This window comes from Corvus hawaiiensis, chromosome 26 (assembly GCF_020740725.1).
Source record: "Corvus hawaiiensis isolate bCorHaw1 chromosome 26, bCorHaw1.pri.cur, whole genome shotgun sequence".
NCBI classification, from domain to species: Eukaryota; Metazoa; Chordata; class Aves; order Passeriformes; family Corvidae; genus Corvus; species Corvus hawaiiensis.
Genome location: NC_063238.1, coordinates 36,909,944 through 37,192,465, shown reverse-complemented (window position 1 = coordinate 37,192,465; position 282,522 = coordinate 36,909,944). Strand labels below are relative to the sequence as shown.

Here is a 282,522-nt window from a genome sequence, read left to right as displayed (position 1 = left end):
TTCAATAACTAGACAAGAACCTACCACTGTGTACTGACAGATCAAGCTGTAGAGTTATTTTCCCCTTTGTATTTAGAGATATTGAGTTATTGTTTCCTTCAGTCACTCAACTCCTTGGGATTTTCAGACATTTTTGTGCTCTTCTCAGGCAGCTTGCGATATGATTCCTGCAAGCCATTTTATCACCTCAACATTTATTTTAGCAAATACTATCATCTCATTGTTAATCTCTTTTTCTAGACCATTTGAGAAGGTGTTGAGCAGCTCAACTTTGAGCCCAAGTCTCTCTAGGGATCCACAGATAATCCTCCATTGTGAAAACTCTTTATTTTTACTCTCTTTCCTGTCTTTAAGAAATTCTTTATCCTTGGGCTGACCTTCCTTTTTATGCCAAGACAGCTTAGTTCCTTTTCCTAATCTTTCAACCTTGTCAAAAGCTTTCTGAAAAAATGAATGCCTTATATCAACTAGAACATCCTTTTCCATACACTCAGTAAAAGTATTTCTATTTGAGTTGAAATATTGACAGTAAAACTTTCAAATGACTGGCCATTTCAATTTCTTCCATATTTAGTATCTAATCTGAGATGCCTTTGGAGGGCAGTGATTTTTCAGTGTTTCAGTAAGTGATCAGACCCTACCTTTAGTCATTTCCTGGGAGAAGTTTAAACCTGAACTCACCGGTTACTGCTTAAAAACTTGGTTTGGCTCTGTGGAAATATATAAACAGAAAGTAGAATACAGTAGCATTTCTGATTTATACCGGACAGAGATTGGTCACAAAGCAAAAGAGCAAGAATTTCAAACATACATCTTCAAAAAACACAAAATACTTTCTTACTTCCCATCCAGCATTTATCAAGTCAGATGACCTAAATGCACAAGATTTTTTTTCCCATGAAGGCAGCAGATGGGATGAAAAAAGACACCCCCACTTGCAGATAAAGCAGAGGAGAGAGTGTCTTCCCTTCTTCTGGACTGGAGTTGAGGAGAAAGCAGAATATGCTGAGATGCCAAAGGCAATAAGTGCAAAAAACCCTTCAAGCATTTTTGTCCCTGTCACTTCCTGAGAGTAAATTGTTGGGACTTCCTCACTTCCACAGCAATCTGGCTGTACAATGCTTTTCAAAAATGTCATTTTCAATTGAAAGGTCACTCCAGCAGAAAAATCCTCCAACAGTTACAGGTACACATTTTTACTTTTGCCTTTAAGAGCCCATATTCAAATTATTGTAAACATTTTTTAAATGTAATGAACTTCTACTACTCTAGAGCTGGAAAGAGCTGAATGTTCTTGTTCCCTTTAGACTTAAAAGAACTTACAATTTGCATGTCAATAGTCTTTAGTAGATCCACTTTGTACATCATTTGCATGCCTTTGACTGCATGACAATTAACAAATTAGTATCTGCATATAATGTATCTTTTTGGGAAATGATAAGAGGTCAGTGAGAAGCTTTACCATATTCAACATATTCACTGGCATTTCTGGGTGAAGCAATTACCGTGTCTCCACTAAATTTATTACTGCACACTATCAGGGGATTCAGACCTTGGCAGTTTAACCTTGATTATTCTGATAGTGTGATATAGAAATATGGCAGACAATAAAAAAGGCAAGAGCTGTTTAGACCTTAGTCAAAAAACTTATTGTGAATTCCATTGTAAAGAATTTTGGAGTGAAGCATGACTTGGGAGTCCAAAAATAGCATTTTAAATGGCAAATACATCAGTGAACCTGAGAACATCAGTTAGGCGAAAGAGTTGTGGTCTGAATACAGGAGATGAAAACAGCTGCTCATTCTTACATTAAATCCTTATGAACTTGAGTAGTTTTTATTGGTCTCATCCTTCGTTCTGGCATTTCAATACCAGACAGGCTGTGCAGTGAAGAATTCAACTGCGCTCCATGCATAGATGTTGAATCCTTGGAAACAAGGTCTCATATTAATTTTTGCAGAACCTATGCATATAAATCCACTGATGCACCCCTAAGGTTGGATGTGTCAAACCCTGCACAGGTGGGACAAGAAGAATAGAAGAGGACAGGAGAGAGTAGAACAGAAATGAATAGAACAGAACAGAACAGAATAGACTGTTTCAGTTGGGAGGGGCCTACAACAACCATCTAATCCAACTGCCTGATGAATTCAGGGCTCACCAAAATTTAAGGCCTATTGTTAAGGACATTGTCCAAATGCCTCTTAAACAGTGTCAGGCTTGAGGCACTGATCACCTCTCCAGGAAGCCTGTTCAACTCTTTGACCATCCTCTCAGTAAAGAAATGCATCTTCCCAACGTCCTTTCTGAACTTCTTGACACAACTTTGAACCCTTCCTATGCATCCTGTCACTGGATACCAGGGAGAAGAGTTTATCACTCCCCCTCCTTCCCCTCCCCAGGGAGCTGTAAGAGAGCAATGATGTTACCCCTCAGCCTCCTCTTCTCCAAACCAGACAAGCCCAGGGCCCTCAGTTGCTCCTCACAGGATGTTCCTTGCAGCCCTTTCACCAGTTTTCTTGATGTCCTCTGGGCACAAAAGAAGATAATCTTCATTCTCTTTCAGAAATTTTCTTAAATTGAGGACAAAAGCTCTAATCTGTGACTGTTCAGATAAACAAAGTCCATCCTGAGGAAGAGTATTCAACCGTTCTAGGAGCCTGATGGGGCCCTGCATCTTGGCCCATGTTTGCCGTCACATCTCAAGAGTTGCAGAATCCAACAGAGGCAGTGCCAGCTGGTGCTCCTCCTCCAGTTCCCATGTCCATGCCACCCATGGTGACAAATGCATTCTTCTCCACCACGCTTTGAACAAGCAACACCCCAATGACTGGTGTTGCTCTGGGTCTCTGCTGTGTCAGCTCTGTCCCCTTCACCCGCACATTGCCCACTAAGTGAATAATTTAATCCTTAATGTGGCCTAGGAAGGAGAGGACTGTTGACCTTCCTTTCTCCTACTTTCTCCTTCACTGTCTCCTTCTCCTGCCATGTCTACCCAGTCAGTAATGCTTCTGGAGGCTCTGGTTCTTTCATCACCCCCCTGTAGGCATCCTTCAGGCCTGTGCAGACCTACACATATTGCACAGAAAGGCACCCATGCAGAGCTGACAGCAGTATGGAGGCTCAACCTTCATCCTTACTGCTGCTCTAGCCTGGTTCCTGTTGTTGTATTCAGATTAAAACAATGGCCTTCCTAAAAGTTTAGTCCTTATTGCCCATATTTATGTTATTTTATTTTTTATTTTAACTTGACATATACCCTGCAAGTTCCCGAGGTCACTTATGCCTGCTTCTTTCTTATTAAGGGATTCTATAATCCTCACAGGGTTGGTGGAGTTACCTGGTCATGGTCCTCACTCCCTCTGCTTCCTGTTTTGGAGTGGGAACATTTGAGTTGTAAGGCAACAAAATTTCTCCTGCAGTGGTGATAATAGAGAGATCTGTAGTGCCCATAGTATGGCAGTCTGAAAAATTCACATTTTCCACACTCTTCAGACATGCACAGGATGAGGATGCACAGAAAGGGTGTGGGTAAGTAGGAGGGGACCTGTGGAGAGCTGGGTGTGCAGGCAGCCTTCAGCTGGCTTATGCTGGATTTCATAAGTAGGATACAGTTTAGATCAAACATCCATGGCTTTCCAGAAGCTTCCCACTGCAATATCCGTAGCCTCACACTCCAGTGACGACGGCCAGCCTTCTGGTTTGGAGTGTTCATACAGGAGAGGCGAAGAAAGTCTGCAGCATCCCAGGCACTTGTTTGAAGACTTTGGCTGGTAGCAGTGGATGGAGTCTGACGGTGGCTGCCTCATCTTGAGCTCTTCAGGCAGTGGGAGTCAGCTGGTGAGTGACACCAGAGGGCTGAAGGCAGGCAATCCATGGCATGTGGTACTCAACCATCCTTAGCATCCCTTCCCATTTATAAGACAGGAGGATCTGCATGAATTTTTGGTGAAATTAGCTCACAGAAAACAAACCTTTGCTTGTTAAAGGCATGACACATCAATTGTTTGCGCATGCATCTAATTAGCATGGGATTTAAAAAAGTCTTTGGAGAGAGCCAGAGGGCAGGGGAGACATCACATTCTGTTTGTCACTTTTCCTTTGTCAAAACGATGTCATTTATGTTAAATGCCTTATTAATCAGAGCCTGACTTTCTGACATGCAAAAATACATCCCTTTGAAACTAGGCTGTCCCGTTTATGTAAGACTCAAGACACATTTCTTCCAGCCTTGCAATGGATTAGTCTCTGTTACCAGCTCAGTGAACACTGACATCTTTTTTGTTTGATAGCTCTACATATTAAATTGCTGAGCAAAGTGAGATCCCTTTTTTTTTCCCCTCTGGGTGCATTGCCGAAGTGCAGTCAAGCAGCAAAATATTTCAGTTAGGTATTTTTTGAAAGAATTTGAATTTTTTATGTCTTCCATGTAGTCAGGCTCAGTCACCCTTTTTTTAGTTTAAAATTCTAAGAAGTCTTTAAGTTGGACAAGTGCAAACACTCCGTTTTAATTGAGGACATATTTAATTGGGCAGTAGAATAGGTTGCCCAGAGAAGTTGTGAATGCCCTGTCCCTGGAAGTGTTCAAAGACAGACTGGATGGGGACCTAAGCAACTTGATCTAGTGGATGGCATCTCTGCCACGGCAGAGGACGTGGAACTGGATGATCCTTAAGGTCCCTTCCAACCCAAGCAATTTTGTGAGTCTGTGATTTTTTCCTACCTCTTTTCCTACCTCAGTCAAATTTTACTTACATGAAACTTAATCAGCTCTTTGCATAGACTGCAGTACATCCTAAGACCTCTCCTGCAGAACTGCCATGCACAGAGCAGTCTCATGCCTGTGCATGACCTACACAAGGTCACTTCACCAGTTTGTCCCTCCTATGTCCCCATGCCACAGTATCTTCTAACAATGTACTGTCTGGTATGTGCATTGCCACAACTGGCAGTCATCACAGAATCATAGAATATCCTCAGCTGGAAGGGACCCGCAAGGATCACCATGTCCAACTCCTGGCAGTCTTACAAAAGTAGAATAACTTTCAATCTTTTATTTTTTTCTGCTGGGAAACTGTAAGGGGAGTTCACTGCCACTGAGAGCAGCTCTTGCAAGTGCCACTGGCAGTTGCTTTTGCACAAGATCCAGGAGACGAAGGAGTGAAAGAGCTAGACAAAAGGTGTGGAAAAAAGCCCTTCAAAATGCCAGTCACCTTTGAGAACGCATGCCCACAGAGCCAAAGGTGGTCCAGGAAACAGAGGTGAAGATGTGCTGTGGAAAATTCATCAAAAACACCCAGAAATCCTTGCAGAAGCTATTCACAGAGCTGTTGCAGTCAGGGGGGCCCTTTGTAAATAGGACATACTAAGAGGTCCCCAGTCAATATATCACTGGTAATGTAGCTTCCAGCAGCTTCCATCTGTGGTTCAGACATCCATTTATCCTCAGTCTGGCTAGGAGTGAGGCTGATTTACCTCACTCCTGTCTGCGTGCTTGTTCTAGTGCAATGTGGGGAATATTAACATGACTGTGAGGTTTTGTATCCTTTGTATCTGGCTCAGAAGACAGTGGGCAGTAAACAGCAAGAATCAACCAGCCTGAAGGAGCTGTGTAGTTATGGCTGGTACCATGGAGATCAGGCACAGTTTTTGAGTGAAGTGAAAAGCAGTGATATCAGTAAAAATTGTCAATGCCTCCAATGATCATCCAGCTCATTGAAAATATTGTGCTAGCTCCAGATGTCTGGTTAACACCAAATTGCTGAGCAAATAAAAAGTGACAAAATATAAAGAGAAATGAATGGGATATTAAGCACTCCAGAGACAAGGAATACCAGAAGACATGGTCGCCCTCAGAAAATCAGCTCTTCTCTAGTGCACACACCTGGCAGTCTTTATTCAGTCTTTCTCATCTTTATATAGAAAGAGAGAGAATGAATATATGTATAATTAAAAGATAGGGCTGAATTAGCACTGAAATGAACCACATAATTGTAGGAATTCCTGATTTTGTGTGTGCCTAAAATATCTTCTTTGAATAATATTTGTGTTAACCTTATTTTTTAAAAAAATTTATTTAATTCTGAAAAATGATTTAAACTCCAGAGATGCATTGAAAGAAGTCACAAGCAATTATATGCTCCTGCTTAATATTCAGAAGAAACAGAAAAGAAGCTGTTAAACTATCCATGGTCTGTGCCAGATCTGCAAATGTCTTCTCTGAAAGCTAATTACATCTTGGCATATGGAGGCTTGGCAAAAGTGTTGCAATAAAAATAGAGAACAAGAAAAGAACTAATTCTCTGCATTTAAAACAAAATAATTCATAGAGCAAAACTCTCTGGTCTCCTGCTGCTTGCAAGCTGTTAATATAGAGCAGAAAGGAATGTTTCTTAATTTAGTATGGACTTTCTTCTAAGAACTGCCAATTCTTCAGATGCTGGGGGAGAGCTGGAGTAGCAGAGCTGTCCAGAATATCAGAGTTATAATTGTTTTTCTCAGTCTCTGCTGCCTATCAGCAGAGACACTGGTGAGTAATCCAATTAAAACAAGCATCTCTCATTTGGAGACTTGAACTCTAACAAGGAAATCCAGACTCCAGTGAAGAAATAGGAGTTTGCCCTTAGCTTCTGTGAAACCAAGATTGAAAGAACTGGCCTTGATTTTAGAAATCATTGATGGGCAGGAAGGACATTTGAAGTGCATGTGTAAAACTAAACTATTAATTAAGTTCCACTGACTTTAATATGGGACATTATGTTGCCAAGTGTAGCTGTGAGTTCTCAGAAAGATTAATCCGATCTACCTTTAGATTTCTACCATGTAGATGTCTGTCTCTCTCCTAGTCACTCCTCATACTTTTAAAGTCATGGAGAGAAATAAGCAGCTAAAAACATGAGTTATCTACTTTTAGTGTTTATGACAAAGCACATATTTCTCCTGTTTAACTGGAAGAGGAACCTCAGGCTACATCTATGCCATTAAATTAACAGCGTTGATTCTCCACAGTTTCTGGAAATTGTTCCTGGTGCATTTTCTGCCTGGGACCAGCTAACATGCTCCCACACAGTCCCCAGACCCAGCAGAGGAGCTAACAGGAGCTGGGGTCATTCCCCATGGAACTAAGGATGCAGCTGTTCTGTTTCTCAGGGAAAAGGATTTGTTCATACAGGAGCAGCCAGCTGCCCTTGGTGTCAGATAATGGGGATGTAGACATAACCTAAGGGACTTGGTCCAGTGTACAGGTTAGCTCTGGAGCTGTCTGCAGTCATGACTTTTTGTGCATCTGAGTAGATGAAATAGATTTTTTTCTTCCTCATATAGAAATTATTCCATGGCACAAAATTTCTGTGAAGGCAAGGGCAAACATGGCAATCAAGCAAATAGCATCATGTATTGTAAAGCAAGATTAACAAGAAAGTACTGTCAGCAGCAGCAGCAGAACTGAATTCCTTCACAAGTTTGATGCAGCCTGGGCTGGCAGGAAGAAATCTAGGAAGCCTAGAAAACAAGTTCAAAAGGTTGAAGGTACTGCATTACTTGGTCTGCATTACTTAGAGCAAATGGAAACCCAATCATGTGCTCAGTTAATGCCTGTATTAGAAATTGCAGTATTTATCTTTCTACACCTGGCTTCTATATATATACATAGCAATATAATAAGTATTTTGACATTCACAGAGAAGGAAAATTAAAGCTAAACAAATACTGACCTGTCACATGGTGATAGCATATTGCTGGACATTTCTCAGATTTCATACACTTTGTGCCTTTTAGTGCTCAAATACTTTTCTTCCAAGGTTTATTAAATGAAAGCTAATCTTGAAACACTTGTGACTTTAGGCATGTGTTTTTGAAATTCAATTTGACATAGAACAGAGATAATATTAGTTTACCCAGGGCCATGGAGAAACTCAGCTTCAGTAAGGCCAATCCCAGTTCAGTTTAGAACTGTGTGGTTTTTCTAGAGTCTGAGTTGATATGCTATAGAATTATAAGGAGAACATTTTAACCACTCAAACAAAGCTTTTATGGGAGATTAGAATCAGTCAAGAGATTGTAACCCAAGTGCCACTGAAATAAAAAATAACAGGGCTTCAAATAACCAGGACTATTTAAGAATTTTAATTAGATTGCGGATAATATTTAACAACCACATCATTTTCACCAGGAGTTAGTTGGAAAAGATACTCCTTCATCTTTAAACTATTTTCATGAAATATAATGAAATTATATAAGGCAAATATGTTACTGTTCATTTTAAAGCAAAACAAAACAGGCATTTCAGTATTATTGAGTGTGCTCTTGGTGGTTAGAATCAGAAGCAAAGAACCAGAACCATGGAACCATAGAAAGTCCTGAGCAGGAAACGATCCACAAAGATCAAGTCCAACTCCTGGCCCTGCACAAGACACCTCAAGAAACCCACCATGTGCCTGAGAGTGTTGTCCAAACATTTCTTGAGCTCTGTCAGGATTGGGGCTTTCACCACTTCCCTGGGGAGCCTGTTCCTGTGCCCAGCCACCCTCTGGGTGAAGAACCTTTTCCTCATATTCAACCTAAACCTCCTCTGACACAGCTTCTGGCCATTCCCTTGGGTCCTGTCACTGGCTGAGAGATCAGAGGTTACACAAATCTCCATTGATAGTTGCTACCTTTGCTAGTTTAGGTCTCAATCTGTAACACAGAATTATTGCATGAAGTTCTGGATTCAGCTAGCCTGAAATGAAGACGTAGAGTCATACTTGTTATGCTTAAAATTAAGAAGGTCTGTACTTTATTTAGCTTAACATCTTCTGCATTAATAAGGATGTCATGATAGGTAGGAACACACCAAGAGGCCACTCCCTCATATGGAATATCCCCTCCCCACCCACAGATTATTCAAATATATAAATTTTTTCAAGTTCATATTATTTCTGCAGCTTCACCTTGTATTTCATTACCAAGGACAACTATAGTAAACAATCTAAACATTCTCATTTATGCTAATGTTTTCTTTTTATTGTGCTTTTCATTCAGCAAACAGAGTTGTGCTAATCTTCCTCAGCAACAGGAACACTTCAGTCTATTAATAGAGCTACTTGTTCAATGTTCAGCTATCAAATGATGTTAAGCATGTTTCTTACTCTAAAAATAAACAGTAATAAAAAGGAACAGAGGGCAAAACTTAATTTAAAAAGCCCCTAGATCTGCACTAACACAGTGATGGAAAATGAGGAGATTTATGAAGATTTCGTAAGTAACTAGTGATTTTAGATAATTTTAATTATCTAATTAATTTTAGATAATAGGGCACCAATCAAAGTCAGAGGAAGAAGTGCCTGCATTAGACTCACAAATCTAATATTGGGCTTTAGTGAGAGCTGGCTTGGGCTCTGGAAACCACATTCCAGAGAGAGCCCCAGACCCAGCCTCCATGTGGGAGCCCACAGGCATTGCTGGAACACTCCTGGCAATCCTTAAGCAGCTCCTCAAAGCGCTGACAGGCAACCACAGGCCCTCTTATCCAGGGGATAAAGGTACACCGAGACCCAGGCTGTAACTATAAAACCATAAAACCAGGAAGCCCCATTGCCGGGAATGGAAAAATGAAGCTAACGTTTAACTAAGAGGGCAATTAACCAGCTTCATGATAAATCAAGTAAAGTCTTCATTATTACAGGCCTTTAAAACATGGCTGAATGCCCCCCACTATAATAATTTTAGGTCAGCTCTAAGTTATGGCCCCTGCTGTGCCTTGTGATATGATATTATCAACAGCATGATTGACCCCTTCCCTCTCTACACATTGAGTTACTTGCTTCATTTTTGAGGGAGGTGATTTAAGGTTCTGAATCTCATCCTTTGCTCTGCTTTCCTACTTCCTACTAACAATTCTTCTTGAAGACCACCATGAACTTCCCCAACTGGCAGTGCAGACAAGCCCAACTCCAAGCAGAGCTGGAGAGGAAATCACTTCCATTTAAATAGAGAGAACTTGGTCTCTGGATGGAGGTCAGGTCAGTCATGTTAAAATTCTCTGAGAGCCATCAAGCCCTCCTACTGGAACCATCTTGGATTATTTAATCTAAAGAACAAGAGAGAGATCTTGTGTGAAAAGGAAATGGAATCAGTACTGAGGGTCATGATCACAGGCCAGGACTATGTGTCACTTGTGAGTTAAATCTTAGGTTTTCAGCCAACTTAGACTGTCAGTGAAGTCAGAGATGCCACATCTTGTTGAAAGAGAAATTAGGGTTGTTGCGCAGAGTGTTCGGAAATAGCACAGTATGTAAATGCAATTAAACCAGTATCACTGATGACTCTGAGAGACTATGCCAGCAGAATAAGCCTTGGCAAAGCTGTGACTGGCTCTGACAACCCTCTTCCACTCCCCTTGTGGAACAGCTACTCCCTTGGAAGGAGATGTGAACAGCCATAAAGACAGCCCATGGCCTTTCATCTCTGGTGTGGCTTTTAAGCTGCATCCCAGTGGGGTTCTGCTGTCAAGACTTTCCTGTGCCCACCCACACACCACTGGATGAGCCTGGCACCAGTTTCCCAGCACTGCTGCAGGATATCCCAGAGACAGAGGAATTAGAACACTGAGGACACACACGGACTGTTTCAGTTCCTCAGGGCCAAAACAGCTATCCCCGCACTTTTCTCAGGTGTTTGCCTGATGTGCCTGTAAAAGCAGCATCTATTGCTATGTTGTTTTCATGCTGTAGACTAAAGAAGCACCATTTGTTCTGCCCTCACTGAGCAGAAAATATTGCTTATCTCTTCCACAGCCACCTTGCCTATATACCAGGACTCCTAAAAGGCTTACTCGCACTTTCCCACTACTTCTCAGTTGATTCTTTCTAGAAAGCACTGTTCTTCTTTGGACAACTTGATCTAGCTAATATCTTTCTAAGAACTTCTTTTAGAACTAAACCTGTGTTAAATTTGATTTAAGATATTATTTTTCCTTAGGGCTGTGCAAATGTTTGTGGAAGGTAATACCACTTTGGCAGCTAAATTCAGCTATGTGCAGCCACCTGCAATATTCTTCTGCCTACCACTAAGCCTTTTTCTGAAAGGGTAGCAGGAGGATGAGTAAAAGGTTTGTTCTGTTAAAGAAGATGAAGCCAAGGAGTGGAGTGGTTTAGTTTCATTGCTAATATTCAGTCACTATGTGGGAAACAGATCTCCAAAACTACAGGATTAAGGAAGATTCTGTAGAGGTCCCAACTACTTGACAGCCAGTACAGAGAGAAGGGCAGCATGTGAAGGCAGTTATATTTTAGTAGCCAACCTTGCCAAAGATAAAGATCCAGACTGAAGAGAACTGTCCTACTTTGGAAGTGTCTTTTTAGGATACAGAAAGAATGTAGCACAAAGTGTTTAAGTTTGGATACTCTACTTTTGTTGCACTCAGTTTGGGAAATGCAGTGCCAGCAATTGCAAGTGCTGATGAGATACAGAGAAATCTGGAGAACACTGAGGCATTCAGGGCTTTGTGAATCCCAGTAATGACAGCTGATGGGCTACAAGAGGCAGAAAGTACAGATGCTTTGCTGGGTAAAGCATTCTTAGAAGTTTACAATAAGAGCAGGAAATAAAATGGGACTTGGTGATTGTGCAAGAACATGTAGGTGGGGAGAAAGAAATCAGGTGAAACACTGAATAGGAGGAAGACACTGGGAAAGGAAAAGTGATGAGGAAAGCATAAGGAAACCATAAACAGTGAATTAGATATGAGCCTGAAAAGCAGTAGGGAAAGTACAGTTTTTAAAGAAGTCAGTCTAATTCAGGACTGGAGACCGAAGTTTCTCCTACTCCAGATTTCATGGGAAGTAGTTGTGAAGCAGCAGCTCCTGACTTTACTGCTTGCAAACTTTACTCTCTGTAATTTTTTCCTCCTTCCATTTTCCCATTTCTGGGCTTGTGAGCCTATTTGCACTATCAAATGTAAGTTTGTGTCCCTCCCTCTGAAGCTAATGACATATTGATTTTACTTTTGTTTTAGGATTCTTTAGGTATTTTTATTCTAGTCAGTTCAAGCATAAGGACAAAGAGCCTTTTTGAATGTTCTGGTAGCATGTGAGCCAAACTCTTATGAAGCCTACATAAGCCATGTTCACAAATTTTAGATGTCTAAAGTCTGAAGGACTTTTATGTTCACAAACCATGTTCAAAAGACTCTCAGATAGTTTCTGGTCTTTGGTGCCAGCCCTAATGGAGTTCTTATGGGTGTACTGAAAGGAATATGTGTAATTGTGGACTGAGATTGGTCTAGTTTGACTTTTGCAGCATGCAACACACTGAGAAAGGATAATGTTGCTTTTTCTTGTTCATTGATTATGCTCTTGTATTGCTTTAATTCTCAAACTGAACTGCATCCAGTTAAACTTAAGAAATTTTAGGCAAGTTGGAGACAAGTAATAACATAATGCTGGAAAGATTTTGGCAGGGAGAAGTGACTTTTAAGGACAAAGCAATCACAGTGGGACTAGTTTGAAATTGCTGACTTAAAGGTAAACAATAGGAAATAACTAGGCAAATCCTAAATTAGCCTGTTTGGTCCTTACCCCTGCAGAAAAACCCCCAGTTATGTCACAGGCATCTGTTTGAACAATGGATACTTTAAAACATTTTGAAGATTAGTTTGTTTTGATTTCAGTGGTGTCAGACACCTGAACTGTTTTAGGAAGTTTAACAAAAATATGATTTAAGAAAATGTGTCAGTATTTAGTTCCATATTGATTTACCTGGGAGATGATTATTTGCACAAAGCCTTTAGTTTGAGGAACTGTCCCAGATGGATGTAAAGGGATACAGTCCAGAAGCATCACCTTACTTCAGTCTGCTTTGAAGGGATGAGAAAAATGTGTCAGATCTATTTTGATCCAGTGTTGAACAGCAAAAACAATAAGCCCCAGTGATATGACAAATCAAAACCTAAGCCTGGCAATCGGATTTGTCCAGATCGAGGTGTTCACTGTACCTGTGTGCTTGACAGTTATTCTGCATAGTTTGGAAGATCAAGTATATATAAGCTTATATACATATACAAGCATAAAATATATAAATCTCTCTGTATTTTAAGTCACCAATATGTCTGCTGACAAAATTTCCCAAATACATTGTTGCAGCATTAGCTATTTCTTCTGCAGGCAGCCCAAAACACCTCCTCTGAATAATGTCTGTACCTGCCCCTCACTATGACCCTTGTTAGCAGCAGTTGCACTATTTTTTCCATCATGGTAGTTCCAATATGACTCATTATCACTTACTGTGCCTTGCAGATACAGGGTGAAAACATGGTCCCTGTGCTAAAGAGCATCCAAGGAGTATAAATGTAATCAGACCTGTTTCCTTTTAAAGGCCTGGAGCTGACTAATAATTGTCAAACCTAGAAGATGCTACTAATAAAAGCTCTGCTACTGACTGTGTTGCCGGGTGGGGCATCTGGGGAGACTGCGAGAGAAGCAAAAAAAGAAAGAGGCAAGAGAATCCAAGTCAGATGCCAAAGGAGGATAAAGCAGGATGATGTGCTGCAAAGCACATTGTCAATTATAGCCAGTGCAGTATGTTAGAAGTAATGGACATTTTTTCAGAGTTTACTCACTACAGGAATGTTTTATTCTGCCTTTGATCTCTGTGCAAATTTCTGCTTGATATCAGTGGGAAATCCCCTTGCAGTCTTTATCAGCCTGAGGATGTCAAAAAAGACTTTGACAATCACTTCCTAGTGTCAGTCACTATCCAAATGAGAACTACTTTAGTTAGAAATTGCAATCTTTCTGTCCACCCACCGTTCCCCCTTTATTTATACATCAGCTTAATTACAGCAAATGTTACCAGACCAACCTTGAAGGTACAGAAAACCATAGGCAGCAGTGGTATAGTTTGCCTCTGCTCTTCTGCTAATATTCTTTATTCCCCAATGCCAGGAACCTGTAGAGAGCAGAAGAAATTGAGTTCCTGACTTCCTTGTATTTATGTTGATAATGAAAGAAGCTCATGGATACATTAATTCTGGAACATATACACTACCTATTTTTTAAGAAATGGGCACTGCTCATTTTGTCTGGGTAACTCAGTAGTGAATACAACCACAGCTGTGGTCAAACCTCCAGGCTGTTTGCAGCCTTTCTCTGGGAGTTACAGGGAGGAATGCTGTGTGACAACATTCACTAATGCAAGAACCTGTGCTTTACTCCCTGTCTGGGAAGAGGACCCTGTGGAAAGAAGCTGCTGAGGCAGATGAGCAGGCACTGCAGTGATAACAGTATATATACACTGTATGTGGTATGCACCACATGGCTGGTGGCTTTTTGTCAAGGTCTTTTGCTTGCAAAGTGGTTGTTAAATGTTTTCTACTCTCACACCAGTGTGCTCCATCAGCCATGACAGTGGGAGGGCATTGGGACACAGGCTAAACCCCTCAAAACTAAATTCTCCTCCAAATTTTTACCTGGACCCTTTCAGCCCACAAACATTACCTTTGACTTGCTGCATCTCTGTGGCCCTGATCTAAGTCTCCATCTCAGCTGGAGCTGGGTAAGTCAGTGCCTACAGAGCTCACAAAGGCCCCTGGGTTTATGCACTGGAGGCTCATCCTAACAGCACGGGGAAAGCTGAGGCTGTGAATACTAAAAGCAGGTAATCCTATTTTCTACAAAGAATACAAAGAGGAAAAATCCTGTTGAGACATTCTCAAATATTTTTCCTTCCATCTCATAGAAACCACAAGAAATTCTTCTAAGAAATGCATTTGCCAGAAATATACTTCAGAAACAGATCACTGCCTTAGTATGCCCATGACTGGAGTAGGGGAGTACTGTCCTTGTCTGGAAGTCTGGAGCTAGTGTTGTACCCAACATGGCACTGCAGGCTTCTGTGAACAACCTTTGCCAACAGCATCTAGGAGTAGTTCCTTTGGAAAAATGCTGGAACACGCACCTGTGATAACCTAACCAGCCACTGAGTGTCCTCTTTGCTCCACAAACCCGGATGGAAAAGTAATTGTATGACAGAAAGAAGAAGGGATGGTTGACCCTTAAGAAGAGCTCAGATACAGCAACTATTACGAGCTAGACACAAACCCTGTGGTAAACTGGAGAACTTTAATTATCTAACCTGCTTGAATAACACAGCGTTCAGCCTCTTCGATCTGCAGTTTCTCTCTGATGTAAGTATTTGAGCTTAAAGGTTTTTTCTAGAGAATGAAAAGAATAAATTTCTTTTTGTTTTCTCCAGCCTTTCAAAACCAGGGATGGATTTGGCACAGTGACTCATAGGTTGAGCTAGTATGCACCAAAGCAATGCTTTTATATCTTTTAAGGGATTGGATCTCACAGCACAGTAGTTTTTTCTCTTTCCTACCCCGTTAATTAATTGCAGTTTATAGTTCTTCTGAAATGGCCTCTGTCTCTCTTGCATTGCAGCAGATGGCCTGACTCTTGCATTTTCCAGTGAACATTGGCCAAGGTTTTCTACCCAGGCATCAAATGCTACATCATTTGAACCAAGACTTTCTACTCAATGACCATAACTTTCATAATGGATTCAGCCTCCTTCTCAGCTCTTGCTGCTCTGGCTTTTGGAGGGCTCCATGTCTGCTCCCTGCTGAGACCTCAGAGACCTGCAACCTCCAGCACATCTTTCCAGACCCTCCACTTATGGTTCTACATGGGCATGGGCATGCACAAAGCCATTTCCAGCTCTTCTGAGATGTCCAAAGTAATTTTCGTCTACCATTAATGCGCTGACTGCAAGCACCTTTGCCTTTGCTCAGCCACGGGACCCTCAGCATCTTGGTTCTCACTTCCTAAACCCCCTCCTTAACCATCCCAAGATGACTCCAGACAGCACCTCCTCTTTGTTGCTGTATCAAGAGGCACAGCTGAGCACCACTGCAGTAATCAAAATGTGTTTATTGGTTTCTTGCTACTATATATAAGCTGTTAGGAAGTTTAAGTCTGAATCCCTGCTGGGGCCGATCAGGAAATCATTAGGCTGAAGTAGAAGAAAATTAAATTTTAGAGAATATTGTTCTTCCTAAACTGTACCATTAGGATGCAAAAAAATATGGAGATTCTTGCAAAAGGAAGGTCCTGGATGCCAGAGGAAATTCTTCCCTGAGAATTTCTGATGGAAAGAGAAACATATCAGTGTCTGTGGGTATATTTGCCACTTTAATTTGATCTGTGTATCTTCTGTGCTGACTTCTAAAGAGTTACTCTGTTGAGACACCAAATGAACAGTATTCAGTTTCCCCCAGTAATTTATCCTTGTCTAATTAAAACTGTAAACTCAGAACGTCCTCCTGCTGCTGTTTAAGAGGGCATGTCTTGCTCAAGTCTGAACAAGAGCACCTGAAGATACTCGAAACTGTGGAGTTTTCATTTTGGACAACTGACAACAGACTAGTCACTAGAGTACATCCCAGTGTCAGATACATTGTCCCAGTCTCATAGGTGGAGCTCTGACCTTAAACTCCTGTTCCTAGGTCAGCAGTTGACCTCTCTTGTCTTGCCCACCACTCCAGTAAAACTGATGAACAATCTCATATTTAAGAATTAAGTAACACTACAGTGTGTGCTAAAGATTTGAGCATGTCAGATCTGTAGTCCAAGCCCTCAGGTCTTAGCTGGGATGGAGGCAGTAACATTGAAGTGTTACTCCAGAGAATTTGTTTCATTGAAGAACCAAGCAAAGCCCTCCCTGTCACTCCTGATTTTATACAACTTCAGAATGTAAGCTACACAGTGACTGACTTTCAAACAAAGAATATTTGTGACTTCTTTTTTTTTATTCAGGAATTGGGCAGGTTGGCTGAATGTATTTCACAAAATCACATAGCAGCTGAGGTTGGAAAGCACATCTGGTACTCATCTAGTTCAATGCCCTGCTCGAAACAGGGTCACCCTACAGCGGGTTGCCAAGGGAAATGTCCTGTTGAATTTTTAATATCTCCACGAATGGACACTACACAACCTCTCTGGGGAACACATTCCATTTTCAAACACCCTCACAATACAAAGGCATTTTCTTATTTTAAGTGGAATTTCCTGTATTTCAATTTGTGCCTATTGCCTCTTTTGCTGTCACTGAACACCAGTGAGAAGAATCTCTATCACCTTTACCCCCCCAGACGGGTACTTATACAGATAAGATAAGATAAGATAAGATAAGATAAGATAAGATAAGATAAGATAAGATAAGATAAGATCCCCTGATCCTTCTCTGCTTCTGGATTAATAGTCTGGGCTCTCTCAGCCTCTCTGTACAACAGATGCTCCAAACACCTCATCATTTTCACAGCCCTTCAGTGGACTTGCTCCAGTGAGTCCATCACTCTCGTACTGGGGAGCCCAGCACTGGACACAACCTGCAGATGTGTCTCACCAGTGATGAGCAGAGGGGAACGACCACCTCCCTCAATGTGCTGGAAATGCTCCATCTATTGCAGCCCAGAAGGCCACTGGACCTCTTTGCTGCAATGACAAATTTCTGTGTCCATGTGTCCACCATGGACCCCATGGTGCTATTGTGCAAAGCTGTTTTCCAGCTGGCTGGCACCCAGCCTGTCCTGGTGCATGGGGTTGTTCCTCGGCAGACGCAGGGCTTTCCACTTCCGTGTATTGAATTTCATGGGACTCCCAACAACCCATTTTTCCATACTGTTGAGGTCCCTCTGAATGGCAGCATGACCCTTTTGTGAATCAATCACCTCTTCCAGTTTTGTGTCACTTGTAAACCTTCTGAGGCTACACAGTCAAATCATTTCTGTCAGTTAAGCAGGTGTTAAATGTCCCAATGAGACAGTGTTTGACAAATTTTCTGCGACAAATAGGCTATTTTTTTTTCATTAAAGATAAATGGTAAGGGTTAGCAGCTTTCAAATGCATATCAAACCTTAATGAATAACCCTCACCAAAAAATCAACTTAAAAAATGAACTATATTGATGAAATAGAGCAATATGGGAAAGACGAATAGACAGCAGCTCAGAAAACTAATACTCTCCAATAAAGCATTAAAAGAGTGGGGAAGATTATGATTTAATGAAATTTAGACCTTGTGAAAGCCAGTCGGATCTCAAAATCCCCTTCAGGGAAGAGTAGTAGGAAACAAAGGCAAGGAAATATTGTTGACACATGGGGAGACAGCCCTTTTCCTAGGCTTAGGGAAACAGAAATGTGTGTCCCCTGTAGTGTTTACCTGCAGGTATAAGGGCTTGCCTTGCTAGGACAGCTGCTTTTGTGCCAGGACTGACTTGTAAAAGCTGTGCCAGATGGAGATATGTGGCTGTTACTATTTTTTCATGTTCTTGGTCAGTGCAGTCAATTGGTGAAACTTGTGCCTAGATGAGGTTGTTTCCTTGGTATGGTTCTCACCTATAGGCCTTGCCTCAATTATTTCTTTTGCAAATACAGAGATGCTAGAAATGACCTAACATGCCTTGATGCTTTGCAATTTTTTTCATGTTTTTTGTCTTTCTGCTTCATAGCCATGCATCTGTTCTTATTCAAATTATAATGCACTTCCTTTGCCTTTCTTCTTCATATTTTCACGTTTTCCCTATTCAGCTTGATGATTTTTTTTTTAACAGTGGTAATTATTGGAGGTTTGCATTAATCATATTTGTGTCAGTTTGTACCCAGGAACACAAGAAGAATGAGTCCTTTTACTATGCAAGCAAAACAGTCCCTTTGATAAAAATCATCAGCAGAAGAAATCCCCAGACAGAGTATATGATGTATTAAACAATGCACTGCCCACACTTGGTTAAGACAGCTGGTGTAGGGTCAGTAGCTCTGACCGAGGAAGCTGTGACCAGTCCGGAGAGATGGTCCCAAAAGAGATCGTCTTCCCGAGGCCCGGTGTCTTCCCTCAGCTGCTGGCTAGGAGGACCTGTGCAGAGGCTGTCAGCTCTTTAGTGATTGTCAGCTCGTGATTTCAGCTCAGCTCTGCAGGGCAGCCTCCAGGCCAGACCAGGGAGAGAGATGAGACGCCCGTGTAGCTGTTCTGCACGAGGCAGCTTTATTAGTCCAGCGAAGGGGAGCCAGGGACGAGCATCCCTCTGCCCTCGCAGGGGCAGGGGGCTGGCTTTATAGGGATACAGGGGGTGGGTGTCAGAGGGTAAAGGCCAATGGGCTACAAAGGATCTGTATAGGGTCTCCCAGAGGATTCTGGGTCTGTCTTCTCGCAGTAACTGAAGAGTAGCTCCCTTTCCAGGGGAGTTCTGCTGGGAGATTGAGCAATCTCCTTATCTCAGCAGACGTCCCTCCAGGGCAGTGGCTGGGCATGCCCTACACATGGTGTGTTAAAATTCTCTCTGCTTTTATTTCTCTACAAAAATTGTGCCCTGGGTCCAGACGTGCAGTTCAGAGATGATCAGATAGTAGGAGAAGGTGACACCTTGAAGAAAAAGAGTGAAGGATACAAAAAAAGTGCTGAAATGTGGGAACAACAAGGAAAGAGTGAAGCTGAAGTGAAAAGGAGAAGGTCGAAGTGAATCCTTGTGAGAGGAAAAGAGTATCACACCAAATGTCGAGGACTGCACAGAAGCTTTGGGCAAGGTTTATCAGGGAGACCCTCCTGTTGAGTCACAAGGAGCAGAAAGAACCCCCTTGCTTTCTAAACTCCTCTGAAAGGAGTCTGGGTCTAGCTGGATCCACTTCTAGTCCCAGACTTTGTCAATGGCTTGTGTCTAAAGGATTATATAGGTGTAATTGAACCTTCACATGACTTTGTCCCACAGGATTAAGGATATTAAGCCAAATATGTAAATAAAATAAATGCTTTGTTTAAATTGATGATGATAATGATAATGATTAGACAGAGACCTTAATCAGTATTATTTACTACACAGTATAGATAATTATAACTACTAATATAGCACATTATTTATTAAATTAACAATTTCAAAGCTATCTTAATAATTATTAAGTAGAGATTGGTGTTACTTATCCATATCAATGACTTTGGGCAAACCTCTTTTGCTCAGCCTGGAGGAGTGACCTTGAGGGGCATCCCCACTCCAGGGAGGAGTCTCCATGCACTCCTAGAAGGGGCATGTTAGAAGTCCCTGCCGTTAAAAAGTGGGACTGGGCTTTTATAGTATAAAGTGACTGACTTGTCAGTCAGATGTTTCTGGCTGAGCTGTGTGGGCTGCATCCTCACCAGTGCCAGTTTCAGCTAGAAAACATGGTCTTCACATCCCCTGAATGTTTCACTTAGGGATTGATGAGTCACGCTGGTCTCAGCACTCTCCAACATCTGAAGCATTGTGACCCCACTTCTCCACCCACCGATAACTTTTGCAAATTGGTCAAAGTTTAAGCTGATTTACCCTCACTTAGGCAGAACATCCTGCTACACCAGAGCTTTCCAAGAAAACAGACATCTCCACTTTTGACGCTCTTGGGAGTGCTCTTATGAGGGGAGCCTCCCCAGGCCTTCATGGCAAGGATTTAAGGTGTAGGTATTATCTGGAATGAGGAAACACAAAATGTTCCCCTGAACTGGGAATCCTTGGAAGAATTCATTGCCACTGACCTAACAGCTACACGACAGAACTCCATTGTGGAGTTAAACACCACTTGCCTTTGCTCCCAAACTGCTTTCCCTGGAGCAATTTTTTCATTATCTCTGTTTACTAGGAAAGACTTAAGGAATAAGTACAAGAATCCTGTCTTCTTGATAAGCCTTAAAATTGGTACAGAGCTCGCAGTGGTGATATTAATAAAGGATCGCAACAGTTCAGCTATTAATACATTTTCTCTGGCAGAGCTTAGCAGAGTATGATGAATTCTGGGTAGACTATGTTATGCTAATTAACATAAATATAGGAAAGCCCTTTTCCCTTCTGAATATCAGAATACTCCAAACTAATACTGCAGTTAACATATGCACACAGGAACACAAGATTATATGTATCACTGACAACATCATCTTATTAGCTATGAGCATATGTTTTGTACAAGGAGAGGCTCTGATTGTTAAAGGAAGGGCAGGATACTGGAGATGAGGTAAAGAAAAGAAACAAGCAGTGGAGCTCTTTGGATACAGTTCATAGAGACAACCTTGGAGACTTCTTAGAATGAAAACTGCCTGTTTCTACACAAACATACTTCTGCAGAATGGCTCTTCAGAGCCTTTTTTGGGGAAAAAAAAATGACCCAATCCCCTCCTTTACATCACATTAATACCAGTTAATTAATGTGAACTCATTTTTTCCCTTTTAGTAAGAGCTATCATGTAAAGAGAAAGGGAAAAAAAACCAAGCCCCCAAAATACATCTTTGCCCTCAACAGTTCAAGTATTCAGTTCTATGGAAATTAACTCCCTTGTCTGAAATGTTTCGTTCTATCATTCCCAAATATAATGACTCCATAAGAATAAATGGCTGGGGATGGGGAGGTGTTGTTTCCTTTTTCTCTAAATACTGTTTTGAAATAAGAAATGGAGAGACTTCCAATGCTTTTATACTCAGTTGACAGAATTGGATGCTGGTATGAAATATTGCTTTTTGAAAGATAACCAGGACTGTGTCACAGTGGGAGCTACAGTAGGATAATGAAGCACAATCCTTCTAATTACAAGACCGAAACAAAACAAAATGCTAATGCTTCCCAAATCACATGAAGTGCACAGACACAGTAAATGTTGCAAAGTGGAGGTCTTTATATCTTTTCCCTTTGTTTTTAACAACCTTTTGAGCCAACAAGAATTTCTCTACTATTGTAGTTACGTAAAGCAAACTTTGGCTCATGTCTATTGATGGCTCTGATAGAGTGATTTAAACCCCTGAACCAAAGGTAGGAATTTAATGAGCAGCAAGAGCTTTGAATTTGAAGGCATGTGGGACAGAAGGTTGGGTCAAAGGTATCTAACAAAAGACCAAGGATCTCTACCACACACTGCTGAAATGAGCTCCTTTTGACACAACACTGAGTTTGCTGTAGGTTCCTGTCAAACTTTTGTCAGGCATTTGATAGAAATGCCATTGAGAATGGTGGAATTATTAGGTGGCCTTGAGGAACCTGGTGGAGTGCAAAGTGTCCCTGTCCATTGGAGGGGGATTGGAACTGGATGACCTTTAAGGTCCCTTCCAACCTGAACCACTCTATGATACTACATTTCTACTTGAGGTTGAATTGTATTTTCTCTGTGAATGCTTATGAACAATTTTATATATGAAAGCAGCAGGAGGAAGTGGAAAGAAATGGACAGCAGAAGTTCCTTTCGTTTTTCCTTCATAAGCTGCTAAAAGAGTCTGTTTTCTTCATCTCAAGTCTAAAAAATGACATCAGATGCCATATTTGAAGGACTGAGAAAATAGGGATATGAGCAGCCTGATCTAGCACAGAAGTCAAAGAAAAGTTCCCCACTGTCTTTCTAGACTTTTACATGTTTGAGATTTTTTTTCTTATTTTTAGGAATGAAAATTTCTGTTTGACCTCTATTGTGGTGCTGCAGCATAAAAAATTAAGATGATACACAATATCTTCTATTATTCAGTATTACTCTAAAGATACATCAAATGGAGTATGTTTTTCAGACTTGGGCTGGTCTGTCTGCTGTTACTTATGCTGCAGCAAATTCTCTGAGGGATAAATTACACAACTCGGAATCAGTTTGAAATAACACAGTCCCACTTGGTTCCTGGTAATCACATTGGAGATGCACTTTGCACCATCCTATGCACAGAACGTCTTGTATTATTCAGATACATCTTTTTAGTCTCTGTTCTCTTTCAAGTGCACAAAACACAGGAGTAGGTCATGAAAAGTTCAGATTTTGGTGAGCCAGCGTTTGTAATTATGGTTCTAGCCTATGTGTTTGCTCGTAGTAAAAGGAATATATGTATATATACCTAGACCCTAGGCCTGACTGCACCAGATTTATCCTTTCTTTTCCAGGTTGGAGGAAGGAAAGGTGAAGCAGAACAGAACCCAGCCTTCAGACATAAAATCCTAGAAGGTTCTGTTTGGTCTTTTTCTTTTTCATTAAATTGTAGATACCTTTATTTACAAAATGCCTCTATCACCTATTCTCAATCCAAACAGACTTTTACATTTGATACCACATAAGTGTGATAAAGGTAAAAATATTCTCCAAAATGATGTGTGGGTCAATAAAGATGTGCTTGTTAGCAGAAGTGTAATACCAATATTGGCTATTGAGACAGATGCTTCAGAGAACAAATATGTCTCCTTCTGTTCCAGCAACAATTTAGTGCAGATCTGTATTCAGAACCATAGATAGTAAATGTCTTGGAAAGGGCTGCAGAAGTACAGCTTCTCCAATCATAATCTATATAGTTTTTATTACAAGGATCTAATAGTAAGACCTGTAGTGCATGGCTGTAGTTCTTTGAGCTTCAGAGTGGACTCCTGCAGTCCAAAAATTAAATGATCTAAGCTGCCTAACAGTTCTTTGGATTTAATTGCTTAGAAGCACACTGGGATTTTTTATATAGATGTCTTGAATGTTGTACTATTTTTTCTTTTACATGTGTTCTCTGTCAACAAGGTAAAGTTAAGATTTCCTCTATCTCACTGGTGCACTGTAAACATTAGTTAAGAGCTGGAAGTATTTAATTACTGTGATAATATAAGGCCATTATATCCCATTGATTGTAGGTAACTGGCTCTAGGGAATGCATTGTATAAACATTTGAAGTGCTTTCCAGATATTAGTTATTGCCACATCATCTCCAGTTAAAGGTAGGGAAATTAAGGCATGGAACAGTGAGCACTGTGACTTTCAAACACCACAAATCCCAGTGTAGACACTGAAATCCTCACTGAAAATTTCCAGCTGATTGCAGAGTTTTGATCTTTCCGAGCTTGCTGGAAATCTGTTGGGGAAATACAAAGGTATTTAGAAGATCTGAATGAGGCCTTTTGGTTTGGCCAAGTCATTCTTGCCTTCAGCTTTCCATCAGTTGTGTTAGTGCAGAGCTTCTGCTGGTTAATACAGCTTGTGCCTGATGATCTAAGGGCGAATTTTGGAAACTGGGGGCCAAGGCCCTGTTGTGCTGTGAGCTGCTGCAGTGAGACCTTCGAAATTCCCAATTCAGCTTCCCATATCTCCCACCCTTCCCAGTGGAACATCTTTCAGTGTCCAGTAGCTCCAAGTCACAGTTCTGGTCCAGCACAGCCCTGTCACAGACAGAAATGCTGAAAGGCAGCTGAGGGAGTGGGGAGGAACGTGGGCTTCCCTCCAACATCCACAAATTGCAACATTGCATTAATGCATTTAAATTAATGCTCTTGTAGCTTCCTGGTGAGGACAAAAATATCTTGTGGTGGAGGCACTTTCCCTTTTAGTGATGCCTCCAAAGAACAAGGTCTTGACAGTCTGAAAGAATTAATTATCTTTTTGAGCAGAAAGGTCAGCTACAGGTGAAGGAGCTGCACTGAGAATACCTTTAAACTGCTCTGTCTCTGGCCTCCATGATGAATTGCTGGGAGCTCTTTCTCCAAGCCTGGACATATTTAGACTTTCTTTGATAGATCATTCTTCTAAGAGCAGGCTGATTGGGCCAAGATAGGAGCAGATCAGTTGTCATTCAGCCTGGAAGTAGATAGTGATCTGGCAGAATGGATCCTCATCTACATCTCTTCCTCTGAGCTCTTTTTTTTATTCACTTGCTGGCTTCTGTGCTGAACTCTGTGAAATTCACAAGGGCCACCAGGACTCAAAGGAACAAGAAAGTACACAGGAAGACATTAAAATGCATTTAAATCTCTTGAATTGGTGGGATTCAAACTGCAAGTGGATGTTGAGCTGGAAGCTTCTGCTAGCAATAGCGAAGTCTTGGGATGAGCTCTGGACCTTGCACTGCCCAAAACCTCTGCCATGCAAGGGACAATAATTTCTATCACCTCACATTGTGGCATTAAGAGAAAGTGTAAACATTTTGTTTGAACCTTTTCCCCCCTATGAAATTGCAAAAGTGGGTTTGCAGTATTCTTCTGAAACTACAGAAAGGTGCCTGAACATTGCTCCAGGAAAGTGTCCCCACTAGGATCAAACATCAGGAATGGCAAGTCCCCATGGCAGAAAAGAGTGACCATCAGATCCCCCAGGGTCTTAACTTGTCTTATATGTTCTGCAAACAGAAAAATGATGTCTTTTTACCTTAATAGAGCAACATCCAGCTTAGGTAACCAAAATCTATGGCTGCAGCAGAGTTAAAAGTAATTTCTCTGCAGCCAATCTAAATATCTTGTGCACTAGGGAGGAAGGCACAGCACCCTGAACTTCCTCTGCTTGAGGAACACCCCTCAGCCACCATCAAGTCTTTGCTGGGTGGAGTTTGAGGTGTCTGAGGCTGTTACAATAGTACAACTACACAAACTACATAGACTACAAATATAGGGGGAAAGAGATGCTGCACTGGAAAGGAACAAAAACTGGGTTCTGGCTGTCAGCAACTGAATCACAGACCCAGACCATCAGGGAATCTGAATCGTTTATTCAAAGGAATGAGCTGATTTTATACACTTTTCTAAGGCACAGTATTTCCTTATGTGACATGACCTATCCCGTGTTGCCACATCAGCAACACTTTCTCAATGTCCTTCTATGGGGTGATCACTCTCTGTTCACCCGTCCCTCAGCTCCTGGCAGGCTCCTCTCTGCAGGGCTCTGCCGTGTGACACCTCCTCCCCCCAGGGCCCGGTGGAGACAAGCCTCTCTGTGCTGCCATGTGCTCCTTTGTGCCGCCATGTGCTCCTTTGTGCTGCCATGTGCTTCTGCAGGCAGGTTCTACAGCTCACAATTCTATCAATTCTACCTTATAATTCCCCATACTGGCTGCTGTCAGGTTGCTGGATGCAGAGAAATGCCATAAAACCAGTCATTGCAAATTCAATTCCATTAAAGAACCTCATGCAACTTCAACAGTACTGCAAGCAACCTCAACGCTCAGAAAGGACAGTGGGAGCAATCTGTTTCTGACTGTTCAAAATGCTGCATTTTGTCTTTGGCCACGTTTCTAATTTTATTACTACTGGTTTGCTGCTAAAAGAGATCTTTGAACTGCTAAAACACACACTTCAAACCAGTCTTCAAAAGAAAGTTTATGACTCTGTCTAAGCTTCTGCAAAATAGGTTAAAACCCTTCCCTCAATTTTTTCTTTGTTTTCCTATTAACATATTTTGAGTTTGAAAAAAAAAAAATTCCCCTCAGCTCAGCCTAAAGTCCCACCAGGAATTTAAGAGTTTGAAACCATTCATCTCACAATGCTTTTGTTCTCATAGCTTGCTAGAAACATCTACCAAAGACTTCAACATCCTAGTGTACCTGGATATCACAAATGATCTTCTGGCTAACAAAGAAGATCAAGCTAAGCTTGAGTGCTCCTCAGTTTGATTTCAGTATCCAAGAAAACAATCACAGAATCATAGAATTATAGAATGGTTTGTGCTGGAAACGACCTCAAAATCATCCAGTTCCAGCCCACTGCCATAGGCAGGGAAATTTTCCACTAGACCAGGTGGCTCAGAGCCCCATCCAACCTCCAGCCATGGTCACAGCCCAGCATTTGCTGCTGTGAGAATGGGATGGGACAGCAAGATGAACACACAGCGATTCATGGAAGAAGTATTTTGTCTTTTCATCATAAAGTGAGAGAATAGAACTGATGTTTATCTTGGGAGCCCAGGAGGTTATGACACCCCCTTTAAAAAGGTGAAACATTACAACACTGAGATGAGTCCAGGCTGCCTGAAGATTCCAACAAACGTGTGGCCTTGCTACTGAACCTCAGTTAAAAATGTACCAAGTCTTCCCAGTTTACAGGGTCACAGATCAGCAAACAGACGTTTGACTGACTGGGAACAGCCTGTTCGGTCCCAGCTGCTCCCTGCTGCTGCCCTGGCTGCCCACGCGTGTCCTCGGCATCCACCCCAAGGAGAAAGTACTGCCCTGGTTTAAATGTCCCTGAAGCTCTGAGCATGAGGAACTGCTTGGATGCTGAAACCTTGAATAATTGTTTGCTCAGCCTTTTAGCAACTTCTTGCCAAACTTTTCCATTTTGTTGTTTTTATTTTGTTAAACTGAAATAGAATCAGCTTTCAAACTATTTTTAGTGAGCAAAAAACTTGTTTCCCAAGCAAAAAACTTCTCCAAAAACTTGTTTCCAAGAAAGAATAACAATAAAAAGAAAGAGCTTAGCTTAGCACATATTAATAAAAAAATTGGTTTCTCTTTTTTTAATCAAGTCATCCATTCAAAAGAAAACTCTCAGAGTCTTTAACTTATTGCTGAAGAATTTCCATGGGTTTATGTTCCTGTCAAAGTTTTCAGTTGACAGACCACTATTCCCCTACATGGGATGTTTCCGTTCCTCAGTTAGCCCTGATCTAAATTACTGATAAAATAAATGACAGCAACTTTGGGCACCAAAAGGAACCATCTGGTGGAGATGGGACTAACAGATGTGCTTTCACTGTCAGTGCCTCAGTCCACACACTTCAGAACTGCACTGACATACACCTTGCTCACCTGCTCATTAATAATGTAGCATGCCTGCTCTTGCAGTGCTGAGGGATCCCATTCATCATGCCAGGCCCTGCACAGTACCAGACGTTGTAGTCCTAAAGCACTGAAGCCCTAATGCTTCAGTGAACTGTGCGCACCGGCCTTGGAAGAAAATGAAGCACTGTACCAAATCCTCAGGAACTGAGACAACAACTGCTCCCTGAATGGTACATGGAGTAATATTGAACACAGCCACACAGGGAATAGGTAATAGTAGGAAAAGAAAGCAAGATCTTTTAAGTGCTACACCTACATACTAATTTCCAATTCAGCTCTCCTCCTGAACAGATGAGAGCAAATCCTACTCCTTCCCACTCTGTCTTCTAGACACAGTTTCTGCTCAGTTTCTTTGGATTTTTCATTATGTAATCAAGCTAAGCAATAACATGATTTAAGAAGCACATCCATGTTGTCACTGCTCAGGTATCCTGGACTCATTCAGACCCACATTTGCAATGGTCCAGCAAGGTTGACTTGATAGGTAGGCAGAGGGTTGTTCCAAAGGAGAGCCTAGTGACTGTGTTCTCATGGCTAATTCCTAACCAGACCTTTGGAGGAACAGGAAAGATAATGGTAGTAGCAAAACGCTGCTCTGATAGTGCAGGGTCCCACATCATTCAAGGTGGGAGGTGTGGACACTTGTTCTCCAGGAAAGTGGAAAAAATACTTAATTTGGAAGACTCACAGTGCATGCCTTGCTCAATAAGCTGCAGGTTATTATGTGATATCTGGGAGCAGCAACAAGGTTTCAGCCACACTGTAGTTTCTTGCTGATTTTGGTACTGTGCATCATCAACATTCATCTTTGTGCAATAAAATGCAGTTTTCTACAATTGATTATTAACCCTTCCCCTTCTGAACCCTAGCACATAGAAGGTGCAAATTATGAAACAGCGTTTGAGAACAACAAAAGTTGTAAATTTGAGAGCATCATTCAAAGGGCACTTGTGCATTAGGGTATGCCTGTTCAATTGCAAACCAAGAGAAAATAATGTTGTGAGCTCCTGGTATTGTGCAGCACACTGTTGCTTTCAGCATGGAGAGACTGCATGGTCTGGAGAGCTGTGCCTGCCTGTGCAGGAAAATGTTCCTCTTGAGACAAGCCACCGAAAAACTGGGATTTGTGTGGTCTGGACTTAAGAGGATTTGCTGATCCTTCAGAGCTGCAGTGTTCAGAAAGCCCTGGAGGAGCAGCTTGTCAGAGACTGCTTCCGATGGGAGAGGGAAGTGTCATCTTGGAGATGAGTGGGCAAGGGAAAGGAGGCTGGAAATAGATTTTCAGTTTTATATTTGTGAAGACAGAAGTTGTCCTAAGACAGGGCAATTTCTTCCTGTGTTTGGAGAAGTGATAAGTGGCATCCTTGGAATGACTGGAGCGAAATCTTGCAGCTACCAAAGGCAGTGTAGACAAACTTTACCCTTAGGATCATTGCCAGCCCGTGGGATGTTCTCCTCCCAAGGGCTGAATTTGAAATGGGGATGGGATACCTATACAAACCTGAGCTGGGTTCCACATGTGAAGGATTGATAGCTGTAAATCATAGTGTAGTTCTGGGCTAAATTCCTTGAAATTAAAATATATGTCAGGTACTTCAATCAATCCTTTGTGTAACTGGGTGTTCAGAAGCAAGAAATGAGGTCATATTTAACTGGGAAGTTGTGGTGGCTGATTGGCCTGTGGCACAAGGGACAGAGGGAGCTCTTGGTAAAACAGTCTCTGGTGCCAGAGACTTACGGTCATGATGAGAGAAAGAGGTTTCTCCTGGGATGCATTGTTCTGTTATGTTAATCCACCCCAGTTTGAATTCCCTGGTTGGCTGTCAGCCTCTACCCCTCGTCACTCCCCCAGAGCTTCCCCATTGGTGCCTGTTCCCTACTCCCGACTTTTCCTCACCCCTAGATAAAACTGTGAGCTTTGTCATTATGCTTGTATTTAGCCCTGCACTCTTCGACAGCGTAGCAGCAATAAATGCTCCTGCTGGAGTGCACGCAAATGCCCTTCTCAACTCTTTGCTACCGACTGCAACACTGAACCCACCTGTGCGTTTGTGGGGGCATGCAGGACCCCGCAGAGCCGGACAGAGACGGTAATAAATGGTGCCCAGTGTGGTGCCTCAGACTACCCCAGACAGCGTCTCCAGTAGTTTCTGGATTTACGTCGCATTTGAGCAGTCATTATCCCAAAGAAACCTCTGAGTTCTATCAGGGGCTTGGCAGGGGAGACCAACAACCTTCTACAGAAAGAGAAGACTGGTCTTAAGTCAGTGGACCGACCTCGAGACTTTTATTTGACCCTCTAAAGTAATATGGGTCACTTTTGTATCCTTTTCTGTTAATTTATTTTTATCTCTAGGGTTGGGAAGAGAGGGAGATGGGGGCAGAGTGCTCTCGTCTCCTGCGGGAAGTTTTTCTCCTGGTTCTAAGATTTGGGAAGTTTGGGAAAATTATCGTTATACCAGGGAAGGTTTAAAACATTTTGTTCAGTGGTTATTTGAGCAGTGGTTAGTTGAGTATTTAAAGCGCTTTGTGTGATGGTTATTTATGTCGGGAAAAGGTTATTTGCTTTACAAGCTAGCAAAAGCAGTTCATAGTCTTGGGGAAGGGTGGGGAAATGTTAACCCCAGTTTAAAAAACCCTTTACCGCTTCCCTCTCCCTGCATCCCTGTTCCCTCTGCCCTGCTTCGAAGGAAACCGGGAGATGGATTCTGCCCGATGACACAGGTCTGCTACCATCTGCCTGCCTCCTCCCGATTTTTTTTGTTCCCTGCCCGGGGTAGCAATGGCCAGACTACCCCCAGTTCCTCCCCAGACCTCTTCCCTGTACCCGCTTCCCTGGTTTTCTCTACTTCAGATTTGCTCCAAGATCGTGGTGGCAGCAGAGTCAGACCTGCAATCCCCGCTGCTACGTTTATTTTTAATTCTCCCACCTCCACTCCCCTCATCCAGCATGGCGGAGGCCACGTGGCAGGAGTGGCGGGCTTTTCACCCGCGCGCGGTCCCCCTCCCCCACCTGCTCCCCCTTGTGTTGCCGTGCCTCTTCCATTGGGCCCTTCCCCTTCGGCGGGAGTTCCCGCCCCCAGCCACGGACCCTGCATCTCCCTCCTGTGTCCCTGTGCCCTCCATCGGTGGTCCTGCCCGTGAGACCCAACCCACCGCATGTTCCCACGTGGCCGAGACTGAGAGTGGGGGTGGTGGCAACCAGAAAAACTCCGGGACACTCGGACACAGCGGCACCTCCACGTGTGCTGCCCTGATCTCCTTCCCTTTGCTGCCTGGCCATAGTGAGGCTGTGACAATGTGTGCTAGAGCACAAAGCGTTGCAAGAGCTGCTGCAAAAACACAACGCCTGTACCTGCTTTGTGAGGGGAGGTTGCAGCGCATTTGCGCCCGCCTGCTCTGAGCCCTGTGCTGGACCAGCCGCTCCTGCCAGGCTGAGCCTGCCCCTAAGCATTGGCTCTGCACCCCAGCTGAGCCGGTTTCGGGCCCCAGTAGCCCCAGCAGAAGCTGCAAGCAAAGCAGCAGTGACCCCCCCACAAAGCCCGCGGGGCCGCCCCAGCGTCACAACCCCGGCGGGTTCCTACCGCAGCTTGAAAAGCCCCGACCCAAAGCCGTAGAGCGGCGCCGGCACCAAGCCCAAGAACAGCTGCTAGAGCTGCTGTCTGAGAGCACCCTACAGCTAAACTCTGGCAATGGCTACAGCCCCGGGCTGGACCTTCCCTGGCAGCCCCGCGAGAGCTTGGAAATAATCCCCAAGGAACCACAGCTGCAGAAAAAAGTGGCATTTGGGGACTCCCTAGAAGGCTTGAGACAGCCTGACGATACTAGAAACAGAGCGAATCTAGTGCCCTTCGAACACAGTCTGAAAAAGCGGCGGTAGCTGTGGCAGGTGCTAGAGAAGCCTGACCCCGCCACTCTCAAGGGCCCCAGCAAAGCTTCTTTCCTTCCCCATCGCCGCTGCTTCCAAGCCCGCCCGCGACCCGCTGCCGGCTCATGCCTGGCTGCCTCCCCCCACTGAGGCAGGGGCACACCCCGCAGCTGGCCCGGGACCGAGCCCCGCACTGCCGCTTGCCGCGGCTAGCCCAGACCACCCACATGACACAGAAATTGAAAAAGAAGTTTATTATTGTTCTCAGCCGGGTGGACTTGGCTCCCCCGATGTAGCAGCAGGCTGGAGCGAGCTCCTAGAGAGACGCTTTGCCCTGGCTCCCCCCACCCGCCCCCAACCGCTGCCTGACTATCGCAGCGCTGCTGAACCGCGCCTCTCCCCCCGCCGCCGCTGCGTGAATGCCCTGAGGCTGCCAAGTCGCCGCCACCACTGCTCTGTGCCCGCGGCTGCAGGGGCCCTGCCCGCATGGTGCCTTTCACCTTGGCACCAGCCCTGCCTGCAGCCCCCAGCCCTGTGCTGCACAAGAAGCAGAAAAAGAGGGGGGTCGCAGGAAACAAGCTGTAGGACCCCGACTGTTCCCAGAAAGCTGCGGGAGCATCATGGGGGAAGATGTGAACCTGACCAGCTTGCAGGTGCAGCTAGAGCAGGCAGAACAGCAGCCAAAGAAACAGAATAGTGACTTCTCAGATTCTGATGCTAAGTGTGAAGACCAGAGGACTAGGGTGAAGAAGCCAAAGGTCATAGATGATACCTGGAAACTGCCAGAGAAAACAAGCCCTGCGGCAGCCCAGCAAACACCATTGCTGCAGACACAATGCCAACCAAGATAAACAGGGCGCAGTCAAAAGACCAGACCACCACTGCTTGGAAACGGAGACGACGCAAAACAGCACCAATGTCCACCACAGAAACAGACACGCCCTCCCATCACCAGAACTGCAAACAAGACTTTGAATGGATAAGGCAAAACACCCTTGGTGTCTCCCCAGATCTAACCCTCTCTGTTGCTTTCCCAACAGTTAATATTCCCCACCACCACCCCTCTGCTTTGCCTTTCCCACAGCTACACTCCCCAATACTCCTATTGACATGTTTTCTGTTAACTTGCACTCCTCTCTTTATTTACTGCTTGTTATACCATTCCCCTTTCCCCAGACCTTGAAGTAAAAGAAAGGGGGAAGACAAAGGCCCCCCCACTTGAAATTGCAAAATTTTTAACTTTGTTTAAAACCCCAACAGAAGCAATTGCCAGAGCCTGTGCCCACATTCACCACCACGATGCCCAGCACCCAACACCTATCACCCTGCCGACCTCTGGATGCTCCTGGTACCGCTGGAGATGGATGCATGGACTGTGCTGCAGCCCAGAGAGAACTGCGCTGCTTCAGCCTCACCACTGCCCGTGAGAGCATCCATTCCAGCATTCAGAGAGAAAATCCTCTGAAAGATTTGAGGACTTGTTGGGACACTGGGTTGTGGGTGCTTCTGATTGTTTTTATTGTTTTGTGTGTGTTTAGTTGTTGGGGATATTTGGGTTTTGGGATCCCTGGGAGAGGCCTTTTTAATTAAGACAGAAAAGAGGAGTTGTGGTGGCCAGTTGGCCTGTGGCACAAGGGACAGAGGGAGCTCTTGGTAAAACAGTCTCTGGTGCCAGAGACTTACGGTCATGGTGAGAGAAAGAGGCTTCTCCTGGGATGCATTGTTCTGTTATGTTAATCCACCCCAGTTTGAATTCCCTGGTTGGCTGTCAGCCTCTACCCCTCGTCACTCCCCCAGAGCTTCCCCATTGGTGCCTGTTCCCTACTCCCGACTTTTCCTCACCCCCAGATAAAACTGTGAGCTTTGGGATCACGTTCATATTTGCCTCTGCACCCTTTGACAGTGTAGCAGCAATAAATGCTGCTGGTGGAGTGCACGCAAATGCCCTTCTCGACTCTTTGCTACCGACTGCAACACTGAACCCACCCGTGCGTCTGTGGGGGCACGTGGGACCCCACAGAGCTGGACTGAGACAGTAATAGGAAATGTCCAGTCTTGGAGATACTCAAAAGCCATCTGGACATGATCCTGGGCAACTGGCTGTTGGTGGCCCTGCTGGAGAAGGGGGGTTGGGTCAAGTGACCTCCAGTGTCCTTTCCAACCTCAATCTGTCCTTGATTCTGTGATTTTGTGAGTATCTGAAGGCTGCTTCCTGCCCATCACAAAGAGCTCCAGCTGAAGTTATCAGGACTCTCATGGAGTCTGTTGAGTGTTGTAAAGCAGATTGTACCATGAGGGCTTGCCAGACAACATCACTGTTTCAGCTTGTGTGATGCTTCACACAACCAGTTACAGTCCCACCCAGGGCTGGTGGTGAAATTGTACCAGTTATTCAATCATCCTCATATTTTACCATCAGTGATGGAGCCTAAGTCATGGAGAAACACAGTTCTGGCACACAAGACACTCAAAGCAAAGACCTTTTCTGTCTTGCTCCACTAAAATGGACTTGACTGAGGAATTTGCAGTGGATCTGTTTATAGCACTTTAAAACTGATATTCAGAGGTTTCTGCCATATGTAGCCACCATTCCTTCCTCTTTTCTACTTCAAATTGTGCCACATGACCATTCCTATTCTGCAGAAAATTAGAAGTATTGGATAAATATTTCTAGAAAATACCTAAAAGAGGTGCTGGTTTGCTAAGCCTGGCTGCTTCTTTGTATTAAAATAGGCAGCATAAAGGAAACCAGTGGGTAAGTACCCTGCAAGACACATGGTTGCAAGCACAACTTATGCAGGTCTGAAGGCCGAGAAGGAATTTGATGGGAGTCCCAGGCTGCACCTCTTAGTAACTCTGTAGTGACTGATGTTGAATCTATAGCACAATCAGATTTCCACTAATGGCATTCCAATTGATTATTTTGATGCTAAAGCGAAATATCCAATTGAGAGACCCACTTTGATAGGGGAGAGACAATATTATCTTAGGCACAATATGGAACCTTAAAATTTATCTGAAATGAAATTAAAAAATCATTGCAGTCAGTAATGATTTCAATACATATTCCTCAGAGTTGCCATCTGTAGTGATAAGAGTTCAAATGTCTGGATTTGGGGTTCATTGTGTGATACCCCAACACCTGGAAGGGAGACTCTCACCTTAATTTCATTCACTTATAGTCAGGAGGGGAAGTGAGAAATTCCAAGCGGCTCAGAACAAGTCATAAAAAATGAGACTGAGTGAAAGTGAAAGACCTGTGAAGACCCATCTTCATCTGCTTGCTTTCCTTCCCTGAAGAATTTTTCCAGACAGCCCTTTGACTTTTAAGGATTTAGTGCTGTCCTGCCTTGTGTGCTAAAGGGGATGCCTGGAAATGAATCATGACAAGGCAGTTTTGACCATGTGAAAGCGTTAAGCTCACTGGGTTGAGAAATAAATGTTTCAGATGAGTAGTTTTTTCAAGAAAGTTGAGGACTAGGATGGTCAGAGCTCAGCACAGATGGAGACCCAAGGTTTGAAGGTACTGATGCAATATAAGAACCTTGCTGGCTGAAATCCCTCTTCCTGTCTCAAAAACAAGGACTGTGCAAAATGATGGGACAAGATTATGGATGCACACATAGACTGTGGCTGTGACAAGGATTCAGTAAGGGGAGTATGAATGAATTATGGATGCTCTTTTGATTGGTTTTCAACGATCTTTTAATGGCATTAAGACAGTGTGAAGTTGCAATGTATTGATTTTCTTTTGCCCATGAAGTAATTTGCAGTGGTGGAGATTTATTTTTGCCTTTATGTTTTCCATGAAGCTGGCAGGCAGCAAGGCCAATGGCAGCTGGCAGTTGGTCTCCCATTCCAATGGATGCTCTTGTACTCTGAGGATGTGAATGCCAGGGAAATCGATGCTTAGGAAGAGCAAAGCTGGCATGGGGGATTTCTGTGGCCTCATTTCCACATTGGCATGTGGGGATGTTTTCTGCTCGGCCAAAGCTGCTGCAGTTGCAAACCAGGGAACACTTGCCCTACTAGCTCTTGGACCAGGGGACCTGTCCTGGCAAGTCTTTCCCTCAAGTGAGAACTGTGAAGGTATTTTACAGTTGGTGTTTTATTTTTTTGGTTGTTCCTTTTTCTTTTAATGAATTTTACCCACTTTGGGAGCAGCAGCACCAGCCCTACAGTTATTTTTACTCTGAACACACAGCTAATATAGGCTCTGGCTTCCACTGCACAGAAAACAGCTTGGGCCAGCAGCTACTTTTCATTAGGTTTACCTGCAGTCTGGGAAAGGAAGAGCTGCCTGTCATAATCATCTTTTATTTTTCTGCACAGCTTTGAGATTTCATGGACATCCCAACCAGTCTTCCACCAGCAGATTTAGGACTGGACACTGGTTTCAGTCTCCCCAACATGACTCTTGTGTGCATGACCTGGTTTCATGAAGTTCATGTAATGATCTGGATGCCAGTGTGACATTTGTATCAGTTTGACCACCTGCAGATCACAGACCATAACTTCAAGTTAAACTAAGCCATAGCTTTTAAAAATAAAGATCGAACCTGCAATTCTGACTTAAGACCAAGTCTGTTGACTAGTCTGTTCTGTCCCGTTCCAACCAGTTTTTCTGACTTTTTGGGCTACACTTCTTGTTGGTTTAAGCCGCAGCTTTGATTCGTTCAATGATAATCCCCAAGAAACAAGCCCTTAAAAAAGAGTTTGACATGTAGCTGTAAGGAAGAAGAAGGAGGACGTGGATGTACAAAGAGGAAATGTTGCTGAACACAGAAGTCACAGTACAAAATTCAGGCTGGATGTTTGAACAACGTAGCTGTGACAGCATAGTCTGTGTCTGGGTTAGCAACCCCATAAATCAGCCCCCATGGGGGCTTCAGGTCTCTTCTAAAGCCAGGCTGCTCGGGCTGCCTGAATTATCTGTGATATCAGTGCTATACTTGCAGTGTCTCATTTGGAATTCATCAATAGCGGTTTCCAGAGCATGCTCAGTTACACTGGTAGATTTTGTGGACAACTAAGTAGTAAGTTTTAAGAAAATAATTAAAAATTAGGTAGATTTGTGTGTGAACTGAGTCCTTCTTAAAGCTTTTGGAGCTTCAGAGGAAAGAGCATGAGGATGCTTGATGGAGCTTATACCAAAGGTTGAGTGGAAGTTGGTGTTAGAGACCAGCTAAAAACGGGATTAGGTCTTTTCACTCTACATGAGAAACTAGAAGCCTTGAAGTACTGCAAAAATTTTGCTTTATAAGATAGAGGAGCCAGAAGAAGGATAGAAAGAAAAGGGCAATAAAATTCAACATCAGTGCTTACGCTGAAACTGAGATCCCACTTACTTCTGTGGTTATACAGCTTCACTCTCCATGCAGTGGGTCTTGCTATCTGTACAAGACTCCTGAGTCAAGAGGTCCTCAAGCTTCAAATCTTTCACCCCAGGAAGTGATCCCCATGGTTCTGCTCTTCACCTTTCTCAAAGCATGCCCTACTAGAGCGGGACATTATTAAAAAAAAAAAAATGCCCTAAGGTTTATCACCGTGTCCCGCAGCCGTAGGGAGGAGGAGAGAAGATCCAGCAGGCAGGAATTGTGCAGCAAGATTGATTCATTTAATTATTTTACAAACTTTTATAGACTTTTTTCTTCATAGTCTAATTGGACAAAGGATCAGCCACCCCTTGGGGGTGATTGGCTAAAATCCTAAAACATCCATTGTCAAAATATTATTCTACTATACTATAAACAAGACTTTTCAAGGCTGCAGGTGGCTTGGCTGTTTATATAACTCTGCTACCTCTTCTGTGAGAGAGAAGTCTCTCATGGACTTAGAAAATAGCAAGAAAATCCTTGCTAGCAGCATTTTTGTATCCACAATTCCCCCTTTTTGTTTGATAACAACTCTACTATTAATCCTAAATAGAAATTTACATCCATTATTAATTCTAAATATGTCCTTAAGGCTTTAACTGACTCCATAACAAAAAATTTAAAGTTCAGTCTCTGCTTGTAGAAGGACCATCCCAGTCTCTGCTTGTAGAAAGACCATGTGCCTGATGGTCGATATCTTGGTCATCATCAGAAGAGTCATTAGGCTGATGATCTACATTCTGGTCGCCATTTGGATGGTTGGCATTCTGGCCATCATTTGGAGGTTGCCTGTTCTGCCTCTGGTGCCGTAGGTCAGGGCGAACACATTTTGAAGGTAGCCACTGTACCCCAGTATCTGTGGAAAAGCAAGCATACCCACGACCCCAAACGATAAGCTCATGTGGGCCTTCCCATTCGTTAGTAAGTAAATTCCGTACCCAGAATTTTGTCCGGGGCAGTTGTGTCTTGCCTGAAGACTGCAATGAGAGAAAATGATTCAGAATAACAGGATTATTTGATTTTTGTGGCATTGTAAGGTGATTAATTGTATACAAAGCTTTCTCTAGTTGGCTCTGTGAGGTTTCTCTATGCATTCCCCTTTTCTGTTTGTCCAAAACACGCTTCAGAGTACCATGAGCGCGTTCGACAATGGCTTGGCCAGTAGGAGAATGTGGGATACCAAAGGTATGGTCTACACCCCATAGGTGCAAGAACTGCCGCATCTTCTCCGAGGTGTAGGCAGGACCATTATCGGTTTTCACAGAAGCTGGCACGCCCAGGACTGAGAAAGCCAATTTCCAGTGGGCAATGACATCACGGCCCTTCTCTCCAGTGTGAGCAGTAGCACACATAGCCGAGGAGAAAGTGTCAATAGACATGTGCACATATTTCAGCCGACCAAATTCAGGGATGTGAGTTACATTCGTTTGCCAAATCTGCAAGGCTTTTAGCCCTCTGGAGTTTAACCCCGCTGGCAAAGGCACAGCGAGTCCGTGACAATCAGCACAAGCGCTGACAATGTTGCGCGCTTCGGTTGGCGTTAAATGGAACTGCTTCTGCAGGGTATGTGCACTTTGATGGAAGAAACCGTGCGATGCTTTGGCTTGTGCAATTCTGTCAGGCTGAGGCCCTACCCACGCAGGGTTGGCCAGCGTGTCAGCCCTGGCATTGCCTTCTGTTAGAAAACCTGGTAAATTGGTGTGGCTTCGAATGTGCAGAATGTAATATGGATGCACTCGAGCCTGAATTGCAGACCACAAGGTTTGCAACAGTGAAAACGGAGCTGCATTGTTCACCTCCTTCAGAAGTGAACAATCTAAGCGTTGGGTGATATCTGCTACATAAGCAGAGTCAGTAACCAAATTCAGAGGTTCCTGTGAGAATCGTTGAAAAGCCATGGTAACAGCCCTTAATTCAACTAACTGAGCAGAGCCTGACTTGGATTGGTGTGTTAGTCTACCACTGCAAAGGCAGTGTAGGATACTGTGCGCCCTTATGCACAGTGACCCCTGCTAAAACTTCGTCCCAATCCGTACCCCCCAAGCTGCCAACATGTCCCGTCCCCAAAGGTTAAGGGAAGTGGTAGTAACATAAGGCCTAATTGTAGCTGTGGGCCCCTCTGAGTCCTTCACCACCACAGGCCGTTCGCTTAAATAGCTCTGTGTGGTTCCTCCTAATCCTGCAATGGCCGATCCCACAGGGGCTAAAGGCCATGAGGGAGGCCATGCAGAGGAGATGATAGTTACATCAGCACCCGTATCAATCAAACCTCGAAGCTGAGTCTGGGGCAGACAGGCGTTCAGCAGGATCAGGGTACATGTCATCTGTGGCCTTTGGTCAGAGATGTCTGCAGTCCAGAAGGCCTGCGGAAGTCCCGTAGATCCACTGCCACTATCTTTGTGAGTTTGTTGTTCTATCCTGGGGACACAAGACTTAAAAGGCAGTAATTTAGCAAGGCAGGTTTTTTCAGGAATAGTTACAGGGGGTTTTTGCGTGGAGACCATAGCGCAAATCTGGCCTTTAAAGTCAGTGTCAATAACTCCTGAGTGCACCAAGATTCCTTGATGGGTAACGTCAGGTTTTCCCACCAGCATTGCATTGGATCCCTGGGCTAAGGGTCCATATGTGTCCAAGGGAACCTTATAAATACCGCTAGAGTCTAAGATGACTGCGGCTGCGGTGTGGACGTCAAAACCGTCTGATCCCTGGGTGCTGTCTCTAGGGTGGCTGGGTAGGCCTGTGCCTGTACCTGTGCCACTCTCTGGGGGAGGGACTGCATCGGAGAGCAATTCCCCCTCCTTGCATCCTGGCGGAAGTTTCCCGAGAAAGGCCGACCATCGTCATGAGTCAGAGATCTACAATAGTCCGAGCAATGCCCTGGCCTGCCACACCTCTTGCACTGGGGGATCGGTGTGTTCTCTTTTTGGCTCGGCTTAGGCTGCTTCCGTTTTTTCACCTGTTTCGGTTGCTTTGGTTCACTATCAGAAGATGCGTGAGCAGGCTGCAGGATCGCAGCCAAAGCAGACCTTTTCTGGTTCCCAGATCCCACCTTAGCGCAGGCTTCGACCATGTCTGTTACCTCAGCGTCCCCTGGTAAGGCATCTATGATTTTTCTGTACTCTTCATTTGCGTTGTCTCTCACTAACTGCCTTAACAACATCTGCCTTAACCCGTCATCCTCAACCTGCTTCTCGAGAGAAGCAGCGACTTTCTGTACAAAAGAGATGAACGACTGATTTCCCTTGAACTATTTCAGTATATCGCTTTCTAGGTGCAGACAACTCTATGGTTTTCAACAGGGCAGCCGTGCCGACCTGTTGAGCTTGCTGCAGGATGCTAGAGGACAAAGTACCCTGTAGGCTGGGATCAGAGAAGGGACCAGTCCCCATAAGAGCATCTGTTCCCACTGCACATCTAGGATCAGCAGCAGGGAGCTGCATATTCCCTAATGCAGCCTTGTTGGCTAGCCTTCTCCAGGTTTTCTCAAAAAGTGTAAATTGTATAGGTTGAAAGAGGATTTGACCTAAGTATCTGATATCAAATGGAGCAAGCAAATCTGTATTTATCACCCTTATTATCTGCATAACCTCAGCAGAACCTAGCCCATGTTGTGCCATCTTGGATTGCAAGTCCTGTGCAACCTTCCAAGCAGTTACCTCATGCTTGTCGTGCTTGCCTGAATTTGGGAGAGCCTTATACACTGGGAAAGCTTGGATCTCCCCTTTTGGGGAGTCACTACCATCCTGAACTTCTGGCACAGCCTGTGGATGGAGTGTAACAGCTTCCCGATTACCCCCAGAATCCTGAAATCTGTTTGGCATTCCAAGTGTTTCCAGTAACCTCCAGTCACCCTCCTCCAATGCTCGCATTTTAACTGACTCTAAGAAGCGATTGTAGTCAGTTGGATGCACTGTTACCGTGCAGTCCTGAAAGGTCCAGGGGCGAGACTGGAGCAGCCTTTTCCTTCACCGCGTGGCTACGGCAGCTTTACGCCCCGGGGCTGGAACCTCATCTGCCTCACTGCCTGACGATGAATCATCAGGCAAAGGCAACTCTGAGATGCTGGGAGCGAACAGAGGTGGGCGGGGAGGGGCACATTGGCTAGGTTGGCTAGAGGCAGAACAGACAGCACAGACTACAGCCAGCTGCACTGCAGTTTGAAGCAGCCTCTTTACGGGATGCGATCTTGGCCATTTCCGACCGAACCGGTACTGGAGCTGCTGCAGCCTTCTCTGGGGCTGCAGCCACACCCGGCGCTGCGCTCGTCCCTTCCACAGCGCCGGCGCCTGGTGATGCCGCTGGCCCTTGTTCTGCGGCCGCGTTCGGCGCTGTTGCTGGCCAGGGCGCGGCCGCTGCCGCCACCGCTTCCGGGTTTTTCCGCGGCAGCGCTACTTCCGGGTTCGCCGCTGGCCGCACCACTTCCTGGTTCGGAGCCGTGTCTCCTGCGGGCGGCACGGGCCCGAGGCATCCCGCACGGCAGGGTGCCTCTGGCATCTGCAGTAGCTGCTTTTGCAAGCTGAGCAGTTCCTCCAGCTGCCATGATATGTTTGGTAGCTCTGTCAGCAAAGGCAGATGCTGTATTAAAAGGTCAGTGGCTCAGTTCTGCAGTGGTACAGAACAGTCCAGCACCATAGAGGGCAATGGACCACACCCAGGCAGTCTCGGTGCAGTCATGCCTGGCACTACGCCGGCCAAGAAGGTAGATCCGGACGTTCCTGGTGCAGCCAATGCATGCGCAGATGGGCTAGGAGCAGCCATGGTCCAATTCGCTAAGCTGCTAATTCGTGGCCCTGGATAAGCCGTGGCTGCCGTCCAGCCGAACGGCAAGGCAGGCTGTGTGCCCTGCCTCTGCCCTGACCCCCCCGCCTCTGGCGGCGCGGGGTTCCTGGGGGCTGCGGAGTCCTGCGACTGTGCAGGGTGAGCCGGCGCAGGCTCTGCCCGTGGAGCGGGGGTTTTTTTCGGATCCAGCACCACATGCCCCTGAAGCGCGGTCAGTGGGGTCCTGTTCGGACATTCCTCCATCACTCATCATCGAAATAGGTGAGCCAGCTCTGCTGCCACAGTCAAGGTCGGTCAGCAGAATAAATAATGAACGCCAGGTTTGGTATAATTCTAACGCTGCTGGGTCCCCAGACAGGAGCTCATGCTGGACAGCACAGCCAAGTTCCTGCCATAAGGCAAAGTCCAGGGCAGTGTCTCTGTCCATAGGAATCCCTTGCAAGGCAGCCCAAGTTAATAATTCCCGAGCTGAGTTCTCAGAAATGGAGGTGTGCATTATACTAAACACACCTTTCCAGAATGTTACCACAGTGTCGGTTTGTGAGCCGCTGTTCGCCATTTTCTCTGTTCTATTCGACCTCCCGGTCCCGGGGGGGGGAAGGGGAACAGCGTACCTCTAGAGAAATTTGGCTTGGCTCGCAGTAGCAGGACACTTCGCAGCGTGCAGATCACGTCGGGTGCACCAAATATTGAAAAAAAATAATGCCCTAAGGTGTATTACCATGTCCCGTAGCTGTAGGGAGGAGGAGAGAAGATCCAGCAGGCAGGAACTGTGCAGCAAGATTGATTCATTTAATTATTTTACAAACTCTTTTATAGACTTTTTTCTTCATAGTCTAATTGGACAAAGGATCAGCCACCCCTTGGGGGTGATTGGCTAAAATCCTAAAACATCCACTGTCAAAATATTTTTCTACTGTACTATAAACAAGGCTTTTCAAGGCTGCAGGTGGCTTGGCTGTTTATATAACTCTGCTACCTCTTCTGTGAGAGAGAAAAGTCTCTCATGGACTTAGAAAATAGCAAGAAAATCCTTGCTAGCAGCATTTTTGTATCCACAGGACATGACATTTTAATGACAGTTTCACTCACACTATACACAGTGTTGCTTTCTGTTCCTGGTTCCTAGATAGCCTGACCATTTTTTCAAGTAACAAATCTCTGTTTCTCTGTCGCTGAAGCTCATGAGCAGCTGTTTGTCCATTTTGGTCCTAAAGCCTTTTTCACAGTAGCTGATTTTCTATCTGCACTTTCCTTCTAGATGTTCCAGCTGAATATTTATGTGGCTGTACCAGAACATACTCTGCATGTTTGTGTGATGTTTACCAAGTGCTCCTGTGCTTTGTCATTCACAAGAATTCAGATGACCTATGAAAAAGCCAAGATAAAGCCATATTGACCAATAGATACAGTCCTGTTTTCCTCTGGTTTTAGGCTATAACCTCTTTGACTGAACCAGTTTTCTGTTTGATGAGGGCCAGCATAACCTACTGGGAGATGCTTATCAGCAGTCCCTCTGCATGTTCCTGTCAGAACCTGTTACAGCCTCCTGGCTGCCAGCTCCAGCTCAGCAGAAGCACTTGCTTTTGATTACAGAGATCTTCAGTGTCAGCCAAGGAGGTGGATACCAAACCTGAGTACGCTGGGTGCTGCCAGCAACGCTTCATAAGTAATAGTAATGGAGCGTAATTGCTCATTAAGCCAAATCGTAGCCTGGAGCCCTCCATCTGGCCAAACTCCCTCCAACATCAGCAGGAGCTTTGCCAGGAGGTGTGCAATAGGGCTGGGGTCCCAAGCAGTGGTATCGCCTATGACGTACTGTAGCGCCACTATTGGGGGCTGATTCAGATCCCCTTGAAACAGTTGTGTGTCTTTGGATTGATTTAGAAGACTTTAGCCAACCCCCCTTGCTTTACACTGCTCAGCCAGTATGGCTACATCTGCGCAGCAGTTATCCCAGATGGAATATGGAGGAGGAGAATTCCTGACACTGAGCTGTGGGATTTTAATTTTAGAGAGGCGATGGAAACTCTTTCCTGTTGGGTCTCAAGTGGTGGTTTGTATGGGCGTGATTTGAGGCTTGAAAATGTCTCAGAAGCCTGCAACTGAAAAACCCCAACATGTAATTGATATTGAAAAGTGTTTTGTCCATGGTGTAAGTGTTATAAAAACCAAACAAGCTGGTGTGCCTGCCTATCAATCACCTATTGCTATCTGACACTGGTGCAACCCTTTGCAAGTGAAAATAATTTACTGTCTCCCCCCATGAAAATTGTTTACCGTCCCCATTTCAGTTTGAACATTTACTGTTGTGGTTCAAAGCTGTGATGAATTGGTTAGCTATAAATTGTCTTTCCTCTCCCCTTCTCCTCCCACCTCTTCTTAATGTAATACTGGGATGAAGGTTAAGGCACAGGGTGTTATCTGAAGCAACTGCTCCATTCTCAGTACCCCATACATCCTCGTTAATGCTTATAGCTCCCCTGTGGCATTGGGAAGTGTAATCGCTATTGTACTGAGGTAGAACAGGAGCTGGAGAGAGATAAATGGCCTAGTTATCAAAACTTCCTAGCCTCCCACAGCCCTCCTTGGGAATACAGCTATAAATGACATTCAAATGATGCTGATAGATGTTAGCTGAGCAGGCAGCAGAACGTGTGCGGTCCCGGTGCTGCGTCTGGGCTAGCCCCTTCTTGCTGATAATGTCAGGAGACCTCAGGATCCTGACACTGGCTGCTGACACTGGAGGCATGTACATGAGATACCACTCTGTCTGCTCTCATCTGCTTGTAGACAAATCCCTGGGGGTTGGAAAGGTTCAAAATTGGATGGTGACTGAGACACATTAATGCTGGAGCTTGCAGAGCTGAAGGAAGAAGTGTTTTTTCTCCTCTGGCACAGATTGTGCTCAGTTTAGACCCTCAGAGGGTGAAATATGGGAAGGAAAACAGCCTTTCTTCCACCCAGCTCTGCAATGACAGAAATGTCATTTTTGAGTGACCTGGGATAGTCTGGTCCAAAGTAGTATGGCCTGTGGTGGGTCCAGAAATCACCTCCAGCAGCTCCCTTTGCATCTGTTGTCCTTCCTGGTGTGCGAAACAGGGAAAGGACTGCTCAGATCATAAATCCCTCAGGAATGGAACAGGAGCAGATAGAGTAGGTGGTAAATCTGCTTCTCTTATGAGTCTGGAAGGGCTCTTGGGTGTTTTGGCGTCTCTTCAGGAGATACCAGGAAAACTCCCCCATCTGGAGGAGGAGAACCTCCCATGAAAACAACCAGCAATCTGTAAGGCTTTGTATTTTGTTTTATTTTATTTTATTTTGCATTTTATTTTGCATTTTATTTTGCATTTTATTTTATCATTTATTCAATTTTACTGCGTTTTATTTTATTTTTAGACCCTTCCATCCTCCCAAGGTGTAGCTATGCAAATGCTCAGCCCTGAAGGCAGGTTTTTACTCAAGAGCAGCGCTCAGAGGTGATGTTTCTAGTGCGTTGTGGCAGAAATCCGAGGACACCAAAAGTGTAGGGCACACAAAATCTTCTCTCTTCCCTTCTTCCTTACAGCCTAGAAACTGAAAGGAAAAGGGTCCAGGGCTGCTGACCACATCCCGTCAGGTTTTAGGTCCGAAGACTGGACCGGGGTGCGGGTTCAAATGGCAAAGCGGAGCGGGGAGTTCGTGGGTCCCACGGGTCGGGGCGGGGCTCGGGACCGGCGCCGCTCCCTGCAGGAGCCCCCCGGGAGGGGACAGAAGCCTCGTCTCCTGCGAGAGACCCGCGCAAAAAGGCGCTCCCCGGCGGGGCTGGGGCTGCCCGGCCGTGCTGCTCCCAGCCGCGGTCCGCGGGCGGAGGCTCCGGCTCGGCTCGGAGCGATCCGCAGCGGCAGCCAGCGCCTCCAGCCGCCCACCCGCCGCCTCTCCCGGCATCCTTCATCCCCATCCTCCGCTCCTTCCTGCTTCGGCGGTGGAAGCAGCCCCCCGCCGGGGGCCGGGGATGCCCTCCCCTCCTCTCCCTCCCTCCAGCCGCAACGGGGGAGGGGGGCTGTGATGCTGCAAGGGGGATCCCCGGGAGTCGAGCGGGGTCTCCCCTTCCGCCGGCTGCCGGGATCTCCCCGCTCGGCGCCGGCGGCCCCAGCGGCGGCTGCTGGGGGCTGGCAGCCGGGGGGTGGGGGGCCAAGGGGGGACAGTGCTGTGGCGGGGGGGCCGGTGCCGGTGTCCCCCACACCGTGGATGACTCGACAGCCGGGGCTGGGGGAGCGGGGGGCGGGCGCCCGGCTATTTGCTGGCTGCATACAATGGGCCACTCCCTAACGTGAGGGCTGGGGGGAGGCAGGAGCCGGGAGGAGGAGGAGGAAGAGGAGGTGGGGGGGGGGGGGGGGGGGGTGGGGGGAGGAAGGGGCTCGGGCATCGGGCTGGTAAATAAACTCCGCGATGATTCCCCTCCCTCGCGCCGGCCCAGGTGCGCGCCGCTCTCCTGCCCGCCCGCTGCCCGCCGGCGGGGGTGACCTGACGGGGATGTGACCGCCTCCCCCTGCCCACGGCTTCTTACCCCCTCCCTCCATATATATATATATATATATATACATACATGCATACACCGATGAATATATATATATAAATATATAGAGAAGTCATTTTGGGGGGAGGGGCGGGGAGCTCGGATCATGGCCCTGGGGCTCCCGGGGCTGCCGCCGCCGATCTGCAGCTCGCCTCCGGGGCCCGCCGGCGACCATGGGGCTGAAGGCGCGGCGCGGCGCGGCGGGCGGTAGCGCGGCCGGCGGGGCGGCGGCGGCAGCGGGGCGGCGAGCGGCGGCCGGCGGCGACCCCGAGCAGGGCTCGCTGGCCCTCGGCACCGGCGGCGACCGCGACGGGACGCTGCTGCTGGAGGGCGGCGGGAAGGAGGAGGGCGGCAAGCGGAGCCCGCCGGGACTGGGGCTGCTGGCGAAGACCCCCCTGAGCCGCCCGGTGAAGCGGAACCACGCCAGGTACCGCCGCATCCAAACTTTGATCTACGACGCCCTGGAACGACCCCGCGGCTGGGCGCTGCTCTATCACGCCTTCGTGTGAGTACGCGGAGCGCGGAGCGGGGCTCCCGAGGGCGCGTCCGGGGCTGCCCCGGGGGGCTGCGCCCGGGGCCACCGTTTTGCTTTATCATTCTCGGTGTAAGGCTCTCGGGGGCTCGCTCCGGCGCCGGCTGTGTGTGGAGCGAGGGTCTGATACGGGGTGTGCTGCTGAGCGGCTTTATTTCTCTTATGTCGTCGGGTTTTCCAAGAGGAGCAGCTGCTTTAAACTCTGTGTTTCTGTCTTGCCCGTACCTCCACGTTGCCTTGGAGTGGCATTCCCGAGCCTGTGTGTCTGAGGCATTGGAAAAAGGATGCCAGAAAGACCAGTCTCTGAGGGTTTTAAGGCTCGAAGTGCTTCAGGGGAACGCGGCCAGTTCAGCTCAGCCTGGAGCGTGAGGTTTAACTCGCTGTTACAGACCGCGAGTGAACCGATTCCTTCCGTAGTTGAAAGTGTCAAATGCAAACCATCGGATTTCGGTCCGATAAGCATCACCCCGCAGTGCATGAAACCCGAGCATTGCAGCGCTGTCAACCAGAAAGTTACACTGACCACAAGTGAACTGAGAGGAAATAAACTCGTTTTATGGCCCAAAGGTGACAAGTCAAGAGAATGACAACTGGTTTGCATTCCTAAAAATTCTGTTGCCTTAAGTTTACATAAGGAGTATCGAAAAGATCATTCTGCAAACAGTATAGAATGGAGCTGACAGAGTCCTATTAAAATAAATGTGTGTTTTAGTGTTGTGAATGTGTTTGAAAACCCAGGGGTTTATCAGTGATCACGGTGGTACTGTTTTTCTTTGGCACTACAAGGTGTGCAGAGCTCTATGTGACAGAGGATTTAAGCAGTGATTTCTGAAATTGGTCTATTCGCCAAAGACAAACAAAGCTCTCTAGGCTGCATGGGTTGTGAGCCTGAAGCTGGATCTCAGGAAATCCTGGTCATTGGCATAGTCCTTGCACCTGCAAATAAGTAACTTGAATGTAGGGCTGTGATTTTACATTCAGGCACATTTTTATTGATGTTTGCAGTGATTTAGCCCTGAGCAAGAATTAAAAGGCAATGTTCACTACTGGAGTGCTGCTTGTGTACCACTCATTCATTGCTGCTCCCCTCTTTTCAGTGTTTATTCATAGAATAAAGTACATCTTGGGACAAAGGTCTTGCTTTCCAGCTTAATTTCTGTGAAAATGTGGAAACTCAATGCCATGCCACTTTTTCAGTTCTTTCACCTCTTTTTGCCACAGGAAAACTCGTGCTAGCAGGCAGGGAGTGACAGCACTTGAGTGTGTTGTGCTGGGAAGGCTCTTTGGTCTGGAGCTTGCTGTTCAGTTGTGTTCAGTATTGCATAATGCTGCTTCTGGCTGGGGAGAGTCACATCTGGACAGAGGGGCACCCCTTTCATCCTGCCTTGGCCAACCCACACCCATCAGTGAGGCTTTAGCACACAGCAGAGCATCGCGAGCAGTTTGCACCCCTCTGTGGCAGCTGGGTCAAATCTGTGCTCAAGCTTGTGTCTGGATATAAGCAATAGAACAGTGGATGTGTCTGGAGAGGCTCAGGTGAGCTGATAGATTCACAATTATTTGCAGTGGTATAAGAATTTCCAAGTTAGAGCATTCATTTTAGCTCTCTAGATGTGTGGTTGACCTTAAGATACTTATGCAATATTGATCACAGAATGGAAAAAAATAATGATGTTTGTAAGGTTTGATCCTTCTTAGGAGTGGACCTGACATTGTGTGGTCAGAGTCTCTTTGATGACTACTCAGTCCCTCAAAACTGAAATGTCAGTCTGACTCACAAAAGTCAGTAGCAGTCTTGTGAAAACCATCAATGCCAAATTCAATATTAATGAAAATGAAACAAAACACTTCTAGAAGTCCTTATCCTTAAAGGAAGTAAAATGCCCAAGTCTGTCAGCCCAGCACAGGCACTCCATCCCCTCCCAGGACATCCAGGGGATCTTTCTGTCCAAGCTGGCCCCACTGTCTTTCTGTTTAGTCTCAGCTCCCTCTGAACTCAGATGAAGCTGTAGGGGTCTTACCTCACTGTAGGATCCAACCCTACAAAAGGAATTTGCTGAGTGATGGAAGAGTGTGCTGAGATCTTGCTGACAGGCTTCAGAGCTTGTTCCTGCCGCTGGAGAAGGAAGACTTGCTCAAGAGCAGAAGCTGTGGGGAAGCAGCATCTAAGTTGATACCCAAAGTCTTTATTCTTGCTTTCAAATGAATTGTCTTTTAACCTTTTTTCCTTCTTTAAAGGAGTCTCTGTCATTTAGAGGTGCTGCTGTGACATGGTGTAGTTCCATCCCAGCTTCTCCCAGTGCTTCTTTTCACACTAGAATGGGTTACACTTTTCCTTGGGAAAGTGAGAGATTTCCAGTCTTCCCATAAAATCTACAAATTTGATCCTGTTTTAATTTTCAAGGAAAGTCCCATTTATCTTATCTTAATGGCATGTTACACTTTGTCTCATCTTCTGAGTAACTTTGCTGTAAGTGCCATGTACCCAAAATTAACCAGTAAAATTTTTTCTCTCATATACAGATAACCAGAGGATAAACAGCTGAGGGTCAAAAGGGATTGCAGCATGGCTGGATGTGATGAATCCAGGCATTCAGAGTGTTTAATGAAGAGATGATGCAAAGCACTCCGATATTGTGTATATCCCAGGGTTTGGGAGGCAGGAAGCTGCTGATGGAAGAGGGTCGCAACTTTTCAAGACATGCTGAGGGTGTTGTGTGAGGGGCAGGAAGGGACTTTGACAAGGTCTTTGCAAAAGCTTTGGATGCCACAACTTTTGAAAGGGCGGTGCAGATGGGATCTTGTTAAATCCTACAGCGATGTACATATGGCTGCAAAGGGGTCGTGATCCTGTGTGTGTCTCACTGCTGTAATGTGCACATAAATACGGCTCGAGTGCTGCCTCTCGTAAACGCTCGCTTCAGTTGGCGTTGGGTGTTCTGAAATGATTCAGTCTATTGAAGTAATTCCAGGAGAACTCATAAACAGGATCAGGCCCTGCCAAGCCCTAGGGACAGAGATGCAGAGGAGAAAGGGTAGTTCCTTTAATTCTTGATGGCAATTTTAGCGTTCAGCTTTCACTGGCAGTGATTAGCAGAAAGTGGCATGAGATACATTCCTTGTGATTCTTCCTTCTTCTTTGTTCTGCACAAGTGAGTTTGTCCAAGCCTATCCTTGGGGATTTGGTCCCTAAAGAAGCTGGCTCTCTTTCCTTCACCATCTGAAAGCATTTATTCTCTGGTATCTCTACTAGACAAAAGATTTATCTATCACCCATGATATTCCCCTTTGATGGGTCACCAGGGTTTGTGGACTTCTTGGCAATATGTCAGTGTCTTTGTGACATAGTTGGTGAAAGAAATTTGTTTTTCCCATGAAAAATTTCACCTCTGTAAAGCTAAACTCTAGCTGAACACTTTCAGAATAAAATAAAATAAAATAAAATAAAATAAAATAAAATAAAATAAAATAAATATGATTTAACCTTTGAGATATTTCATTGGGAAATATCTCTTGGGGGTTGCAGGTCAGGCTACAGTCTATCCCTTTTCTTTTCTGAGCTCATGTCGCTGTAGGTACAACTGATGTTCCCATGATGTTCTATATTTCCCTTTATGTTAGCCAGTGCAATATATTGTAGGAAATCCCTGCAGCTGTGCCTCGTGGGATGTGTGTTGTGGCCAGGGAGACAGACTCGAGACCTGTCCACCTCCACAAACCATCCAAATGCTTTAGTTATGCACAGAAGCATTAATGAGGAGAATGAAAAATTGAAATAAGTAAGATCTTTATTTTTCCAGTGTATTTTTAGTTGCAAGCACAAAATATTTGGTGGATAAAGGACAGAGTCCAGAAAGGTAACATAGTACAGATCGTTTGGAATTTCAATTTGTGGAAAATTTTCAACCTGACTTAAAGAAAAGGGAGGATAAAGGAGAGGTAACTAGGAGATATTCTCATTTTCATACCATCTTCTGAGACAACTGCAGCATTTACTCTCATGGAAAAATAAGACTAGGAAAAGGTTTTGGATTAGATATCTCTTTTTGGAGAAGTGTGCAATATCACCTGCACTCTGCTGGTGTAGTCACCTCGATGTACCTGCTGGTGAGAGGGGGAAGCCATGGGGAACCCTTCTCCATTTGCCATACAATCTTTCAGTACTGCTTAATACCTGGAATAAAAAGAGGAGGCAGAGTCATGCGATCCATCAAATCAGCAGCATTTCTGGTAAGCACCGGCAAGCACCTCTTGCATGACTGATTGTAGGTGGGTTGTTTGCAGAAAAGAGTGTCATGGGATTTGGGGAACAGGTTGAAGGTTTGGAGACTTTCCATTATTTTCCTCTTTGCCCTTCAGGAGATGCTCCATAGGACGTGCTCACGCCCCAGCCTCTGTGAGCCATCTGGAGGGAGATGGGAGGTTTGGGGCAAAAAGAAGGGCTAAAATGAATCCTTTCTTGGCTTGTTTGGCATGGACTTGTATCTAAGTGAGTCCCTAGAGCAGCAGAGTGAGCCTGGTCCATTAGCAAGTGCCCTTTGCTTATGTGCGTGCCAATATGAGTTCTGCTTTAATTATTTATGCTAATTCATCATAATGCATGGATAAATATTCTGCAGTATACTTTGTAAAAAATAATGAAGTCTTAGTCATTGGAGACCTTACCACACACCTCTGCTCTTGCAGCTCCATCGAGGCTTGCGGAGCCGCCCTGGGATTGCATGTGGTTCGGGGGGGATGTGACTGTAGCTCAGCTGCTGGGATCAGCAGATGTGACAGAAGAAAGCTGGGATTTGCTGGGGGGAATGAGAAGGGGCAGCACAGCCTGGGAAAGCCACTGGCTGGGTAATGAGTGGCTTGTGATCCCCAGCTCTGTCGGTCTGGAGTCCCTTCAGCAGCTCACAGGTGCCCAGTGCTTAAGCATCCAAACAGCCTCTGAAATTATGGACCAGGTCCTTTGGTGGGAGCAGGTATTCACCTATAGCCTCAAATCTCTGTGCTTGGGCTTGGGTGCTGAGAGCAAGACCCACTCCACAGTGGGTACCCCAGGTTGGTTTGGTTTGCCCCGCATCCCACGTTGCCATGACTACGCTGCCTACTTACCAAGTTTTGGTGCTGCTCATGCCTGCTCAATGGCTCATGGGAGCTGCAGGCACACCACATGGCTGCATGGTACACAAGGTGTGCCTCAGTGTCCCCCAGCCTCCTGGGACTGCAGGTCCCTGAGCATCTTCCTGCAAGTTCAGTCCCCAGCTCAGGCCAGCCTCATCTGGATAGGCATCGGGATCCACAGTGCCCAGCGATGCCCCAGGGAGAGCACGGCATGAGGGTGGGCAGCAGCACTGCCAGTGCCAGCAAACACTCAGCAGTTGGTCTTTTAGTGCTGTCAGCCCAGCCGAGGAACAGCCCCTCAAATAGAAGTCATAGTCCCTGGTGTAAGGTCTATAAAACTGAACAGTCCCCAAATTTAATCAGTTTGACGAGCAGTGATATAGCAGAGCTACCACGGCAGCCAGAAAATCAGGTTTTTCTTCTATTTGAGAGACTTGGTGAGAGGAGCAGCAGCATCTCAGTGCCACCCCAGCAGTTCTGGAGACACTGTCAGTGGTAAAGCCCAGGACTAGACTTATCTCGGTATTCCAGCCTGGAGTCTGGGCAGAGGTGTCACTCTTCATAAAAGCATTCTCAGCCTCTTCACATGCCTCTGTTTGCTCCTCGCAGCAAACAGTGGATCATGATGGGGCACAGCAGGGTCTGGGCACTTCTGGGACAGCTGCTGGGTGAAGAGGATACCTGAGCTTTACTTCTAGTTTTAATCTGAGAGGGAGATTAGGGAAATGGTACAAAAATGAGCAGGGAGAGACTTTCTATGCCCATTTTGCTCATTTTGCTGTAAAATGTAGGAACACACAAATTTAATGGAAAAAAATAGTAACTAAAGACTGTGTCTTAAAAGCTGGATTAAAACAAAAATACATACATATAATACCAATCATAAATCACTATGTGCTTGAGTGTGTGCAGGTGAACATGAAGGTACCCCAGCTGTTCCTACTTCTCCCAAAGACCACCCCAGAATCTACTCACCCAGCATATTTCTGTATTTTTTTGGTGCTCCCTGTCTTCAAATATCACTCAATTCAATCATTTTTATTTCTAGGTTACCCAACATACAAACCTGTGCATGTATGTAGAACATAATTCCATATCCCTTGACTGTCAAAAAGTCCTTTGTGGCATTGAGATGCATGTGGAATGTCAGACAATGGCATGCATTTTCAAGGACAAGGTCTGAACTTGAGGAATTTGATTTAATAGCTGGAAGAAGCTTTCTGATCAAAATGGATCAAGTGAGAATTAAGATAATTTATATGTTATTTTCAAACATAAAAGGCTGGTGACCTTAGACATAGCCAGGTGGCTGGGTACTACCATGATCAGCCTTGCATAGTATAAATAAATGATAATGTTTATTCTTGTATTTAATAACATTATATTCCCTTTTTGTATTTAAGAATGCCATACTCTCTTGTGCATGGAACTTTGCAGAAGGAATGGAGCCCTGCATCTGCTATTGCTTTTGGCAGATACTGTATTAAATGGGATAACTTAAATATTAATAGCTTTGCAGGGAATATGGTCCACTAGAGCTGTTAAGTGTATGCTGCCTTCTGTCTTAGGATGGTGGCTGGGAAACTTAGCATTTTCTGTGGAGAGAGTGACACACCCCAGGATATTTAGGTTTTGGTAACCTACTTGGAAAAAGGCAATTTGGGAGAACTTCCAGGCTCCATAAATTGCCTTCCCCAGTCTTAAGTGAACAAATTGCATAAAAGCGTATTTCACTTGGAGCAAGTGAAAGGTCCCACTGAAGTCAGGAGGAACCTATCCAAGGTGACACTGAGGTAATCCAAAGCAGAAGAGTGACTGGGATTTGGTGGAAAGCAGCACGAGGTATCATCACCTTCCTCTGCACAACCAACTCCTTGTTCTACTCATGCCTGGTGAGATCCTTCTAAGCTCAAGTTCTCCACAGCATCTACCACACATCTTCAGGCTTTCCATAGCTTAACAACCACCTCTGGCTGTAGTCACCAGGATACTACCTTAGTGGTGCAAACCATGCTGAAATGAAGATTTAATATCTATAACTCTGTTAAATCTCAGTCTGGAGAGATGCTGAGACCCTGACATGAGAAGCATCTGGTGTCTCTTGAGATGGCATTTGCTCTCACTCCCCTCTCCCACATGATTAATCTTGCCAAAGTGTTCCCCACTTTAATTTTTCTGAGTTGCTGGTACATGGTGGTGGAACTGTACAGGTCCATTGTATGGCAGCTGCAGAGGAGGAATCCTCGTGCTCTCTCAGTTGCTGTTGTCTTTTACTTCCTTTGACTTTACATGCTTTATTTCATTTTATGGATACTTGGATCTTGCTTGTCCCCCTGTTTTCAGAGCTGTGGCTGAGAGCTGTATGAACGTGCTTTGCATTCCTTTGGCAACACATGTTAGTTTGTGATTGTCATGTTGACTCTCCAGTGATATTTTTTTTAATCTCAAGTGCTTTTTATATTTACTTTCTTCTGTCCTCACTAGTGTTCTGATGACCTTCTAGATTAGTACCTCATAATTTTGCTAATATTCAATTTAGTTCTTTTTCTAGATCATTAAGGAAACACTTAGGCCAGAACTAACAAACACCATTCAGCATTTCACTAAATAACAATTTCCCTGCTTCCTGGTTAATACAATATCATTTTTTAGGGCTTTATTTATAGCTCTGAATCCAGTTTTTAATGTCATGCCATTTCTCCCAGTCATCTGAATTAATACTAAACAAAAGATTTTATGAAATATTGCACCTCTGTCAAAACTGCAAATATTTCCTCATTTCTTTTTGTTCAAACCTGAGCTTCAGGCTGTTTATCTATTTAGTTCTGTGATGTGCATTTAATTGTTACCTTCCCATCTCAGATTTTTTCATGCTTTTACATGGTGCATATCTCATACAACAAAATAATTAATTGTTCCTGGTGCCATCCACCACTAGAGTAGAGATAAAGCAATGCTGGAAGATTAAATGTCCCAATCCATCCAGGTCCCAGTTCTTCTATGTTTTAGAGGAGCCATTAGATTTGGACTATACCTAACTTTAGGTCAAGGACAGAGACATTAATCCTAAACCAGAAGACTCTTTACAGGACATTCCCCACTGACTGTAAATTCAGAGTGTAAAATTTTCTGCTTTCAGTGGGGATGGAGGAGAAGCAAGTGCAGCTGTTGAGGGACTGATAGTGAAATCACCAAAGCACCCGGTGGGGAGCTGCCCACCAGTTCTCAGCAGTGCAGCATCAGCTTTGCTTATCTTTGCTCCCCTCACGCCTCTCCATGCAGGCTCAGAGTGTTTATGAGGAGGGATTACACCCTGAGGAGGGAATGTCAAGAGCAGCTGATTGAAATTGCAGGGGAATTAGTTTAGGAAGGTAATTACACGAACTGGAATTTGCTCTTCTACCTTGCTAACACTGCTGCTCCTGTGAGATGTGCTGGGAGAATTTCAGTGCACACAGCTGAGGCTCCCTGATCACACCTCAGACACTGTCTGTGCCCTGGCACCTGATGCACAGGGCCATGGCCCAGGACCAGCCTTGCTCTGCAGCTATGACAGCAGCTTTGCTTGTGCCCAGAGCAGTCATTAACCATGTCTTTGCTAATTGTCAAAGGTGTGCCAGGGATGTTCCCAAGCAGTGACACACGCTGCCTGACAGCACAACACTGCTGAATGGTGGTTTTGTTCTGAGGTGACAGAGTGACTGAGCACAGATCAAGTGCTGCCACAGACCTGGGATCACTCCCAGTAGGAGTCTGAGTGGGGCTCCCTGCTCAGGAGGCAAGTGAGGTCAGTGATGTGGACACTGGTCATGTCAGCTGGCCTCAGGCACAGAAAGACAGGATGAGCATCTTTGGGCTTCTAGAACAGACATAATTATTGTATGTGAGATCTTACCACTTTGAGGATATCCTCCTGGGTCTATGCAAAAAGCCACTTTTTGGGATGGAATCTTAGAATAATTTGAGTTGGAGGTGAGCTTTAAAGGTCTGGTCCAACCCTGCTGCTGTGGGCAGGTACACCGTCAGTTTCAGCAGGTTGCTCAGAGCCCCATCCAACATGACCTTGAACATTTCTGGGGATGGGACATCCACTACCTCTCTGGGCAGTCTGTGCCAGTGTTTTGTCACCCTTATTGTAAAAATATTCTTCCTTATATTTAATCTAAATTGACTCTCTTAGTTTAAAAACATTAGCCCTGGGATAAGACATTTTACTTAGACAAAAGCCCATGAAATCCTACCCCACTGAAATAATACAGGTTTCACCCTAGGTGTGTGTTCAATAACACATTTTACATTCTACCTCTTTTCTCCTTCCTGTTTATGGGACTTTGCCATGGCTTTTGCCTTTTATGTTTCAACACTGCTTGTGCTGATCAAACTCCCATGGAGGTTTCAACGCTTCACCCCCACATCTTGGCATATTAACAAAAAAATACATTTTTGTGATACTAATCCAGGAGGAAGAGCCCACTGATCATTCATTACTGAACTTCTGGTGTAAAATGTGAAGATATTCCTAGTTGTGTTGCTGCTGATATTTGGCTATTTCTTCTGATTGTGTCTCACTCATTGTTGTAGATGTTGCTCCATTACCTTGTAATGTCCTGGGTTCAGAGGTGGGATTTGGCAGAGGAAGGCTCATGACAGTTCCTGCTCTCAGAATATGGTGCTATCACATAGTACAGTGTCAAATACACTACTCTCTTCAGTCTTAAATTACTTCCACAAACTGCATTTCCTTGCTCTTCCTCAGGGCTTGAGTGTCAGTCTTTCCACAATGGGTTCCATCCATCTAGCACATTAGGTAGCTGTCTGGAATTCTTTTACAGCTGCTGAAGAAACACAGGAAATGGAACTTTCTGGAGGGCAATTAATCTCATTCTAAAGACAATTTTAAGAAAGACCTCTTGCAGCGCCTGAAACATTTCACTGACTACAAAGGAGACTTCATGGAACTAATTTAAATTTAGGTATTTGCACTGAAAACACCTGAGGAATGGGAAACTTTCTACCTGACCTGAGGGGCAAAGATCAAAGCCACATTAGGACAGCTAAATGTAAATATGTTCATGTATGGTTTGTTGTGTGCAGTAGGTATTTAGCTTTTCTTTATAGTCAGTGGAGATTTAGTCAATGCAATCAATAGACTTTAGGGTGGAATTCATCCAACCAGATGTGAGGATCTGCTTTACATGGAGATAAATCACAGCTGCAGCTCCACTGAGCAACTCTCCCTTCACGATAGCAGGAGCTGATCTCTGGTAAATGTCTGCAGTAAAAGCCACATTCAGACAGATGAGTTATACCTCTAAAGGCAACAGGAAAATTATTCTTATTATCACATAGGCTTTTATTAATATGAGGCTCAATTCTAATTCTCTTTCCTCAAGAGCTTTATATATGTGACTGCTTAGTATCCCAGGCCATGACAAGCCTACAGTCATCCCTGATACTATGCCAAAGAAAATAACATTTCACTAGCTTTAAGATCTTTCTCTAGGTGGGATTATTGAGTTTAGCTTTCCATCGTCCTTTTGTTCTCTGTTTTGCCTTGGGCTTTATCTCCCTGAGCCCTCCCATAAATTTGCTTTTGATTTGTGATTATAATTGCAATTGATTTTGAAGTCACATTCAAACCAGACATAACTACCTGTTGTACTGAGCTTCAAATCTAAGGCTGTGATTGACTCTGTTTTCCCTTTGTCTTTTGTATTTACACTGGCACAGGAGCTACTGTGCTGGGAGTTTGCCAGCATCAGTCCTGCTTCTTCCTGTTCCTGAATTTCTGTCCATTTGCATTGCTCCTCTTGACTCCATCACTCCAAATTACCTCCCAAAATCAATAAACATCAAGACTGTTTTCTAGGCGCCTTTTAAGGATCAGAAAACACTTTGAGGGTGGCTTGAACATTGTCCTTTTAAAGCCTGTAACAAGTGTAGAAGGTCAGTTTGAATGACCTGGTGTTAATGAGGGTGATCATGAGGGTCATTCATGGGCCCAGTTAGTTTTTTGAGTGTTACAGTTTTCTGTATAAAACTGGGGACTTTGCAGAGATGTAAGCACCACTCAGTATTTTCAAGGGTGTGCTCACTTTCATACACCAGCTAGAGCATGAAACCAGCATAATTGTACCTAATGCTGAAAATCATCGGAAAACTGTACGAAATCTGGATGCATGCAAATGCCCTGACATAAAGAAGTGTATTTGGGTGGTGGTGTATTCCTTTAACAGCTGCAAGTTTGTGTTCTGCTTGTTTTTGCAGAAATACTGAGCCAGAAACCTCTTTTAGTCATGTCAGTGCAAATGTAGAGTAAATCTATTACAGTCAGAAGAACAATTGGATTTGGCTGACGCACCACAAACTTGTTCTGGACCCAATACAAATTTTTTTTTTACTTTTATGGATATTCTGCTAGTACCAGAAGCCAGGATCAAGGCCCTGCACCTCTGGTGAGGTACTTGCTGTGACAACACACTTGTCCTCTCAGGAGGGTAAGACAGCTTGAGGAGTGGGGTAAATAGGAGAGATGGAGATCCCCAGGCAAAATAACAAGTGAGCACCAACTTATCCCAGAACTGCGAGTGTTCAAACCAGTGGTCATGGCCTGTTTCCTTCATGTTAGGAGCTGATTTATACAATTGTGGAGGCTTTCCTTCCCTCCCTGCTCCTCAAAGACCAGAGAGGATTTTTTTTCCTCCCTCACGAATCCAGTTAATTGGGTAACAAACCCAGTGCAGATAAGCTGGGGAAGTTATGAAAGTGAAGGGCTGTATTTCTGCACATTTCTTGGTGTAGGTCATGTCTGATATTGGGGCTGTAGAAGGGAGTTGACAACTGCAAACATAAAACCATTTAATTTGGAAGGTTTTAGAGGTCTTCAGTCCAGTTGACAGAGCAAGGTTAACTTCAAGCTCAAATCAGGTTGCTTGGGACTGTTGAGTTGAGCCAGTTGAGTTTTGTGCATCTCCAAGATTTGAACCCCATTATATTGTGGGGAGCAATACATTTGGTTGCTCTTCACAGAATATGTTATTTACTGTGTTACACATAATGTAGAGACTTCTAGGCCCAGAGTCATGGAGAGTTTTCTTCTTCTCCACTCCAATCAATCCTAAGTGTGTATGGACAGAAGTGAGGTGTAGCATCTAGAGAGGGCTGCTGGGCAGGTCAGCCCAGTGTAGAGGAAACAATGTTCATATTTAGCTACAAAGGAAGTTGTGTGTCTCTAGGCTAACTCAAACCAGTGTTGCCTGTGTTTGGAGTACTGACTCTAGGAAATGCTAGGTATAGTTTTCATTAGAGTTCACTGAAGATAGGAAACCTTTCCCAATGACTTTTTTTTTTTTAACAGGTGTTGTAATTTGCAATTTCCACCAATTCTTCATCATTCAGAAGAATCATTCAGTCTCAACTCCACAACTACTTTTAACTTTCCCATCTCTTTCTCCCTGTCCCTCACTCAATCCCATCTTCCCTCTTTCCCTTGATGGCATCCATCACCTCACTACTGAAGAAAAGTACTAATCATTGGATCGTCCAGCTCTGCTTCATGTGTGATCCCTCAGCCTTTCCTACTTGATGTGACTAGGACAGCAGAGATCAGTCTGAGTTAAAATCCCTTGACCTAAGTTCTGATAGCAGGTTGATGGAGATGGCATGACAAGTTGTCTCTTACTCATACACAGCTGTATTTACTTTTTGGTCTTTTTTTACCCTTTTTTTTAACTTACTGGATTTTGACACTGAGTTCACCTATGTCAGGATTAAAACTGTGCCTCTAATTCCCTCAGAGCAAGGACTCATCAAGAATTACTTTATCCATATTGAACAAGGTAGTTTAGGTGCAAGGATTATGTCTGAATCACCTACTGCTCCAACAACATTAGTATTTCCTTTTTGGTTGCACAGCTTCCCGGTGCCAGGCAATATGGCATCCAGGGCTAAGGTCCTCCACTGGGCCACCTGTGACTTTTGGGCAAGGCTTTTTGAGTCCCTACACAAACAAATCCTTGTAGGAGAAGCTTGTAGATCTGTTGAGATTCAGGCCCACACACTTGTGAGTCACAGTTCCTGATCACTCTTTACCCAGGGGTGGTGATGGTATTGGGAAAGAGTGATTTATTGATGACCTGGGGAGGTAGCAGCTTCCTTGTGGTGACTCAGCTGTTCTCTCAAGAAAGAGGGAATAAGAAGTGGAGGTGGACACCCATTTCTCTTTTCAGAAAGGATACAATGGAACTAATACCTGTCCCTGGTCTCAGTGGAAGGAGGAAGTGGTTTAGGAGTACAGCATAGCCCATGACCTGCATGTTACTTCATGCACAGCCTGAATCACATCTGCAGCTGTTGGTCCCAGAGTCAAGATGATAATACCGTATCCTGGTTTGCAGCTCCATTTGCTGCCAGTGTTGATAACCAAGAAATTAGAAATGGGATCTCTTGGTGTGACAGTAACTGGACAGCAGCTTTCTGTAGCAGTTGAGCACATAGCCAGGGCGGAATTCCTGAGTCGTCACATTCTCCAGCAAATGGGAAGAGAAAGAACATTGCTCCCAGAGATCAAAGAAGGACACAATCACCTCCAAAGCAACATTTTGTTGGACACTGTAGGGAAAATCTGCTGTTATAGAGTAATACCTTATAGTTTTCTGGAAACAGTAACTCTAAAGAAAACACCATTAGGATGAGTGAAGAAAAGAGATTTCAAGCAGATGGAAATCTGTCTTTGTTGGCAATGCTTGTTTTCACTTACTCTACTGCAAGTTAATTTCCCAGCAACTTAAAGTAGATAATATGTTTATTAGCATTAATCTGAGATCTCCATCACTGTTTGTTCCAGGCTATGAAGATGGAGTTTCTGTTTTACTAGAGGGCTTTTCAATTGCAAAAATGATGATATAGCACGATTGGAAGATGATGCAAGATAACTTCAGGCTATACATAAGGTCTAATAGCAGATCAGGTATCTGCTGGAAGAAGCGCAAGAAATTATCAATTTTCCACTTGTCATTTTTAAACCAAACTTGGAGAATTTTCTAGAAGACAGCTGTAGGCTGTAGCTTAGCTGCATAATATGGGCTAAATCAATAATTTTGTATATTCTTGGCTGTTGATTAAGCAGGACTTCAAGTTATAGCCAGGAATATGTTGGGTTTGGGAGTTGTGGTTTTCTTGGTTTTTTGGTTTTTGTCTTTAAATTTAGCAACAGATAAGCAAATGAGCAATGAAATAACTCAGGATAAAGAGATTTACTTGTATCTTAACTGTATTGTTAACATCATAATGTAACATAACAGAAGTAGTCGCAGTTACAGTAATTGTGCTGGGATGCTTAAAACTAAATGTAGATGTCTGCTCTATGTCTAAATGTGTAATTTCAATCTCCTCAGATGCTGGTATAAACCACTGCTACAGGACCATTGTTGATCTTGAGCTCATCCCGAAGTAAATGAGGCAGTGATTTCTCATACCTGGATTACCAGCGATTGTGCCAAATGAAGAGATATTCCTTGACTGTAACAGGAGCTAAGCAATACATGACTTAGATGTAGAAATATACATTACAAACACTGGGGGGAATTTTATCCTAATCACGTTGTTGAAGGCCTTGTGGGGATAATAACTTTGTGAAGTACTCTGGGCATGAGGATAGAGCAGAGCCATCCTTTTTGGCCTTGAGATGACTATGCCAAATGCTAAAATCTCGTACAGTCTAAAGCCTGAAATACCCTTCTCAAAGCATGTAAATGCATGAACCAAGATCACCAAATTTCTGCAGTGCTGAGTTCTGATTCAGTCTTGTACCTAAATCTTCTTGTGATGCCTTTTAGGCTCATCTTGTGGTGACCTCTGCTGATGTCCCCTGGGCTCCACATGCATTCAGAACGTTAATCTCCTTTAACAGGTTTGCAGGACTGGGCTCAGAAATTGTTGCTGGTCTTTCTGGTCAATGTAGTCCCTACACTGATGGCCGAATAATGATTGCCAGAACGTGGTGTTTTAGTTTTGTTTTTTTTCTTCTTGGAAATGCCTCCAAGTCAATGTTATCCTATTCGGAACACAAACACCTAGCTGTATCTCTTCAGTTATTTAGAAAAGCAATTGCAATATGGTCATTTCTTCAGCTGTCAGCTCCGTTGAAGAGTGGGATGTAATTTTTAGGTGTCCATGCAGTCTCTTTGCCACTGATCCTGTAAGGAGAACAGATGGACCTGTCTGATGTCTGCCTTGTCCAGAGGGAAAAAAGAATGATTTTCAGCCCACTTGGTTAAAAAAAAAAAAGAGAAGGGAGAGGAAAAATAAGCAATAAAGCCCATGTTTTTTAGAGTGAGGTAAGACAGCAATAGCTCACGGAAGAAGCCAGCAGCTTTGAAAGCAGTTCCAGTGATGGCGACAAAACAGCAGCTGAGCTGGAGAAGGAAGAAAGGGAGATGTTGGAAACAGAGTTGCAAAAAGGAGAGGAAAGAGGAATAATCTCATTGTGAGACATAGAAGAGAAGGAGGAGGGGAATTAAGATTACTCTTGTAGGTGAATGTTTTAGAAGCGCTTAGTGGCGGTGCTGCTTGTATGGAGAAAACAACTTAATTGCCCTCCTGGTGCTTTGGTGGCTGTTTCAGGCAAGTTGCCTATCTTCCTCTGATTGCAAAGTGTCTACAGTGTGAAACCTGATGTTGTTGGTGGTCTACAGGGAGACCCAGTGTGCTCTGGGTGGGCTGAGAACAGCCCAAGACCTGGTCAGTAGTGAGGAGTCTTGCCTAGGGAGTGGTGGAAAGCAGCTGTTTGTTGCTTGAACTATTCCTGCACTGCAGAGAGCCAGGGGACTGTGATTTCTGAGGTATATCCATTGTCTTTGTAGATGTCATGGTTGTCACCTCTTGGCAGCACAGAACTGTGAGTTACATCCTGACACCTAAAGAGCAGGAGATTGAAGCTTCTTTTGTTATTCCAGTACAGAGCAGAGCCCTCAGAGCTGAAATCCTAGAATAGTGTGCTTTGTGGCAATCTGGGGCTTTCCTGGCACAGTGAACCTCTTTCTCTCCCCTACATGCTCATAGATCAGCTGCAAAACCTGAAGAAAATCTAAAGAATAAAGAGAGAGACCAAAGAAGCAGCATTTTTCAGGCATGTTAAATGTAAGAGAATAGAGGAATAGCTTAGAATCAGAGCCATTAAGGTTGGAAAAGACCATCAAGATCAAGTCCAGCCTTTGACTGAATACCAGCAGGCCCAATAAACCATATCATGAAGTGCCACGTCTGTGTGTTTTTTGAACATTTTCAGGGATGGTGACTCCACTACTTCATTCTCAAACCTAAACTGTGTTCTCAAACCTCACAGTTCATAGGACTGGGAGAAGCACAAAATCAGGCGATGATTTTAGCTGGTCTCTCTGTTCTCCTGACCTGACAGCACTTCTCTTCAATAAGTTTCAGTTTCTTTACTTCTGTATCTCATAAAATGCTGTACCCTGTGACATGGTATCAAAGTGCAAGACCTTTTGTAATTCTCTGTTATTGGTTTTGTATAATTTACAGGATGTTCCCTGCAAGTTGGTGGTTTTTTGGGTTTTTTTTAAGATGAGGCAGAGGAAAGTCACTGGCCTTTCTCTGAGTCAGCAAATCTAGCATAAAATCAGGGTTTTAGTTGGAGATAAATCTTCATGTCACGGCACCCTTTTTAAGCCCCCAAATAATTTTTAGTGGCGATAATGTCATTATTACCAGTGCGCAGTCATGTGATAAAATGAATAGGAGGTGAGTATGATGGCAAAGGTTACATCTGACATACCTATGAATGTGTGCATGAAATAGTGTAGTACCACACAGTCACTGCAGCCCCTATCCCTGTTTGGATGTAGCAAATGCTTTTTTTACTAACCCAGAAATTATTTGTAGTGTATTTATATGTACTACAGAAGCACCTTCCGGGACAGGCAGAGATGAAAGCCCTTTGGGCTGTGCATCCTTGTACTCCCAGAGTATCCCAGACTTCCTCCAGTGCTTCTAGGTCCCACCACAGTGCTTCCATAAAACCTCCAGCCTTCTTTTGAGAAGCTGATGAGGCATGGACACACTCCCCTCCTCAGAGAGATGCATCCTGCCCAGCCATCCCTTGGGCTCTGCACAGCCCAGACAGAACAAAGAGGATCCTTGCCCCAAGCTGGGGCCAAATTCGTACATAACGAGACACAGAAAAATCCATGATTTCCAGCTGGGGAAAGTATAATTTAACAAGGAAGCAGTTGTGCTTACTGTAATAATCAGTAGTCTCAGTGCTCCAGTATTATTATTATTTGTGTTTTGCATGTATGGCACAGAGACAAACCTCTCGCAAGAGAAGATGGGAAGGAGCATAGTGCTGGATTTTCCAGTTCCCACAGACTGCTCCTTCCTTGCTCAAGGGGCAGAGAGTGAAAAGGAGAGTGTGAAAAAAGTGGGCCAGTAAATAGGAGAAGATGGTATCACTGGTGGAAAAGACAATAGTGCCACTCCAGAACCACCAATGGTTCAATATTGATTAATGTTCTTTGATTACTGGGGATTAAGCCCTTCATGGTTGTTTAGGGAAGATATTGGGAATTAAAGGTCAGGTTCAACTTGAGAGACCGTCCCCTCTAACCGGCCTTAATGATGTTCAAAAGCCATCTTCAAGGCTGACATCTTAACTGAAAGTGTCTTCACTTATGCCACAGATTAAATGACATCCTTCATTAAATGACAAATCCTCTGCTTTGTCACTGTTCCTGAGAGGGTGAACTCCAAGCCCAGGTAGGGCTCAGGGGGAGTGCAAGTTGTGGACACACAAACTGTTGTCAATTGTGCTATTTTCACTCCCAGGGAGAGAAGACAAACCAACTAAAGGCTGTTGTGTTTCAGGGCTAATTCAGCTTCTTTTATATCAACTCAGCTCACCAGGTATGAAGGAGTTACTGATTTTGGGGCCTGGGGACTGTTCTGCTCATAGTGCTGGAGAGTGGAGTAAAAATTTGATGGCATTAATTCAAGAACATATATTGGTCTATGGCTGGTGTGTCACACATGGTCAGTCCACCAGCTATACTTGTATACAACTGGCTGCTCGTACACAGCCTGTGATGGGGTGGGATATCTGTGTCCAGTACTCCTCTTTGCTGGGGCTGGTTTGGTTTGTGTTTCTGGAGGTCCCATCCATTTTATTCTCAAACCATGTTTTTCAGCCACATCTCACTCAGATCCTTATGCAAGCTCCTGGTAGATTAGATGGATTTGTTTGATTCACTTCAGCTGAACTCTGTGGTTCCTTCTCATCTTCCCTGGCCTGCTGACACTGGAGGACTAGAGAGCTTAAAAATGCAGCCTATGTGCATCCTCTGCCCCCACCTGTGGTCTGTCTCGTTTCTGCCTTCCTGCAGTGGCCCATCTCTGATGGAAATGCAGAGGATTTAGGGAGGCAATCAAAAATAGAGAATCATGTAACACTGAGGTTTTCTTCCTTTTCTGGGCCACCATGAGCTGTTGAGCAGTAGCATTTCATGGCAGCTGCTGCTGGATTTTGGAGATATATGGGCTAAATCTGACGCACAAACCTCGAGGTAGGTTGTGATCCTTTAGCTGGCAAGTGCTCATATATGTTGTTTTTGTTGTTGATTTATGCAGACGGGCTGAGGTTGGCTTTGTTTCTGGCAACTCTGGAAAGCAAAGCCTGTTCTCATGTCTCTGGATCCTGTATGTGGTGCTGCTGCAAGCAGGGAATGAGGGCAGAATTGGCACAGGCACTGCATGCTACTGGCCTGTCCAGCTCTCCCAGTCTGCATCGTCTCAACAAGTGGTTTTTGTTGTAAGGTGCCTGGTTTAACTGGGGAGAAAAGCAGCTGTGAGGAGAGATGGGATGGAAAGGCTGGAAAGGGAAATGAGGTTTTGTCATTCAATGTTTAAAACTTGTTACAGTGAGATGAAACTCATAACTGCAGCTGGGAGAGTCAATGGCTGAACTTTGCTAATTTTTCATTTATTAGGGAAGGAGGAGAAAGCAAGGAAAATGGAAGGCCTGTTCATGGGAAGTAGGACTTTAAATAAAATGTTTGTGTGGCAGCAGCAGCAAGAACCTAGTTAGAGTCTGTGATCTCATGAAAATGCAAATAACAAACTGGTCTTTGTTCAAAGACCTTACAATTTTAGTGTAATAGGGGCATTTACAAGTGGACCCAGAAGAAGAGAAGCGAAACAAGAAGCATTGACAATACTCACAGTTTGCCCTCAGTATTAACTCTTAATAATGTTATATATACTACAGGAACAGCTTATATGAAGAAAAGCTACTAGAAAAGTCAGTGAGGCAGCTTCATGCATCTTTGCCTCTTCCAGCTTATGCCAGAACAACCAATAGATTTGGGGTGAGTGCAATGAAGACCTGATACACAATCAATAAGGGCTGGCACAGATCTGTGAGAAACTGCTATCCCCAGCAGGAGGCAAGGGAAAGCACAGGAGGAACCATGACTCACGGCTACGTTGCTCTGTCAAGGTGGTCTTGTAGTGCTCAGGCTGTGCTCTGGCACCAGGGCCAAAGCCCAGCCCTCAGCGATAAAGCTTTCCTAAGGACAATGTGCTGTGATATGAAAAACATGGTGGGTGCTCCTAGTGGAGCTCCTCTGCTCCATGTCAGCTCTTCAGATTCTGGATGAAACTTGCAGAGTCCAAAGAGCTTCCTTCAGTAGCGAACAAATGGGCACTTTCTGCAGGAAGGTGTTTGTTGTGTCTCAGGAAAACAGCTATAAGCCCCAGTAGCTCTCTCAATTCAGCTGCTGAAGAATTTTCCAGAAGGATCCTTGTCTCATCTGAAAATACATTGGAGGTTATCCCTGACAACAGGAACGGAAAGAAAAATGGGTGAGCAGCTCTGAATAGTGTGCTGGAGGCTCTCAGAGAAACAGTGTGATCTCCATGTAGCATAAACTGAGCTGGAACTTGGCTGAATGTTCTGGTGAAGATGAAGTGAACTAAAAGATAAACTGGCTGCAGAGAGGCCTGTAGTACATAAATGCCAAAAATATGTTTCTGGCAAAGCTGTAAGACATTCTGCCTATCTTTATCATTCAGTTTTGTGTCCTTTGGCTCTGTAGCCTGAATTCTCCAGGGAAGAGCAGAGGTGGGAAATCAGAATTATAAGTGTGCAACTAATTTTAGAAATGCCTCTATGGCACACCACTGCTCACTGATTTATTTAAATCTCTGGCTAGAAAATTGCTGGTTGTGGAGGAATGAGCTTATTCTGGAGACAATTGAAAAACATTAAAAATGAGATGGATAAAATATCTTTCAGATTTCCATCATTTCTCATAGTAATCAGCAATTAAAAACCCAAACAGCTTCCTTCAAGAAACCCCAAAAGATTTCCAAGGTACAGACAGTTTTTATGCTACAATTCTGAGTTGGAGAACTGAAGAGGTACCAGAAGAAGCTGCTCACTGTGTCTACATAGGGCTTTAACTTGGAAGTGTAACCATTTTAAATGTCACCATTGATTTTACAAATGACTTTATTGATGTTGAACAATGTGGCTGGATAACACACATATTATAAACAAGAAAAGTCTGGGGTTTTTTTCTCCATTTTTGTGTTTTAAGTCAATGTCATTAAAGCAGCCATTATCTTTCACTACTCTAAATATGCTGCAGGTAGAAGTTTCTGGGATTATAGAACAATGCTGGTATCTCTCAAAGAACAGTAACTATCAAACTTACCTCCAGGTGTGTAATGCACTTGTACAGGCACTGTCACTGAAAAAGGAACACTCCTGTAAACTCACAGACCTGAAAGGCACAGACTCAGCCCTTCACAGATCAAATGGAGGGAGAAGTGTTTCCAGGTTGTAGCAGTTCATATTTCTTCATTACAGTCACCTCCCAGATGCCTCTCTGGCTGTGCAGGGGAGGGAGATGCGATGGCTGAGCCAAAGCAGGGAGCTGGTCCCCCTCAGAGGTGCCACATCCTTGGAGTCTGTCACTGTGGCTCTTGTGCCTGCAGCCCCAGGCCTCCAATGGACCCAGGGAAGAGCTTCCTTTTGAGCCTCTGCTGTGTGTCAGGACAGTGAATTTAATGGAGTTGTTGCCATGGCAGGAGGAGCTGAGTGGGTGGTTATGGGAGTGGTTAGGGCTTGTTACCTCTTTCCACCTTAGGTAATCCAAGTCTCCAGTGCAAAGAATGTTCTACCCCGAATTTTTATTTTCTGTTTTAAGTTGTCAGTGCTTTTCCAAAGAGAACATTTTCTATAAATTGATTTTTTTTTTTCTGTATACAATGTGGTTTTGGACATGAAGGTTTTGTTTGGGAGGGAGCTTTCCTTGTTGTTTTAGACAGCACTAATCCTTTGATATATGAGCACCTAAATTCATTGTAAGGTAGTATACTGTTAGTAAAAGAGATTGATATTCCAGCTTTTCTGGACTACCTGGGGAACGGTAGTGAGTAAAAATGTCCTTCCAGAGAAGGAGAGGAGAGCCTGTAATGGAGGACACATCTTTCTCTGTTGTGAGCTGAGTGATAACCAAGGCAGGTAGATGCTGGAAACAATCAAGTGTAATTGGTCTGTTGGCATTTGAATAAAACCTTTAAAGCAATAAAAATATTTTCATGAAAACAGGTTTGGGCATCTTTTCTAAGGAGGTCTAAACTCTAGCTGCTGGTTTAAATGTTAATTATGGTTTTGTGAAGCATCTCTTCACAGCAGGTGATAAGCAGCAGAGAGGAGGCCTGCTGTAGTCAGCCCTGTCCCCGTGAGATCACAGCCCTTTGGAGCACATGGTTCCACTCTGGGTTCTCCTTGTTCGTGTCCATGTCCTTCATGAAATTTGGCCAGCTCAGGGAAGATTTCTAGACCCCTCCTGCAGACTTCTTGGGGTACCTGCAATGTGTAGAGGTGCAAGGAATCTGTGGGTTTGCTGTGTCATGCGAGTGAGGGCTATTTATAGCCAGGGAAGCTGGAAAGGTAGGTATTGAAAATAAGCAGATTATGTAAAGATCAGTCAAATATTCATTTTCTGTCAGGTTATAAAACAGCCTTTGTTAAAATAGAAAAGCACAATCTTTAAGATATATCTATATTTTTTTCTGGTATTTCCTGTATCTTAGTGTTTGAAGAAAGCACAGGGATCCTTCTACAAAAATAAGTCTCATAGCTGTTGTTGCTAGCACCTGTTTAGGAGTTAAGAGTTGTAAAGCCATTTACAATTAAAGCTTTCTTTTTGTATCTGCTCCTAATTAAGAAGAAAAAACAAAAACAAAACCAACCAACAAAAACCCCTTTAGACCTATATTGTCTCTATTTTATCACCATTAAGCAAAAAACACTATAAAAGAAACTCAGACATATTTGTTTATTGAATTTTGAATTTCAGGTGACCTGGCTATCTCTTAAAAAAGGTCTCTTAGTGGTGCTGACTCCCAGTTTGAGTACAGATACCAAGATACTTGCAGAGTTTCTTGCAATCTTAACCACAAGAGGCCTTTTGTGATAATTATAGCAGCTTTTTACATATATGTTAATCTTCTTTATTTAGTCCTTTTGCCTTTGGAAGATTTATGTTACCAGGCAGTCACAGAGATGTATGTGTTTGTATAAGCTTTCAAAAAACCTGGGAAATGAATACTTCCAGCTCTCTCAAATTTGTTTTTTTAGAAGAAAACTTTGATAATATAGAAATCATAATCTTCTCATTTCTCCTGGGGGCTCAGTTCTGATTCTGCCTGTGCAGTCTGCTGCTATTGTATCTTTCCAGAAGAGCAGAAATGCAGTTTTTTGAAACATAACAGATTCGTAGCCTAAAAAAAATATAATGGTGTGGGTGAGATTAAGAGGGCAAAAGAAGAAATAGCTGATACAGTAAAGTGGAAAAAGTGACAAGTCTGTTCAGTAGGTATTGTGTGAGACAATATCCTAATTACTTGTGTGGTAATACAAGTGCACTTGGTCAATGGGGACTGCAGTGGGTTGCTCATTTCACAGCCATGAGGTAAAATAGGTCCTTCCCTCCTGTGTGCAGGGATCTCTGCCTGGACATCAGGAGACACTTTGTAGCTCTCAGACTCCCTTGGCAAGCTAATAACAGAAGTATTTGGAGGAAGGAGGTTTTAATCTGTTTCTCTGAAAAGAAGCAAGCACCTATAGAAGAATCCAGGACAGGAAGGAAATCTTTGCAGAGACTGAATTCTGTTCTCTTCTATCTGAGGCAGGATCATAATGTGGTCTTTTCCTTAAGTGAATAAAGTCTTTGTGAAGGCTAATTAGAGTCTGTCCACACTGGGCTCAGAACAGGACTGCAGTGCACTACTGGACTGGCACTAGTTTTGAATGATGAGCTCAGGTGTCAGTAGCAGCTGAGAATGGAGCTCCACAGGGGCCACCAAGGATGCTGAGAAGGAAGCAAAAAAGGCTGGAATACTCAGCAAATTAACCCAAACTGAGGCCCATGTTTCTGTAGCCAGGCAGTTCCCAAGAGTGAACAGTGCTCAGAGAGCCTGGGCACATCTGCACATCGCTGCCGGGTACACAGATCCTGCTGCTTTGCTCCCACGGCTGCTATTTGAAGACTGTTCAAGGCTTTTGCTATTTTAGTGGCTCAAAACCTTTCAAATCCATATCTATATTTATGCACAGCCTGTGTATATTCATTTCTTTTGCCAATGCTGGTTTTCAGTTCAAACAGCTCTTCTGCTTCCCCCATTCCTCACTTTCGCAGCATAATTGAAGGGCATAGTCATCTTCTATCTTAACAGCTTACTGAAAAGATAACATTTGCGGATCTAAGAGGAAAAATATCCTAAAAACAACCTTGTGATCTTTTTTGGGATTTCTTCACAAATTTTGCCACCTTGTTTTATAACATTTTGTAATATTTATAGACATGAGAGACCTTGATATTGGATGTACCTCTTTTAAAGATTTCTTAAAAATATTTAAATTTAAACTTGGGTTCTTTTTGTACCATTATTATTTATTATAGGAAAAATAATATAGAAAAGAAGAGTGCCTAAAAATATACATATTGCTTTTCTTCTTACTTTGTATTTTAGAATATTGGAAATGTCAAAGCTAATCTTTGTTATTATGGAGGAGGCTCTGGCATGTGTTGGAGCCCAGCTGCTGGAAGCTCCTGAGATCTCAGTCTAGCTCTGTTCCCTGAGTACTGGGAAGCAGAGCCAGCGGCACTCACTGACACCTCACCTGCATCTGCAGCAAAGCCCACAGGTCTTGGCTCAGCAGCTCTACAAAAGCAGGCTGCAACACTGATCCCCTGAGGTGGTGTCAGCGACTTTGCCTTTCTGATTAGCAGTTCCCTTTGAGCTCCTTATGAATTCCCATAATTTGCCTTATGAATTTCTCCAAACTGTTCAAAGATGCTCCAGGTATAATTCTGGTGATGTTTTGCTCTTTGCTTAATCAATTTCTTTTAACATCTCCTCTTAGATATGTCTATCCTTGATTTCCACTTTTCCATGTTCCTTAGAACAGATCAGTATTTCGTCTAAGTGATAACCTTAATGGGACAAATTAACTTTTTTATTTTGATTTAACTTCACATCTGAAGGATTCGATGCATGAGATTGTTCAGTGAAGCTAAGCCTCAGCATTAGGAAGGGATCAGTCAAACAGATTATCTTTGCACAGATGCCACATTTGTAGTCTTCCTTTACCATAAACTGCTAAATTAACTTCAGACACGGGCTCAGGTGTGACTGAGCTTCACTTGTGATTCATGGTCAGAGCAATCCAGGTTGTAGCTGAGCTGCTCTGTCAGGAGAGACAAAGTCACTGGATGTTTGTGACAAGGCTGGGCACTGGTTTTACAGCATTGGTTTCAGACGGTGGAAATACATTAATTGAAGCCTCCTCTGTGATTTCTGGTTCTTGTCACAAGGTAGTTGCAGAGGTGGGGAAAATGCATAAATTATTTTGCAGGGATGCTGAAGGCTTCCATCAAAGATTTAACAAGAGCAGTGCGACAGGTGATGGGAGCAGTGCACAAAGGGGAAGCATCTGACACTGTCTCGTACAGCTTTTGTTTTTAAAGCTGTGCAGATAAATGGTGACAGAGAGAGCAGATAAAAATGGTTGTGATTGACTGGCCCCTTTGTGTTAAGTTTGGGGCCAATGATTTAATGGAGAAGGAGGAGCAAAAAACCCCAAGCAACTAATAGGCATCGAGGATATTTCAATTTTTTTTTTTAATAGCTCCTAAAATTTCATTAGAATCCAATGGATGATTATCCTGTGTTATTAATGAGCTTCACTAGATGTCATGTGGAGTTTGGGAACATTAAAAAGCCACTGTAGTGACATAGGGCTGAGAGAAACATATAAAAAGTAACATTTGCTCTCCTCTGGAGTCCAGTTTTATTAAACTAGCTTGGAGGGTGATTTTTCTACTTTGTAAGGGAGGAGAGAGGACTTTGTGAGGAAGAATTTTTGAAACCTCTTAGTGTTTTACATTTTTAAAGTGCTTTCTTTAACTCCTCCCATTCCTTTCATGTTCTTCTGAATACCAGGAGTAGATATATGCATATATACTGCCAAATTCAGTATAATCTCAAAATGTAAGATGGGGTGGGACCTTAGCTGGTCATCTTGTCTATTACTAAAATAGAAACCAAAGCACATCAGCACATCTGAGTCTTTTGTGAAAGGTATTTGTCCAATCTCTTCCTAAAAGTCAGAAATCATGTTGAATGAACAATGCTTTAGACCATCTACCACCATTCCATTACCTGTTCTGCTGGACAATGTTCCTCCAAGTCTATTTGGAACCCATTTCTTCTCACATTTGTCTCTCTACTCACTTTTATTTGATATGCCTCTTGTAAATCACACATCCCCATTTTACTGCTGCAGCTAGAATTCATGTCGTGACCATAATGCATGGAAAATTTCCACCTGAATCACCTTTTTTTGGGTTCATGGTTGATTTTTTAGCTATGAGAGATGATGCATTTTGTAGTAGTGACTCATTCTCCTTACTTTCTACCTCCTGCCCTATCACTTCAGGCTTCCCTGGTAAAAGCAATCTGTCAGTGACCAAAGTGCTAAACCAAGGAGCAGTTCTTGGGAACACCTTCTAAAAGATATCTCTCATTGACATCTGTCTGTTGAGTTCTGTCAGTAAGCCCCTGGTAACCCGTCCACTGTATGTTACAGAAAGATTTTAAAGTCAAAATGCTGTGGGGTACCAATTCACATGTTTTAAAATACAAACAAAATAATTAATAGATCAATTGTTCTTTAATCCAAAAAAGGGATGGTTTTAAAAACCCACTTTTTCAAGTGAGATCATGCTGGAGGTTTTAATTACATTTTCCCTCAAATTTTTGGTAGTATAGTCTAGAATTCAGTTTTATATTATTTACCCAGGATCAGCAACAGCTTGTTTGGTTTGTAATCCTCTGGTTCATCCCTTGTATACTTTTGAGTACTCAAATGATATTGAAAATCCTGCAGTCATATGAAATTTTGTTTCCCAAGTTTTGTTGAAATTAACTTTACCAGGGTTCCTCATCCCTTAAAGGCTCTTGGTGCACGATATGTGTCTGTTGTTTTTAAAAAATGTTTAATTTTAGCAAATGCTACCTCACATCCCCTTTTCATCACAGATGGCAATCTTTCTGTTCCACCCTCGGTATAAAATTCCTGCTCAGTTTGATATACAGACAAAAATATCTATCCTCTGAAAATTTTTACTTTTTCCACTTGCCTAAGAACAGTTTTTCTGTGTGCCTGTAGCAATAGCTCATGCTGAAAAAAATTGCTGTAATTATTTCTATCTGTATTGGTCATTTATTTCTATCTGTATTGGTCATTTCATTGTTCCCTTCATTTCCTTATTGTCAGTCAAATGTTTTGTAAATTATAATTCCCATTTCCTTTCCATTTTCTTCCTGACTCTACAAATATATAAAAATTAGTGCCTTACTGTCATTTCCATATCCTTTTTCAATATTTAAGAAGATTTTTTTTTTTCCCCAACAGAGCACTGCCGTGACTGGGGATTTCTGGCTTTTGGAGCCTCCGATAGGAAATTTGAGAACAGTTCCCACTACAGTCTTCTTTTTCTGTCCCTGTCAGTGATGCTGACAATCTCACTAGTTTGGCCAAAATTAGCCCTTTCAAAAATTCTTATGCTGTTGGTCACTGATGTTTTCTGTTTGCACACAATAAATGTAAACAGATCATCACCATAATCTTCAGTACCTAAGCAACCACTCATTTTTAGGCCATAATTGATTTTTCTTTGTCCATCAAAATGAGGTCTAGTATTAAGTTACACTATGCTAGGTAGAAAATTTGCTTTTCCAAGAAATTACCTGTTATTTTTAGAATGTCTGGGGAAGTTTAATTGTTGCTTGCACTTGTTCAAAAAGGGGATCTCGAGTGAGGTCACCTATAATGAATATGAAGCCCATGGTTCAAGTTCCTAAATTCTCCAGTGAGATATAGAAACTGAAAACAGGTAAACTGAAAACAGTTCTCCTGAGTCAGTGAAATTATGATCCAAAGTGTCTTGTTTGTTGTCACTTAGAAAGCTGATAGCATATTTAGGAGAGTTTACTCCTACCCTATTACCATGCTACACCTGGGAAATATCAGAGCAGTGAAGTCAGAGGCTGAGGCTGCTTCTGGATTCAGTGGGGTAACAACCTTGGCCCATGCTACCAGGTGAGGCTCAGCAGGCTGAAAGACTTTACTCCAGGTTTCAAAAGACTTGAGGTGCCTCTTTTTCATGGCAGCACATGGCTCTTTAGCTCTTTTCAGTGCCTGGGAAATCCTGAGAAGAGGAACTCCATAAACTTCCAATCTGAAAGCCTTTTTTTCAGCTTTCTGAACATCAAACACCTCTTTCAGGCATCACAGCAGCATTGTGGTGGTGCTTGTTTTCTTTGCTGAGTGTTCCTGCAACAAATTGGAGCTACTGCAGGCACTGGAGGGCCTGCTGAGCCATTTCACTCTTGGTAGCCTGTTACTCTTCACATTTGATGTAATTTCGCACATGTTAGGTGAATATTCATTCATTTGAAGATGACTGCACTTCCTTGTGAGGCGACAGCAAACCACTAAAGGATTGAATACCATGAGCTTTTGAGACCTGAGGTCCAAAGATAAAAGCTGGCACATATCATAAGATTAAGCTTCAGACCCATTTTCTGAAACATCTTGAGACTTTGGGGAAAACAGGAGAGATGGAGCTCCAGACTTGCTTTCTAGTTGACAGCTTCAGGAGCACGTGTCAGGAGAGAGACTGACACCTCAGAGCAGCAACTCATCACATGCAGAGGATGCTGGACTGGGTGACACTGTTGAAGCATCAGCTCTCTGCTGACAGCGCAGGCACCCCAGCTGCTGTTCCCCTCTGCTTTTGAGGCTGCAACTTAAGGAGTTGTCTGATGAAACCCAGCCTGCAGGTCCTGAGACTTTTCCAGGGTCACACAGAAATTCACCCCAGGGTTTCCAGTCATCCTCGGTTCTCCTGTTCCACATTGGCACAGTTTAACCCTGGAGTCTCTGCTCTTGTGCAATGCTTGCTTTGCCCTGTCTGTGCCCTGTCAGCTCATACAACTGCATTTGAGTGTGTACCTGGACATGCCACTCTGTCTTATCCTTGGCACACCAAGGGGGTGGAAAAGCAGTTCTGCTCCTGAAACTCCAAATGAATATTTAAACACACATATTTATTTGTAAATGCTAATTAATATTATGGATAAGGGATTCTAGGGGATTTGGGGAGGAAAATAATCTCAAATAAGCAAATTATTTAATTTAGAAGTACATTTACTATACATAATAATGGACAGCTTTCTTATGGTGCTTTGCAACTTCAAAGTACTTTGCAACTATTAAGTAATTAACATGTGTACTCTTTTGGAGGTAGGAAACTAATTATTAACACCCCAGTCTTTCACACAGGGAACTAAATGATAAACATTCATGTTATTTAAACAATTTAGCCATTGTATTGCATGCTCAATTTGTCTCTGCAAGTACCACTTCTCCATACATAATGTGGATTAATGCATATGCAAATGAGTAACTTAAACAGTTGCATTCATACAACACATGATAATCATAATGAATAATGTGCCCAGTGCTTTATATCTTAGGACTCCCTTAAAATGACAATTAGTCACCCTTGTTTGTGTTCCCTGAAGGTCATTTGAGATTGATGTTTGTCCCTAAATGGGAGCTGAAAGATGACATGGGCCAAAAGTTGTCTGGGAAGATGGTCCCTGATGTAGCAGGTTCTGCAGCGAATCCTGTTACATGGTGGGAAAACAAGCTTGGAGTGAAGCTGGTGCTGCATGTAGCTACACACACTCATGTGCCAAAAACAACCCAACTCAGTCCCAGTTAAGACAAAGGGGAAAAGATCAGGAAAAAATCCAGGCTCATTTTGCTGTTGGCAGAGCAGGGACACAGTGGCTCGGTCAATGTGCTGTACCCAAGCTCTCATTGCCTGTGCCTTGTGCTGCTGTTTCTATAGGCAGCCTAAGCTAACACTCATTTTAGCCTGTGCCCAAATCCTAGCAACCCTATGGCAGAGAAATCTCTCACTAATTTAGGGAGCCTTTGTCTCTGCCAAAAATCAGTCAAGGGACGCTTCTGTAAAGATGGATGGGACAGATGCTTCTGCTGGAATAGAAGCTGAGCTCCAGGCTTGTGCCTCAGTGAGGAAACTGTGCCCCTGTGGATCATTTGAGAAGGGTTGTCTTGGTTTGAAAGACAGGTGTCTGCTAAGGAAGGCAGAAGCCTCCCTTGGAATGGCAGATGCGACCCCCTTCCCTCTGAGTTATTATAATTTTGAAATCAAGGGGCTTTTAGGCAAAGAGATCGGAAATAGGAATAACAGTTCTTTACTATTATATATCTATATGTGTATAACCAGTCAAACAAACAACAATAACTATGGCAGTAACAGCAAACAATCACAAACCCAGTCCCAGCCTTCTCGGCTGCCAGGCCCTTTCCCCTCGGGTGCAGTTCCGCTCGCAGCCGGCAGGGGCGCTGGCGGCTCCCGGTGAGCAGGGCAGGTGCGATGGTTCCCCCGCGGCTGCAGGGGGCGCTCCGGAGCGAGCTCGGGGAGCACGCGGCACTGGCGGCCTGGGATCCAGGGAAGGGATGGAACAAAGGCTTCACAAACCCCTGGGCAGCCGATCCCGGTGTCCGGCCGGACCCTCGGGAACAGCAGGCTGGAATGGCAGGCTGGAACGGTAGGGACGAGCACAAATGCCAGGTGGCAGACGAGATATATCTAAACTGCGGAGCTGCGGTGGGAACCCCCCGGAGGTCTGGGCAGGCAGGGCGAGCACGGCTACAACATAGTGAAGGCTCGAAGCAACGGCGGGGGCAGGGCAGCCACAGCCCGGCTCCCATCGGGGCAGGGAAGACGGGCTTGAGATCCTGGGGTTTCTCTGGCAGAAAGAAAAAGCAGCCAAAGAAGCAGCCTCCCTCTCTGTCCGAACACCGGGGACCAACTGTCCACACACCCAGATGAAACAAAAGAGTAGCCAGATGCACCCCATGTCAGTGGGTAGCTCTTTTGTTTTTCTTAAGCACCCAGCAATTTGTCCCCCTAGCAACACGTATGGGGAAAATTCCTTTAACAGAAAAAAAACCTAGGAAAACTCCTAAAACCCCAACAAGGGTGAACTTACATTTCATCCTCCAGGAGCACCAGGTGATCACCCAGCAGTATGTGGACAGGCAGCAAATCTAGATTGAGGTTGCTGCTGCAACCCCAGCATGTGGACAGGCAGCAAATCTAGATTGGGGTTGCCGCTGCAACCCCAACATGTGGACAGGCAGCAAATCTAGATTGGGGTTGCTGCTGCAGAGCAGCACTGGCAAAGCTGAAGAAACAAAGCGACCTCCTCAGGGTCCAGCACTTACATGCTTTATCAAATTATTTAAGGCAGGTTGATAATTTTTCTTCCCCAGTGTCCATTTGGGGTTTGAGATGATGGTGATGAGAGGCGATTTGCACCACACGCACAAGCAGACACACAGCTTATTCTTCAGTTCTGCCAGGAGCAGAAGGCAACATGTAACTTGTGATGAACTTCCCACCTCTCCGTGATGAGAAGCTGCACCAGAGAAATTTAAGACTCCCTGAAGAAAACAGAAAGGACATAAGGAAAGCTGAGGAAAGCACCCTTGGGAAGTCACAAAAGGAGTGTGACAGCTGAGGGAGGAAAAGCAACTGCTAAGTAAGCACAAGTGTTACCAGGCTCAGACACTTGGAGAGCTTAGAAAAGGCAACAGGAATGAAGCACCTGGGAGTGTGTGAGAGCCTGGGGGATCTGAGCAGAAGTGAATCTGTGCAGACCCTCCGCAGGCTCCCAGGACACCCAGTCCGTGGGCTGGTGAGAAATTGCCAACATGGTCTTCCGATCTCTGCATGGCTGTGTGTGTTCCACAAAGCTCTCAGTGCTGGATCGTGGACTGTCCTTATCGCAGCTCCTGATTCTTCCACTAACAGTTTGATTCAATTTTTCTATTTGCCAGTAATCCTATTTCCTTTCTCCTCATCTTTTCTAACTCAGAATTGCCTGTCTATGCTTTGGGCTCCCTTTTGCCTTCCCAGTAACTTCCACACCCTGTTTAATCCATCCCATAGAGAAACCCAGACACAGACAATTCATGACCCTTGGATGACGCTTGGATCTCTCCTTGCAGCTCTCCTGCTACCTGCTGTTCCTTCCTGTATTTTTATGCCTCTTCTGATATTCTCAGCTTGTGCTGTACACTGCCCTGTCCTCTTTATACAGCTCCTGCCATACTTGTTTCTGTTCCTAGCTGATGTCTCTAGGCATTTCCTTCATGCTATTAACAATAATGACTACGTGGCTTTTTAATTTCTTGATGCATTTTTAAGAAAACCAATGTAAGCTCTTAATCCTGGCATAGACAACGTGTTCTTATCAATAATTGGCCTATTAGGTTATGAGTACAGCTGAGTAAATTCCATGCTTATAAAACTGCTTGAGCAGGCAATGCATTTAGCTGACTGCAGACTGGTATTTATGTAGTTCCAGGAGAGTAAATAAAGCCTATTGGGTGGCCATCATTATAGCATTATTTTACCTCCCTCCTTCCTTTGCTCTCAATTTCATGCAAAAACCCAATCTCATGCACAGTCTTGTGCCTCCAAGAGGGTATTAAATTTCTTGAGCTGCTGCTGAAGTGAATGGCACTGGGAACGTTCCCTGCCCTCCAAGACCAGGCTCCAATTCGCAAAGTATAAACAGTTAGGAGACTGTTTCTAAAGTCCATTCCCACCACAACTGATGATGTGCAGTGCAAGGCTGGTACTACCTTTGCCTGTCAATCTCCTATTGTGGACTGTACTGATCACAGCCATTATGTGATAACTAAATTAACATATACACTAGTTGGGGAGTGTTTTTTTGAATGCTGGGCAAAGTGGAGATTCCACATTTTTTTGTTCTGATATTTATGCTTGGAATAACTTTTCTGATTCGACTTTCATTATATGGTAGGTCATTTGCAAAACAAACTTCTACAGGAAATTTGTATTTTGAATTAGTTAAAAAGACAGCTACAGCCTCGTGTATCCCCAGAAGTCTATGTGCTTGTTGCTATTAGTTGCTATTTAAATGCCAGCTCTGTGAAACACTCCACATGTGCATTGCTGTCTTTCACTTTTAACAGTTTAAGAGCATCAAATCATGAAATCACAGAATGGTTTGTGTTGGAAGGGACCTTAAAGATCCCCTGGTTCCAGGCTTCCTACTATGGGCAGGGACACCTTCCACTAGACCAGGTTTCTTCAAGCCCCATCCAACCTGGCCTTGCACACTTCCAAGGAGGGGACAGCCACAGCCTCTCTGGGAAAGCTGTGCCAGTGCCTCACCACCCTCACAGTAAAGAATTCCTTCCTGATATCGATAATCTAAACCTACTTTCTTTCAGTTTGAAGCTGTTCCCCCTTGTCCTGCCACTACCTGCCCTTTTAAACAGTTCCTCTCCAGATAATGTTCCTTTCCAGATGATCTCTCTTAAGATGCAGGAGTGGACCTCTTCAAACTTATATGTAGGTTTAGAATTAAGCAGAGCCTTGTAATCAATATGTTCTAGGTCTGGGTCTCCAAAATGTTGTCTTAGGCAAAAATTGATCAAGACATGGTTCCCAAAATAATTAAATCTTTCCATCCGTTTAATAGAAACCCATCTCTTTCATTATTTAGGACTTGTTGCAGTGGGGATTCTTGCAACACGTGTATCAGACAGCAAGGCCCGTGGAAAAGAATAGAAGGATTGATTCTTGGTAGATATTTTCAGAGATGTTTATTTTCCAGTCGCATGGCCGGAGCTCTGCCCAGGAACTGCTCAATCACGGGACCCAAGGGTCCTTCCCGGGCAGGGGAACACAAAACAACCAATGGGGAAGGAGGTTGACCAGGGAGTAGGGAAACCCCATAGGCCCTGCCTCTACCCCAGGGCCCCTCTCCCAGGACCACATGGCAGGGGGGAGGAACCCCAACAAGGACTTACCTGTCTTGATGCTCAAAGTAAGCTGATATAGGCAGAAATTAAAGCCCATATAGGTACTAAAATTCTTTAAAAGCAGGTTAGTAATGGCAGTCAATAGCTTAATTATAAGAGACTGACTTGGAGATGTGGAGTGTTTCTGAAGGTAACGAGACCCTGGCAGCTGCCAGCACTTTGGAACAAGCCTTTGCATGTTCCCAGTGGACACCAATAACTTACTAGCTGATACCGAAACAATTGCCCGGTTTAGAGCTGCCAAGTACCAAACTGCAGACATACCATTTGCTTGGACAAATAAACTGAAATTAGGTTGTGTTGTCACGTAAGACGCTTGTAAATGAATGTGTGAAGCCTGAGGAAAAATGAGAGTCAATCAGTCCCTCTGGAAAGAGAAGCACAGCTGGAAAGAGTGTGAGCCTACAGAAATAACCAAGAAACCAGATAAATACATAACAGCATGAACAGCATCTTTGCTGTAGATTACAGACACTTGATTTTATGGCCCCAGTGTTTCCCAGCCCAGCACATCCTTTTATGAGGATTTCCTCTGTCTTTTACCATGTTGCACTAAAAGTGGAGGGTTTTTGGTTTTTTGTTTGTTTTTTGTTTTGTTTGGTTTTTTGTTTTGCTTGATTTGGTTTGTCTTTGGTTTTTGGCTTGATTTTTTTGTTTGTTTGTTTGTTGGGTTGGTTTGTTTTTTTTTTTTTGATTGAAGATTTTTCTTCTGCCTTTCAACAGCAGGTGCCATCTCCCCCAGTCAGGGGAGAAGAACTGTGCTTCAGTAAAACTGGGATGGATGTGAGGAATGAGGCCTTTGAACACAGGGACAGGCAAAGTAATTTCAACAGAGTTTGGACTGAAGGAAAAGTCTGTGTATGCAAAGTGTGAGTGATTAGCTATTAGGACAGATGAACCAAGGAGGTGTGCCCAAGTGCTGCCTGCCAGCAAGTCCTTTCACTGAAAATATCTCTTTCACTTAACCAAAAATAACTGACTGGATTCCAGAAAATTTGTGTGTTAATTTCTGTATTACACCACAAAATCAGGGCAGATAATCCTAATAGTCCCCCACAGATTTTCTTGTATTCCTCCCACTGTGATCAGTCAGCCTGGCCCCTCATATCATGTGGATCGGGGATTTCACTGTGGAGATTTTCCAGCACCAACCCTGTCCCTTCTGATCTCCAAATTGATGCTTCTCACTCTCCCAGGCTGACACATGGAGGCAGTTGGTGCTTGGAACAGAGTAATCCAGATCTCCTCACTCCCACACCCCTGCTGTGGTGCCGCCTTTGCCGTCCCTCAGATAGAGCAGAGCCACAGGCAGCAGAGCAAACACACGGATCAGCTCTGCTGGCTCCAGAGAGCTGGTGGTTCCTCTTGGCTGCACAGGTTTAGAAAAGACAGGGAGAATTTTTCACAATGAATTATTTAAAATGAGCCTTTTTGACCTCATTTTCTATATGCATCTCCTAGCAGAAAGTTGAAGCTGAAGTAATTTGTCACGGCTGAGTGTAAATCCAAGGGGAGCAGATGGGGGTTTCCCTGCCACGTAGCCATGCAGACAATGTGTGCATGAAAATGGACTGCCTGGGATGAGGCAGGAAAAACCTCCACAAAGGAAAATGGAGCTGCAACTAGATGTTTCAAAATCAACCCCCTGAGTTTACTGGTGGGATTTTTGTTCTCCTGTGAAACTCGTCCAGGTTTCAGTCAGCTTGGAGGCAATGTCTTCATCAATTAATTCAACATCTTCACTTATTTTTTTAGCTTTGAAAAAAATTTCTGTCCAATAAACTATTTCTCTTTCCGTGATCTGCTGGTAATGGCTTTGTGGCATACCATGGAAAGGGCTGAGGAATTTTCTGGCGCTTATTAAGAGTGTGGAAGATTCTCTGTCATTTGAAATCTTCACACGCAGTTTAGTGCCTTCTTGTGTTTTCATGCATTTACGGACTTGGTGAAGAAATTATTATCATATAATCCGTGGGTTCCTAATGGTGATAGAATAGCTTTCCATCTTCCAGGGAAGCCCCTTTTAGTTTTCATTACTGTGCATAACTGCAGAGCCTGCCAAAGAGCAGTATTGATTCCTGCGCATTGAGCAGATCAGGGCTGGGTTTGTTGTGCAAATAACAACCCAGCAGCAGCACTGCAGGCAGCAGGAGCAAAATGAGACAATGGTCTGTGTCAGGCATTTGAATTTATTCATTCTGCCTGGTGTTTGCGGTGTAGCATGACGAGCTGCCTAAGTTTCCATGCACGTTTTCCATACGAGCTTGATGCACTGTGGGGACTTCTGGCTGTCAGCTCTCAGTGGAGCATGCCCTTGGAAAGGTTGGCATGAGCTCTTAAAGATGAATTATTTAGACAGCTTCACAAACATCTTTGAGCCAAAGCTAAAGATACATCTGCTTGTCATGGGCAGCCATGAACCTGTGACGAGAGCAGAGGGGTTTCCCCGTGACACAGCCCAGCCTGTTGCTCACTGCTGCAATGCTGCGCAGCAGAGAGGGCAGCAACAGTAGGAAAGGGAATTCTCTCCCCATAGGAGGGTTTGCTTTTACCACAGGCTGTATCACAACACGAGCTTCAGCTGAATCAAAATGTTGCACACTCACACCTGGGTTTTGCTGAGCTTCTGGCTGATCCAAGTGCAGGACTGGTCTGGTGCGGTTGGTACTGGGAGCTGTCACTTGTGCCATCCCTGAGGCAGTTTGCATATACAGATGATGTCTTTTAATCTGAAAATAGACTCTAGAGGGGTTTGCAGCAGTTTAAGCCCTGCCTCGAGCCAATGCAGATGACTGCATTATGGATTTTTCACTGATGTGGTCACATTGTAGGGAGTTTCCTCAATGCAAACATGGCCCTAATGCCTTAGGCAAATAATTTAGCATCCCATTCTCCTTTGGCTGCCAGAATGACAAGGTGCTGCCTGTCTGCCTTGGGTGATGAATGTTGCCTTATCATTCTAGTTTTAGCTTCCAAATAACATGAGGTTAGAACAAGAATTTCCTTTAGGTTGGATTCCTCTGTTCTGGGTAGCTGTGAGATTTCTGATACCTTCCTCTGAACTCTCCTGTGGGAGATGAGATGCTGTAACTGCGGAGACCTAAGGCTGAGCTGAACTGGCAGTTCCTCCCCTCCTGCTGGTGTGGGAATTAATTAATATTTTTATGCTACGTGCAATCATGCAATGGTAAAGCAAAATGTGACGGTTAAGTGATTCATCACTAAGCTTGTTTTAAAGGTATTTATTGGTGCAAAATCTCTTTTTGACTGCTCAGTGCTGTATTGTGCACTGCTATGAAGCTTGTCTGGAGGAATTGTAGTAGTACTAGTAATAATAATGATGACAATAATTTCTAGCTCTTGTGTAACCCCCCCTTTGCAAGGTTTCTGGAAGTGCTTTTCCAAGGAGAATAATGTGTTAACAGAAAGAGAAAATTATTTTACTTGGGTCCTTTGAAACTCACGTGATGTAGGTAGGAGTGGAGGTGGATTTGTTAGGCTTTGTATCCTGGCAGGCACCACCTCTGAGGACACCAGCTGTTGTAGGTTACTCCTAGAAACTGAAATGAGGAGTCTGAATTGCCGGTACAGTGGGTTTGGGCTGTTTGTGCAGGCTGCAGTTGGAAACTGAGGAAAAGGATTATAGATGCCTCACCTGAAGGTTTTGGGAAAAGAGTAACAGCCTCATTTGCACACCTCAGTCTCTCTGCCCCAGTTTTCTTCTCTTTTGCATAGGTTCTTCCATAGCTTGAGTAATTAACATCCTGGGTGGGAGGCATTAAGTAGAGCAATGATGACTCTGATGCCTGACTCAGTTTGACATTGAGTGTCAGGAAATGGTGTATTTTCATTGGGAAACAATGAAATCTAAGTCAAAATTAGTCTTAGGTAGGAAAATTAGGAGCACGTCTCCACCAGTGCAAGGACTCAGGGTTTAGCTCTGCCAGTGCTCCTGGACTGAAAAGGGCAGTAGATTTCAGGAATATTTCCAGACTAGCAAAACATCAGAGGAAGAATAAGGCCTAATCCTCATTCCAGGGATAAAAGCTTTATCCCAGAGACAAGTACCTTCAAAGCAGAAAATAGCTCGGGGCTGAAAAAGGGGCTTTCCCCAAAGCCGTTGGGAGCCTTGAAACTACAATTTTGAGTGAGGTGGAAAAATTCTCTATATCATGTCTAGAAATGCTCAACTGTGACCTTCCAAAAACCAGCCCATTTTGTTTTACTTTTAAAAGAGAAATCATCTGACTTACTTGGGGACATGATAGTTCTTCATTCATCATGGCCCAACAGAGATATATTACTGGTGTGGGTTACAGGAAAAGAGGGTTCCTTGTAGGTGGGAAGATGAGCATCAGGCAAGGGAAAAGGGGACAAGCACAAGACGAGTTGTGGACAACCACAAGACAAGTGCTTGGACCCAGACTAGTGGCCCACACCTCACTGGGACTGTTGCAACGGCTCAGTATCTGGCCCAAAGGAGGGTTGCCTGAGCTGATGGCTCCCTGAAGGAGAATCAGGACCTTCTGGACATGAATCAAAGTTAATTCAGACATTAATCTCCTGGAGAAATGTAATTATGAAAAGAAAGAAGACTGAATTCTCTGAGCTGGGACTAAGACAGAGAAATTCTTCTGGGGGATATTATTCTGGGTACAATTTGAGAAGAATGTCTGAATTCAACTTTCAGCCAGATTTTGCATTTTTCACTTTTATTCAGTGCTCACTTTGGTACTTTGAATGTTGCATATTAAGTGCTATGTACAGGCTTGGAAATGCATCATGAGTCAGCATTACCAACAGGTATGTTGCGGAATTCATGTGGAGTTCTCATGGTTTTTTTCAAGAGTTGTTGCTCCTTGCATGAGTAGCACATTCTGGCTAGATACATTTCCTGGATGTTCACAGAGGAAAAGAGGAGTAGATTTGAGGATTCTAATTTCTTGGGAAGATAAACAGTTTGTGGCTAGTATCTTAGAGCTGCTTTCCTATTCAATAGCAAAACACATAAGCCAACTCTTGCTCTTAAGAAAAAAAAGATTAAATAGTTGCTGGGAAGATTGAATATGTTATTTTCAAAACCACTTGGTTTTGATATTTTGAGGAACAAGAAGTGTACATTTGAGAACAGTTTAATTTTGTTAGAGAATATTTTTGTTTGTTTGATCTTGCTTTTTATATTAGGTTATTACCAATCTTTTGTTATGCATTATTAAAACAGATAAGGAGATAGAATTCTTGCTCTGGGGTATTTTCTGTCCTCGCGACTAAAGGCTTTACAGCCAAAGAAACTACAACTAACAACACAGACAAATGGTGGAAGGAAAACATTATTGTCTCCAGTCCTGAGGTGGGTAGAAAATTACAAGGAGATTAAAGCTTTAGGTTAGCAAAACTCTTAAATGCATAAAACATGCCTAGATCCAGCCCGTGAAGGAAATGAGGATGTCTTTAAAAGAGCCATGGAATCCAAATAACACAAACAGTCAGGCATGAATTTGTTAGATAAAGATATGCTTTTGGACATTTGAACTTCAATGTGCAGCCTGGGATTAAAAACATACTTCAGATGGGACTGGATTGGGTTGAAGACATTTGGCCAGGGATTAGATGAAAGCTGATGGAAGATTTTAAGTTCTGATGCTGTTTTAGAAAATGACAGTGTGAGTACTTCTTCTAGGACCTCCTATTTTCCTGGCTCATCTGCCAATAAAGCTGACAATTGTCCATCTCAGTAATGTTTTTATCCTGATCTAACACTTCCTGTTCTCTGTTGTAGATGGAAGGATGTAGTTTCATACTTTTGAGATTTGATTCAATGTGACTTTAAAATCACTATTGATACAGATATTTCCCTTTTTCAGAATAAAATAATCTTGTCCAAGCAGCCAAAAGTGTAGGTCAGGCTTACAGATCTTTTTAGTTTGTCAATCCTAGATATGAGTTCTATCTACTCTCCTCTTCCAAAGCCTTTAAATCTCTCTGAACATGGTTTAAAAAAGGGTGCATTGTTATTCTTTTGCATCCATCAAATGACAAAATTTCCTCTGGATGCTATCTGCTCTTGCAGTCAGAGTCTGCATTGAATTTTGCCTTTGTCATTAGGTCTGTTGACTTATTTTCTAAGCTTTTATCTTCTGTGCAAAAGATATATCAGCTGCACAGTCTCTGTTGTGGCACTGGCTGAGTCATTCCTGCATTCACGAATAGTCTCAGTCCTGCTGTGCATTGATAATATCGGTCAGTGCTCATTGATGACCGCTGCTGGGGCCCCTGGATCTATCTCCTACTGGTGTTCTCCCACTTCCCTTTCAGGCCCTGCACAATATGTTGGAATTTGCCTCTCCCTGTGCACTTTGGGGGTCTGACCTCTGATCGATTTTCTTCTTCAGGGGATGGTACTGCCGTGGTCCCTGGGTGACACCCGTGTCTAGACAGATGATGGGGGCAGGTGTCAACAGCACTCAGATGTCATGAGGTGGTGATGCTGAATGGGGGAAATGGTGCACCTAGGAGGCATCTCCTGGACATCTTGTCATGTGCCATGCTTCTTTCCTGCCTCCAGTACTGCTTCTCTTGGGGCCCTTTCCCTTGGGTACTGGGGACAGCTGGCAGATTGGCAAAGCACTTCTGCTCATTCTGTGGTACCTGGGGACACAGGAGAGGTCATACCCAGGCACTGCAAGGGTGTGAGGCGCAGGCATCCTTTGGAGAGGAGGAAGCAGTTGTGTGAGCCCTGTGCTCTGTGTTTGACCTGTAAAGGTCTAAGAGGGCTGTGCGATGGAAGTGCTTCATTTTCTGCTCGACCCCTCAGACCTGAGGCCAAATGAGACCTGTCTCAGCATGGCAATGCCCTGCTGGTGCACATACCCCTCACAGGCCCTTCTGGGCTCAGGTTGAGTGATGCAGCTCCTGCTTGAGTTCCACACTGTTGCACGCCTTGCTGTTGCTACCTCTGCTACTCTTGGTTAAGCTCCTGCTGCCAGTGACACTTCCCAAATTGTCCTGTTATCACAGAGAAATATGGTCCTGGGCATATCCCCTACAATATTGCCTCAGGAGACACAGTCCAGCAATCTTCTTAGCTTTGCCTTTTGAATATCTACCCATCATCTTGATTTTTTACCCTATCATGTGACTTGAGAGCTCCCATCATAGTATGTGGCTTGGGCTTGTGGCAACTCTTTTAAGATCATTTATAAGTTTTCACAGCTTTTATCTCCTTTCCAGAACTATAATCAATTCCTGAAGATGGAGTAAGTAAGTGAAGAGAGTTAATTTCAATGTGTCCTTCCCAATAACCTCATTTGCAAGAAAATAGCTCAAATATTGCCATTAATCATTCTTTTATGCAATCACTTAGCCAGCTGACTTTATTCTGTTTTCCCAGTCAACAATTTTATTACAGGACTGCTCAGCTGAGCAAAGGGTTGTTTTATGGCAGGCTGCAGTCTGGGGCAGGATGAGGAGGGGAAAGGTGGGGAGGGGGGTTAACTTATTGCTGAATCACCGCTAATTTGTCTTGCTGTTTGAAGGGCAGGATGGTGAAGGGGGTGGTTAAAACTTCTCCATCCTTTAGAGCTCCAGTGAATGATTTTTGCTTGATAATGAGCATTTCCTACCTGCAGATCAGACACCTGAGCAAATATTTAACAACTTTGAAGGGTTTAATAGAATCACAGAATAGTTTGGGTTGGAAGTGGCCTTAAAGATCAACTGGTTCCAACCCCTTTGCCACAGACAGGGACACCTTCCACTGTGGAAACTGTGGGTGGGAAGAGACTCAGAAAGGTCATCAAAACCAACTCCTAACTCCACACAGGTGAACATAAAAGTTAAACCAAATATCTAAGAGTGTTTTCCAAACACTTTTTGAACACTGACAGGCTTGGGGTCATGACCACCTTCAAAGGGAGCTTGTTCAGTGTTTGACTATCTTCTCAGTCTAGCTCATGCTTCAGAAGAACTGTATGAGAATCTAAGCAGATGTTGTTTTGAGTTGTAGATTGCTAACCACAGTGGTTGAAAGATTTCGTAGGTCTGGGTTGGGAGAAAACACACAGAGAAACACACAAGCAGGGCTGCTTTGTTCTTCATGTGATCTTTAAATGCCATCCAAGAACTAACTAAGATTGCTAGATGCTGTCTGCTTTTTCATAGTGAAACTTTTTGGTAGTAGGATGTTTCTTCCAGAAATAAAGACCTTTGGTTTGTTAAGGTATCCCAGTTTAGGTAAGTACAGTTGCTGATGTCATCCACAATTAATACAATTAAATTGTATTTCAACAGAGCATCTTACAGTTACTTTGCAAAGAAGGACAAGACTTTCTATCTAAATTTGTCCTATTCCTTGTCCTACATCAAGATTTCACTTCTTTGCTATTTGAGGTGCCTTTACCTGCTCGGCCACTTCCTTCCCTGGCCGTGTTTCAACAATGGCCAACCCAAATTCAGATCAGGTTGCTCAAAACCCTGTCCATCCTGGCCTTGAACACTTCCAGGGATGGGATTTGCCTCTCCAGCTGGAGGGACATCGTTGCAGTTAGGGATAAAGCTTGGGTAAACTGGGTGTAAAGTGTGAAGAGAGCTGTGCCAGCAGCAGCCCTTGCACAGAGCATCTGAGGCCAGGGGAGCTGGCTGTAAATAGGTAGCTTTTTGTTTTTTCCCTGGGTGCAAACACAGAGGTTTATTTTCTCTCATCTATTTGCATAATTCCAGCACATATTTTGACAAATGTCTTTCCCTCTTCTCATTTTAATTAGATTATTTGTGGGAAATGCACAAGATTTCCCAGGCTGTTGCCATATGACGTATGAACGGGATAACCTCCGCATCTCAGTTCTCCTGCTGGCATTTGAAGCTCCTTCCTGGTTTCCATTCAGCCACAGATGCAATTAATTTTTAGCATCTGGCTGTAAATAGCATTTTGTCTGGCTGTGACAGGGAGACAGGGAGCCCAATTAACACAGCCTTGAATATCTGTTAGTTTACTTTTTTGGACCTATATTTATTTTGTGTTAGAAGGCTTAAAGCTTTGAGCAAAAAGAGAAAAATAAATTCTAGATGCAGTATTGTCTTATTTAATATTAATGTGGAGAATACAATATGATAAATACTGTTGAATGCATTAAACAACTCTTTCCCTCCCAGTCATATGATGGTGGTAATTACATGTGCAGAACGCAGTGAAATACTTCTCCAGTGAATTGCTTTCAGAGTCATTTGGTCGGAATTCTTAGTCAATCAACAGATAACGAGGAGAATAGGATCCTGACTGTAGGAGTAGGAGAATATTCAGGAGGTAGCTTAATTTGGTAGACATTGTACTGTATCTAAATTTAAAAGAGGTTTTTGAAAAAATTAGAAAGGTTTTGGTAAAGTATTGCAAGACATATTTGAGGTTTTCAGAATGTCTTTTTGAGAAACACACCTCAGAAAATGGAAATATTTAATTTATCCAGGGAAAGATTTTTGTTAAGCTCCTAACTTTATTAAGAGTACTCTGTGGAAAGCTACATGGGAAAGACATTGCTGAGAGTTGGTTGCTGTGGCAGAAAAAGCAAAAATGAGACAGTGGTTAGAAACTGAGGGAACTGCTACAAAAAAAAAGACACAGAGAAGATATCTTGTACTGAAAAAACTTAGTGGATGTGATACTGGTGGCTTGTCCACTGGTTTTAAAGTCGGTTTGAAAGTTTGTTTCTTCCACAACAGCATGCACAATGTCAGATAGAAGTTGATGTTTTAAGCAAGCTCTGTGGGGAGGAGCCTGCACAACCTTGAGGTTCCCTCAAGGCTTAAAAACTCCATGTGTCTAAAATATTGTTTCTCCCAGAATCTGTTTTAGCAGACCAATACAAAATTTTGGTTGTGATGCTCTGAAAAGAACATCTGTGGAAAGAGAAACTTCCCTTTTCCTTCTTTGTATGTTTTCCTGAATGAATCAAATGAGTTTTGGACTATAGTGTGTCCACTTCAACACTTAAAGCTGTGGGTCATCATCAAAAAGCCTGGCGTTGGAAAAGGCGTTTCAGTACTCTGACTTTTCTTCTTCAGCCCCAAAATTTTTCAGGATCCATGGCAGGAGAACACAGGTTATCTACTTTTCAGCCTTTCTCAAATATTATGCAAAAATTCCAATAGGTTCAATTATTATAAACAAGATTGTTATTTCTATAGGCCCACTGACTCTTCTGAGGATGCTTTTCAGGATCTGAATCCAAAGAGCTCCAAGAAAATTTCTGCCACTTGAAATGGAATCCCAGTAAATTGTGTCAAGACCATCATAAGGGCTCAGAAGGAACCTCTCAGGCTTTGAGGAGTCAGGTTCCAAGTGCAAAAGCATCGCAAGATTTCCAAAAGTCAGGAGATAACAAAATGTGTGGCTGTTCCTCACCAGTGTTTGAGCCATCAGGCTGCTTGGGCTTTTCAAGAAGCTGTGACAAAAGCAGCACAGTGCAGTTTAATCTCAGAACAAGGTTCATGCCCATATGTTTGCATTGCCATCAGAAATTTTAAAGTGTAATGGAAGGTGCTGAAGTCACCTCTTTGGCATGGGTAAGAAACTGCCTGTGCTTCAGGATCTGACTCTTTAATTGCATTTTCAAGTCACAGAGACATTTTTCCATTTTGGACATATATTTGGACACTTGCAGCATGACCCTGGATACTCTTAAATTTTGTGACACTGATAGACCTAGTGCGATATTTCTGAAATGAGCAACTTTCATGCAGCAGAAGGAATGTTTTATGGAGTATTTAAAATTGAAGATCATTCTAGGAATAAAATCTTGTTTGAACCTTTCTCAGCTGTGGGTGAAAACAGCAGCTTGCTGCAAGTTGGTTGCAGAGAGGTGGTTTGTGCAGGAATGTAATAGAGTTACTGCAACATCTGCCCCACTTCCCACTCACTGCTTGAAAGCTTCTAATCAGAGACTGAAAGCTGAGTCTTTTCTAGGTGACATTTGCTGGGAGAGGAGATAGATGGATGCATTCTTAAACACAACTGAGTGTCAACAGTAGTGTTATGAGAAAAATAAAAGAATTCAAAAATAACAAATTGTATGTTCTGAGATTGTTAAATTCTCTATCACCTACTTGTCTGCCAATTGCTAATTCTTTTTCTGGGCTTGTTAACTATTCCTTGGTCAATTAATGAAGTTAATTTACCTGACACAAAAGAACCTGTATTATGCTCATTGGTTTTATACCAACCGTTATCAGTAGCTGAGCTGAGACAAAAAACAACCCAAAACTTGTTGACTATGACAAGTTTCAGTGTATTGATCTATAACTGAAACTCAGAGTTAAAATTATGTTCTCGGGGGTTTTTTGGTTGTGGTTTTGGGGTTTTTTTTTTGTTTGGTTTTTTTTGGTTTTATTTTAATTATTGAAACTGCTCAGGAATATTTTGAATGGGAATCATCAAAACAAGAATTTTCAAGTTCTTGGACCAAACAAAAAAATATTATTGATTCTTCACCGAGCATTTCAGATACTGATTTGCTAATGACTTTTAGTTGAAACTGATGTTTTTGAATTTAAATTTCTTTGGATAACTTGAGGGAAGCACATTTGAGGGAAACATAAAATGCTACCATATCACTTTTATTTTGCTTGTGTCAATGTTCCCAAAGCAAAGGGTTGTGTCTTAAATTTCCTCTTAAGACCTTAAAAGCAAATCACGCAGAATCCCACCAGTCCTGAGCTGAGGTGTCCCAAAGATAGCCAAACCACAGCTGAAGGTAAAGTTTCCAGCTGATACATCACCATTGTTATTGGGTTTCAAGCTGTGGTCAAAAACTCTAAAATCTGATCTTTGGCTGAAAAAGCAATTCACAGAAAATAACTGAAACACCTTGTCACGGGTTGGGTTTGTAAGCGGGCAGAAACACCAATTTAGTGTAGTGGTTTGGTCTAAAATACTCATTACTGTTTATCTTCTGTGAGATAAGAATTAGGAGAAATGCAAAGCAGGCACCAAACTTGAAAGAATATAAAGAAGTTTATTAACAGACCTAAAAGAAGGGAAAAAAAAATTATACCACCTTCAGAACTCTCCTCCTCCCCCCCACCTTCCTCCCTTCTCCCACTGACAATGTAAAAAGACAACCCTTAAGATGTTCAGTCTGTTTACCACTTCCATAATAACCATGTTCAGTCTGTTTAGAAAGAGAGGTCTCTTCTTGCTCATGCTGTGAAAACAGTATCACAACGAGACAGCCGCCCACTTCCAAATATTGTTCAGTCCATTTAGGAAGAGGAGTCTCTCTGCCTGCATGTGAGTCCCTTCCCCCGACTTGCAGCTTGTTCAAGGTCACACACAGATAGCAATTGGTTTTCCCGCATTCGACGGTCCACTCTTGAAGTTTTTTGGGGTACAATTTTAAGGTTGAGCTGTTCAGAAACAAAAACAGAGGCCCTTCTCCTTCCCTGGGAGCAAAGGGTCTTCATCATCTTCATCATTAGGACTATCTCTGGGAGCATCTCTAGGGACTGAGGTTTTCTCCTTTCCCGTTTGGAGCAAAAGTCCTCATCTGGTCCATCTCTCCCTGTCCAAACTTCTCATGAAATTACAGCTGCGTCAGCATCTGCCTATCTCAGTGCAGGTGCTTTTGCTTATGAGCTGAACACTCCACCCCCCAGATCTTCATGGAATTACAACGGGATACTCTGATATATCATAGCTTCACAACAGAATTTCAGCTTTAAGCATCTCCTCTCTCTCTTCCCTCAGGTTTTCAGCTCTTCATAGCAATAAAAAGGGTTAATCTCACCTCGGCCTTGCAGCTTTGCAGCTGGAATGTTGAATGTTTCTTATCGCAGTGGAGAGGGGGGAGAGCTGAGCCGCTCCAGCTGCCCACGGCAAGGCAGTGGGGGGGGTTCCACGGCTGGAACAGGTCCATGGCTCCAGGATGGCCGTGGCCTGGCCCCCACACGGGGCCCGCAGCCACCTGTCCCAGCACCGGAAACGAGAGAGAGCTTGGAGGGGGAATTTGTCTATTCTTAAGTGTGGATCACAGAGGCGGTCACAACTTTAAGTGGCTTAAAGAATTGTCCGTATTCAAACTGGCCAGCTGATAGGTTCTATCAGGTCCCAGAGGAAACTGTAAGCACCCCTCAGCAAGGACATCCCTTCCGGGACTATGCTTGCTAACCTATGACACACCTTGACTCTGTTTTTTTTTGCTGGTAGGAGGGAAACTTTCCCAGTGTGAGCCACTTCTGATGCTTTATTAAGTCCATGTGGCTTGAGAGAACCTGGCAGAGATGTGTAGGGTGGAATGATTGCTTTTATGTCTGAGTTTTTGCTCATATACACTGTCATATTGATTACCTATGTCAATCTATAAAATACAGCATCTAATATTTTATTTTGGCATCCCCAACTTACTGCAGCTGAGACAACTGTATTAAATACTGTTTTTTGCGAGAAGGAGCCCACAGACAGGATGTGGAAGATCTGCCCTGGAGAGGCAAATTCCTAACAGCTCCTCAGAAATCAAATTTGAGCCAAACTTAAGGGCTACATCTACACTGGTGTTCCAGGTAGTGGTCACCAGGTCACAAAGTGTGATACTAAGCTGTCTGGCAATATAAATGTACTGAAAGTGGTCAGCTGAACAAGAACATTGAATTTTTTGGCAGTATAAGCTTTTTGTATGTCAGTTGGGTGAAAGTAATACCCACCCTCCCCCTCCAGTGCCTACCTTCCTGCTCCATTCAGTCACAAATAAAGCATTGAGCAGATGCAAACAACTGCCTACATACACATCCTGTTCAAGATTTACACTGTAAAGCATTAACATATTTTAATAAATCAGCAGATTAGATTTTCTTCCCTCCTCTTCCCAATAACTGACTCTGAGATCTAACTATTAGCTCTGAGATGGTGGAGATAAAAACCTCACTTTAAAAAATGCAGGACTAAGTCTGGGATGTGTTTCTGTTTGGGTACCCTACCCTCTTTACTGCCTGTGAAATTGTCCAAATCTAAATACAAATAGGGATGATAAGAGTAAACAGAAGGTTCTTGCTGATATCAACTAGAATACAGTGGAGGCACATTGATATCAAATAAACCTCAACACACTATTTTAAAGGAGTCTCTTTCCACTGTATTATTTCTCCCTTAATATCTAGGGAATGTTGTTTCCCTGAATATTCTCCCATCCTTTGCTAGAGCATGCCATCTGCCTCCCCATGTGAAAAATGGATGCACAAGTGGAGAAGCATTGAAACAGTAACATTCAGAAAGTTATAGTGCAAAGGAATGCACATGAGAATGACTTTTAATTCATGAAAGGTGAGAAGGATGTTCTTTGAAGAGTGGGCACTGCGCAAATTTGACACAGGTTCATTCTTACTGAGATAATCTGTGCAATTGAATGTTGATGTTTAAGCACTCATATAGAGTAGCCCTTAATGCAAACCCAGAGGTCCTCAGGCTCATTAATGAAAAAAACATAGTAAAAAATATTGCCAGCCAAGCGCTGCAGCTTTACATCACAGTGCTCTTGACTGCAGCCTGGAAGAGCAGCCTCCAGTGTTCAGCTCTGCCAGTTCCCTGCCAGCTTGCCCAGAGTGTGTCTTGGTTCCCCCAGTGTTGGTGGGAGACTGAGCTTTTGTTTCATGAATGCTTCAGATGTGCTGATGGAAAGAGCTCTGTGAGAGCCCACAGAGGAAGCCTTGGCCTGCTGCAGGAAGGTGGAAGTTGTTTGCTCAGCCTTAGTTGGCTGTGCAGCAGCCCTTGCTCATGCTCCTATCTCAGCAGCTGCTCAGCTCACGTTTGGTGCAGTGCTGCTGTTACTCAGCTCCTGTTTGGCTCAGGATGGGCAGAACAATGTCATACTTAGCTGGGAAAGTACTGACAAACCCACACTGCTTTGGGCCATAGTCCTCTGCATGTTGGCTTTGCTTAGTGTGTTATGAATGTACAGCAACCTGCAAACAACCACACACGTTTATCTAAAGTTTTCACTGAAAAGGTGGTCAAGCATGGGAAGAGGATGCCCAGGAAAAGAGTGGAATCACCATGCCTGGAAGGGTTCCAAAGACATGTAGAGGTGGCACTCTAGGAACTTGGTTTGATTGTGGATTTGGCAGTGCTGGGTTAATGGTTGGACTTGATCTTACATGTCTTTTTCAATGCTAATGATTCTATGATTCTCAGAACAGGTAACTTCCCTGGGTTACCCGACACTTCGAAACCCACAAACAGATAACATTTTTCTCATGTATGTTACTGCTAAGTCTTTTTCAGTTCCCTTTTCTGGTGGTTTTAAGGTGGTTGAGAATTTGTCCTTCCTCATCCCTCTTCCCTTTCCCTACTAGACTTAGGAGAGACTCGCCTTTGACTGAAGTGGCAGCTGGAAGGGATGCTACTGCTGTTAATTACTGAGTCCTGACTGCCTGAAGAGGAAGTCACAAGCTGTGTTTTGGGGTGATTGCATCATCAGGAGCAGCATCAGCCAGCAGTGTCTGTGCACAGGACCCAGGATGCTGTGAGGCAGGAGCCGGCAGTGGGAACACAGAGCTCACACAGCCCTCTCAGTCCTGGCGCAAAATCCTCCTTAGATTTTCTATTCATTGAGTCTCTTGTTTCTCCTACTATCTGCCAAGATGCAGGAAAACAGCTGAGATCTGAAGTTTCAAGGCACCAGAAACTTCTTTTTTTGAAAAGAAAAGAAGAAATTGCTGCACTCCTGTATTCCATAATGACAGTAAGTAGGCAGATCCTGCTGCATCAGATATAGGCAGCGCTGGTACTGATGTCTGTCATTAACAAGAATTAGGCAGTACTGGCAAAATTTTGACCATTGTCCCCATCTGAAAATCTGATACTAGAACTTTTAAATTTTCAAAAAAAAAACCAAGCTGTTTCAGAAAATGAAATCAGGAAATATTTTTTGTGTGTGCTAAAAAGGGATGCTACAGTGAAACTTATCACATCTTTATGACTGTGGGTTTAGCACTGGTAAGAAGTATTGCCTTTATGTTTGGGATATTTTATTTGATGTTCCTCTAGAAGTTTCCATATGTGAAGAAACTGTGAACTTTGGTAAATTCTGGTCTCTTACAAGAAACTCATTGAAATTTGGCAGCTGACTTCTTCCCAGATTCTCCCAGCTCTGATTCTGCTTGAGGTGAAGGGTCTTAGCTGGACTTCCCTAGAGACAATTTCTTCCCAAGGAATGTCAGGAGGCTGGAAGAGGAGAGTTGCCTTACTTTCCTCCTTGATGCCCCAAGGAGGAGGAGGAGGAGTGGGTGTGTATGTGGGAGGAAATAGGACAGCACTTCTGCAAGTCAGATGTGCTCATCATGTCTAGCTGTAGACAAAGCTGGTGAGAGCTGTGCTGTGGACTGAAAAAAACCTTGAGAATAGAAAAATGGAATATGGTGTCCTTATTCTGAGATGTCAAAAATTAAATTGTTCTTTTGATCCAGTCCTCCCGGCCTCCTCCCTCAATAAAATAAATCCAGGACCGCTCTGATGTCACAGCAGATTTATGAAAAGGAATTTGTGTGTGTCTGTGAAGTGTGCAGGGGTTTGTCATGTTGGGAGTGAGGAAACCAATGGCCTTATTTTCCCAGCAGGGTTTTGAAGTGTGCAGCAAGGTTATACACAGTGCAGATACAGGGTGCAGCTAGGAGGAAATATATTCAGAGGTTTGCCCAGTGTGCCTCATTCTCTCTGTGCATTGAGTTGTGAAACCTGTAAAAATAATAATATATGTTCACCTATAATTAAAGACTTCATCATAATGCATGAGCACAGGGGAGGCAAATGAAGGTTTGTGCATGTGCAATTATTGAATAACTTTCTAAATTACAGCATCTTGCTAAAGCAGCAGAGGTTCAGGCTAATTTAGGGAGTCATGGAAGAGAACTGTAATACTCTTCTGTGCAGAAGTTACCCCCTGTAACAAGATTTTATTTTCTTTACCAAGACTTGGTGTATTTACTTCAATTTTTATTTTCTGGGTTCAGGAAAGGGAAGGGGGAAAATAATTCTTAGGGGTTTTTGCAGGGCAGAGACCACTTGCTGCTTTGCAATTGTACATTACATGGCACCTGGGCCACCATTCTTGGCGTCTGTTTGGTCCTACCCTATGAAACATAAGGAATAATGTTTTGAGCTCCAGATTGCAGTGGGATTTTATGTTTATGCATATATATAAAATCATGTGCTTTAAAGAGCATTGTTATGTTTTCATTTAAGGGCCACATTAATAGAGAATTCTAATTTTTTTCTATGGAATTTTCTAACAAACTTTTTCTCAGGATATGTGTACAAAATTTGATAGTGAGGCCATTCCAGAATCTCAAAAGCTGAGATGCCTTTACCTCAAATAAGGAGTATTTGGATTTGATTTCTATTTTTGTGTGAAGTCATTGGAGAAAAGAAATAGGGTTGAAATCTTGACTACACATAAAATTAATTTCTCCACAGCTTTCTATGATGCTGGAATTCTGCCTCATGTGTAGGAAAGAGCATTTAGCTGTAAACATTAGGCCTTCATTTGCTGCATTTCATTCTCTTGAGAAGGTTCATAGAGATATTTCTTAGTCTCATCTGCACATTTTTATCTATGGCTTCTGAAGTTGATGCTCTTATGCAGAAGCAGTACCTGCCTCCTATTTTTCATGCACAGAAACCTCTACAAGGCTGAGATATGCCTGAAAGGATAAACTAAGAAAGTGCATTCACAGTGGAGGGAGCTGGCCACTTGACTCCCTCTAACTCTTTATAATCCCCATCTATACAGAGCACACCATAAAATCAGTTACTACATTCCTGGACTTTCAGTGGACATTGGAGAAGTCAGACTCTGCTTCCAGTAAGAGTATGGAACACTACTTGTTTTCTGGACCATTTAAGAGCCCCAGGTAAGGTTGTGGCAGCATAAAAGAGCTTTGTTTACCTGCAGTGACCTTTCTTGAACTCTAAGAGGAAATCACTGTGCTGAAATCTCCATTTTAGTGCAGGTGAATTGGGTGCAAATTCTGTAACAACACAAAAACGTTTATTTGCTGCTGCAGCAACCCAAGTGTCCCATCCCTGGAAGTGTTAAGGCCAGGCTGGATGGGCATTTGAGCAACGTGGTTTAGTGGAAGGCAGGGACTTGGAACTAGATGGTCTTAAAAGTCCTTTCCAACACAAACCATTCTGTGATTCTATGAAATCTATCGTGGGTAACTTTCCACAATGCTTTTAATCTCTGGCATCCACCTGTAGAGTTCTTTTCCAAATCAGTTGAGAGAGAAACCTCAGAAAATCCTTCTGGGAAAAGGCAGTCATGTGGGCAAACTCTGGTGTACCACAAAGATAGTTTGCCATCTCCAATATGGGAACAAGGCCAACATGAAAAAATAATGAAATATGGAATCAACTTACTTCAGTCCTTGTAAGGCACATTAGATGTTTCATACAGGCAGTTTAATTACATTACCCTCTGTTCCTATTTTCAAATTACGGACAGGATGAGCAGCCTATGGCAGAGAGGAAAATGACATTAGGATGCTTGGGAGTGCTGCTTGGATTCATTGCAGTAGTGCCCAGTGACCTTTCTCAAGGATAAAGGCCTTATCCACTGGTCAGTGTGAGAACAGTGTAAAATACATAACACAGCCTCTGTCCCAAGGAATCTCACAAGCCAAAGATGACCAAGTCAAAGCAGGGAGGTGAAGAGAAAATGAGAATTTAAGTTAAGCAGAACCTTTCCCTGACAGCTGTCCTAGATTATGTAGGTAGGCAGTTCCATTGAGGTAATTTTAAGAGTCTTTATATTATATTGCTGGATGCTTTGTTTTCCTTTGTTGCAGGACATGTCTAAACATCAAGAGACATTTGTTCCAAAGTATTCCTTTGCTTTGCTTAATAAACCATTAGAAAGATAAGAAATGTAATAACATAATTTTATTTTTTGAGTTCCAGAGGCCCAAAATCTAATAAGAGAGGAACACTGAATTTCATGTTATTTATGTTGGACATTTGCTCCAAAGTAACTTCAACAAATGAAACCAGACCAGCATAAAAGCAGAAGAAACATCCTACAGAAAAATAAATTGATGATCTGGGCACAAATCATATTTATTAGAATGATTAGGGTTATGGACTTTGAGAAAACACAATATCAAAAGCAAGTTTTCAGCCTGTGCAACTGTGGATGGTGGTCTCATTAGAGAGAGCCTGACCTTAAATGGTGCAGATGGGCTTGCTACAGATAAGAGTTACTTTTTAGAAGCTAATTAAGAGTATTAGAGTTTCAATCATGGGATTATATTGTAATGTCAGTTTAGACAGCAGGATCTTCAAATGCCCACACATTCATAGCACTGCTATGCTTATTAGGGAATCATCTGGAAGATTGGGACATAAGTGATCTGGAAAGGAACTGGAATCAAAAAACCTGGCTCCATCATTAAGTCTTTCATTTATTTGTTGGGTAAAATTTATTTTTTACCTCTTTGGGCTCCCGTCAGGATGTGGGGACTCGTGAGTGTAGTTGTGGTACAAAGAAGATGACGCTGTCCCCAGATCTCCTGAGTGGCTCAGAGCTCTCTCTATTGCATGGACACCAGCAGGATAATGACTTCTACCAACCAAATGAAACTCTTTTTCTCCAAACCTGAAAATTTTTCAGTCCAAAATGACAGAAACTGGGAACAAATGGGAACAAATGGTTCTTTGGTAGATTGAAATCCAGTTAGACATCAAAATGAGATGTTGGCAGAAAACTTCCTACCAGCTGCACCTCAGTCTCTTTGGAAGAAGCAGGTCGTTCTCGTGAGCAGATGTAGGTGGCAGAAAACAGTAAGTAGGAGACAATCATCTGTTGACTTCTTCTGCTGTGCTGTCTCAAGGAATTCCTGCCAACTCTGTGCTCTTCTCCTCCTGGCTAGCACAAATATCCTGAGGCATGTATATGTACACTGAGACCAGAGAGAAATATTACTTCTGAGGTAGCAGACTTTCGCAGGTTCTGTTGAGCTTAATCTCTGTAGTTTAAAAAAAAAGATCTGATGAAATTGAAGCATTATTTGTATTATGATATTATACTTTTTTTCATTAGTAAATTCAATGAGTTCTTAAGTTGTATGCATGGCTGAGAATGTTCTATTGCTTGTTTTATTTCCATGAATAAGATCCACTTTAACAGCTGCACAATATTTATTTTCTCACAGAGGGATTAATATGGCACAAAATAGTGAAGGTTTTGTCACATTGCTGTATTCACTGCCAACTATAACCTGATTTGGGATAACATACAGAAGTACATCAGGGAACATCTGATTTTATAGCTTTTAAATTCAGTATAATACAAACTCAGCTCTCTTACCGAGAATTAAAGTCATTGCTGGACAGAGGATTTTTGAATAAAGAACAAATCCATTATTCATTATACAAAGTTCCAGACCCAGTGTTTTTCCTTTAGATTCATTGCCTTTGTGTAATAGTGCCTTTATTTGAGAAAGTTTGGGGTTTTCTCATCATATGAAAGTAACTTCTCTGAGTAGTGATTTTTATCTTGGGTTTTTTTGGTTTTTGGTGGGTTTTTTTTAACCAAAATGTTTCAAAGAGGTTTATTGACCATGTAATGTGATACTGAGAAATCAGAAGGAGGAACATGAGATCTGAGTCCCAAACTCTTTGCATGTTTGAGACAAATCAGAAATTATGGATGTGATTTCCAGTGTCAAAGTCAGTGCCACCATTTTCTATAGAAGCCCTGTATGTTTTAACCAGGGACTGTCCATTAAGTAGATTGCTCCCAAATAATGAGCAGTAAATACTAATAACCTGTGAATTAACTAAATCCTGAAAGAAGTGGATGCCAAACACAATTTAAGCATGACTAAATACCAGTTTTTCAGAACACATAGAAGAACTAAGCATTTAGGAGTCAATGCTAAGTGCAGTCAGACCAACAAGGCCACTCCTGTTTGTGGGATCAGGACTATGGAGCTTGGGGAAAGAAATAGACACAGGTTCTGGAAACTTCAGCATGCATTATATAAGAAATGCTGCTGCAAATGAATTGCTTCATTTCCTGTCTAGGTCTGAATTAAATAATTTTGAAAATTATGCTCCCAGTTTTGTTTTTCTCTCTGGACCAAGGCCATGCACCCCAAGAAAAAGCTATGGGCCTTGTTCTTCACTCCTCAGCTTAGCAGTAGTCCTCCTGTCAGCCAAGAGATGTTCATTTCTCCCTTTCACCTAGCCTAATCATAAATCCTAATCACTTGTTCTTGAATGGAACACAGTGTTTTTCAGTCTGCCTCATCATTCATTTTGTTGCAAAGGGAAAACTAATGTCTCTGAGGAGAAACCTTTGTGAGGGGATGTGGTGTAAAATTTTTCTGCGCTAACAAATAGTCAACAACTTCATTTATATTTCTTTCTCGGCTTGTGCTTCTTGCTAATAGGATGTAGCATCAGAGTTTGTTCTGCCTTCTGCTGGCACTCCCACTTTCATTTTACTCATTATTTACTACCTGTACATATTGCACCTTGTATGTTTCAGGGTATATTGAGGTATCCCCTTTCAAGCGACTAATTAAGTGCATAGGGACCTCTGATCAGATACCTTTGCAGAGAGGCTGGAAACAGAGATCAAGTTTCCAGACTCCAGGTTCTCTTATCAGAGATCACTGAGGAACCACAGGTTGTGGCAGCAGGTCCTTAACCTCCTTCACATCCATGTTCCCTCAGATCAGAGAGCAGACAAGCAATCTGCAATGCAATGCAAATTTGCAGCACAAAAGCATGGGAGTACAGAAGCTTACATGTGACAAAGTAGTAGAAAATGAAGTGTGCAACAATAATGTGAACATCTTGCCTTGATACTGTTTTGGTGCTTGCCGGTTGGTGGAAAGCTTCAACAATGGTTTAAAAAGAATTTTCTTTGCTATTATTATTAATATTATTATTATTATTAATTACTTTTAAATGAGCTTCACTTAGTGATGTATTTGTGATATATTCAAGGAGATGTTTTTTCCTTGAAGATATCAAAGGGGGGGAGAGAAATCTTGTTACTTAACTGAAAAAATTAGCCTGATACAGCTCATTGACTATAAAGTCATGAGCGCTTTTTGGACCAGTAGCTGACAACTTACAAATGGCATCTGTGCTGCCATGACTGTGAAACTCATTATTTGGGAACTACCTATTTAATGGACAGTCCCTGTCTGGTTTGTTGCAATATCCATAAATAATAGTTGTAACCAAAAGGACTTCTGTAGCAAAAGGTGGAGCTACCTTTGACACTGGGAATCAAATTTAGGTGGTTAGTAGAGATCAGTTTGTCTGAATGTTGTTTTAGCTGAGCCTTAAAGTAGATGAAAGTTTATTAAAAAATATTTTCACAAAGCAAGCAGACAGTTGAAATCACTGCTGTGAATTCAGTGGGCTCTGGAAGGAAACTTTTGTTGTTGTGATTGATCTGAAGGGTTTAGAAAAGCATTTTCTTTCCAGAGTTTTCCCCCCTCATTTTTTCAGGAGCTCTGTGCTTTCTCCTGTGATCTCAGCATCTGTTTCCTGTTCTTTTTGGTTCCTTTTCATCACTGAAAAAGAAAGGGTGAGGCAAAGAGAAGAGACATGAAGAGGGAAAAGGGATATTATTAGTTTAACATTTTTTTGGAAACCTTTTTGATTTCTAATGAAGGTATTTTTTTTTGACACCCAAAGGAAATAGTTCATTTTTACCAACCTGTAGTGCACAGACTAGTGCTTTCAACTTCTCCTGTGGAGAATAAATTAAGTGAGGCTCATCTACCTTATTTATATGCAAATACATGTAACTAAATTCACAGTGCCTAATATAAAAACATGAAAGGACTCAAATCCCTCAAACAGAAAATTTAGGAATAGCTCTGCAACTGGCCTAAGTGTTGACTCCATTGGCCAAACATTCTGAGGGCACCAGTCATGTCTCTGAGCCTTCAGAGCTACTTTGGGGTATCAGGCCCGGCCTCCAGCTGCCTGTCCAGAAGGATGGGGCTTGCTGAAAGGTCCTCAGACACCTCAGAGCATCTAGATGGCACTAGCAGCCTGTATTTAGGTACATGAACTGAGCCTCAGGGGTATGATTCAGCTTCAAAAGTAGACACTCGGATCTCTACAGTGTGCTCTAGATGTCTACACTCTCATACTGAACAGAGACCCAGGTCTGAATTTGTCTGCACACAAACTTCTAAAGGTCTGTGAAATGCCCAGGAGCATCTCTATGGGGCTGGCAGATCCCAGAGTGGGTGAGCTGAATGCTTTCCAGCCTCCCTCAGCTGTGCTGGGTTTCTGCACGTTGCTCACAGCCAGACATCTCTGCCGGAGATGTTTCCATCGAGGAATCTCAGTCTGGAGCTGGCAGCCCTGGGTGGCACCTGAGCTCTCACACCCCGCAGGCTCAGCCAGGAACAGATGGGGGAAGTACTGAAAAGCAGGCCCTGACTGTCCGGGTGGCAGCTCAATAAAATGACAGCCTTGCGCCCTTGCTTGACAGGCGTTCTTGAGAAATCAAGGAGAGCCAGGATGGCTCAGTGAGGGTGGAAGGAAGGAGCATCACTATTCCCTTTAACCGGAGAGCTGGTAACAGCCATGACCAAGTGACTCCCTCTAGCTCTGAGCACCTTCTACTCTGCTGCTGATCTGAGTTTGGCAGGCAAACTGTTCATAAAATTGATTTATAAGGGAAGAGGTCACAGGAAATCCTTTTACAACACAGTTCATCTTGTATATAACTAGGAGGCCAGGGTGCATTTTTGCCACATACACTCAACCTACTTTTTAGAGAGGTGACTGGGCAAATCTGCATCATTCTCTGAATTGCACTGAATTAACACTGCACTGAGAAATGATCTACTTGTAGAGATTCTTACCTGACCCCCTGAACTGTATCAAGGCTAATAGTTTCAGGACCACTCTTCTGAGATATAGGAATCTCTTTAGTTTAAAAATAGAGAAAGTTTGGATTTTAAGTATCTCAGAAAGTTATTATTATATTTACAAGGAGAAAAAAATTACCTAGATATTCAGGTGACAGAAAACCTTGAGGAGTTATGCAATGAACCCTAGACCACAATTTTTTGTCTGTATTTTCTCATACAACAGGTAGGGAAACTGAGGCATAGTACAATTGCAAGTTTTCCATGGAATCCCTCAACAAGAAAGGCTGATGTGAGCCTCACATGTGTATCTTTAAATTTATCTCTTCTACACAGGAGTCAGATTGAAGTAGGAGTGTGTTATGACTCTCTTCTCTAGTAAACCCCGAAATGCACCAGGAGAATGTGTGCAGTTAATTACCAAGTTTCAGTTTTAACTTCTCCAACTAAATCTCCATAGCGAAAATGCAGGAACACTCCAGACTAGGAGTCCTAATGAAAGGAAATGCATTCCTTGTCTCAGTGAGTGAAATGAAGTGGACACTTCCTCATCTCTTCAATAAATTCTTGATGAAGAAGACTCAAGACTAATTTTCTAAGCTCCCCACTGTGAAATGTTGCACACTTGAAATGTTGCACACTTAATATTTTAATAACATTGTAACCCTCCCTCACAGGGAAAGAATAGATTATGACCATCCTTTTCACAGTATTCCTGATTTATACCCATCTGAGATGAGAGACTCTGGAGGTTTATCATAAAAGTGATGACCCAGCAACTTGTGGGGCGGTGATAAATATTGCAGGAGATATCCATACATAAAAAAATCTTTTATAGAACATTAATCACTGCTAAGTTAATGCTGTGGGATGTTTTACTATTTTGTAAGTACTAAATGATTCATTAAAAAAGCTGATTTACTCTGAACTTTGACCTGAACCTTTGGAAGAATGAGAACACAGTTTCAGGAGCAGCCAAACTTCACTTTGCATGTGAGTTCCCTTTTTTTCTTGTCCTCTTTTCCTTCCCATAATCTTTCTCTGGATTTCCCACCTTAAGGAGTGTGGGTGAGCTCATGCACCACTCAGAACTACAGAGTGTGAATACTCACCCCTTTAATTTATAATGCTGGACCTCAGACACTCCAGCAGCACTTCTCGTTTTACTGCACAAATCTTTATTCCTCTTGATACTTTTTTCCTGCCCTGGGCTTAGCCTGAGCTAAGGCTAACATCCATCTGAGTGGATGCAAAGGCATGATTCATCTCTGCAAAGGCAAGCATCTACTCTGACAAGTGTGACACCCTGAACTTGTGGTTCCACAAGCCTTTCTTCAGCTAGAAGGGGAATGTACAAAGGAGCCTTCACCTTTATAGCCATCCCTGGCAAATACTGCTCGGATGACATTACATTCTTGCAGTTGAGAAATTCCAATTTTAGCTAGGCTACCCCACATCAGAACTACCCATCTAATCAATGAAGAGAAACAGGTCTTTTGGGGAATATTTCTCTCACCCTAAAATAGGGCAGAGAAGCTGTGAAAGTTGTGATCTACATGCACCTGCTTCTCTTCACAGTCTTTAAAAAAAAAGCCAAGGCAATTTGCTCAGATACAGACATTTATAGATAGATGAGGTGATCTCATCCCTCAGCATCAGTTTCAGCTATGTGAGATGCTTTGGGGCATCGTGACTACCCCCAGTTGTCCCCTTTGGAAGACCCTGATCCTGTCTTCAATCAGTCAGTCCTGCAGATCTCTGGATCATGTGATCTCCCTTGAACATCTCCAGTGGCACCTGACACCCATATGTGGATAAATGAGTTGAGTCCTTGGTATCACTTCTTTGTACTCCTCCACACATCTTGCACAGTATCTATTTGAAATCGGAAAACAATCCCGCTTGTCCACATTTTAAGAAGGACCCTATTTTTTACAAGAGCCTGCTGCAAATGCAGCAAATTAGAGTCAAAGCTGAACTTCTGAATTGCAATCTCTAAAAATAAGACTCCTTTTTACCACTGACAGGCAAGTAGATCATCAGCTCATGCAATCCAGTTGCAGGCCAGTGGTGTCCAGGTTAGAAGGGTTTGGCTGTGGCTGACTCTACAGATAACAGACATTTTCAGCATCCTGTGTAATTCTGTCCCTGCCCGGCTCTGTGGGGTCCCGCGTGCCCCCACAGACGCACGGGTGGGTTCAGTGTTACAGTCGGTAGCAAAGAGTTGAGAAGGGCATTTGCGTGCACTCCACCAGGAGCATTTATTGCTGCTACACTGTCAAAGGGTGAAGAGGCAAATATGAACATGATCCCAAAGCTCATAGTTTTATCTGGGGGTGGGAAAAGGTGGGAGTAGGGAATGGGGACCAGTGGGGAAGTTCTGGGGGAGTGACAAGGGGTAGAGGCTGACAGCCAACCAGGGAATCCAAACTGGGGTGGATTAACATAACAGAACAAGCATCCCGGGAGAAGCCTTTTTGGTCACCCTAACATAAAGTGGTTCTTGTGGTACTGGGGACTTGTCTTACTGAAAACTCTGTGTCCCTTGTAATGTACGTTCACCGGCCACCACACTGTGGACCATGGCTGACCTTCATGTGCTTGTTTCTTTCCTTGGCTGACCCAGTTTATTTGCTTCACTCAGATTGATTTCCTTGGCAAATGTGGAAACTTTCTACTTGCTTTTACTACTGCCCCAGCAAGCAACATCTGATGAGCTGTGGGCATCCGCCAGCTGTAGCTGCTGGCACAGGTCTCCTCTGTGCAGGTGTCTCATTGCACTCTCATGTTACAGCTGAACACCTGTGTGGCATAAGACATTCAAGGATTTATGGAAAGCAGGACGGTATCTGAATGGAAAAAAGTTCTGGTTTCAGAATTCTTTTTAATTTTTGATGGGAGAGCTTGAAACAGAGAATTTGGGTGTCTCCTGTAGATTATTCAGTGGGGCTTTTGTTCCAGAACATCCTTGCTAGCAAACTGCATAACTAAAAGAACAGGAATTTATGACTGCACCAGATTAGGAAACACACAGACAAGTAGGATGAACAGAACAGATAGAATATCTTGAATATTTTTATAAAATGATCAGTATATATCACAATTTAGACTTGATTCTTCCTACCGAGTATAACTTGACCACAGCAAACCTAGAACACAGACCAGAATGCACTGATGCCCTCTTATTTGAAACTAAGTTTTAAGATAACAATCCCTCCAGTTTATTGAGAGATAGAAGTACAGAAAAACTTCGCTGCATTTTAGCAATGCTGGAAACTCTTTCTATTCCTTTTATTTTAGTCATCCATTTTCCTGTCAATGTCTGTATTTTTGAATTATCGCAATATCCAACCACACAGAAAAACTCATACGTTAGGTTGGCTTAAAAGAAAAGCAACCTTGTAAACATTTTGCTGGAGGTTTTAAATGTTAATGAGCCAGAGTGACGTTCTTGCTGTGGGCAACCCACGCATCCCTACGAAGTGTAAACAGCAAGAAGGAATTACAGAGGATGGTATAAGGAGGTATAATTGTCTGTAATGGGCTGGAATTACTGAAGGGAAGATTTAGGCACATTTTAGGGAAATGTCTGTGAGCACTGGTAAGATGGGGCTGTTCTTGGTTTTCTTGGACCAGTGTTGTTGCAGTGGACAACAGAGAACCTTGTTAAAGGGCAGGGAAGTGTCCCACAAGAAAAAGTTGTGCAGCAGCAAAGTATTGTATTTATAGAGAGGTTCTCTACATCCAGACTGCTTTTTTGGTCCCATCCCTGCCATGTGATAATTTTATATCTGGCAACAAGAGAAAAGGGAAGTGAGGATCTGGTTACCACCACTGAAACTGTTAATTTCTCTGTCTGCTTTCTGCCTCACTACAGAATGCTCTGAAGGACAAGCTTAACCAACCGTTTCTTGCTCCTGAGGTCAAAACAGAACTACTGTTGCATGTATAATACAATGTGCATTGAATGTCCAGTAAATTCAACTTTTCTAGGAAATCTTAGATTTACTGAAGAGATCCCCTATGTTGCCCATATACCAGAGACCTAAGCTACTGAGAGGAGGAGCCATAGCTCAGAGCCCTTTCATGCCAATGCATCTTGATGAGCAGCCCTTCCCAGACAAAAAACTGTAGCATCATTGGTCAGCAGTAGATGTTTTTTAAAGAAAATTCTTGTTCTTTGAGATGTTTTGCTGTAATGAGGAGAAAAGAAATCAAGAAACTCTCTATAATTAATGCAATTTGTTAAATAAAGAGAAATTGTGGCTATTATTAGAGGGAAACAGGTGGTTATGTTCATGCAAATTTATAAAATGTTGGAAAGGACATCTTGATTCTGAAGTCAGACTGCACTGAAATCTAATTGCTAATGTAATTCTAGAAGAAACTAAAGCTATTGCAAAAGTGATTTCCCACTTGGAAAAGTCTGTGGGGAGCCAGACTTCCTTGCCTCTTATCACAACTAAAGGAGCCTTTTAGCGAGGGAGGCTTCTCAGGTGATGGGTGCAATGATATGAGATGGGACCTGAAATTCTCCTTCCTGCTCTGTCTGGTTCAAATCATGGACATGACCTTGAAGCTTTACTTTCTTACGTGAGAAAGAACCACAAAGGGAGGGTGAAAATTACCCTAATCTACATGTGGGAACTGTGGAACCATGTCACAGGCAGTGTGACAGCACCTGGGGTTAATGGGGAACAAAAGAGGCCCTGGTAGCAGATGCATAGCATGTCTCTCCCTCACTTCTCTAGGTTAGCAATGATTAGGTATGCAAAGTGGAGCAATTCCCACAGGAAGCTGGAGAGGCCAGGGAGAGCCTGGCTGCTGGAGGGGGCTTATAATCCGATCTCTTTGTGCTGTCTCTCCCTGCCTTTTTTATTTTAATCAAATGTTTTGTTTCTGTTGAAATTGGTACAGGCATCTCAAAAATGGCTCCATTATGAAAGATTCTCATTTTCCTGCCAAAAGTCATTTTAGTGGGACATGCTGGAAAATCCTTTTGTTTGCTGGCAATCCCTCCTTGTGGAAGACCAGCTGCTCATTTCTGGTAGCAAAGCAGGTATTAATTCCTCAAGGGCAATTCACTGTCAGGGCCAAGCCTGCCCAAAGGCAAGTGCAAAACCTAGGGAAGCTACTGGGAAGGATGGCATGGATTTAAAGACAAAGACTTTGGCTGCAGCAGAATCTGTCTTTGCCTGGGAAATGACTCATGACCTTGTGGCAGCCTGCAGGGCAACACCTCCTCCTGTTAAGAACATTCTTGGCCATTCTGGGCCCCATCACTTCAGCCTGTGGTTCTTCTTTGGGCTTCTGCCATTTCTCCTCCACATCAGGATCTTCTGACTGACACCCAGTTCAGCCAGTTCTCTAGAAGGGGCTGTGAGAAACACGCCTGGGCAGATTGGCCTCATGAGGACAGAGATGGTTGATGTCATCTGTCAGGAAATCAGTCAGAAATGTACAAAACTCTGAGTACTGCAGGCTTATTGGCAGGAGTTTCAGATACAAATATCGTACAGGCACCAGTAAGCCTATGACACCTAAGGAGGCAGTTTTCTCACCAGGGGCTGCTTCATTCCTTTCATCTAGTGTCTCTGTTCCTGGCTGCTCTTCACTTTCTTTTTCCTTCCCCTCTCTTTCGTGAAAATAAGCAGAATTAATTTCTTTCCTTTAATATAGATGTTGGTTGTCTTGGGAAAAACCTACTTCATGTGTCTAGGTAATGAACCCTCTGTTAAGAGCTATGGTATTTTTAGGAGTTGCTTGCATATATAATCATGCCTTGCATTGCCAGGTATTTTATAGCACACCAAATTTTCCAACGTTGTCAGACTCTCTTTATTTCTGTACTGATAAATAGGCATACATCTCAATGGCAGTGATGATAAGCTTAGCTGCAGGAGCTACAAGAGTAGAAATCAGAGACCAAACATGACACTTTTTTTGTACCAGCAGTCCTATTCTCCATCATCCTGCTAATGCTGGTAGAGAGGCTCTAGACTTACACAGGGGAATTTGAAGAGTATAGATTTCTGGGAAACTAAATGTGTCACAGATGGTGGTAGCAGCTACCCTAACTTAACTCAGTGAATGCTGGACTGCTTTGTGTCTGAGAGGAAAGAGCTGAATTAATAAATAGCTGTCTGCCCCTCTGAAAATAAGCTCTAATATGCAATTAAAGTGAAAGATTTCCCTTCTGAGGGTGTGGGGAGCTGTTAGATAAAATTATAGGAGGACCAGATGTGAAAAGTACTGTTATTTAACATATTTTAAAATGAGGATAATTAAAAGAAATGAAAAAAATAGAGTCTGTCTTTTAAGAGGAATGCATTTGTAAACTCCCCTGCTAACATCTGTATCACTAGGGAGAGTGTAAGGACTAGCTATGCTACATGGCAGAGAGATGACTAATTACAGAACACACACACACTTGGATTTCCTTAATATAATAATGAGAATTTATTCAGCAGTGGCAGGGAACAGCAAGCTCAGTGCTGCAATATTATTATTATTTATTTCTATTCCAGTGCTGCACATAGGAATGAATGGAAATGGGACTCCCTGTCATGCTGGGTGCAGCATAAGCACAAATTGGGTGATTGACTCCTGCAGCTTAAACACTGCTCTCTGTAGCCATTTCCTGTGGGGATTAGAGTCCAGCTCTGAGGATGTTGGAGCAGGTAGCTTTTTCCCTTTGACTTGTAGGAATTAATTTTCCATTAGGTGTACTAAAGGTTTGACCAGCTGAGCACTAGCAGAGGGATCATGTAGAGCTGAGGATGTACATGAAAGGGTACAAATGGAAGTTGCATTGGACAAGCAGGCTGGTAGCACAGGCATATAAATTAAACTATTCATAATCCCTGGATAAGGAGGTTTGATTATTGCAAGAACTGCTTATTTCAGGGAAACTTAGAAATTCAAAATTCCTATGGCTTCCTATATGTCCCAGAGACTATGAAACACCTAGCAACATGTCTCCATGATGTAACCAGTTCCTAAGCCTCTCCCTCTTGTAGGGACAGGATTTGTTTATGCTCCTGGAAAAGAAAGGGATTTGAATAAATTTGAACCACGGACCAGCCTAATTCCAGGTGATAGGCAGGAGACTCAAATGCTTTTCCCCATCTCTGTCCTCTGCTTTGGGAGCACAGTGCCATGCTCTCCCTGCTCTGTGGACAGCCCTGCAGCAGGCTGACAGAGAAGACATTTCAGAGGAGCCTCACTGGTTAAGACTCATTCCCAGCTGCAGTCCTGTTGCATAATCCTCCTACTGTCACCTGTGAAATGAGGTAATGTGTAGAATCTCACCTGTGATTCAGGTGAGATTCAAGATTCAAGAAGTTTAGATTCAAGAAGTTTACCTACAACATCTGTTGAGGGGAAAAATTTTGGTTTGGATGGTATTTCCTTACACTAGGAAGTCTCAGGTCTTTTGCAATCCTACTGATTTGCAGCCTATGATGTAGATTGTGTGGCATACTAATTGAGAAAGGAAATCAGGACACATTTAGGTCATTATTGTCACCAGTATTTCTTTGTTTCCAGTGAATTCTTGCAGCATTTATTACAATTGCACTTTGCCAATATAAGAGTCTTCATTATCAGAAAATATTTATAAGCTCAGGATCCTCTTCCCAATCCTTACCTGAACTGGATGCAAAGAAAGAGATTAAGACTAGGATAACTATATCCTGATCTTTTCCCAGGATATTGTCCCAGTTTGCTAAGACTTTTGGCTCAGTAATTTCTGGATTCTTTTTTTTTTGTAAAGCCCATCTGTTTTCTCTCCCATTATATAATTGATTCTATCTACAGTCACTTATAAACATAGAATGTAATGAATGATCTCATTTTTTTCTTTTTTAACTTGCTGGTTTTATGTTATTTCTTCTATTTTGCTGGAAAAGGCAGCTGGAAGTTTTTCAACCTTTCCCTGTCTCAATGCAACTTATGATATTACAGAGCTTTTTCATATCAGTTATTTCATTTCCAGGCAAGTAAATGAAGGAGTTCCTCAAATGGAGACTGTAAGTGTACTTTGGGAGCTATAACACTATCCTGGAACGAACCATGTTTGTTGGGAATGTTACAGATTTTCTTTGTCACTAATTGGAATGTATATGTAATTGGGTTTACTCTGGAAAGTCTGCAGTAATCAACATCTTTGGTCAGGATCCAATATTGACTCCCTAAAATTCTGGAGTTATCAGCATTGTCTGAGCATGCAGTGCTGTTGATGCAAATGATTCAGTTGCCTAAACACAGGTGTGTAGTATGAGAAGTCCTGAGTTATCCAAGATAATTGTGCAGGAAAAATGAGATGGGGTCTGAAGGGGACCTAAGATTCTGAAATCTGCTCTGGGCTTTCTGAAGGCCAGATGAGATAACCCAGGAAATTTCAGGTGACATATTCTGTCTCCTTTTAGCCAAGTGACTCTCCTCTACACTATGGAAAGCAAACCCTTCTTTATGAGGGTACACATGTAAGAAAGTAGGCTCTTGCTTTCAGATAGTTCAGTTTAAGAAAGTTGTTGCCATCATTTTCACTTAAAGACAATGATAATTTTTATCCTAATCTATGTGACTAGAGAGGGAGCTTCAGCTGTGCTGTAAGCAGCTGTTTACTGAATCCACATTTGGTTTGCATTGCTGTCATTTCTCTGGATGTTCTTGTGTGGCTTTATTTATATGTTATAATTAAAAGAACTTAGAAGCTCTTGGATGTCTTCTTCATTTATGCATCTTTTAATCAGAAAATTCAATAGTTAAGAATTGGGGCATGTGAAGATACAGCCATTTAATCTCCTGCTGTGATCTTGTTATATGTCCCGAATTAATTGATACCAAGCAAAGTTAGAACTCGGATAAAAATGCCATTTGGGATTAATCCTGGGTGTATTTGCAGGTCAGGCTGATGATTTAATACGTGTCAGCTGTACAAGACTGCTGAGTCTTGCATTTGGTCTTGTCTTGGGGTGCCAGACATCCTTGTCCTAGAGATAGACACTCACTAAATACCCTGTGGTGCATTTCCCAGAAGAGGAGGTTTTGGTGTGGATGGTCCAGTCCACTTCCAAAGGCCTTGTGACATCTGGAGTTGCTGTCACACCTGTGTCAGTGGGGCATGCTCTCTTTTGTCACTGCCAAGGCCAAATCCTCTAGGGTCACGGGAACTCTCCCAGCTGAAATGCACACACAACCATCTGGTCCAGTTGGGTTCCACAGATCGCTTCACAGGGGCAATACTCAGCTCCCTACAGATAAGTAATCACATAAATCAGCTGGATCCTTGAGAAAAGTCCTCTTTAAAAGCACATATATGATGATGTCATTTCCTTAAAGATCACTGTGCCCCAATTTGTGGCTGTAGGAAGGAGAAGCTGCTTACAGTGGTGTTTTGGACACTTTTATCTTTCTGTTGCCATGGATGAGTGAAAAGAACAGATCTCTCCCTGCTACTGTTTGCCTGGAAAGAACAAAGATGTGGACAAAAGACTCAGCTGTTTGAATACCCATTTTCTCCTGGAAGTAAGCGGGTATTCAGCCAGCTGTTTGAATGGCTGGAAGAGTAAAAAGGGTAAAAGGGCTGGGGACTCCCACAGGTTTCTAGCCTGTTCAGTTTTTCAACCTTTTCCTTCACTTGCAGCCTGTGAGAAGGAAATACACTGACAAATATCATGAAAGACAGCATAACTTCACAGCAGTTTTCCTGCAGAGAGCTGAAATGAAGTTTTTCAACTTTTCTCTTGTGCTACCTCTGAAAACAAGGACAAAAGAGCCATTGTTTCTGGGAAAGCTGAGTTTCACCTGCATTCTCCTGACAGTGATTCTGTGTAGCACAAATCAGAAATTATGCAAGAAGAATGCTTTGATACTCTGCTATTGATATGTATGCAATACTAAATGAATTAGAAGCTATACATAGATGATTATAATGTGTCAGCATCTTGGAAATGATAGAAGTAAATGACACCCTTTCTCACAGACACGATACTGAGGAAAAGACTTGAACATTGAAAAAAAAAAGTGGGATCCCCATTTTCCCTGAAGGAGAGAAGGCTCAAAGTAAAGCCCATTGAGGCAAATCTTGCATCAGGTTTACTACTGCTGTATCTCTCTGTTGTAGAGCCATGGAGTTACGGGGAGAAGAACTTGATTGCAAATACTGTTTACTGTCAGGTCCATTTCCCTGGTATTCTTCTGCTTAGTGTATTTTTCTGTGTTTTGCCTTTGGTCAGCTCCTCATGCCATTAAATAAACAGTAGATCAATGTTATCTGTCCCTCACTCAAATACCTGTAAAAATGACAGCTGAAATTGATCAGAAATTCATGGTTGGAGTCTCACCACCAGTTTGCACCAGCTGAGAATCTGATCCTAGTGCTGGTTTTTTGGGTTTTTTGTTACCTACATTTGATTAGATATCCCTTCCTTGAAGCCTCTGTAAACATGTGTTCTTTAATTCTATTTTAAATTCTCCCTGGACTAAGAATGTGTCTAATTTGTCCCTGCATAACGTGTCTAGAAGAATACTTTTCAGTGTTAAAATGCTTTAGAGATCATTTTAAAAACCCTTTATGGAGACACTAATGGAATTTTCCTCCTTTCTACCCAGCATTCCCCTTTCTGAAACTTAAAAAATATACCAAACAGTATAATGTAGAAAATGAATTGTTTAAAATCAGGCATCTTTCCTCTCCTTCCTTCCCCCATGTAATGCAATTTTCTTTTTAAATGTTTCAAAATTTGCAGCTGTGCAACTCTAACAGGATGTCCTTAGCTATCGGAAACATATGAGCATCTGTATGCTTTCTGACTCAAATTGTTTTAATTCAATTTTAGTGTACACTTGATGTGATGAATTCAAGTCATGTAACTATTGAATAAGCATTGGGGAAGATGGATGAAGATGGGAAAGAGTAATGTGTCATCAAATGACACATTTTCTTCCACCCTATCTCAATGTCAAGGACACAAAAGGGAATGAATTAGTTTGAACAAATATACTTAGAGACTTGTATTCTGTTATCTGTTGCATTGGTCCCGGTTTGAATTCATACTGTCAAGAATGCCTGTGGGTACTGAACTGAAGATTTACAGGGAAGAGGTAGCAGCTAGGGGAGAAGTATGAATAATGGGGATCTTGGTGACCCCTCTGTAATGTTTTATATTCACTGGAGTTGCTGGTGTTGCCTCTGTCCAGGTTTCCTTTGAGACAATGAAGGATGATCCCAAGACAAGAATGCTGTCACCAGCCAGGGAAGCCCTGCTGCCTGTTCTTTTTGCTGTCACAAACTTTCCTTGGGATCTTGGGCTAACCACACAACCAGGCTTGAGGCACGGCCTTGGCAGATGTGGAGAGAGAATTAGTGCAGCTTAATGTGTGCTGCGTTGGCTGGTCACGTTTGTGCTTTTGGCTGCCCCCAGCATGAATGTGTCAGCTCCTGCCCCAGGAGGGGGCTGGTGGAAACAGAGCCCATGTTTTGTGCACTGTCATCACTGAAGAGTCATATGTAATGCCATGGTAAACAATAGCTGTGAGTAATAATCTGACAATACAGTTTATAAAATATTGTCAAAATTATTATCCATTGGTTTTAAACAAAACTGACAGAAATATAGTTAAATTCATCCTGATTTATTGGTGATTCAACAGCACACTTCAGTTGCAGTAAGGGAGGGGGAAAACCACATATTTCATCTTTTGAGGGACTGGGGTCTAAATTCCGATTCAAGGAAGAGTCTGGTTGTTTAATATTCATCTTTAGAACCAAGGGCTGCTGTAAATCCTTCCTATGTTGGTTAGTTAACTGGTGTTTTGTATTCCTGATATATTGATTAAGAGACTAAATTAAACAGCTTCTGTTAGATTAGCAGCTGGTTAGAGCATGGTGTAAATAATGCCATGGTTGCGAGACTGATCTCTGTAAGAGCTGGACTCGATGAACCTTGTGGGTCCCTTCCAATGCAGAATATTCTGTGATTCTTGGAGCAGTGCAGCAGTGAAGGCTGTGTGACCTCTTCTGGAGATGCTGAGGAGTCCCCATCACTCTGCAAAGGCAGGCCTGGTGTTTTGATGGATGTGCAGTGAATGCAAGAGCCTGCCATGTGTGTCTCACAAAGTTTTTATGGAAATCTTCATAGGAGGGGAAACATGGTAAGGTAAGAGCATGAATCTTCACAGTGTCTGCTTTCAAAGGGTTCAGGAAACCAGTCATGATATAGCAGAAAACTACTTACTGATGGTAATGTGTGACCACTGCCAAGAAACTCCATATCTCAGCAGCTTTTTCCTCTATGAATTGCACTGATTGCCTTTCTGAATATGATGGGGCTTCATCTGTGCTTTGCAAAGTGCTTTGCAGGTCTTCTCTGAGATGCACAAAATGCCTGATATTTGCATGACACACTGTTGTTAAGTAAGGATCTGACCTTCTGCTACCAAAAGCTTTCACTCAAGGCCTCTGTTCACTGACAGCAGAAGTGACCTGGTTCCAAGCCATGCTTGGCTCAGACCAGGCTTTCTCAGGGATATTTTTCCATACCACATCCAGTGATTGTTTTGAATGAGACACCTGGTGCCTCTCTGAACTGGTTGGGCTTTTTGTTTTGTTCTGTTTTGTTTCATCAGCAGTGATGGAGGGGAGTTTTGAACAAAGCTGCTCACAGCAAACATGTCAAGTTTGCCTTTTCCTCAACACACAGCCAGGAGACATTGTTGGGAAAGCACGTCTGCCAAGATGCACTTGACATGCAAACAATATCCAAAGAAAGGGGTGGCCCCAAACAGAGCTTTCATTGGAGCCTTCAGAAATTTTTTTTAATGCATGTGAATAAAGGAGGCTGGCGGGGACCTTATTGCTCTGTACAACTCCCTGAGAGGAGGCTGTAGCCAGCTGGGGGTCGCTCTCTTCTCCAAGGTAACAAGTGACAGGACCTGAGGAAATGGCCTCAAATTGTCCCAGTGGAGATTTAGATTTGATATTAGGAAAAACTTCTTCACTGAAAGAGTGGTCACACATTGGAACAGGCTGCCCAGAGAAGTGGTGGAATCATAACCCCTGGAAGTGTTCACAAACATGTGGATGTGGTGCTTGGAGACAGAGTGGGTTGGGCAGGGTGGGAGTGTAGGGTTAGTGGTTGGACTCAATGGTCTTAGAGGTCTTTTCCATCCTTAATGATTCTACAATTCTATGAATTGGGATATTACCTGGACTCAACATGGCACAAATTTCCTCTGCCTTTTCTCTATACCTCATCCCACAAGCCAAATTTGTCACTCCACATAATTCTTTTAGGTATTCCATAGGTAAACCCAAAACAAATTGCTCCCTGTCCAAAACCAATTCTTTTTCTTTAAAAAAATATAAACATCTATTATCTCAGTATATCTTGTGTACTAAGGAGATAACCACAGTTATAAGAAAATCTGATTTTTGTCCAGAAGAAAATTACAGACTTGTAACTGTGAAATACCACACTTCTGACCAAAACCAATAATAATAATAATAATAATAAAAATGCTGAGATCTCCAAAGTGAAATCAGATTTTAGACATATGCTGTATTAAATGGACAAGTATCTGATTCTTTGAGATTTCTTTGAAAGATAAAAAAAGACAAAGAGCTCTTCAGAAGTTCACCATTAAGATGCAAATCTGTAGGCAAGAGGGCTTGGTCTGTAATTATCTGCTAAGTCAAATAATAGGGACAAAGCATACCTGAGGAGAATTTGGGTTAGTTGAAAGACATGTTTTGTCAAGTCAAAATGATTAAGAATTTTTTATATATTTATATTTTTTCCAGTGTCTGGAAGGTAAAGACTGAAAAATGACATGTATTCACCCAGGAAAACCCTATCCTCTGTAAGGGCTGCATTGAACAGCTTACAAAGTGATTACTTCATTCTTTCTCTTTCTCTCTCTGGGCTCATTGTGCTATCAGATACTTTTTTGTACCTCCCATGATGGTGTCAGCGTCTCTTACACAGGGGAGCAGTTTTGTCAGGATAAAATACATGGTATTTTAACAGCACTATTGTGTTCTAAAGAAGTTCACAGCACTGTCTGAGTTCTCCCCACCATGCACTGCTTCAGCAGCAGCTGTGGAGTAAAACGGATGAATTTGCTGCAGTGGGGAAAACTACTCAAGCAGGCAGCAGGGATTTCCTCTTCCCTGAGGTCCCATTCCCCTACTTCAGGCTCCCTCCTGCCTTTGCCATCCAGAAACCTGCTTTTGCTGCTTCCCATAACACCCCTCCCACCTCTATGTCCCCTTCAATTCACTGCACCTGCAAAAATTTATTTCATTGTTTTTGCTGAGGTTCACTCTTCAGGCAGACAGTTCAGCATTTGCAAACTTTCATAGATGACTTCACTGGGGTGAGGTGCACTGAGGCATTCCCTTGTTTGCCCCATTATAATTTTCTGAGTTGGGAGAGGCAATAATTCAAAGTCTATATTTCAGCATTTTTTTCTCTCTTGAGTTGTTATTCTGAGGACTGTCCCGAGACATTTGAGAAAGCAATTTACCTGTGTGCAGTTTTTATTGTGATGAATTGTCCCATGTGTTTTGTGTCAGCTATTATGCCAGATCAACTCTCTGAGGACTTTGCTGTTCCTGTTAGTGGCAACTGTAGTAAAGTTACCTCAGTGACATAACTTGATTTGCTGAGGAAGCTGGTAAGAATTGGAGTCCTGTCTAGTACTGAGACCATCCATCCTCTTTAATTTTGTGGGCAGTAGTGTTTTCTTGCTGTATAAAAGCTTGCATGCCAAGGAGGTCAGCTTGGTATAAACTACAAAAGGGGATTTGAAGACCTCTTGAATTTTGTGGAAATAGAAGTCAGACTTTGGGGATGGCATAGAGATTCAAGTGAAAGCTGGGGACTTTAGAGGTTTTAGCCTTTCACAGCTCTTTCCTTGTAAGGTAGTTTTGTTGTTTTTCTGCTGATTAGCAGTGGAAGTTAATCATAAAGAACAGCAGGAAATTATGGGAAAGCCTGCTTTCATGGCATAGCATTAATAGGTGAGAAGATTCATCCCACAATGAGTGAAAAATTCCTAGAGGGTAAGTTTCATTTCTAACCATAACTAAACTCAAAAGACATTGAAGAGTACCCTCTGAGGCTGAGCTGGTCAGTGGAGAGGACCCAAAGAGTCACAACAAAGTGCCTACTAGGTAAAAGCCTTGGGGTTGTTCTCACACTGTCTGTAAGGAGTCTGATTTTCAGAGTCAGTGATCTGAACTTCTACCTGTAGCTTTTTGGCACCTGCAGCCTGTCTGATGGCTGGGCACTGACAGGTTTGAGGATTTTGGCGTTGTGCAACATGATTTCAGCAGGTGAATTCCCACCACAGGTTTTCCTCACTGGAGAAACTCATTCAGTTCTCCTTCCTCTTTCTGGACACCAGCAATCAGGGAGTTTGTAGGGATTTCTGTCTTTAAGGTTTTCTCTCCCATCTCTAGAGTGTTGGAAGAAGGTTGAAATGCAATAGGAGAAAAGGACAGAGGGAATCAGACTAAGATGGGGGAATGTGATAATGACAGCAAAGAGGCTGATTTCATTGTAAAAATATAAATATTAAAAAGAGAAATAGATTAAAAAATATAATTGTCTAAGCAATAGTATAGTTTTTAGTCTTGTATATGCTTGTAGACATCACAGCATTTTTATGCTTAATTTTCTTTCTTTTTGCTTTGTTCCTTTCCTCTAGCCCGTTTACATTTTAAGCCTAGCAGGTTCCTGGTGTCTCAGCTTTGTAGCAGTTGCATTATTCTTTTATTTTATTAGAAAACGTGCACACAACTGCAGAGATGGGAACAAACTTTTTAGCAGGGCCCGTTTCAATAGGCCAAGGGGTAATGGGATTAAACTGAAGGAGGGTGGACTTAGCTTAGATAAAAGCAAGATGTTTTTTGCAATGAGGATTGTGAAACCCTGGAACAGGTTGCCCAGAGAGGTGATGGATGCCCCATTCCTGAAAATATTCAAGGTCAGGTTGGATGGGGCTCTGAGCAATCTGCCTAGTGGAAGGTGTCCCTGCACTTTGCAGGGGGTTTGGACTTTTTAAACTGGGGGTTTAAATGTCTCTTCCACCCCAAATAATTCTGTGATTCTAAGATGCTTCAGATGGACAGCAGATTGCCATAGACATGAGCACTGCTGCCTCCCTCAGCAGAATCTACAAGTCTGACTGCAGATACTGCAAAAGGAGGATGCAATGTGAGTGCATGATCTGGTGAAAAAAACCCCTATTCTGCAATCATAAAAAGCATCAATGCAAAACTCTCCTCTAAGGCCTTCAAACCAAAGTTTATAACATTAACATGCTCTAGATGATGGCTTCTCTTCAACACTTACCCAGGGCAACACAAGGGAACTTTCTCCCTGGTGTCCTGGTGAAAGTAAAGCTGAATGTCACCTTCTGCTTTCTCTCGCCTCTCCCTCTTCATAGCTCTCCTTTCAGTGCAGGTCTAACACAATTCTGCTTAGTTTGTAAAGCTTGACAAGATCACCGCTCAAGGTGCTAAGTTTGTAAGGTGCATTCATTTTTCATTTCAAATTCTGCCTCTCAAGTTATCTATAGTTCAGCATTTAGGCAGCAAATAAAGCTGTAGCTGGTGAGCTGAGCAGAAAACAGAGATGATAAATGAGTTAATATTGAGTTTGTCACAAGGCAATTTGCTGTATGAATTAAAACACAAATTGGCCCATGGGTTTAGGGTTTACCAGCCCTGTTACAAAATATGTTAGTGCAGAAATCTGGTGATAGTGTGTTTGAAGGTCTATTTTTCTTAAAGTTGGGCAACTTGGCTGTCCTCTCCCTCTGGCACAAAGTCAAAACAATAGAGAAGAGCACTGTGCTCATATGAGTGATGCTTTAAAAGGGGAGTGTCATATACATGCATTAAATTAATCTCCTCAGGTCAGGGGAGCTGTCTGCTTAGCAGCATCTGTCCATAAAGTATTATGTACTTGTGGTCCCATTTCCTGAGGTCTAATGAATTTTTATGTTAAATGGTACTCTGAGCTAATCTCCTCTTCTTTTGGCAGTCACAGCAACCATTGCTGTTAATTAAAGTAGCACCCGACTCCATGCTAGAGGACAGGACCCTGTGCCATGAGCACAGTACATTCCTACAACTCACAACAGCTCCTATCATGAAAAACTGAGACCTGTAGGAGAAAGGATTTAACATGAAAAAACGCTAAGTGTTGCATTAACCTCCATTTTTATTTTCATTTGGAGCAGTGCAATCATATTGCCCTTGTCTAAGAGGGCAGCTCACCTTGCACTCCCTCTCTTGCAGCCTGAAGACATCAGGTCTGGGTTCATGAGGTTTATGCTCCATCACAGCATCCCTCAATCTCAGAAACTAAGTCTCTGAAGGGCTGCACTTTTCAGCCATGGTCTGTCTTCACTTGGTGACTCCAAGTCCTTTTTATCCGGTGACAGCCTCTTTACAACAAATAATTTCCTTTTCACCCATAGCAAACTGAATAACAAGGAAAGGAACAGAGCTGTGTGTATTTTTGGCTAGTGCCAATCATAAATGTCCTAATGAATTCTCATAAATCCCAGTCAGTCAAGCAAACTCCATCTCAATGCATGAGGGGATGTAGTGACATATTCTTCCCTCTTTCACATGTCCCGTGGGCTCCATGTGTCTGCAGAGCATCCACCAACACTATTTTCACCACAGGATAAAACATTCCCTAGATCCCTGCTGTAAGCCTGAGAAGAGCAGACTGTGGAGGACAGCAAGTACCTTTCCATGAACTACACCACCCCCTTATTTTTCCGGGAATTCATGATTGTTCATTTAATTTTTTTCTTTTATTTTTGTTTAAATTTACCCAGCCATCTTGGGCAGTAATGCATATATGTAAATTAAAATGCTTGTTAAAAATAATATGCAGATCTCCCTCAGTCTCCTGGCTGCCTGTTGGGTTACCAAGCATGTTATCAATCATGGTTTATTTATTTTCCCTAACCTGCCTTAAGATCAGGGAATACTGCCTTTATCTTAGAGAGGGGAAGCTGAAGCAGAGTGGATAAAGCCTTGACGTCAAAGGTGTGTAGGTGAAATGGGATCCAGAGGAAAGCAGTCTTTTAAACTATGAGATTATTAACTAACTTGAAAGTTTTGGGCCTATGGGACTTCTCAGTGTCGTGCAAAGAAGGCTGTGGAAAAGCAGGGAGCTGAGCCCAAGGTTCTGTGTGCTTAAACAATCACTTTGTAGTGATCCAGATTTCACTGGATGCAGTTATGCATAGGCCAAGGTAAGTAGCTATTCAAGTGCTAAATATTCTTTTCTCCTGAGTGAGTTTGTGAGGAGCTTTGCCCTTGTCAGTTGCAAATGTGAACAAGATTAAACCCACAGAATGAGGTGGTACTTTATGCCATCCTGAGAAGTTTCCTAAGAACCAGATCACAGAAAGAGGCTTTCCTGCCTTGAAAGGCAGGTGTCAGCTGTGGTTTTTACCTCCTGTTGGGGTGTTTCATCTCTGAAAAATTGCCTGAATCTGTCAAAGATCTGAGATCTTAATTTCTGTGGCCCTCCTGGAGACTGAGGAGATGAATTCTCCCCCAGGTTCTAATTATGTTAAACTTTGTCCTTCCTCTGCTTCTTCTGCTGCATTGTAGTGATTTGCATCCAGCCTGCTCCCCATGCTACTGAACAGGTGCCAAAGCGGAGGCCCCTTGGATTCTGATCCTTGACACTGCTATTTGTTTGCAACCACTCAAAAGCAGAAAAACACTTACTGGTGTTCCCAGAGCCTCTCATTTTTTTACCAACACAGTGTAGAGGAAGAGGGGAAGCAACTCTGTCTCACCCCTGGGAGGGCTGGCTGTTAGGGAAACTTGTAAAACAATTAAGTTGTATAACAAGATTATCTCGTTAACTAGAGAGCCACCTGCACAAACCTGATTCTGACTGAGCCTTGAATCATAGTTTCGTTTAAGAGTGGGTAAATTGTAATTTGACCAAAGTGGTCTTCTTTTATGAGCTATGTAATACTTGGGGCTTGGGGATCAGAAGAAGAAAGGTCAAGCTCTGTGATCTTCAGCTGAAATGTATGGGAACTGGTGAAAAGGTTTATGGATCTGAAGTTACTGGTGAGTTAAATGTATGAAAATCAAGTTTTTTAGTTATAATTGGCTATGATTCAATGATCCTGGGTGGAATGACAAGGCAGGAGATTCCTGGAAGTGATCAAATTGTGCTTAGATAAGGCACTCGTAAACAGTAAACACAAATTATTCTTGCAACTGCTGAACTGATTATATGGACCAGTTCTTTTAGTGTATCTATTTTGGAGATGTCTTATATAAGGTTATGATATATAAGTAGTCATAAATTATGTTTGCTGGGGTGTTCACATGGAACCACAGGCCAGCTGGGATATAGGAACTGAGCAGAAGAGCCTTACCCAGTCCAGATGAAGATGTCATTACAAGGATATTCACCACAGATTCCCACCACCAATGGCAACAAGAAATGTCTGTTTGAGAGATTTGACTCCTCACGTGCTGTCCTGGGCCAAGATCGCAATAAACTGTTCTCCTCTTCAAGGAACACTCTGTCCATCAGTGTCTGTGTAACAAACTGTGCTGCAAAAATGTTAAGTATCCAGAAAGATCAATCCATGGGCATAACACACTGGGCTCTCAAAGTTGACAGTGTGTTTAACAATATCTCCCTCAACTCCAGTTCCTTATATTTAAAATGGGGATATTAATATTCTTGAAGTCTAATGAAAACAAGTTCCTCTTGGAGCACATAAAGACAATCATGATGCACTCAGAAAAAAGTGAATAATGAATTCAAACGTGCAGAGTTTGAATAAGTCATGACAAAAAGGATGCGGAGTTGCCATTGAACAGTGGCATTGAGTTGGAGTTTTGAATAACTACCTGGTCAGTGCCCATCGTGACTTAAGTGCAATCCATGGCATAGGGGCCCAGTGGGGAAACTCTGTGTTTAAGTCATTAAAGTCTTTCACAGTATCCAGGAAGAATGAATAAAAAGGAATGGAAAGTTAAATGGCTGTTCCATTTTCGGTATTTTCTTGACTGTTGAATGCTTTGACCATAAATCTTGCAATTGTGTCACATACATTTCTGGACATGAGTGGTAATAAATATCAGTTCATTAGGGCCAAAAAGCTCATTTACCATATCCCCTTACAACTTCTTGATGAAATAGTTTGTGTCCTGTGAGACTGGCTTTATAAGAAGTGGAACATTTCTTTTTCTTTTCATAAAGCTTTACCATGACACATGCAATGACAAACACTGTGCTACACCAGGATGTCTTTGTGTTTACTCTGCTTGAGACTCCCCATCAGCCCTCACCACTGTTAATAATTCTGTCATCGAAGCTGAGATTTCCATGGGAAGCATATCGGCAAGGTTAAACAAACAAAGTGAAGGACTAAGGAAAAATAAGCAAATTGCATCATGGAAATCTGTGTCCCTGCTGTGGGCTAACAGCATACCAGCATATGGAAGAGTTGCCAAGAAAGGGATTAGGGGACTTCAGAGTTTCTTAGAGAGGAACCAGGGCAGACGGAGCTCACTAAAATGGAGATTGGTTTTTCTTGTGGATCCCGATAATTCTTTCCTCTGAGCTCATTTCTATCTTCCTTCATTCAATGTGACTCCAAGTGTCTTGATGTATTTCTGTATTTCTGTCTGCATAAATCCATGCTTTAAGATTTACTTTGGCAGCATTTTTTCTGAGCTGGTATCTCTGCTATATCTAGATGAAAAAAAAATCAACAAACCAACAAAAATCCCCAACAAAAACCCAACACAGAAAGTGGTGCTAATGTCAAGTTTGATTTAAGAATCAAGTGGACATACCAACCTCAAGCAGGCATAAAGCAGTCCATAGCCTGTGAGTTACTGTTACTGTGAGAAAAAGTAGAAACATCCCAGATATTAATGAGCATCTTGAAATTGCAGAGTTCAGGATTAGCAATGAGATATTTGTAAGTAATGTTGTATTAGGAGTGAGTTGCAGCTTGCCTGTGTTTTACAATTAATCCTGAAAGACAGGAAGGGATGTATTGTCCTTGTTGTGTAATTATGTTACAGAGGTTCTTTCATTAAACTCTACAATGGCAGCTGAGCACTTCTTGTGCAGTGGATGCTGTGTGAAACACAGCAGTGACCCTGCTTTTCAACTGCACGTCAGGGGACCAGCAGGAATGTGCATTCCTGCACATGCAACACAGCCATAGTGGAAGTGAAAAACATCTCAGAGAGAGACTCTTCTGTGCTTCTGGCTGTTTCTGATTCTGTTTACCCCAGAGAAGATTACAGAGAAATTAAAAAAGATCAGACATGTTATAAGTGATATGTCCCTGTACAAGATTTCTCTGAGACTGGTGATGCTCTTATAATGGTAGTGAGACCTTGCTGGGCCACACTCTTTACTCAGCTGCTGTGTTTAGACCCAGCAGCTGGGTGCATTGTATGTGTGGTCATACTGGCTTCCAGAGATGCCTGGCTAGAAGTAGGTTCACTTTTTAAAGCTTCATGTCTTTGGCTTGATAGAGGGAGCTTGCTCCTTGTCCATTCATGCTGAAATGCCAGCCAACACCGATAAGTACCTGGCCTTCAGTCAGGTCACCCCTTGTTCTTTCCCCTGCAAGCATCAATCATATAATCACAGAATGGTTTGGGTTGGAAGGGACTTTAAAGGTAATCCAGTTCCAAAATCCTTGCCATGGCAGGGACACCTTCCACCAGACCAGGTTGATCAAAGCCCCATCCTGCCTGGCTTTGGGCCCTGCCAGGGATGGGACATCCACAGCTTCTCTAGGCAACCTGTTCCAGTGCCTCACCATCCTCACAGTAAAGAATTTCTTCCTAACATCTAATCTAAACCCATTCTCTTTCAGTTTGAAGCCATTCCTCCTTGCCCTGTCACTACATGCCCTTGTAAATAATCCCTTTCTGGCTTTCTTGCATCGCCTGATAAACTGATTCTCCCTGATCTGAACTAGGTTGGCTTGTTAGGACAGGTGTCAAGGATCAGGAGGCCTATGTCCTGTGTGAAAAAGGATAGACTGGGTAGCTACAGACTTTCAGCCCTTCTTTGCAGGTTGGCTCCCGATGAGTGCAAGAAAAGGAACAAAGCTGAGGAGAGCGAGCTGTCTGACACTGCATGTTCCCATCACCCTTTATCTACGCAGGCGGAAGCCTGCCAGTTACAGCCAGGAGTCAGAATAAGCTTCCTAGCTGGAGCTGTGCATTTTAATTAACTGCTGTGCACTTGGTGGCTGAGCAGTGACATAAAGCAGATTTTTTAGCTGGATTTTAGAAAGCTTTGAAAAGATACTTTATGGGGAGGAATCTCCTATTTTTGGAGGGCAGGTGCAGACTCTCTGTAGGTAAATATTTCTTACAAGAGGAATGTTAAATTTTATACGTACCAGATCTTGAGATACTGCACACTAATACTGCACTGTTGAAGCCAGGAATTGTTCTGATTTATTTCAGCAGCAGATACGACCTGCTCAGGAAAACAGGGGAAAACAAATTTTAAAAAAAGAGAGAACAGGGAAAGTGAAAAGAAAACAAGAAACTCTGGCAGTTTGTTGCTTTAATTAACTTCCCTTTTTATCCCCCAGAACATTATTTTGGCCCCATTTGCACTGCTGTAGCTGGACTGTGATAGCTTACAGGCAGTCATTGGAGAATCTTTGGCTAAGCTGGGTGAAGCTGATGGAAAGATTGCCTTATTTTATTGAGTCTGAGAGCAGACACGCATCAGTGGGTGTTTTCTAAGAAATACAGACCCTTATCAATTTTTTCTCCTGCTGTGCAGGGGAGATGTCTTAGGGCTGTTGTTGCCTTTGTTCCATCACAATGCTCCTCTGCCAGCCTCAGTGCTGTCAGAGGCTTCTTGCAGGGGAGGATTCCAGCTCCAGAAAGTGATTCCCATTTCTTTTATTTTTAGCATCAAGATGTCTTTTATTCTGGCTGAAGGACAAAATCCGTTTTCACAGAGTCTGCTTGAACAGCAGAAATGAGTGGCTATTAAAAGAAGGCTTACTGTAAAATAGGATAATAACCTAGTTATTTTGCATTTCTAAGTCATTCTTGAATTGATATTTCCTTTCCTACAATGTACACCAATTAAAAGCCACTGAGCAGTAAAAAAAGCAGTCTGTGCAATAATCTGACAAAGAATCATGAGCTGTGAAATGAAAGAATTATTTTGTTGCATTAATGCGAGAAACCATAGCAAATTCTCACAAAGCAGACTTTGTCCCAGACTATTGCTACAAATGTCTTTTAAGTCTTGTAAATATCTTGTATATTTTAATGCCTTTTATGTACAAATAAACATAGGTGACACATTAGGTTTCAAGGAGAGCTTCTCTTCTTGCCTGTCTCCCCAATGCTCCTTGAATGTCCTTCATATTTCTACTTGTGCACAGGTACAGGGACTGTGCAAGGGTCTCTTATCCCTGACGCATTAGATCTGATTATCGACAATACATAAATATTCCTCTAGAAAAGTGGGGGATTTTCTTTGGAGGACAAAACAATGACTAGGAATGAGGGTAGCAGGATATTCTCTATTAATTCCTAATAGTTAGGAATTACGCATTTCAGTGCCTCTGAAGTTAATGGGAAGTTCGGGACAACCCTCGGTCAAGCTGTTTAGCAAATATCATCAAAACCCAGCCGCAAGTGCACTGCAGATTTGGATACAAGAATGGAAGAGGACAGATGAAGCTTGTAAACAGACAAGGCACTCATTATGCTAACTTGATTGTAGCTAATTAAAAAGAGATATTAGCTGATTGGATTACAGGGGATGGAGCAGAATGACCCTTTGTTCATGCCTATGCTTGCATCAGTAGGATTCTCTGCTCTGTCCAAGAGTGTGTCTGCATTATCCTCATTCTCGTTTCTTCTCGCCTGCTTTCAGGGACAGATGCTCCCACGCAGTCTGCTCTCCCGAGCAGCATGCCAAGCTCCCCAATAGCTGCTGTGCCAGGCTAGCTGCTGCTCTTGTTGCTGTGCTGTCAGGCCGTGGCAGGGAGAAGCTGCCACAGTGCTGTTGTGCTCTCTGGCTGTCTCCGTGGGTGTGCAGAGCTGCCTGCTCTGATCTGAGCTTGGAAGAGAGAATCAGGAAACCACATCCAGCACCTTTCAACACCATGCTAAGCAGGGCCCTTATTTCTTCCATGTTGTTTGACATCCTCATTTTCCATAAACAGAATCTTTTGCCACATCCCTGGCAGTGTTCAAGACCAGGCTGGATGGGGATTTGATAAAGCTGGTCTGGTGGAAGGTGTCCCTGCCCATGGCAGGGGTTTGGAACTGGGTGGTCTTTAGGGTGCCTTCCAACCCAAACCATTCTGTCATTCTGTGAAGTTTCTTGTGCAAACTTTATAGAATAATTAGATGGAAGTATTGTACAACTACCAGATGTGAGACAATACAGACACTTACTGTCATTCAAGTTAGAAAAGAGGCAATAGCAGAATATGGATTTTGGAACTAAATATGACAAAGGTTAAAACAAAGCCTGACATTCCTGTCTTAGTTCTTCCTACAAAATAACAGGATACCATTGCATAATCTTTTTAGTTCTCAATCTGAGAAAAAGCAGCTCTTAGAAATGCAGTCTTGGCTGTGTACAAATTCTTTTGCCTTTGGTAGGACTGAGGTTGGTATGATTTGCCATGGTTGTCTCCTGTTTTAAATTCAGAGCAGAATGGCAGACAGACAGACCTGCCAGAGCAGGCAGCAATGTTAAGAAGCCTGAAGAGAGACTTGTATATGCACTGGGCAAGGAGAGAGGAGTGTGAAGTCTTTCTCTGCAGAGATGAGCCAAGCGAGACTACTTCCAGATTTTCTAGCTGTCCGTGCCCCTCCCCTTCTGTTAAGAAGGCAGACATCGAATCACAGTGTTGACACTAGAGGCTGTTCAGTTCAATGATCATTTGGAAACAGGGTGACCACCAGAATTACAGAGAAGGAAAGAGGAACGATAATGAAAAAACTTAGCACAGCTTATTTATTGAGGAACCGCATTTCTTGGAGTTGGAACCACGCTATGGCTGATTCACTGTGCATAATTGATTGTTAAAAGCATTATTTTTACCCCATTTGCTGTCTCTGTCCATTAAAGACACAGAACATTAGTTCAGATCTCATCTGCCCTGTCTTTGGCCCTTTTGATAAGTCAGTCCCCAATCTGCACAGCTCATTTAGGCTCATGGAATAACCATGGAAAAAGGCCAGTGCTTTTAGAGGGCTGTGATCTCAGGACAGGTGTCTACACCTGACATGTTGAACATATCCTCTTCTGGAGAGGCCTTTCTCCATAAGCTGCAATTAATGGCATACAAGGACACATTTAGATATCCAGGGTAAATCTTCCTGACAAAATCTTTAGGTATTTATGATCTGTTTCAAAGATTTAATTGAGGCTTTTGTTATAGTCAAGGCAAGTAAAGTGTGCCAGTGATCTGAGCTCTTCTTGAGATCATCTCAGCCTCTATGAAGATTATTCACATAACTCATAGTTTGTAGGAATAATAAGGATCATTTGTTGAATCTCATCCTAAATTCCATTGAAGACCCTGCTTAGGTCTCTGTTGACTACAAGGAAGCCTTTGGGGACTTGCCCAGATACAGACATTCCCAGTTATAGATCTTCTTGTGAAATAAGAGAAATGCTATCTCACAATTGATCTGAAGTTTCTTATCAAGAAAACTGTTAATCGTCCATTAGGGAAAAAGTTTGGATTGCCATTTTCCCTTTGAGAGGTAGAATAGTTGTAAGTGCATGCAAGCATCAAGATGTGAAAATGCAAACACATGGGTTTTTTTATTTTTAGATCACAAATATAGTATTCATTACCCCTTGATTTTAAGGCCACTGGTTATCTAATTCTGCCTAGGAAGTTTAATTTCATTCAGGGGTCTGGAAATGCAGGCAGAAGAAAGGATCCCTTTCAATAACAAAGGATCAGGACCTGGTACTCAAAGAAAACCTTTGATATAGTAAGGATTCAAGTATGATCTAAGAGCTGTTAAGGGAATCTCAGTCAAATTCCAGAGATGCTACTGGCATTGTGGTTAAAATGAAAAGTGCTGACAACATTATTCCTTTGAATCATGGTAGATGAGATTGGTAACAGCATACTCTGATAACCACAAAGTAGGACAGACACAGCAGGAAGCAGGACTACTAAGCAGTAGATTTTTGGCTGCCCTAGGACAGGTGAATAGCAGCAGATTTTGTAGTCAGAAAATAGGTCACTGACTGTGGGGGGCTGTGTGACCTATCAACAGCCACCTTGTTTGAAAGGAAATATGGTCACTGGTGTCAATCCAAACAGCAATGCAGGCAAGGGAGACTATGGAAATCTGCACTGAAAAGACGGAGATTTATTTTAAAGTGGTTTTTTTTTTTTCTTTTCCTCTATTACCTCTTTTTTATTTGCTGGGCTTTGAAAAAATCTTTAAGCTTTCTGTTTTGTGTGTATTGGTGCCTATTTCAGGTTGAAAATACCATTTAGTTGTAAACCCTATGAAGGCAAACTCACTGCTTTGCTGTCTGGATAGTTTTTTTGTCTCATCTGCAAGGTCTAAATGAGAATTCTTCCAGAAATATCTGTCTCTCTTCAGTGGGAAAGTAAAGACAGTGATGAAAAGATTAATATACAAAGCCTTGCTGCACTGTTCCCTGTTCTGCTTAAGCTCTGAGTAGTGCCAATAATGCTGCTTTGGTTTCTCCCAGGTCCTCTTGGAGTTTGCTGTTGTTTAGAGTTTTTACAGTCTGTCTAAAAGTACATGAAGTTCATGTCCTCTCTTCTGAAATGGGGAGAATTCAACATGTAAAAACGTTTCAGTAAGACATTTTAAATTCGGTAAATGTGTTGATTTTATATTTAAAGTTCAACTGAAGGTGAGGACCTTGGGAGGATTGCTTTGGAAAAATAAAATAGTCTAGCATGAGCAGCTGACACATCTAAATTATATATTTTACTCTTGAATGCTGTAATTGGAAGAAGTTTGGATAAGAGTGGATTTCAGTGCATGAGTGTACACTAGATGACCCCTCAAAGACCTTTCCAGTCCTATTTTCTGTGATTCTCCCTGTAGAATGAATTGGAAAGTATGTAAGGAATTTGACTGAAGATTTTCATAAACCCCCAAACTTTCTGAAGGTCATTTTCTTGACCCTGTCCCTAACATATAAATTTGGACCACATTGAAAAACAGATTCCCCTGAATCTGGGAGTGAGATAGAATGAATATAGACCATTTTAGCTACCTGAATTCCAATGCCTGTTTTCCCCAACTATAAAAGTCATCAAGTGTCTACCCTACATTACCCCTCTCAAACTTGAAAAAAAAAATTCCTACAATTCCCTGAGAAGTACAAAGCAATAATGGATGCCATTATTTCATAATATTCAGCATGAGAATAAACCTTTGGTTTAGGTTATTTTTTGTTGTTGGGTTTATTTGACTGGGGGTTTTTTTGTGATTATTTTTTTCTTTAATTGAAATAGGTGAGATTAATTGGTACAATTTATATTATCCTCCTGTCTATGATAACCAATCTGTCCATCTCTACCTATGTCTCATCCAAACCCTGAGGTTTATTGATTTTGAGAAATGCCCCATGTTTTTTTCTGGAAGTGAAGTTATTGTCAAACCATACTGAGAGGCCAGATATTAGATGGCTCTCAGAATTCTGTTTTTAGGAAGTGCCAGAAACACCTTTTTTTTTTTGGGTTTTTTTGGTGTCTGATTGACAATTTCAGGAAGAACTACAGCTTTCCACCTTCCTTGCAGACATTGTCTCATGGAGGGGTCAGTTGCTGTATTTTCCTTTAACTTTCTGTGAGTTATGTGCCATGCTTCCAATGACAGCAGAATCATGCCCCCAGATGTCTGTAGCTATGAATCAAACATAGCTTCTCCGCATTAATGGATTATTGACTAAAAGAGCCTGGAGTTTCTGTATGATTCATTTTGCCATTCTTGTGAATGCTGAGCTTCAGTGTGTCATTTAACCTACATATTAACCTGGGAAATTGCTCTACGAAAGACATTCAAAGTCAGATTTTTCCTAGTTTACGTTAACAGAATTCTCTAGAGATTTTTATCATGCAGTTGATTAATTTATAACTAGAACACATTATAGGCAGCACTGAGATCATTCTTTTAATTTACTTCTTGTGACCCATTCTGCCCTCCTTCTATTTCAGTAATTTTTTTTCTCTGCCTCTGATTAGTAGTTTCAGCTTAGAATCATGGAGTCTGCATTTGAAAAATACATATTAGGTCATCTAGGACAACTTTTTTCATTACTAATGCTGCTGTGTAGGTAACACATGGAGGCATCACCGTAGGCATTTCTGTAGCAAGGATGTGTTGGAGCATTTGGCAGTGAATTCACATCACAGGACAGGCTTAATCAGTCTGTTTTCCATCCCCTGCTCTTTGCCAGGTGCCTCTGCCTTGAATCAGTCACAGAGTGAAAATTCATCTGAGCCTCTGATTTGACCCATACTGCCTTTCAGAGCTACCTTGTAGTGGATTTGAACACAAATCACAAAATAAGTGGCTGTAGAAATGAAAGAAGAACCCAGGGGTCTGGGTGAAAATAGTATTTTGTGCCTCATTAGAGCTGGCTTTTCTGTGTGATTCAGGCACATTTCTTGTCTGCCACATTTTGAGTCTGAGTTTCACAGAGTGAACGTGTCTCTCGATAAAGGAAGCAATGATATTCAGCCTCATGCATTGCTACCAAAAATACCCTTCAAAACAGCTAAATTCTGATCACAAATATCTTTATTCCTGGTGAAGGGGAACTAGGCAGAAAGGTCACAATCTGACTTTCAGATCTCCAATTCCATCTGCAAGGCTGGCATTTGATGCATGTGTGTGGGGATCATTTCACTTGCAAATTGAGCATATTTATTGACGGATTCTCCTTATGTCTGCCTCTTTCATGCATCTTCTTGTCCATCTCATTCAGACTTTCTCAGAATAAGGACTGCGTTTATGGATTGAAGGGGGCTAAGAGAGTTACCCAAGGCCAATTCCAGTGCTATCATTTCACACAACCACTTACTTGAAGATATCAAGCTCAATCTGAAAAGATTTTAAATATTTCACTCTTGAAAATCCAAAATTAATATTAGTTATGGAATTACCTGATATTTAATAATGTTTGTCTATATACTCTTATTTCCCCTAGTTTTTATCAGTGTTGATATATGTCTTGAATGCTTCATCTTGCTCTCTACTATTTACTTTCCTGATGAATTAAAAAACCCTAATTTAGCTAAACTGATCAGATTTTTACCTCGTACTCTCTCCTTAGATGGGCTTCCATTCTCTTCTCCATGCCTTTGGTCAGTGACTCACTTTAGCATGGACTGCTTTCTCTTAAACACCAGTGACCCCATGTAGACATAATGTTTCGTAGGCAGCTATACCAGTTACATACCAGTTTGCAACCACAACAAAAAATGAAAACTAGTACCTAATATAATATATTGAAACAGCTCCTAGAGAAAGACTATATCCTTATAAGGAAAGAAAACAAATAGATAGAAACAATTTTTTTGAAACTCAGGGAAATTTTAGTAATCTGAGGTGTATAGTCTGTTACCAGTGCATGAATAGAATTAAACAGTAATACTGATGTGCCTTGGCACTTCCATCTTCAATAACTTTTGCAATCATTATCTACTTGTTCCTCACTGCATGCCTGAAAAGTAAAGAAAGTTGATTTCTTAACAGAGACACCCTAATTATAACATCAATGAAATAATTTGGCTATTTAAAATAGAAATATTTCAGAAAAATGTGTAGTGACAGAACATAAAAGAAAATTATATGCTAAAAATTATATCCCAAAATAAGAATGGTGAACCCCTTCCCTGAATTTTTAATTCATTTCTTATAACATTACTAAAATGGATAAATTACTAAAATGAATAAAAAAGCCCCAAAACTATTGTGAGACCTTTTTTTCATAAGAAATATAGTATTTCTCCTTAACATTGGTGAAATGCTTTAATATTGAAGCAATATTCATGATGACATTATGACCATAATGTCAGAAACCCGCACTTGCTCCCAGTGCACGTTTTGACTCACGAGGTCTATGCCTTAAGACAGGCAGGAGTTTCAGCCATCCTGTGCCTGACTATGGGTCCCTCCATCCTTTTCATAGTGGTCATGGATTTATTGATCAACTGGCAGCAGAGACCAGGCATGTTGGGGATGGAGATCTTAACTCCTCATGACTGTGGTCACTTGGTGGCTAACTTCTTGTGGGAGCTTAGGAGCAGCTTCCAGACCAAAACCATGCTTTTTTCTTTTCTCAGATGGTTCAGCTCACCTCACCAACCTTGGATCTGAGGATTCTTGGGAAGGGCAAGTTCCTGTGAGATTACTTAAGCATAAAGATATTTAAAAGGCAATCCCTACCGCAGCTTGGGTTTGAGTTATGATCTGGATCTAAGAGTCCTCATTCATTATTACGGTGTGCAAACTGTTCTCTATGATGATCATCTCAGAACAGCAAGAAACAAGGAGGAACCCAGAGCTCACTGGGTCAAACAGGTTTTTCCAGTGGATTTTTTCAGGGATGGCACCATGGTGTCTTAAATCAGATACCAAACGAGGCTAACTCAAGTTGATCCTCAAGACTACAGCCAGATTGTAAACCGTCTGCTCCCTGATGGGAACAGATACTTCTGAAGAGATTTTAATGTGCTCTTGCAATCCCTTTTCTGCTCCCTAACATAATTTCCTAGAGCAGGTGGGACTTCTGTATATATTCCAGATTTTCAGATAGAAAATGATACCAAAGGGTTCAGATGGTTTCGTAGACCATGGAGGAAGATAGAGCAAAGAACAGAATGCTTCTGTAGAGATCTGGACTTTACGTCACCCAAAGTAATTAAAGACTGACTCAGATTGATACTAGAGATTGTTCAAATGTCAGCAAGAGCTAAAGACAGATCATCTTTATCTAAACAGAGGTTCTATGGATGCCAATCAAGGACAGTGCTGAGACCATGTTTTGTAAAGAAGAGGAGTGTAGAGCTGGAAATCAGCAGATTAAATTGGTGTATTGGGAAGTAGGACTAACGGACAAAGAAGAAAATTAATCAATGGGACTTACCACGTTTTTCACAGAATCATGGTATCATAGAATGTTTTGGGTTGAAAGGAGCCTTTAAAATCATTTAGTTCCAATACCCCTGCTGTAGGCAGGGATGCCACCCATGAGACCAGGCTGCCCAGGGCCCCACCCAGCCTGGCCTTGAACACTTCTTGGGATTGGACATTCGTAGCTTTCCTGGGCAACCTGTTCCAGTGCCTCACCCAATACAGTTTTTTTGGCTAATTTGTTTGAAATTATAGGAGTCATAACTGAAGAAGAAGTGGAAAAGATCAGAGTCATGCCTTCCACCTGCTGAACTCCAAAAATCATTGATGTTGCTGAACTTTCATATATTCACTTTGAGAGATGACTGGGAAAATTGGATGTGAAGGAATGTGTTTAGTTTTTTTTCTCCTTTGTCAACCGGCTTTTGCTAAAGCTTGAATGGCTCAAGGTTATACTATCTTTATCTTATTTTTCTTTCCCTTTCTACATTTACTTTTTCTCTTTTCCATCTTTTCTTGCCATGTGCTTAAAAATGGATCATGCTCAGAGAACATTTGGCTGTGAACTCATCACCAAAAAGGCAGCTAAATAGCAATGTTCTAGAGAGCACCACAATGACATGTTTGCCAGGTCTCCAGGTGGCCTGAAAGTATGTTGTGTCTGTCTGTCTCCTACAGTGAGCATGTTTACAAGAGTTAGCACCAAAATCAGAAATGGCAGGTTTTATCTTTGCTGTTCTTTTCTCTCCCCTATGTTCATCCTGTTGTTACTCTGTCCAAGGAAACTGCTTACAACTCACATAAGAGCAACAGAGATAATGATCTTACTTTTTCTTCCCTAAAGGCAGTTGTATTCGAGGTCAAAGGTTCTCTGTAGCTATTACAAAGGAGAAGAAAATGAGGGATGTTTTTTTCCAAAGAAGAAATTTCAAAATCTGGCAATACCTTACTACGAAATATTTGCACTACTTTCCCCCTCCCCTTCATTCTCTCCTTCCTCATTCTCCTGAGGACAGCATACCTCTGACCCAAACTATCAGTCCTGTAAATTTTAGTTATCTGGTGAGTATAGTCTGTTACATATACCTGATTAGAATTAAAGAGTAATACTGATGTGCCTTGGCACTTCCATCTTCAATCTTCCCAAATCTGAGATTTTCTATCTTCAGTCACCAGATTTCACAAGGAAACAAGCTGCAAGCAGAATACAACCCCATGAATAAACAAGAATGATTCACAACATGAAAGGCTGCTGCTGACTTAGACATAACAAAATTTCAGACTTCCTGAGCCATCCCTTGCTTTTTGCACTGATGGAGATGTTAATGTTTGTGATTAACCCATCACTGCCCAAGGCTTCCATGTCCTAGTCAGACTGTATACAAGGGTGTCTCTGTCTCCCAGTTTCTGAGGTGAAAGCATCATTTAGTTTGAAAAAACTTGTTCAACTACCCTAAAATCAAAAAGGTAAAAGCAATGTGTTTGCCATTCTGGGGTAGCCTCCTGCATAGGCTCTTCTCCACCATGGCAAGTTTGAATTTCAAAAACTTGATCCAGTGCCACAGGAAGGAAAGAAAAGTCTGTCACTGTCTTCACTGTGCTTTGCATCAGAGTCTGAGTGGGTCAGATGTAAGCTGTTTGTGACACTACAAACATCCACAGCCCCATCCAGCTGATGTCTTCTGGGGAAGATCAAAATGAACAGCCATAAAACACAGACCCAGGAAGGGGCACAAATATGTCTAGATTTGAAGTGATTTCAAGGTGTTTCTTTTTTACCTTGTAGCCTTACCTAGTGCATAAATCTGAGGCACACCGTGCTGGGCTGCTCCCGCGCTGTGAATTACAGTGGTTCTTGAGGAGCAGCATGGGCCAGATGCACCTGTCTGCCCTGCTCTCCTCTGACTCAACATGGGAATAAAAACCTGATCTGACATCTGAGCTGAGGATGGAACATTTCCCAAGATTAAGCTAGAAAGAACCTCTTTTCTATTGCTTACTCTCATCTTTTTATGACATATTGTACATGATGGCTGTCTTCAGCATTTTTTGCAAGTGTGTGCTGGGAAACCTGATCCTCTGACATGAATAAGCCTTTAGTAAATTGACTTAAACCCATCATACTGACTCTGTCATTCTCACTGTTGAAGTCTTGAATGTAGTCCCTCATCTCATTAGTTGCCTATGGCCATGAGATGTTCCCTCTGCCTTTATCAAATCCAAGTACAATATAAAACTTCTGTTCACTATTTGCACACATGTTCTGAGCCAGTATGGCTGGTCTCCTATTACCTACTATATGAAGGATTTGCTTGGCAACATCAAGCCTGAGAGAAGTTGTCTGTATTTGTGTGCCTGACAGTTGATGTCCAATGAAATTGCTGTTATTTTGGATGCACTCAGCGCATTTACAGCACCATTTACAGCAGGGGGAATTTTCAGGAAGAAGTTGTAGATCTGATAAATATCCCCTCAGGAACTGGGAGATCTCTCTCTCTTGCACAAAAATTTCTTGTCTCACCTCAAGTACTTAGTGGTGATTCTCATATTTTCAGCAACAGTAATGCAAGTGTGCAAAGACCAGTGAATCTTGAATATACAGAAAAATATTCTACTGTTCTGGCAAGTTTTATCACAGACCAATGGAGAAATAACTTTCTCAACTTTACTATCACACAGAATGAAGATTTCAAATACTGATGTGTCAGCATTTGAAATATTTAAAAAATTTTTAAAAAGAGCACTGCTGGACACTTCTTTTGAAATGGAAATATAAGGGAGCATTTCACGGTTTTCTGCTGTATTCACTTGCACATCCCATAGTTATTTTTGTGATCATATCCACATGCAGACTTATCTATTATGCAGGAAATACAAAAATATGTAGACATATTGAAAGCTTATGGTAAGTAGAAATGTGTTTAAATCTTATCCTAGACATAAAGTCTGGAGAAACTTGCCCTCCATAGTTTAAGCTGGAATAATTAATAATGTCTGAACTAATAAACTAAACAGGGGTAAGACATGGGTGCAAGGACTGTCCAGAATGTGCAATGTTACCATGCTCCTCAGCACAGTTGTGACCAGGGCATGTTCCTTGAAGATCACACCTTCAGGAACAGTACAGGCAAGCATGATTCCCTGTAAGGAGCAGGGATGAGGGTAACCTGTGGTGGTGGGGGGAGAAAAGTGACCATATGGGGCACAGAATCCCAGAATGGGTCAGGTTGGAAGGGACCACTGTGGGTCACCCAGTCTTACCTCCCTGCTTGAGCAGGGTCATCCCAGAGCACATGGCACAGGATTGTGTCCAGATGGTTCTTGAATATCTCCAGTAAGGGAGAGACTCCACACCCTCTCTGGGCAGCCTATAATGCAGAGGTGTAACCATGCAATGCTACGCCAAGGTCCCATTAGCGAAAGATGCCTCTGCCCCAATTAAAGTGCAAATGAGACCATATCCTAAAGTCAATAACATGGAGTTTATTTAACTATGAATGTGAGGAAAATAGATAGAGATAGAGAAAAGAAGAGAAAGACAGAGAGCAGAATGTAGTCATCATCCATGGATCCAGTGGTATCCCATTCCATCTTCTTCACCCTGGACTTCTTGGTGGTGGGGGTTCTGGATTCGTTCTTCTGGGGCTATCACCTTTATACAGTTTTAGTTCTAGGCACCCCCAGGGTGGTCATAGAAGCTGTTCCCATAACTTGGGGTGATATGTGTAGGAGCAGTTGCTTCCTTTCCCACACTTTGCCACAGTGGGAATTTTTGTCCAGATGCATTAACCAGGATGCACTCACCAGATCTTGGCTTCCCCAGGCCTGGAATTCACACCTCACTGTCAGAAATTCCTCCCTTCTGTGCTTATCTCAAGTTCCTACTGTGGTGGCTTATCTTATGGCAAGTTCTTTCGGTGGCCTTGATGGTGCTTGAGACAGTCAACTGTGCTCTTTATGTCCTTACACGAGGGGCAGCTAATGAGTCCTGGTCCTTTTGTTGACTAGTATAGATGTAGTTAGTGAATCATCAGGAGCTGTCTGGAGAAAATAGACTTCTAATGGCAGCAGCATCTCTGAACTTCTACTAATGAAAACCCTGAGAGAGCATCAAAAGGGCAAACTAGAGGGAGCAACCAAAGCACAGAGCACAGAGAGGAACTGCTAAGTGGCTCCTGCAGAACTAGAGACATCAATTAATGCCTCTTTAGTCACTGAGGGACTTTGCTCTGTGACTGGCAAATGGAAGAAGACTTCCAAACCCCACAGCATTGCTGGTTTTATTCCCTTGAACAGAAAGGAATTACTGTCTTTTCATCCATTCTTATGGGTCACATCTTATTTCAGAGCAGCTTTATAACCTCCTGAGAGAGTTAAAAGAAGACAAGGTGACTTTGAGCTGAGTGCCCAAGACTGAGGAGCCAAGAGGCTCAGCCAGTGCCACAGAAAGGGCTGGCTGAGGGTGAGAGCTAGAAGTTGTGGTACTCTGCACTGGAAACTTGTCAGAGTACTTCAGAAGTCTCACTCTACGAGTGAGGCAGGGTAGACGTGAGAGGTGTTAAAAATGTTGCAGTGATTGAGGGTTGACTAGCCAGTCAATGCTGGCTATGCTTGAATCCCTTGAAGAGGTGCTGAATGGAGTCTGGGACCTGAAAGCATCAGAAAAACAAGACAGGGTGTGAAGGAACACCCTTAGCCAAAAAGAATAATGATCAGCATTTCCTAATTAATTTTGCTCTGTTCTTCCCTCTCAGGGACCTCAAAGAGCATAAGAGGAGGAAAGAAGCTTAAAACTTTGGGTTTCCACCTACTGTCAGGGTAAACAAATGCCTTTGTGGAGCCCAGCTGGGGGTTACTGTTTGTGGGAGGCTGCTCTGAAGCAGGGTTTGGTGCACTGCCCACAGGGATAATTTCACTTTGGTGTGCTGCTCTCAGAGATAAACAACCCTATTCTCCTCTCAGCTAGACATTATAAGTCTACTTATTATTTCTGTATATTGCCTCTTTGTTTTCCAACTTGATATTAACAACCATGATATGCTCAAGGAAAGCAAATGTTCATGCTTTAGGGTGGTTATTTTAGGGAAAGGTGCTATGTGTCCATCGACCATGTACTCTGAGCCAGTTTTCTCGTTGGATCCCACCATGGTTGTCTGTCTGACCCAAGGGCAAGGCTCCTCTCTGGGGAGGTGAGATGTCACATACCATTTGGGCAGAGAGACTGAGCCAGTCTAGAGAGAAACAATGCCCAGCCAGTAGTGAATAGCACACAAGAAAGATAAGGAAACCAAGCAAAATGAAGAACACACTTCAAACATCTTCTCTCTTAGCTTGCCTTTCTTCCTCAATTCCGGCTATTCTGGGCACATGTGGGCATTACAGATCTCAGAAGTAACCACATTTCAAAACGTGGACAGTTTTAGGATGTTTTTCTGTCCAAGCTTTATTGTATTTGGCAGAAGACAGCAGCACACTGGTCCATGTCCTTCGCTTAGGATTTGATTTGCATTTCTAGTACACAGGCATTATATTTTAGCCCTCACTGGATCCCTCAGGAACTTCTTCTTTTCCTATTTATTCAAAAACCACAAATCACAAGCACTTTCCCAGCACACAAGTAACTCATTCTAAATCCCTGCTAATTCAACAAGACACCAGTTTTACTAATTGCTACCTTGATTAATCAAAGTGGAAACAATTTAAGATGCCATCTGCTTCCAAATAGGCAGGTCATTTAAATTTGTTTGTTAACAAAGTTTGAAATACAAAATTTAGCCAACATCTTTCTATTAATCAAGATCATATTGTATATTATCAATTTTCCTTCCTGATTACCTCTTCAATAGGATCGTATGGTTGTGTTTGTGATTTCAACGATGGGGACTGTTATCTAAGACCCATCCTCCTTTCTAGAGGACCCAGAAAACTGAAATTATTATTCTGCTACCTATTAGTGTAGCTTTTAAAAGACTCCAATTTCTTCAGTCCCCAGTTCAGCTCCAATGTATTTAGATTAAAAAAAAAAGACCAAAAAACTTAAATAACAATTTACTTAGGGATATAAGGAGGTTTGTCACCATCACATTGTTTGTGCATATATCCGCAGATACATTCAGTGATGGGAACAGCAATTTAGGAGTCTTTTGAAGTTCATCTATCCTGCAACTCAGGTCTTAAAGATGCAGTTAATCCATGGGAGTGATGGTACATCTTGACACCATTGATTGGTGACACAATCTGACTGCCCTAGAAGTGAGTGCAGGCACATCACTATGCCAGGACAGATCTGTTCTTATTGATGGGACTAGTGACACATTCCTTCCTAACAAAAATTTCAAATGAAGGGTCAAATTAGACCATAAGCAATCTGATCCACAGGCCCTTGTTACCAGCTGGTCAGACTTCTGCTGGTGTTTGTGGGGGGTTTGGGTGTGTTTCATCACAAGAGGCTGCTGTTTGAAAGAGAGAAGTGCTTCAGTAGTTTCTCCAGTGGTGCACTATGAGAGCTTTAGGGTGGAAGCTGCATTTTGACAGCAAAATACTTCTGCTGAAGTATCTTTTATGTACTTTGATCACAGTGCTCAAAGGATATGTTGGCTTTGGTCTTATCTCTTACTCTCTTCCACACAGGCATTAAGTGAAGGATTTAAAGCAGCCACCAGTGTCTTTTCAACAGGAATATTTTCCGAACTGACTTCTAGAGGATTTTAAAAATTATTATTAAACACTAGGAATATCATATTTGACAGGTCAACAGATTATTGAGTTTTGGCTTAAATATCAAAAGCCACAATCTTTGGCACATTTCAGTACGCTGAGGAAATGCTTGAAATTCACAGCAAATAAAATATTTAAAAGCTGATTACCTAATCTTCTTCACGGAGACTGAAGCGGAGGCATGCTACAACCTGGCACCATGTTTAGCTGAATTTTTAGCTTCTTACTTACTGATCTACTTTTACAAAGTGTCTGTGGGAATATTCTAATGTTTTGGAGGCTTCAGCAAATGTGAGGGTATCTCAGACCTCTCTATCTCTCTGTCCTCCTGCTTCTGTTGGAAGGGACCTTAAAGATCATCTAGAGGCAGTTCCATTTTCATGGAATGTGTTGTGAAGAGGAAAATGCACAAAGATTACTCCACCTGTCTCAATCTTCCCAGGAATAGCCCAACAGGCCACTGCTGTGGTCCTTGCCAGCACTCCTGGTTAAAAAAACATGAGAGGCAGCTCACAAAACAGTGACAGAAATGGAATGAGTCCCTGCTAGTTTCAGATGTACAAGATCCACTGACTTCTGCAATCCTGGAAGTCAGGATTTCAGCTGAGGAGGTACCTTAACACTAGATTTTAACAATAACAGTCTCTTGAAGCCTGTTCCACTGATCTTTGTGGGAAGTTTGCCATTGCCTCGAGTCCTTGGCTGCTGGACTGGAGTTCAGGCACATTGGCCAAGATTCACAAAACACCATTGCTCTGGTCTCCCATCAATTTCAATGGGATTCAGGCAGTGAAATGCCTTTACGAATCTGGGCCTTCATTCAAGAAATCTGAAAATTTGAGGAAGCTTATTTAGCACACACTGTCCTCAGAGACTGTGGCTTATTCTATTTCTTTCTAAAAGCCAATCATTCTTTCCTACAGCTGATGCACAAATTAATGGGATTAATGGGCACATACCTTCCTGCTGGTATCAGGGGTCTTTAGATACCATTGTTGACTCTCCTGTTGAAAGCAGGAAGAACTTGGCTTTTGGCATAAAGCATAGGTCAAATCTCATAAAAAGAAGGGCAAAACAAGGCAAGGTGACAGGTGAAGAGCCATCCTAGCAGGAGACCTAGTCATAAACTCCAACAACACATGTACTTCTAGAAGCTGTCTTTTAAAGGTTTCCCTTTCTTTTTGAGCCTTTGGTAAGTCATTTGAGTGAACTGATCAGCAAAGTGAGGCTGAAACCTAGGACTCCTCAAATTCCTACTCAGCATCATTAGTTACCCTTATGCTCCCAAGGCTGGTGGCTTTCAATGAGTGCAGTTTGCCTTACAGTGAGAGAGAAGGGTCTCTACAGTTGACATAGTTCTCAGACACTCCTTCCTATTAAATCTGATAATTTTTGCTGATGCATGACACGTACAGAAGGTTTCTCTGTGCAGTTGTCCCCACTGTGTAGTGAAGCAAGACCAGTACACAGCAGGGTGATACCCTAAGGCATGCATCAAAGAAGGAAGCAACTGGGTGAACTTCTGAGCAAAGAGTCTGGGACATGGCTGTAACCCAGGGCTTTTCTCCAGCTTTGTTACAGCCGTTTTAACAGGGACAGGTGCTAACAGGGTAGAGATCCCATGTTCATCTCTTCATCAGCTCTGCCTGGCTTTCTATCCCTGAGTCAGTGTAGAAATGGGACATATATCCTAGAGAAGGACTACCAGAAAGAGGGTTTACTCTTTGTCGTTCAGCTGGCCTACATTAGGTCCTTCAGATTAAAGGAAGACTGGAGAGCTTTTACCTTCATATGGCAGCACGTAGAGAAATGATGCAGTAGCTTACTGCTCTGTGAGACACCCCAAGGAGAAGCAAAGGAAAGATAGCCTGGATCATCCCAAACGACACTGGGTAAAGGCCCACATGGACAACTGAAATGAGCCCATTGAGCCTCAGGATCCCACTGTTGTCCCTGGATGTGCAGTCAGTGAACCCGATGCAGCCCAGAGAGTAATTCAGCTCACCCTGGAGTGGGCAGCTGGTGTCTGCATGGCTGGGTCACTCCTCAGGCCCCATTGGCTGGATTGACTGAAGGTCTTTGCTGCATAAAAAGTTTAAGATACTCAGCATTCAGACAGGCACCTACAAAGACAGATGTGTTTCTTTACTCTTGAGCTGATTTTCACCCAAGACAGCACTGGCTTTTTTCCAGGGTAAATGGTTGAGTTCAAACCATGGGCAAAATTTCAACTATGGGCTCAAAGTAAAAAAAAAATCCATGCCAAAACCTTAGTTTTCTTTATAGGATAGGTATCTGTACTGCTTTATCCCCCTATAATATAAAAAATGAACAAAAGTTCCCTCAATCAACACTTTTTTTTGTGCTGGATTCTCATTTGATTTTAGTGCAAGCGCCTTATTTGGGAGCATAATTCCTCTTTTGGAAGTGTTAAGTCAAGGAATAAGAACCTCTCATAGACTAGGTGAGACCGTCACCAACCCAAAGATGCACTTAAAAGACTTAACAGCCCACATCAAAAACAAACAACAGCGGGAAAGGAAAGATGGTGTTGGGGAGTCTGTCTGGCAAAACGGGAAACTAAAGGCAGTGTTTCAAGTAGGGTCTAGGCAGGATATGGGTTACCAAGAGAGCCTTAGATGAACCTGGGGGAAAGAAAAGTTTTGATTTTCAAGACATGGCAAGGCACTTATCTCAGACTACTGATACAACAAAATAATGCAAGATCTAGACGTAATTGATTTGAGGAAAACTGCTTGAACACCTGTGCATAATAGCCTGGAGAAACCTACAAAAATGGTTTATTGTGAATGAAAGTCTGCACTGGCCATTCTGGCCTATTATTATTTTCACTGAAACACTAGATGATGGAATAGGAAACTGCTTAGGCAGTTTGCAGGTACCACCAAATGGGGACTGACCAAACACGCTCATGGGTGGGAGTCATCCAAAAGAAGTTATCTGGGAACTTTTTAAGAAAATGGAGGAATTACAGTGCAGCAAATGTTTCAGACATAGCCCTTCATCAGAGTCTCAACTACACAAATAAAAGTGGGAGAAAACAGATCTGCAGGAGAAGTTCTGGAAATTGCAGTGGATGAGAAGCTGACCTTGACTAAGTAACCAAACTTATGCTCCTACAACAAAGGCGGACACAGGAGGACAATAATCACTCTAGGCATTTCATCATGAGTAAGACCTCAGCCCGAAGTTTTGTGGAAACCACGTGGAAACAGAATTTTGGCTGGCTGGGGAAAGGCCAGGGAAGAGCTATTTGTCAGTTAGAGACACTGTGCTAAAGACATGCACTGGAAGGTGGACAGGACTGGGATTGCTCAATCTGGGGAAGACTGACAGATGTCAAGAAACAGGGGTCAATATACAACAGATTACTGCAAAAATAGTCTGTTCTCCATGTTCATTCTATGTGGGAAATGATGCAATGATGAAATATCTCAAAGAGAAGACTTAATTTAGAAATTAGAAAAATGTTTTTAGCAGTGAATCTAGCTAAATAAGCAAAAAGAATGTGGGAGGCAAGGAAATGTCTCTTCCAGGAGGTGTAGCATTTGACAGCTACAATAGATTCCAGCCTGGGACTGGCAGCTGTGTGCCCCCTCCAGCCCCCTTTCACTCTGATTCCACAGTGCTGTGACACAGGGATGTCAGAACAGCTTGATGCATGTTCATCAGTAGAACCTAACAGCCCACTAATGTGGGACAATATCACAGGCAGCCCAAGGATCTCCTGTATAAGGGAAATTCAGCAGATAATTCTGAAAAGAGCTTAAAGCTTTGGGGAATGTGCATTTGTTTTCCTTTAAATTTCATTTTCTGTTTCCTTTTGGTTTATTTGTAAGCAGGATTCTCCATGAAGTGCAGTTCTGTTGTGTCCCACACGCTGGTTCCCACTGGTTATTCACCCTTGGGCTTCCTGATTGTCAAGTCAGTCCTTCCCAAGGGAGTTGAGGGCATAAAACTATAGGTATTGCCTGCACTTTGCCTTGACTGAGGAAAACCTTGTTATCTGTGGGGGCGGCACAGTGGCTGAAGGAGGCTGTGTAGGCAACCAGTCTATGCTGAGGTTTTTGGGATCTCACCCAAGGCTGGTTCTGCTGAGCACTGCCATGGAATGGCTGATGGCAGGAGCCAGACACCCACTCCCAGCCAGGCTTTTACCTACATTTAATTTAGTTTACCTAAACTAACACAAGTTTGAGTATTGGCCAAATTAACGACCTGAGGAACAGGTTCTAGTTTAAGCATGCCGTGGAATTTAATTATCTTGCTGTCTCTTGTCACTCCAGCAGTTTCATTAGAAGCTGTGCCTCTTACTCACTTACTAAGGAGAAGAGTCAGAAAGGCTGAAAAACCTAATCAGTATCTGAAAAAACATTAATAATTTCCCCAGACCTCCTCTATCTTCAATTTTGTCTGTGTTGAACAGACAGTCCCTGACTGGCAAGGATAATACACCCATAATCTTGAGCTCAGGTCAGTAATAGAGCTTTTTAATAATAAAGCTTTGGTGAATTGATTTCCAGCTGGTGTTTGCATTACCTTTCAGGGATCCTTGCCTGGGCCACATTCAGCTCTCATTTCAAAAACACAGGGTGGGTAAGGTTCTCATGGGTCAGGAACTGAACTTGGACAGGTTTTTATGAGCTCCTGCCATGTGTCTTAAGCCTAAATCACCCCAACTGTAGCCCCATAGAGTTATCTGTGAGTCTATATCTATGTTTTCTTTCTGGCCATCACCAGAGCATGAAGGGTGCCCTTGGAGTTAAACCAAGCCAAATGGATGGTACAGGCTGATAAGAGAGCCTAAAGTGGCAATGTGCTTATTTCACATTGTGTAGACGGGTGCTTAAAGCTACCCAGGCTGAGTCCTGGCCCAGATCTGTTCCCTTCCTCCCATGCCAGAATGAGCCTTTCCCTCTCCAGGGTGACTGTGTCCTGCAGTGGCCACCTACACCCAGGATGACTAACACCACTGGGAATGCCACTCAGGCTTCCTGGATCTGAAGACAGATTGAGTGGAATCCCAAGTCATCCCAAGTGGGATCCCCAGGGAAATCAAGTCCTTGAGGAGGAACTGAGAACTTCAGACTGCTCTGGGAATAGAGATTTCCTCCATGACAGGGAGATGGAGTCAGAAGCAGCCCAGACCTCCTCAACAATATCCCAGGAGAAGGGAAACACTTCAGCTCAAAGGGAGACTTCCATGGGTAGAAAGCTGCCTCCAACATCCATGCAGAGGAGAGTTATTGAAGCCTGGATTGCTGTAGGACTGATCCCTGTCCCCTGCCCATGAGCATGACAGGCAGTGGAGGTATGACTATATGCATGTTTTCCTCTCAAGCTCAGCTTTCATTTTTTGGCTTTCCTATACGCAGCAGATACACATACACAGGCAATACATTTCTTGAGCACCACATAAGGGGAGTCATGCACTAGAACATGAAATTATTATATTTCCTGACTTATGGTCAGTCATTTGTGCAATTTTCATTCCAACAAAATAGCACAGAGTCTTTAACAAAGAAAGATAGGTACCTTGCCTCAGTTTGTCAGAAAACAGTTTGGAAACTCTGTCGGGTCCTGTCTGTGACGTGACAAAGAAAAGAAAGTCAAAAAACCAGATGATTTGTTTTAAAATTAGCATAATTGGTCATTCAGACAGGAGCTAAACAAATTTTACTTCTGTCCCCATCTCGCAGGACTGTCCCTGTATTTACTGGGTAAATTTGAGTCACCTCAGGAAGCAGCTACATCAGTGACTAGAGGGGAGAGAATGCACACCTATCTTGTTAGGCAACTAAGGAAAAGGGTTAGCAACTGCATGATTTTTTGACTGACTTTTGTCAATCAGTGTGTTCCTTGCTCTGCTAAAAATCGAATCTTTCTAACAATATCTTCTCTCAATTAGTTTTTGTTACAACAAGCAGGCCAGTTGCAGGAAAAAAACTCCAAACTGATAAAAATCTTTGCTTCAGTGTTTACAGGGCTCTGCATTCATAAAACACTTATGAAACCATTGGCCAGTGTAGAGCTCATGAAATGGCAGCATATTATACAACAGTGGGAGATTAAACCTCAGAAGTCAACATAGCCTTTCTAAGAAGGCTGAAATTGCAGTGGGAAGTCTCATTTCTCTTCCATTGATAGTTTATTAATAAACAAGAGTGAAATTCACTTGAGTAATATGGTTATTTACAACATGAACACCCATACTTGAGCAAATATCCCTGCCTCTTCATTATATCCAGGGAAAGAGCTGGTCAGTGACATCAGTAGAGTTTAGGATGCAATTTGCCTTGTTCTAAGCCTCCTAAGTTTGGTGCCTGTTGACTCCATTGGCTTGGGTTCTGATTCAGTGCTGGACACCTGGGCAAACTCAGGTGTACAAAGCTGGGACACCTCAGTGGGGTCAGCTGTGTTTGTATTTCCCAGCAGCAGGGCAGTAGGAAGTTTGAACATATTATGTGGAGAGATGGCACCTGCATCTACCTGACCTCAGGAATAAACCTGATATTGTCAGCCTGTTCCAGAACAGTCTAGCTCTCACAGATGTGGGGAGGAGCTATTGTGGGTGTCAGCTCCATTGCACAGTGACCCCTCCAAATCTGCTGTAAGAGCAAAGACATTTCAGAAATAATTAGAAAGTCCTGCAATGGGCTAAGGCAGGTTTATTTCCCTTTGCACCAAGAGTTTATTGGCTTCAGAGTGAGCTGTGGGTGTAATTCTGAAAAGGTCAGCAGCATAGCAGGGAGAGTGAATCACTTTTATAGCTAAATAAAGGCTGACAATGACCATGGAATGGTACTTTCCAGCCATGAAGGAATGTGGTAGCTCTAGATGTATTGCTTTGGTGGGGATTGATTGAGAATCCATCCTTGCAATAGTGGAGGGTGGCTGTGATTTTGCTTGCAAGCAAGGAAGGTGGAATGTGCAGGGAGGAGAAAGTGGGTTGTAGAGAGGACCATAATGCTGCAGAAGTAGGTAGAAATCTGTCTTGGACTAACTTGGAGGGACCACAATTGTAAACAGGCCAATGCAAACTGAAAAAGTCATCAGAGAATTAATAACCAGTGTTTGCTTCAGCTGCCCTTCTTCCTGACACACCAGACCAGTACCTCACTGGTGTGACTCTAGCCTCTGGCCTTTGTCTGTGGCTAGAAGTGAATGGCAGGGGTTCAAAAACATTGTACCCTTGCAGTAGATCCAACAGGATCCATTAATCTTTCCTTTCTTTTTTTCAATTAATTTTCTGTCCATCTTTATAAATAGTTGCAAAAGGTTAAAAAAAAAAATGAAGAGGTGTTAAAAGCATGTTGGTAGCAGAAGTAACAGTACTTTATAAATGGTACAATCCCATCACATTGGCAAACCTGTGGATGTTTTAGATTAACTGTCATAACCACTGACCAACCATTTATTGACAGTCATTAAGCATTTATTTTCTCTGCTTGAATTGTTTCTAAATGTTCCAGTAGTATAAATTGTTCTTTCAAAATTCAGTAACACAGCTGAACCTTACCTGCAGTGCTCTCTTTGCCCAGCATTTAATATGTTTGAAATCCCCTCTGAGTAAAACTTTCTGTAGAAAGTCATTAGAAGGAGAGTGTTCTTTACCACAATAATCCCCCGTGCATGTATGTCTGTTAATTGATCTACTTTTCTAGACAATGTGGTAATTATAGCTCACTGTAGAGCATCAGAGAGCTTCACTGTTATTGTACCCTGACATTTTCCCCATCAGTGTGAGGTCTCACCAGCATAATAGGGGGTTTCTCCCTTGATTCACAAGGCACAGGTAGGAACTGTGTTGTTTTGTCAGTAATGGGAAATGGTGTCATAGGCACAGACATTTTTTGCATAAGATCTTTTTGCCCAATCCCTTCTGTCCATGCAGGCACAGCCCAGACAGATCACACTGAGCTGTGTGGTTGTGAGGCACCTGCCTTGGACAGCACTTCTGTGTATCAAAATAACCAAATAGATTAAAAAAAAAAATTCTTACAGTTTTTATCTTCTGATATTCTAAGATCTGAGCTATGTAACTGTATTTACAGGCTGGGATTTTTCATGTTGCGAGGCTGACTATATAGTTTGGGTTTGCTTTTCGTGTAAGACAAATCCAACCAGGATGGCTTTGTTCCTGCTGAAGGCAGTGGTTGGACCCCCCATTGTTTTGGCCAGTGACTGTACAGGGAATCAGATTTAGCAAGTGCAGCATGTATGGCTTCCTGAGCTTGGAGGTGTTCTGCTTCACAGCTCAGAGGTACCACAGATGAACATTAGCAAAACATGAAAATCAGCTTAGTCAGAGTACAGAAACAGGATATGGGAACACGACTTCGTGTTGAGTTTTCTGAAATATTTAACAAGTGAGTGGGCTTCTGTGGTGATTAGTTTTCCAGGTCTAATAATTTACTTGATCATTAAATCTGCTTCTCCTCCAGAGTTATGTAATTCTAGATCTAACTTCTGGAGAAAAGCCATCTATTTACTTATTAATCAATAGTCACCTCTTAACTCATCAATATTGAGTACTTGTTAAAACTTATTTGAGTAATGTACATGCATAGAGGAAGTGTATATGCACTTTACTAAGTGTATATTGGATGAGAGTTTTGAGGGAGAGAACAGATAAAGTCAAGTAATAACAAAATAATTTTCAAAGTTAATTAGGTAGGGGCCACAAAAGTAATCACTGTTTATCAGCATCACTTCAAAGCACATCTCCAGTAACTCATGCTTGTCCCATTACCACAAAGAAAAGAATCCAGAGAATAACTCCAACAGAAAACTGAAACCTGATTGAGGACGTGATGGCTAAAGGTTGTTGTTTTCTAATGGACTATGTGGCACATGCTGAGCTGGATCCAAAATGCTGGTATTAAACACATGGCATAGTTGGCAGTATTGGTGAAACATAAATCAAGGTGCACATAAAGAAGGATTTTTGGATCTGGATATTAGCCTGAACCATTGTGAATGCCTGGCAAAGCTCTCTGGAACCTGACAATCCCCTCAACAAAGTGAGGGACTGAGCCAGCTCCCCATTAGAGCTGATCATTCTATCACCAGGTTTTGCTTAGTGTGAGGAGGCTGTGCTATGCCTTCTACTGCTCCCCACACACCCTGCCAGTGCCCATCCTGTGCCTTTCACTGTTTGCTTTGGTGGCACTGACTGCCAACTCCTTGTCCTTGGAGAAATGCTGCAGTTCTTCAGACACAGCTGAGCCCCAGATCCTATAGAGCCCAAATGAATTGTTTCGTGATCCAGTGGGTAAGCTTGCAAAAGAGGCTAGAGAAGCTTGCAGAGCTATCATCCTGTTAGATGAGCCAGAACTCATACAGCTGCTATTGCTTTGTAAACTGGGAGCTTTCAGCCCCACAGTAATTATATAGTGCTTTAAATTACTTTGGAGTGGCTCTCAAGATGTTGTCATCAAGGCTGTCATCTTAAGGGACAAGCTCAGACACAAGAGAAATAAGCTAAAGTGAATCAGACAATGGTGGTGGCTGAGTTCATTTCATTGAGCTTGTGCAGTCATCCTGACCTCCATAAAAGTTCTCCATTCCAATTTTTGTCTTCTGAGGAAAAAGCTACAGCCTTCCCCTTTTGAACTTTTTTTTAAGTGGAGGAAAAGTAGGGAATAATCTTTTTTCTTTTAGCCAGAAACCAGACAAGCCCATCAATGCTTAGACAATAAAACCCCACTTAGAACTTGTTGTTGTTACATGCCAGGTCATAGATCAAATATCAACTTGCCTCTCATTTCATCACAGAGCTGACAACTTTACCCACTTCTCTATTGCACATGTGAAGAGCAGTGCAGAGATGTGAAATTTACTGCTGAAATTTTTAATGTGGAAGTAATCATGATTAAATTTATGCTCTGGCTACTGCTCTTTTAAGCTGCATCCTGGACAGGATGCTGTTCAGATGCCCTTCTGGATTCTATTTAGTAACTCTTCATCTCTAAACAATAATGTGCTTAGAAGTGAGATCTGTTAGAAAAGTTGTAATAGTGCATAGCAATGGTAAGCAGCCTTTAAAAAATGTATTTTCTAATGAGATGCTAAAGAAAGGAACAAAAAAAGTACTCTGAATCTCTGATGCTCTTGTAATTGTAACATTTTAGCTCAGAAATGAGATAAAAATGAAATCGTTTTGCCTTATTATACTTGGTAATTTGGCCTTTGCAATTAGAAAAATCTGGAGTAGTGTATTTTGTACCTTTGTGTTATGAAAGATCATAAAGGCTCCATGAGCACGCATAAAAGTAGCACTGCAGTGAGTGAGTTTCTGCTGATGAGCATCTCCCAGTGTTCAATCTGACAACTAAAAATATAAGGGGCCCTGAGGCTGCCAATATGCTCCATCATGTCAATGATCCATGGATTAGGAACTGGCACAAGCACACTGAAGAGCTCTAAGGGAGCTGTAATATTCTGTCTTGTCAGCAGCCAGGGGCTGTGGATTAAAGTAGGAGAGCAGTGAACCACAGAGGTTCCCTTCCTGTCCTGTGCTCTTCACCTCTTCTTAAGATGGGAGGCTTGTCCACTTTTGGAATATGATAATCAACAACTGTGAGTGAAAAATGGATGTCTTTTTGTGATAAAAACAACTTCTGTGGGCCAGCTGGGGAGAAAACTGTTGCTGGGTGTGGTGATGGTCGTGGTGGTTTGTCCATTGCAAATGAGTTTGTGATCACTAAATTATTCTGTTGCTGTCATATGGCCAAGCACCCCTTCCATGGTCACATCCCTGGGCTGTTCTCTAATGGTGCTGCCAATGACAGTCTCTTGCCAGGTCCCTTAGCCTACCCTAAGACAGCCATGCTTCTTGCAGGGTCTGTTGCAGGCACCTGCACATGTGAGGGAGTACAAGAACATCTCCAGTGCTCGATCCAGGGTGGGTTTGTATGGAGGCAGGTCAAATGCTGAGCAGCAGTGGTCCTTCTGCACTGCCTTCCCAGCGTTTCCTCTGGAAAGCAGCAAAGAACAGGCTCTGTACATTTGTACAGTGGTACATACCCCCCTTCACCATTCTTTGGGACTGCAGGGGACTGGAGTGACCAGAGGCCTTACAAGGATTAATCCAAATCTTGCAGGGCTGCAGCAGAGAGCTAATGAGTCCTGCAGGACTCAGACTGGCTCTGTACAGAGCCAGAAGGATGCCTTTGCTACTTGTACCCACATCACCAGTTCCTTCTGTTAACCCAATTATCCAAACCCACCATTAGCCTGGATTAATGAGAGTTGGTCTTTAAGATAATGACGTCTGTGTCATGACATTTTCAAGACATTTTCAAGACATTTTATACTTAACATAAGAAATTAGGTGAAATAGTAATTGCTCATTTAAAGTTTTATTGGGATCCACTTTAGATTTTTGTAATGAAACAACATTTACCTTTGGCCACTACTGACCTGGAGCAGATCCAGCTCAATGACCTACATGGGAAAACATCTATATCTATTGCTGAGCATCTGGGCCAAACATTCCCTAGCGCAGTGGATTTACAGCCCTTAATCCTGGAAGTAAATTCAGAGAAGCAGAGTTTTATGACCAAGGCTAATACTTGCTGAAGGTTGTGAGGTTTCTCTGGGAAGGAGCAGGGACCACAGTCAGGGCTTTCAGGAAGAGTAGCATATCCATGTCAGGTAAATTCAGAATTCTACAGAACAATGTATGATCCAAATCTCAGGGTTTTCAGGCACTCAAAGTCACAACTATGCACTGCTGTATCAAAGTTTGATCTTTGCCATTTATATCTTAGTGAAGGCTTGAATCTGCCCTAGTTCACAAGCTAATTTATGTTTCTCGTCGCATCTACTTGCTCCATCTGCCCTTATGGATCAGGTAACTGAGCCACAATTTCCCATTCCCTTTCCTCTGCCCAGCTTTAGAACCCCTTTTGCATTTTTCTGATTATTAACATTTCCTGTTTCTTTTTTCTTTCTTTCTTATGGCCCTCAGTTAGTTCCACTATGTCTTGGAAACCAATGCACATTTACTCCCCTTCACTTCTCTCAATCACAATCACGTGTGATAAAAGAGGTAACTATGGTTATAAAAAGTTCTCCACTCTGAAAGAAGGAATCTTAAAGTTTTCAGTACAACAGGACTGAAAGAGAACTTGTTTTTTTATATCAAATCATTTGATGCCACACTTTTTGCACTCCAAATCATAGGCATGCCTCAAGTTTTTGTCTCGATCACCCCTTTGGTAAGACAGTGAGAGCTGCCGCCATATAATTGTTACCAATTCTGTAGCCTAAAATTTTCATGGCCAAAATCTACTTTTTTTTTATTATTGTTTTTTGGGAGAGGATGATCTCTTACCCCAAACAGCTTCTTTTTCTTATCAACCTGAACCACTGTTTTCATCTCTGTTGTTCAAGGAGATTGATGGTTTCTTCTATCAAACAATGCAGGTTCCATCATATTGGTATTTTTGAAATGCCAGGACTGCAATGTCAATGCAAGGAAATAGTTCTTAAATACGGTGGTTTCCTGTGTTAAGTACACACCCCTGCCTCTGTGCAGTCCAAAAATTCCCTGTCTGTAGTGTCTTCATCCCCACACAGCCCTTCTGTCCCCATGATTGGTGACCAAGTGCATTGTCTACTTTGCAGTGGAAAAGGCAGGTGAAGTCTGGAGTCACAGAGGGAGTTCCCCATGGACCAGGCAGCCTCAGCACACAAGGCCCTGGCTGCTGGAATATCATCCCTCCCTTCTGAAGTTTTTGTAGTCGCTTAAGGGATTTGATTCTCAGTCCTCATTAAATTAAATGCGATGAGGGCATTCAGACATCTGAAGTTTGCTCTGAAAATCTCAGCTATAAAAGACAGCTTATTAGGCCATTTCCCCCATATCTTACAAGCAGAAAAAGAAGATCCATTGTGAGTGAAAGAAGAGACCAGTACATCATAATAAATAAGAGAAATAGCTACTATTTTGTAATTCAATTGTAACTTCCTATTAAATTTAATAATGCATACACTTTAACTTCATTTTGTTCTTATTAAGAGAAAAGAAATTGGTCCAGGCAAGCAAGCAAATAATTAAATAGAAACATTAAAAAATGCATGAACAATATAGAGCTTAAACATGTATCACTTTTACACAGCAGACATGATTTAGAATCTGAGTCCCTAAAAATGAAACATTCTTCAAGCTTCTGAAAGCTCTCTAGGAATTCTAGCATCAGAAATGAATTTTCACAATACTAGTATCTCTAGAGACACAAGGTTGCTTATTTTTCCATTGTGCCCAGCAGGGGCTTTATTAAACACAGGAACGCTGAGGGAAAGTCCACACCAAGTGATAGAAAAGGCTGCAGCATAGTACTGGAAATACCCAAGCTGCCTTTGAACTACCTGGGATATTAGCACCCTGCTTCTTAGTAGGCTGGTGGAAGACATGCTGTTTTCTGACTGAAGGAGCAACTTTTAAGCACAACAAAAATCACTGCAGTGCCCTGTGGTGATTGCCTGATGGACCAGCCCTACCGAAGCAGATCACAACATTTAGATTCTGAAAAGAGAGACATCAAAAAAGTCACTAAGCAAAATTCCAGGGCTCTCTAAGGGGCTTCATGCTGCGAGAAATTTGCCTGGAGAGCTTGAAGTGAAGCCAATGGAGCTGATTTCAGCCAATTTTATCTTTATAAATACATCTAAACCTGACCTTTTTGAGGCCTACTCACATTCACTGCCAAAGGATTTTCCAAAAGTCACAGATCTCTTTTTTCACATATATTTCTTTTTCAGGCAGATAGCTTTCCGTCCCCACACCTGATAGAGAGAACAGAAAAGAAAAGGACAGGCACATTTAAATACATACACAGAAATACCTACTTAATCTGACTGGCCTCTCACTTATATGCCTGTTGAAAACTTTCTTATTCTTCCTAAAAAATCCATTTGTGGTAGATAAACATTATCTGGATGTTCCAGATCAAACCACTGCCAAAAAAATTAAGTCTTGACATTGAAATGACCACAATTATCCTGTTAAGGAGAACTGAACATTAATTCTTTAATAAGCCTAAATCATCTTTTATATGCAGAGTACAAGAAATGCTGTTGCAAGGCCAGGTAGAAAGGCAAGCTGAGGGAGAGGGAATCTTTGCTTCTTCAGTGCTACCTCTGCAGTAACTGTTCACCTTGATGGCTGAAATAAACTTTACAGTATCAGTATTCCTCTTTATTTCCTTTCTTCTGCTGGGGAACATTATGTTACATACCCATTCTACCCGCTGATTTCAAGTCCCTGTGAGAAAGGACAAAAAACTATGATTCTTTCTGCTTTAAAATAATTTCTGCTCTGCTGCCAGTGGCCCTGTATGGTACACAAGCACTTGGGCTGAGCTGTGTAAGCTTTGCCTTTGAGTCTTGTTTTCCTAAGGAGGTTGTGGCAAGGTGGGGGTCAGCCTCTTCCCTCAGGCAGTTAGTGATAGGATAAAAGGAAATGGTCTCAAATTGCGCCAGGGGAGGTTTAGGCTGGATATTAGGAAGGATTTCTTCACTGCAAGAGTGGTTAAGCATTGGAACAGGCTGCCCAGGGCAGTGATAGAGTCACCATCCCCGGAAGTGTTCTAAGAATGAGTAGACATGGCACTTTGCAGTGTGGTTTAATTGGCATGGTGGTGTTGGTCAAAGGTTGGAGTCAATGATCTTGGAGTCAATGATCTTTTCTAATCTTAATGGTTCTATGACTGTGTGTAGACATGTCTGTGCTAATTTGGGTCTGGAGGCATCCCTTTGCAGTATAGAAAGTCTATGAGGTTTTATTTTAAATGCCAGGGAATGGGAGCACCAGAAATTAGTGACTCCTACTGGCTTTTAGTGTTGCTACAAATTTGGGTAAGACGAAGCAGTTAATACAAGTACCATAAATAGGTCAGGCAAAACATCCATGCAAAAAACTAACCTGGTGATTTTAGGGAAACTCCACAGCAGACAGGGAAGAGTGAAAGTATTGATCAAACTAAATGCTGCACTAAAGAGAAGAAAAATGGTGTGAGGTCAGAGCATTGAAAGTGAGATCTGTGGCTGTGTGAAAGATTTGCTCAGCAGTGGAGTGAGAGGGCTGGCAGTGGTGTGGGTGTCTTTTAACAAGGAAGGAGCAGAGGAGCTGCATAGGCTGGTGCCAGAGCCAGGTGTACTGTACATTGCACTGTACAGCTGGAAGATGGATTGGGTTTCAAAAGAAAATATGTGTCATATTTGCTAAAGACAGAAAGAGCAGAAGGCTGACCACTGATGAAGGGCAGAGTCTGGTTTTGAGGGGTCAAGGCAGAAGTGACAAGACAAGACCGAAAAATGATCTGTGAGATTGTTGTAACTAGGGGTGAAGTTAAAAGCCTTCTCACCCCTTTGTTCTGCTGTGTTATTTCCCTCTGTGACACTGTGCTTTAATCCTGTAGGATGCCTAGTTTTTACTGGCTATTTCCTAGTGAGCACAGAGGTTCTGGGATAAAAAATAATCCTTGATTTGGTGCCAAAATCTACAAATCACTTTTGTTGCAGCAGGGATTACTGCAACAAGCATATTTCAAACCAGGAGTCCCGTGGAAACGAAGTATATATGGACAGATTCGTGGTAGATGTTTCAGAGACGTTTATTTCTCCAGCCGCATGGCCGGGGCTCAGCTCAGGAGCCCTGCAGTCACGGGACCCGAGGGTCCTTCTTACGCAGGGGAACACAAAACAACCAATGGGGAATGAGACTGACCAGGGGCAGGGAAACCCCGTGTCTCCCCCCCAGGGCCCCTCTCCCAGGACTCCATGGCAGGTGGGGAGACCTCAACATCTCACCCGTTTTATTTTAATAAAAGGAGAATGAAAACAACTGGATAACAAGAACAGTTTCAAGACAAAATAAGCCACCCTCCTGAGTCTTTAAATGTCCAAACAGATTCTCCGGAACATCTTAGGGCTGACACAAGGGAGACAGAAGTCTCCGGGCATGCTTTGTGGGGAAACTGAGGCAGGAGAGGGTTTAATTTCTTCTCTCCCCCTTTTCATCCCTCCCTCGGCATCGGAGAGGAATTGTAGGGAAATGGAATTGTATAGGGAAGCCATGGGGTGAAAAACGGATTAGGAATAAACTGGGGATAGGGTAAACTTAGGAAGGGGTTCATATTGGGTATAGGGTAAAAGGGGAAAGTAGGCTGTGAGTAGGGAAATTGCTGGGATGGATATTGTTTATAATTTTGTGCATAACGGCTGCCTTTGACTGGAATACCTCCAGGCCCAGTAACATTTGCTGCTTGTAAACCCTTCTTTCCTTGCACTATATCAAATTGTACAACTTCCCCATCTCCTACACTTTGCAGGTAATTTTTAGGGTTATTCCTTTTAATGGCAGTTCTATGGATGAATAAATCTTCCCCTGTATCATCTCGTGTTATAAATCCATAGTTGTTTTTGACATTGTACCATTTCACAGTTCCTGTGACTTTCGTGGCTACAACTCCTCCTATCACGTGCTTGCGTGTTTGTCGTGGATGCTGGTCCCACGTGACCGCCGCCTCGCCAGCTCCGTGCCCTGGGAGCGGTTCCGCTCGGCCAACTCCACGCTGCTTTGAGAGCGGCCTCGTTTCGGCGCTGCGCTGCGCAGCTTCTCGTGTCGCTGTGGAAACCGCCGCTTCTCCCTCCGCAGGGCTCTCCGAGCCGTGTGCTCAGAGCGGCCTGCCATGCCGATGCCCGGTTCCTGGCTGCTCGTGGCCCATGGCACCTGCGACACCTGCAGCGTCACTCCCTCACTCGCGGTTGCGTGGCCGGGGACCTCGAGACAGGGATGGGGTCCGCGATAAGGCACGCGCTCCCGAGGGGGCCGGGTGCATCCAGCGCAGGCACCTCTGCTGGCACGGCTGCAGTCACGCGCCACAGGGATGGCGGCCGCGTGGCCTCGGCCACGGGCTATGGCCATCCTTTGCTTTAGGGGTAATAGGACCATATAAATGCTCCTGAATAGCTTCACTGACCATGAGGGATCCATGCAAGGGTTCAATCACTAATGCATGTTCTGTTTGATTCTTCATTTCCAACAAGATCTCGTCCCAAAAACACCCATGATTAGTTCCAGGAGGTTCAATATCAAAAAGTAAGTCTCGAGAAATATAGAAGAAATTTTTGAAAAGCCAGTTAAAAAAAAGTTCTAGATCTCCCGGTTCCAATACTTTCTTGTTTTGTTGTTCAAGGATTCCTTTAACTTCTAGATACATTTTTTTTTGTGGCTCAGAGAGCCCCATTTCCCACGATTCTTCCATAGTCCAGAGAGAATATCCAAACCAAGATGAGAAGAGAGAGGTCTAGAGTGGTTATTTTACTCACAAATCTTCCTCAGGGATCGGTGTCTTGCCCGCATTCCTCCACCAGTTTGTTGCAGCAGGGATTACTGCAACAAGCATATTTCAAACCAGGAGTCCCGTGGAAGCAAAGTATATATGGACAGATTCATGGTAGATGTTTCAGAGATGTTTATTTCTCCAGCCGCATGGCTGGGGCTCAGCTCAGGAACCCCGCGGTCACGGGACCCGAGGGTCCTTGGCCACACTGGAGAACCCAAACCAACCAATGGGAAATGAGACTGACCAGGGGCAGGGAAACCCTGTGTCTCCCCCCCAGGGCCCCTCTCCCAGGGCTCCATGGCAGGGGAGGAGACCCCAACACACTTTGAATTTCCAAACAGGTGAACATTATTCATGGCAATACATGGCCTGAGCCTGAATTAAAACATGACACAGCTTTGTTCTTGTCTCAGTCTTGCAGTGGGGACAAATCACATGAGAATGACACAATCAAAGGTAAAAGAAGAAAAACATAAAGCCACGGCTCCAGCATTTCACAGCCTGGAAAGCAGATCACAGGGAAATCCTTTTTAGCCATCACAGCAGGAACAATATTTCCCTATACTTTATCAGCCCAGTGAGAAAATCAGGACAACCTCTTTGCATTGGCAACGTGCCTTGCCACCACCTAGGGCTGTGGTTGGTTCAGAGCATCAGGATGTTTGAAGAACTTGCAGAAAAGCCAATTTTTAAATGGACAGGCTCAAACCACCCTAGAATAAATGGAACTCTTACGATTTATTTAAGTGAGTTTTAGATTAAGACAAAGGGAGTTAATTAATTTATCCCAGAGCCTTTGGAAATCTCCAGTAAGAGAAGTTTTGTCAATGAAGGTTCATTGATAAAAGGACCCAGAGAAATGGACTGTTGGTGGAACATACTTCCTTACATACTGTGAGGCTGCTGGTAGAACAATGTCTGGTCTTTTGAGCCCACATTTGGTATTTATTTACTAAAGAAACTGGCAGTTTTATTAGTAAGAGTTATTTTTTATTCTGTAGTTTGTGTCATGAATCCAATATTCTCCCTTAATGTTGCAAGATACATTTTAAAATAGGGCAATATTTGAAAATATTAGTTTATTAACATTGAAGGATGTATTAGTAAGAGATACAAACATATATCTCTGTGGGAGAATCAAAATTATAATCATATATCGTTTTTGCTCTGTATTGTAGACTTAGAATGAAGGACAGGAAGATTCCAGTTTCAGGTGCAAAACTAATACATCAGCATGTTAAGTTACTGTGCTCTGAAAAATGCATTTATATTAAAAAATAGACTGGAAATAAATTTCTGGGGTATTTTAGAAGGCATTTGTTTTACTTTTAATAAGAACAACTTAAAATGGAAGCTTTTTAAGATAAAAAGTATCAATAATCACCTATGACTTGAAAAAAGGTATTTCCTTTCCATTAAGCAGAGAAGCCTGTGATGATGTTTGTTGCCTCTGCAGTTCTGGAAGCAGCAAGATCTGGAGTCAGTATGTCTGGTAGCTATGCCAGTTCATAGGGACATAAGTCAACAGCTTGCTGACCTCAAAATTTCTGTCCTTTAGCCATTTCTATGCTCTTCACAGATTTATTCCTTACCATATTTTTTCTGGTCCAGACTAACTTTACCTGTTCTGAGTGCACTGGTTAAATATGAGTCTGATTCACAGTCCAGCAGATCTTGTTTTCCTGATTTTAATTCCATTTTTTTTTCTCATAGATATTGTTTTCTTTGGCTTTTCCTTCACTCACCATGCTGTTTGTTTTCACTGATAACAACAAGGCAGATGCCCTTTTATAAGATGCAGCTTTATAGTTAAATCCTGTCTAGATTTACACTTGATTTTGTCTGCACAAGCCAGGAGCAGGACTGAGAGTCTGACTTACTCAAGGATTTAATACTTTTTCCCACTGAGTCCCTGCCCTGCTGGAGCAAGACAGTAAACAAATGTTTTTTAACAGTGAGTTCTGATCCTCCTCTTCTCTCAGTTTGTGCTTATCCAACAACTACAGACTGATTTCCCAAGTGAGATGATGGGGGCAGCCTCTTTCATCCCTACAAACTCATGAGACTGCCACAGTCCTGTTTCTGCTTCTCTGAAATGAGTGCTGAAGGTATTCATGTTAGGTTTTTTCAACTATTTTAGTAACTTCCTTGATTTAAGACTTAGTTCATGCTGGGGCTAACAGAGGAGACAGATCTGGAGGTCTCAGGTTGTGCTATAACTTGCCTCCTTTCTATAAAAAGGGGTGAAAAAAGACAGCAGTGCAGAGTCCTTAAATAGTGTAAAGAATTATTATAATTTCTGATTTAGATGTTAAAGGGAAATACAATTAAGGAACTACCTGTGCTTCTGGAAGAACAACTTGGTATAGCAGTTTTTATAAGACTGAGATTGCAGCTTTTACAGTTCTGATTTTTAGATAAACACCCTATCTTCCTCCTCACACATTGCTAGATCCACAGCCCTTTTCACACCCATAATATGGGCTAAGCTTTGTTAATCCTTATCGTTGCTTCCAAATAAGACTCCAGTGAAAACTACCTGACGTTTTGACACTTAGGAAAAGCAATCCAAGAATTAAACTTATACAAAAGTCTGCAAGAATTGTATTTTAAATGAGGAATTTTATAAGGAAAGCTTGGTGATCACAGAAATTGCAAACTCTTCTGCCAGCAATTATTAAGTCTTTCATTGCTTTGCTCTATTCAAGGCAGACTCAGACAAGGAATTATTCTAGGTATGAGTAGCTGGATATTGCCTCATCCTTTCTCTCAGAATGGGGTTACCAAGACAAAGCAAAACAGAGAGGTCTTGGTGGGGGTCAGAAATACAGAGTATTAGCATCTGTACAGTTTTAAGAAAGTGAAAAGCATTTCAGATCCAAATGCGAAAAGAGTAAGGGATGATCTAAAAATTGCGAATATCAATGTTATATTCTTCATCTTCTATAAAGCAGGAAAAGCATTTTGCATTCAACTCTATTAAATAGGTTTCACCACTTTCAGCTTTTGACAGCTTATGTTCCAATGTAATGTAGTTTAGATTAAAACAGAAATGTTTGACAGATTCATTCCACGACTCGGATGTACAGTGAAAAGTCACTTGTGCCTTTGCATATGGTGGGGTTTGGAAGAAATAAGTTATACAGAAAGCAATTGAAACTAGAAATATCTGCATTAAACTGGTAGATGAAATAAGGTCTGGATACTGCCATCCAAAAGCAAGTCCTGTACAGGCTGTGGGAGTTATATTTCAGGATGACACGAGGGGCAGGTTTCTTGTATTTCATTTACGTTACACAGTTGTATGTTGCTGTGGGAACTGGACTAAGTACCTTGATGGACATCATGCCTTCCATGCAGACAAGTGGGTGCTCAAATTCTACATGTGTTGAGAAAAAGTTTGGAAATCAATTACAGTGCATTGGATCAGGGATGTAGGATCTGCTCCGACTATTTTTCACAGCTTAACTGCACTGAGCAATTAAACCACAGTGTCAATTTAAATTTGCCATTTTATGGGGCTTTGAGGGAGATTTAGGCTGGAAATGAGCACACAAACAAAGACCAAAAAAAACCCTAAAGTGATAGTTGCATAAATCTACCCATGCTCCAACATCCATCCAAGGGGAAATCCAGGCTCTTAGAGAAGCCAGTGGAGTCCTTTACCACGATATGATGTAAAACCCCAGCTGTTCTCGTGAAGAGCTTTCTAAGACAGACGTTATGATTTTGATTCTTAACAAGCATTTCTGGAGTTCACTATTTGAATGACAACAGATTTGTGCTTTAAAAACCCATTAGCATGAGCTAACTTAGAACTAAAAGCATGTTCTTTCAAAACATATTTATTATGGAAAAGACAAAGAAATAGGCAAAGAAGGGAAGGCAGAGATAGTATGAAATTGCATAAATGTATTTCAATAGGTAGTAATCTAAAGGTGAAATATTGCAGTCTTGTATCTGTAATTTAAATGACCTTACTGTCTCATTGGCATCCTGCCAATTTAGTTCTAAACCTAAAATTTCAACACCAATATTAAGTAAAAGGACATGAACTATTAGTGATTACCTCTTGGATTTATTTATAACTGCATTCAGTTTTCCAAAAATATGGTGGACAAAAAAGCAAACCCCATCCTGGGCTGCATCAAACACAGCACAACGAGACAGGCAGCAGAGGTGATTCACCCACTGTGCTCAGCCTTGGAGCCCTGAGTGCAGGTGTGGGCCCCACTAGGTAAGAAGGATGTGAAGGCCCTTGAATGTGTCCCAAGGACAGCAACAAAGCCAGTGAAAGGGCTGGAAGTCATGTCCCATGAGGAGCAGCTGCGGGCTCTGGCCTTGTCTAGTTTGGAGAAGAGGAAGCTGAGGGGCGACCTCATGGTTCTCTGCAGGGAATGGGAGGTGCTGAGCACTTCTCTCTGGTGTTCAGTGATCAGACTTGGAAATGATCCAAAGCTGCATCAACAGAGACTCAGTCTTGATATTGGAAAGCATTTCTTTATTGAGGGGTTGGTCAAACAGTGGAACGAGCTTCCTAGAGAGATGGTCAACACCCCAAGCCTGTCACTGTTTAAGAGACATTTGGACCATGTGGTTAATAATATGCTTTAACTTTTGGTCAGCTCTGCCACGGTCAGGCAGTTGGACTAGATGGTTATTGTGAATCCCCTTTCAACTGAACCATTCTATTCCATTCCACTCCATTCTACTCTATTCCATTCCATTCCATTCCATTCCATTCCATTCTGTCACAAAGAATTTCTGTAACACAAAAAGACCTCACAACTGGACAGACAAAGTGAACACTTTTCTTAAATTTCTAAGTTTATTTCTGCTTTTGGCTGTTTTTCATATGAATGGCTTTCCACCTGGAAAGTGCTAACTTAAGGTTTGCGAGCTCCAAACCTGCAAGAAAGACTGTTTTTTAAGGTGGAGCAGCCTTTGAATTTAAATTGCTCACAGTCCCTGGAGTTAATAGCCTCATTCATCCTGTAACCATTTGGGCTGTGGTATCAGAGACATTACAGTATGACACATAACATTGAGTCTGCAATACTAATGGGCACCAGTATACTGCCCAAGTCATATTTCTCTTTTGCAGCAGTGTTAATAAAGACACTGTGGAAGCCATAAACTGCAAAGGGGGGGAAGTTACAACTGTGCAATGTTTCAGTGAGGAATTTGAGATGACCATAACAGTTCCACAACCCATCAGTCATTTCTGTAAAAGAAAAAAAATCAAAATCATCATGATATGTTCTGAAGATTAAAAAAGACCTCTCAGTCTTGTGAGTGAGCAGTAATCTTTGAGTTACGGGTAGTTTGTCTACCTGGCAAGTTTATCAACCTAGTGAGGCTGAAGACTGAGAAAAGTAGATTCTTAAGGAAAGGTTCTAACATATTTAGAATGTTCATTGCTTTATCAATAGAAAGTTCCTGCCTTTCTAGGGCAGAGAGAAAGGCTGAGGCTCAGTTTGTGCACTGAGCTCTAGCTGGGGCTAGCTCTTCTTTGTGAGTTACTGCATCCAGATAACCTGCAGCTCCTGCCTTGCTCTGCAGTAGTGTTGCTAGGCAGTTGCTAAGGCTGTTTTTGCTCCAGGCTACATGATCTACCTGTTTACTGCACTAAACTGTGGGATTTAGGGATGGATTATTATCCCAAGCCTGGGTAGTGAGCCCTGGCCACTCCTTGTGGATATGCAGAAGGATACCTGGCTGCTGTGCCCTGGTAAAGGTCTGCATTGCTCCAACACCTCAGGTGGCAGCTTGGGTGAGAGCCAGACTGCAGCAGGAGACTCCCAGGGCCACAAGGAGGGATTTTCCTTGTGGATTTAATTCCCCAGGATGAAGACTGGGATTTCTTCCTCTGAGAGTAGCTATCACAGGTCATCATCCGAGTGCAAACACTGGTGTCACTTAACAAGGACCAATTGTTCTGCCTGAGTCTTCCGGGGAGTTATGGCTGATTTTGTTGCTCTAATGTTTTATCTAGTTGTTCTAGTCATACCCAAAGTAGTTTTCCCTTAAATAAGCAGAGGTCTTTTATGCAACAGAGAGTAGCTCTTATTCCTTTAGTGATTAACAGCATTTTCTGAAAAGAATTTAGAGCAGGGCCAGGTTGGTCAGATCTATATTCAACCACTGAAGACGTTACTAACTTTTCTATTGCTGAGGCATTGCCATGGACTTGCATCTTCCATATAGATAGATAAATGGAATGTGCCTATCCCTCTGTCCTCAAGTCCTGGTAGAAGTTTTGATAAATTTTAATTGCCAAATTGAATTCAAGACATCTGGGATTAATTCTCAGTTCAGATTTTGCTGGATATCTATCAAATGAGCCCATCAGGCAAAGTTCTGTGCACTCTCAGGTAGTCACTTAATCCACTTTACAGTTTGGTTCCTCCTCAGCAAAATAAGGCTTGTACCTTATTACTACCTTAGCAGAGGAGTCAAAAAGCATTACTGAATATGAGCTGTTCAGATGTTTGGAGAGCTGTGAGCCAGAGAGGAGAGTATTGGCATTTTTTTTCTTATTTAGTACAGTGATATTTTCTAAGGGAGTGTTCAGTTATCAAATTTCATTCTGGAAGAAATATTTCACATGGCCAAATCATTGTTTATCAAACCAGTTCTTAAAAGTCCCTTTCTAGGAAGGCTTATTTTACAGAGCTTTCTCTGTTGCATCTCAGTAGTTGACTTCCTGCTAGGTGCTTCATCACTTCTCCCCACTCCAAGTTTTCAGGATAATTTTAATTTCCCTAGTGAATTATCATGATCTCTGGTGATAGCTGAGAAGATGCAACAAAGCAGAGATGCTTCCTCTTTACCTCCAGCAGCGAATTTGCATTTTTTCCTTTCTCTGTGATTGCTACAAAAGTTGATTCAATTAGAAATACAAAGATCAAACAACTATGTGAAAGGAAGTGAAATGAGGTTTCACAAAATTCGAACTTTAGGGGCTTTTGACAGTTTTATGTAGGCTCTTTGCATCTGGGCATTGTCTACTTCAATTTCAAAGTGTTTCTTTTACAGAACCCATTGCAGTTGCTTTGCTGAGCTTTTTTTTAGGTTTGTGAAAAGAGCTGTCAGAGCTCCATCTTGCATCCTCCTATCCCAAAATCAGGTGTAGGATCAGGCCAGAAGGGATGTGGAGATGTTGCCCTGGCAGTGTTTTGCCTGAAGGAAAGCTTAGCATCACAGAAAATATTTTCGACTGGTCCTTAGCAGGCATCAAATAATGGAGATGGTCACTGGCTGTGAAGCAGACTGGTACCAGTATATTTGTGGTATTGGACATCTCTGCTGATGGGCAGATGTTTTTTACTGTCATTCTCACTGTCTTAACACCATCCATATATCTCTACCAAAATAATGCAGGCAAGAAATTACTCTTTTGGGAATCAAGCCAATGGCCTTTGTGCTCTGATCACTAAGAATAACACTGATTAGTTTCAGTGAGGACAGCAGTAGCCTTAATTTATGGGATTATTATCCAGTAACAGTTCTTTAGCATTTGCTGTTCTTGATGGTGCCAAGGAATGGGACAAGAGGGAATGGGCAGAGACTGATGCACAGAAAATTCCACCTGAATATGAGTAAGTGTTACAGTGCAGATACTGTATCAGACAACGAGGCCCATGGAAAGAAATATATATATGGACTGATTCTTGATAGATGTTTCAGAGATGTTTTTTTCTTCAGCTGCATGGCCAGGTTCTGCTGAGGAATGCTGCAATCACGGGACTGCTGCAATCACAAAACAACCAATGGGGAATGAGACTGACCAGGAGCAGGGAAACCCCGTGTCTCCCCCCCAGGACCCCTCTCCCAGGACCCCACGGCAGGGGGAGGGCCCCAACCTTTCACCTGTTTATTTTTAACAAAAAGAGATTTAAAACTTAACATTGAAAACAACAAGGACAGTTTCAAAAAAACAAGCCACCCTCCTGAGTCTTTAAATGTCCAAACAGATTCTCCGGAACATCTTAAGGCTGACAGAAGGGAGACAGGACTGTCTGGGCATGTTTTTTGGGGCAACTGAGGCAGGAGAGGGTTTAATTTCTTCTCTCCCCCTTTTCATCCCCCCCTTGGTATCGGAGAGGAGTTGTAGGGGAAGGGAATTGTATAGGGAAGCCATGGGGTGAAAAACAGATTAGGAATAAACTGGGGATAGGGTAAATTTAGGAAAGGGTTCATATTGGGTATAGGGTAAAAGGGGAAAGTAGGCTGTGAGTAGGGAAGTTGCTGGGATGGATATTGTTTGTAATTTTGTGCATAACGGCTGCCTTTGACTGGAATACCTCCAGGCCCAGTAACATTTGCTGCTTGTAACCCTTTTCTACCTTGCACAATTTTGAACTCCACCACCTCTCTATCTCCCAAGATTGGGATGCATTTTTCAGGGTTATTCTTTTTAATAGAAGTTCTATGAACGAATATGTCTTCTTGGTTGTCACATCTTGTTATAAAACCATAATTTTGTTTAACATTATACCATTTTACTATTCCTAAAACCTTAGCTATGATGATTTTTTCCTTTTTCTGAGTGACTGCTGTTTTCTGTTGCTGTGTTCCTGGTTTCGCTTTCGTTTTCGGTCTCTTCCGCGTTGGAGCCGTCAGGGCTGCTCATGCCTGCGCGCTCTTCCCGGGGTTGCATTTGGGGCCGTGTGGGCCGGCCGGGCCTCACCGCTCAGCTCCCTGCATTCCGTCTCCTCTGCTCTCAGCTGCGCTGCCGCTGCCTGGTGCTGCACCCACGTCTTGGCCAGGCCCCCAAGCAGTGGCCCCCCCGCGCCCTGCTCCAGCGTGTGTTTTGGCTAGGCGCGGCTCCGCTCCACCTCCATCACCACCAGCCGCCGCCCCTCTCAGTCGGGCATTCACAGGGCTCGCTCCACCGCGCGCTGCACAGGGCTGGGCAGGCACCGCCAGGTTGCGCCGCTTCCACCACGCCTGGCTCTGCTGCCAGCACTGCGGCTCACTTGGCTCCGCCCGCGCACAGGAACTGCCTCGCTGCTGCTTGGAGAGGGCTCGGTCCGCATGGCCTGGGTCACACGGACTCTGAGGCACGCTTCCCTTCACCAAGACACCAGTGACATTGCTCAACAGTCTCAGTAATTAAATAATATTCACAAAAATATTCTTCCATTGGCATATATTTTGACTCAGAAATTAACTGTGTCCAAACCGTATTCCAAAAGTCTTTGGCAAGAATTAAATCCCAAGAAACATAGAAAAAGTTCTTAAACAACCATGCAAGGAAATGTTTCAGTTCCTTTTGAGCTTGAATTAAGCTAAAATTTACAAATCATTGTTCAAGAATCTTTTCAAGTTTAAGATAAATGTCCATATGCGGCTCGGAGAGCCAAGAGTCTTTCCATGGTTCCTCCATAATTTAGAGAGACTATCCAAACCAAGGCGAGAAGAGAGAGATCTAGAGTGGTTTGTACTCACAAATTTTCTGTCCTTAGGGATCAGTGTCTTGCCAGCATTATCCACCATTTGTTACTGTGAGGGTACTGCAACACGATATATCAGACAAAGAGGCCTGTGGAAAGAAATATATATGGACCGATTCTTGATAGATGTTTCAGAGATGTTTATTTCTCCAGCCACATGGCTGGAGCTCTGCTGAGGAACTGTCGCAATCACGGGACCTGAGGGTCCTTGCCCGCACATGGGAACACAAAACAACCAATGGGGAACGAGGCTGACCAGGGGCAGGGAAACCCTGTGCCTCCCCCCCAGGGCCCCTCTCCCAGGACCCCACAGCAGGGGGAGGGCCCCAACAAGTAAGAACTTGTTTACTGTGTGGGTGACCATGCACTGCAACAGATTGTCCAGAGAGGGACATCCTCACTGGAGATATTCCAGAATTTTCTGGACATGATCCTGTGCTGTGTGCTTTGAGATGACACTGAACAGGGAGGTTGGACCAGATAACCCACTGTGGTCCCTTCCAACCTGACCCTTTCTGTGATTCTGTAAAACATCAAAGAGATATATCTTTGGGACATATTGTACTTCTGGATACATACTAGGTAAGCCTAATGTAGAACTGTTCCTGTTGTTGGACCCAGGATCACCAGATGTGACAGAAGTTTCTTTGCTCATGGCTTACAGGTGAGAGTTATTCCTTCTGCCATCTCCCTTTCTCCTCAAATGTTCCCCACAAACCTTACAAAACTTTTTCTCAAGTAAAAGTTTTCACTTCTTGGTTTTGTCCCCCCATCCCAGTCATATCTCTCTCAAAAGGTACACTGCTTGTTCCTGTACCAGATTGCATGTTCATCCTACAGATGCATTCTTTCCTAAGTTATTTTAGTAGAGTTTTGTCTTTGGAGTAAACTACTTGCACTGAAATTGCTTTTGCTTATTACAGAAGTTGGTCTGAAAAAGAGTTCCTGTTTTACTCAGTTGTGAAATTATGGATAAATGAGGAGAAAGCTATAAAAATACACATACGTATGGAAAGTCTGAAGAAAGGGAGTGATTTGGTGGGCGGGAGAGGGGGGAAATTAGGGAGTAATCAAGCGCCACTGAGAAATAAGGAATTTAAACTGACTGTTGATTATATCAGAGTAGTTCAGCAAAAGAAGCAGTAGAAAGTCTGCTAATCACAAGCAGATAATATGTGACAAAATGAGAGATAGTGATTAATTTTGTTTTTCTCCTTAGCTGTTCAGCCAGCATTTATTCTCTCTAAATTAAAGCAGAGAAGGTGGGTATGGCAAGAACTATTTTGCTTTGAGCTCCTTATATTAGTCAGAGGAGAGATAAAGACACCTCTAGAGTCTGCAAGAATGAACAAAAATTGGGCAAGTTTCCCAGTAAATGGGCAGAATATACCCCACAAGGCCCTTCTTGTCTCTTCATTCACTGTTAGGAGAGCCTAGGAAAATTAATCATTTTGAGGCAATTTACCAGATTAGGGCCAGTTTACTAATATGACCCAGCACCATTCTACCTCAAATCCTTACCCATCATCAGATGTGCCTTCTCCTCACGAGAGTGAAAAGTTTTGTTAGAGCTCTTTTCTGGCGAGGTAATTTGAACATGTTAAGGATGATTCAGCAAAGCACTTAATTGCATGTCTCAGCCTAGCCCTAATTAGGAGAGATCTTATATTCTTGTACAATCCTAAGCATATTCTTGAAGTTAACTTGGGCACATGCCCAAACTGCTGAGTATGCCTGAGGAAAAGCAGGTGAGTTGAGCCAGTGTTTCAGCAGCAGGTCATATAAATGACCAAAGACACACAATACCTCTGATAAAAACAACAGCTGAACCTACAGCAGCAGAATTTCTTCTTTATTTTATAATCACAAAATTACCATTCCTAAATACTTCCTAAAACTTCACCCCCTTTCCCTCTTCTATTGTATGGACATGAGTTTTCTCCATCTTCCTGATACTGGAGCATTGTTCTCTGCATATTCCTGGGTGTTTTGTGCTAAAGAATGTCTTGAAATACAGAAGTTCGAAATATCTTCAAGAATCTGTTTCTTTTCACTGCATTTTATTGAACTTGACTGCCTTGTTTTCTACTCTGAGAACGACTGACTCTCTTTTTCCCAGGCTTCTCCAGTTCACTTTTGAAGGGTTGGGAGGTCACTAGCATTGGCTTTTTTCCACCTCAGAGTTCCTGAATTTCTGCAGGAGAGAACACGAAGTGTTAATAGTGAAAACTGCTCAGTATTGTCTGGTGTTCTGATGGATGGCAGTATCCTTGCTCTGTGTCTCTTGGTACAGCAAAACACTTCAGCTGAAGAGGTTTTAAAAATCTGTTTTGGCTACTTGAATACACGAGTTCTGTGGTAATGAACAGCCTTCTTACCAAGGTCAAATCAGACTAATTGACACTAAGCAGATTTGTTTGTGAAAACAAGGCTGTATTATTTGATAAGAGAGTAAGTATTGTGGTTATCCTGCATCTTGCTTGTTTTGGTATGTATTGAGAATGTGCCGGAAACTGGGAGATTTATTCCTTCTTCTTTTGCCCTTCTTATTGCCTAGTGTGGGCACAGTCTGCATCTTGTAATGGCAAAGTTCCTGCCATCACCAGTATCCATTTAAATAAATCATGGTCAGGATCCAGCCCAGGGCTATGAATAGTCCTCAGACAACAGTGTCTTGACCAGCTTTTATTTTATTTATGACATTTATTTGTTCTATACCCATTCTCTGGCTGGTTGCCTATGACAAGTACTATGGATATCCTCCCCCCTTGGTCTCCCAAACCTGGCATGTCATTTGCCTTCATAGGCAAAAAATAATTGTCAGCTTTCTGTGGAACAGCAGAGATTGGCTATGACAAGAAATGTGATGGTGGGCCAGAACCACACTGGTGCTCCTACACGTGCTAGATGTCTTGTTTCAGAGTTTTATTCATTTAACATGGGTTAAAATTTACTATCAGATGTATAGTTTAGGGGATATATTTTTTCATTTTGGATAATTAAAACCTGGGGTGTTGTTTGTTTTTTTTCTTTTGTTGTTTCTGTAGCTTAGAGTAAAATCCACATTGTGAAAGAAGAGGGCATTTTCACTCGAGTGTTTTTGCAGTTGAAGGAATGAAGTCCTCAACCTCTCCTGTTCTTTTCCCCTCTCATGTGTAGTTCTTGTCATTTTTGATCCTTTTTACATTTATATTGCTGTGGTCTGCAAAGATGACTTGAGCTGAGGTTTTGTGGCTACATTTAGATGAAATGTTTCCATGATTACCTGCAATTGCAAAGACTGAGTTCAGGCCCAGCTGGTCTCATCCATCCTGTGTTCCCAATGTACCTACATACCCACCCTACAAGCAAAGAATCAGAGTTATTTTCAGAAGTCCCTTTGAGCATCCGTGCATAACTCTGCCAGTGCAGCCTCAACCTTCATTTCTGACTGGGGGTGTCCTCCTGGCATCCTGCTCTGTATAAATAACTGTGTAGCATTGCTGTCATTGCCCTCCATGATGGGCTGTACAAGGGAATTCCTTACACATTTCCAAACAGTACAGCCCTTTGAAGTGGAGAAGAAAATGAGTGCAGCCTAATTCTTGGAGTATTTGCGGCAAATCATTACATAATTGTCAAAGCTTTAGTTGCCAGCCAAGCCATCCAAGGTGAGCTGTTTTAATGACAGGGTTTTAAGCCTGGGATATTTCCCAAATAATTTCATTTAACAAAATGAGACAATCTGCTCAGAAAACAAAAGGCACCACTCGATTGCTCATGAGATCCATGTGACATGAGTGAGTTTGCTTTTGAAATAGGTAATCAGCTGGCATGACCAGAAAATGTTTGTAACTCTGGTTTTCATGAGCGATACGGTGAAGCTCCATGTGTTGGCACCTTTGTGCAGATCTACCACAGCGTAGCACTGGTGGTAATCTCTGTTGGTTTCTCTCCTTCAATTGTAGTGAGATTCATGACAGGGAAAACTCTCTCAATATATTCCTCTCTTTCCTGACTCTCCTCCCAGTTGGGAAAGTGATTTTTATATAAGAAAGGATGTCTATCTTGCAGAAACCTGTGCTGTTGGCCTATTCTTCTCCCTTTTTGATTTTCTTATTTTTAATTTTTGGGGGGGTTTTTTGAGTAAAGACAATTCTGAATTGATTCAAAGCAGAACCAAACTCACAAGGGTTGGGTAGGGGGTTAGAAAGGCAGAGTAAGAATTTACCCAGAGCAAATTAATTTGAGGATCTACCTCCAAATGAGGTGAATGAACCCCAGCAGTACTACAGAATTAAATTACTGCAAAATTTCTTCAGGCTTAATCATTAAAGGTCTGGTTAAAAGAACATTATTTGGCAGTATAGTGTCCCACTACCTTGTAAAATATATTACGCTGGGACTTCCTTCCTTCCTTCCTTCCTTCCTTCCTTCCTTCCTTCCTTCCTTCCTTCCTTCCTTCCTTCCTTCCTTCCTTCCTTCCTTCCTTCCTTCCTTCCTTCCTTCCTTCCTTCCTTCCTTCCTTCCTTCCTTCCTTCCTTCCTTCCTTCCTTCCTTCCTCCCTTCCTTCCTTCCTTCCTTCCTCCCTTCCTCCCTTCCTTCCTTCCTTCCTTCCGAATTCCTTCCTCCCTTCCTTCCGAATTCCTTCCTTCCTTCCTTCCTTCCAAATTCCTTCCTTCCTTCCTTCCTTCCTTCCGAATTCCTTCCTTCCTTCCTTCCGAATTCCGAATTCCGAATTCCTTCCTTCCTTCCGAATTCCTTCCTTCCTTCCTTCCGAATTCCAAATTCCGAATTCCTTCTTTCCTTCCTTCTTCTCTTTCCCTTCTCCTTTTCTTCCCCTTTCTCCTGCCCTATATCCTTCCCTCCCTTGGTGTCCCTCAGCAGCCTGTGCAAAAAAAAAAAGATTTTATTTTGAACACAGAACTGTGGTTTCCAGCCTGGGGTTTGCAGACCTTTAAGGTTACTTGTAAGAAGGGAAAAAAATGAAAAGGAACTAGGAAAAGCAACTTGAGGTACTAAACCCCTGCATGATAACTATGCCCCTGAAAATAAAATTGGACTTTCACAAAGTAAAATATTTGGGAGCTACCAGGAAAGAAGGAATTATTACCAGGAAAAAACAACAGGAGTTTTGGAAGGTCATTATGGTCAAAAATATAGTGTAGGTAAACTTCAGAGGAAATCTCTTCAGTGTTAATGCAATTTTAGATCAAAGGAATAACATAGTACCTGAGCTGTAGACAGTTAGTGTAATTAAACTTTGAACCTCTGTAAGACTTTCCTTTCACTTTATATAGACAGTAAAAAAAAAAATCCTAGTTCTTTCCCTGCAGTAAATTGACAGAAGTTCTTGAATGAATTTGATCTCAAGTATTAAAGCTCTGAAACACCATGCTTTTGCTTATGTAGGGACTTTCATTCCAGTGGAACTCAAAATTATTTTTGCACATGCATTTCATAGGGCACAGGTGGCATCAGAAGCAACATTTCATTCTGCTGTATCTGCTGCAGCCATAAATAACTTAGCAAAAATATTGAGGTTGAATTTTTTAAGAGTTTTGCAAACAAGTTATTTGTTTACAAAACACAGCAAAACTGCATGAATATGCCAGGACTGGAAGTGATGAATTCTTCATCAGGTAAAGGCACAAGGATGAAGAATAAAAATTATTTGCAATTCAAACACAGCAGCATTATATAATTAAAGCACACAGTCAGGGGAATCTTTGTATGCCTGTGCATGCAAAACTGTCCAGCACTTCTTGGATCAGGCCACCAGTGTCCCAACTCTTTGTCTAAGGCACTGCAATTTTATAGAATTTGCTTTTGAGAAAAGGTTTCAGGCTCCTTGCATAGACAGGTTGAAAGGAACGCCACCTCCCCAAGAAAAAAATTACTCCAGAACAAAACCCCACATCATTTCCCTGCAAATGTTTGCCACACCAGGGGATGGCAGAATCATTGCTTACTTCCTTCCCACCCTTACCCCTAGGAGTGGGTAAAATGTTGGCTAGGTTTAGGGGTACCGATTCTGAATCCTTTTTCATTTAAAATCTAAACCCAAACAAAGTTACCAGCTTTCTTATGTTGGAGCCTTCATGTCTGATTCTCTCAGACTTTTCTGTATAGCTGTCATATCAACAGATCTTTTTTTTTTCTTTATTTTGCCCAAAGCAGAGATTCTTGTGTAGTCTTATAACTCAAAGAGCTGGGGCTTTAGAAAAATGCTGAATATTATGCTATACTGTTGCAATTTGTCAGAAGAATTGCTTCTCCAAGCTATTGAGATTTACGAGGTTCAGCTTAGATTATCCAGAATAAATTGTCCCTTGACTGACAATCCAAAAGAATAGCTCCATGATTATTGTTTTGGGACTACCTTAAAGTAGGATTTCCATTCCTTTGCCCTTGCCCCTGCATGCAGCCTCACTCAGCTCTATGCAGCAATCAGTTAATTTCTCTACAGACATTCTCCCCAGCCATGAGCCAGGTTTCACAGGGGCTGTGGGTGCACAGTTGTCTGCAGCAGATGAAATGTGTGCAATAAAATAAATACTGTGTTTGCTGAAGCACATTCTCAGTAGTTGTACATACTCATCAACATCTTTGGCTCTTTTCTATACCCTTAATGCCCGTGTTAGGCAGAGCCTAAATTTGGAATTGGGGAGCAGTTGCAGGGGGGTGTATTGAGGCCAAACCTCTGACACTGTAGTGCCAGGGAACATTACACAGGACCATTTCCACTCTTTGTTAACCATCTTGTATTCTGTCAGAGCAGCGGAAAAATCCTTCATGTAATGGAAAATCCACCTCTTTCTATGCAACCCCAGCACTGTTTCCAGCTGCACAGCTGAAGACTTTGTCCACCCTCCCCACACATATTCCCAGTGACCAGAGAGAGAGGGCCCAGTGGGTCCCTACTACTGATATGGGGAGCCTCAACAATCTGCAGATGCTCGTTTAATTGCCTGCCAGGACCTTTGTGTTTCCAAAGGGGAGGATTTATATCAAAAGAGTGCTCATATCACTGCTTTGGGGAGCCAAGACTTGTCAAATCCGCTGCTGGCTGCTGGTGACTTACAAGATGTCCAAGACAAGCAGCTTAACTTTCTTTTTCCTCTGTTTCTGTTTTCAAAGAAACCACTTCTCAGCTGCACACCAGGGGGCTGTTGTGAGTTTGAATTAATTTGAGGCTTCCAAATTAAAATTGCTGCAATACAGCAATTCATTTCACCCTGTGAGGAATGTCTCAGATCCGCTGACTCTTCCTGTGGAGGCACCTGTTTCTCTCCAAAGCCAGCTCAGCTAACAAGCTTAGGCATTTCGCTGATTCTGGTGAGCTCTCTTGGAGTGTTAACTCTTCTCTTTGCAGGTCTTAGGACCCCACGGGCAGGAAACAGAATCCTATCTTGCATCACATGGGAAGTTAACTGAATATTGTGAGCAAACCCTATTTCCAGCCAGTACAGGCCTGCTGCTGTTATATTTATGCTCTGGCTTAAAAACATTCAATTGAGGATGTCATTAGGGGGTTAATGGAAGCATTGTACTTAGAAAGTCTCTCTGCAAGCTAGGCTACCCTCCTTACCTTACTGTGTGATCAAAGTCATTATTTTCCAGCTCCTGCTGTAATTGTAAACAGTCAGATTTGAGCAAATAAGCTGCAGATGCATTTATATCAGGACAATAACATGAGGGGGGTTTGGAATGGCATGCTCTGGCCTGATCAAGGAATTACGTAATTAAATTATTGTTTACAGAAAGAAAACCGGCACTTCTGGGTAAATTATATTTTTAAGCTTTCTTGAAAAGAAACTTGAGTCTGAAGCATCCTTTAAAAACATAAATTAGAGTTCAAACCCTGGATGAGATAGCAAGAATAGAAGAATTTAATCTCCAGAACTTAATTAACAGCACATACACATCACATACATATGATTACACCTTGTGTTTGTGCAGATCTTAGGCAGAATGAGACCATCTGTAATATCAAGGCATCCATCACTTAAAGGTTGTGTGAGCAACTACTAAACCCACAATTTCCCAACCTTCAGGAGACTGAGTTTGCCTGAACTTGACATAAAAAATGGGTGCAACATGTCAAAATATTGTCTTCATTTTATGAGTGAGGGAATGCATTGCTCAAGGACTTTTTTGGTTTTGTTTCTCTTTCATTTGAGGAGGACTGGAGTGGAGCGGAGGTTGCAGGACTTTGGGGGAGGGGGGAGAAGAGTTATCACTTTGATATCACTCAATTTATTATCTGTATGTAAACAACTGGTGGCATTTGAGATGTCTCAAAGTATCAGTATGAGATGGTAAGTAGGACACAGAGAAAATCTCCCATTACAGCACCATGTCTGTACAAATAAACCAAGCCCTAGATCCCCAGTAATTATAAGGGGAGATTTAGGCACCTTGACTACATGTAGATGTACACACATGAGCACAGCCTGTGTTAAGTCTCAGAATTAACCCTGCCTTGATGCTTGTATTTTGTTTGGGATTATAATTTCAAAGAAAGATTGATCATTTAATGCTTGCGTCTCTCATAACAGCTGGGTTACTACTGTGACCAGGTAAATAGTGCTGCGTGATTTTCATGGGTTCCTCCTCACTATTGTCCTGTTTTGGTGCTGTCACGACACAGGAGACGTGTGCTGTGACCACGCTTGAACATTGTGCAACTGTTCAATTTTCCTATTTTAGCTTCTGTATAACATCCTAGACAATCTCTCCAATCATGGCTGCCAACCCCCAAACACTTGACAGCTTCATCCGATGGCATTTAGACAGAATTGAAACATGTGCAAAGCTTGACCTATCTCCAGAGCCAAAGTAGAGAGCCACCTCCACCACTATAGGCTGTTTGCATCTTGTTCCTGTTTCAGGAGAAACTTGGACGCCACAAAACACATGCAGTCTGCTATGCAATCGCTGTACCACAGCTTATGCATCCAAGCTACTCAGCCCTGTTGTGCCTGTAGCAGCTGGGATTGTAAATCCTTGTTTATTCATCAGACTTCATCAGGACCATGGCCTAAACCATGAGTCTCTGCTGTAGGTCACCTCCTGTCTCCCATGACATTACAACATTTCCTCTACAATCTATTGACCTTTTCATCTTTTCAGGAAACTTTTGGATGTGACTCTTTTCTTTTGGGAAGGAAAGCTGAAATTGTCTTGTCCTTTATAACCAAATCTCAATTTGATCACTCCTCCAGTTTTCATGCTCATTTACTCCTCGGATTGGAGAGATCCAACATTGCTAATACCGCACTTGTTTGTGTATGTTAGAAGAGTGCAGAGAGCAGACTGGAAAATGTGTCACACTTTTAGAATTGCTTCTACACAGCTCCTACTATGTTTCTGGAAGAACACCTGGATGGACCACTGGTCTGAGCTAGCAGGACACTTCTTTGATATCTCTTTTCCAGACTACTGTGTATTCAGATAGGTCATGTAATTCACCTGAAAAATGTTAGGGGAAAAATTTTTTGGCTTCTCAAATTGCAGACAACGTGCCTTGTAAGGAGATAGATCAGATAAAGAGGTTGCTGCCTTTTCCCCCACCTCAGCTGAATTCCTGTCTCCCACCGTGACCTGGAAATTGCCATGCTCACAAGGCTGGTGGAAAAGAAGTGGGATAAACTCCTGTCCTGTTTCTGCCAAAATGATCCACAGTAGAAAAGACGTTCCAGTTATCCTGAGCAATCTAACATATTTCAGCTTTCCTTCCCAAAACAAAAGCAGATATCAATTGGATAAAGACTGCTGTGATTGAGAATACTGTGGGCAGGTTCAGAGGTGTGGTTTGATCCTCGAGTCTGAACAGAAGTCTGTTCCCATTAAGGAAAGAGGTGGGAAGAAAACTGTGAAGTTGTTGTGGTTTAACCCCAGCCAGAAGCCCAGCCCCACACAGCCACTCGCTCACTCCCCCACCAGCAGGGCTGGGGAGAGAGTCAGAATGGCAAAAGCTGGAAAACTCGTGGGTTTGACAAAGACAGTTTAAAAGGGAAAGCAAAAGCCAAGCACATAAACAAAAAACCAAGGAATGAATTTTCCCTGCTTCCCACAGGCAGGCAGGTGTTCAGCCATCTCCAGGAGAGCAGGATCTCATCACACATAATGGTTACTTGGGAAGGCAAAAGTCATCACTCCAAGTGTGCCCCCTTCCTCCTTCTTCCCCCCACTTTATATACTGAGCATGTTGTCACATGGTCTGGAATATCCCTCTGGTCAGTTTGGGTCACCTGTACTGGCGGTGTCTCCTCCAATCCTCCCCTGCACCCCCAACTTCCTCACCAGTGTGGCCGTACAAAAAGCAGAAAAGGCCTTGGCTCTGTGTAGGTTCTGCTCAGCAATAACAAAAGCATCTCTGTGTTATCAACCCTGTGCTCAGCACAAATCCAGAACACAGCCCCACACCGGCCACTGTGAAGAAAATTAACTCCAACCCAGACGAAATCAGCACAGAAAGCAACATGGGAGAACCCCACAATGACGCTCCTACCTGTAAAAGGTGTGAACACTCCATTTCAAAGTTACAACAACTATAAAATATTTTGGTTAAACAGAGCCATTTCATTCTTAAACTAGAACAGAGCTGCTGTCCTTTATATACTAGGGAAGATGTGAAAAAATCAGCACTCAGATTTTGCTCTTTTTGAACACTACTAAGGAGGCTTCACAGAATGGTAGTGAATGTGCCAAAATGGGGTAGTATATTCCATTTCCACTTACCCTTCAAATGGAAACTCACATATTCTCATATTTTAATTCCTTCATTTTTAAGTGAGGAAGGGATCCTTCTGACCAGTGGTATAATCCACTCCTATAGTGACAAGAAAGCTCACAATGCCATTCTGCATCCATGGAAGAACTCTGTGAATTTCGTTTTTTTCGGAGTATCTTTTTTAGAAATAATCATATTTTATTTTTCACTAATTTCTGTGAAGGAATATCCAGCATAGTATTCCCAGTGTAGAAGAAGTAAGCAGGAAAAAAATTGTCTTGTCCTTTATAACCAAAGTGCTGTTAATAATTGGAACACTGTAGATAATTAATTTTGTTGCTAAATTGATACCTTTGATGCCTGGGGTGGCTACCTAAAAACAGAGGCTAGACAAAGATAAAAGAATAAAAGTAGGTATTTATTTGAAGGGCCTTCAAAGGTACACCCTGTGCAGTCAAAAGGCTACACCCAGGATGGACCCCGGGTCATCGGTTCTTCACACTTTTATAAGTTTGGTCCATTTGCATATCAGGGTTAATTCTCCAATTATAACTTCAATTAATGATGTAATTACCCCAAGTTTGCCCCTCCTCTTCAGAGGCTTTTAGTTTGCACATTTTGAGGCCTAGGACAATCAGGGTGTCCTTGAAAAGCAAACCTAGAGAGGTTTGTTATGTCAAACCAGCATGAGAGAGCAGTAGTTAACAGGCCACAGGAAACTTCAGTTACACACCAGACAGTACAGGATTTGAAAAATATAAAAGTTAAAACCTAAGGCACCACTCTGGGCTCAGTAAGTTTTCAGAGAATGCTTGATTCACTATCAGAAACGGAAACAGAGACCACAAGTTCTGACTCTCAACCCCATTTTAGATCCAAGGGAACCAGAACTGTCCCTGAGGAAAAGTTAAATTAAAATTAATTTCTAATGCACTCCAAAGGCCACAGTTTTGTGGCTCTCTTCATCACTGGATTATTACTGACAATCTGTTCCAATTTGGAACAGAGACAAGATGACAATTATGCTTCCTAACAAGACTTGAAATAACCCATCATCTTTGAGGTACTACAAGAAAATTCTCTTTTCACATATTATTATTGGCTGAGAACATCAGGTTCTAATCCCATTTTTCTGCAAGTATTCTTTTGCACCAAATTCCAATTTCTTACTTATTTAGTGAGCACGGAGCCACAAAAAGCAAAAAAGATACAAGGTAAATACATAATAGGGGAAGTTATCAGATCCAATATGGAAGTAAAATTCAAAGAACACTAGGAGAGACATCTAGGAGAACACTAGAACATCCTACTCTTTGTCCCAGAATCCTGAAAAACTGGCATATTGATTGTCATATGAGTGTTTTCAGTAAATCTGTCAAACTGATAGAGGAATGGCCAGAATGTAACCTGCAGTCAAATGGTGAGAAGCTGGTCTGTGCAGATTCCAGCAGGCTCTGGCCTCAGGAGCAGAGAGGGCTGTAAGAGTTTCTTTACTTTAAAAGACAGAAATAAACAGAAAATTTAAGGTGGCTATGAAAGCGCAAATGCACTTGTAGGATGCATCAGAAGTTTTTGTCCTGGGGAAGGGGAAGTACTGCTAGGATACTAACATGTAAAATACTGCAAACCTGTGGGTTTTTGTTTGAGGTCCATGGAGTACTTGTAGAAATTGAACAAAAGGCAGGTCAGAAAATCAGCTTTGCTTCCCAGGCATTTGGAAAGGATCCCCAGCTTAATTTGAAAATTTCCAGAAAGAGAGAGAGACTGAGAAAGCTGCAGCCCATATCTATATACAAATTTGGCCACCTATAGTCAGAGCAGAGAAGTTCAAACTAGATCAGGTGCAGAGGTGGACCATGGGATAATGACAAAACAGAGAGATTATTTTCTTATGAGGAGAGACACACTGAGTCAGCTTGTTTAACTTCAGCAAAGTGGAGGCTGCAGAAATATATGTTGTCTGTCAATACATCAGTGTGTGATCACTGGGGAGGCAAACAATTGTTAGCAGACAGGACAGTGCTGGCAGAACCAAATGTGAATATATCGCTCGTGATTATTTTAGGCTGAAAACAAGAAGGGTTATGACTAGTTGAGGAGTAAGATTATGTGACACTCTTGCATCAGAAGCACCAGAGGAGAGATGATTAGAGCAATGGAGATGCAGTCTGACCTGCTTTTGAACAGGATTATTTGACATCCCATGGTAGGAGGGATATAATGACCCAAAAGACTGGTTTCCCTCAGATGTTTTATTTTTCTGTAATTTGCCTCATTGCCCACTGGTCTTTTAATCCCATAACCTGTCAGATTGAAAAATCCCAGTACCATCAAGGTTAAGAAATTTCATAATCAGTTTAGAAGCAGGAAGACAGGGCTAAACCATGTCACTCTAGAATGCCTTGGACATTGGTAGATGTCACAGACTGTGTAGGGGAGGCCTCCCAAGACTGTTTGACCTGTTATGCATTCAAGCCACAAGAAATCCTAAAAAGGTGTAATTATTCAACCAGAACCGCCAGACTTGCCTCCCATTCTAGAAAAGGAGTCTTGTTTGGTGCAGGGCCAGAATAAACAGCAGACTAGGTGATGGGCAGTTCACCAGTCTCCTTCCCTGCATTTTTTTAATATTGTTGACAACATAAAAGATCATGGGTGTATCAGAATCATAATATAAAAGCAAATGTTTATTAATGCAGTGGGACAATTTAAGATTAGAAAGATAACAATAACAGAAATATGACTTAGTGGAATATGTGCTTTTAAAATCTCTTCAGCATCTCTTCACTTGAAAAATCAATTCATGAGAACTGTCAATTTTTGAAACATTAGTGAAAATCAGCAAGAACTTTACAAGCTTTCAGGGACAAACAACAAGCTTTTATGTGCCATGTTGTGACCTAATCTGTTGATGAATCAAAACATGTCACTGTGTGGTTCCTTGCAAAAAATGAAGGAACATTCTGCAATCCGTCACACTCCTCCTTTGTCTGGGGTGTTTGCTTTTAGGGCTCTGATTTGCAAAACAGTTATATGGTGAAGTATCACTTTATTCACAAGATAAATTCCCTACTTATTACCATAAATTCTGGAAATTTTTCTGGGATAAAAACAGAGATTGGTTTTGCTTTATAAGATCCTCTAGAATCATACAGAGTCAGGTAACTCTGGGTGAATACTCTGCAGGTTTCCTCTTTCTAGGGGTCAGCAGTAGAATTTATAACTGGGTTTTAATTTGAAGCCATTCATTAATCCAGCTCTCTTTCAATTGCCTCTTTTCATATTTTGTTGCCTTGTCTTTTCCTAATGCAGCCTAACACCATCCTTGTGGTTTCCCAACACAGAGCACTGAACAGATGTTTTCTTTGAGCTGTGTTCAGCCATATCTAGGCCCTTTCCCTCAGTAATTACAGTTAATTCTAGGAATCATTAGTGAATATTAATAGTGGAAATGGTTCCATGAAATATCCATAGCATTACACCGAATGCTCTTTCACAATGCAGTGCTCAGTTACGCAGATGCACTACATCATCCTGAAGTTGCATGTACTTTTCTTTATGCTTAATTAGATTGAAAAAGAGTGCCTGGAGGAATGGGTGAATGGGCTCTGGCTTCCCATAAATCCCTAAAGCACATTATACCCCACACTCAGAAGTGTCTTTCTCCCTAATGTTCCCCTCTAATTTTTTGATATTTTCAACATTTATCATCCAACATGATGGAAAGGAGCTGGTTGCCTTAAAATATATTAGGGTTTTCCCTCCTGTACCCTGCTCAGTTTCTCCTGTTTGATCCTGCAGTAAAAATACAGATCTGCCATCATTACAGTCAGACCAAAATACTGCCTATAACTATGTCATTGACTGTCATCATCACAGGCTTAGCCTGTGACTTCATCCCCGGGCCAGAGAGGGGAGTGGAATGGGAAGCAAAGGAGAATGGCTGTGATTAAGTACAAATCACCAGAGCAATTGGAGAACGTGAACAGACTGTAAAAAGCACAATGAGACATCTCTCAGTCTCATGAATCCACAGGATTTTTCCTACTTACAAAAGCCTATTTTTGATGTTTACCACCTTCTTTGCTCCTACTCTAAGGAAGGTTGGCTGGGCATAAAGGAAAGCTGCAAAGGCAAATAGCCTGGTCTTTGTATCTAGCAGCTGTAGTACTGCACCCGTGGTGGAGGGCAGAGAGACAGTTCTCTGAAGCACATGATGCTCCCTGAAGCCAACAGGAGCATAGCTCTCTGCCCTCTGACTCAGGCAAGCAACTCTTACAGATCTCTCTTTATTGACTGATTTATTGAAAGAAATCCCTGATGCACTTCTGTTGGCTTCTGTTATCAAAACAGGCACTCAAGAAAATGTGGTTCTCTTTCAGTCATGCAGAAATTTGCCCTATAAAGCTGGAATCATAATGTACATAATTAGCCCTCTAGGTAATAGTCCATACCTTGCAGTCAGTCATTAAGCAGGATTGAACTCTGCACAAAGTCTTGTGAAAACAGGACTTTGCTTAACACAATAAAAATTTGACTAACGGTGCAGATCAAAGAAGGAAAGACTTACTGTAAAGGATGGGAAAGAAACTAAGGAATTATCTATTGCAGGGATGACAAGCTGTCCAGGTGCCTCTGCAAAATGTTGATGCAACAATTTGGGCAACATTTGGGGTACCATGAATATCAAGGTAATAGTTTCTTTCTATGAAATGTGCAACCAGTGCCAAGTATAGTCCTTGTTAAATGACATAACCACTCAAGGATGCTGTTGCAACATGCTCCTGTAAAAAGAGAAGAGAAATAAGCCCAGTGGCCCAATGCTGTCCAGCAAAGTGCATGCTGCATTTAACTTGCAGGCATTATGTTATAGGTTTGGCTTTCTCATAAATTTTAATATTGATCTTTTAGCACCTTTTGTCTAAGGATCCCAAAGCAGTTGACAAGTATGAATTAGCAACGCTTAGCAACACCCAGAAGAGGAGGGTAAGTGCTGCATTCTTTTAACACTCAGGCATAAAATGGCAAAGTGAGGTTAACTGACTTCAGTGAGGTCAGGCAGTGAGCCAGAATGGGAGTTGGAAACTGGTACCCAGGCGTTACTGTTCTGCTGCTGCTGAACAAGCACAAGAAGAGGAAATTGGGGAGTTGCCTGAACACTGTTTGCTGCAGCTGGTGCTGAGTCTCACAGCCCCTTGGCCTCATGCATGGTGCCCTCAGGAGATGAAGCACAAACATACTCTCAGCCCATATGCTCAGCTGCTGGGAATACCTCAGAGAGCTCCTACAGGTGCTGTGAAGAGGATTCCTCTGGGCTGATGAATGTAGAGAATGATTTTAAGCAGTGTGTGAGTTCAGCATGGAAGGGGAATAGGTAGGACTCCTTTTTCCAGCAACTTCTTCAGTTTCTGTTACCACAGACCTTCCGGTTAGGAAAACGTGTAGGGATTTTTTGTTTGTTTCATTGGTTTGGTTTTGGTTTTGATTTTGGTTTTTGTATCCTGCATTGGTAACAACAACAATAATATTGACATGTTTCCTGGTTTCAAGTTGCTGAAATTGCAATCATTTTATTGGTCTGAAATGTGGTTAAATCACAGGGTTTCCATTTCACAGATGAGTAAATACAGGCTAAGGACATGCATCTGTAGTAGAACTAAGGACCAGAAATCCTTTACTGACACTGGATAGATTTCCTTTCGTGGCTACAGGGAAGTTTTGTATATGAACATGATAAAAGACTTAGATCAATCTGCTGAGATATTGCCCTGTAGACTGACATTAAAGACACTGTCTAAACCAGAGAACAAAAAAGATCGTTACCATAATTTCCAGCCTAGGAAAAGCTATTACCAAAGCCAAAGCTATGGCTGAAATCGCTAATGGTACCATGGTTCAGAAGTTCCTGCTCTAAGATAGAATGTTTTATTTCACAGCTGTAGAGGGCTGTGGATGCATGGCCACTTACCATGCCCAGCAGATACCTGTTACACAATGATGCCCTGATTGCTTTGGCTTAAGAAATTGCTTAGACCTCTAGTCTGAATTTTGGCTACATCAAAATAACCTTCATCTACCAGGTTTTTTCTCAGTGTAAGTGGAGTTTTTCCTGTCCCACATATGCACTAGGCAGTGGCTACTTTCCTGCTCCTGTCCAATGGCCGCTGGCAATGTATTTTCCACTCTGTGTGTCATCCCAAAATAAATTCTGCCTGAGTGAGCTATAAATCAGTAGATGATCTCTGAGGCACAGTGGCTCTGTGTTACTCAGCCTACACTGATACAATGTAGGGCACAGTGCCACAATCCAGCTGTTGAGATATGAATAAATGACAAGGAATTATGTACAGACAAATTTAAATACTGCTGACTTAGGGGAAATAAAATCACTGAGGCACTGAACGATGCTGGCAGGCTTGAAGCCAAAATCACATTTGCTTTTGTTCTGCTCTGACATAGGGTATAATTGGGTTACGGTGGCAACATTGAAATAATCTTTTTTTTAAGGTGAAGAATGTAGAAACACTTCTGACAGTGGTCAGTAGCATGTGAACAGCACTAATTGTTCATCAAGAATCAGATAGAATCACAGAATCACAGAATATGCTGAGTTGGAAGGGACCCATCAGCATCATCAAATCCAGCTCCTGGCCCAGCACAGGACATTCCAGGATCACCCCCTGTGCCTGAGAGCATTGTCGAAGTGCTTCTTGAGCTCTGTCAGGTGTGATGCTGTGACCATTTCCCTGAGGAGCCTGTTCCAGTGCCCAACCACCCTCTGGGTGAAGAACTTTTTCCTGATATCCAACCTAAACCTTCCCTGACACAGCTTCAGGCCATTCCCTTGGCTCCTGTCACTGGTCACCAGAGATAAGAGGTCAGGATCTGCCCCTCCTCTTCCCCTCACGAGGAAGTTGTGTCATTTAATAAGGTGTCCCCTCAGTCTCCTCCAGGCTGAACAATTCCAGTGACCTCAGCTGATCCTCATATGGCTTCCCCTCCAGGTCTTTGATGTGGTCTCTCCTTCACCATCTTCATAGCACCCCCCCCCCTCCCCCTTGGGTGCTCACTAATAACTGAATATCTTCATACTGTGGTGCCCAGTACTCGAGGTGAGGCCACCCCAGTGCAGAGCAGAGCGAGACAATCCCCTCCCTTGCCTGGCTGGCAATGCTGTCCCTGATGCCCCCCAGAACAGGGATGTCCCTCCTGGCTGCCAGGGCACTGCTGACTCATGTTCAACTTGCCACCAGGACTCCCAGGTCCCTTTCAACAGCACTGCTGTCCAGCCTCTCATTCCCCAGTCTATACAAACGTCCAGGGTTGTCCCTGGCTATGACTGGGACTCTGCCTGGACTTCCAGACAGACACTCAGATAGCCACTGGTCATTACAGTCAGGGTCATTACAGTCGGGGTCATTACTCCAGTGAGGTACTAATAACAACAACAACAAACCCTCTAGAATGAGTGTCCAAATAATATATTTTTTTCCTTTTTGTTTTTAACTTTGGGTTAAGTAACAATGAGAACAGTAAAACATCTGGAATGTATAGTTTGGTTTACCAGTGACAGTTGTCCCAAACTTTCTGAGGGAAATATGGACTGAAAGCACTTCCCCCACACTGAGGAGCACACGGGTGAGGATGGAGCAGTGGTTGGTCCCACAGCCCGTCTAGGGTGCTTCTCCTGCTTCTCCCTTCTCCCTGCCCCAGCACAGGCCATTCCCCAGGCTGCAGGCCTTCAGTAAAGAACTGTGCAGCATGGGCAGATGGCACGGCTCCCTGGGATAAGCAGGAGAGCAACAGATGGCTGAGACAGAAAATTGTGCTGAGACTGGAAAGGAATTTCAGCATTTCAAAGCCTTTGGCCTTTACAGTGCTAGTGGAGGATAGTTGCAATTCTATTTTTGTTGTCTGGTTTGGGGACTCTCAGTTTTGCCAATCTCATGTATCACCAGGCACTGTCTGCAGGAGCCAAAGCAGGTCCAGCTGTATCATGTCTTGGAGCCAATCCACAACTGCAAGTGACAACTTCCAAGGATTTCACTTTGACGTTTACTTGGCTTATGCTATCTTCCCATTAACGCGCTTCTGGAGCCCCCTTGAGAGAAACATGGGACACCAAAAATGCCTTTAAAACACCTGTTTCAGCCATAAAATTTCAGTAACTAAAGATGAGTTTCTGTCATTGGGCAGCACTGGTCATTTTTTCATGCCCTTGGCTCTCCAGCCTGTCAGACTGAGCAGCTCGTCCTGGGCTGCCTGGTGGCACTGCTTTTACCCTTGCGAGTACTTGCAGAAGGTGTTGAATTCCTACCTTCCTCTGCACAGCTATTATTTATTAATGTATTAGACTTTCACTCACTATATGTTCTTGGATTTAGCTTGCAGTGAGATACACAGACATTTAGCCTGTTCTGCTACCCACCAAAAGTCAATAAAATGCTGTAACCTGAGGAGGAAGAAAAGTTGCACATTCAAGGGTCTGAATCTGGCCACCTGAAACCACAGTGGTGTGTCTTTCTCAGTAGGACTGGAATGGTGATTATCCCAAGAGAACTGGTAGGTGAGGGCAGACTTCATCCTTTTAAGTGTTTAGTCTCTCAGAGCCAGAAAGCTGTATATCAAAATGAAAGGTAAATGGATAAATATTTAAAGCAGACTAGGAAGGATTCATTTGGATACTTTGAAAGTGGTTGCAATGTTTTGCTAAGATGGGAAGGGAGTTGCTGGAGAGATATCTTGGCGCTTTTATTTTTTTCCCCAGCAAAATGTTTTGGTTTGGTTTGGTTTTTTTTTGTCTAGGACAAACTTTGTATCTCTTTGTAGTGCAAAGTACAGTGTGTCCTCAGGGTGGGAAGGCACAAGCCAGAGATTAAAAAAAAAAGAGCAGTGGGCAGTTACAAGATGAATTTCAAGGTCTTTTGGCATTGAAAGCCTTAGAGGCAAAAAAACCCATTAAATTGTCTTTTGCGTACATCCCAGGAGAATATTTTCTCCCTTGGTGTGTTGAATCTGTGTGTTTACTCATGTATTAAAATTGCTGCTTGGTCTGCAGTGTAAGATAACATAAAATGAATCCTAAATACCAGATATAGGTTTACAGCCTGAGATGCTTTCCAGAGCTGTCATCACTTCTGGGTTGTGGTTGTGATGAGATGTAATGTTTTATGCTCTGCAGCTTCTGGACAAAGCCAAGGCTAAAGCGATTTAGAGAAACCAACCAACAGATATAGGCTAGGGGACTGCTAGAGAAACACACAACAAGTAATGAGGAATTGTCAAGGAAGAGAAAAAGTCCAGAGGAACAAGATTAAAAATGTAGGTTATCACCTTGCAAATTTTATCCTGCCTTGCTGTGTTAAAACCTTGGCTATGGACTGGAGCTCATGGGGACTTGGGGACTGACATGAGTGGGTCCCAGACTGTCAGGGAGAAGAGGAGGGGGAGCAAGTCACAGCTCTCAGGCAGGCAGAAACTGATCTCATTCCTTCAGCAAGGTCACATCAGCCACTGTGCACTAGATGAAGTTGTTTTACCTCTGTATTCTTAGTGCCAAAATCACTTACTTTGGTGGGGTGGAGAGAGGTTAATCTCACAATTCAATGGCACCCATGGGTGGCTGTCTTTGATGTGGTCCTACATAACCAAAAGTAACTCAACTTTCCTTCTGATGGTATTACCTGTGAGGTTGTTACCAGTGCCCCCCTTTACATAGTCACAGCCTGGGAGCCTGCAGCACTGGAGAAATGAACTTCTGCCCAAGGAGATCTCTGATTTGTCTGATGTGCAATGCTGCACGATTTTCACCCAGTTTCTCAGGAGTATAAGTGCTCCTGGAAGTGGAACAGGAGCTGTGGTCATCAAAATGGGCTGTGCTGGCAGACACCATTTGGGACATCTGGCATTTGGGGAGGGAGCAGCAAGGGAGAGGGGTCATTACTCTTATGCTGCATACACCTCCTCCTTGTGCTGTGAGCCAGTGGCTGCTTTGTGGCAGGGTTTCATTTGTGATTAATGAGCTATTATCAGCATTGTTAGAAAATCCACCATGGTTGTCATCAAATAACATTCATCTCCTACTCAGTTCCTGCTTTTGGCTATCAGACTTTGGCGGAAATCAGACACTAAGGTGAAAACAAGGGAAAGCAATGGATGGCTTCAGTTTAGGCTGTATAAAGAGACCAGTTGCTCTGTGAAAGCCCACCTATGTGTGTTGGTATTGATAGCATTAGTGCAAGGTAATTAATATTCCAAGATTGTAAACCTGCTCCAGATTAAATAACATGCCCTGCAAAGGAAATTACCAAGCCATTGTTTCTTAATAACACTGAACAGGCATTTATTTTCTTAATGAATTTTGAGTACTAGCCTCACACTTCAGCACTATCTCAACAAGCCTCCCTTAATTAAAGTTTTGTTAGCACAATGGGTCCTTGAAATTTCCAGAAACTATTGGATCTGTAACCTTTGTATATTTGTACTTCCTGAAGTGTCCTTCAGCCAGACTGGATTTGTGCTGCAAGCTGTGGTTACCCGTGTAACTCAGGGGAAATCTGGATTAGATGTGGTCTGACATCACCCACGAGGATTGTGAAGATAGCAGAGTTAATTTACTGGGTTATTGTTAACATGGTTCAAATAAAAACCTCCTGATGGAGATGTTACCTCTGTTGTTTTGGATCCTGACTCTGTGGGATGTTTCAGAATTATGGGAATCACAAGACCACTGCCAGACTGTGCTGAGAGGCTGTACACAAAGTTATCCCTCAGCTCTCTGTCTGAAAGAATAAATTACTGAGGCACAGTGCTTTAAGTGCGCTTGCAGTCAAACATCAGACTGATACCAGAAAGCAAAAAAAAAAATCATAATTTTAAGAGTTGTGATTAGAGTCAAGCAGCTTCTTTGAATTATCTTATGTTGAATTGTGCGGACAATATCTCACACTCATAAGTGTGCAATGACAATTTCAGTTCCTGCTTGAGGTCTCTTTCTTGCCATCAGCAAGCAAACATCAGGACAGTGAAGTAACCTTCTGTCTCATATTTGTCAGTCTGTGGAAAGCAGCAGGGCATGCAGCACACAGAGGTTAGGTAGGTCTTCAGCAGCAGTAGGGTTTAGATGTTTTGAACGTGGACATGTTGAATAAATGCAATTGTTTCATCTTGGCACCAGGCTCTATAGAAGTCAGGGGCTCGCTCTGAATGTAGACCTATCTGCTGGCTATGCACCACTCTTCTGTCCTATTCTTCCTTCCTTCCACCATTACGTTCAAGACAGTAGAGATCTTACTCAGTTTGAAACTTCTCACCACAAATATTTGCATTAAAGAGGATTGCAGATACACCATAACACTGAGCTTGCACAAGGATGCCTGCCACTTTCTGGCTTTAAGCAGTTTTCAACTGGGTTTTACATGTGCAATAAAGTGTTTTTCATGATTGCTAATCATCAGACATTGGTGCCCATGCTGGAGAGTTAACATTGGTGCCCTCTTCATGCTGCAGCTGTTATTCAGAGATTTGCTCATATTATATGATTAGAACAAATGATCCTCTCTAACATTTCCTTGAGGGTGAATGGAAGGGTTTACTTAAGAAATAATTTTGTTATGTATTTTTCCCTTGGTTTGCTCTAGCTTTGAAAACAGACGCAGTTTCAAATCAGCACTGATACTGATGGAAAACTTTACTCCATTGGTTTGCAGTGGGATGCCATCCCACAGACCCATGAAATGATCCCCACTTTTATTGTTTATTGAATCACCACATTTTAAATTAACATAAAGCTTCATCCACTTATAAGTAGCTCTCTTCAGCAGCTAGTGTCCTCCTTCATTGTTACATCATGGTAAAACCTCCACTGTGTTGCCAGACAGTTTGATCCAGAGCTTCATTTTGCCAAAAGTAGCCTGAAACCTCTCATTTTTCTAACACTTTTCTCTCTCCAGTTTAAGGTAAAATATTCTTTCTAGACTTTAACTGTCAATTGCCTCCTAGAACAACAACTGTGGATTTTTTTAAAGAGAATTAGTTAATGGAGGCAGGGAGGAAAGAGTACACTGCTATTTCATATTCTCCTACAAAGAGGCAATGAAGCATCTCAGGTTTTTAACCTTGACTTTGAAATTACTTTGTAATTATGCTGTCTTGAGACAGTAGGTTTTAAAGTCTGCTCATCACTGGCTGAGTGGGAGAAGGAATCTTGTCATTCATGATGGCTGATAACTCGCTTGCCAGATCAAAATTAAGAATAACCTTTCACCAGCATCTCCAGCACAGCCATCATCCTTTCTGCCTTCTCAGTGGGTACCAATGAGATTACAGCCAGATTGCACATGACAAACCAAAAATATCCCCAGCAGTCTGTTAAAATTTAACTCCCCCAAAAGATAGCATCCTCACAAGCTCTGCAGCCTGGTGTAGTTCAGCTGATCAATGGGAGCTGAATCATATGCTTTATTTTTTTCAAAGTTTTCAGAAATCTCAATTGGAAAAGAGTCTGTGCTGCAAACAGGGAATGATGGATCATGGTGTTATATCCAGTACAGATTGCAGGGTAAAGTCTTTGCAGGATTAAAGCCCCAGGCCTTTAGAACTGACACTGTAAAAGTCAATACTAATTCTTCTAATAAAACCTTAGCTAAATCCTGTCTGCTTCCCTTCCCTGAGCCTTTCATTGCTCTAGTAAGTTTCTCCTGTTCTGTTGGAAAACACATAAAACTACAGCATTAGCTAAAGGCACCTCAATTTCTATTCCAAGCTATTACAAGGAAAAGGCGTTTTTTACATTTTTACAGTTGTAAGATCTCTCTTTAAGACTTCTCCCATTCACCAGAGACACAGGTACTCAGAACTGGTGGGGTAAAAATTCCTGAACTGACAGCAGATAGGCTGAAAAAAAAAAAAAAATCAAAGAAAAATAATCAGCAACTTTGAACATCTTGAGTTCAGGGCACAATGACAGTATGTTTGGGGCCGTCTTCCTTAAAGAGGGAAATTACCAGACATCAGAAGTGCTTAGGTCATTGAAGCATGGAGATTTTCACATGAAAGAGTATGGCTTTGGGCTTTGCTGTCTGACTGTCACCATTTCTCTGTGCCTACTGTCTTTCATCTTTACCCAGTTCTTTTCTTCCCCTCTTGGGCTCATGCTTTGAGCTCTGGTCTTTTCCCTATTAAAGTCGCTGAGAGTTTTGCCAGTAATTACTATAACCTTAAGATCAAGCTCTTACTTTCCTTTCATACTCTTTCCTAAGTTTCCCAAATGTTTCTTTCTAGGCTTTGTTCCCTAAAGCACCGGTGTTCATTCTGTCTCTCTTCTTTCTTTGTTTTTTTTTTTTTTGGCTAAACAGTAGAAACACTTCAAAAAAATCAATTAATAATTTGGCCAAGCATTCTGGGAAATCCTCTTTAGGATAGGGGTGATGATCAAGGTAGTTTAGATCTAATCTCTCCTTGAAATAGCAAACCAATGTCTGTAGAATATTTAGTTTCCAGAAAATAAATTCAGACTACACATGCCCATGCTCACTCCCACATACAAACTTTCCTGAAAGTAATTTGGTATTCATCTTTAAAAATAATTAAATAACTTCTGGTTGCTCCCATCCAAGCCCTGGGAACAATGCATGCAGTTACAGCTGCTAAATTAAACCTTCCTGACTCCATAATGCTGGTACATCAAGCAGATGTGTTCCGGAGTACTACCCACTGCCTCAATATCTCCTGAATAGCTGCACATAAAGAGAGAACACTCATATAACACTGTCTATAAATATAGCAACCAGAATACACTCCGGAGATGTTGTGAGGGCTCCAAAGTTAAGTTTAGTTTGAGGTTTTGAGCTCAAATCAGAACTAAAACTGATGTTATAATGATTGAATACACTTTCCAGATTTAACATCTTCACAACCCTATTTAATTTCCTGCAATATTTTTAGTTCATATGAAAAGATGTTCTCCCTATTCATCAAAAAATTATTTTAAACCTGACAGGAGGAAAATGACGTTAATGATGTCTGCTTCCTTTATTTAGCACTTTTCACTTACATCCTGTGCTCTCACATCAGCTTCTTACATCTGTTTCGGGAACCGGGGAGAAGAGCTGGTCAGTAAAATTGTCGGATGCGTAGGAGATATAACAAGGAGACAGATGTGCATCTTGGACCTGAAGTTATACTGAGTAAGTTTGTTGATGATACTAAATTGGGAGGAGCTGTCGACTGGCTTGAGGGCAGAGAGACCTCAACAAATGAGAGAAATTGGCAATCACCAACCAAATGAAGTTTAACCTTGGTAGGTGCTGGATTCTGCAGCTGGGACAAGGCACGTCTGGTTGTGCGGACAGACTGGGGAATGAGAGGCTGGAGAGCAGTACTGTGGAAAGGGACCTGGGTGAGAGAGTTGAACGTGAGGTAGCAGTGCCCTGGCAGACCAGAGGGACATCCCTGTTCTCAGGGACATCAGGCCAGCTGGGCAAGGGAGGGGATTGTCCCGCTCTGCTCTGCAGTGGGGAGGCCTTACCTCAAGTCCTTTGTGCGGTTTTGGTCACCACAATAAAATAAACACATTAAGCTATTAGAGAGCATCCAGAGGAGGCCACAAGGTAGTGAAGGGCCTTGAGGTGAAACCATAAGAGATGTAGCTGAGGTCACTTGGTTTGTTCGGCCTGGAGAAGAGAGACTGAGGGGAGACCTCCTTGCAGTTACAAATTCCTTATGAGGGGAAAAGGAGGGGCAGACACTGACCACTTCTCTTTGGTGATCAGTGGCAAGACCTGAGGGAAAGGCCTAGAGCTGTGTCAGGGGAGGTTTAGGCTGGATATTAGTAAAAGGCTTTTCACCCAGAGGGTGGTTGGGCACTGGAACAGGCTCCCCAGGGAAGTGATCACAGCACCAAGCCTGACAGAGTTCGAGAAGCATTTGGACAATTCTCATGTTGGGCACGTGGGGTGATTCTCATGGTGCCCTGTGCTGGGCCAGAAGCTGAATTCCATGATGATGATGGGTTCCTTCCAACTCAGCACATTCTATGATTCTTTGTTCTTTCTGGATTTATTTTAATGGTCTTCCACTGCACATGTACGAGTTACAACCCCTCCTGCACCTCTGGCCCTTCATAGTCAGGCTCCAGGATATGAAGATTGCAAAGTCTATTTTATTGCAAAGTCTACAAGGACCAACATCTTCAGTCATATGCAGCTACAGAAAGTTAAGTATTTTCTGCAGATGATATCAGAGACAATCTACTTATTCACTGCATTCACCAGAACAATGAAAGTCACCTCTACAATGAGCCTGAAGCATTGAAAAAAGAAAAAGGCCTATACTGAAGACCAAGTGTCTCAAAAGTGGGGCACTAATCATTTCCTGCTATAACAAAATAATTCCGAGATTAGCCTAAGAAACAGACAATGTCTTATGTTCTAGGAAAAAGAAAAGAAAATATCCAGGCCTAAACCAATGCTTGATTGCGGAGGGAAGTGAAGAGATAACCTTTCCTGATGCCAAATCTAGTGCTTGGCTTAAATCAGACTGTGGCAGTAAGATGTGTGTCATCCTGTGCATCAAAGACTTCCTGGGTTTTATTGCACTTCTGCTCAAGCTGTAATTACTTTCCTTAAATGGTGGTCTTTGTATATGTACTGCTTCTAAGAAATAAAAAATACGAATATGGAACAGGTTTCAGTGGGATGTAGAAATACCTGAGCCTGCTTTAACCAGGCTAACAGTCATAATGGAAGCAGATTAAATGTGAAAGCACAGGAGTTTGTGCCCTCATATTAATTAATTTCTTAGTATGAAAAATTAACCCATTCCACTTCAGCTACATTCATCTTAATGCCCTTGATAGACTCATTTGTTCTGACTGTCTCATACTAAAACATCCTACAATTAAGTTAGAGGTACTAACAAGTAGCAGCAATAGTTTTTGCTGTCTGACCAGATCTGGTTCTCCAGCTTCAAGGTAAGGTTTTAAGGGTGTGTGTACACAAACTTGTTCTCAGGGATCACAGATAGTTTTTTTTTTTACTCACTGGGATGGATCTCATGGCAGAGTAACTAGAGGATGTCAATATAAATTTGTGAAGCTTAGTGCAGACTGGGCCACAGATTCACGTGGCCCGAACTCCCCCTAAACCCAGTATAGCCAAGGCAATGAGATCCAGCTACAAGGCTGAGGGTGGGGTAGAGTTAAGGTTATCTGAACCTTTCCAGTTTAGTATTTCAGGTTCTCTCAGTTCCCATTGGGCACCAAAGAGTGACAGAGAAGGACTTGTCATCTTGCAGGTGGAGTGGATGAAGGGGAGAGGAGGACCTGATGGGGCAGGCAGAAGCATACAAACCATACCAATGTGTGCTGAGACTAAAACAGGAACTGGTAGCTCCCAAAAGCAAAGTTATATGTTTCATATATACCTATGAAATAAATCTGGATTTTTTTATATGTGAATCCTAGGAAATTAATCTATATTTAATTTGTTCCTAGCTGAATGGAGGTAATTAACAAAATTCATGCGTGCAAAAAATGTCTGTTCTGATGCACTGCTACCTTATCAATTAGGGACATTGTGTGAGTCCAATCTAGCTAACTTGCTGTACCATAAAAGCAAGTGGAGAGGAGCCAATAACCCCTGAATTCAATCTGGTTTTAGCTGTTATTTCTTCTTACTTCTTTTATCATCTAACTCATGAAGTTTGGATCTGTGGGCCATCAACTGACTGATTGGGATTGCTGCTAAATTAGCTGATGAAGTCATTGCTGGATCTAATGGTTGCAATATAAACCCTGCTTTTGAGGGGATAATGGAAAGGTTAATGCTGTAATAAAGGATGAATAGACAGACATGTACAATTTATTCCCTGCTCTGTAAACTAGGGCACTAATAAAAACTGTGCTGGAAATAAATAAACAGAGTAAAATAAATAAATAAATAAATAAATAAAACAGAAAAACCGAAACTATTTTCAGGAGGTGAGAAAACATTTATATATGACAGTATCCTCCAACATAAAGAACTTCCACATGTTAAATAATTACAGAATGAATAAAAATGACATGATTATAAGCAGTGGAGCAAGGTTGAAAGATGCAACAGAATGTACAAAATGACGACTGCATTATTAATTTCTACTGTGAGGCCCAAGGGAAAAGCTGCTTCTGCTTTTGTGCACAGTGTGACATTTCTTACATAAATACAATGACTCAAAATTCCTGGCAAAACAATATTTGTGTTTGAAACATTTCACACACTTTTGTATTCTTTTGTCCTGTGAAGGAAAGAACATAATGATACATGCTGGAAGAAGGAGCACAAGTTTCGCCAAGAGTCTAAAGAGTGAAATATTTCTTAGCTTGCCCCATAACTCCAGTAATGGTATGTGCAGAACTTAATTACATGCTTTCTGTCGTGGGCATGTTGAATCACTTGTGTTAGATAAACAGCATCCACAGCCACATTACATCTCTTTAGTGTACACCTAAAGCAGGCACCTTGAGACATATCTAATAACCTTAGAAGCAAGCGGAGTATAACCATGTGCTTATTTTTAAAATGTCACAGTGATCAAAATAGTGCCAATAATTTAATGTGAAGCATTCACCATGAAATCCTTTAAAATTTTGTTCTTGTGAGTAATTAGCTTTATCCTTAGACTTACCACAGCATCCCCAGTATTCAAATAACTTGAAAACAAGTAGTTACTGGGTCTTATAATTTTACTGGGATTTCAATACTTGGTTTCTTTGATTTTTTTTCTAGCTATAACTCTCCTTACAGGAGAAACTAAGTTTTTTTTCTTTGGAAACTCTTACTTTCATAGTTGTCTTGTCTGTGGAAAAACAGTAGAAGTCATCACACTGGAGGGTAAAAATGGCATGGGGGAGGTATTTCTAAGAACAACTCATTATTAATTTTGGCTCCCCAGATGAGCTGCCTGGGACCAGCTCCTTAATTTCCTGTTTAAAAAAAATATGGACTACTTTGAGTATAGACCAGAATTCGGAACCTTTTTTGGACTACTGGTGCTGGTAAGCAATGGAAAAATCAATGTGCAATTAGTCATGAGGATCTTGATCGAGACTGCTCAGAAAACACCCCTGAAACAGTTAGAGCCTATGAGCTAAATAATTAGTCAGTGTTGAGAAAAACTTCAAGCCACATTATACCAAATACAAACGGATAGCCAATGCTGTAGATAGCCAGGGCTAAGATCCCTATTTAATCACAGCACTGAGATACTGGAAGGATCATCTGAGTCAGCAGGTCTTTCACCCAGGAAAGAGTTACAGCCTAGTACTCACTTGCTAATGTTTTCTGTAGTCACATGGCAAGTGTGCCACCCTATCGCTGGACATGTCCTGATGGGATGTAGAGGGACATCTTTCACACATTTTCCACACACTTCAGATGCCTGTGTCAAACCTCATGGTTGTCTGGGAAGTCAATAAAAACCTAGACCTGAAATTTGTCCCTATGCAACAGTCTTAATTTTACAGTAAAAGGGAAAATCTCTACGTGTCTGATGCAAACCTTCCCCATCCCCAGTATTCAGAACTGGCAGAGGCACTGCAAGCTGTGAGCAGAACATAGTGTTGTTACTTTCTGCCACAGACTTTCTGTTTCTGTTCACCAACATGAGATAAAATTCAAGGCACAGTTTGGATATTCAGTTCAGGCACCCATATATCTGTGTGTGTACAGATGATTTACGTGTCTACTGTCCCGCTAATCTAGCTGGTACTGTCTGTGATGCTCAGAGGTCTGTTCAGCTCACTGAGTGAGCTTTATTGGCTCTCTGGCTGGTCAGATCTGTCATGCTACACCTGAAAATGGATTTAACTCTCCACCCTTGTTGATTCATTATTATGCTGAAATTCCAGCCACTTTCTGCACTGATACCACAACAAAAAAAGGTGGCAAAACTTGAATTAGGAATAGGAAGTCCTGTTCCCATGGATGTCAAGTAAGAATAAGAAAGTTATGTCAAGGCTAGGTCCCACTGTGCCCAGTATTCCTCTGTTACAGAGGACCTTCTTTCTATAAAACCAGCTGTTCCATCTAGGAAACACACAGACGTTCATGGTTTTTGAGGATAAAAACATGCTAATCCTAACGGAGCTTCTTAGCACAGATTTAACTGCTTTGCTAGATTGTGTTCTGCATGCAGAACTTCTCATTACTGCAATTTTTTCTATTTTTCTAAATGTGCTTTACGTATGCTGAAATCTCTGCGATTACAATTTACTTATTCAACTCAATAGATTTCTTTCTTCAAATAAAACCAAAAATATCTCCTTCCATATTGCCATTTTTTCCTGAGGGTTTGATAGAACTGTCATTGTTTGAATCTGTCAGGTTAAACAGGGATAATGCAATCTGAGACACTAATGAGTCAGTTGAGCAAAAGGGCCATCATACATTGTGTTGAGATGCATTGTTGCAGATGCTGGTGAAACATTTCAGGAATAAAATTGGACAGGTCTGGAAAAGACTGATAACCTCCTCCAAAGACTTCAACTTCAGGCATCAAATGAAATGTTACATGCTTACAGATGATCATTCTGAATTTTGAATGCTGATTAATCATTTATGGTAATGCAAACCAGCAGAAATTCTTTAAAACAGCATCAGATTTACATAGGTACAAATACTGTGTGCTAATGATACCGTTCTGTTGTGTAAATCAGAGTCCTGAGGATACAATGACCTCCAAAGAGCTTATCCAAAGTTCACCTTCACTGAGGTTGTGATTCATTTGCCATGTTAACACAACTCATCATTTGCTAATGAATGTGAACTGGAGATGGGAAAGGAGCACAAATAACTTATCTGCACCCCACGCTTCAGCTGTTGCTGTGTTGGCCTCAGCGCTCCATCAGCACTATGGGTCTGCAGCTGCAGACCCTTCAATGCTCTTTCCTATGGAGATGCAGATCTTACAGAAATTCCACATAACACAGCCTCTGTAAGCACCTTTGCTGAAACATTTTAAAGCTACTGACCTACTCTTGTTAGTTTAAAGACGTTATGAAAACTACTCTTATAAAGGGATTTGCCTTTAAACAATTGATCATACCCCTCACGTTTCTATCCAGGTCACATATCTTGCTATGTGTTAAACCATTTTATCTTCCCAACATATAGATATTAAAAAAAATCCCAATGTTCATATAGAACTATCAGAGATGAGAAGCCCTCAAATATATTTTGAAAGGCAGAAAAAAAAAGAAGAAGAAGAAGATCTGTGGTAGTGGTTTGATTGGAGTGAGGCTGAGTTACAGGGAAGGAGGGTTTTAATGTCTACACTGAGAGAAAGAGCCTGACATTGAGCATTTGGCCACCTGGGGAAGGTGTGATTAGGAGACCATGGTCAGGTTCACATCCCAAAGGGATTTTCATCCATGTGGCATTGTGCTCAGAGCCAGGACTCTGGGAATAACCTTGGTTGGTGTAATGGAGCCATCTCCTTCAAAACCACAAAAATTTGGGGCTCGGGTCACATGCACCAAGTGCACTGTGAGACTCCATGGGGGATCTTCAGTTTCCATACAGGGCTGGAAGAATGCAACAGAACCTAGGAGAGGAGTATCTGTTTCCCTGTGGAGAAGCAACATGAGAGTGGATTTGCATCATGGTGTCCATCATTATTGGATAAAAGCCCATCCCTTGGGATCAGACTGAGATAGACTCCTACACTGATATACTTAAAAATGGCTATTTTATCTGAGATAATCTAGAGCCTCTGAGACATTCCCAGTTCTGTTCTAGAGAGATATATAAGAATATTCTGCATTCGGTCCCCTTCCCCTGGCCCCTAGCTAATGCCATTTTCTGGGGTACTGGAAATGAGCCAGAGCTGTGAATCCTTGTTGTCTGACTGATCACAAATGCCAAACAATAACCTGCTATGGAGCAAAAAGCAAAAGTGAAGAGTCTGGTGTGAGAAAAGGTTTATAGGAACAGCATCAAGTCAAACTGGATTAAAAATTTGGTTTAATTCCCAGTGAAATTTGGTCTATTAACACGGTGTTTTGTCTGTGTAAATTTGTGTATTCCAAGAAAAAGCATTCCTCTACACCACCACTGTTCATTTTATCCACAGCTCCTGTAATGTGAAGTTTAGCCCTTGTGTCTTTTAGCACTGATTCTTTTTCCTCTTCTTCTCTCCTTGTGGATAAAGTGAGGGCAGCTCATCCTCTCTTCATTCTGCACAGTAAGAAATACTTCCCTGAGTGATTGATGTGAGTTTGTTTTACAGCACCACTGGATCTCTGGGTGGGTCATAGTCTACAGACCAGATTGTTAAGAAATGTGATGTGCAGTGTTGTCAAATAATCTAAGTTGCAGTAATGACTCTGCACTCTTCACTTAAAGAAAGATTTCAGAAAGTCCTCCTGGATTTAAAAAACACCAGCAACTGGATAGTTCAAAGCAAAGATCTGAGACCTTTGTCTGATTTTCTCTAGGTCAGGCAGTGATTAAACCCTATGTGGAAAACATCTATCTTCCATTCTAGCTGTAATACTTCATGCTTTTAGCCGGAAAAGTCCTGAGTCAAGTGCCCCATGTCACAAGCATGACTGTGACCACCTTGGGTGCAAAATTATAGAGCTCACTGTGGAATTTATGCCAAAAAATCCAGAGATCCTACTTAATGTGAGAGAACTGAGCCATATGCCTGGCTCCACAGGAGCTGCATTATCAGGACACCCTTCATTGCCCATAATGGAAAACCCACTGAACTGTTACCTGGACCTGGAGTGTACTGGCAGTGTGGTTGTGGGGTGCAGGTCATGTGCAGCCATGCGCCTCTTCCTTACACAACTGCAAATCTTTGAGCAGGCTAAAAAGTCCATTGGGAATGGCACCATGCAGATTTTTTCTGAATGTCCCACTCCAGGTGAGAACTGAGACCCTTGCAGAAAGTGCTCATGTTCTCACCTGAGTGTGTGATGAGTTTGAGAAGGCACAGGCAAAGAAGATACAGTCCCAGATGGAAACTGTTTTTTCAATTGGCAATTCCACATGGCTGAAGTGCTACATTGGGCTGGAAGTATTGCCATTTTTGAAAGTAAGGGGTTTGCAATGTAGAGTCAAAAATAGAAAAACATCCAACTCTCAAAACTCCCAAATGGGTTGAAGTCTTGCATAAATAATAAACATTCTCTTTTCAGTTCATTGTAAGAATCTGTCTAACCACCAAATTATTATTATTATCAATTTCCTACCTAGTAACTCTGTATTAGAGACTACAGAGGCTTTTTCTAGACAGTGCTGCCTTCGTATTGGAAATTGACTTTCAGCTATGCCACTTTTGGAGGGCCTAATGTATTTGATGTGAGTGCCTGTGAGAAAAGGGACTTTGGACAAGTGAAAGAAAGGGTGGGTGTGCTCTTTGACTGGGTTTTTCTGCTTGTTTGTTTTTACTGTCTCTTACAGTCTTTTGATCTTAATTGATTTCAAATGGGAAGGTAGAAAATATCACAACAGTGTTCAATCAAGGCAGAAGTCACAAGTGTCAGTCCAGAAGTTATGCTCATTTACCTTCTTTGGAGATTTCTAAACATTTATTCAGAGGGTATAACTCATTCCTCTCCTTTCTAAAGAAACAGGAAGGGTTTGTGGGGGAGATCAGTGCATGTGCCTGTGAGACACCCTAAATCTTGTGTACCCCTGAGATTTTGTCATGTTTGGAAGTACACTCCTAGATCTTTTGTCCCTCTGGACACAGCATTCTTGATGACATTTAAAGAGGTGTCTTCCTAGAAATTTTTCTCCAGATGTTTAAGCATTGATATGTATGATTGCTACTCTTACCTTAGGCTCTTTCTATAATCTATATTCACTTCTTTACAGAGTTTGCTGAAGGCTGGGCACTTGAATACTCAATTACAGACTGGCTTTCAAAATTCCTTCACTTTTATTTTGCAAAATTTTGCAGAAACCAATGTAGGAATCATAAGGTTTACCTTTAAATGGTTTCATGCAAGTTTTTTAATGTCCTTTGGAGAATGACCTGTCAGAAACATTTCTGCAACTCATTTGATTTGTGGTTTTTGCAGCTGGGGCTGCTGGGTGATGTGGTTTGTCTCTGTGCTCTCCCTGCTCTGCTGCACTGCATGGCTCACTGTGTTCTGTAGTCTGTGTGTCTCAACTCAATTAGCAGCTTGCTGCCAGCCAGAGATAAGCCCATGGATAGGCGTTCTGGTCATGGCAGATAAAAGTCTGATGTCCTTCACTTAGTATAAAAATAGAATTTAAAACCACTAATGAAGAAACTCAGAATATTTAGTTGCAATGGTCAGGAGCTTTTCCATCCTTATTCAGTCTGCAGGGCAATAGGAGACATCTAACCCCTTGGTAGCTAATGCTATCATTGCCTCTCCTTCACTTCAGCTGTCCCCCAGTCAGTCACCCATGTGAGAGGATACCTTGGTCTCTCCCAGTAACTTACATGTGCCAGGAATTTTGGAGCACTTTTAATACCTGTCCTGGGAAGGAAATAGGATATTGGTATGTGACTCTTGTCTTCTAAACTGAGAAAAAACAGGCAGGGAAATGTAGTACTCTGGGCTGTTCTGCAGTCTCATACCAGCAAACCTGGGAAATGTGTCAGGCCATTCTTCTGGAAAGTCCCCTTGAGCAGAAAATCCAGGTTGATGGTGTCTGTGCTGTGTGACATTGCTGACCCAAAACATACCAGCATGCCAGACTCCCTGAGAAAGATGGCAATGGTGGTCAACAGGGCTCAGAAGAAAAAGGACTGGACCTGAAAAAAAGTGGGACAAGGGGTCTTTAACCTGGCTCTTAGCTTGTACATGGAGAAGAGGAAAGAGGAACCATCTGATATAAAAACTTCTCTTTTTCACCCTAAATGCCCTGCTGTGAAACACAGTTTCCCTCCCCCAGATCTTGATTTTAAAAGCTTTCCAGACTTAAGGAAACAGCAGTGAAGCCCATTCAGAGGCCAATGAGAGCCGAAGGTCATCAAAAATATGACATGAGTAAAGGTTTGAGCTTTTCTACCTCAGCTTCCTACTGTGAGAGGGACAATGTCTGTCACTTCTGTCACTTCTGTCACCAAAGGACAAACATCATTCTGGGCTACCACCTCATCACCTGCCAGGTCATCTTGTATGCCAGTGAGACTATGGATCTTTTGGGGATCTTTCCTTACTTCCTAGGGTTTCCTTCAGCATCGTGCGGAGCACTTTTTTCTGCCTCTGCCTTTGCAGGTGAGAAAGAGTACAATACAGTTTACTGAGCATGGTATTTCTACCCTGTCCTTGCTGTATAATGGCACTCAGACAGGGATTTCTGCATGGAGCTGTGTGTGTGCACTCAGTAGAATCTGTGGATGCAAAGAAAGAGGAACCTTAGGACATCCCTTCTGCAGGACTTGCTGCTTTTTCTCTTTTCTTCCAGGAGCTCCACTAAAAGCTCTCAGTGCTTTTCCCTGCATCCCCTGCCCTTTTGTAGCCTCATAAAATGTTTGGATTTTTCCTGTCACCCTTAACTGATCTCTGGCCTATTGCTTAGGAGTGCAAAGATTCAAGTATCTAAATATTAAACACCGAGTATTCCCGAGTCTGCGGAAATCAGGCATGCATTCCCTTGCCTCTGAAGAGCTGCTCTCAAATATTTGGTAGTGTCATTTTTTTTAGTGTTAAAAACCCTGACTCAAGCTTCTCATTAGCAACCATAAAGTGATCAGTGCAAGATACTGCAGATGTTCTGTGAAAAATGAAGTTTGGAAGTAGAGAAAAAGATGGTGGGTAGGAATATGGAGCAACTGAAAGAACTGTGAGAAAAGATGCATTTTTAATCCTTATGGGTAAATGCCAATAGCTGAAGAAAATAAGGTTGTTCCAGTATGAAATTTGGGAAACTGTGTGGGAATCATGGTTTAGAACCATATTGCTTTGGATACCCGAAACCAAAAATTTAGCAGAACACTGCCAGATTTTCCTTATATATCACAGTCTTAGAGAATTCCATTAGCATTTACCAGGTGGCAGAGCATAATGAAACCAGAGCACAAGTTTTAAGGGAAGAAAATAAAGTACCAAATTAAGCAAAGCAGAAAAATCTAAGATTCATAAGAAAATTTGGAGACAGAAAAGTCACAATGTCTTGCAAGAAGTGATATTGAAGATGAGAGAGCAAACAGCAACCTGTGCACTATTGTAATAGGGGATTTCTTATTAAAAACTGTTCAAGAAGCTTTCCTGCCCAAAGCCTGGATTATAATTTTGTAACCAGGATCCTTGAACACATGTAGATGGGATTCCTAAATTTACAGTAAGGGATTTCAGAAAAACCTGGTCATGTAGGACTGCTGCGGGTGGCTGGCTGGCTAATCCTTTCAATAGTAAAAAATACATAAACATTATTAAGAGGTGGTGTTTGTAATTATATCTAAACCAAGGGTGAACATAAGGGGTGGAATTCAGCTCATTTACACAGTAAAACTCTCCACAAGAAGTCATCACCAGTCTGTTCTTTAAGAGAATATATATCCTCTGTAGGCGCTCCTGTCCAACTTGAGCTCTTTGCTTTAAATCAACCTGAGCTGTACACTAGAAGCACATTTTCCTCCCTATTAACTAAACTTCACTGTGACTTAACATTTTGTGCTACAGCACAAAAATGTGTCAAAATGATACCAGATGCAAATGTTTGGCCTGCCTGTGATATATCTAGTGCTCAAGACAGCTCCATAGGGAAGCTGCTTTGGAATAGATTACAGGCAAATTACTGCGGGATCTGCTCCTACAATTCTGAAGGATGGAATGGTGAACAGGAAGCAGGTTGAGAAGATGTGTATATAAAACATATAAATGTTCTCAGCTAGATCTGCATTCTATTGGCTTCAAATGAAAACAGATATAAAATAATAACTCAAAGAATGGGAAATATTAAAATAAGTAAAAATTTACAAAGCAAAACAGTCTGTGCTGTTCATACAAGAAACATTAGATTCATGATCATGCATAGTCATAAACTATTTCTTTTCTGGGAAAGAATTTTTTTTAATATTCTTTTTAATACACCAAAATAGTGCAATCAGAAAATATGAGTATTAAACATTCAATTTCTAAGACTAAGAAAATATATTGACCTGAATAATATATTATTTGTGACAGTGACAAAAGAGCACTCCCATTTTGTGGTCAGGAACCTATGCATACAACAAACTAATCACATTTTTAAGTCATAATGCTGCAAATAGGAACCATGTAACATGCTGTGAAAAATTATGTAAAATACTGGCGAGGATGATTCTAAAAAGCTGAAGAACACATTCAGATCCTCATTTAGCATATGTGAAACACATTCTTGAAGTCTGGACTGCCACCTGCTGCAAGCCTGTTTAATAGGAAGCTTTGACTTAATAGGACTCAATTCTCATTTTTAACCTTGAGTTTCATCCTATTTCTTTCTTCTAACTCTTAGTGCTCTATGTCCCGTGACTCATTATAACTGTGAGTAAATTTCAGATTTCCTCCCCTTCTGTCCCTTGATTCCCCAGGTCAGTGGCAGCCTTCCTCCTGCTCATCCTCTGTGATTTCAGCAGTTTCTTACCCTGTGATTTGCCTGTTACGATTTTACAGCCAGACTCAACCACTCAGCCCACACTGCTGCCTCTACAAGATTAAATTAGGCAGTGTAGACTCAGGTATTGTCCTGTTGCCAACTGTCTTTATGTTTGCATGGCCACCACATGGGCATAGGTGTGCCCACAATATGGGCAGAAGCAGCAAGGGGAAGGTGAAGCTTGTTATCATCTTTGCTGAGCAAGGGGGACTGATGTAAGAAGCATGCCATCTGTATAGCATAGCATCTTCCATAGAAAGAGGACACAAGAAGACTTGCAAGCTTCAAAACCACCAAGATCCAGACCAGAAGAGGCAGGGCTGTGTATCATCAATGCAGATTAAAATTGATGGCGTGCTCTGAGCCGCAGTCATAATTATTGCAGATGCTGAGGAGGACTGCTGTGAGCTGATTAACTTGTGGGTGTTTGCAGTTGGTGTTTATCCCTTGGAAATGGTGCAGCAGGAGGAAAGCTGACCCTTCCAAGATGGGTTGTGGTTATGAGTACAAACACAGGCTTTTCATCCCTTCACACCCCAGTGTCCTGCAGGAAAGAGCAGGAGTGTGGCTCTGTGGGCTCTGTGGTTTTGGGGTTCCCACTCAGCAATGGCACCTCTGAGGTGCTTTCATGCACTTCCTTCAATGGGGGGTTCAGGCCACAACCTCTTCTCAGATTTTCCCTCAAGATTTATTTATGAAAACTTGTGATCTTCAGTATTACCCTCTCACCCTACTTCTAGTGGGGTTTTTGTTCTGCATGATCTGTTGTTCTCGTGGGTGGGCTCTCACTTGGAGCTGGGACTTGCAGTGTGGGCTGTGCCACATGGAGAGATTGGACAAGCAGCACCCCCAACAACACTAAGCAGTTTTCCTTCGGTGCCAGCATCTTGGATTTTTATTGACAAAACGTTTTCATCACTGAGAGATCCCTTTCCTTATATCACATAAGTGGGTGAGCTCACCTGAACATCACCTGCCTTGAGTCCGTTTCATGGGGAAGGAAAACCAGGGAGCTGTATCCCCTCGCTCTGTGGAGCACAGGTACCCTCTAGTGGTAAAACCTCAGGCATTTTTAGGCAAAAAATATGACGATTTCACTACTAACTTATCTTCTGTCTTCCTTTTGTACACAAATCTGTGCATCATCTTTAATTGACAGTGGTGTTTTGTTAAATTATATCATAAATTCAAGCCTGCAGTTTAAGTAGCCTATTATGTAATGTAATGATGTAATTTCCTTGGACTGCTTTCAGTGTGTTTCGCCTTTCATTAAATCATTGAAATGATGCTTGTGAGCTGATGGGTGACTGAATTTTCACATGGTATAAAGTAGCGGCTGTAATGGAAAGTACCAAGAAGCAGCTGCTCAAGGCTCTAAATGGAGTGTTAGTGGTGGTACCACTGTAAAGGCTGTACTGCGGCAGAGCACAGGTGGCTTATAGTTACTCAAAGGAATCATGTTGTCTTTGTTTAGTTTTCACCAGCTCGCTCTTGGGGGTTCAGGACTGCTGGATCATGGGTCTTGGGAAGCCAGGGAGCCACTGGCTTTATAACTGCAAAGTGGGGACAAGGTATGGTGTGACAGAGTAAGCTCAAGGGCATGGCAGGAGCACCACAAAATTGCTACATGAACTGCCAAGTGTCTTGAGCAGCAAGAGTGTGGTTGTAGGTAGATGGCAAGAGACACATTTTGGTCTGTTTCCTGCCAACTACATAACCCATGCTCTAGAGCAAGGCTGGGGAATGGGAAAAGTGAAACTTGACAAAGAAATCCAAAATTATTTAGCATGAGCAAACACATTTATATACTTCTGTTCTAACCTTTCTCGAAATGGCTGATCAGAAGTTTTCCTGGCATAAGAACAGTGAATTTCAGAAAAGCCACAGCAAAGTAATCCTTCAGGGTTTGCTATGATGTATTTCACTGTTGTCTTTTCCTTACATGGAGGGTCCTAGTGGATGCTGCTCAGAGGAAATTCCCTCCAAGAGGCAGAAGGAGCTATCTGGAGTTCACCTCTGTCCTTTCACTCCAGCTGCAAATGAGTTGCACATTCTCAGAATACCTTCTTTAGCCCTAGGTTTTCTCAGACATGAAGGAAAGGAAAACCCAAGTGTGCCGGTTTGGCCAAATGTAGAAATACATCCTCTGAGAGAAGGCAGGTCACCACCCCTCCCCCACCAGGTTCAGGAAAAAATAAATTTTCCTCAAAGGAAATTGAAAGAGATAAAACCTATTTATTTAACAAACACATGGGAAAAGGAAAATAATGCTAAATAATAAAATGTCTCTCTGTGGAGAAAAAAACCTGGGAAAGTGTCAGAGTCCTCCCTGTGGTCTCCTCGGAGCTGGGGCTTGGCCCAGGGCCAGGTCCTCTGTGCCCGGTGGAAAGTCCTCCTGATGTGTTCTGATATTGAAGCAGTCCAGTAGAACAGGGAGAAAATCCAAAATTCCAGGGAAGGAAAAAAAGTTCAACTCTCAGTCTCTCTCCGGAGAAAAAGAAACTGAACAACTGGTCAGAAACTGACCTGGGAGCAGCAAGCCGGGTGCTTCCTCGCTCCCCTGCAACAGCTGGGGAAAAAAAGTCCCTATCTCTGTGTGACCTTGAACAAGCTGCAAACTGCTTTGAAAAAGTTTTGCTCAGTTTTTCCTTTCCCCTCTCAGGCTCAGTTTAGAGGCATAGAAAGGCACAAGAATTAATTTCTGGGCATAGGGCAGCGATATGGGATACACATCATAAAGTCACCCCAAGACACCAAGGCAGGTTAGAGGACACGAGTTGCTGAGCTGAGCTGAGTCCCTGGTTACTGCCTCCACTCTGCAGGTTCTGGCTCTGTTCATTTCACCCAGTGAAACAAAGTGGAGTTTTACTCAGCAAGAAATGAAATCACACTACAGGAACCAGATTGAAATTCAAAACAGGTATTACACATAAACACAGCTTGATTCTTCACAAGCTTTTTTCCCTGGATGATTTCAGTACCTAATGCCTATCATTTCTTTGATGTACTCTAGCTATGAAAGCAGTGGATCCAGAGCTTTTACAAAGACATCCTTCTAATTTATTCATTAAACTCAAAATATTTCCATGGCCACCTGCCCCTCTGTTCCTGTGGATCAGGTTTTGGAAGCACATTAAAATGCCCATGATCTGGGTACATGAAGTACCAGCATATGAGCTTGCCCCACTTTGCTTCACAGTAATCACTTGTATAAAAGAATTTGAATAGCTTGAACCTGGGAATAGTTTTTGCAAACCAGATCAATTAGAATGAATTGGATTTACCAGCAGTGGGAGTTAAATTTTTAGTCAAATCTCTGTGTTCTGGAGCCTCACAGACAGAAAATAACACAGGGGCAGTGATTTATCACACACTTTGTTTACTGGAGAGCAGAAATTTACTCTCTCTTGTTACTCTTTCAAACCTTTTCATCTTTTCATCTGCATAGAAATGATTGCAAAAAGGAAGAAAAACAAAAAGAAATGCAATGCAGTTTTCAAGGGCGGGTTTGTCCTGGTGCTTCATTATAATGAAGTGTTTACTGTTTCCCAGGCCTCAGGGTGTGCCAAGCAGAGCCATTGCACTGTAACTGCAGTGCCATTCTGGGTAGCACACAGCTTGGAATAGACCTCCTGAGCAATAAAATCCTCTGCCATATCAAACAATCCCTTCTGAAAATGCACTATCACCCATTTCATTCTTGAAGAATGTGAGTTAATTAAAGCATGTCTGGCCAGGAGCATCCCGACTCAGGTTCTTGCCATGACTGCCAGTTCCCCCTGCTCCATCCTGGTTGAGAACCCTTGATCTTCATAAAAGCCCACCTCACTGCTCGCCAACGGGAAGCAGCCGTCCCTTGGAGGTTTCTACTCAGGCTTTTATAGGCAATATCTCCAGTGCAAATACAGAGAGTGTCGCAGCGGGGATTACTGCAACAAGCATATTTCAAACCAGGAGTCCCGTGGAAGCGAAGTATATATGGACAGATTCGTGGTAGATGTTTCAGAGATGTTTATTTCTCCAGCCGCATGGCCGAGGCCCAGCTCAGGAACCCCGCAGTCACGGGACCCGAGGGTCCTTGGCCACACCGGGGAACACAAAACAACCAATGGGGAATGAGGCTGAGCAGGGGCAGGGAAACCCCGTGTCTCCCCCCCAGGACCCCTCTCCCAGGGCTCCATGGCAGGGGGGAAGGGACCCCAACATCTCACCCGTTTTATTTTAATAAAAGGAGAATGAAAACAACTGGATAAACATAACAAGAACAGTTTCAAGACAAAACAAGCCACCCTCCTGAGTTTTTAAATGTCTAAGCAGATTCTCCGGAACATCTTAAGGCTGACACAAGGGAGACAGAAGTCTCCGGGCATGCTTTGTGGGGAAACTGAGGCAGGAGAGGGTTTAATTTCTTCCCTCCCCCTTTTCATTCCCCCCTCGGCATCGGAGAGGAATTGTAGGGAAATGGAATTGTATAGGGAAGCCATGGGGTGAAAAACGGATTAGGAATAAACTGGGGATAGGGTAAACTTAGGAAAGGGTTCATATTGGGTATAGGGTAAAAGGGGAAAGTAGGCTGTGGGTAGGGAAGCTGCTGGGATGGATATTGTTTGTAATTTTGTGCATAACGGCTGCCTTTGACTGGAATACCCCCAGGCCCAGTAACATTTGCTGCTTGTAGACCCTTCTTTCCTTGCACTATATCAAACTGTACAACTTCCCCATCTCCTACACTTTGCAGGCAATTTTTAGGGTTATTCCTTTTAATGGCAGTTCTATGGATGAATAAATCTTCCCCTGTATCATCTCGTGTTATAAATCCATAGTTGTTTTTTACATTGTACCATTTCACAGTTCCTGTGACTTTTGTGGCTACAACTCCTCCTATCACGTGCTTGCATGTTTGTCGTGGATGCTGGTCCCACGTGGCCGCCGCCTCGCCAGCTCCGTGCCCTGGGAGCGGTTCCGCTCGGCCAACTCCACGCTGCTTTGAGAGCGGCCCCGTTTCGGCGCTGCGCTGCGCAGCTTCTCGTGTCGCTGTGGAAACCGCCGCTTCTCCCTCCGCAGGGCTCTCCAAGCCGTGTGCTCAGAGCGGCCTGCCACGCCGACGCCCGGTTCCTGGCTGCTCGTGGCCCATGGCACCTGCGACACCTGCAGCGTCGCTCCCTCACTCGCGGTCGCGTGGCCGGGGACCCCGAGACAGGGATGGGGTCCGCGATAAGGCACGCGCTCCCGAGGGGGCTGGGCGTATCCAACGCAGGCACCTCTGCTGGCGTGTGCCACAGGGATGGCGGCCGCGTGGCCTCGGCCACGGGACTATGGCCATCCTTTGCTTTAGGGGTAATAGGACCATATAAATGCTCCTGAATAGCTCCACTGACTACCATGGATCCACGCAAGGCTTCAATCACTAATACATGTTCTGTTTGATCTTTCATTTCCCACAAGATCTCGTCCCAGAAACACCCCTGACAAGATCCAGGAGGTTCAATATCAAAAAGTAACTCTCGAGAAATATAGGAGAAATTTTTGAAAAGCCAGTTAAAAAAAAGTTCTAGATCTCCCGGTTCCAATACTTTCTTGTTTTGTTGTTCAAGGATTCCTTTAAGTTCTAGGTACATTTCTTTCTGTGGCTCAGAGAGCCCCATTTCCCACGATTCTTCCATAGTCCAGAGAGAATATCCAAACCAAGATGAGAAGAGAGAGGTCTAGAGTGGTTATTTTACTCACGAATCTTCCTCAGGGATCAGTATCTTGCTCGCATTCCTCCACCAGTTTGTCGCAGCGGGGATTACTGCAACAAGCATATTTCAAACCAGGAGTCCCGTGGAAACGAAATATATATGGACAGAGTCGTGGTAGATGTTTCAGAGACGTTTATTTCTCCAGCCGCATGGCTGGGGCTCTGCTCAGGAACCCCGCAGTCACGGGACCCGAGGGTCCTTGGCCACACCAGGGAACACAAAACAACCAATGGGAAATGAGGCTGACCAGGGGCAGGGAAACCCCGTGTCTCCCCCCCCCAGGGCCCATCTCCCAGGGCTCCATGGCAGGGGGAAGGGACCCCAACAAGAGAGGAGTAACAATGCTGTGGGTTTTTTTCTTTTATTTCATTCCAGGTTTCTGATTGTCTTGGGGTGTTTGATCTTAGCTGTCCTGACAACTTTCAAGGAGTATGAGACGGTTTCTGGAGACTGGCTGCTCTTGCTGGTAAGTAAATTGTGGCATCACCCTGGTAAGGCCCTGGAATTGAAATCAGCCCCATCAGCAGGGATGGAAACTTACTACTAACTCTGCATGCAGTGCTGTTGGTCCTGGAGCAGTGACTGTACACTTATATACTGGAGAGTTCACAGTCTATTGTCAACACCAACTGAGTAAAAAGAAAGTGAGGTTCCTGAGCATAAAGAAAATGAGAGGAAAAATCCTAGCCTGAGGCTTTTAAATAATGGCTTTTAGCATTTGTTCCATCAGATTATCAGTATATTTCCTATTGGCCATGCCAGACCTAAGCACACTTGAAAACTTTTTCGGGGGAATTTTTCAACAGTTTTGATTCATTTTATAGAATCCTACTAATTCTAGTATTTCTTTCAAGGGAGGTCATCAGAGTTGGACTCATGCTTGTGTTCAATAGCAATATAACTGAAATTGCTGCAGGAAGTGTCTTTGAGAGAAAATGTACTCACGGCAAAGGCTGCAGTGGGGATTTCTGCAACAGTCCCCTCCCCCCGGACCCCATGGCAGGGGGAAGGAACCCCAACAGGCAAACACATTCCAGATTACTTGTTCTATAAATTCTGAAGTTCATGCTCAAGACTTTATTTCAGTAAGACCTCTCATTTAGCAAAAGAATTAAAAAATAGGGGAAAACCCTCATTAAATATAAATTGGCAAATTCAACATTTTATGAAAATGACCCTAAAAACAAACTTCCTTTGCTCTCATAGCTATCATAAAATACAGGGCACAATGTCTATCTTAACCTGGCCTTGTTTAAAGCATCCCTTGAGAAACTGCACAGCAAAATTAGTTCCAGGATCTCAATTTCCATTTCCCCTTGTACCCCCAGAGACATATAGATCCAAGCAAGAGCTAAATGCCAAAAGGAATGAAAGGTGAATTCCCCTTGCATGTTCCTTCTAAAAAAGTGCCTGTATGAAAACACCCTCATCCTTCAGGGAATGTGAAACTCGCTTTTGGTCTCTGTTACCCTGCTTAGACCCATCTTTCACATTTGAAAAAGCCTGAGGTTATTTTTCCTTCTCCTGTGCCTGTTTTCATGTGACTCTGCAGTTTTCAGAAACACCTGTGGGTAATGAGCATGAGGAAATGTCCCCTTTTCCCTCTTGCCAGCAATTCACAGAGAGGAAAAGTAACCACGTGTCCCAGGCTGCCCTTGGCCCATCTCTGCTGAGCACCTCAGAGAAGCTCTCTGCTCCCCATTCTCTCCCCATGCTTAGAAAGGTTCTGGAGCAAGGTGGAAAATCCCATTCCTTCGTTCACCAGAAATTTAAGGGAACAATATATGCCTTAAATTTGTCTTATATATGTCTTTATCATTGCTTTAAACTTATGACCATGTGAATATCCTGTATCCTGCCCCTGCCTCAACAGATACGGCTGCACGAACAAGCTGCTGGTGGGTGACCCTGGGGGGAGGGTACAGAGTGCACTGGGGACTTTGCAGTCACCACTCACATTTGTCTGCTCGTTTTGGAGCAGGAGGTTTTTCTGTGAAGTAATTGCCCTTCCATTAAGGCAGGGTAAGCACTTCACATTTACCCAATGGCAGGGACAAATCCTTCCTGCTGAGTACTTAGCAGGCTGGAAAACTCTGCCCCCCTTTGCCTTGCCTCTGTCATCAACCTCGATTCTCCTCCACTTTTTTCCTCTCTCTCACACATATCCTAACACTTGCACCTCATCTGTTTCCTTCAGCTGTATCCTTGTGTCCAGAATTACTGCAAAAATTTTGTGAGACTAACAATGTAGTTTGTGTCTTGATACAGGAAACTTTTGCCATTTTCATCTTTGGAGCAGAGTTTGCCTTAAGAATCTGGGCTGCTGGCTGTTGCTGTCGCTACAAAGGATGGAGGGGGAGACTCAAATTTGCCAGGAAACCTTTGTGCATGCTGGGTAGGCACATGCTCTCTATTACAGTTTTCCCCATTATGTTCTTTTCCTTCTAAGCCAGTTTGGAGGATATCAAAGAACTGGTGACTGGCAGTGCACAGAACGCTGAAATCAGATCTGGCCTTTATGCCAGGACTTGTGTCCTTCTTGGAGCACTTATTTGAAGTAGCCAGCAATAACAACTAATTTGAGAGACACTTGGCTATTTAGTCAGTGAGAAAAAAATGAATCCTTCTACTCTCCAAATACATTTTCCTTGTCCTGAGTCCCACTGCACTTTTCTTAAGCTCATTCCCAGGAAGACTCTCTCTGCCTTCAGTTTCAAACTACTTGAGATCCCAATTCTATCGCATCTTCCCCAACCTTCTTTCATATTTATGTTGTGTTTTACAATTGTATTGTTGGTCTGCATTTGCAAACAAGTATCATTGTGATTTCACCCATATTGTCTTTCAGACTTGGAAGGCACTGCCTGTAATTATCAACATAATTAGTCATTATTCATGTTTGAATACCCTCCTGCAACTCCTCATTTTATCCACAAACAAACCAGCCAACATTTAGGAGATCACTCTGCCCAGAGCACCTGTCATCCCCATTCGTTCACTGATTTTAGGATACCCTCACTTGTTTTGATGCTTTTCAGGCCAAGTACTGGGTTTTTGTTCTCTATTTGTACAGCACATAGCACTCTGGAGAGCCATGGTGCTGCATGAATACAAACCTCTCTTTCCTCTCCCGCTTTTGTTCATCTCATGGGTCTAATGATAGACAAAATTGCAACAAATTTTCTTTGTGCATCTGTGCTATCCCCAATTTAGTAATGCTCCTTTGGGTGCTACTGTTGTACAGATATTTCTTATACTTCTAGTAGGTTTGTGAAGGCAGCAGAGTGTGAGCAAGTGGGATTGATATTGTCTCATGCCTTCTCAGTAGAAGTGTCATCTCACTTCTAAGAATGAATCCTCCTTGATATCTGGGTAAAGAACTGAAGATATCCTGGATTTATTAATATCATCTCTCATTTGTCACTGGTACGAGTTTGTTTCGATAATGATTGGAAGTGAATAAATCTGAAATCCATTCTTTTTGGCGGCAAAGAATATATAAAGACAATTCAAAGACTGAGTACCCAGAGAATGTTTGAAACCGTTTGGTACCACTTTCTTCTTGTGTGTGTATATAGGTCAAAAAGAAGGGGGAAATAAGGAAAAGAAAGAAAAAAAAAGAAGTTATATAATCAGTTATCAGGAAGTTGTTCCTGTGAGCATTTAAAAAAAATAATAGTAGTACTTGCTTTGAGATTTTAGTGGGAAAACTCAGCCAAAAGAATAAAATGGTAAATGTACCATCAAACCTGAATTTCTCGTTTGCTGACCTGTTCACTGTGGTGTTCCAGTGGTACAGATGAAGTCAAGGCTGGTTTTCTGTCAGCATTAGGATGCTGTTTCCATGCATCCCTAAGTGAGCTCAGTGTCTCAGGTCTAGTGCATTGATCTGTAAACAGATCCCAAGGCTTTCTGGGAGGTTCTGGTCCTGATACTGACTGTGGCAGGTGCAGATATCTGTTTAGCCGGCAAGAGAAGGCATTTTCAGGCAGCTTCAAAGTTTGCCTAGGGAAATTTGCAGCACAACCAGATGGGATTAAGAAGCAGATGATGGGGCCACTTTTGTTGGCAGGCTTTGTTCTTTTCGCCTTGCAGATATCTTTGTGCTGATTGCCTCAGTGCCAGTGGTTGCTGTTGGGAACCAGGGCAATGTTCTGGCAACATCTCTCAGAAGCCTCCGCTTCCTTCAGATCCTACGGATGCTCCGAATGGACAGGCGGGGCGGCACGTGGAAGCTTTTAGGATCAGCTATTTGTGCACATAGCAAAGTAAGTGAGCAGCTTGCAGGGCTCAGCTGGGGCTTGGGGAGAAAGAGTAAAAGGAAAGAGAGGGGATGCACAGGCACAGCAGTGCCTTGGGGTTGTGTTTAGCAGTTCAAAACACAGTTCTGTTCTTCCAGCTTTATTCCATTTTCCATTCTCTGAACGATTTCTGCCCCTTGTTTTACCTTTCTGTGCTCAATAGTCATGCTGGGAAGTGAGACCATGTTCATTCCCACACATTACAACAGGAATTTTGCCCTTACTCTGAATGGGAGCAGAGACATCCCTTTTATAGTGTAGGATGCTGAAATCATTGACAAAAATGCCTGTGAACTTGAAACGCCTGTATAATGGCTTCTCAGACTTGTCTGATCAACAGATGGAAGAGGACTCTGAAGGGGTGGAAAGAGGCTGATTAGCCTGAGAAATGTGCACAGAAATGTGGCTTCAGAGGGATCTACTGGTAAAATTTCTCTTTGGAAGCATAGGTCAGACAATACAGAGATGGACACAGTGGGTACCCAGACACGCAAAAATTTCTAAAGTCATTTTTTCTTGGTCTAACTTGATGCTGTAGTGAGACACACCAGACACACCTATCTTACACCAGACAGATACTTGTGTTCTTGCATTTTCACAAAACATTATTACAAGTTAAATACTATTTGCTTTAAAATCCTCTAGATGAGATTTCTCATCTGCACAGGATGTAGAAAAATTACATATACTCCACTACATACATACTGCTTTTTCTTAGCCATGAATGACATTCCTGACATTTTAGGGGGTTTTGAAAGCTAAAATGCCAGCTGGCACAGCATATTTAGACTTTGCTTCTGTGTAGGGGCTGATGGGGATACCCAACATGCTACATTTCTTACCAACTTCTGCTTCTTCATCATATAAACTTGCTACAAGACAGGTGGCAGATAAACACTTATGTCAAAAATGTTTCTCAGGAAACAGATCATGGAAGAAGTCTATGTACCAAAGACATTGTTTAGAAATTGTTAAAGATTCATTGTGTCAGATTTCATTCAAATGTTACTTGTTTGGTTCCCCATCAGGCACTTTTAGACCTCAGCTGGCTGAGGGAGATTAGAAGGGGTTGTGAGAACTTTTCTTTACTGGAGACAACGATGAAACAATTTTGCTAACAATTTCCTGCTGTGCTTGCACACCAGAAATTAGCTAAGAAAGTTTTTCACTTTTCTCAGGATTCAATCACAAAGTTCTCAGCTGCAACATTTTTTCTTTTTTTGTCCTAATACAGTTCTCATAAAATGAATTGGAATATTGATTTTTTACCTACTTTTGAAGATCTTAAAAAAACCTGTTTCTGCCTTGTTTCAGATATTGCTGGGATTTTAACTTGGGTGGCTGCATGTCCCACCTCAGTGGGATTAGACACACACTCCACTTTAGTCATTGTCTCTAAAACACTGAAGTTCGGGGTTTGTTTGCACACAGATTATTTTCAAGGTCTGTTATTGCATGAATTCATGTTGAAAACATCATTCATAATGGAATCTGCTTTGATATGGATGAAGAGATGGAAGTGCATCCTGCAGCCTTGTCTCTCTGGAGGTCGGGAGAGGGCAGAGATGTTGATTTGCTTGCTAAGACTGACCAAGCCCAGGGGCAGAAGGAACAGGAAGAGTCAAGGTCAGGGACAGAGCCCTGCAGCCCCCTGTGCCATGAGTGCAGCTAAGCCCTTAACCCAGCCTTATGCAGAACCGTAACTGCAGGTTCCTGCAGGCTGCTCCTAAGGAAGACTCCATGTAAGGGCAAATTCCTGTAAATCTCTGCATTATTTCCCACTAAGTGCTGAGATGGGCTGGACATGGATGTGACCAAAACCAGCAGTGACACCTCTGCTGTTATCCTCTGTGCTTCTCTCTCTTCCTGATGTTTACTCTGCCACTGTGGATATTGAGGCTCTTTTCAGCCCTTCCATGTTTATCTGTTTCTTTTGCAGGAACTCATCACTGCTTGGTACATCGGGTTCCTGACACTCATCTTATCCTCATTTCTTGTTTATCTGGTTGAAAAAGATGTTCCAGAAAAAGATGCTAATGGGGTGGAGATGAAAGAGGAGTTTGAAACCTATGCAGATGCACTGTGGTGGGGGCTGGTAAGTGACTCCAAAAATACCTTATACCCTTCTGCAAAACTTCATATGCAAGAAGAGATAAAGTTTTAGAGATCACAGTGCAAGTGCTGCTATATTTGGGTTAAAGGCACATTACTCATGTAACATTACCAAAGTAGGGGTGCCCCTACAACCAATTAACAGAATCTACAATCCTGTTGATTTTCAGGTTGATTTTCAGACAAAGGTCCTTAGGTGCTTAAACCTCCTTCAGAAATCAAACTATGTTCCTGGTGTCTGGGAAGCCTCTCTTTTAGAGGAGCTCTCTTCAGGCATAAGAAAGTATGGGAGACTGAGCTCTCATGCCAGCAGTTTCCTGCCTGTGAGAGCTGTGCCCCTCAGAAAATGGCAGAACCAGAGCTGGCCAATGGATGGGTCTGTTGGGCTATCAAAGAGCACCAAACATTTGGGCAGTTGAGGCAGACACTCATGGAAGTTTGGTTCCTAAGGACCCAGTGACTGAAGATGTCTCTGCATTCAGATGCAGAAAGTAGAAAAATATTCCTGGAAAGGTTAACTCAATAATTCTTGTGTCTTCCATGTATTCCCCAAAGATCAGGAAATGCCACTTGTGGTAGGATGCTGAACAAGAGGGACCTTTGATATCTCTGTTCTTGTCTTTTCTGATGAAGAGAGGACCATTGGTTTGCACCACTACTCATTCAATCACAGAATGTTCCTGCCATTCCAGAACTCATGTGGCTTTGCTACTGATAGTCAAGGAAGTCTATGTCATGCTGTGACTAAAATTCAGCAGCTTATTTTTTATTTAATGTAGTTCACTCATAAATGTAAGATACCCCCCTTCCCCCATTATTAGTCAAAAGATACCAAGTGTTGCATAGAACACCTGGATGTTTTCATATCCTTTTACATCCAGCACATTGTGCTATTGTGGTCAGAAAAAGTACACAGTTGGAGATTAACAATTGTGCCGGAAAGGAGCAAGTTTTCACAAAATCATCTTTGTTTTAAAAAGACCAGGACTTCAGGTAGAGTTAGTCCTGGCTTACTGTTAGGGGTTTGCAAGCTGCTAACTGGCAAATCCCATTCCTAACTGTGCACTGATGGTGGGCAGGAGGCTCATGTGGAGTTCTCTTGCTTCAAATGCATCCAAAAGAGGCAGCAGCTTTGAGACTAAATCCATTCTCTGTGCAATGCCTTGGGACTATGATGCCACCAATAAAACTGGTTGGCCCATAATCAAGATCTTATTTCACAAAGCTGGGCAAAAGCACCTATAGGGCTAAGTGAGTTATGCAGCTATCATGGTGACATTGACACAGAGCTGTTGGCTTTGTTTTTCTTACGTCAAGTCCTGGTCCTTCTGCCCCCAGATCACCCTCGCTACGATTGGATACGGCGACAAGACCCCCAAAACATGGGAGGGACGGCTGATTGCAGCCACATTCTCTCTCATTGGAGTATCTTTCTTTGCTCTTCCTGCAGTAAGTACCTTCCCCTCCTCTGTTAGACCCAGCCCAGCGCTGTGCACTTGCAAAAAGAAGGTAAAGTTAGCAAAGTCACCAGTGGAACCAAATCCCTTTTTAAGAAGCACTCCAGAGACTTGAGCGGGTCTGTATCAGTAAATGCAACTTGTTTCTTCCCAACCTTGCACAGAGCCTATTGGGAATAATACATTACCCCAATACTCCTCCAGTCACTATGTGGGCATTGTCTGACTGTGCTAGTTGGCACAGGAGAAAATTAATCCAGCAAGTGAACAATCTGGCAAACCACAAGGCAGTTCATGAGACTGTACACTGGCAAGTGGTAGTTTACTGGTGTTGACAAGACATATTTTAAAAGTCTTTAGGGCCCACTATTTTAATAATTAGTATTGGGGGCACATTTCATTATTTGCAAAGTCCTCAGATAAGAATGGGACAAGATCTGACTGAGATGGGCTGAACAGTAACAGAAATTGTCCCAATCCCAGATTTTAGGATATTTTTCCTTTAGATCCAGACTTGGAAAGAATTTCACAGAGGATGACAAGTCCTGTATACCCAAATCCAAAGTATGTTTTAGCACAGCTCTTGTATCACACAAGCAGAGTTTCACTCTACCCTGAGTGGAAAGTAACACAGCACCCGGCCACCTCCAGCTTGGAAAGGCAGTTGACATTCAAGAAGTCTGTAGAGGACCTTAAAATGATTTAATGATTTGGTGTGGCTGTGGTCCTTGAGAGGATCATGACAACCTCCTGTCCCATGAGTGGGGCAGCAGGAAAGGCATGGGAACTGCACAACGATTCCATGTAGCCATCTCCACCCACAGACCTGCTTCCTCTCATCATTCATCCCTTTTTTTCTGAGTAAGAAATATCTAAAATCTTGCATCACTCTATGCTTTCAGGGCATTTTGGGATCAGGGCTGGCATTGAAGGTCCAGGAGCAACATCGTCAAAAACATTTTGAGAAAAGAAGAAAGCCGGCAGCTGAGCTCATTCAGGTTTGCAGCCGCTTTCCTCTTCCTTGAAAAAGTTTTGTGCATGAAGACTGCTGCATCATGTTAACCAGGGCCACCACTCCTCCCCTGCCCAAATTCTCAATTCCCATTGGAGGGGGTGAGAAGGCGTTTTTGTCAGTTTTTAACACTGAGCTAGATAATCCAGAGGCCCTTGCAGTTTTGAGAAGTCTTTCAACTCCCAGAATATCTTTCAGAAGAACTGTGTCTTTTGAAGAAAGGGTCTCATCTGCTAGCTTCTGGAAACCACCTGGCTTCTGCATCAGTGCCACAAAATCAAAGACAACAAGTTGTTGAAAATGCATTCTTTCCAAACTCCAGATTTTTTCAATTCCCCTCAGAAAATATTTTTCTGTGCAAACAGAGTTATGCTGTTATTGATGTGAAAACAGCAATAGAAGTAACACAATAGACAGTGACAGTTTCAATCAAGGCAAATAACATAAATAATGTGTGGGTTTTAAAAACTAAAACACACCCTGTATCTTCTGTTTTGTCACTGGATGATCCAAAAATTCAATGGGAAGATAGTCCTTAACTCACTTGGTCTTCCGTTATGGGCTTTGTTATGAATTTGGGACATTAAGCTTAAAATCATTAGTCTGTGTGCTGACAAATTTGAGACGATTTACTCTCACTAGGTACGGAGCACATCCTGATGGCAGTGAAGTAAATGGCAGCATTTTCACAGAGAGACAGAGAAAGTTTCTGTGATATCAAATGGAAGCATTGGTGCTCAGGATCAAACCAGTCCTCAGGAGAAACAGACTGAGTGGCATTAAAATTAATTACTGTTCTCATTAAAAACATGCTTTAGCAAACAGAGGGGGCTGCAGGCATGAATTGTGAATGGAATTCACCTTTTAAATTACAGCATCTCCCCTCACCAGGTAGCTTATTTAGCTAAAGTGGATTTTAGGTATGTGCTTAGAGAAATTTTTTTGGAGAATTTTAATTTGAACTAAATGCTGGAGTAGAAAATTGCTCAGCAAAATTTCCTCTGATGATACGTTAGGAGGCAAGTCCAGCAGTGCTTGAAGCTCTTTTAGATGTACCAGAGAGGACAATAAAACCAGTTAAGTCTAATGTAATGTCACGTTCTGTTGGTGGTTCTCTCCATGTCCTATCTCCTTTAACAGCCCTCCCAAATCATAATCAAGTGTCAATAGTTTTTCCATACAGTGACACTCATTTGGTATGGCTGATTAGTAATTAATTTCCAGATAATCACTCAGGCGCATCGTTATGTTCTTTGAGACAGTCTGGCTGCAGTCAGCTGGGAAATAACTTAACCTAACACTAATTATTTCCTCTCCCTTGTAATTCAGGCTGCCTGGAGATACTATGCTACTAACCCCAACAGGATTGATTTAGTCGCTACCTGGAGGTTTTATGAATCAATTGTATCATTTCCATTTTTCAGGTAAGTGCATTGTCCCCCTCTCCATCATCATTTTCTGTGAAGTATCAGTCAGGACAGGGTACACATAGACTTTATATATGTGTCAACAAGGCTTTCGTAGGTAACACATAGTTTCCAGAAAACTCTTCTGAGGAAGAGGAGTCTTTTTTGAGGTGGTGGTTTAATTTCAGTCACCACTTCTGAGTTCAGTGAAAGCGTTCCATACATAAGGACATTCAGATATAACAGATGTTTATATGTTTATAGCAATTAGGCTGATCCTCACTCTCCTTGCTGGTCAAACAGGCACCTTTCTCACATTTAGGTCTTAACATTTTAAAATGTTTTAAGAAACCTATACAGCCCTATGAAAAGCCAAGACTTTTAGCTACAGACTATGAGCTACTAATAATGGGCATTAGGTATCTAAGTTAGTGCTTTAAACTTTTTTCTGGACTTGCTGTTGTGCCTCATTCTGAAAAAAGTGCCCTTAAACTTCTTTTTGACTCAGAGGTCTCCACGTGTAGTTGTGCTCACTGCACTGCTACTGAAGCTCCAGCTGTTGTTCAAAACTGATTTGAAATGTTTCAGACTCCTGCTTTCTCAAAGGGAAAATTACAAACACTCATCCTTTCTTTGTTTTATTTTTAGAATTGATTTCATGTACTTCAAAAAGGAAACCTCTACAAAAAAACCCCAAAAAAACCCAACACCATAAGTGTTTAATTAAGGTTCAGTACATTTCTTTCCTTTTCTTTATCTCTTCTCACTTCTATTTCCACATTTTCCATTACAGAGTAATGTCTTCAGGGTTTCTTGACTGCAGGGTTTTTTTGGATAATAATTCTCAGACTCACAAGGAGTCTGGACTCATTATTGTGACTTCAAGCTTCCTCATTGTATGCAGGTTCTTCTGTGATTCAAATGCAACATGTAATTAATTGGTGTTTTGTAAATAAGGTCCTGGGAGAGAGGGCAGGGGAGATCACTTCTCACCAAGGACTGGATTGCCAATCTAAGCAGCACAGATTGGTTTCAGGAATCTATATCACTTTTTTTTTGCTTTATGGTTAGTTGAAAATGTAGCTTTTATTCCACTTTCTCTGTCAGTTACGGTCACAGAACAAAACATGTATAAGGTATTCACAGTAGATTAGCAATTTATGTTTTAAAAATATGCTGAATTTATTATGTGATTCTTCTCTCCTTGCTTTCTTGTAATGCATCCTCTCTTCTATAAAAGGAAAGAGCAATTGGATGGTACTGCCAGGTATGTAGCTGCCATTATTATATATATATATGTTTTAATACAGCTGTTGGAGGATGCAAGCTATATAGTTCCTTGTGGATTCATGAGCTGTTAACTAAAACGTGCTACTAACACCACAGGTAATCAGTAAAAATTATTAACAAATCCATTTCCTGACTGCTTCCTGACAATACAGCTAACATGCTAACTGTATAAAGGCAGTGTTGCTTGCTGATTGTCTGTAAACAGCTTTATTGTTTGTTATGACTAATCATGGTCTAGATTTCTCCTGATCCATGCTGTAGAGCCAGGGTTTATCATCCCGGCTGTTCTGGGATGAATTCAAGATTCTGGTTGCTGTTGTTGCTCCACAGTCATGCACAGAGCAATGTTGTGTGGGTCGGTGTCAGTTCGACATGTTCAAAGATTTCTTGACAATGAAGATGGGTGTCTAAAATGGAACAGCAGGATAGTCAGTCTCTCTGGTGTTACTGTAAAAGCTATATTAGGTTTGAAGCCCTGGTCCCTCCCCTGCTGAAAAAAATGGGAATACTCCCTATCACACAAGGGAATTTCCAAGTAAAGAGAAAGAAGGAATCATCAATCCTAGTACTGGTCAGTCACTGAAGACTACAACAGAGCAGCCACTGTCAGTCAACCTGCAAGGTCTCAAATGGAAAGTGTATATTTATAGCTCTCTTTAGCTAAGTGGAAGAGTCAAATGCACATACAATAATTGTAAGTCAAAACTTAATGTTAAACTGCTATAAGGGGGTGACCCGCAATGAATTCAATAGCAATTAAAGGATAAATAGATTGACAAACTCATGCTGAAGCTACTTTCATTTGCATCCCCATTTACAGCGCAGAGAAAAGGAACAAGAATTGTAGCAATATTTGAAAACAGTAAGCAAGAAGTCAGGTCTCAGTTCCAGTCCCTGGCCTGAAGAAAAATTATGTTCCTCGTTTTGTTTTTTAAATATTTCATGCAACACATGACAACTTCAATAAAGGAAGGGGAACAAAAAAAAAAAAGATTAACACTTGCTCTTCTATGAATTTTTTGGGTTCAAGCTTCATTTAGCAGAAAATAAGAACCTATCCCACGTTTTCTAACAATACAGGCAAGTGCTCTAGTGGCAAAATATTGGGAAAGGATATCTTCCTCCTCTTGCCAACAAAATCATGAACTCACCTGCCCCTCCTCAAAGACTGACTGGGTGGGTGGTACCCAGTTTCTGAACCCCCACGGAGCATAAGTACATTACAACCATGGAACTGCCCAGGCTAAGCAGTCATGAGCAAGCTCAGTTGCATTAATGCAGATGCCTAGAGATTTTAGCCCTCTCCAGCATTGGTAACAGCTGAATTTTGGTCTTTAATATGTAGGGGAAGAGCTTAGGAGCTGAAATCCTTTTGAGTATGTAATTCCATACCTTGAGTCAAAATGTTCTGGCTGAGATTCAGCAGCAGATTAAAATTAGGTAAGAGAATGACTGCGGCAGTTTACCGCTGGTCACAGCCCCGCTAGTTCCTGCACCTGTAGCAGTTTGTGGAGTAGCTTCTGAGTTACTGTAGCTTTCAGGACTATAGAAATTATTTTATATTAACACACTGAATTAAAAATGGAAAAGTATGACTCCCAGCTCAAAATCTTTTAAACTATAGTCCCAAGGCCCCTCATTCTAGCTGGATATATCTTAGTTTTATTTTGTTATATATGTAATAACCCTCAGCAAAATCATTAGTACACCTGCATGGGAGCCTTCTTGCTAGCAGGAATGTGTTTATGGCATGAAGCATTCAATTAAAGGGATTGGAAACCCTCCAGGTAAACAGACATATAATGGTACTTGTGGGAACATCCATTGACTTCAGTAGAAATGGGATTGAGTCATAAAATCTGGTTGTTTTGACAGTACCACCTCCCATCTCTCATAAAACTCTTATTTACAAACCAGAATATTAAAAAAAAAAGGAAAAAAAATCTTCTTCCTCCTACAGTGATTTAGCATAGAAATTATTTCTTGTACTCCACTGAAGTTTGTGCTTTGACTATTGAGATAAATGAGCAATAACGGAGCGTGGTTCTAATGGGAGAGCAGGCCATAAGTGGCCCCAGTCTCCAGGTTCTTCCATCAGTTAAGTACTTAAAGAGAAAGCTGCTGTAGTAATCAATGGCACTCTCTGATCTGTGGTTGACAAAGGAGAGAGAAGAATTGGTCCAAAGCTTTCACAGAAGCTTTTAATAAACTAAAAAAGAGGCCTGGCTGTGTCAAAATTTGAGGATGGGAAGTGGCAGGGTTTCTATGGAGTAGTGTAAAAGCTCTTTAGGAACTCCACAATTCTAGAGTTGACCTCTGTGACAGATCCTTCTAGGATCTCTCTTAGATCAGGAGAGAAGCAGGAGCTGTCATCATGATGAAGTCACAGACAGATATAGGTCCTTGTTCTTAGACCATTTGGGAAGAACACAGGAGTCAAAAATGAGTGGAAAAGTCCATTCCAGAAGCTGGATCCAAAGGCAAGGCTGCAAGGCAGGACTTCTCGTAGTGGAAAATCAAGTAAAGTTTGGCAGCAGCCCAAGGCTTTATTGAAGCTCCCTTTAAACTAAAACTGTGAAGATATGAGATATGGTGAAGAGGACATTGCACTGCCCTGGAACTCAAGTCTGTCCTGTAAACAGTGAAGGGAAGTGGTAGTTATGATGCTGCTCTTTAAGAACAGCATCTTCCCTATGGGCCCTGTATAGTCCCCCAAACCAGGAGGAGCTGGGGCTGTGCTCTCTGTGCCTCGCTGATGGTGTGTTTATTGACTTCATGCCAGAGGTGCCACTGGCTTTTTCTTCCTTAATCTATGCCTAAACTTCACAGCCCTATGAAATCTCAGGTAGCAATTGCTTTTCTCCCTGTATTGCAAAGCCTTTTCATCAATTAATCTCTCAAGAAGGGAGATTTATGAGAAAGAGTTACTAATGCTCAATTCTGCTGGAGTGCAGCGAGTCTTTTAGCCAGCATTTGGGAGCCTGACCCACATTTAGGATGGGCATTTGCTTGCTGGACATTTTGTTTATTCTGGACCAAATTTTTATGTCTGTGTTTGGGGAATGAATATTGGGGCCTGATTTTTCAGTGCTGCTGTTAGCAGCTGTTCCACTGATTTTGACTAGTGTTGAAACTTGTATGTACAGGCACTTAAGTGAAGAATTTTAAACTTTCTCCTAGAGTCTTGTTCCTAATCCTCATTGTCCAGCTGCAGAACTAGACATCAGGAGAGCATGTATATTCCTAGACCTATTATTATGTGATTGCAGAAAAGTAATTTATCCCTGTTTCCTTAACTCTACAAGATAAATAATATTTCTGTGCCATTTGAAAGTTGGTTTGATTTTTTTAAGTGGCATAATCAGTACCTGTCCTTCCTATTATGTGAGTATGAAAGAATTCATGAAATGTGGTTCATTTTTGTATTGCCAGTGCTAACAACAAAATGAAAATAAAACCTTACTTTGCAAGGCATAAAACTTCACTGCCAGCATTTCATCCTAATGCATCTGCCCAAACCAGAAAGGAGAAAAAAGCCACTCTGATCTGCACACTACATTAACTACAAATGAAAGGCTGTTCCCATTCTTTTTCATAGAGCTTTTCATGGATAATCATTAATGTCTCATCTTAATAACTGTTCTTCACTTTACAGTAATGTCATGTTTAGTAGGGAGTCATTCTTTGGATCAAGCCTCACAAGAAAACTTAGGTATATCCATTCAAGTAACAGTTGAGCCTTATTCTTTTCATATTTCTTGCATGCCATTCTCTGCCTGCACTTTCTGTTTTTACTACAGTAGTTCACCTAACCACCATCAAAAGTAAGGGACAATAAGACTTAAAAGTTATTAAGCATAAAAAGAAAGTTGCATGACCTTGCAAATAGTTAATTGTTCTGCTGTTCAAAAAACATGGGATGTTATCCTGACTCTCCCAATTATCTGCTTAGAAACAGGTGCTTTTCTCTGTTTCCATAGAATGGAAATGAAACTAGCCTAGTCTGCAAATCATTTTGAAATTTACTGTGAGAAAAATACATTACAAGAGCTAAACTCTGTTCCTTATGCAGTCCCAACCCTGCCAACACAACTCATGCAAGTTACTTTGGATTTGAGTTCAGTGGAACAACATCTTTGCATGTGTATTTGCAGGTTCTAGTTCAGCAAATGTAAAACAAGTGGATGCTTTTGACCATCTGAATAAAGTTAGTGACATGCTTAAATATCTTGCTGAACTGTGACCTAAGATGTGGGGCAAGAACTTTACCTTCCTGCAAAGAGACATAATTTGTGGCATTTCAGGAATATGAAAGACACATCATTAGAAACAATATTTTGACTGAATTGCAAAGTATTTTACTCCATCCCACACCTTGCTGTCATTCAATTTTAGCTGGTTGTTCTCATTCCGACTTCATTCCACAAATATCAACATGAAAACATCAACATGTAACTCAGCTTTTCTAGCTGGAACTCTTCAGCTTTTGAAAGCAGCAAGCAAAGCATTCCATTTTTTCATTTGATGGTTGGCCCATGCAAAATAGTTAAGAGACTGATTTTGCAGTTCGATATGCTTTCTAGTGCTTGATACATGATATGTTCACTTCAAAGCAAAAAGTACCCACTTTCTACCTACAATGGCTGCATCCATTGGTGAAAAATATCCATCCTGTTTTCACAGCGAATTGGATTTGGATTATTCTTCCCATAGATTTATGTGACATCGTTTATTTTCATCCATCTCCAACCCCTTTAGAAAGTGTGGATGAGAGAAGGGGCTAAGCAAAGGCCCTTAGTGTGTGTAAAGGCTCTTTCTTTTTCTGAAGGGCAGCAAAGTTGAGCTGAAGTTTTGACTTGTACTCATGTTTATGGGCAGATAATCTGGGTGGTTGGTGAGTCTGGATTTTGAGTCATACCCACCCTTAAATACCAATGAGGACATACACCACCAATTGACTTAGAAGGGATGTTTCCTCCTCAGACATTAGAAACCTGCAAATTTAGACCTCAAGATTCAGGATGCAAAGTGAAGTCTTTAGTTTTCAGAACGCTGTAGTCAACTATTTTGAGAAAGAACATTTTTGTGAGATCCTCCCTGAAGAAAAGAATGCTACTCAATAAAAGGGAAAGCTGATTGGCTAAAGTTTAGAACTACCTTAGAAGTGGAGAATGTTCTTTGTTTTATCTTAAGAAAACTCATGGACTCTCTGAGATCAGTTGAACGTGTTCACTGCAGAATTCATGTCTGTCACAGCATTAGTTTCGTGCTAATTTCTATTAGGGTGTTCAAAGGAGAGTACAGAATACTTCTGGAAACCTCATTCAGAATGTTTGATTTTCCAAAGCTAAGTTCACCCATATAAGTTCAGCTGATAAGGTACAAAAATACTGGAGTAAACATGACTTCCTTCTACTTCCAGTTACTTGAGGCTAATTACATCTAGTGATTCTAAACTGTGAAAAATATGGAAAAACTTCCTGATTATCATTTGTCCGTGTTAGCTGAAAGTGGCAAATCCATGGCAGAGGGCTGTTTGATTCACTCTTAGAATTAATTCACTATTTTTCTCCTCATACATTTACCATTTGTTTATGAAATTCCAATACTAGGAAAAGGATAGAGAGGAGAGTATCTGGCTTGCATGATGGGTTGTAAATGCATTATTTCTTTGCATGACTGTTTCTGGAAAATATTTCTAGTTCAGTGGTTCCCACTCTTTATTCTGAGCAAGGGTAAAACATGTGCTGTAGAAGCCAGCCGTCTCTTGTATATCCAGCCACCAAATTAATCTCCCAGTTGGTCCAAAATAACTCCCACTGCTCTCAGGGACCAAAAATTTAAGACCTGAATTTTCCTTTAGGTAGGAAGAAACTGTCTGCACTGCTTTCACTTTCCTCCCTTTCTAGTGATCTGTATCTACCACAGAGTTAAGGAATTCTCATCCTGGGTCCCATTTCAAAGATACAGGGTTTGGAACCCACGAGGGAAAGGATGCACTAGCATGCAAGACAAGCAATGGCAGTGTATCCGAGCTAGTCAGAGAAACTACCCTGCATTTTTGTCAGCATGTTTGGGATGGATTTGGATCTCCCCAGTTTCTGGAACCATGCTGGAAGTTGAGAATCATATTTCATTGAATGTAAGGAAGCTAAATGAAGTGGCAACACTGTACCAAGGGGAGGAAGAGTAGCTAACATCAGGAGGAGTCTGAAAGACTAGCAGCAGCACATGAACCTGTGGGTGGGAACCACTGTCCTAGCCCCTCTCATGAAAGATCGTGTGATCTGCGCATGCTTCATGCCCTGGGACTGAGCCATGCGCATGCTGCTTTAATGAAGGAGATTGCGTCATGAGAACAAATGTTTCCTCAGTGCTTTTTAAAAGATCAATGAAAACTAAAACCCCAGCAGATCCAGATTTCATCCCTTGGAAATGAGAATAAAGTCCTTTTTTTTTCCTGATGACAGATAGTCGTTATCTGGAAAGAAGCTTGGGTTTTGTTTTGGGTTCTTTTGTATACAACACACGGTTGTATATTTTGATGTGAAGCTGATTAATTATTTTCTGATGATTTTACTGCTCTGGCTGCCAAATATGAACACAATTGTCTATATTTGTTGCATAAACATACTGTTATGAATCTGAATGTTACTTTAAGGGTTAATCTTCAGGGTTCAATTAATGAGGAGGGCTTCAGCTCAGGTAACTTAGACTAGAGACCTTCTTTTTAGATTACTTCTCATCTAGATCATTCTGTAGTCAATAACCAGAGCCAAGTTGCCCAATTGTAAAGTCATCCCAAGCTGAACCACACTCTCCCCACTCACTGGTTAGGGTTGCTGATTCCCACTGATTATAGAAATGGGTCTAAAGAGTAATCATAGACAGGAAGTTTAACTTTTTTAACAGCTTTAGACAGATCAGATGGGTTCTAGCTCCTAAGCCTAAGATGCTAAAGCAACAGTCTTGGGAGACCAGTTTCTTCCTAAACTGACACTTGTCAGCAGGGATAGCTGAGAAACTCTCTGAAAAGAGAATTTGGGAATACTTTCAGTTTGTATTATCTACCTTTAGTCCCATCCCACTGAAAAAAACACCCACCCCACAAATGAGTGTGCCAACATATGCAGTGGAAAGTGCCACTGCAAATAGGTACAGTTTTGTGCTGAATGCAGAGGAATATTTTGTTCTGATTTTATCTGTGAGGAGGATATCCAATCTTGTTCAGTTCTAGTCTTGCATAGCTCTATGACAGATTTCTGCATATCTTGCTTATATTTCTGTCTTCTACTTAAAAAAAAAAAATTGCTAGATTAATATTCTGGGCACTTTGCATCATCCACTGACCCTTTTCCTTCTGGTTTGCTCCCTATAGATCCTTGCCTCACTTTAAGCCTCCTTTTTTTCTGGTATGCCAGGCAGGCACTTATCACAGGAGTTTTAAGGGACAAATGCTGGGACAACTGGATATGTATTTTGAAGAATTAAGCAAGTTTCTGGAGAGAGAGTCAGAGGCCACATGTAATGACAACTATATTATTTTAATATAGTACTAAATGGCTTTTTAGAAACAACAGAAGTCTTTTGCCTCACCTGTTTTTCTGCTTCTTTGCCTTTCAGGTTCTGTTCCTTAAAGATACTTTTCTCTTGAGAGCTTCTCTGTAGTGTTACTAACTCAACTCTTGTGACATTTAGAATGTTGCTCAAAGACAGTGCATAGTATGTGACCACTTGACTCTTCCTTTCATTTGAGATTCATCTATCAATCATCTATTGTCAGTGACCTGTAAACCCCCCACCTGGAGAAAGCTGATCTCCACAACAAGCCTGTTGCACAATTTTTCCAGACCCAGAAACAAGCTTTGTCATGGATCTCCTCATCCTAAACCTTTGGTTTCTTCTTTCTTTGATCTTATTTCACAGTCTCCTTCAGTTTGCAAAGATCACCACCAGGTTGTGCATGCCTCATTGCTCCTTTTTCTTTATATTAAGGAAATGCTGACTCTCACAAGCTCACTCTAACACCTTCAGGCCATCAATTTATATTGCCTGGCTGACTCTGTTATCACTTAGCTTGATTTTTGGTGCATTTCTTTGCATTTAAATTCTTTTCAGTGTTGTGCTATGATTCTAGACTCTTTTTGACCATCCTTCTCAAAATTAATTCCTCCTTCAAACTTTTATTTTCCCTACTTTATCCAACCAAAAAACCCACATGTAAATCATTCTGTTGACTTTTACTTCCTCACCTTTATATTCCATGCTCTTTCAAATTTGCTCATTAGCTATCTTCTCCTGTATATACTTGTCCTATGTATGGCAGCTGAGTGCTTGAAGAATCCAAATTTCACAGAGAACTGAGACATTTGTCTTGTAAAGCAATACTGCTCTCAAATGTGGCTTCTGAAACAGAGAAGTGAAAGTGATGCAGAAAAGATAGTGCAGGATTCTCCCAGACTTAGTTGAACACAAATCACGTGCTGGGACTCTTCTCCCACCATCAGTTCAGCACCAACAGAACCTTGGTGGGCAAAGCAGATCAAGATTTCACCCCAAAAGCAAGATCGATGGAAATAATTTTTAAAATTAGTTCTTAAGCCCAAACATGAGACTGCCCAAAACATATTTTGTCATAGACCAAGCAGCATCTCATATTTTTCTACAAACAAGGAAATAACCCCTGATTTTTGCTCAATATATTTTTCTTCACTTTGTGCATCTTTCCCCCATTCATCCATGAATTCTTCAGGAAATTGCATTAGGGCAAAGTCCAAGTAATATAGATATCATTCATTTAGACTGTTCTTATTCTTCACTCAAATCCGCACTTTTATCTCCTGGAAATGCTGATATATCAGGACTAATTCTGTGTCTCCATACCCAACTCCTTCTTAGTTGCCACTTCAGTACTCACACACACGTGCACTTCATGCATGCAATGACAGGGCAAGTGTCTGGATTTCCTAGGCTGCAGAAATTACATTCACAAGTATTTTCATATCAAAAAGAAAAATCAGAGGGGTTGAAAAATCTTCCTACCCAAAGGTTTAGTGCTTGCATCTTTTCTGACAGGGAAGCCTGTATTTCATTACTCCCTGGGTCAAAGATACATTAATCAGAAACAGATAGTGAAGATGAGGACCCCAGTAATTTATGGAGAAAAAAACCAACACAAAAACTTGCAACAGCTGTGATGTTCAGTGCTCAGACAACATCTCTTGCGGTGGAATACTGCAACAGACAGAGCTCTGAGATAGAAATAGGTTCTCTTTCACACTTGCAAGGTCTGCACACATCTCCATCTTTGTGCACTATGTCCCTGCACAGTGGACCCTACCCCCGTTTGCCTTGCCTGCCAGCAGGTTTAGTGGCTGCAGGTGAGCCTTCTGCACAGATACCTCACTGAAGACCTGTAACTCTTTCTCCTGGTAACCATGGCTGTTCATCCTTCAGCTCTGCTCCCACCTGTGGCTCTTAGACACCTGCTAGCTATAACAGCTTCTTCCCTCCCCGCACTCAACTTGCTTGACCTGGTGCCCCACACAGAACTGCCTCTTGTTCATGTGGGCACAATTTACCTCTCCCTAGACCTGTATCAGCATCCAGGAATGTGTTAAAAAGCAGGCTTTCATCCCATGGCTTAGACCTGCTTGCTTTTTTTTTTTTTTTTTTTCCCCCAAATGTGCAATTAACAAATATTTGAGCAGCAAAGTGAACAAGCAAATCAAATATTTATACCATCTATCGCCTACAAAATGTTAAGAGTATATATAAGCTGATATACTCACTAGCAAATTTCTTTTCTGTTGCTCTTTTCAGGGGTATTAGTGATTACCTTTAAGACCGTTACAGTCATCAGGTTGACAGAGGGATTAGTGATGCTGGTAAAATTGCAGGTAGATGAAACTCTATCTCTGTGGTGTCACTGAAGGACAAATGTATTCAGGCAGTAAATCTCTAAGAGGACAGATAGTGCAAGGAATCATCAGAGGAATAAAATTTGTCACTTCACTACAACTCATCATGGTGGAGAGAAAACAGGGTAGCCTGCCCTACCATGTCCCTAGTCAGTGCTTGGCAATGCCTTGCCAGAGTTTTGCTGGTGATTTATTTGGTTCACAGCACATCTGACTTTATTTTATTCTTAGCTGAGAGAGTTGGGATTGTAATGTCTGGATAAGAGAAGGTTCTGGGGAGACTTGAAAGCACCTTCCATACCTAAAGGGAGACTGCAAGAAAACAGGAGAGGGATTTATAACAAGAGTGTGTAGTGGCGGGATGAGGAGGAATAGCCTCAAACTGAAAGAGGGCAGGTTTAGTTTAGACTAAGTTCTTCAGGATTAAACTAAATTCTTAGGATTAAATTCTTCATTGTGAGGGAGGTCAGGCACTGGAACAGGTTGCCCAGAGAAGTTCTGGATGCTCCATCCCTGGAAATGTTTTAAGGCCAGATTGGATGGGGCTCTGAGCAACTTGGTCTACTGAATGACATCCCTGCCCATGGCAGTAGTGTTATTTCATGTCTTAGTAATAAAACTACTGCTTCAGTTGTGCTACGTGAGCTGAAGCACTGTGATACCTTGCACGGAGAGGATAGCACGACCCTCTGGTAACATTTTCAACATTGATACTAAAAAATGCTCATAAAAGCAGTTATCTGTGGAGCTTAACTGTTGTTTACAAAGACGTTGATTTATTATGGTAGCCCCAGCAGTGTCCTTGTATACAAAACAATTTTTTAGCCCATTATATACTTAAAGCATCATGAAAACAAGTTAATAGTGTACCAAGGAGGAAAATGATTACTTTTGCTTATTTTGTAGCCAAAAGCTGGGTCTCTTGGATCGGGTTCGTGGTACCAATACTAAAGGAAAGCTATTTACCCCTCTGAATGTAGATGCCATTGAAGAAAGTCCTTCAAAAGAGCCTAAGAATGTTGTCTTGAATAATAAGGAGCGTTTTCGCACTGCATTCCGAATGAAAGCATACGCTTTTTGGCAAAGCTCGGAAGGTAGCCCATCTGTGTTGATTTCTTTCTGTGCATCTCCTGTTCTCCCCATTTTACTTTGTTCCTTTGCATATTCTGTTGAAGGTTTGTGACTTTTTGGGACAAGCATATTTGGTACCTGGTCTTACATGGTATGTTTGGGGAACCCCAAGAAAAAGTGTCGTGGAGGCAACACGGTGCTAAAAACAGCAATTGATATGGGATAAAGCCAGTGCTGGATTCAGCCTATTTGACCTGGAAAAAGAGGGCACACAGGGTAGTCAATCTATATCCCCCAAAAAGCACATACCATCGTGGTTTGGTTTATTGGCAAGGATGCTATATTAAGGCAGCTCCCTCCTGGACTCCATCCAGCCCTGCAGCAGCCTGTGTCCAGGCATCTCAAATATGCCTTCACTGCCATCTCATTAAACGTTGTTTATAGAGTCAATGTCTTCTTTCCTCCCCCTCCCTCCCCAAGCTTGCTTCCCCTCAGGGATTTCCATTGGATCTCCACGCAACATTACGGGGCATTGTTCCTCTCAGCTTCCCTGAGCATACATTTTCCCCTTCTTGCCTATAACATCTAAGTTAACATCTTTAAATAACAGTTTCCCCTTTCTTGTGCCAGCTGGCACCAGTGCTTGGTGGACATGTTACCATGGATGTAGCCTGGGTGTCCACACAGGGAATGTGATTTTCTCCTTCATGAAGGTACATGAGCTCCAGGCAGTGCCAGTGACAGGAGAACTTGGCCTGTGGCTTCTACAACCTGTTTTAGCCTTTATGTAAAATAATTTGGGCAGAGTTCCACTGGAAAGGAAGAAAAGTTCCCAGTGTTTCAGAAATGCTGGAATCTGAGAGGAGACCCTTGAAGGAGACCCTATGTCCTACAGCTGTCCCAAAATAATTAAATCCTTTTCAAGACCTGACCAGAGAAAGAAGAATCTCTAAGAGATATTCCTTTATTAAATTGCACTTACTTTATGTAGTGCTTTATTCAGCCAGACATCCCTCTAAACATTGTGTGGTGAGATGTTCACACAGCTGTTTTTTTCACCTGCTTTGCAGATGCAGGAACAGGGGAACCCATGGCAGAAGACAGAGGCGACAGTAGTGATTTCCCTATGGAAGATATGATCCCCACATTCAAGACAGCCATCCGAGCTGTCAGGTAAATGTCTTTTTGAATGCTTATGCTTCAGGATATAACATTACCATGTTGCTACATGTTGATTCACTGTTTCTGTTATTGCTTTTTTTAGATGCAATAGATGAGATAATTCTAATGTTTTCAAAAATGTGAGATAGGCCCTATTCAGTCTGTTGAAAGTATGCAGAAGGGAGAAAGTTTTTCAGCAACGTTGACCACATCATTTTGTGAGATACTCCATAGTGTATTTATTATAAAATAATATTGTGTACTGTTCTTTGTTAAAATATTATGTGAATATGGTATCTTGCTCAATATAGTGACTAATATTTATATGAAACTGGAATTTTTGCTTAACAAAAAACTCTGGGCTGACTCAATTCTTTATTCACAATTGTATGAGTGTGCAATCTACTTTTCAGTTGTCATATTTTAATAGATGCTGAGGTTTCCACTTCAGCAGGTTTGTGACATGTGTCACCTCTATTTTCATGTCACAAGAGACTTTCCCTAGGTTAGAAAACTCCTAGTAAGCCTTGGTCATATGTTTAGCACATCATTCAAATAAAATTAATTCATTGATGTTCTGTTATCCCTTGATTTTTTACTCTCCTCCCTTGAAAAATGTCCCCATGGGAAAATACTCTGCTTTCATTACATTAATTTCATTAATTGCTCTTTGTTCCAGAAGTTATTAATTTTTGTGCCAGGGACTTACCACCTTCCAGGTGAAATACTACAAGTCTGGAGTGTCTCACATTTATCTTAGAAAAACTTCAGGGAAGATGGTTATAAAGATATAACCATATATTTATTTGCATATAGCCATGATATGTACCCTCCCAGTTCTTTTCTAATTGGGTGCAGGAGAATCACTTACTGAAACTTCCAACCTTTCTTAAGGCTGCTGAAAGCCAAGTCAGACAGGCTTTGCTCATGTTACCCATGACTGCTTCCCTCCCATTGGAAGTTTCTTCATCCCTATGTCCTCCATAGCTTGCTTTCCCTTTCTTTCCCTGATACTGGCTTGCTTTCAAACAGAGACACATTATTATTACTTTCAAAAAACTTCTTTCCCTCATCCTGTCCAAATCTAATTGATTCATGCAATTTCCCTTTAAACTCAATCAGGAGCCAAGATTTTTTTTTCTTGTGTATTGTACCCAGATCCTGAACATTAATTGGGAGTAATTCTTTCAGACAAAACCACTTACTGGATTTCAGGGTCATGATCAAGGAGTTTTTAAATTAGAATTGCTAACATCGTGATCCTTATTTTTTATTTAAATCTTTTAATATATAGTTTTGCTGTTATCATATGTATTTTGGGTAAAATAGGCATAGATATAATTTTGAAACCTAGAAAAATTTATAGGCAACAGAGGTAAAGAATCAGCTGCCCTTAAAAAATTGTAATAGAATTATCTTTGCTAAATCAAAGTTTATACAGATTTTAAAAACATTAGAAAACCCACAAACCTTAAATAAAAAGCAAGTCAGAATCTTAAGATGACAGCAATTTCCCAGTTCAGACCAACAAGTACCTGGAGATTCTAGTGAGAATTAAACACCCAGAAACCAAGTCTAAACCACATGAAGATTTCATTATTTAAATATGTTTCCTCTATTTGTTTACTCTACAAAGATATATACATTTTAAGTAATGTGTAAACAGAAAAAGATGAAAAGAAAGAATGCCAAACATTTTTCAGGTGCTCTGGGCAGCAGTGTTTCTTGTTTTAAGAATTCTGTTACTAATTTCTTGGTAATTTTATAATAATAGTAATAATAAGAGCAATTATATTATTATCATTACAACAACAACAATAATGTGATACAGCTGTTTTCTTCAAGGACACTTCAGACTGTTCTAAAAATTTTTCACCTCTTCACAACCTGAACTGCTGCTAATTTCTTAACTTCCACAATTGTATCTGTTTAGCATTTCCTATCCAAAACTTTCCCCGGTGCAAAATTAAAACCAAGATGAGAATGATTCAGCATTGCATGTATTGTAAATTAGCTTTATAATAGACTGAAGCATAAAAAAGCAGCTTCAACTTCACAGCTTCAAAATCTCCTGCAACTTGTGTTGTTCAAACTCCAACTGTGATTCTGAAGCTTTAAACTACTTGTTTTAGACTATTAATTAGGAAAAGCCAACTATTATGAATTTTCAAATGTGGAATGATGTTATAGATTCTCTGTTTGTATTTTATTGCCTTCCTTGGAAAAAACACACTCAATTTCCAAACACGCAGAGAATTCATCCATATTTTGATAAAACTGGAAATTTTCATCATGGAATTTATGTAAGAAATTAGTATTTTTTTCTGTTTATTATGCAGAATACTACAGTTTCGTCTCTATAAAAAAAAATTCAAGGAGACTTTGAGGCCTTATGATGTAAAGGATGTGATAGAGCAATACTCAGCAGGGCATCTTGATATGCTTTCCAGAATAAAATACCTTCAGGCAAGGTAAGAATCTTCAAGTAAAGGGGGAAAATGTATAGCTTTCCTGGCAAAACACACTTGGCCTGTTTGTGTACAAGGCCACCCAGAAACTATGTCTTTGCATAATGTAGCTGGTTCCTGGGAAAACCTTTTCCCAAGTGAGTAGCTAGCAGGGATAACTGCAGCAAGAGACCACTGGCTCAGATGTAGAAGAAGGACATCAGAGTAAAAAAGCCCTGTGAGTTTTCTTGACCTTGTTTGATCAGGATCAAGTTTCTCTCCTCCCCATTTTACAGATGGTCAATTAAAATCAATAGTTTCTCTCCATGAGCTTTTCCTTGGGCTGGATTCTCTGCTGACCTGTACCGAGTGAAGCACACCATAAAAGTACAAAAATACATCAGCACAGAAGGTTTCACATCCCCTTCACTCAGGTGTAATTGACATATCTGAAAAAAAATTGGAATTTCAGGCCTCATTATTCTTGTGTAATCTGCCTCCACATCTGTTTCCACACCGAAGTGGTTCATTGTTATGTGCTTTTGAGGCACATCTACAAAACTTTGTGCTGCTTGTACCATGAGCCATGAGCCCAGGCCAGAGCTTGGGGGTGTAAACTTGTGTGGGGCTGAGCCCACGTGTGTGCAGATGTGTGGAGCTGTCTGTGCTCAGTCTCTGCTCAGCACATTCCCTGAGGCCCTCAGTGACTCTGAACAGCAAAACGCCACATAAACACCTTCATTTCTCTCAAGAATGGGCTGATGGAGTGCAACTCCTGCTGCACATTTGGGCCTTGTCTGGACTTATTTTGGCTTTGTAAGGCTGAAATCTTACTGAAATCTCTGATCTTTCTGCTGAACTTTGTAATTTCTTATTTCAAAGTGATTTTCCATGCAGTGGGCTATCTCTTTTTCAAGTATGCAACATGTCTGTCAGCAATGCCTGGGGACCAAGCCAAGATCTAGCTAGCCTCGTGAGGCTTGCCTGGAGCTTTTTCAAGTTACATTTTCAAAACTCCATGGGGCATTGTGAAACAATGCAAGGTATCTGCATGGGCTGTCCAATAACACAGATAACTGGTCTGTGGATTAGTGCTGATTGATATGTGGTCATTTTGGGGTGTGGGCTGAATAAACAGAGACTTACTTGCACCTGAGCAGTTGGATGTGACAAATGAAAGAATATTCCATGTAGTAAAAGAGTGTAATTACATGTGCTGGTCCATTCCAAACAATCTTTCTGCTTTTGTGCCAAATAAAAAAATCAAGCAGGCTTCCTTGTGCAACTTCATTTAAAGTTATGTTTTTCAAGCCAAAAGAATAATTAGTAAAGACAAAAATATTGCTGACAGTTAGAAACAACAACTGACAGAATGTTATTGGTTTATTAAGAAGGACAGAAATTCTACCTTTTGCCAAGTTCTGTTTTTCAGTACCCTGCACAAAATTTGATGGGTCTCCTGACATTTTTAAAAGCAGCTGTTATTGGATATTTTTTGACAATCACGCTGTTTGGTTCCTTCGAAGGAAAAGAAGTCATGTGTTTCAAATGCTAAAGTTTGGAAACAGTGAGCTAGAGAATTATTTAATTACCATTAAATTACCAGGTAATTGCAATTCAGTGCATTGATTGTGTACCCAGAAGAGAACAGATACATCATGACCTTCAATATATTACCAAATCAACAAGTGCTTCCTTTTTGAATCTTTGCTTCAGAGATGCACAGCATATTCTGTCATGTGATAGCATTTGGAGAAGGACTTACACAGTTGAACTCTTCTTTTTTCCAGAGTAGATATGATTTTTACACCTGGACCTCCATCTACTCCCAAGCATAAGAAATCCCAAAAGGGAGGAGCTTTTTCTTACCCTTCACAACAGTCTCCCAGGTGAATTCTTTTATACCTAGTATTTAGCACAGCCCAGTACAGAAATGAAAAGTTAATTCATTCCAATAAGCATGATTTTTGTTCGTCCACTGTTATAGTAATGATACTGAGAGAATATGTTGCTATGAGATACATATGGGTAAACACTGAGCCAGAAAGTCACTAGCTTCCCTAAGAAAAATGTATGATGGAAATCTGAACAATGGCTTCTTAATTGTCCAGCTCACCTTCTCCACAGTTTGAAAATATGGTTTTAAATTAAATACATGCATTTGATTGCTGATGTGTTAAATTTCTAACATTCAACTTGTAAAGCTGCTTAAAAGCTCAATAAAAATCACCAACAGTTTGAAAGTAAACTAGTTATCTTCCTGAAGAGAAAAAAGCCCCACCAAATGGCAAGCACAGGTTTTTAATGCTGCTGCTTTTAAACCAATGATTGGTGAGAGATACTTAAAATGAATTGTAATACCAGGTTTCTGGGTGTGAAAATTGCACCATATTATTGTATTGCTGCATTCCATATGGAAAAAATTCAATAATAAATGACATTTCTGTTGTTTTCAACTATCAATCTGTCAATAAATATCCATCAAGAGCCACACAAGACCATCAACAATCTGTCCCCAAAGCTGTTGTGATTGCTCAGAACAAAAGCAGTCTTACAGAAAATAAATTATCCCACACAGGGAAAAATCTGAAACCAAGTAAATGTGAAGACAGAGACCTAAGTAAATGGAAGAGACAATGATCACTTGGGGAGGAAAGCAGATTGCAAAAACTGCCTGAGTCCATATCACCAGTAACCCAATGTGGAAAATCTGACATATTTTAGTTATAGATTTTGTTCTAGTAAGATTTATTCATGGCTATATTTTGGATTTTGTCAGAAAGAGAAGAATTGGACATGATAAAAGTTTTAGGGTATATTTGTTCCAAATCATGTTAAAGAGCAAGTGCTCAGAAATTGTTTTTCTAGACTTTGACATAGGTTGTGGGAAGACACTGATTCCTTTGAGGTTGGTTTGGAAACCATTTGATAAAGGTTTAACTTGATCATGAGCATCCTAGATCCCGTGAAGTTATAAATCAAAGCTCTTTAGTTAGACATCGTCTTCTTACCTAATGAATTTGGTCCATCTTATGGACAGGCAGGAAGAAATTGCATAGATGAAAAACCTTTTCTGGAATCAGCTTAAAATGTCCAGACCAGACCGTCTCTTTTCAGCATTTCCAATCTCTGACACTTACTATTTGATATAATGAAATTGAGAAAAAAACACACTCATCCTAGAAATTCAGATTCAGTCTCCAGAGACACTAATTACAAAGAATTAGATTTAAAAACACATGGCCATCTGTAGACCCACTAACTGCACTATCTATAATTTTCACAAACCTGAAATTATTCCAACAAGCTGGAGAATAATTTAAATTTTATTTTGAACTTCTGGGGCTTTTTAATCTTTATCTTAAACTTGAACAACAAAAAAATTAAATTAAAAATCAAAATTATATATTTTAGGAATGCATTAGCATCACAGAGTAGACTTTCACTCCTATTTGAATAAACAACTAAAAGGGCTCCAAGGATCTATATGAATAAATCAACAAGATGATGATTCTTATTTCTGATATAAATTGCTTATTGTGATGTAAAGAAATATTGAACACTAATAGAGTTATTTATTTTTTGTAGAAATGAACCATATGTAGCCAAAGCCTCTACAGCTGATACTGAAGACCAAAGTATGATGGGCAAATTTGTTAAAGTTGAGAGACAGGTAGGTAATTTCATGACAAGAATGGAGGCTGAGATGCTTGTTCAGAAGTGAAAGAACTGGCATAAATTCTGTATGACTCTGGCTGACCCAGGCAGAATGTTGCTGCTGGTGGTGAAGACTCACAGAGATCTTGTTCTAATGATCACAAAACTGTGTTGCTAGTTTTTCATGAAAGAATTTACTTATCTGGGAAGTGTGCATTTTGAAACTTGTTGAATCAATGTCACTATGTATGGCAGAAAATCCTAACCACGATGTTGAAGTGGGACATTTTCATTCCTTTAACTTCTATACTCCTCACATCTGGTGTTTGTTGTGAGAAAGCCCTTTTTCTGCAGGGTCTGGCTCTCAAAATGATTGTCCACTCTTGTGCCCTATCCAAAAGAGAAAGGAAATTAGTCATGATATGTTAATCCCGATGTTGTGGGACTATTAGGTGGTGTTAGGCCATAGGTTGGACTCAATGATCTCAAAGGTCTTTTCCAAACTAGACGATCCTGTGATTCTGTGATTAAGAGTTAGAGAAAAGGTCTGTATGCAAAGCTAATTCCATATATTGAATTTTGGTAATAGCTATTTACCATTGGTATCAACACTTTGCTCTAAAGTTATCGAGTCCTGTTGGATACTGGACTGTTAAATATCCAGCAACACCAAGAATTTTTTTGGCACAGTTCATAGGGATGGGTCTTCATAATCTGAGGCAGTTAGAGGATGTCATCCATTTCAGCCCAGCTTCTGAGGGAAGGTCATGGTTACCCTGTACATACCTCCATGACCAATAAAGATGGCAGCACACCATTGCTGGGAGCAGTGCACGTACAGAATCATGGACTCTTTTTGAACAACTGACTTGAGGCAATATCATGACATTGGTATTTTTCAGGTAAATGACATGGGGAAGAAACTGGATTTCCTTGTTGATATGCATATGCATCATATGGAACAGCTGCAGATCCAAGTTGCTGAGATAAGTCCATTGAAAGAAACCGCTTCTCCTGCAAGGGAGAAGAGAGAAGAAAACAAATATTCTGAATTAAAAACAATAATATATAAATACACTGAGCAGTGTTCTCGTGAAACTCCTTACAACTTCCAGCAGGTTCCAGTCAACAAAGTCAGCCCCTATGGTTTCTCAGCACGGGGTCATATGACTCACTCACAACCTTTATCAATAGGTGGGCAAAGCTCTGGCAAACTGCAAGCCACACCTTCCTCAACTTCATATGCAGAAAGGCCAACAGTTTTGCCTATATTTACATTAATGGACTCCCAGGTTAGCTACCATTCCCAAGGGGACCTTCAAAGCCCTTACTCAGATAAGGTGTCTCCGAGGCAGAGAAGGAGCCTAACGAGAGACAGCGATACTCCATTGTCCCTTCTCTCTGTCAACCATGAGGAACTCGAGCGCTCCCCAAGCGGCTTCAGCATCTCCCAAGAGAGAGACGATTTCCCCTTTGGCCCCAACGGGGGATCAGCATGGATGAGAGAGAAACGCTACCTAGCAGAGGGGGAGACAGACACAGACACAGACCCTTTCACACCAAGTGGCTCCATGCCCTTGTCCTCTACAGGAGATGGGATTTCAGATTCAATATGGACCCCTTCAAACAAGCCAGTTTAAAAGTGTGTGTGGGGGCAGTCACTGGTTGACTTCTCCTTGTAATGTAAGCATACTTTGTATATCTCACTTACTCTACACCCAAAGCTTACTAGTTCAAAACACCAATGGCTGCATAAGATGCATGTGATATTAGTGGTAGTCATTCTGCACCATTTCATACAATTTACTAATGCAGTTTTTTTCATGCTACCAAAACTAAGGAGCTTAGTTTTGAGCATGGTTTGCATGACTTTGCCCTATATAAATGGTACAGCTGATTTCTTCTATGATACATATCTATCTGATACTCTTCAATACAACAATGATGAATTGATAACAGACAAGATACAGTGGTCCTTGCTACATTTTGTAAACAGAGCAACAAAATAAAAATATATTCAGAAGCAATATCCCTTTGTGGAAAGATAATGTCTGAATCATTTTCCAATATAAGCAAATCTATCTCTAATCAACCAAGCCAAGAATTTCTAATATCGAAAGCAGGGAAAAAGCTGAGTCAAAGTATGACCTTATTGAAATGTTTTTGTGAAATAAATATTTCTCATGTGATCTCTTATATGATTACCCCTGAAATACAATGTTGTAATGAAATTAAGGGTAGGCCTTTAAATCATCAAAGCCACCTCCTGGGATTGATCATAGGTATTTATTTATTGTAAATTGCAAATAGAAATCCCTCAAACTACTTTGAAAATCTTCACTAGTATTTATAAAATTGCTCAAAGTAAGATTATAATGATGTTTCTTAGAAAATCTTTTGCTAAGTCTGTTTGCTACTTATGGGGCCAAATTTTCTTTCTGTTCCAAAAATAAGGTTGTTCAGTGTAGGGAAGTCCAGGTTTACACACTCTACTCTTCTATTGACTTAGGTGCTGCTAAGTAAGATGCATAATGTAACTCAGCCTCGGTTTCCCGGTCTGTTAATTGTGAGTTACACTTCCACACATGCTCACAGGTTGAAAGGCTCAATTCTCTAATATTTTCCAAGTGCTTTGAGCTCTTCAGATGTGCAGAAAATTGCTATTCTGTTCCCTGCAAGTCCCACAGTGTGAGATTTTGCCAGGATTTCTTTCTCTTTGTTTACCTTTTCTCTTGGAAATGGAGTGCTCCAAATCCATGAATGTGTGCTATATTTAAGATTAATGTATGAATAAATAATCATCATTTTTTTCACGTGTCCCTGAGCAACAGAGAGATAAGTATGCTCCCTGGGCCTCAGCCAAATATTTTTTCATAGAAGATGGAAATTATTGAGAAGGAGGAGACCAGGAAAATCACTGGACCACTGGGAAGAAATGAATCAAAGGTCTCACCACTACAGTGGGAATGTAGTAACTGTAAAGCCAGTAAAACTAGCATATCCGAATATCTTATGCAGGTCTTACGTGGTGTGAGTAAAGGTGTCCATGCAATAGCATCCATGATGCTGTATATCCTTTACAGCAGGTGGGAAATGAAGCAGTACCGTCCGTGAGCACAGGGTACAGGAACCAAGGCACACATCAACTTTGGGATGAGATTAATCTCACCTTTAACTCAGTTATCTACAATGACCAAATGTCTACCAACTTCAAAGAGAGCAGAGGGTGACTTGCTCAGATGTCAGATGATCAGAGATCACACAGTCAATGGGAAGGCTCTCACCTCTCTCCCACTGATCCAAGGAGCATCTTCTCTGCCATGGCTCATCCCCACCTCATGTCCAGAATGACCTCGTCACTCCACATGATTTCCCCATTGTGGCCAGGACACTGACTAACAAAGACACAAGGATTTAGCCCAAGTGAGATGTTAGAAAAGGGGCTTTCTGTAGAGACTGCTTGTATTACGCTGCAGCTGCACAACTGAGCATCCCTGGCACATCCAATCTGAGCACAAGAACACATTACTGGGCTTCCCAGTGTTTACTGGGTATTGCAAAGCCCTGGACAGAGAGTGCTCCAGTCCATATTTTGTTGGGTTTTTCCCACCATAGTAAACTTCTTGTTTATTTCCTCAGTATTGTTGAGATCTCATAACAGTCCTTCCATCCAGGGAGCTTCTGCTCTTTCCCAGATGTGAGCATTGCCTTCATCTTCATTGTTTGTTCTCTATTGGAAGAGACATCTAAAGGATTAGGATCTTCTTACTTCATCTGCTTCTTCAGCTAAATAATGATTCATCTTTCTGGAAACAGATCTTCAGGAAAAACAAACTGCTGTTGTTACTGGATTAAATAATGCAGACCAGTTACAGCCCTTGAAGACTGGGCTGAGTCCATGGAGCTGTTCTGAAGCCAGGAAATATGATGGTATGAGGCACAATTTTGGTAATTACTTAATTGACAAAATAGCATTGATCTGAAAGATAATCTGTGTTTTGCACAGTTTTGTGGCAAAATTAGCGAAGAAGAAAACTAAATTACCATAGTGTAATTCATTATGATTTAGCATAATGAGAAGAATTCTTTGGCCATCAGTGATTCTTAGAAATACCTGTATTGTATCTGCTGCAGGCTTTCTGAAATAGTAATAGATGTCTGTGGTAACTTGTGAGATTTAGCCCTCACATGACAAGAGAATGAAAAAGAATGAAAAATTATTTTAATATTGCAACACTTCTGAAGTTGGTGTAAGTATGTGCTAGACAAACCTGCTTCAGTTTTCTTACATGTCAAGGGCCTGTCATTCCTACTGATTTCGTCTGAGTTTGGTCCTTCTTAAAGTGCTTTCTAAATGTGAGCGATCAAAAATCAAGGCAGCCAAAAAGCAGGTGCAGTCTGAGAAACTTGTTTGTGGCTGCCTTTGACAGTTGCTATGCCATGCAGTTCCCTGTCCAATTCCCACTGAAATTCTTCAGTTCAGGTTTCTGTTCTCTTCCACGACAGCTCATATAAAAGGAATCTTTTCTCAATATTAAACCTGGCTGAAAATCCATAAATAGCCTCATTATAAAGGTATGTTCTTTCCAAGACAAAATCCAAGAGACTTGGATGAATATTCACATGCACACAGAGTGCAGCCTCAGAGAAAGTGGAATTTGGGCTGCTCTGCACTGTGCACACTTAGCAGCTGAACTGTCTTGAAGTTAGTGTTTTCTATGGCATGTAATATGTATTTGAAATATGCAGCTTAAAGGCGTCAGGTCAGGTATTTGTAGCCACATCATGAAATTTTAATGATGCCAGAAAAAATCTGCCTCTTCTTAAAAAGTACTGGTGATAAACTCAGCAAGATCCTCTGCAGTGGACATCTGTGGTTCCTGTGAAGGAGATCCAAGAAATGAGACAAGGCAGATCTGATTAGCTTATTTTAATATTTATTTATTCTTTTTAGCACTGAAACCAGTCACTGCTCTGTTCATATGGGTGGTGCTCTTAGCAGCTCTCTTCCCTTTACATCATCAGGATTAAAAATAGGGCATCCATCAGTTCTGCTGCTTGTGCTGACAACAGATACTTGTCAAGGTGAGATCTGGAGACCATTCCTGATCTGGGATATGCACACAAACATCATCAGACTCCAATCAGGATGAGTCCAGGGAGCACATCCACCTTAGAACTGCAGTTTATGTGCCTGCCATAGATACTGGAGAAAGCAAAACAAACTATGTGGGATCCCAGTAACATTAAGAAGGTCAGGACCTGCTTCCACACACAAGGAATCTCTATTCACAATTTCATTTGAGAGAGGCATCTGGGTCAATAGTAACTTTTTTAATAGGAATTAATTAGATTTATACCTCCTTCTTCTGCATGATGTTTCAGTTTAAGAGTTATCTCTTTGGGTCAGATCTTTCTAGCCTCTCAACTGACTCCAACACTTTGTTTACATGTAGTTAACATTAACAAGTATCAATGACTTTGATGACTCTCAACTCATTTCAGGCCTTGAGATACCTTTCATAATTAGAAAGTGTGAAGCTTTTCTCTGCTCTCCTTGAAGTTAGAAACCTTCTCAGAGTGATGCACTGGGAGCACGGTTGGGTTCTAATCTGCCTTTATTTATGAATTGCCTTGTGAAGGACAGCACTAATCTGGAGACATTTTTCTTGGCTACATTTTTAGACTGATTTTCAATCCCTAACAAATGCCACATGTCTGGAAGTTTCCAAAAATGTGAATCTGTGTTTACATTGTGTGCCTCTCTTTGCAGCATTATTATCAATTAAGCTTCCTCACTTTAGATGCAAACCAGGAATATTTGATTAAGGCAGAAGTGAATGCTTAGTTGAAGCATGAAGGTATGGTAAATGTGGTTTGTGTTCTATTTAAGGAGCTGGCACTTTACAAAAAAAATCTAGTCAGGTAATGGCTGTTGTACTTGCCTTGGCTTTTCCCTGCACTGAATTTATCAGTCTGGCTCCTATCAAAATAAAAGGGAATATAACCCATGGAGAGATTGATTAAAAAGTCCCTAAACTGACTTTGGCTATATTTGCTCTGTTTTTATCTGTAACGTTGCTGCATTGTTATGGTCCATAGTGGAAATAGTTTAAAATTTTTCTGCTTCAAATGGTGTCCCAGGAGCGCTGCAAACTAAACCCCACCTGAGCCCAGGTGTAGCGGGGCCGCTGCCTTGTGGCCTTCAGGAGAGCACCCAGGTCCAACCAGTTTGCAAGATCACAGCCTAAAGCAATCAGAAAATGCAGAGTAAGGAGCAAACTCGTCCCTGCTGGGAGCCCAGCTGCTGCAGAGGTGTCACATCTGCTTAGATGAGAACTAAATCTGTCTTGCTTACTGCGGAGCACAGGAGGAAAGAGATGGATCTTGGTTCCTTGCCCCCCACAGCCCCCACCACTCAGCTCTAGGTGCCTAAGAGCTGCAAACCTAAATTTCCTATGGCAACTCATGAATTTGGTGGAATGTAACTTTTTCAGGAGCCCAGATAAGCATGAGTGTTCACTTTGAAGACTATTTTCAGAGGTGCAGAGAAAAAAGGGGCCATTTTCAAGTGTTTTTAGCTGGGCACTCTGGGAATGAAGGTCCTGGGTATCACTTTTGCTTCTGATTATTTGGGCTGTAAGATTTGATCCTTCCCAATTCAGCTTTGAGTAGCTTCCCTCTGAAGTTAAGTGAAGCAAAATACTGAAAATGAGATTCTATTTCCATCATGAAGAACACGCTGAGACTGAAGGTTACTTAGCCAACTGCATTTTGTTTTCTAGTTATGGCATCTTATTATTACTAGTATTTGTGCCTTGCTCACTGAAATTTTCTCCATGCTACAAAGATGCTTTTCAGATTCTGGCTGACAAGGGAACACGACTTTTATACAAGTGGCCTTTAGTGCTCTTTATAATATTATTTATTGTAATTTTTAAACTGTATGTGTAATTTCTATTCTGGCACTGTCCAATATTTGAACAAATTTAATATGTTTATTTCACTATATTATGCAAACAATACTTCTTAACTGATTTTTTTATGTTCTGTCTTTAAAAACTCCACCACTTATTAATAAATAGAAATTTCAATTATGATGTGGATGAATTTATTTTCATTTAAGTTGTGATACCTTCACATATATTCAAAGAACACATCGTCAAATGTACCCCCAGCAGAGACATTGGCAAACACCCTTTTGACTTCATCTAGGCAGGACTAAACTCAGCTACAAGTAGGTTTTCTCTGGCTTCCACAGCCAGCTCTGTCAATACACAATGATCCCATTATTTGTGACATCTTTTGATTTAGTGGCCATGTAAATTATATGGCTTTGAGCATACATGTGGGGAAAAACAAAAAGTGGGGAAAAATACATTCATACTGGAGGCATTAATGTGCTAAAATATTATGAAATTGCAAACAAAATATACAGAGAACACAGTAATGGCACAAGCATGATCAGAATATCCCCTGCAGGGAATTTGCTTGAATTCTACCCCTGGTTCTGCTGGTGCACTTCTGTGAGGTCCTGTGTCTGAATGAGACAGGAAGAGAAGTGAAACATCGCCTCTTCCCAAAAATTTATCTGGGCAAAGAGAGGTATTTTTAAGGCATTCTCTGTGGCTTCAGTTTCATGGTTGTCACCAAGGAATCAGCTCTGCTGAGCACTTGAAATAGAAACTAACAAAAGGTTTTTTAATTTTTTGTGGTAGGTAAAATATTCAACATTTATGCCATGTCTTATCCCACTTCTAAATCACTGTAAAGTGTGAATAATTAAAAGATCCTTTAGAACTGCAATATTAAGTTGTAGTGCTTTTGAGTCTGTTTTAAATTATTCTATTTAAATAAAAATAATAACTAAATAAGAAATAAGGTGGTTGCCAGGCTCTTACAGCCCAGTTCTATCTATTTTTTCCAAAGATTGACAGTTTGTGTTTTTTAAAGCTAATGCACCAGAGTGTAGAATTCTGAACCTTTTGGGGTTCAGGGTTTTTTCAAGTGTCTTCACTTTTATAGATAATGTTATGCCATGTTATCATTGCTGCTTTAGCAGTGAATGTCCCAGCTTGAACTGAAGGGCTTGAACTGAACCGTGCAGCTGCCAGGCACAGCAATGACATTTACCTGAGTATGTCACAGGCAGAATGAGTGAACCACTCAGTTTTTGTTGACCTGCACTGAAAGCTGTTGCATTAAAATTTCCCCTTGGTGTCACCCAAACACCAGAGCCTGACAAATTGCTGGATTTCAGTAAGGCACTGGGTCTGATCTTTTAAGGAATGGACTCTAAAATGGGAACAAGATGTGGTACCTATTCTCAGACAAAGCCCTGCTTATATCCAGGGAGGTTTTCCCTCCTGCAGCCTGTGCTTATGTCTATATGGGATGCCTGGGATCCTATACAATGTCCCCCATCTAAGCAGAATAAGACTGGCTCAGCAGTTTAGAAAGGGTAAAAATTGAATCCAGTATGGCTCAAGCAACAGTGTCAGGAGTGGAACTTTCTCAGTGTATCCTTCTGTTTCTTTCTTTGCAGGATACTTTGATTTTTAAGACTTGCCAGGGTAAAATGGTTGCTTGATAAACATAGAGCATCCTCTTGGATCACAGAGAAGGGATGGAATCAGGAAAGCCAAGCCCTGTGGCAGAGAGCAGCAGGAGAGCTAGCCATTATTTAAAGAAATTGCCCTCCAAGATAATGACTGGTAGCCCAATGGGTTTGGGATAGGACCACAGTTTTTCTCCTGTTTCTTTGTGTCAGATGCAGATGGACAGCAGAATACAAACCAGGGATCACGAAAAAAGGTGTAATATGTGCCACGAATGTTTTGGCAGACTTGATGGGATCAGTTATGTGTCTGACAGGTATCCTATCAGAAATAAAATCACTTGATAATTTCTTTAATAGCTTTCTAAGTTCTGGGCTGTTGCAACTTCTCTGTGTCTAATCAAAACTTTATGAAGATTTATATCTATGAATGCCAAGTGCTTGATCACAAACTAACATCTTTGGAAGCCCCCAAGGAGCGGTGCATAGTATTGTGTGAAAATCTCATGTATTGTAACTCACACACTAGGTTTTCTATTGGCCTCTCGCCACTACCCATTTTCACAATCTCCATGGCTCCTTTTTTCCCAGTTTCTCTCCTTTTTCTCCCTCAAGAGCATGCTTGAATCCAAAAAAAATTTCACAATATCAGACACTTCAAAAGAAAGTGTTCCCTACTTTAGACTAATAAATATACAAAACATTCTTACTGAAAACAGTGTGTAGATTTTAATGCTCATTCTGTTCAGGATGTTCTGTGGTGTTAGTACCAATCTTAACAAAATGTTAATAAGAAAAATTAAAGAAAAATTTATTTAAATTGCAGGAACTATTTTCAGTTCTAAATACATTTTCTGAAATGGGAAAGAAGTTCTATGAATGGGAATAAATACATGTTTATATATATAACTGTATATTTGGGGTACAACAAAGCAAAGTGCTTGGTCCTACACTTGGGTCAAAACAACCCCCTGCAGTGCTCCAGGTTGGGAGCAGAGTGGTTGGAAATCTGCCCAGAGGAAAAGGCCCTGGGGGTGCTGGTTGACAGCAGCTGTACCTGAGCCAGTGTGTGCCCAGGTAGGCAAGAAGGTCAATGGCACTGGGTCTGTATCAGCAATAGTGTGGCCAGCAGGGCCAGGACACTGACTCTGCCCCTGTACTCAGCACTGGTGAGGCCTCACCTCGAATCCTGTGTTCAGTTTTGGGCCCCTCACTGCAAGAAAAGCATTGAGGGGCTGGAGAGTGTCCAGAGAAGGGCAATGGACCTGGGGAAGGGTTTGATGAGGGGCAGCTGAGGGAGTTGGGGATGTTTAGCCTGGAGAAAAGGAGGCTCAGGAATGACCTTATTGCTCTCTACAACTCCCTGAAAGGAAGCTGTAGCCAGGTGGGGGTCGGTCTCTTCTCCCAGGTAACAAGAAACAGGAAGAGAGGAAATAACCTCAAGTTGTGCCAGGGGAGGTTTAGATTGGATATTTGGAATAACTTCTTCAATGGAAGGGTTGTCAAGCACTGGAACAGGCTGTATAGGGAAGTGGCGGAATCACCCTACCTAGAGGTATGTAAAAAATGTCCAGGTGTGGCACTTGGGGATGTGGTTTAGTGGTGAACTTGGCAGTGCTGGGTTAATGGTTGAACTCCATGATCTTAAAGTTCTTTTCCAGAATTAATAATTCTGTGGTTCTGTATATAGTTTTTCTTTTAGGAGAGGAAATGTTACTCTTCTGAAAAAGAATTGACAAAGAAACAGTATTACATTTAGAGAGTTGTCCTTAATAGAACTTGTGCAAAAATAAATAAAATAGAAGGATACTGGTAAAATCTGAAATTAAATCCAGGTGAAAGTAAACTTGATAGAGCTAGTACATTTCTTAATAAAATAAGCTAAATATCTTGTAAAACTGTAATGGTAGGGGACTAACAGAAAACTGTTGAAGTGCAATCAGGCTTTTTCAGAACAAATGGAATTTACACAATTGATACATTTCTAAACAAAGTTTATTATCAATCACTCAAAGATGCTTTCATGGAAACATTTGCCACAGTAAAATGAAGTGTAACTGAAAATAAAGCTTCAATGCTCTGGAGTAAACTTGTGTTAAGTTTGCTTCTTTGTTCTCTATTTAAAAGTGGCATTTCCTTCTCTCTTGCACGGCAGTATCTGATGAGACAGAGGCACAGCTGGAGATGTGTTTTCCAGGTAGGCAAATCAGACAGGTTTTCAAGGTGCTTTAGGTACTACAGTGCTCCAGGTGCCACAGGTCATCTTTTAGGGCAGAGATGATTCATAGCCCAGGCAGGGCAGAGGGTGTCCCTGAGGGCACTGTCACACCAGGACAGAGCAGGTGGGAGGGGAAGCGGGTTGGTGCCACTGGCTGAGGACACAGGGATGTATGGCTGGAGCTCTTGCAGTCACTCACACACACTGCAATTGCTATAGAGAAATGTGTGCTTTTGATCACATCTAAAGGTCTAAGAAAAAGCCAGAAGGAAGAAGTAGTGCATTGCTCTCACTCTGTGCTCTCAGCGCACAGAGACATAGAGCTCCAACAGCCAGACTTCATTTTCTCCCTCCTTACCAGAATGTCACATCACACTGTCCTCTCTCCTACAGATAAATTACAGGCATTTCCTTCAATTGGTGTTTCTTCAAATTGCATTAGTGGGGCCTTACCCTATGCAACCTTCAGCAAATGAATGCATTTACTGGATAATTTATATTAATTATGTGTCTATACTGTGTTACTAAGAGACATTAAAAATGTCTTCTTTTCCTGTTCTGGATTTTGGGATGGTAGTTATGGACACAGTGCTGCCACACAAAGGGATGCTGGAAAAAGGAGGCATGTAAAGACTATACTCCTGAGAAAGCTACTTGCTCAGAGGGGTGTTCTGAGTGAGAACACAGCATTGTCCCCAAGAGTCAAAGTTGGGGCTGAACAAAAGCCCCCTCCCGGGTCACCTGAGCGTTGCTCGGCAGCTGAGGAAAGTTAAAATTACAGAGTCCCAGGGTAAAACACAGCATGAGGCAAAACCTGCTGAAAGTCTAATTATCCTCATAGGCAAACATCAAACGGCTGGAAGTGATCCCAGCGCACACATTTTCCTGGCTATACCTGGTTTTGTCAGCTGTTACAGAGAGGACTTTCATCCCAGCCTTCTTGATGTGATATTGAGCAACTGATAATTAAGTCAGTAAAAGTAAGTCTTGTCAAAGAAAAGATGTTTCCATATTCCTCAAGCTGCAGCATTCAGTCACGAGTCATGAAAATTTTCTTTTTTTCACACAAGTAAATTCCATATAGAATTAAATAATATTAAATGCAGAGACACCCCACTGCATGTTTTTTTGTGAAAGGCAGAATAAAAGAAAACAAAGGTAAGATTGTGCATGCATGTGCACAGATGTGTGGGCATCTTATTTACCAGCTACGACTCTGTTAAATGGGGCTTCAGTTTCCTCACAGATCCTGAAGTTCTTGGTGAAGGCAGGAGTGTTGGACAGACAGACATAGCCCATCCACACACTTAACATGGTCACTGAAGCACTTTTTATTTCATAAACCAACTATGAATCCATTTAACTTTCCTTTATTAATTGCTATAAGGTTTTGAGTGATTTCATGAGTTGAAATGTTCAGTGGATTGTGGTAAAATTACTGAATGGATGATCATTGGCTTTTAAATGTGCTGCACCTAAACTCACTGATTTCAGAGGAATCATTTCCAGTCCACCGGAGTAAATGGGAGCAGAATTTGGCCCACTGTTTCCAACAGTGATCATTTCTTGGATACTACTATACATCACTCAGCATCACTGAAACTGCCTTATGTCATTGCTCTTACCAGATCTCTCTCCCTTCCTCACCACCTCACCGTGATTTCAGGCAATTTTTCCTGGTTTAACTGCCATTTTATTCCTTTTGAGGTTCCACACTTAAGATATAGTTCAGGCTTCATCTCTACCCTCTTGACAATGTCCCTTGTTTGAACTTAAGGATGGCTGAAGCTTTACCAAAGGGGCTCACTCTTGTCTACTTCTCACCATCCAAGGTGGCATTGGTCTAATTGCAGTAAGCTGAGCTGTTCCTTTAAAAGGAAAAAAAATCCTCCACAATTCAATTCTACTGCCAAAAGGAGCTTCTAATCCCCACCTGACCTGCCACAGAGCCTTTCCATGAGGGATTCAACAGGCACTGTGTGCTTACGATTGTGTTACCTCTAGTTAGTCCTTCAGGGATTAGGATAACAATTTGCACAGGATTTTAAGGAAAGATTATCAAGCCTATCTACTCAAAGTTTTTCACATAGTGTTTATTAAGACCTGGCTATAACCTCCAGTTTAATATAGGCTCTGAAGATAATAATCTTTATCAAGAGAAATCAGGTAAGTTGATATTAACTATTCCAGATCTTGGTGGTTTCGCTTGTACTTGGAGGAAACCATTTCAGCTGTACTATTAATGCTCAGTGGAAATGTAGCAAATTAAATATATTTTTATTAAATGTATACTTATTTAATTTTACTGCATTTTCACACAAAAAAATCTGAATTTAAGAAGTAATTGTTTCATTGTAATGAAGCATGCTGTTGTAACGCAGTCAGGTTTTCACATTAACTTGAAATATTTCTTCAGACTTGGTGGATGATGGTGTGCTTAAAATGAGAGATGACCTTTAGATGTTGCAACTGAATGAAGGTAAGGAAATTCATACTCAAGGACTTTCCTCTTTTATTTCTTTGTTCTCTTAATTTCTGTTCCACTCTGTTAAGCGTGAAGACACGAGGAAACTGCTGGAGTGCACTACATTTGTACAGGAAAAATGAAAACAATTCAAACTTCATGGTTACCTGCCACATTAAAATGAGTTCTCCTGAAGCATAGCTAATAAACACATTGGTTTCAGATTGCTGTTAACCCAGAGTAACAGAGAGGGATTTAATAAGAAGTCTTCATGCATGTATAAAGATAATCTGAACTGGATTAAAATCTCCAATTTAGCAATTCAGGGAACTCTGGATCAACAGTTCTAAATAAAACGGATTCTACTAATATCATTCAGCTTAAAATAGCAGAGGAGGATTATAACATCCAGTAAAGTTGAAGGAGAATTTATTACCAAAGGCTTGAGCTTCAGCCTTTATCAGAAGGCAAACCTTCTCTGAGTCAGTTTATGGGATTTTTCTGCCTGCTCAGGGCTGTGAGGCACTGGCGCCTTCAGTGCCTGTGAATCTCAGCTCAGTCTGAAATGGAAACGATGATTTTGATCTGGAGGACAATGCGGGTTTCATATTTGCAATCTGGACATGTATTTCAGTCATCGCAGTGGTGTCACTTCAAGAGAGACACAGTTACAAAGTAATAAAGACTTGTCCCTGATAAATAAAAATTGGATTTCGGATAACCAGAGTAACGCAAATGTGACGTGTATTGCAAGAGTTAATATTACCAATATTCACATTGCTGAGAGATAAGGTATTTCAGGCAGCAGTTCTAGCAACGTTTGTCACACATGGTTTTGAAATTTATTTGGATAGCATAAATTTCAGAGAGTTAATGCCAGAAAAAGATTTTGGGAAGCAGCTAAAAGCTAATGCTTCAAATTTAAATCAATGTCTCTGCCAAATGAGGAGCAAAGGTAGTCCATTGTGGAGTGATATCCCTAGTATTAAGATTTATCTGTAATTTCTTTTCAAGTATCTTGTGCTGGTCAGGGAACACACCAGTGCTAAATCCGGCATTCAGGAAAAAACATGAACTCCACCAATGGAGGATTCTCCATCTTTTTATACCAACAATATTAATTTTTTTTTGCTAGAAGTAGAACAGGATTTGTCTTACTGTGATCCATCCTTCCAGGTTATGTTTACCTGTTGTCCCTATCGTTAGATTTTGCTTAGTTGAGTCTGTAGTGTGATGAGGCCAGGTTAATGCCTTCTCTGAATTCTTGCTGGAAATCAGTGCTGTGTGTGGAGAAAATTGTGTTGATTAGCACAGAGGAGCAGCTCAGTGGGGAGGACAGCAGGGAAGTGACAATTCAGGTGAGAGAGAAAGCATCACGCAGTGTGCAGGGAATGCTTCCAAGCACAACTTTGTATCTTGCTCTATTTTGTTTGTACTTTTACAGCTTTTCTCTCTCTCCTAGAATAGACAGTCCCTTCATGTGTTAGTCCTCTTGCTTCTTCTCTGTCTTTTAGGAATGTGCTCTCTCTAGACCCTGCTCTTACTTGCTACCCCAAGTTCTCTGTCAAACGATTTTTCCCTGTCCTGCTGCCACGAACAGCTCTAGGCCAGTTTAAATAAATCAGTACTAAATTAAATCTCTGATAGGAAATCGCCTGCTATGTACCCTTTTACTTATGAACCTTTGTAAAACAGTTGTGCTTTCACATCAGCCTCTGAAATGCTCTTACCAAGTATTTCAGTGTTAGTGTGATTCACTGGTGACCCAGGAGAGCCCACCTTCCTCAAAGCAGGTCCTGGAAAATGAAGTCCTGGAAACTGGCCATCCATCTGTACGGACAGACTGAAAATAGGGCAGGGGATGCCTTCTTCTCCCACCTCCTAGGTCTGGGTCTTTCACCTGCCGTGCAGCCAAAATTCCTGTGAAGTGCAGGGGTGCAGGGTCTTTCACCAGTCAGGGCTGCAGAGACCCTCCAGCTGACCAGCCTTGCACCTCAGGGACAGCTCAGTGGCAGCACTTGTTTTCCATGTTCCCTGCTGATGTCCCTTGTATTGGTGTGCACAGGGACAGCACTGGCTGTGCAGCCTGGTCACTCCTGTGTGCATGGAATAGGTCATGGGGAACGTGCTCGGAGGTTCTGTGGCCCATAAACACTGAACCATCATCACAAGGCACGACTCATCCTAATGCAGATTTTGCAGAGCTAACACAAAACTCATTTCTCATAGTACAATCAAAATTCATAATGTTCTGTTAAAAAAGCAGCAAATCACCCCACTTCTCACCTCAAACGAAAACACAACCCAATAGTTCCCCTTTAATAGCACACTTAATTGTCTAGATGCACCAGCCACCACAGACCACCTGCTCCAAAACACATGTAGTTACAAACCTTACTTTAAACGATCACCTAACTCTACACCTCCCAAAGCCTGCTCTCCTCAACAGCCACCTCCCTGCACCTTTGCAAAGCACCAGTTCCTCATACTCAGCTCCACTGAGGAACACCTCTCACCAACTCCTCTCTATTTCATTGAAACAAAGCAGAGGATGACAGAAAAATGAGCAGAATCCAGAGATGTGGATCGGTTTTATACCTATCTCCATGCAGACTACACCTCCACTGCTTCCATCACATCAGCCTGTGAGCAGGCTTGAACTAACACACTGGTCTTCCCTAATTACAGAGTCCACAGATTCATGAAAAAAAGCTGTTACAAATCCCAGCAAGCTTCGTAACACCAGAGAGTGGAAGTGGGGATAGCCTTGCCGGGGAGTCACGCCCTGTGGTTTTCATGACAGCAATACTTTCACGGTCTGTAGCCTAGCAGTTTGCCAGATCCAAATATTGTTGCAAGAAAAGCCAGGTTTAGGATTTTTGGTGCTAGACTTGTCCATGGGATACTGGAGTATGTCCATGCATAATTACTCCATAGAAAGGTGATGGAATATGAAGTCTGGGGATGAGATTTGTCCAACACTTTCTGCCTCAGTTCTGTTCTTCTGCACATGCTGTGCAGAAACAGTGGATGAGTCCAGGCTTAGGGCTCAGTAAAAAGAATTGGGCAGATGGACTGGATAGGTAGGATGAACTTCTTGGAAGATCCCAGACCTTTGTTTGAATTAGCAGAGCTGGCACTTACATATTTTTGACTCATCTGACCAGCTAACACAGACATTTCAAACACAGAAATACTTAGTGTTTCATCCCAAAGAAGAATCTCTTTAGAGCCACTAAATACAAATAAACTGTCTTCTGAATGTGTTATTTCTCTAGAGACTTTAATATGAAAAATAGTTTAATTATGATCATACTAATTTTCTAATCAAATAGTATTATCTTCAAGATAATGATTTGCTGCATATTGAAAGATTAGCTACTCCAAGAGGATAGTAAAAATTTTTTTGGAATTCTTTTTTTTTTCTGATTTTTGTATCATTCCTAATTTTCTGACAACTGCTGAGTTATTTGGCATGCTCTGATATTACAAAAACAGGGGAAACATGAAAAGAAACTTTTTTTCCTCCCTAACTACCTCTAATTAAATCTTTGAAACCTGGAAAGCAGCTCATGGTCTGAAAGGCAGACCACTGCTAATCCTTCCCAAGCAGGTAGGCAAGGCAGCACAGGACACAACCTGGTGATAGTAACTACAGAAATCCAAGACCAGGAATGATCAGACAAGCAGCATTCCTGTGGAAAAGAACCTCAGTTGACATTTCTGGTTAGAAATTAAACATAAGCAAATTTTATCTTGTTTTAACAGAAAGGCTTTAGGCACTTGATGTGTCAGGTGCCTTTTAGGCACCGGTCATCCTGCCAGAGAAGAGGGTTGTGCTGACAACCTTACCAAGTCCCCAGCAAAGCCACTTAGGTAGGACTCAGGAATCAAGAGTTACGTGCTAAACTCATGGCACCCACAGGCAAAAGAAAGTACTGATTGTGGGATTTCTGTTTCTTCTGTTTCCATCATCAATCTTTCTCTGCATCACAGAGATCTGATATTTCTCCTGTGGTCAAATCATTCTGGGACAAGGGCTGGAAAAAATCGCTCAATGCTACAAACTTGACCACCACAAAAAGAGAATTTCTCTCTCCTGGACCAGCCAAACCTGTTGGAAGTCAGCATCCATAATGCAGGGGTTCTGCTGGCATGTGGCAGCAAAGATGAGCCTGGGATTTCTATGTCTCTTTCTGGTTTTCAGCACAGGTAAGGACAATGATTTGGTGCTCCCCAGGGAATAATCCAGGTGCCTCTTTCCCAATTGCTCCCATAGCCCCATTCCCACATCTGCGGCAGGCTTGGTTCTTTCACCCTGTGTGGGCAAGATTGATGGGCTGGAGCTACAGGTCTGATGCCATTCAGCAGGGCAGACCAGGTGATGTCTATTCCTGGATCCCATGCCAAAAATCTGAAATCAGAAAGGTTTACAAGGAAAGAGAGAGAAGGGTTAGAAGAGCTCCTACCACCTAGATTATCAGTCCAAATTTAGCTCTGACTAATTGAGGGTTGTTAATACAGCTGATTAACACTGCATCACAATTTATAAGCCCTGTTATACATTTTCTATTGGGTATTTCTCCTTTATAAACATATACAAAGGGGAGCTTGGATGGGCTGAGAAGTTGAAGCTTCATAGGAACATGGGAGATTAACATTTTCTAGCACTGACTCATTTGGAGAGCCTTTAGGATTACTCTTTGGAGGCACTCAGCTCTCCTCTGGTGGAATAGGAAACCTAAATCCCAAACACATATCTTCAACTTATTCTGCAATCTCTAAATCACTGCTCTGCACTCAGCTGGTCACTGAGTGAATCCCAGAAAACCAGACCAATCTCCTGAGCCCAGCTCCAGCCCATTCCTCCTGCAACACAGCTCTTGAGGACAGTTCTCAACTGCATCACTGTTCTGAATAACAAACATGCACAGAGAAGGGAAGATTTGTTTGGATTTGGCCTTATTTTACTCTGTATCTTGCAGCAAATGCTGTGTGCAAACCTAGTGAAGATCTCTACAAATATTTACTATTATATTTTTCTTTTGATTATTGAGGGGCAAGCTCAACAGGAAAAACTGTTTCTCTGTCTCTTTCTTCACTTTTCAGCTTCGTGCATAAAAAAAGAAAATAAGAAAGAGAAGCAGGTGGCAGTGCTGGCTACTGCAGGTAACAGGCAGCACACCAGGAGCCCCAGTGTCGGGTGTTAATGGGAGTGGGAGGTGCTGTGTTGGGCATGGAGGTGGCAGCAGATGGGCCCTGCTCCTGCAGAGTCTGTGAGCCCCATCCCACCCCTGCTGTAAGGCCACCCCACCCAACCTGGTCCCTGGCCAGGTTAACAGCTGTCCTTCCCAAAATCTAATCTTCTCTTTTCCCGTTCTCTCCATTCCCTTTTGTTTTTCCTTTCCTCTCCTCTATGTTGTGGATAAGTGCTGCTTTTACCTGGGGTGCAGCTTGGTTCAAATTGGTTATAAATAATAGTGATGTAATTGGAAAATTGCATTTCTCCCCAAATTCGACTTTGTTCTTGTCTCAGCTTTCTGTGCTTCTTTTTCTATCCTGCTCTGTTCTTCCTCTCTCTGTCATGCTCACACACACCTTCCTCCCTCACACAGACACTGTACTGATCTGCTTTGGCATGACTTTGTGGGAGGGAAGACAAAAAAAATCTTTGAAAATTCTGACTTGGGGAAAACAAATAAGCAACATCAACAGAAATAAAACATGTTAAGATAAAAAGTGTGATTTGGCTACAGCAAAATTATTCTTTTGTAAGAAGTAGTATATCCATCAATGCAGCTGAAAAACAAGAGTCTGCATTTTCATGTAGATTTGGGGAAGAGGGAACATTTCCTAGGCACTTTCTCTGCCTTTTGTGACCTGTATGAGAGATCTGCTCTGTTGGCAGCAAACACCCACTGCCCAGCAGGAGAGGGCACCAGCATGCCAGGGCTGGCTGGGTCCTGCAGCTGCTCAAGGGCAGGGTCAAGGGCATAGCTGGCAGACCTGAATTTAGGCCCACCATTCCACTGTTGCTATATCTTGCTATTTTCTAGATTCATTTCCACGGTCCTGGAATTTTATTTTCTCATCAGCATTTTTTTGGTGTGTCCCAGTACATAATCTGCTCATTTTGGTTTTCCCATTCTGGCAGATTTCTAGCACTTTTAAGCAGGGGATGAACAGCTATTTCCTTGTGCCCTCACACATGCCTTTTCTTTCAGAGCTGCCTGCAAAGTCCCTGGACCTGTCTGCTATTAACCTGACAGAGCTGGTGAACGGGATGCTGAGCACTGCTCTCAGAGGTAATGGGACATGGCTGGGCAGGTCACAGCTGCCAGGCCAGCAGTGCAGGAGAAAAGACACTAACAGTGTTAGCAGGAGAAGCTGCAAACATGGGCTGTCTGGCTCCAGAATGGCTTCTAGGAGCGTGTTACCTTCACTCATTTATAATGCAGATGGCTGTCTGCCCCAAAGAACTTAGAAATTAGTGAGGGTTTATACAGAGACAATATAATTACTTGTGGGCTGCCTTTAGAAAGCACTTTATAATCCAGTGTATGTTTCAATTAAAAGAAAAACAAAATAAAAAGGAAGAAGCAGTACAAATGATCCTTCCTCCAGTGACAATGGGAACGGACTGGGTGTCAGGCAGCTGTATCATACTGGCACCTCAGGAATCCTTTAGACACTAAATGAGCAGAGTAAAACACACTGTTCTCACAATTTGTTCCAAGCACTAATAACATGGACATGTGTTTCTGCAGGTACCAAAAAACTCTTCTCTTTGCTGAGTGTCACCTCTTCCAGCTCGTTCGCCTTCCACAAAGTGTCAGTCACCATTTATAACAGTGAGTGTTGGCTCAGGAGCAGTTTCTCTCCCACAGCCTGTGCAACAAGACACTGATTTTTTTCTCTGTCTCTCCCTCCAGTCTCTAATGCAAAAAATATTGACCCTGGCAAGTTCCCTATGCACTACTGCTACTGTTTGAACAATGTGACAAATGGCTTGACAGGTGGGTACACAAAAGAGGTTGGCAATTGCATGTGCTTAAGCTGAATTATTTCCTTTGGAGATTAAGGCTGTAGCCTGAATTCTGCAGAATTCATCCCTATGATTACTACCACCACCACAATGAGGTCAACAGCCATAACTCACAATGAGTGGCTGTTCTGACTCCGTGACCTCAGTCTCAGGTGGCTGCACCCAGCCAGCCAGTCTGGGATGGAGCCATCAGTCAAGTGACTGGCATGGTTTGACTGACAAAAGGCCTCTCTTTCCTCCTTGGAATACAAATTGCAGCACAGGAGAGATGACCAGCAATGTATGATACATCACCCTGGCCACTTTTGCTGTCCTAAAATAACCCACAGGAGGGGAGCAGGGGCTTCTCTGCAACAATAGACTCCAGCAACTTCAGTGAGCCCAAGAGAAAGGGAAAGCAAGGACTAACATGGATCTGTTTAATGGAGCACAAAATACTGTCAGGCAAACCCTTCGCCTGAAATCCTCATCCTCACCCCTGATCTCACAGTAGCTAACATTTCAGGATGCATCTGAGTGCCTGGATTCTATGACTGGTTAATTTAAGGCATCAAGAGTAGCTCAGCAGCTGCAGACCAGACTCCAAACCCTCTATGCCACACGTGGTGACCCCATAGGAGCCACAGTGGCTTTCATGGCTTTCTCTGGACCCACACATCTCACAGGCCTTTATGGATAATGACCCAGTCTGTCTTGGAGAATAGCAGAGAAACTTTAATCTTTCTGCTGCAATTCCAGAATATCTTGGTGATTGGAGCATTCTCCAAAGCAGTAAAAATTCAGGGCTCAGGTCCATCACTCCCTAAGTGAGAATACTAACCTGTCACTGCTAGGAAGCACCACCACAACACCATCAGCCACTTTTTGGGCTGACAACATCATCAATACACCTGAAGCAGACCCCAAAGGAAAAAATCTGATGCCTCCTGGAAGGCCCTACATGACAAACAGGCAATTACAGCAGGCAAAGCCTGCAGGCTTTAGATCTCCTTCTACATTTAAGCAGAATAAGGAGAGAATTACTTTAAAATGTTCTCTTGAACAGATAAATTCCATTTAAGTTTACTTTTAGAGAAACTGATGTCGTTTTAGATATCATCTTTGAAATATACTTCTGCAGACTATTCTTGTGGTTTCTTCAGTCCACTCCATCAAAATCTCTTTAAACTTTAAATTATTTTAAACTTTGTCATGTATGAGTACATATCCAAAATATCATCACATATGAAAGTGAATTTTTGATGGTAGGATATGTGTTTTCAATAACAAACTTTCTCTATTTGTTGTCTAGATTTTACAGCTTTACTTGTTGATATCATTGGAAACACCACCAGTTATCTCACAGAAATTTTCAAATCCACTTCTATTCTCTCAGGTTTGCATATCCTTTAAACATTTATCATTTTCTTATTTGTCTCATTTACTCCTGGCATGAAAAGAAGCATAAAAATGTGGATAAAAGCCTATTGCTCTTGCTCAACAGCATTTTTCTTGCAACCCATGGAACAAGATATGTATAAATGTGTATGTGTGTAATAAAGAGATGTACATGTTTCTATGAGCAGTTATGTTGTTTGAATGTTTTATTAATGATTAATAAAAAATGGTGGATTTGAGAATTATTATTAAATACTGATATTTTGGACAATTGTGGTTCCCAAAGAATAATTATGGACTATGCTATCTGAAGATTTTTTTTCCATATAAAAATAATTGTAATTTAGAATTTTAATTAGATAGAAACTTTTCCACTGACAGTATTAACATTTGGGTTTGATGGTGGTTTGAAGTTTTTGTTGAAAATTAGAAGGCAAATATTTGCTCAGCTGCCGTAGACACATACCATTTTTTGTTTGCATTTTTAACTGTTTAGGATAATGCCATAGAAGGAAAACTGGTAACAATGATGTCTTTCATGTTTGTTTGCCTTTCAGTGCATCAGAGCAATGACTCTGATTGTATCTACATCTGTGTGATGGCAGGGCAGACAGGTAAAAGTTAAAATCATTCCACCCAAAAATATTGCCCTGGTTTTCCTCAGTGATAATTTATACTAGGAACAAGCCTTTCTTGATATTTGTAAGCATTTCTATTTGCAGGGAAAAATCTGTCTGATTTTTTGGAAATACTAGAAAAGTCTCCTGTTATTAATTACACATTTTCCAGTAACACATCATCTGACCTGGGTAAGTACATCCTGGGGAATAAAAGGAATCAACAACGACAGTGAAAATCACATCCAGGTAACTCTTGCAATGAGTATTTCATCCTCATTACTATTACTTTAAATATAATTTTGTGTTTTATTATTGCTTATATATTTGCATAGTATTACGTATTTCATAATATTTAAAATAGAATAGTATTTTATATCATGTAAAGGTTTAATACAATAATTATATCATAAATGTAAGTAAATTTACAAACTTTCAAATTATTTGTTACAAAGTGTTCTAGTGGATGAACAAACAAAACCTGCTGGGATGAAAGTTTTCCAGAATTCAGCACTGGGCTGGGGAGGGCCTCTAGCACTCTTAATCTAACTGGGTGCCTGCCATAGCTCTCAGCACAAATGACCTCCTACCTTTACATGAATTTTCTTCAGAGAGGAGGTGAATACATTCAGTCATTGTCCTGAATGGCTCCTCCTCCCAAAACTGCTTTGCCAGGTTGAGTTGCACTTCAGATGTTCATCTTTCACTGCTGCCCATCACTATTTCTCATTTTCAATGATAGATTAAAGTAGGCAGACTGAAATCAGTGACAAGTTGTGTGTGCTGAAAGCTGTGGCATGTTTCCTTTAAAAAAAAAAAAAAGACCCTTGGCCAAAACCCCCTTTAATTAAAAAAGACAACAGCTGTTTCTATGGTAGCAGTACATGATTTCTTCCCTTTTTCTCACACAATATATGGTGGATAGTGAGCGCTCTAACCTTGTCTTCTCATACCTCAAAGACTTAGATTCGGTATTCTCAAGTTTCGAGAAATTGCAGGAAGACCCAAACAAGACATTGGATTCATCAGCAGAACACGTGCGGACATTTCAATGTGAGCACATATTGTCAGACCTAAATTTGTGTTCCCTTGATTAATGTCTTGACAAGTGATCATGTATGTTGGCTTCACAGTTAACTGTGATGTTAACTACAAATAAAGGGTAGCATAAAAGTTTCTTTGAAACAGTAGAAGATGATGTCACTAATGCATTGAAGAGCTGGAGGATGGAAAAACTATTGCAAAAAGCCATTTTACCAGAAAAATAATATTTCTAAAGAAGCAGAGAAGGAGAGGAAAACTGGTTGTTGGTTTCAAACCAAAAATAAGACTATTTAAACTATTTCCTCTTATTTTCTATGGTCATTTTATTTTCTGTATTCTTCGCTGTTTCTTTACATGACATTCAGTTGTACTTGAGCATTTCATAAACTTGAGGACATTTAACTTTGCCATGGGCTACAAGATAGAAAAGTGCTTCTCTGCCCCATTTTGGAAGCCAAAAAGCAAAGCTTTGTATCTGTTCACTTGTAACAGAAATCAAATGAAATTCCGACCTTGATTTCATACCTCCTTGTCATTGCAGTTGCATCTTTCTCTTACAAAATGTCTGCATTTCCTGTAGTCACTCTGCTGTCTTTTATAAACTTTTTAATTCCCTTAACCACATGCCAACCTTTGTTATCTCTCCTAACCACGAGTGTCAGTTCTCACACTGCAGTATCTGCCCTCCAGTACCTGCCTGCTCACCTTCAAAGAGACAAGAGCTTCCTCTCTTTCCTTTGTAGTGAAGCAGTTTAGGAAATTAAACATAAATTATGTGAAGAAAAAAACAAAACCCTGCAGGAACATTTCAGTTTCTTCTTTTTGTTTATGAAAATTCACATATTAAAATGTTCTCAGTTAAAATTTCTGACATTATTAGCCCTCCCTGTGTTTTTGTATTTAAAATGAAATGGAGAAGTGGCCACTCAAATGCCAGAGAAGCACTCGAGGAGTAGATGGGATTTTCTGGGTGTATTTTAGATGTTATTTTCCCCCAGTGCGCTGGTGCCCTCTCTCTGTCTCTCTTTCTTCTCCAGCTACCAGGATCCCTCTCACCCAGAAAGATGGGGAAATCCCCACCACGAAGTTCCCACTGTGGCCAAAGACAGTTGGAGCCAAAGGATCGTGGTTTCCATCACCCCACGTGGATGCTCTCAGGCCCCAGGGCACGGCCGGACCCCCTCTGAGCCCTGGGGGGAGCTCAGCCCCGCCGCCGGCCCCGCAGCCCAGCCCCAGTGAGTACAGCCAGGAGCACTGGAACCTGCCCTAGCCTGCTACTGTGGGGTTTGGCCAAGTGTCTCTGAGGCGGAGGTTGGAGGGCCCTTCAGGGAGACCCAGTCTGGTTGATTACCTTATTGCAGAAATGTTAAAATCAGCTATAGACTCCATCCTGTAGTTTCTTATCTTTAGGGAAAAACTCGGTCTTGCATCCCACAAACACTTCTGCCGCTTGGGCCTTCCCTCTCATTTTGCATCGAGTTTGGTGAGCAGACCTGTAAGAAAGCATATAGAGATGCTTCTCCTGGTGTCCCCTAAACATGCCTTCTTGAAATCCTGCCCTTCCCTAGTCCACAGGCTTTTCAAGATCTAGTCAAGTACAGCTTTTGTTCTTCATATTTCATGCTGGCATTTTCATATGCCACTGGCAGTACTGTGTGAAGGACTCTGTCTCATAGATAGCAATTCTTCTCAGTAGACAGATAAGTAATACATATGAATGACAGGAAGCGTCTCTCTGTTCTCATAGGTGACGTGTCCATGCTTTGGATGCAGACAATGTCTCCACAAGAAGCCAGCAAAGTGATGCAAACAGAGCCAGGTAAGGCTGATGTGGGATAACAACAAAGTGTGTCAGTTGGCACATTTATGAAATAGAAATAATATATAGAATATATAGACTGATAGAACATATTTATACATCAATGTCTATGTAAGTGTTTATTAATGAACTGTGAGTTCAGGATAATTTTTTATTCTTTTCTGTTGCTCCTTCAATCAACCTTCCTTTTTGTTTTAAGGTGTCAAAGCAAGTTCTGTTCTTCTCCCTCCCCTTAGATTTGCCTTCCTCAGTACTGTCTATTCCACCTTCCTACAGACCAGCTGTGACACTGAAATTTTACTCAGCTACCAGTAAGTAAATGCACCTCATGCAGGAAAAATAGCAGTATGTTTGAAAGTAATGCAAGATAGGAACGTTCACATGCAGACAAAACATACATGGTTAATTTGCTTATGATAGTTTCTGTATCTAAACCACCCAAAATGTCCAAGGGACTGCTTCCTATTTGTTTGTGAATTGTACACAATTGCACATTCAAAACAAAGATCATACTGTGGTGATAGAATTAACATAGGTACTCTGTGTGTCAATTTTTGCACTGATTGGTTATTGGAGAATTCATTCTTAAAAATAATTCCAAAAGAAAATATCATGCTTTAAATCTCCTCATTGGTATAAATAAAATTATGAAACCAACTCATGCCACATGAAACCTCCAGAATTTTTCTGAATTTACAATACTGCAAACTACTTTCTCAGGTAAAAAAGGATCATCATCAACTAGATTTTCATGAAAGTTCAGTTCTCAACTGCTCTTGTGTCTGTGTGGCGACTGCCTAAGAGAAGCTTAGATGCTGGGTAAGAGCAAAGATAAAATATCAGACTAAACTGCAGGGGTCTTCAATATCCTTTGGGCTTGATATTATAGATAAAACCAGAGGAGTCTGAGGAACTAAAATGCTAGGCAAATAATATTTTTAAAGGTCTGTTTTAACATCTAGGAAATAAAACTAGGAAATTTGATAGCATGAATGAGCAAATAAATCCTGCAAATTCTGAAGGATCATAGGTGAGGAGAGCAAATAGAGAAGCTGATTACATGGTTTGTGATGAGTTAGTAGGAAATGTGGAAAAATAAACTTTACCAGTGGTATTGTCAAAAGAAACTGTGGGTCTTTGATGTGAATTCCTAGTAAATCTGATGAAGAGAAGACCACTGCTGATAGTTAGCCTGCTGAAACAGGAGACATAAGGTGAAAACAGCATCACCAGCAGGTTTGTGCACAACAGGAAACTGCAGCCTTGTGGTCCTTCTCTGCTGGTGGAGCTGACCCAGAGCATTGGTGATGCTGCCAGGTCCCTGGCTCCACAAGTAATCCCTGGGTTTTTGTTTTGGGATTACTTGGAGCCTCAAAATCCAAGTTTTTGTCTGGATTCCCTGCTAATTTCATAATTTCTGATGATATTTTGATTACTGACTTCTCTTTTACTTATCTGTAAAGGTGTTTTTTGGGGGTAAACACATGTGATTCAGAGAGAAAGGTTCTTTCACAAATCTTCAATTTTTCTGTCACTGGGAATAAATGCACAGTAGGGGAGCAGCAGCATCTCACAGTTTTGGTGTCATTTGTTTTTTCCATTGGTTTTCATTTTGTTGCCTATTGCAGCAATCCAAGACCAGGACCCTGTGTTGTTACTTGTAACTTTTGCTGATTTAGATCAGGTTTTCATAGTTTCCAGTTCCATTCTGGTTGATCTGACTATCAGCATATGTTGGGCTTCTTGTCTTTTTTTTTATTTTTTATTTTTTACTCATGCTATTAGAAAAGAAAGCATTTGAGAGTGTATTACTCAGTGGGGCATCTATTTTCAGAATCAAATAGCACTATCAGAGCTAAAGAGACGACCATGAAAACCAAAATTTGGCAACATCAAATGATCATACAAATACAACTCCTGCAGAAAACCTGTGTCAGGGAAGAGGGGGAGGAAGCTATTGCTTGGGAGGCTTGAGAACACTGCAGTAAAAAAAATTGTCAACTGAGACACATTTCCAAGGAAAAGGCTCACTGGTGTTGAGCCAAGGAGCAGTTCTTGTTGCAAAAGTCTTTTCAAACCACAGAGAGAGGAAGTTAAATAACTTTGGTTTTCATGGTAATCTTTTTAACTCTTATAATGCTATTCAATTCTGAAATCAGATTTGTTTTTCTCTCATCTTACTTCTGTTTAAAGAGCTCTAAATACCAGAGTCCTCTGGTGTGCAACACTATAGACCCTGGAGAACCTAGGACTGGGGACAGCCCGTTTTGAAAAGGCTAGGAAACATGGATTTCAATGAGATGGGTGCGTTGGAGTCACCAAATGCCTCTCTGTGAGAAACCATGGTGGCACAGGCTGCCTGCCTGATTCTAAGAACCAGGCATTTGGGGAAATAAATCCAACAGTGGGATCACAAAGTGAGGAAGGGCATCCACATTGTTCTGAGGGCTGGCTCATTATTCCAATAATTCATTCCTTAAATCACAGAAGTGGGTGACAACTAATAAAACATGTAAATATGCATGTTAGAGCATGCAGGGAGGGATATTTTAAGTCTGAATCATTCACAGTAACCGTAACATTGCTTTTCACTGGCAAAAAAATTTAATCTCAGTGTCACAGGGATGTGATATTGAGTTAATAAAAGAACTGTCTGTTTACTGCAAGAGTTGGTCACTTCACTGCCCCTGACAATAATATGGCAATTTAAAACAGAGAGCAGAAAAGCTCTACACAGGAGCTGTGGTTGCTGCCTTTTCTGGTCTCTTGACTAACTCAATTTCTTAGGAAAGAGCATTCGTAGAAAAGAAAGTAGTGAAATAAATTCCTATTTTTAATTAGCTGTATGAACTTATGCACTGAATGCAAAAAATACATTTCACAGTAGAAATTTATCACAGAAGAGGTATAAAACATTACTATGAATGGGTGAAAATTTAAATTTCAATGATAAGATGTGAATATACTGTGCAATCAAAAAAATTAAATAGAAAATTAATTGAAAAATAATTTCATCATTAAACAAATATAGTATTATGCAAATAAAACGTTAATTTAAATTTAAGTGATTGTCAGAAATGAAAACCAAATCAATTTCTTTAGCTTTCAGCTTTTTTTGTTTGACTTCTCTTTCCCACATTGATGACTCCAAATTGAAATTGCCATCATTCAATTTGAAGCTACATAAAACTGAATTTCTGCTGGCAAAACACATAGCTTGAGTAAAGCATTTAACACCTGGCTGGCAGGATAGCAGTACCCACTTCGGCAGAGACTGAAATTTGTAGGAGGGTGGCCTTCTGCAAGTTTTAATTATTCGTCAACTTTATTATTTCTCATCAACTTTAATGTTACTTTTCAGAGACAACTTATAGTAAAACCTCATTGCCCCATGCTTTGATGTTTCATTATTAACATGAAATGTGTTTACTCAAGCAAGGAATCATTAATTTTTAAATGACACCATGTCGGAAAATATCAAGGTGTGTCAAATGCTATTAAGTGGACAAAGCATAATGACATTTATGTGAAATTGCTGAGGTGAAGAGAAATGGGGCTCCCTCTTGCCCATCTCTGGCTAATTACACCTGATATTTGTGTAGTGGCTTTGATACACAACTGGTTTTCAGAGCAGCCGGTGAGTTTTGGAGCTGCCAGTGTCTCTCCCTTACTCCTCACATACACCTTGGGCAAGTGCTGCTGGGAGAGAAATAATTTCATGCAATCTCCTTCAGGCTGGCAGAGCCTTGATTTTCCTCCTGCCCAAGAATGCCATTTTATATTAAACTTCTTGTCAGCACTAGATGACTCAAGCTTATTTCAACAGAACTTAATTAGTCCAAATTTAACCTTCATAACCTCTGCTATCACATAACATAGCATTGCCCAGAGCCATAAAGTATATGAGACATTTGAACCTGGAAATGCAATTACTCTGTCTAAGGGGATTGTAAACTGCCTTACTGCAGGTAAGGCACTTAATCCACACATGGCCGAAGCCTGCTGCTAGTTACACAAATGGAAAAAATAGTTGGCAATCACACTGCTGCCCTTTCTTTTTCTTTTTCTTTTTCTTTTTCTTTTTCTTTTTCTTTTTCTTTTTCTTTTTCTTTTTTTTTCTTTTCCTTTTTCTTTTTCTTTTTCTTTTTCTTTTTCTTTTTCTTTTTCTTTTTTTTTCTTTTTCTTTTTCTTTTTCTTTTTCTTTTTCTTTTTCTTTTTCTTTTTCTTTTTCTTTTTCTTCTTTTTCTTTTTCTTCTTTTTCTTTCTCTTTCTTTCTCTTTCTTTCTTTCTTTCTCTCTTTCTCTCTTTCTCTCTTTCTCTCTTTCTCTCTTTTTCTTTTTCTTTTTTTCTTTTTCTTTTCCCCTTCCCTTCCCTTCTTCTTTTTTGAAGCCCCAGGAAGGCATTTGCAGAGATATCCCTTATATGTTGGTGGAGGGAAGACATTGCTTTGGAGCTCATAGCCCAGATAAAGTATAGAAAGGATTTTAGTGGGACAAGTCAGAATTGTGTTTTTTCCCCAGGGTGCCCACAGGCGGTGCTCAGAGAGCCCCGTGTGACCTCGCCTCCTGTCACTCTCATAGTGCAGAAAATCAACCCCTGTGTGATGGAGCTCTGTAGGTTCTTTCAGCTGTGCCTCTGTGTTGGTCAGAGAAGATACTCCAGAAAGGAAGCCATGAGGTAAAACCTGGCACTAGTTTTTCTTTCTCTGTCTACTTAAAATACTCCTTCAGGCTATTTTTTCCCAAATGACAATTTTCAATCGCCAACGATTATTTTTGAGGGTCTGTGGCCACCAGCTGAGACCCAAATGTGTCCCAGTGCACAGATCAGTACCTGATCTGGCTTCAGTATTCCAGCTAAGTGAAAAAAGCCCACCTGCATTTTTCCAAATATCTAATGACATCTTTGAGGTTGGAATCTAGCTTTTTATTTCCATATTCAGTAACAGCAGCATGATATGCTGTGCTTATCATAGAATCATAGACTGGTTTGAGTTGGAAGGGATCTAAAGACCATTTAGCCTCCAACTCTGCTGCCATGGGCAGGGACATCTCCCACTATCCCGGGTTGCTCCAAGCCCCATCCAACCTGGTCTTGAACACTTCCAGGGTTGGGGCATCCACAGTTTTTCTGGGCAACCTGTGCCAGGGCCTCACCACCCTTGCAGTAAAGAATTTCTGCCTAATATTCAATCTAAACCTGCCCTCTTCCAGCCTAAAGCCATTCCTCCTTATCACTACATGCCCTTGTCCAAAGTCCCTCTCCTCATGAAAGATAACAAGCCTCTTATCTTTAACTACATCTCCTATCTGTAAATACATCTTCAGGTACTGTGTTGAATACTATTCCTGGTTTGTGAAAAATGCAAGTTATGTCTGTGAAAGAGTCAAAAGGGTTACTTACTCCCACAGTAAGTACATTTTCATTTTATATCTCTGTATCTCTACATACCTTATTACGAAGATATAACAAAGATTTTTATATATTCACAGAGCATTTGCTGTCTTTCATCAGATAGCTATTTTATCTGATAATGATTTTTAAGACATTAAAAAAAAATTATTTCACCTTCACGTGTTTTAATATTTCCTCATAAAACCTCTTCTAACTAATATTTTCTTGTGTTCTTCCAGCATTAAAGCAAAAATGCCTTAAAAACATCTGTACATCAGTTTAGAGCACTGAGAAATTTTACTGCAAGTTGGAAGACTGGTGGCAGTTTTAGTTGTCTTTTTGATTTCTCAGTGTAAAAATCAGAAAGCAACATGTTATTTGCAAATATTTGAAATAAGACAAGCTATTAGCCAGATGTTAACCTAGAAATGTCTCCTCCTCCAAGGCATTGTAAAAATAATGTGTAAAAACAGATATATTTTACACAAGTGATGTAACTGCAATAAAAGCATTGAAAGGCTTTTAAAAATCTTATTTTATAATGGATATTTACATGGTTGGCTTGTGAATCCAAATAGTTTCTATTAGTTTTATTGACATTACATAATCAAAATTAACAAATGCAAAATAATTTAAAAGCAACCTCATATACTGAAGACAAGAAGGATTCTCTAGTGTTAAACACATGCAGATTATCTTCTAAATTAGGAGCTTCCATTACTTCAGCAATGCATGTAGTGCAGAGGGTCAAGCCAGGAAGTGACCAGACCTCTTGTACTTTGAGATGTATTTGTGTGAGCTCACCAGGATTCGTAGAAACATGGAATTATAGAATGGTCTGGGTTGGAAGGAACCTTAACAGTAATTTACTTCCAACCCACTAGATCAGGTTGCTCAGGGCCCCTTCCAGCCTGTCTTTCAAGTCCTTTATATGCAACTCTGGTGAACTGAGAAACAGTTCTAAAAAAATGAAAGAATAACCAAATCAATTGCATGATTCCATATTTTGCTGTGCTGCAGCAACATCATGCTACTATCTATCCAGAGTACATCATCAAGCCATTAATATTGTTTTTAAATAAGAAGCTTATTTGCACTGTAGCTGCTGCACATTGATTTTTCACTGAAGAAAGATGTGTTCATAGGTAAAGCCAAGGAGAAAAGTGGCACTCTAAACAATGCAGACTGCAGGGAGAGGTGGGATGCAGGAGTTCTATTCCAAAATACATTTCACTGTTATGCTCAATAGCGCGAGAGAAGCACTTCTGTCATGCCAAAGAGCAGGAGAGATTGGAGCAGTACCAATTACAGCTGGTACTGAAAGTTAGGCCAATGGGATAAACAGGAACGTCGACACAAGGGAGTACGGGTTGGGAAAGTTAACACGGCCATAGTTCTGCGATGCTGTGGGAGATCTCGCCCTGTTGCAGCAGCTCTCAGTCTGTGCCCATTGCCTCTTGTCATGTCACTGGGCACCACTGGACAGAGACTGGCTTTGTCCCGTTTTCACTCTCCTCAGGTGTTTACAGGATTGGTGAGATCCCCCTGAGACTCCTCTAGCGAAGCGTCCCAGCTCTCTTGTCCCCTCCTCATGGGAGATGTTCTAGTCCCTTCATCATCTCTGTGCTCCTTCTCTGAACCGTCTCACGTTTTTCTATGTCTGTCCTATACTGAGGAGCCCAGAACTGGACACAGCCCTGCAGGCATGGCCTCACCAGTGCAGAGCAGAGGGGCAGGACCCCCTCCCTCGATCTGCAGGCAGCACTTTGCCCAATGCAGCTGAGGACATCCTGAGCCTTCTCTGCTGCAAGGGCACACCCCTTACTCCAGTTCAACCCTGTGTCCAGCAGGACCCGAGGTCCTTTCCTACCAAGCTGCTTCCCAGCTGGGTGGCCCCCAGCACATATCTGTGTATGAGGCTGCACCTTTACAGGTGCAGGACTTTGCACTCCATGTTGAACTTCATGAAGCTCCTGTTGATGTTCTTCTGGATGGCAGCATGACCCTTTGAAATGTCAGTCACTCATCCCAGGTCAGTGACACCAGCCAGGCTGCTGAGGGTCCATTCTGCTCCACCATCCAGATCATTAATGGAGATGCTAAGCAGGACTGGACCCAGCACAAACTGCTGGAATGCACCTCCAGTCACTGGCTTCCAAACAGACTTTGTGCCACTGGCCACCACCCCCTGGGCCCCAGCAGTCCATTTTCTACCCACCTCACCAGGCACATCCAGCACAGATATCAACAGCTTCTCTATGAGAATCTTACAGGTGACTGTGTCAAAGGCCTTCCTGAAAACCATATAGGTTACAGAGTCAAAGAGCCTTTTGCTCATGTAAGTATTTTTTCAATTCCCAATTGTCAGACTTCTCGCTTCTCCATGCTACAGTTCAGTGGACAGTTTGCCTTTGTTGATGGACTCTTTGAAGGGTAGCTGTGTCTGGCCCTGGCAGAAAGCACACCTTCCTGATGAAGAGAAGCCTTCCCAAAGCTCACTGAACCAACCTTCTCCTGGATTTCATTCAGCCTTGGATCAGAGCCACTGTGGATAGATGAGAGAAGACTTCCCAACCCTGAGGAGTGCCAGTGTTTAAAGCTGTGTAAATCCTCACTCATCTTTCATCACTGAACACTACCTCTTGCTGAGCTATTAAAGCCATATTCACATGCCCAAGAGATTCTGTGAGTGATTAATAACAATGGGACGACTGTTATTTAATTACAGTCAAGAGTATTAGGGAAAGTTATGATATGGTGAATGCACCTGCAGGACAGACTTCTCAGTATAGATCCTTTACATGGCTGGAGCCATATTACCAGAAACACTGTGGGCATAATGACTCTAAGGAATCTCATGGAAGAATTAATTAATAAATGTTGAAGTGGGTTTGATAAAGGAACTGATCACATGGGTGAGGTCTATATCCAAGTGGGTATAAATAACTTAGCACTGGCTTTGCTGAAATCCATTTGTCCTCCATCCAACTGCTTTGGGATAATATCCCTCAAGGTAAGCCTTTCTGGGTGTTCTTTATAATAAGGGAAGCAGGAAGAAAACAATGTAGAATAAGCTATTTGTGACTTAGGAGCAATAGAAAAAAATATAGGTAAGAGATTTGGGAAAATAGACTATAAATATTTAGAGCTGTTAGATTTAGAACCTCACTTTCTGATGAAATATTACAAGATTTTCTAACAGAAATAAATTCAATATTTGAGCTCAGAAAAGCAGATAATGATCAGTAGGCACATATTTGAAAAAATTATATATATATGTTCATTTATTTGGCTGTAAAAAGGTCTAAGCCTGACTTACTTGGAAAATCATTCTAAATTTAAAGTAATTTGTGACTGTAGTTAAAAAACAATCTATCGTCTTCCATTTAATGAAAACTAGTGCAACACATTTAGAAGAACTTTTTACACACATCTCTTGAAGTTCTCCAAACAACATCACTTTTCTCGTTAGGAAAATTTATGATCTATTACATCAGCCTCAACACAGATTAGGATAAATGTTTGACTACAAATTTTTGTGATATGAAACAAATATAATGGATTTGCAGATAAACTGAATTCCATAGGCATAATCTCAGGAAAACACTTCATTTACATAGTGTTTCACAATATCTTCATTTAAACATAAGAATTATTTGAACATCCTGTTAAATCAATGAAGATGTAAAAACTGTTTGCAAAACAAATGAAACTGCAAGTGCACCATTTTATTGCTAAATGGCAATTTCACAGAGTCTGTTGAATCACTTAAAGCAACACCAAAATAAATATTGTTAGTCAGATTTATAGAGGACATTGATAAAATAAGGATATATAAGGCTCATCATTCCTGTAATATGTGTGTTTACTTGGATAAGGGTAAAAACTGAATTTTATCAGGCAGCAATACATCCAGGCTACAAAAGAATGATGTCCTAAAATTAGGTCTTCCCATTCCCAGATTGAAGAGATAACATTCTGTCTAATATTTTACTTAACTCACCAGGCACGCCAGTCTGCTGTGTGACTTTTTTCTTGTCTTTGGATAAAACAAAAAATGATTGTAATTCTGCTGGTATCTATGTCCATGGTGGTGTACAGTGGTAAGTGGCAATGTATTTTTATGTTTATTTGACATTATGTCAAAATACTGGTTTAAGTATGTGCATTTGGAAACAGTCCCTTAGAAACACACCTTCTCTCTCCTCAATTTTTGGTGTGCAATACCCAAATGCACTTGAAGAAATTTCTTTATGAAGTACTTATATTTTTCTCAGGACTTGTAGTGAAGCAAAAAAAACCATGTAGTGGGGTTAAAAATACAACCAAAAACTTGCAACTTCTGTTTGCTAGCATTTTGTCATTCTTTAAGTCATTGAGACTCCAAAAGTTATGTTTCATATAAAGAAATTCTACTCATTAAATACATTTGTATTCTCTTAATTCTCCAAACCATTCAGGGCATCCTGAAATACAACCCATGTTCAGCCAAAACTCCTCTTTTTAATTTTACTGTGAACAGGGCTTTTTCTTCATATATATAAACTCTTTAGATTTTATTGTCCTGGGTGAATGAACTTCCCAGAGTCAGGGATGAGCAAACATCTCAAATTTCTGCAGTCTCTGAACTGTGTAGGAATGTCAGTAAGAGTTGTGAGGTGCAAGTGAAGAGAAGGACCCCTGTAAGGTCTATCACAATTTCTGGTTTATCCATGGGGATATTTCTGAAGGGAAGAGAAAACCCAGGACCCCAGCATAGACAAATTCTGCACTGACCCACATCAACTTCACCAGTTGCCTCTCTTCTGAGGGGTTGCTTGCATTGCAATTCAGAAAAGAAATAGGTCTTACACAAAACATATCGGTTAAAATGATGAAGCTGAACTTTAAGATTCCTACTATATAAAGAGAAATCAGGGAGAATATTCACATTTCCCACTGCAGTGATAGTGAATGCCAAAATACCTGCACTGTTTATTCATTTAAAAAATAAATATATATACTTTTATATTGATAATGGACTCAAAATATCTGGACACTCATGAATTTTTCTGACATAATATTTGAAGAACAATTCCCCAAAACCTTAAAAAGCTGTTCAACAGTGTTTAGATTTCACCCCCCCCAGCTAAGTACAATCTGAGCAAGAAGATTTAAAGTGTTACCACGTTTAGATTTGGGGAAGATTATTGGTTTATATTTGTATAGGATTTATTCTGCTGATCTCTGCTTTGAGACTGAACCAAGTCTCTGTGCATGAAATAGCATCTTTGAGAGGAATTAATGTGATTTACTTCGAATAAATCAAATAGTTTGGTTTTGCTGCACCCTGCCTTTTCCTGGCATAGTTAAGATTTTTGCTTCCCAAGGATTATAATGAGTGCATCCATGCTCTGTATTAGGACATTTTTAGCGAGCCATGACTGAAAAAAATGACTGGAGGTGCAATGATGTTTTTGATGGGGTTTTTTTTTGGCAACACTTCAGAAAACTGTTGTCAGGTAGGAAAATCACAGTTGCAGTCCAGAAACAATTTTAAAGAAATTCCATGGATGAGGTGTACAATGGGAAAGCCCAAGAGCTGACGTATCATACAAGTCTCCTCAAAACGTGCTGAGTTTTTTAGCAGGTTTTAGACAGAGGTGAGAGAAGTTGGCATCCCCAGGGTCTTCTGAGATTTAAAGGATTGATTTTTGTAGTGAAATCTTTCGCTGGTTCTACAGGGAATGTAGAGCCAGTGAAAGGGTTAGGGCTAGGGTTAGGACATTGGACCAGTAGCTCCAAATACATGATACCAAAAAGAGGAAAATAGAATAATTACTCCAGAAAGTCTTTCCTCTTTGTTCCAATTTAAACAAAAGTAAGCAATCTTGTTAGCAAACATTGGCTCATTGATCTTGACTTGGTGACAATTAGAAATATTTTTCTTCATAATGAGAGGATTAGAAGAGCCAATGGTTTGCCAAACTGCTGACCCTGCAGCAGAGATTCCTCTCCAGGGGAACTTCAAAAATTTATGTGTTAATTGGGTGTACACAGTTCAGTTTGCTGAAAAGAATTAAGTGCAAGTGAAGGATACTGGAGCAATCACAGTTTCCAGTACCCCTGGAAATTTATCAATTTTCTCCTCTGATTCATTTCACCTCAATGGGATTTTCATGCTTTCAAATATTTTGCTGAAAGGACCAAATTATTAATGGCTATTCATCAAGAGACAGTTAGTTTGAGCTCTGGTGTTATGCAGTGTGTCAAACCTGGCTCTAGTTGAACTTGACAGAACCTTGCTCAGGGGATGTTTGTCATTGCTGGGGAAATACAGGCTTTAAGCCAGAAAATAAGGGTTAGTTTTTCTTTAGCAAGCATGTGCACAAATATAGCATTCAATGCTGGTTTTTTGCAAGGTAAGCCATTACTTTGCCTGAAGCTGAATTCCTCATGGCCATGAAGCTTTCAACAGACTTGTTCCACTTCTGTAAAAAGGCCAGCTTTTATTGAGAGACCTTTTCTGGTTTGTGGAAAGCAATTTTTTCCCCTTGGTCCTGCTGCAGTGAAGGACACTTCTGATGGGTTGCTATTTACCTAAAAGCTTCTCATTGTGACCAAGAATTTCAGGAAAAAGAAGAACACAAGGGAAAGCACTTCTCCCTGCCTCACTCAATCTTGTATACATATTCAGCAACTGAACTTGAGAAACTAATTGCTGGGAGCATATGATTGTTATCATGAAAATCTTGTTCACACCACAAAAGTTTTGGACATCCTGAAAAAACACTTCTATATGATCTAAAAAAAAATTTTTTTAAAAATCCTATTTTTCCTAATCCCTTGCTAAACATAGAGTTAAGCCTTATATCTAAAAACCCCTTCTCTGCTTTACTCTTTACACCTATATTTATTGCAGGAAAATGTAACAGATGAGCAAGACAACTGTCAGCTCTTTCCCAGAATCTCTTATAGAGAAAAAGGACAGCTTTCCTAATGCCAGTTATTCTGAGATATAAGTTATGCCATGAATTTAACATTATGGGCTTTTTCAGTTTTAAATATTTAGATTCTTGAGACAGTAAATACTCTTTACTTACCATGTTTTTTAAAAAACCCAAGGTTAAATAAATCCAAAGTAACACACTGTCTTCTGAAATCATGCAGAGGAAAGGAACAGGTTAAAAAATGGGAAGGGAGAGAACAAATATTAGATTTCCCTCTAATTCAGGACTTGGCAAACAGAAAAAAATGCAAGTGTTGAAAATTTACCAAATCTACCACATCACCTTCAAAAGGAAAAAGAGATAATTAACTTAAAATATAAAGAGTTATAGGAAGAGAGACAATGACCAATAAGACTTTGTGTTAAATAACTCTGCTTCAAATTATAGCACAGGGTTACAGAGTATTTGGGACATAGTTGGACAATAAAACAATTTCATATAATTCTACTGATTTGTCCCAGTAAGGGCTATTGTTGAGATGAGCACACAGAGACAAGGGTTAGCACATCCTCAGTACATGTTTAACAGAGACTGGGTTTTGAGCTGAAGTGGGTGTCACTTACCAGTACACACCAGTACACACCAGTACACGCCAGTACAATTCTGGGCTTCCCAGGGTGCGGAGCTGAGTAAGTGCTTCATGGCTTTGCTAAATCAGCTTGCTGGTGTAGGAAGATATTCAGAATGCCTGCAGTGTATGTGTCATAATGAAATATATGTTGCTGGTTTACTGTGATTTTTTGGGTTTTGGGTTTTATTTTTAAATCTTTTTCTTCTCAAATTTATTTGCTGAGGTAGGTGGCCAAGAACTGGAGCCGCCAGCATTCCTGCCAGAGCTGCTTAACACACCTGAAAGAATCTTGAGTAAGAAAGGTTTAAGCTTTACTTTCTGCAATATTGCATGGCAGTGGGGAATCTCTTGAACTCCAGAAGCATCACAGGGAAGTGTGAGCAAATAGCTAGGAACTCATCTCAAAATGGTTTAACAACTGAAGCAAGACCAGGGGAAGTCTGGGGACAGTTATTGTCATTTATCTTTTTTAAAATAAGCATGGTTTGTTTATTTATTTTTTCATTTAGACAATGCCACGCTCTTCAGCGGAGTCTTTCAAAATGTGGAAAGTGTTGCATTATTTTTTGGTAAGCACCTGTTCTAGTTGTACTTGAGCACTGAATAGAAATCCTGTGGGGTTTGCTTTTATGTATTTACTAAGATGGAGGGGGTTTTTTTGCATGCAGATGTCTCCAAAGACCACTGTAACAGTAGATACTGCTGAGTGACAAGCACTGCTCAGTGTCCCTGTGTCACTGCCTTGTTTGGGCTCCGTGTGCATGCAAACATCATCCATGTGCGACCCACACCTGCCTCACCTCCCCTTACCAGGTGTTTTATGGCTGCTCTCTTTCCAGACTGCCTGGGTTCTCACTTCACCTGGTTACAATCCATCTTCACTAACTTCCCTGCCCTTCTCAACTTTGTGACCAAAATGAAGTGTGTTACTGGGTTTTGTCCCAGGGATTTTGAAGACTATGGTTGCTCTTGCCGGTTTGAGATGGAAGGGCTCCCTGTGGATGAAGCTGATGAGTAAGTCATATCTATGAGAGGTCCTTTTCTGCTCTGACTGGCAGTAAATGCCCTCATACTCTGATTATCCAAAGCATGACACTTGTATAAGTGAATTAAAGACAGTAATAAAAATGTAGATTTATTTAGGGGTAAGTAACACCATCTGGCCCTAGTGAAAGTGTAATCTCAGGCCAGGGCAATCAAATGGTTGTTCACTTGTATCAGCAGGAGGTGTGAAAGGAAATTCAAAGAGAATCAAGATGTATCCATGTCTGTGAAGAAAAAGGGTTTTCCAACAACATAATGTATTAATTCCCTGAGTGAAGACAGCAATGGCTCAGAAAGTGTTAATGCTTATAGATGGAAATTAATCCATCCACTCTGCAGCATGGGATGGCTGGGAAAATGGAGACCTAACCCATGGAAAAAAGCCATGGAACTTCTCTGTGAAAGGTTTTCTGAACAATTGTGATGACATCCTGAAATGGGAGCTCGAGTCAGTTCAATGGATTGATACTCAAGAGCTGAGCACCTGAGTTTTTGCTTCACTCACCTTCATTTTAATGCAGAGCAGCACAAACCCAGAAACTGCAGAACCATCCATCAGCAGGTTTGTCCTGGGAATCATCCACAGAGCCAGCTTGTATTTACAAATTGATTTGCAGCCCTGGGGTGAGGTTTCCTTAGCAGCACAGAACTCCTGCTCCCGTGTGCAGCAAACAGAGACTGATTATTGCTTTGCCACTGACAGAGATGTGCTCTTGGTCCAAGGGAGCCTCTAAACCAGAGGCTGTTGCATGTCTTTCCCAGAGACAGTTCCCACAGTGCTGCAATTTTTTTCACTGATGTTATTTCTTAGAAACTAGTTTTGTAAACCTTGGGGCTTGTCTGTGCCATTTCTGTTCCACGGAAAAGGGCTCAATGCCTCACTGCAGATTTTTAAGGCATTGGAAAGTACTACTGCCTATAAGACCAACCTTTTCCCATTTCCCAGAGTAGCTCATTGTCATATCTAAATTAGGAGACAAGTTTACCTCCATGGTTCACATGAAGGAGAAGCAGGCTCAGAGGTCAATGCATGTTTTACAATCTCCTGCTTGCAAAGGAAAACTGAGTAAACTTTTGGATTAACTGTTGCAGTAAATGCTGATGTAATTGTGATTCTCCAAACGAACAAGCAGTGCAGAGAGTTTGTGTTAGACTTCTTATGCAGTTAGAGGAGCTTTTAGATGCTAACACCTCCCTAGACCTCAGGCAGAGTCAGAAGAGTGTTGAGACATCACCAGTTAGATGGTTAAAACCCTGTTCCTGATGGAGCTCACAGATTTCAGCCTCATGTCTGCAAGAAGGCACAGTAGAATTTGTGGTGCAGAGGAGCCATCAGGCCCCTCTGCTGAATGCTACTTCCCTTCACTTTTTAGATACATTCCTCAGAGTCGTCCTTTGGTTGTGAAGGCAAATTAAATATTGTGATCATTATTAATTAATATACTCAGTGATTAAATATGAAATGCTTTCTAAATATAGGGGATGAGAAAGTGCACGTGTGGCCTAGAAGGGAGCCTGGCCAGGGGCAGGTGTTTGCTCCGTGCTCCAGA

General features: G+C 42.0%; 2 protein-coding genes across 3 annotated transcripts; both read left to right on the top strand.

The window, feature by feature from the left end:
* The first annotated feature begins 45,948 nt into the window (after positions 1-45,948).
* On the top strand, positions 45,949-248,930 carry KCNQ3 (potassium voltage-gated channel subfamily Q member 3). 2 transcript variants are annotated; one of them, XM_048287172.1, is made up of 16 exons: positions 45,949-46,619; positions 212,375-212,465; positions 214,268-214,394; positions 216,095-216,267; positions 218,240-218,395; positions 219,751-219,861; positions 220,772-220,867; positions 222,211-222,305; positions 223,528-223,554; positions 227,233-227,289; positions 234,404-234,591; positions 235,639-235,741; positions 238,069-238,200; positions 239,967-240,065; positions 241,765-241,849; positions 242,736-248,930. In XM_048287172.1, the coding sequence occupies exons 1-16, from the start codon at positions 46,288-46,290 to the stop codon at positions 243,471-243,473; spliced, it is 2,610 nt and encodes an 869-aa protein (XP_048143129.1). In that variant the 5' UTR covers positions 45,949-46,287; the 3' UTR covers positions 243,474-248,930. The 2 variants fall into 2 exon arrangements, with proteins under 2 accessions (XP_048143129.1, XP_048143132.1); XM_048287175.1 differs by lacking the exon at positions 227,233-227,289.
* Positions 248,931-254,484: 5,554 nt separating this feature from the next.
* Positions 254,485-272,888, top strand: HHLA1 (HERV-H LTR-associating 1). Its single transcript, XM_048287023.1, has 18 exons — positions 254,485-254,774; positions 255,025-255,087; positions 258,841-258,948; positions 259,069-259,284; positions 260,182-260,241; positions 261,297-261,377; positions 261,840-261,923; positions 262,005-262,088; positions 263,409-263,492; positions 264,052-264,108; positions 264,217-264,303; positions 265,072-265,164; positions 266,193-266,390; positions 266,903-266,974; positions 267,211-267,285; positions 271,495-271,651; positions 272,302-272,384; positions 272,608-272,888. Exons 4-18 carry the CDS (start codon positions 259,209-259,211, stop codon positions 272,649-272,651), a joined length of 1,335 nt encoding a protein of 444 aa, XP_048142980.1. The 5' UTR covers positions 254,485-254,774; positions 255,025-255,087; positions 258,841-258,948; positions 259,069-259,208; the 3' UTR covers positions 272,652-272,888.
* Positions 272,889-282,522: the final 9,634 nt, after the last annotated feature.

Coding starts and splice junctions, on each gene's coding strand:
- KCNQ3 (XM_048287172.1), top strand. CDS start 46,288: ATGGGGCTGAAGGCGCGGCGCGGCGCGGCGGGCGGTAGCGCGGCCGGC. Junction 212,466..214,267: donor GAGACTGGCTGCTCTTGCTG/GTAAGTAAATTG, acceptor GTCTTGATACAG/GAAACTTTTGCCATTTTCAT. Junction 240,066..241,764: donor CCTTCACAACAGTCTCCCAG/GTGAATTCTTTT, acceptor TATTTTTTGTAG/AAATGAACCATATGTAGCCA.
- HHLA1 (XM_048287023.1), top strand. CDS start 259,209: ATGCAGGGGTTCTGCTGGCATGTGGCAGCAAAGATGAGCCTGGGATTT. Junction 260,242..261,296: donor GGCAGTGCTGGCTACTGCAG/GTAACAGGCAGC, acceptor CTTTTCTTTCAG/AGCTGCCTGCAAAGTCCCTG. Junction 266,391..266,902: donor GGCCCCGCAGCCCAGCCCCA/GTGAGTACAGCC, acceptor CTGTTCTCATAG/GTGACGTGTCCATGCTTTGG.